The sequence below is a fragment of the Oncorhynchus gorbuscha genome, linkage group LG19 (assembly GCF_021184085.1).
Source record: "Oncorhynchus gorbuscha isolate QuinsamMale2020 ecotype Even-year linkage group LG19, OgorEven_v1.0, whole genome shotgun sequence".
Lineage (NCBI taxonomy): Eukaryota > Metazoa > Chordata > Actinopteri > Salmoniformes > Salmonidae > Oncorhynchus > Oncorhynchus gorbuscha.
In genome coordinates this window covers 16400107-16688464 of record NC_060191.1, presented here as the reverse complement: position 1 = coordinate 16688464, position 288358 = coordinate 16400107, and the positions used below count along the sequence as shown (strand labels likewise).

Below are 288358 nucleotides of genomic sequence, written 5' to 3'. Positions count from 1 at the left end.
GTTGCATGGAATGTGGGCAATAATAGTGTTTAACATGATTTTTGAATGCCTACCTCATCTCTGTACTTCACACATACAATTATATGTAAGGTCAAACAGTGAATTTCAAACACAGATTCAAATACAAAGAAGAGCACATATTGGTAGATGGGTAAAATATGGCAGACATTGAATATGCCTTTGAGAAGTTATTAATTACACTTTGGATGGTGTATCAATATACCCAGTCACTACAAAAGATACAGGTGTCCTTCCTAACTCAGTTGCCGGAGGGGAAGGAAACCGCTCAGGGATTTCACCATGAGGCCAATGGTGAAAACAGTTACCGAGTTTAATGGCTATGATCAGAGAAAACTGAGGATGGATCAACAACAGTTTAGTTACTCCAAAATTACATTGAAAATAAGGAAGCTTGTACAGAATAAAAAATATTCCAAACATGCATCCTGTTTGCAATAAGGCAGTAAAGTAAAACTGTAGAAAATGTATATATATATATATATATATATATATATATATATATGCCATTTAGCAGACGCTTTTATCCAAAGCGACTTACAGTCATGTGTGCATACATTCTACGTATGGGTGGTCCCGGGGATCGAACCCACTACCCTGGCGTTACAAGCGCCATGCTCTACCAACTGAGCTACAGAAGTAGCAAAGAAATAAACTTTATGTCCTGAATACAAAGTATTATGTTTGGGGCAAATCCAACACAACATCTCTTCATATTTTCAAGCATGGTGGTGGCTGCATCATGTTATGGGTATGCTTGTCATCGGCAAGAACTGGGGATTTGTTTTGCATAAAAATAAACGGAATGGAGCTAAGTGCAGGCAAACCTCTAGAGGAAAACCTGGTTCAGTCTCTTTTTCATCAGACACTGGGAGATAAAAAAATCTTTCAGCATGACAATAACCCAAAACACAAGGCCATATCTACACTAAGGTTGCTTAACAAGACAGTTAATGTTCCTGAGTGGCCGAGTTACAGTTTTGACTACAAATCTACTTTGAGGCTTTAAAAGTGTTCTTACACTGTGATTTTGAACATTCAAAGCAACTGGGAAACGTCCACGGCAGGCATTGTTGTAGCATTTAGCTTGCTCTATACCTTCTGAGTGATAGGATTCACGAGCACCACCACCAATCAGCCTACACTACTGCACACACCCATTGTTGCTATGACAACTATCATTGCCATGTCATCAAATCAAATAACTGCTGTCTGGACACACACAAATCAGATTTGGTCACTTGTAACTTGCTGTTTGGAAAGTCAGTAATCCAAAACGGATTTGAAAAACAAAACTGATTTGAGCATTAAAGCCTGCATTGTGAACAAGGCTTTAGAAACGTAACCAGAAAGACTCACAGCTGTAATCACTGCCAAAGGTACTTTTACAAAGTATTGACTCAGTGGTGTGGATATTTATGTAAATGAGATATTTCTGTATTTAATTTACAATACAATTTGCAATAAAACATGTTTTCACTTTGTCATTATGGGGTATTGTGTGTAGACGGGTAAAAAATATATATTTTGATTGGTCGGACCAGCGTTGAACAGACCTCAGCGCGGGAGCTTCTTGTTTTAGTTTCTGTCTGTAGGCAGGGATCAACAAAATGGAGTCGTGGTCAGCTTTTTGTTAACCACCTGAAGGACTAAATGTAACCTTGTGTAATACCCTAGATGTAGTCGCACTGCTAAAAAAAAAATGTCATAAGAAACTAGCTCTCTGGTATACAGAAAGTACCCGAGCCCTGATGGAAGCTACCAGAAAATTGGAAAGGAAATGGCGCTACACCAAACTGGAAGTCTTTCGACTGGCTTGGAAAGACAGTACCGTGCAGTATTGAAGAGCCCTCACTGCTGCTCGATAATCCTATTTTTCCAACTTCATTGAGGAGAATAAGAACAATCCAAAATGTTGATACTGTCACAAAGCTAACTAAAAAGCAGCATTCCCCAAGGAAGGATGGCTTTCACTTCCGCAGTGATAAAATCATGAACTTCTTTGACGAAAAGATCATGATCATTAGAAAGCAAATTACGGACTCCTCTTTAAAGTTCAGTTGTCCTGAGTCTGCACAACACTGCCAGGACCTAGGTTTAAGGGAGACACTCGGGTTGTTTAATACTATATCTCTTGACACGATGAAAATAGTCTTGGCCTCTAAACATTCAAGCTGCATACTGGACCCTATTCCAAATAAACTACTGAAAGAGCTGCTTCCTGTGCTTGGCCTTCCTATGTTGAACTTAATAAATGGCTCCCTATCCATCGGATGTGTATAAAACTCACTAAAAGTGGCAGTAATAAAGCCTCTCTTGAAAAAGCAAAACCTTGACCAAGAAAATAAAAAAAAATATCGGCCTATATCGATTCTCCCATTCCTCTCAAGAAAATTGAAAAAGCTGTTGCGCAGCAACTCACTGCCTTCCCGAAGACAAACAATGTATACGAAGCAGTTCAGCCTGGTTTTAGACACCATAGTACTGACTGCACTCGTGAAGGTGGTAAATGACCTTTTAATGGCATCAAACCAAGGCTCTGCATCTGTCCTCGTGCTCCTAGACCTTAGTGCTGCTTTTGATACCATCGATCACCACAATGTTCTGGAAACCCAAATTGGTCTACATGGACAAGTTCTGGCTTGGTTTAGATCTTATCTGTGGGAAATATATCAGTTTGTCTCTGTGGATGGTTTGTCTTCTGACAAATCAACTGTAAATTTCGGTGTTCCTCAGGGTTCCGTTTTAGGACCACTATTGTTTTCATTATATATTTTACCTCTTGGTGATGTCATTCGGAAACATAATGATAACATTCACTGCTATACGGACAATACACAGCTGTACATTTCGATGAAACATGGTGAAGCCCCAAAATTGCCCTCCCTGGAAGCCTGTTTTTCAGACATAAGGAAGTGGATGGCGGCAAATGTTTTACTTTAAACCTCGGACAAAACAGAGATGCTAGTTCCCAAGAAACAAAAATATGTTTTGTTGGATCTGACAATTAATCTTGATGGTTGTACAGTCATCTCAAATAAAACTGGGAAGGACCTCGGCGTTACCCTGGAACCCTGATCTCTCTTTTGACGAACATATCAACAATATTTCAGTTCCAGCTACCCGAAAAAAGCACTAAATAAATTCAGTTAGTGCTAAACACGGCTGCTAGAATCTTGACTAGAACCCCGAAATTTGATCATATTCCTCAAGTGCGAGCCTCTCTACACTGAATTTCTAAGCAAACAGCTGGAGGCAGGGCTTTCTTCTATAGAGCTCCATTTTTATGGAATGGTCTGCCTATTCATCTGAGAGACGCAGACTGTCTCGACCTTTAAGTCTTTATTGAAAACTCATTTTTTCAGTAGGTCCTATGATTGAGTGTAAGCTGACTCAGGGGTGTGAAGGTGAACGGAAAGGCACTGGAGCGACGAATCGCCCTTGCCTGGCCGCTTCCCCTCTTTCCACTGGGATTCTCTGCCTCTAACCCTATTACAGGGGCTGAGTCACTGGCTTACTGGTGCTCTTCCATGACGTTCCTAGGAGGGGTACGTCGCTTGAGTGTGTTGAGTCACTGACGTGAGCTTCCTGTCCGGGTTAGTGCCCTCCTCTGGTTCGTGCCGTGGGGGAGATCTTTGTGGGCTATACTTGGCCTTGTCTCAGGGTAGTAGGTTGATGGTTGAAGATATCCCTCTAGTGGTGTGGGGGCTGTGCTTTGGCAAAAGTGGGTGGGGTTATATCCTACCTGTTTGGCCCTGTCTGGGGGTATCATCGGACGGGACCACAGTGTCTCCCGACCCCTCCTGTCTCAGCCTCCAGTATTTATGCTGCAATAGTTTGTATCAAGGGGCTAGGGTAAGTCTGTTATATCTGGAGTATTTCTCCTGTCTCAACCGGTGTCCTGTGTATGCCCCCTCTAATTCTCTCTCTTTTCCTCATTCTTTCTCTCTTTCTTCTCTCGGAGGACCTGAGCCACAGGACCATGCCTCAGGACTACCTAGCCTGATGACTCCTTGCTGTCCCCAGTCCACCTGGTTATGCTGCTGCTCCAGTTTCAACTGTTCTGCCTGGGGCTATGGAACCCTGACCTGTTCACTGGACCTGCTGTTTTGGACCATCTCTCTACCGTACCTCTGGTCTCCAACTCTGAATGATCGGCTATGAAAAGCCAACAGACATTTACTCCTGAGGTGCTGACCTGTTGCACCCTCTCTAACCACTGTGATTATTATTATCTGACCCTGCAGGTCATCTATGAAGGTTTGAACATATTGTACATGTTCTGTTATAATCTCCACCCAGCATAGCCAGAAGAGGACTGTTCCCCCCTCAGAGCCTGGTTCCTCTCTAGGTTTCTTCTTAAGTTTCTGGACTTTCTAGGGAGATTTTCCTAGCCACCGTGCCTCCTACATCTGCATTGTTTGCTGTTTGGGGTTTTAGGTTGGGTTTCTGTACAGCACTTTGTGATATCGGCTTACTTAAAAAGGGCTTTATAAATACATTTGATTGACTGATCTACAAATCAACTTGCATCACGAATAAATACTTATTATTTGTAGATCAGTCAGTCACAATTTACCCACAATGGATCACGGATTTTATGCTCTCAAACACAAACAATGTTACAGTCATGGAACATTTGTGCCAACATGGAGGACAGTGTGTGGAACACATATATTGAAATTAAAGCATAAAATAATGTATTCACTAATAGCATCACTCAACAAAGCTCATATTGATAATTTAATTAGACCATTCTATTCACAGGTGATACACAGCTTTTAACATTGATTGGGGCATTGATTATATGATGCTGCTCTCCATTCTCTTTCACTGAGTGTCACTTAGGGACACATCTCCTTAGCAAGAGCTCTTTCTGCCCTTGCTTTCTGCTATAGAGCCCACTCTCTCTTTCTCCCTCTCTGTTTGCTCTCTTCAGCATACAGAACTCTCAGGGGCCATCTCCATGGTAACATGGAAAGCCCCACGCATCGGCAAGGCAACCAAAGATAAAACAACAAAGACATTTTCCACCAATCAGCTTGTTTTAAAGTGGGTTGATTAGTGTGTGTGTGTGTGTGGGGGGGGGGGGGTTGTTGTTCAGAGTTGTTTGAGACCAGATTGGTTTTGGTGAGCCGTCCTTGACATCCTGGCTCTCCTCTTTCCAGTCCAGTTGAGCCTGGTTCAGTTCTAAACTTCTGCTGTTTGGCCTAGTTCACTTCGCCATTTCCTCAGCAATGGCCTTCCCCATCTTATCCTTCACATACGCCACTTTCTGCCAATCAGACTTGAGCTCCAGCCACTCATAGTATGGCACCTTGGGAGGGACAGAAAGTACAGATTCAGGCATTTGTCTATCAATAATGCTCTTTACCTTGCAATACTATAGCTGACATACACCCAGTAGAGTTTTTATGCAAATCAGGTTTGGAGACAATCTAGGTGGTTCTCTCATTTGGGTAAAAGTCAATCCTTCATCTTCTCTCCTCCATGACCCAGAAACTGATAAGTTGTCAAGATGTGTGTCAATTCATTAGTAAGAAGAGTGTCCTCCCCTCAATTGCCACCTTTCATTGAGGATACACATGAGTATCCTTTTTAAATCTGCCACACACCCTTTGAAATCAGCTTTTGTTGTGTCAGTGGAAAAAACATGCACGTTTAAAAACGATATGCTACTTATTTTATTTATAAAAAGTCAGAACTACCTAATTTGTTTTGATCACTTCTTTAGACATTTATCTTGCAGACTCTCCCAGATTAACTGACCTTTTTCAAAAGAAGGTGAAAGAGGACAGAGGAGAGAGGACACAGGAGGTGGACAAATCTAATTGATAAAATGCCTATGTCTGGAAGTCTGCCACAGGTAAGTTCAGTGGCCTAGTTTACCCAGCACCACTGCAGACCTGAGAGCTCTCAGGCTAACACAATTGGCCTAGATGAGACAGAGCGGTCAGATTGGCTAACGCGATTGTCCTAAATGAGAGTGTGTGCTGGGATTGGCTAAGGAGCTTGGCCTAGATGAGACAGAGCTGCTGCTGCTATTCTCCTGGCTCCTGACTGACTATCAAGCCTTTTTATAACTGGCATCCTTCAGGGAGACAGACCAGCCTGGCCCTGCATGATGCAGCATTATATGAGCATTAGATTGTTTTTTATAGCATTAGCTAACCAACTATAGCATCATACGGTACACCGCTAGCCAGCATTAGCCACTAGGGTTGTCACAATACCAATATCACTATACTAAGTATTGTGACAAGGAAACTAAAAAGTCAGTTAATTTATTAAGGAAAACTGTCCAAAAGTTGGAAACAAACATGATGTTGTCACCTAGAGTCCAATTATTGAATTTTCCAAACTATATAACAATATTTAATATGAGTATACAAAACATGAAGAACACCTGCTCTTGCCATGACAGACTGACCAGATGAAAGCTGTGATCCCTTATTGATGTCATCTTTTAAATCCACTTCAGTGTAGATGAAGGTGAGGAGACCGGTTAAAAAAGGATTTTAAGCCTTGAGGCATGGATTGTGTACAGTGCATTCGGAAAGTATTCAGACCCCTTGACTTTTTCCACATTTTGTCATGTTACATGTGCCTTATTCTAAAATGTATTAAATAATTTTATTCGTCACCAATCTATACACAATCATGACAAAGGGAAAACAGGTTTAGACATTATTTCAAATGTATTACAAATTTAAAAAACAAAGATGAACTAGTAACCGAAAGGTTGCAAGATCGAATCCCTGAGCTGACAAGGTAAAAATCTGTCGTTCTGCCCCTGAACAAGGCAGTTAAACCCACTGTTCCTAGGCGGTCATTGAAAACAGAACTTGTTCTTAACTGACTTGCCTAGTTAAATAAAGGTAAAATAAAATAAAATGTAAAAAATTCAGACCCCTTGCTATGAGACTCGAAATTGAGCTCAGGTGCATCCTTGAGATGTTTCTACAACTTGATTGGAGGCCACCTGTGGTAAATTCAATTGATTGGACATGATTTGGAAAGCCACACCTGTCTATATAAGGTCCCACAGTTGACAGTGCCTGTCAGAGCAAAAACCAAGCCATGAGGTCGAAGGAATTCAAATCCAATTTTATTTGTCACATGCACTGAATACAACAGGTGTAGACCTTACAGTGAAATGCATACTTTCAAGCCCTTAACCAACAATTCAGTTAAGTACAAAAATACAAACAACAGAAAAAGTAAGAGATAAGAATAACAAATAATTAAAGAGCAGCAGTAAATAGCAATAGAGGCTATATACAGGGGGTACTGGTACAGAGTCAATGTGCAGGGGCACGTGTCGAGGTAATTGAGGTAATATGTACATGTGAGTTATTAAAGTGACTATGCATAGATACCAGAGTAGCAGCAGCATAGAAGGGGGAAGGGGGCAATGCAAACAGTCTGGGTAGCCATTTGATTCTTATGGCTCGGGGGTAGAAGCCTAGGGCGGTATACGTATTTTACTATATACTGGTATTGATGAACGGGCCGGTTTGGGTTTTTGGTTTACCTTCTATAACGGTATTTTAATGTTTGGTTTGTTAAAATGTGATACGTCGTGAGTAACGTCCATTTGTATAGGTTACCCCGCTACTTGAGTCATCCCTCTCCGCTCTCTTTCCATGCTGCTTCCCACAAAGACCTGGTCCCACCCCGTCACTCTAGGAGCGCATTTGTTGTTGCTTGACCACGAGACACTTTCGTTCAGACTGCATGGTCAATGCAGCACATGGAACAATGTTGATGACCGTGATGTTGTTTCCACTTTGATCTTAATATAAATCCACAAGCATTCTATAATTACAATATGTGTGTTCCTTACATCTGCAAACAGCTAGTTTGTGTTTTCTTAGCAACTTATGCTAAATCGTGTTAGCTAACTAGCTACTTAAAGTAATGAGTCGGGCAAACGTATCTAGCTAATACAGCCCGATACCAGTGCTGGTGGAGGCCTAAATCAACATGTTGTTTCTTCAAAAGTACCTTCTATATCAAAGAGGAATAGGTGAAGCATGAATATGTTGGCTACATTAATAAAGATTTAATGTAGCCAAAGATTACAGGGTCACCTAGGAAACTATGAACATCACTTTGGTTCCTACCCAGTCACAACTAGCTAATGGCATTTTTACTCGTTGTCATGTCAAACAACACTGTAATCAAAGTGCCAACTATTATTTATATTCTAACTATAGAATTAGAATAAAAATATTTCCATGATTCCAAAAGTTCACCCAAGTGTTTTGATCTAAATTACAATTGCAACATTTGGTTAAAAATAACGGCCAGTTTTTTTGCCCATATCGTGGCAGTTTGGAAATTATCTCAAATGAGTGCAGGAAATGCAGAAACTGATGGAAACGCAGGAAATTATATTAGGTTGAAGTTGAATTGAACAGTATAAAACTGAATGGAGAAAGACCCATTGAAATAAATTGAAGTATAAACCCTGCGAGAAAAGTCCTCTCACTGTCAACTGCGTTTATGTTCAGCAAACTTAACATGTGTAAATATTTCTATGAACATAACAAGATTCAACAACTGAGACAATACTGACCCTCCAATCCAACAGGTCCCAGACGTTCTCAATGGGTTTGAGATCCGGGCTCTTCGCTGGCCATGGCAGAACACTAACATTCCTGTCTTGCAGGAAATCACACACAGAACAAGCAGTATGGCTGGTGGCATTGTCATGCTGGAGGGTCATGTCAGGATGAGCTTGCAGGAAGGGTACCACATGAGGGAGGAGAATGTCTTCCCTGATGGAAGGATTGCGCGTTCCTGGTGTAACTCGGTCAGTTGTTGTTGCCATCCTGTACCTGTCCCGCAGGTGTGATGTTCGGATGTACTGATGCTGTGCAGGTGTTGTTACACATGGTCTGCCACTGCGAGGATGATCAGCTGTCTGTCCGGTCTCGCTGTAGCTCTGTCATAGGCGTCTCGCAGTACGGACATTGAAATTGTGTGCCCTGGCCACATCTGCAGTTCTCATGCCTCCTTGCAGTATGCCTAAGGCACGTTCAGGCAGATGAGCAGGGACCCTGGGCATCTTTCTGTTGGTGTTTTTCAGAGTCAGTAGAAAGGCCTCTTTAGTGTCCTAAGTTTTCATAACTGTCACCTTAATTGCCTACCGTCTGTAAGAAGTTAGTGTCTTAATTAAGGTCCGTTCCACAGGTGCATTTTCATTAATTGTTTGTGGTTCATTGAACAAGCATAAGAAACTGTTTAAACCCTTTACAATGAAGATCTGTGAAGTTATTTGAAAGACAGGGTCCCGAAAAAGGGACGTTTATATGTTGCTACCCTAGGGTTACGCACTACTCATAAGGCAAATGTAGAATTTATATTAATCAAAAACATAAAATAGCATCAAACATTTGAAAAATACCATGATTTGATATTTTGTGCATATTGCCTAGCTCTTTTAAATTGATTTATTTCACCTTTATTTAACCAGGTAGGCCAGAATAAGTTCATATTTACAACTGCGACCTGGCCAAGACAAAGTAAAGCAGTGCGACAAAAACAACACAGAGTTACACATGGGATAAACAAACGTAGTCAATAACACAATATAAAATGTACTTGGACCTAGACTTGGCACTCCAGTACCGCTTGCAGTGCGGAAGCAGAGAGAACAGTCTACGACTCGGGTGACTGGAGTCTGACAATGTTTAGGGCCTTCCTCTGACACCGCCTGGTATAGAGGTCTTGGATGGCAGAAAGATTGGACCCGCTGATGTACTGGGCCGTACGCACTACCCTCTGTAGTGCCTTGCGGTTGGAGGCCGAGCAGTTGCCATACCATACTCTCGATGGTGCAGCTGTAAAACTTTTTCAGGATCTGAGGACCCATGCCAAATATTTTCAGTCTCCTGAGGGGGAATATATTTTGCCCTCTTCACGACTGTCTTGGTGTGCTTGGACCATATTAGTTTGTTGGTGATGTGACCATATTAGTTTGTTGGTGATGTGGACACCAAGGAACTTGGAAACTCTCAACCTGCTCCACTGCAGCACCATCGATGAGAATGGGGACGTGCTCGGTCCTCCTTTTCCTGTAGTCCACAATCATCTCCTTTGTCTTGACACGTTAAGGGAGAGGTTGTTGTCCTTGCACCACACGGTCAGGTCTCCGACCTCGTCCGTATAGGCCGTCTCATCGTTGTCGGTGATCAGGCCTACTGTTGTGTGATCAGCAAACTTAATGATGGTGTTGGAGTCGTGCCTAGCCGTGCAGTCATGAGTGAACAGGGAGTACAGAAGGGGACTGAGCACTCACCCCTGAGGGGCCCCTGTGTTGAGGATGAGCTTGGCAGATGTGTTGTTACCTACCCTTACCACCTGGGGGCGGCCCGTCAGGAAGTCCAGGATCCAGTTGCAGAGGGAGGTGTTTAGTCCCAGAGTCCTTAACTTAGTGTTGAGCTTTGAGGGCACTACGGTGTTGAACGCTGAGCTGTAGCATTCTCACATAGGTGTTCCTTTTGTCCAGGTGTGAGAGGGCAGTGTGGAGTGCAATAGAGATTGCATCATCTGTGGATCTGTTGGTGCGGTATACAAATTGGAGTGGATCTAGAGTTTCTCGGATAATGGTGTTGTGAGCCATGACCAGCTTTTCAAAGCACTTCATGGCTACAGACGTGAGTGCTACGGGTCATTTAGGCAGGTTACCTTCGTGTTCTTCGGCACAGGGACTATAGTGGTCATGTTGGTATTACAGACTGACAGGGAGAGGTTGAAAATGTTAGTAAAGACACTTGCCAGTTGGTCAGCTCATGCTCGGAGTACACGTTCTGGTAATCCGTCTGGTCCAGCGGACTTGTGAATGTTTTTTTTTTCTCTCCCCAATTTCGTGGTATCCAATTGTTGTAGTAGCTACTATCTTGTCTCATCGCTACAACTCCCGTACAGGCTCGGGAGAGACGAAGGTTGAAAGTCATGCGTCCCCCGATACACAACCCAACCAGCCGTACTGCTTCTTAACACCCCGGGTTGGATGCGCGCTAAGCCAGCCGCACCAATGCGTCAGAGGGTACACCGTGCACCTGGCAACCTTGGTTAGCGCGCACTGTGCCCGGCCCGCCACAGGAGTCGCTGGTGCGCGATGAGACAAGGACATCCCTACCGACCAAGCCCTCCCTAACCCGGATGATGCTAGGCCAATTGTGCGTCGCCCCACGGACCTCCCGGTCGCGGCCGGTTACGACAGAGCCTGGGCGCGAACCCAGGGACTCTGATGGCACAGCTGGCGCTGCAGTACAGCGCCCTTAACCACTGCGCCACCTGGGAGGCCGGCCTTGTGAATGTTGACATTCTCCTGCAGAGAATGTGATCACACAGTCATCCGGAACAGCTGATGCTCTCATGCATGTTTCAGTGTTATTTGCCTCGAAGCAAGCATAGAAGTTATTTAACTCGTCTGGAAGGCTCGTGTCACTGGGCAGCTCTTGGCTGTGCTTCCCTTCGTAATCTGTAATAGTTTGCAAGTCCTGCCACATCCGACGGGCGTCGGAGCCGGTGTAGTACGATTCAATCTTAGTCCTGTATTGATGCTTTGCCTGTTTGATGGTTTGTCAGAGGGCATAGCGGAATTCATTATAAGCTTCCTGCTACTTGAAAGGGGCAGCTCCACCCTTTAGCTCAGTGTGAATGGTACTTGTAATCCATGACTTCAGGTTGGGGTATGTACGTACAGTCACTGTGGTGATGACGTCCTCGATGCACTTATTGATAAAGCCAGTGACTGATGCGATGTACTCCTCTGTGCCATCGAAAGAATCCCGGAACATATTCCAGTCGTATTCCAACATATTCCTGTAGTATAGCATCGGCTTCATCTGACCACTTTTCTTTATTCTTTTAATAGACAGAGTCACTGGTGCTTCCTGCTTTAATTTTTGTTTGTAAGCAGGAATCAGGAGGATAGAGTTATGGTCAGTTTTGCCAAATGGAGGTCGAGGGAGGGCTTTGTACACGTCTCTGTGTGTGAAGTAAAGGTGGTCTACAATTTTTTTCCTCTTGTTGCACATTTAACATGCTGATAGAAATTAGTCTTATCCGTAGAGCTCCGAGACAGGATTGTGTTGAGGCACAGATCTGGGGAAGGGTACCAAAAAAACATTTGTAGCATTGAAGGTTCCCAAGTACACAGTGGCTTCCATCATTATTGAATGGAAGAGGTTTGTAACCACCAAGACTCTTCCTAAAGCTGGCCACCCGACCAAACTGAGCAATTGGGGGAGAAGGGCCTTGTTCAGGCAGGTGACCGAGAACCAGATGGTTACTCTGACAGAGCTCCAGAGTTCCTCTGTGGAGATGGGAGAACCTTCCAGAAGGACAACCATCTCTGCAGCACTCCACCAATCAGGCCTTTATGGTAGAGTGGCCAGATGGAAGCCTGTAAAAATCTCTGTAAAAATGGACATGACAGCACGCTTGGAGTTTGCCAAAAGGCACCTAACGGACGATCAGACCATGAGAAACATGATTCTCTGGTCTGATGAAACCAAGATGGAACTCAATGGCCTGAATTCCAAGTGTCACGTCTGGAGGAAACCTAGCACCATCCCTACGGTGAAGCATGGTGGTGGCAGCATCATGCTGTGGGGGTGTTTTTCAGTGGCAGGGACTGGGAGACTAGTCAGGATCCCAGGAAAGTTTAACACAAAGTACAGAGAGAGAGATCCATGATAAAAACCTGCTCCAGAACACTCAGGACCTCAGACTGGGAAGAAAGTTAATCTTCCAACCGGACAATGACCCTAAGTACACAGCCAAGACAAAGCAGGAGTGGTTTTGGGACAAGTCTCTGAATGTCCTTATGTGGCCCAGCCATAGCCTGGACTTGAACCCGATCTAACATCTCTGGAGACACCTGAAAATAGCTGTGCAGCGACGTTACCCCATCCAACCTGACAGAGCTTGAGAGAATCTGAAGAGAAGAATCGGAGAAACTCCCCAAATACACATGTGCCAAACTTGTAGCGTCACACCCAAAACTCGAGGCTCTAATCGCTACCAAAGGTACTTCAACAAAGTATAGAGTACAGGGTCTGAATACTGATGTAAATGTGATATTTCAGTATATTTTTTATAAATTAGCAACAATTTCTAAAAATCTGTTTTTGCTTTGATATTATGGGGTATTGTGTGTAGATTGATGAGGTAAAAACATTTTAATCCATTTTAGAATAAGGCTGTAACATCACAAAATGTGGAAAATGTCCAGGGGTATGAATACTTTCAGAATGCCCTGTACGTGTGCCATTTAAAGGGTAAATGAGCAAGAGAAAACATTTCAGTGCCTTTGAATGGGGTATGGTAGTAGGTGCCAGTTGCACCGGTTTCTGTGTCAAGAACTGCAACGCTGCTGGATTTCACACACAACAGTTTCCCATGTGTATGGTCCCCACCCAAAGGACATCCAGCCAACTTGACAACTGTGGGAAGCATTGGAGTCAACCTTGGCCAGCATCCCTGTGGAACACTTTTGACACCTTGTCGAGTCCATGCCCTGACGAATTGAGGCTGTTCTGAGGGCAAAAGGGGAGGGTGCAACTCAATAAGAAGGTGTCCTTAATGTTTTGTATACTCAGCTTATACAGCAGTTTTTAAAAAGGACAATAGAGTATAGTTGGCTTTGTGTTTTCTTTTTGCCATGGAAAAGAGATTTGTGTTATACTGACAACCCTATTAGCCACACAAAGAGCGTGTCGTTCTCATAGTCTGTTAATCAAAGAAGGATAAAGAACCATTTTACTTTGTCAGGGTGATGAGTTAATTTGCTGAAGTGGAAACACTGAGACGAGCATATCTCACACAGCCCATTCCCTATGTAACAACTCTGAGGCACATGCTAAGGGGATGTGCTATGAATCACACCTAGACATCTACAGTGGATGGAAGTCAATTCCCTTTTAACTTCAGAAGACTGCTGTACTGTGCGTGTGTTACTTTGAGGCAATGAGCTTCATGCAGTGTAATGCAGTAATGCTGTGTCCATCCCAGTCTACCTGATCTCCCCCAGGAAAGAGGCTTGTTCTGGTGATTACACCCAAGAGTGTCTGGCCTGGGCTGGAAAGTATGCTGTGGTTAGGGTTTGTGTGTATGCGATAGACAGTTATTGTTATAATGACTGCCAGAAAGTCTCTTTCAGTCTACCTGCATCACTCCCTCTCTCCTCATCATCATCCCTCCATACCTCTACAAGGATAAAGCCAGCCAGTTTGAGATGCCGTCTCATCATGGTGAATCGTCCCAGCAGATCTTTACTCCTGGAGCCATAGTTAGGAAACTCCCAGGTCAAGAACGCTAACCTGCAAAGAGGAGGACTGTCAGAACACATGCACACACACACACACACACACACACACACACACACACACACACACACACACACACACACACACACACACACACACACACACACACCCTTCTTCCCTCACCTGCATGCACCCTCAGGTAGGGGATTGGTTCCGCCTCCTCCAGGCAGGTGAGGGGCTATCAGGGTCACCAGGTCCATTGGCTTATTTTCACTGTCCACCACCAGCTCTCCATCTGATAGAACACAACAAGTAAGTCACCTGTTGTTCCAGCCTTACAGTGTGTGTGTGTGCGCGTGTATTCACCTATGGTCCAGCCGTATATAGTGTTGACCCCGGTACGTAGGGCCTCTGCTTTCCCCCCCACCAGATTATCCAGGGCCCCCTTCAGCCCAGTCTGTAGAGGGGAGAGGGGGGAGTCCTGACCCAGGGTGGAGGGAATCAACATGGCCTCTGTAGGCAGGGTGAAGGACAGAGACTCTGGGTGTTCTAACTGGAGGGTAGCAATGATGTGGAGGAGCTTCAGGCGATAGTTCTCCACTCGAGACAGACTGCCTTCTGTGAAACAACAATATAGCAACGCAACATCAAATCAGCAGAATCACCCAAGTCTGTACAGCTGAGAATGCACAGGGCTATGAGCACAGACCACATGAACATCAGTGGATCAGTCCTCTGCTGCCATCTCCTGGGGTGGACCAGTACTCGAGTGTGTGTTTACCTGAGAGTTTGGCAACATGTGTGTGTTGGTTGAGGGATGTGATGTGCTGGGGCTTGGCCTGCTGTAACACACACAGAGACCACACCACGTCTATCTGCAGGAACACCTCCACGTTAGGGAGAACACCCTCCAGGGCAGAGTGGACCTACATACACACAGGAGGAGACAGTTGACAAACACGGACTACATTTACATTACATTTTACATTTAAATCGTTTAGCAGACGCTCTTATCCAGAGCGACTTACAAATTGGTGCATTCACCTTATGACATCCAGTAGAACAGTCACTTTACAATAGTGCATCTAAATCTTAAAGGGGGGTGAGAAGGATTACTTATCCTATCCTAGGTATTCCTTAAAGAGGTGGGGTTTCAGGTGTCTCCGGAAGGTGGTGATTGACTCCGCTGTCCTGGCGTCGTGAGGGAGTTTGTTCCACCATTGGGGGCCAGAGCAGCGAACAGTTTTGACTGGGCTGAGCGGGAACTGTACTTCCTCAGTGGTAGGGAGGCGAGCAGGCCAGAGGTGGATGAACGCAGTGCCCTTGTTTGGGTGTAGGGCCTGATCAGAGCCTGGAGGTACTGAGGTGCCGTTCCCCTCACAGCTCCGTAGGCAAGCACCATGGTCTTGTAGCGGATGCGAGCTTCAACTGGAAGCCAGTGGAGAGAGCGGAGGAGCGGGGTGACGTGAGAGAACTTGGGAAGGTTGAACACCAGACGGGCTGCGGCGTTCTGGATGAGTTGTAGGGGTTTAATGGCACAGGCAGGGAGCCCAGCCAACAGCGAGTTGCAGTAATCCAGACGGGAGATGACAAGTGCCTGGATTAGGACCTGCGCCGCTTCCTGTGTGAGGCAGGGTCGTACTCTGCGGATGTTGTAGAGCATGAACCTACAGGAACGGGCCACCGCCTTGATGTTAGTTGAGAACGACAGGGTGTTGTCCAGGATCACGCCAAGGTTCTTAGAGCTCTGGGAGGAGGACACAATGGAGTTGTCAACCGTGATGGCGAGATCATGGAACGGGCAGTCCTTCCCGGGAGGAAGAGCAGCTCAGTCTTGCCGAAGTTCAGCTTGAGGTGGTGATCCGTCATCCACACTGATATGTCTGCCAGACATGCAGAGATGCGATTCGCCACCTGGTCATCAGAAGGGGGAAAGGAGAAGATTAATTGTGTGTCGTCTGCATAGCAATGATAGGAGAGACCATGTGAGGTTATGACAGAGCCAAGTGACTTGGTGTATAGCGAGAATAGGAGAGGGCCTAGAACAGAGCCCTGGGGGACACCAGTGGTGAGAGCGCGTGGTGAGGAGACAGATTCTCGCCACGCCACCTGGTAGGAGCGACCTGTCAGGTAGGACGCAATCCAAGCGTGGGCCGCGCCGGAGATGCCCAACTCGGAGAGGGTGGAGAGGAGGATCTGATGGTTCACAGTATCGAAGGCAGCCGATAGGTCTAGAAGGATGAGAGCAGAGGAGAGAGAGTTAGCTTTAGCGGTGCGGAGCGCCTCCGTGATACAGAGAAGAGCAGTCTCAGTTGAATGACTAGTCTTGAAACCTGACTGATTTGGATCAAGAAGGTCATTCTGAGAGAGATAGCGGGAGAGCTGACCAAGGACGGCACGTTCAAGAGTTTTGGAGAGAAAAGAAAGAAGGGATACTGGTCTGTAGTTGTTAACATCGGAGGGATCGAGTGTAGGTTTTTTCAGAAGGGGTGCAACTCTCGCTCTCTTGAAGACGGAAGGGACGTAGCCAGCGGTCAGGGATAAGTTGATGAGCGAGGTGAGGTAAGGGAGAAGGTCTCCGGAAATGGTCTGGAGAAGAGAGGAGGGGATAGGGTCGAGCGGGCAGGTTGTTGGGCGGCCGGCCGTCACAAGACGCGAGATTTCATCTGGAGAGAGGGGAGAAAGAGTACATCCTGGGAAGGTACTCTAGCCAAATGCCTCTTCCCCTCATCAACCAAAGTTGATAGAACTGTCATGTGCAGCACTGACATGACTCTACATGACTGAGAACCCAGTCAGTTCTACACAATATTTATCCTTGAGTATCCAGGCTGCATCACATCCGGCCGTGATTGGGAGTCCCATAGGGCGGCAGACAATTGGCCCAGCGCCGTCCGGGTCTGGCCAGGGTTGGCAGTCCTTAAATAAGAATTTGTTCTTAACTGACTTACCTGACTAGTTAAATAAAGGTTAAATCAAATTTAAATAAATAAACAGCATAAGTTAAATAAAGAAACAAATTGATACTCTCATTGTTTACCTTCTTGTAGAACTCCTCCCCCTTGCTGGGCTGGAAGTTGAGCCTGGCCAGTGACATGAGCAGGTTACAAAGCTGCAGTGTGCTGTACTTCTGACTGTTCACGCTGTAGTGCTGAATAGTTTTTTTTAAATCAAACAAAGGAAGAAAATAAGAGGATGAGTTAGAGCAATATTTGTTACTCAAGAGGGCTAGGGGATGATCCAACCAGTTTAAGATGTGTTTAGAAGTGTCTGAGTGTGTGCAGACCTCAGCGAATGCCTCAAACAATGGGAGATGGAGCCACTTGAGGAAGGCAAGTGATTTGGCGCAGCGAGTAACATCGGCAGAACTAATCTCTGGCATTCTGGGTAACAACTCAGCTGCCAATCGCTGGAAGACCTGGGAATGGTGGAAATTCAACTTCCCTGAAAGAAAGAAAAACAGAGAGAGAGAGCGAGAGAGAATTTAAAGCCCCCATGCAGTCTTTGTAATTTTATTTTGAAATCATCACTGTATGTCTAATAAATCAGTGTTCAATTACAGAAAATATTTTTTATAATTTATTTCCCTGAACCTCCTTTGGCCCCTGAAATGATGTCTGATTGTGTGGGCATTTAAGATATTTACATACACAGCCCTGATTGGCTGATAGGATGGTCTAGAGTCCACCACTTACCCAGATGAACAGTCATTGATTGGTCTATTATATTAAGATCATGATGTGGGCCAAATGTTCCATCCCACCTGAACAGGCAGAAATTCCAGGGGCCTCATTCATCAACTGTGCAAACATGTTTTACTCAATTCTGGCGTACTTGGATATTCTAGGATTTTAGTGCACCTCAAATGATTGGTATTTATCAAACCGTGACAGGCAAGCAACATACACACGTTTTCATTCATACACACACACACACACACACACACACACACACACACACACACACACACACACACACACACACACACACACACACACACACACACACACACACACACACACACACACACACACACACACACACACACACACACACACACACACACACACACAATCATTGAACACTTATATAATGGTTCCGGAGGGGATGGCTGCCATTTTACGGGCTCTTAACCAACTGTGCTATTTTGTTCGTTTTATTGCATTGTTAGTAACTTATTTTTTACATAAGCAAAGAGTTGCTGCTACCGTCTCTTGACCAAAAAGAGCTTCTGGACATCAGAACAGCGATTACTCTCCTCAAACTGGACAATGATTTTTCCTTTAATGAGTCCGACAGCTTCCGAGACCAGGCCCAAATCCCCATAATTCGGGTGAAGACGGAAATACAGGGGGCGAAGGTCGAGGTGCCTTGTGAGGATTCGTAGGTGAGTTAGTAAATCGCCACTATCATTGGTTCTATTGGCCAACGTGCAATCACTGGAAAACAAACTGGATGATCTACGGTCGAGACTATCCTACTAATGGGACATTATATATTTTTAAATATCTTATGTTTCACCGAGTCATGGCTGAACAACAACAACACGGATAATATCGAGCTGGCTAGTTTTTCCGTGCATCGTCAGGACACAGCAGCTACGTCTGGTAAGATGAGGGGCAGGTATGTGACTATTTGTCAATAACAGCTAGTGTGCAATGTCTAATATTAAAGATGTCTCAAGGTATTGCTTGCCTGAGGTAGAGTACCTCATAATAGGCTGTAGACCACACTATCTATATTATTCGTAGCTGTCTATTTACCGCCACAAACCGATGCTGGCACTATGATCGCACTCAACAAGATTTATAAGGCTAGATGACTCGGATGCTACGCTACAGTACTATTTTGCTAGCACAGACTGGAATATGTTCCATGATTTATCCAATAGCATTGAGGAGTATACCACCTCAGTCACCGGCTTCCTCAATAAGTGCATTGAAGACATCCTCCCCACAGTGACGTACATTTATTTATTTAACTAGGCAAGTCAGTTAAGAACAAATTCTTATTTACAATGACGGCCAAACCCGGACGACGCTGTGCCAATTGTGGCCACCCTATGGGAATGCCAATCACGGCCGGTTGTGATACCCTGGTTCGAATCAGTGTCTGTAGTGACGCCTCAAGCACTGAGATGCAGTGCCTTAGACTGCTGTGCCACGAGGGAGCCCAATAAGAAGCCATGGATTACAGGTAACATCCACACTGTGCTCAAGGCTAGAGATCCCGCTTTCAAGGAGCGGGACACCAGATGCTTATAAGAAATCCCGCTATGCCCCTGCAACTCTCCCCTCTTCCCAGATAAAATGAGATTTTCCCCCCAAATTCTGATTTATATTTTCCCAGATTATATTCTGTGTTAAATTTTTCATTCTTAAAAAAACAATTGTTCATAGAGAACCAATGAAATTGGTAGTCCATGTCAATGCTTAAATCACATCAGAAGAAATTTGCGGTGCAGCAAGTGAAAGTTGCATGTACTCTCAGAATTGTTTGCCGAGCTACTCATGTGTGAACCACTAGAAGTTGTGTGCACGCATGGTTTGAAATATGCGTGGAGATGCACACACTTTCCCATCAAGCTCAAAATGCATAAATACCGACCTTTATGGGGAAACTGGTGCACACAAGGTTTAGAGTCCTTTTTTTGAGCACGCACCTTAATAATTGAGGGCACAGGCATTTTTTTCAAACAGCTCTTACACAAAAAGGGCATATCGTCATTTTCACAATTACAGTGTGCTATTTCGACCTCAGTGTGAAAATATCATATTAACTGCACTGCCCCTATAAATCTGTTGGAATAAAGAAAAATTCACGGCTGAAATATCAGTTGACCGCAGGTAGTTTGTTTTTAGGTATATTGTTAACAAAGATGGAGAATAACAATGGTACCAGCATTCAACCCTGTGGCACATCCTTTTACATCTCCAGTTTATGTGTGTGTGTGTGTGTGTGTGTGTGTGTGTGTGTGTGTGTGTGTGTGTGTGTGTGTGTGTGTGTGTGTGTGTGTGTGTGTGTGTGTGTGTGTGTGTGTGTGTGTGTGTGTGTGTGTGTGTGTGTGTGTGTGTGTGTGTGTGTATATATATATATATATTACTGCTGAGCAATTAACAGACATTTCGGTTATTGTTCGGTTTTTAAACAACTTATTGACCTACAGTGATTAAATTATTTGAATTCCATTTTGTTCAGTTTTTTTCTTTGAGCTCAATGTGCACATTTTCTCTAGAGAAAAAAACCCCAGTATGCCCGATTTACTTTGAAGAACTAAACATTATTGATTTTGCCAGACAGCATAGGGAGCACCTATATGGAGATGAAATGAAATAATAAACTCTAAATAAAACAAATTTAACATACACAACAACTGAAATATTTTAGTCAAGTGTGTCTATGTACCATATGCGTAGGCGAGGTCCAACAGTAGCGGTGTGGTAAGGTCTGTTGAGGGTTTCTGTAGGAGGTAGTAGGACAGAGCTCTGAGCAGAGGCACTGACCGGCGTCCCTGAGACGCCAGAGACACAGACACCCTGCGGATATCCTCCGCCCCAAACCCTTCAGCTAGCTCTAACGCCTGGGGTGGGAACAGAGAGAGCGGGGAGACAGAGAAAAGAAAAGGAAAATCAAATCAAAAGAAAAGGAGTGTTGGGTTGAGATAGATTTGTTGATGGTGGCAAGTACAGTTCCACTCCGCTATATATGTACAGTTGAAGTCGGAAGTTTACATACACTTAGGTTGGAGTCATTAAAACTTGTTTTTCAACCAATCCACACATTTCTCGTTAACAAACTATAGTTTTGGCGAAGTCGGTTAGGACACAAGTAGGCCTTAAAATACATCAACAGGTGCACCTCCAATTGACTCAAATGATGTCAATTAGCCTATCAGAAGCTTCTAAAGCCATGACATAATTTTCTGGAATTTTCCAAGAGGTTTAAAGGCACTGTCAACTTAGTGTATGTAAACTTCTGATACAGTGAATTATAAGTGAAATAATCTGTCTGTAAACAATTGTTGGAAAAATTGCTTATGTCATGCACAACCTAGATGTCCTAACCGACTTGCCAAAACTACAGGTTGTTAACAAGAAATTGGAGTGGTTGAAAAACGAGTTTTAATGACTCCAACCTAAGTGTATGTAAACTTCCGACTTCAACTGTATGTATGTATGTATGTATGTATGTATGTATGTATGTATGTATGTATGTATGTATGTATGTATGTATGTATGTATGTATGTATGTATGTATGTATGTATGTATGTATGTATGTATGTATGTATGTATGTATGTATGTATGTATGTATGTATGTATGTATGTATGTATGTATGTATGTATGTATGTATGTATGTATGCATGTACACACACACCATAATGACAAAGCGAAAACCGATATAGGCATTTTGCAAATGTATCAAAAATTTAAAAAACAGATTCCTTATGTAAATAAGTATTCAGACCCTTTGCTAAGACTCGAGAATGAGCTCAGGTGCATTATTGAGATGTTTCTACAACTTGATTCGAGTCCACCTGTGGTAAATTCAATTGATTGGATATGATTTGGAAAGGCACACACCTATCTATATAAGGTCCCTGTTAAGGGAATTTTTATCAATAATGACTAATTATGTATACATTCCAATCAGGACTGACTAATCAGAATACTATTATGTTACTGTATATGTACTAATCAGAATGCTATTATGTTACTGTATATGTATGAACTTTCTTTTTAATCCTAGTACTGAATATAATGTGTGTAAATATAATCAAGAATTAGAACAATGACTGTCTGTTCCTTGGTAGAAATGAATTAACTATATCGCCAGACTGGGTAGAATGCTTATCTACACTGGCTGACCTTGGCTCTAGGAGAGGTGGGAAGGCTTGAGAACTATAGAGCCTTTCTACAGGTGTCAAGAAGAGACGGAACATTTAGAAAACTCTGACGTCATTTTCAGTTTATAACCTGTGGTAAAATGTGTAAGGGGCAGTACTCTCGTGAATAAAAGCTGCTGTTTGACTTTAAGACTGGGCTCTGTCCATTTTTATAAAATAATGGTCATACAAATCCTTATGAATTGACAGAGTGTTTAATTTTAAGTGGGTATTAAAACAGAGGAATTTAATTCCTGCAACAGTCCCACAGTTGACAGTGTACATAAGAGCAAAAAACAAGCCATGAGGTCTAAGGAATTGTCCATAGAGCTCAGAGACAGGATTGTGTCGAGGCACAGATCTGGAGAAGGGTACCAAAAAAATGTCTGCAGCATTGAAGGTCTCCAAGAACACAGTGGCCTCTATCATTCTTAAATGGAAGAAGTTTGGAACCACCAAAACTCTTCCTAGAGATGGCTGCCCGGCCAAACTGAGCAATCGAGGGAATGAGGGCTTTGATCAGGGAGGTGACCAAGAACCCAATGGTCACTCTGACAGAGCCCCAGAGGTCCTCTGTGGAGATGGGAGAACCTTCCAGAAGGACAACCATCTTGTGCTGCACTCCACCAATCAGACCTTTATGGTAGACAGAAACCACTCCTCAGTAGAAGGCACATGACAGCCCACTTAGAGTTGCCAAAAGGCACCTAAAGACTCTCAGACCATGAGAAAAAATATTTTCTGGTCTCATGAAACTCTTTCATCTGAATGGCAAGCATCCCGTCTGGTGAAGCATGGTTGTGGCAGCATCACAATGTGGTGATGTTTTTCTGCACCAGGGATAAGCAGACTAGTCAGGATCTAGGTAAAGGTGAACAGAGCAAAGTACAGAGAGATCCTTAATCAAAACCTGCTCCTGAGCGCTCAGGACCTCAGACTGGGGAAGAGGTTCACATTCCAACAGGACAACGACCATAAGCACACAGCCAAGACAACGCAGGAGTGGCTTCGGGATAATTCTCTGAATGTCCTTGAGTGGCCCAGCCAGAAACCGGACATGAACCCAATTGAACATCTCTGGAGACCTGAAAATAGCTGTGTAGCAATGCTCCCCATCCAACCTGACAGAGCTTGACAGAATCTGCAGAGAAGAATTGGAGAAACTCCCCAAATACACGTGCCAAGCTTGTAGCGTCATACCCAAGAAGAATCGAGGCTGTAATCGCTGCCAAAGGTGCTTCAACAAAGTACTAAGTGTCTGAATACCAATGTAAATGTGATATTAAGGGCTTGTAAGTAAGCATTTCACGGTAAGGTCTACCTATACATGTTGTATTCGGCACATATGACAAATAACATTTTATTTGATATTTCAGTTTATTTTTTATAAATTATCAAAAATGTCTAAATCTGTTTTTGCTTTGTTATTGTGTGTAGATTGATGAGGGGGAAAAACAATGTAATACATTTTAGAATAAAGCAGTAAAGTAACAAAATGTGGAAAAAGGGGTCTGAATACTTTGTTCAATTTTATTGTTATATTACATCATGTTTTTTTACATCATGTTTTTTATGTTTTTTAGGGCTCGGGAAATAAGAGCATCATGTCTGCTAAATTAACAAGCAAGCCTATGCCATTGCACAGCCATATGTTTCTACAAGCAAGCCTATGCCATTGCACAGCCATATGTTTCTACAAGCAAGCCTATGCCATTGCACAGCCATATGTTTCTACAAGCAAGCCTATGCCATTGCACAGCCATATGTTTCTACAAGCAAGCCTATGCCATTGCACAGCCATATGTTTCTACAAGCAAGCATCACTGCTGAGGCTACTGCCTTTTTGAAGATCATGTTCCACGATATAATATTACCAGTTGATATTAAGGTTTCATTAAATTAATCCTAAATGGCACTTGCTTTTTTATTGACTGAATACTGTGTATATGGGGCAATTTAGCAATTAGGATTTGTTATCTGTAATGGTTATGATACATTTGGTGTTGTCGGGCACTATAGGCATAGGCCTATAGATAAATGCGCACATTTGTTTCCAGTGCGGTTCTTGTGTTCTAAAGATATATATTTTTAAATTCCTTTGAGTACCCAGAAAATAAATATAGGGTATTTGAACAGTCAAAAAATGGCAAATGCCCATCCCTAATCATTGCGTGCAAGGAATATGGTGACAAATAGTTTATTAAACTAGTCAAGTTTAGTACTAAGTCAATTTGTCCAAACACTTATGACTTTTTAAATTAAGAGGGACTAGATACATAAAGTGCTTCATTTCTAAACAGTAAAATAGATATGCATGAAAACACCGTCGCCTAATCTGAAACATTCTGTCTCAAATCTAAAATGCTGGAGTATAGCAACAATTTATATGTAATTTTTTTCACTGTCCAAATACATTTTTGATAACTTTGTGTGTGTAGTGTGGGGGTAGTAGTATAGGTGTTTGTTACCTTATCCTCCAGTCTGTCCATCAGTGCAGGACTGAGGTGTCCAGCCCTAGCCATCAGGGTACTGACTGTTCTGGCGTCAGCGATCTCAGTCCAGCGGAGCTCCAGCTGTTTTAGCGCTGCACTCACCAGCGACAACTCCATCTGACCCTTCCGCCCTGCTCCCCAGTCTGCCAGGAAAGCCAGCTGTTTGTAAGAGAGTCTGCGTACACGCCACAGCACCTCTGTCTGGATGGAGCGTTGTACTGCAGCTGTAGGAGGAACACCCAGAGCAGAGAGGGAGCGCAGCAGAGAGACCAGCGTACCATTCCACACCGACGCTACCTGGGGGAAGAGATACACGCACACACAGTCAATTTACACACACTCAAAGGAGCACCGAAAGGTTTCGTGAATATTTTGAGCTGCCTTCTGCCCTAACTGTAACCTGCCCCATGTCTCTTCTTTCATCACTCCTTACCCATCTTCATCCCCTCTCAACCCTCCACTTATCTACCCTCACCTTTCCTCATCCTACCTATCCCTTGACCCTTATTACAACACCATCTCCTACCTGTGCAGTAACCGTGTCCAGTATGTCTAGCAGTCTAGGATCATTCAGCAGCTCAAATTGGTCCATTTTAGCCCCACCTTTCTCTCTCCCAGCCAATCTGACAAGCTGAACCAGAGCCTTAGCTGCCTGATTGGCCTTTCCTCCTTGTGCCACCCATGCCTGCAGGACATCCTGTGGAGATTGGGCCCTCTCTAAGAGCTCATCCAGCTGGGTGCGTTTGGGCTCGATGGGATACTCCTCTTTGACCAAACTCCTGCCCTCACATAGCCCCCTTAACACAGGCTGCCGCCAGGCCTGGGCCCACAGCGGCTCTGCTGGCCCAGCTGCAGGGGTTGGCAGGAGGCCAGCGACGGCTGAGGCCTGGGGGGGCCTGGGGAGGAGACGGGCACATCGGCCCAGCAGACGGCTGGTCATGGAGAAACAGAGAGCAGCACAAGGCCTGAGAGAAGCGAGACACGTATTCACAACACAGCAGCCAGAGTCACCATGCTAACACCTGAGAGCGAGCAATAGAGAGAAAAAGAGAGTTAATTCAAGAGAGTGAATATCACTCAGTGGTTCTCATTATTTCTTTTGGTTCCTGAACCTACGATCACATGTTGCTATGCCCAACTAACCCCTTAATGTGCAACTTTATGATAAGGACTATTTTCTTATTCTCCGTAGTCTGTCGGTCATGGACTGCTGTCAACAAGCTTACCCTAGCTATCTTGAGATGCTTTAGCAATTAGTAACAATAACGTGGGGATTGTGTTGTGTAACATAACATTGTGTCAACAATAGTGTAGCCTGTACTACTACAAACCAAATATTTGCAGGAAATCAATGAATAGACATGGTTGTGGCAAGTAGTCATAGTGGACTGAGCTGAATTAACATCACTAGCAACATTTCAGTCTCAAAAGCTGAGCAGCCATCAAGCGTATTCTGACCTTGCCGACTAGGGTTTCTGCCGTTCTAGCTATTACAATTATGAAACTCAGACTGGCAACATTCTCTGCATTCACAACTACAACTGTGACAGGTCTTAGGTAGACATATAAATACATGTAGTTACCATTTATATATTTAAAGGACTGTTCTTACCTTGATAAATAAGATAGAAAGCTAGTGGTAGAAGACGAAAGCGACATTCACATGGAGCTGTCAGCAATAGTCGCAAGAAAATGACCTCAAAGCTACCAGTGTCACATGACTGTCGGACGAAGCTGCGATTGGTCCACTTGTTTCAAGGCACTTTAGATCGTCTTTTTTTATTGCAGAACCTGGTCTTGATGTTTTTGCGCGGAACCCATAGAATTAGATACACACAGTGGTGTAAAGTTATTCTGCCCTTGAATTGCGTTCCCATGCAAAACTATACAGATAGTTAACAACTAAGTCTTCAATAAAACTCCCAAGGCGTAACTTTTCTTGAATTAATATATTGAAAACGTTTATGTTGTGAAACTGCAAAATACAGAAAAGAATATACTTTAGTATTCAATTCACAGTTGCATAAATACAAAGCACATGCCAAAGTACCATGCATCTGGCATGATGCCAAACCATATAGCTAATTGTTACTCATGGTAATTGTCTAACTCCTTTAATTACTCTAATAATGTGCAACCACCTCTGTACAATAACAAAGCATATTACACTAGAAACAATAATAAAACTACAGTATTGTATGTTTTACAATTCGTTTACATGACGCACGAGCAAAGTAATACAGCTGACGTCATACATGAAAGGAAAGGCCATTTGTGTGAGTAAATGCAACCAACTAACATTGATAAGTAAGCAATTATATCAATAACAAGATTATCATCACTAGCAATATGCTTGAATCTAACTTACAAACAAACATTTTCCGAGGCTGAAGCGTGACAAGAAATAACTGCACTGGAAGACCTGCACCGTAGCGTTGATTCTAGCTGCTTCTCTGCGTGCAGAACGACTACTCTACTTCCTGTTTCCGTACAGTCTTTCTAAGTACCAGAAAGTTCCACTAGGGAGCAATAAACATCATGGAACACAATGAAAATCCATCTTAACCACTGTAATACAATCATCTGTTACCTTCTAACAGGACGCCAGCACAAGAGTACTTAAGTATTGTAGCGACCCGCACAGACAGCTGTGTGTTATGTGTTAGGCTAGGAGGTGGTTGTGTTGTACTGACCAGTACATGGTGTTCGCGGGGTCCAACCTGTCAATCAACCTGCTATCTGCCAATCACGGGAATGCCTGGAATGTTCTGATGCCGGGCATCCTGGTGGTTGGTGGAGTGGCGTGGAGGGGGGTTGGGCAGGGGGGTGGAGCATTGGAAGTTAAGACCAGGTTCAGCTTTTGTTCTCTCTCTCTTACGTCTGGGCTTCACAAGAGAAGGTCACGATTGGCTTGTGTCATCTATTTGGCGTGTGCTACGGCCCAAACAGTAGCCTGTGTAAAGTTGGTGTAATAAACCGTCAATTCGTAAACTCAAGCCTCTGTCTGGACAATTGTTCCTTTATGATCTAGTCGGGTCATTACATTGGTGTCAGAAGTAAAAACGTTGATACAAGTTAGCCAGCTAGCTAGCTGACTTATGTGGCTAGCTACCGTAGGTGAGAACGGAGATGGAAAATGCTTCGAGGGAATCCGAAAGTGAAGGTGGAGGTAGGGGACGATTATGGCCAAGGAACTGCATGTGAATGGACGTCGGGGGCTCTGTCTGAGGAGATCGCCAGGGCGTCAGAGCGCAGAGGCCGCTTGAGGCAGGACGTTAGAGCGATGGCGGCTGAAGCGGGCATGAGTGCTTCGTCGAATGTATTTCGCGCGGATTCTGGTGGGCGGACCGAAGTGGTGACGTCGACGCGGCGTGATGAGGAATCTGGGGCTCAGGATGTAAACAAACATGGCGGCGCCCAGTTCCCGGCTGCGTCCGTATCTGTTAAGACCCCCGAAGTATTCCGGTAAGGCGGATTGGGAAGCTTTTCATGCTCAGTTTGAACTGTTAGCTCATTTTAGGGGGTGGTCGGATGAAGAAAGGGCACTGCAGTTGGCTTTATGCCTCACGGATGAAGCTCTGGCCTGTTTGATATTGATTAGCCCCGAGGACAGGCATGATTATGGGGCTTTAGTGGGAGCACTGAGGAGGCGCTATGGACAGTGTGTACAGCCCGGGCTACTGCGCTCCGAACTGAGTAATAGACGCAGGCAGCCTGGAGAGCCTCTACGGGTGCTAGCTAATGACATTGAGAGCCTCTCTCGGCGGGCATATGCTCACATGCCCCCCCTCCGTGCAGAGCGAGCTAGCACGGGACCAGTTCATACAGGCGCTCTCTCCTACGGAGCTGCGCATACAGACCCAGCTGGCTCATCCTGAGTCATTGCAGACAGCCTTGGAGATGGCTTTGGAGAGGGAGCTGGTGTGGGCTGGGGCTTCAGCTGGGGCTTTGGTGGGGGTGCAGGGAGACACACCCTCTGTGCGAGCTGGGGGGCAGAGCAGCCCGGAGCCGGAAAAGCCTGCTTGGGTGGCCGAAATGACAAAACTCATTCGTGCTGTGTCGCTACAGGCGGAACGAAACACACGCCCTGGTCACCGGGTCTGCTGGGGTTGTGGCCAGCCAGGCCATCTGCGCCGAGTTTGCCCCATGTCCCCCAAAGCTCAGGGAAACGGCTCGGGGTCCGCATAGACCGGGTAGTGCGGACCCCTAGCTTTCTATCCCAACCACCATCATCTTCTGGAGGAGCCCACCGGCACAGACGGGAAGCAAGGCTCCACTTCCCCCAGAAGCAGACGAGGGCAAGCGGATGGAGCCTGTTGTTGTGGTGGGCCGGACCTGTGTTGGGGACTTTTGTCATGTCCCTGTCACTGTGGAGGGGTGCCCTGCTCCGCCCTGGTGGACACTGGTTCCACAGTAACCCTGGTGAGGCCAGATATTGTGCCAGGTTGGACTCAGTGTGAGCCTACAACTGTGCAGCTCCGCACAGTCACAGGTGAGCTGGCACCCATGAAAGGGAAGGGAATAATGACTCTGACAGTAGGGGGCAGGACTGTGCGTCATCCTGTGTGGGTGGCGGCTGTGCAGGACCCTTGTATCCTGGGGTTGGACTTTCTTAGGAGCACAGGCTGCCAGTTAGACCTAAATAGGGGCACACTGAGCTTCCAGGGAGGGACGGAAGTCACCATGGCCCCCCTAATGTCACATTCACTCAACCCAACAAACCCTTTACTCCAACAGTTAAAGCAGCAGAGACTCATGGCTGCGCCCCCTCCCCACAGCTGTGTGTGACTTTTCCCCAGTCCCCCTGTCACCTACAGTGGTGTGTTACATTCCCCAGCTACCTCCATGACACAGCCCTCTGTGAGCCGGGTCGCATCCCCCAGCCCAGCTACCCCAGATGGGAGAGGAGAGGACACTGTCTGCAGTGAGGGAGATATGGGGGAGGAACTGTGTTGGTCTTGACCCTGAGCAGCAGGAACGGTTGTGGCAGTTGCTGTTTGAATTCAGAGACAGCTTTGCGTTGAGTGAGGAAGAGGTGGGTCAGACTCATCTGGTGCAGCATGAGATCGACACAGGTGATGCTCGACCCATCAAGATGCGTCCCCGCCGTATCCCGCTGGCACGCCAGGAGGCGGCAGACAAGGCTGTGTTGGAGATGCAGCGGGCAGACTTCATTGAGCCCTCAGACAGCCCCTGGGCGGCGCCAGTCGTCATGGTTCCGAAGAAGGGGGGCAAGCTGAGGTTCTGTGCGGACTACAGGCGGCTGAATGAGGTAACCAGGAAGGACTCATACCCCATACCATGTATCGATGAGTCGCTGGACCTGGTTAGGGGGTCCTCCTGGTTCTCCTCACTAGACCTCCGCAGTGGCTACTGGCAGGTGCCCCTCTCCCCAGAGGCCAGAGCCAAAACTGCGTTCTCCACTAACAGAGGACACTGGCAGTTCAAGGTCCTGTGCTTTGGCCTGTGCAACGCTCCAGCTACTTTTGAGCGTTTGATGGACAGGGTGCTGGATGGCATCCCCGACAGCAGTGTCTGGTATACCTCGATGACATCCTGGCCCATGGCAGCTCCTTCCAGTCAGCCCTGGGGGCGCTACGGCGTGTGCTGGAGAGGGTGGCTGCCGCAGGTCTGAAGCTCCACCCCGAGAAGTGCCACTTCATGAGGAGAGAGGTGTCCTTCTTGGGCCACCGAGTGGGGAAGGAGGGGATCAGCACCATGGAGGACAAGGTAGGGGCTGTCAGAGACTGGCCCACCCCCACCGACCAGCGTCAGCTGAAGAGCTTCCTGGGCCTGGCCTCGTACTACAGGAGGTTTGTACGGGGCTTCTCAAGCGTTGCTGCTCCACTGAACCGCCTGCTGCCGAAGGACAAGGCTTTCACTTGGACAGTGGAGTGTGAGGAGGCGTTCAACACCCTCAAACGTGCACTGATCGAGGCCCCGTGCTCGCCCCCTGACCTCACCTTGCCCTTTATCCTGGACACAGACGCGAGCAATGTGGGCATGGGTGGGGTGCTGGCCCAGGTGGGGCCAGAGGGGGAGAGAGTGGTGGCGTACTTCAGCAAAACATTTGACAAACATGAGCGCCGCTACTGTGTCACCCGGCGGGAGCTCTTGGCTGTTGTGGCTTCCGTCAAACACTTCAAGTACTACCTGGGTGGTCTGCCCTTTACTGTAAGGACTGACCACTCTGCTCTCCAGTGGCTCATGTCTTTCAGAGAGCCAGAGGGGCAGGTGGCACGCTGGTTGGAGGAGCTTCAGCCGTATGACTTCACGGTGGTGCACAGGGCAGGGGCACGCCACTCCAACGCCGACGCCATGTCCCGTCGGCCCTGTACTGCAGACGGCTGCCGCCACTGTGAACGGAGAGAGGGACGGGAGAGAGAGCTGCGGGCAGAGGAGGGTGTCTGTGCCACAGTGTGTCGGGCGAGCGGGCCTGTCTGCTGTGAGCTGCAGACTGTCGACGTGGCTGAATGGCGGCAGCAGCAGGGACGGGACACAGACCTACAGCCAGTGCTACAGTGGGTAGAGGCGCAGGTGAGGCCACCATGGGAAGAGGTGACAGCGCTCTCACTCGCGACCAAAGGGTTGTGGTCGAAGTTTGAGAGACTGCGGCTGGCTGATGGCGTGCTACAGCGGGCATGGAAGGAGTCAGCTACGGGAGAGGAGAGGTGGCAGGTGGTGGTCCCAAAAGCATTGCGGGAGGCTGTGCTCCAGAGTACTCATGGGGGGTGGGGACTGGACACTTTGGGGTCACAAAAACACTGCGCCGTCTCCGTCAGGGCTTCTACTGGGGGCAGCACAAGAGGGATGTGGAGGACTTTTGTCGCCGCTGTGACAACTGCACAGCGAGAAAGGGCCCCCAGGCCGCTCTCATGCTCAGCTACAACAGTTCCCAGTGGGGGCTCCCATGGAGAGGGTGGGAGTGGATGTAGTTGGGCCGTTCCCCACCACAGACAGTGGAAACCGCTGGGTGCTCACGGCCATGGACTATTTCACAAAATGGCCCGAGGCCTATGCTCTGCCTGACCAGGAGGCAGAGACCATCGTCGACGCCCTGACAGCGGGGATGTTCAGCAGGTTTGGAGCTGCAGAGTCCATCCACAGCGACCAAGGCAGAAACTTTGAGTCCCGTGTGTTCGCCACCATGTGTGAGAGGCTGGGTATGCACAAGACCCGCACTACTCCTCTCCATCCTCAAAGTGATGGCCTTGTGGAGCGCTTCAACAAAACGCTTGGACAGCAGCTGGCCATCGTCTCTTCCAAACACCAGCGTGACTGGGACAAGCACCTGCCTATGGTCCTCATGGCATGCCGCTCCGCTGTCCAAGACTCCACTTCCTGCACGCCTGCCCTCCTCATGCTGGGGAGAGAGATCCGCACCCCTGCGGAGATGGCGTTTGGTCGGCCCCTGGATAGCCCTCATGTTACTCCGGGCCGGAGTATGCCCGGAGACTCCAGGACCGCCTGGAGACAGCCCACACCTTCGCCAGAGAGCAGCTGGTGAATGCAGGTGTGAGGCAGAAAAGGAACTATGACGTGCACACCCGGGGAAGGCACTTTGTGGCTGGGGAGCTGGTCTGGGTCTACAGCCCCCTAAGGAAAAAAGGCAGATGCCCCAAGTTGGACAGTCACTGGGTGGGACCCTGCAGTGTCCTGGAGAGGGTAGGGGAGGTTGTGTACCGGGTGCAGCTTCCTCCCAGGGGGAGAAAGGTGGCACTGCACCGGGACAGGTTAGCCCCATACAGAGGGGCCTCTTCTCCTCAAACCCCAGGAACCCCCACAATTCCCCTCTCTGGCAATGACATTCTCCAGGCACCCACCCTCAGGTGCCGCAGACAAGGCTCCAGACAGCCCACTCCCCCTGTCTCCCCCTGTGTCACCGCGTGGTTCCCCAGAGCCACGGACTGTATTACCCGTTCCGCTTCCTTGTCACCCATACCCCTGCCTTCATCCCCTGGGTCCCAGAGGGGCACTCTGCGACCATCACGACCACGCAGGCAAAGGAGACCTCCGGGTCGCTTCAGAGACTTTGTTTGTTCCCTCGGGGACGAGGGACTTTGTGGTGGGGGGGCTGTGTAGCGACCCGCACAGACAGCTGTGTGTTATGTGTTAGGCTAGGAGGTGGTTGTGTTGTACTGACCAGTACACGGTGTTCGCGGGGTCCAACCTGTCAATCAACCTGCTATCTGCCAATCACGGGAATGCCTGGAATGTTCTGATGCCGGGCATCCTGGTGGTTGGTGGAGTGGCGTGGAGGGGGGTTGGGCAGGGGGGTGGAGCATTGGAAGTTAAGACCAGGTTCAGCTTTTGTTCTCTCTCTCTTACGTCTGGGCTTCACAAGAGAAGGTCACGATTGGCTTGTGTCATCTATTTGGCGTGTGCTACGGCCCAAACAGTAGCCTGTGTAAAGTTGGTGTAATAAACCGTCAATTCGTAAACTCAAGCCTCTGTCTGGACAATTGTTCCTTTATGATCTAGTCGGGTCATTACAGTATATTTAAAATATACTATTAAGTATATTTAAAACCAAATACTTTTTTACTTTTACTCTAGTACTATTTTACTGGGTGAGATTCACTTTTACTTGAGTCATTTTCTATTGAGGTATCTTTACTTGCACTGAAGTATGACAATATGGTATTTTTTCCACCACTGAATACACAGTTAACAGCCCATTAAGAAGTGTTCAATTGCTAAGTCTCTCAATTGAAATTTAGTAAATGTTTTGAAACACATTTCATAGTCTCAAAACTGTAAAACGTCTCATTGTTTTCCATCAAATTGCAAAACCTCTAAAAATAAATGTTATACTTTCATGCGAGATTTCCTATAAGCCACATTTACAAACGTAAAAGCTGTTGATGAGTCAGAAAAGTCAAACAATTACTATGTTAAAACACCCCTTTGGGAAGATTTATATATATATGTTTACATTTGACATTTTAGTAATTTAGCAATGCTCTCCTCCAGAGCGACTTACAGTAGTGAGTGCATACATTTCCATACTTTTTCGTACTTTTTTTGCACTTTTTCGTAGATTGTTTCCGCCAATCATCCGTCCCATGACATCCCATGATAATAAAAGCAAGAAACAAACACCAGACAGTACCAGTCAAAAGTTTGGACACACCTACCCATTCAAAGGTTTTTCTTTATTTTTACTATTTTCTACATTGTAGATATCAAAGCTATGAAATAACACACATGGAATCATGCCGTAACCAAAAAAAGTGTTAATGAGGAAGTCACCTGGAATGCATTTCAATTGTCATGTGTGCCTGGCATAAAACTTCTTAGGGCTGCAATCCCGTTAACGGGATCAATATGACAACAGCCAGTGAAAGTGCAGGGTGCCAAATTCAAAACAACAGAAATCTCAAAATTAAAATTCCTCAAACATACATGTATCTTATACCATTTTAAAGGTAATCTTGTTGTTAATCCCACCTCAGTGTCCGATTTCAAATAGGCTTTACAGCGAAAGCACCACAAACGATTATGATTATACAATTGTTAGATATGGAAATATAGATATATCTCTCCTTAATGCAACCGCTGTGCCAGATTTTTAAAAACTTTACAGAAAAAGCAAACCATGCAATAATCTGAGACCGGCTCTCAAGAATGAAAAAATCAATTATCTGCCATGTTGGAGTCAACAGAAATCAGAAATAACATTATAAATATTCCCTTACCTTTGACGATCTTCATCAGAATGCACTCCCAGGAATCGCAGTTCCACAATAAATGCTTGATTTGTTCGATAATGTTCATTATTTATGTCCAAGTAGCTACTTTTGTTAGGGCGTTTAGTACACAAATCCAAACGCTCGTGCAGGTCCAGCTGAACGTCTGACGAAAACTTCAAAAAGTTATATTACAGGTCTTAGAAACATTTCAAACCAAGTATAGAATCAATCTTTAGGATGTTGTTATCATAAATATTCAATAACGTTCCAACCGGAGAATTCCATTGTCTGTAGAAAAGCCATGGAACGCAGGTCGCTAATCATGTGAAATGCGCATGACCAGGACCTGGCTCTCTGCCAGACCACTGACTCAAAGAGCTCTCATCCTACTCCACATCACAGAAGCCACATTCAAGTTTCTAAAGATGGTTGACATCTAGTGGAAGCCTTAGGAAGTGAAACATAACCAATATCCCACAGTGTATTCAATAGGGGCTGGGTTGAAAATCGACCAACCTCAGATTTCCCACTTCCTGTTTGGATTTCTTCTCAGGTTTTTGCCTGCCATATGAGTTCTGTTATACTCACAGACATAATTCAAACAGTTGTAGAAACTTCAGAGTGATTTCTATCCAATACTAATAATAATATGCATATATTATATGCATATACCCCAAGCATACTTCCAAAGTTGTGGCAAAATGGCTTAAGGACAACAAAGTGGACATCACAAAGCCCTGACCTCAATCCCATAGAAAAGTTGTGGGCATAATTTAAAAAGCGTGCGAGCAAGGAGGCCTACATACCTGACTCAGTTACACCAGCTCTGTCAGGAGGAATGGGCCAAAATGCACCCAACTTATTGTTTGAAGCTTGTGGAAGGCTACCCGAAACATTTGACCCAAGTTAAACAATTTAAAGCAATGCTTCCAAATACTACTTGAGTGTATGTAAACTTCTGACCCACTAGGGATGTGATGAAAGAAATAAAAGTTGAAAGAAATAATTCTCGCTACTATTATTCTGACATTTCTCATTCATAAATTAAAGTGATGGTTGTGAAATACTGAGTTTAAATGTATAGTATTTGGCTAAGTTGTATGTAAACTTCAGACTTCAACTGTGTATATATAGGACAAAACACACATCACGACAAGAGAGACAACGCAACACTACATAAAGAGAGACCTAAGACAACAGCATAACATGGTAGCAACACAACATGACAACAATATGGTAGCAACACAACATGGCAGCAGCACAACATGGTAGCAAACATTATTGAGCACAGACAACAGCACAAAGGGCAAGAAGGTAGAGACAACAATACATCACGCAAAGCAGCCACAACTGTCAGTAAGAGTCTCCATGTTTGAGTCTTTGAATGAAGAGATGTAGATAAAACTGCCCAGTTTGAGTGTTTGTTGTAGCTCGTTCCAGTCACTATCTGCAGCGAATAGAAAAGACGAATGGCCCAGGAATGTGTGTGCTTTGGGGACCTTTGACAGAATGTGACTGGCAGAACATGTGTTGTATGTGGAGGATGAGGGCTGCAATAAATATCGCAGATAGGGGGGAGTGAGGCCTAAGAGTTTTATAAGTAAGCATCAACAAGTGTGTCTTGCGACGGGTGTACAGATATGACCAGTTTACAGAGGATTATAGAGTGCAGTGATGTGTCCTATAAGGACATTGGTGGCAAATCTGATGGCCGAATGGTAAAGGACATCTAGACGCTGAGAGAAGGACAGTGTACCGTCTAGCCATACTCTGAAGTACTTGTATGAGGTGACTACCTCAAGCTCTTAACCCTCAGTTAGTAATCACACTTGTGGGGAGAGGGGCATTCTTCTTACCAAACCATATGATGTTTGTTTTGGAGGTGTTCAGAACAAGGTTACGGGCAGAGAAAGCTTGTTGGACACTAAGAAAGCTTTGTTGTAGAGCGTTTAACACAAATCTGGGGATTGGCCAGCTGAGTGTAAGACTGTATCATCTGCATACAAAGGGGTGAGAGAGCTTCCTACTGCCTGAACTATTGTTGTTGATGTAAATTGAGAAGAGCGTGGAGATTAGGATCGAGCCTTGTGGTACTCCCTTGGTGACAGGCAGTGGCTGAGACAGCACATGTTCTGACTTCATACACTGCGCTCTTTGAGAGAGGTAGTTAGCAAACCAGGCCAAAGACCCCTCAGAGACACCAATGCTCCTTAGCCGGCCCACAAGAATGGAATGGTCTACCGTATCAAATGCTTTGACCAAGTCAATAAAAATAGCAGCACAACATTGCTTAGAATCAAGGGCAATGGTGACATCATTGAAGACCTTTAAGGTTGCAGTGACACATCCATAACCTGAGCGGAAACCAGATTGCATACTGGAGAGAATACTATAGACATCAAGAAAGCCAGTCTGTTGATTATTGACAAGTTTTTCCAACACTTTTGATAAACAGGGCAAAATAGAAATAAGCATTTAACAGTTAGGATCAGCTTGATCTCCCCCTTTAAATAAAGGACTAACCGTGGCTGCCTTCCAAGCAATGGGAACCTCCCCAGTGAGGAGAGACGGGTTAAAAAGTTCAGAGATAGGCTTGGCGATGATAGGGACAGTGTGGGAGAATTTATATAGGGTCTGAGCACAGGCCACAGGAAGGGGTGGGGTGTAAATTATCTTTAGGTCAAAGGAAAGGTCTTGACATCATATAATCTGGCCAAAAGCAGATGTGGGGGTTATTGAGCTGAACAAGCAGGGCGCACGGATTGGAATGTAACGTAATTTACATGTGGGATGGGCTTATATGTAATATGTGAATAAATACTGGAGCCAGGGCTCTGGAAAAGGTGTGAGTCCCGTGAGTCCTGCGGGGCTCTCCGGCTTGTTATACTCTTGTATTAAAAGTCTATCATTGAATTCAAAGTTCTTGGCCGTGTCATGTTTGAATCGATTGGCCACTACAACAGCAACCTTAAAGAAGAATGAGTCTTAACTATCTGACCCAGATGGTTCAACCATGATCTTGCAGAGTTACTCCTTCTCAAAAAACATGTTGAAAAATGTGAGAGCTCACATGCAGCTGTGTCTCTCTCTCTCTCTCTCCCTCTCTTTTTAAGTGCGTAGCGCATAAAAATATCTGTCCTCGGTTGCAACCCTCACTACCGAGTTCCAAACTGCCTCTGGAAGCAAATCAACACAATAACTGTTCGTCGTGTGGTTCATGAAATGGGTTTCCATGGCCGAGCAGCCGCATACAAGCCTAACATCACCATGGGCAATGCCAAATGTCTGCTGGAGATACGAAAAAATGGCGCTGGAGAAGGCTGACGTTTTACATGTCCCAAACCGATTGTGTTTTTTTGTTTGTTTATTTGCGTTGTTTGTAACTTATTTTTTTACTTATTTTGTACATAATGTTGTCACTATCGTGTCTTATGACCGACAATAACTTCTGGACCAGAGATTACTCACCACAGACTTTTATTCCATAACGAGTCTGACGAGCCCGACGCGAATGATATATTGCTTTCTCGGGGACAGGCCTGAGGAAGCCAGGACAACAACCTTTCCTTCAATTTGATCAAAACAAAGGAGATGAATGTGAACTCCAGGAAAAAGAGGACCAAGCACGCCCCCATTCTCATCTACGGAGCTGCAGTGGAGCAGGTTGAGAGCTTCAAGTTCCTTGGTGTCCACATCACCAACAAACTAACATGGTTCAAGCACACCAAAAAAGGTTGTGAAGATAGCACGACCAAACCTATTCCCCCTCAGGAGACTGAAAAGATTTAGCATGGGTCCTCAGATCCTCAAAAAGGTTCTACAGCTGCACCATCGAGAGCATCCTGATTGGTTGCATGACAGAGGGTAGTGCGAACAGCCCGGTACATCACTAGGGCCAAGCTTCCTGCAATCCAGGACCTCTATACCAGGCGGTGTCAGAGGAAGGCCCTAAAAATGGTCAAAGACTCCAGCCACCCTAGTCATAGACTTTTCTCTCTGCTACCGCAAGGCAAACGGTACTGGACCGCCAAGTCTAGGTCCAAGAGGCTTCTAAACAGCTTATGGCAAGGACTAAACCTGTTGTATTTGGCATATGTGACTAATAAAATGTGATTTGATTTGTAGAGCTTTCCGCCATTGGACTCTGGAGCAGTGGAAATGCTTTCTCTGGAATGATGAACCACACTTCACCATCTGGCAGTGACCAATGACATTCTAGACGATTCTGTTCCAACTTTGTGGCAACAGTTTGTGGTAGGCCCTTTCCTGTTTCAGCATGACATTGCCCTCATGCACAAAGTGATCCATACAGAAATGGTTTGTTGGGGTCGGTGTGGAAGAACTTGACTGGCCTGCACAGAGCCCTGACCTCAACCCCATTAAACACCTTTGGGATGAATTGGAACTCCGACTGAGGGCCCAATCGCCCAACATCAGTGCAGCAATGTTCCAACATCTAGTGGAAAGCCTTTGCAGAAGAGTGGAGGCTGTTATAGCAGCAAACAGAGACCAACTCCATATTAATGCCCATAATTTTGTAATGAGATGTTCCACGAGTTGGTGTCCACACACTTTTGGTAATGTAGTGTATATACGCAGGCCAAGATAGGGTTTAGAACGGAATAAACAACTGTAGATAAATGTGCCCAGTTTGTTGCTTTCTCTGATATTAAACATTAGCTGATCACGCCTTTTTCAGATTGACAAAGTCAACACATTCTACAATATTTTCCATCTATGTTGAAAATTGGTTCACATGATGACATCAATATTTTAGGTATGATCCTTCAACGTTGACGTTTTGCACGTTGACTCTGGAAATTGCAGATAGAATTTTCTATGGCGCACTGATATTAGAAACATGCCTCTAGAACACCTACTCAAAACCTGGGGTAACAACTGCCACATTTTATTTTGTGTGTAGGCCTAGGGTGTACATGGATATTTGCATAATGTATGGATACAGAGCAGGCTCTATTTCTTTCAACCATCTCCAGGTGTATGTAGACAATTTGCGGTGATGGGGTGCCTCGAGTTGAACTATTCTGATGGTAGTGCATTTGGGATATTGTAATCTATCGAGAAATACGAGTTAGCAGCTACCAGAATCACACATTGAAAGTTTTATGGTTGCTTGCGAAGGGTAAGCTTGAGTTGCTCTGGTTTTATAAAAGGCCTAATGTTATAGCTACTGCTGTTGATAAAAGTCAAAGTTAACTACGTTATGGCCATGCATTCCCATCAGACAGCCGAAGTATCTACTTTAGAGATATCGATATTCATCGTCGACATCTCTAACGCGCAGATACTGGGGCACCTTCAGACTAGCTATACACGTTCCGCTACACTTCGGTGTGAGTAGTTAACTATGACTTGTTGCTTACCACATGTAATTACCACCATTTTATTCAGTGCTGCTGTAATTTAAAGTGCAACCTATTTATATAAAAACTGTTTCACTCTCTTCCATTTTGGAGTCTGTCAGTTTGTCTACTTTGAACTTTGTCTTCTAAAATATAGATTCGTCTGGGAAAACATGATTGTTGTAATTGACCATGTTTTGTCATATATCCAAAATTGTAGAAATGTGTTGTCAAACGTGTGAAATTAATAAAAATGTCCGTCTGTTGACAACAGACTTGCCTTTCTGGCTAGGTGGTTCATAGGCTCGGTGGAACAACGTTTATCAGTCCTCTGCGCACCCCCAAGTCTTATTTGCTGTGGATGGAGCAACATCTGGCGGACAACATGAGTACTGCACAAGCGGACGTGAAAGAAGACTGTTAAAAAAATCAAAGATGGCGACTTGAGTGTAGCACAAATGTCTTTAGTTCATAACCCTCTTGTTGGTAAGAGTTTCTGCTGTTTACATATGTGAAAGAGTTCAAGACACACACACTAAGCCTGACCTGTCATAGCTCTATGTAAAAGCTGCTTCTGGATAAAGATTTAAGATAAGGGGGTTATAAATGCTTGGTTTTTGTCTAACGACACCACTCACAGGCCCAGCACGGCCCGCTTACTCTACATAACCCCCAGCCTGCTCTCCGGCTCGGTAAAAGGCAACTGTTAGAATCTTTTAGATAGTACCTGCAAAAGTGCTGTGTGTATAGCAGTGGTTGACTTGTGTTTTAAGTAATTGTGAGTATCAGGGTGGTTCCAGAGATTAACTGTCAATGAGACTGCTAGTCTGATCCTATAGGTATGGTCTGTAAAAATGGACTATTTGTGCTTGGAATGATAGAGAAGATTAGGATGACATGCATAACCCCGAAGCGTTTCCAACTTTCTCCCACAAGGGGGGAGATTTTTTTTTTTTCATACCTACAACATTGTTTTCTGCATGCAGTGTGTGGTGGAGAAAGCAGGCACTCCTGTGGATGTTTGGTACCCTCTAGTGGTCATGTTGGGTAAGTGCAACAGGACAGCTGAACTAAACCCAGACCAATTTAGACAGTAAATCACTGATACCCAGACCAAACAACACCATATAATTGCAAGCAGGCCATGAGTTAATCCATTTGTGACTCCCATCGGCTCTAACGGGTACCAGATTGAGTCCCCGATACACTCCTCTCCTTGGGTGGAGATAAAATGCAAGGGCATTCTCCAGGCAATTCGATAGATATTTCCCCAGTCATGCCACTGGGCATAGTGGGTTCCCTGGCTGCTCAAACATGAATCCTCTCTTGGACTCACTGCCCCTCTCCCTTGGGTCCAGATGATTCTTTGTGGCCTCGTTATATGTGAGAGTGGTTATATGTGAGAGTGGTGTATCTGAGAGAATGCGTTGTTATAATATTGTTTTCCAGTAGCCTAATTACGAGTGCAACTTAGAAATAACACAAACAGGCTATGAACAACATACCTTAGACTGTTCTCGTCTGTTTTTTACGAGTAATGAGTTGGGCTTTAGTTGTCTGTTCCCCTCTTTTCCTATTCGACCAATATGTAACTGGAGGTCAAACCACACTTTCTGGACCAGCACTGGGATTCAGAGCTTGGAAGTTTTGGAGCTGGGCCATGTCCTTATCAGTGATGGGAGGGTGGCTGTTTGATATATTTTCCGTGCCTTAGCTGTTTGATGTTGGCCATAAATGCATGAATCGTGGTGGTAAATTTAGTGTCCTTCATAAGGCACCAGCTGTGACCGATGGGTGGGTCATTTAGAAACTGGCAGTGCCAGATAGCTACTTATACTGTACTGCTTCTCGTTTCCTAAATTTCCATAAAACTGTCAGAGAAACTAATTAAACTTCCTTAGTGACAGTTTAAGTCAACATATTTCTTCTCTGTTAGCCAGCCCTCGAAGCAACGCACAGCCCAGTTTGTATTCTTAACTGTTTTTATTCGTTGCGGCTTTTCTCAATGCAGTATCCCCCAAATCTGCGTGCCTGGGTATTATTGCTATCTGTTTTCCCCAATTATCCAAAGTCCTGCCGCCAGAAGATCAAAATAAATGTTCCACTCATCCCATTTTAGTTTTCGCAACAAAGTATTGATTTAGCCAGCCGACTGAAAAATATTTTGTATGTTGCTACGCTATGATAACCAGCTCAATTTGCTGTCTGTCTCGTTCAGACACATTCGCTTTATATGGGACGGTGGAGACGGTGAGAACTTATTCTTAACTAGCCTACCTGGTTAAATAAATAAAAAGATCAATTCAATATTGGAAAGGTCGGAGAGACAGACCGGTTTATACAAATCTCTGCTGTTGAGAACTAAATGCTAGTCTAAAAGAAATGGGAGATAATGTCTAGATGCTTTTTGTAGTGGAGATTAAGTTTATACATTGACACCCCCCCATCTCAATTTACCTATAACCTGCCCCCACCCAATGGACATTTATCATGTTACAGTTGTAAATATGTAATTATTAATTATGTTGCTATTGTTTCATTCACTTCCCTTTGACTTGCACTGTAAGAACTATTCACTGTACCCTGCATTTATATCTGCAACCCTGCTCATGTGACTAAACTCTCTGTGGCTCTGCTAGTACTCGCCACTAGAGTGCAGCAACAGACGATAATATGCAGTGATCATCTGTAGGCGGAGATGCTCTGTCAATGGCAATGCATTTTAGGGTCTGTTGCTGCTCTCTAGTGGCAAGTCGTAGCAGTGCCACAGATGAGGTGAGTGCATTTTATTGCACAGGTCCAATTGGCATGTAAGAATGTGTATTATGTTTCTCTGGTCTAAATCCCATGTAGATCATGATGTAATGGAAAGACTGAAAACCAGCAGACACTCAAGCCTGGAGTAGTTGACTTTGCTTCATATGCAAACAGCCTGTTTAGCTGGTTGGGCCAGACTGCACTAACAGCTGAGTGTGGTAGAGTGAGTGGCTTGAGGTGTGGCCTTCTGTCTGTAAATTGGCAAGATCTGTTGTGATATGTAAATTACCTGTTGTCTCAAGGTGTGAGTAGGTAAGGCTCCATAGCTCAGTGGTTAGAGCACTGGTCTTGTAAACCAGGGGTCGTGAGTTCAATTCTCGCTGGGGCCTTGACTAAAAGGTCAAATGTTTTAATCCAGGTCAGTACAATCCCGATTTGTGTTAAATTCTGCTCATGTATACATACCTTGTGAAGAATTATGTTGTTGTAGTAGTTTGTCTCATGGCAACAGAACAGCCAGCACAGAAATTACATTTCTATCAGATTAACATGTTACCATTTAACATTATTGATGCAAGCTCTCACAAACACCCAGAAGAACATTTTGACTTATTGTTACATTTTTTTGTAGCGAGTTAATGGGTTTTATGGCTTCAGTCATGGCTCAATGGTTAGTGCACTGGTCTTGTAAACCAGGGGTTGTGAGTTCAGATCATGCTGGTGGGGCCTTCCATGAAGGGTCATATGTTTTGGCCTGTCTGACGTGTGCTCTGGCAGCACTACATTGCCTAACATGCAGCCTTGTCTACACATTGCATTGGAGCAAAACAATGTGCGTATTAACCATAAATAACATACAACTGTTAATTTGCTTCTCAATGATCATTCAACGCCGCAAGATTTGATGGACAGACAGCACATCATTGAAATTTGCCAGAGTAGCCTACTGTTCCACCTGTGGGCAGATGACAAACATATATTTTATTAATATCTTCAATGCCTGGATTGTACTATACTGTACTTTACGGTACTCTACTTGACTACTGTACTGAACTGTACTTTGCTGTACTCGAATGCTCTCTGCTGTGCTGTACTCTACTCTACTGAGCTCTACTGTGGAATTGCCCAGATGCTGAATTGTCTTTACTATTTCAAAGACCTTTTCAGCTTCCCTGAAACAAGGGCTATTTTTCAATTGTCTTTCCTTGGTTCCTCACGTCCTCTCTCTTTGCCTCCTCGACATGCATTGGAGAAGGAGATTAGACAAAGGAACCTCTGATCTTCTGTACATTTTGAGGAGGCAAAGAGAGAGGATCTGAGGAATCAGGACAATTGAGAAAGAGCCTTGGGATTACTAGGTCACCCAGGGACATCTATAAAGACAGAACTACTCTGGGCTTGGTGCTTTTTGTCTTCTCAGAGAGACAAAAGCAGAAAGCTGTTTTTACTGTAAAGGCATAGAGAGAAGTCAGGTGAAACCTCAGGCTAGAAATGTGTTGTCCAGTCTGGCTGGTTTAACAGTTTTTCAACGCACGGCATATTTACTTACTGTATCGCCTGCCTGCTGCCTTCGAAGGGACTATTTACTTACTGTATCGCCTGCCTGCTGCCTTCGAAGGGACTATTTACTTACTATACCGCCTGCCTGCTGCCTTCGAAGGGAATATTTACTTACTATACCGCCTGCCTGCTGCCTTCGAAGGGAATATTTACTTACTGTATCGCCTGCCTGCTGCCTTCGAAGGGAATATTTACTTACTATACCGCCTGCCTGCTGCCTTCGAAGGGACTATTTACTTACTGTACCGCCTGCCTGCTGCCTTCGAAGGGACTATTTACTTACTGTATCGCCTGCCTGCTGCCTTCGAAGGGACTATTTACTTACTGTATCGCCTGCCTGCTGCCTTCGAAGGGACTATTTACTTACTGTACCGCCTGCCTGCTGCCTTCGAAGGGACTATTTACTTACTATACCGCCTGCCTGCTGCCTTCGAAGGGAATATTTACTTACTATACCGCCTGCCTGCTGCCTTCGAAGGGAATATTTACTTACTGTATCGCCTGCCTGCTGCCTTCGAAGGGACTATTTACTTACTGTATCGCCTGCCTGCTGCCTTCGAAGGGACTATTTACTTACTGTATCGCCTGCCTGCTGCCTTCGAAGGGACTATTTACTTACTGTACCGCTCTGGCAGCACTACATTGCCTAACATGCAGCCTTGTCTACACATTGCATTGGAGCAAAACAATGTGCATATTAACCATAAATAACATACAACTGTTAATTTGCTTCTCAATGATCATTCAACGCCGCAAGATTTGATGGACAGACAGCACATCATTGAAATTTGCCAGAGTAGCCTACTGTTCCACCTGTGGGCAGATGACAAACATATATTTTATTAATATCTTCAATGCCTGGATTGGGAGCCGGGGTGGGGCGTGTGTGGAGCTTTATCCCCAGGGGGAAGGGCCTCGCTTGAGAGACCAATGCAATCAATGTTGACATATGAGATGAATGTGTGAAATCTGTGGATGTCGTTGTATTTGATCATGTCACCACTACAGATTTGTTTTGTTTCTGCATTTGATTTCCATTGATCTTTTTCTGGCAGAGATCAATGTATATGGCAGTAGGAAAGCAGTCCCACTTGAGCATTTGTTTCACTCCCCTTGTCAGTACGTCCAACCGACCTCACAACCGCAGACCACGTGTAACCACGCCAGCCCAGGACCTCCACATCCGGCATCTTCACCTGTGGGATCGTCTGAGACCAGCCACCCAGACAGCTGATGAAAATGTGGGTTTGCAGAACCAAATTATTTCTACACAAACTGTCAGAAACAGTCTTAGGGAAGCTCATCTGCATGCTCATCATCCTCACCAGGGTCTTAACCTGACTGCAGTTTGGTGGCGTAACGGACTTCAGTGGGCAAATGCTCACCTTTGATGGCCACTGGCACGCTGGTATCTGTGACCAACAGATACATATCTTTATTCCCAGTCATGTGAAATCCATAGATTAGGTCCAAATTAATTTATTTCAATTGATTTCCTTATATGAACTGTAAAACTCATTTTTTAAATTGTTACATGTTGCATTTTATATTTTTTTAGTGTGTGTGTCAGTATAAACGCAGCCACTCTGTTTTATTTAGAGATTGAGCATGATTAATGCAAATGTAATGTCCCCTAACCCCCTGTCAGTAGGGTGCAAACTGTGATTAATGAAATGCCAAAGGAAATATGAAGCTGTGAGGAGAGCAGAGCAATGCAGTATGTTGAAATGTTTTCTTATATAAACATTCTCTATGCAATTTGTGATATGTGTAGATAGCTTGTCCTGAAAAACAAAGTAGTTTGCACATGAGTGAATTGTAACTAGTAGTCTATGCAAGATAAACATAATACTAGAGAAAGTTATACATTTTCCATACTTTGATCGCCATAAAATATACAATCAAATCGTTGTGCAAATTCCTGAACCTCGCATTATGTGGAATTATATATATATATTAAACATTGTATACCCTCTTGCATTGTAATTATGGTCACATCAAGGAGTGTGGAGAAAGCGCCGATAACATCTCGCGAGTTTTGGATATGGGATTTGACTTTGCAGTGGGTGGAGACAGGATAGCAAGTAGTATCGAAATCGCCTTTTTGACAGCTAACATAAAAAAATACTGTTTAATTTAAACTTGATGAATGAATGCGTTGATATTTCGTACTGTTGCACCTACATCGAGGCGTATCGTTAAGGAGGTTCATTCTATCACGTCAATCCTCTGGAACGTTTCTGCGGAGACTATGCTCTGGAGCTCGTAATGCTGCCTTAGCTGAAACGTTTCAGCTACAGTGAAGAAAATACCTTTTCAGTTTAATCGAAACTCCCCGGTAAGAATAATAAAAAATGTTTATTATCAGTGCATGTCATGGTTTCAATGTGATGTTTGAAAACTTAGTTTCAAGACAAAGTTTCGAATTCAAAAGCACTGCGGTCATTGGCAAATTGTCTTGCCGCTACTGTATCAATGTATTCTGCTCATGGCATGACACATGATTTTAACGCAAGAATGTAACGTTAGCGGTTTGCTTGGACAAATTAGGCTATGGCTTCAAATATGAACAGGACCTGTTTCTAAGCAGCCTATGGAGTCTTCATGAATATCAGTCAAGTTTAGTCCTACAAAGGCTATACGTGTTTAATCATAACTATGGTAATCTGAACCCCGACATTGTTATCAATCGCGATTCTTCATTAACACAGTTTTGTCTAGGCCTTAACAAGACTGAAGTAAACACGTTTGTCCTGTCATGAGGGTTCTGTGTGTTCAACTCAATTCTGGATGACATAAAAGGGTAACTGCTAACAGAGTTTGGTCAGGTAGTATTTTCTGGTCTGGGATTGATTCATCCGGGAATAGATTTGGCTACACCAGGGTAATCACAAACCCAAGTAATTAATCCCTTACATTTTCAAGAATTTCCTAAATCGCATACAGACATCCATGTTGACTGAGGATGACGTTTATGAAAATCCCACCAACTAAAGTTGAAAACCAACATTCTTGAGGTTTTCATATTTCGTTTTTGAATCGACCTTTTTTTAATACATTTTTTACAAGATTTTATTGGATGTCTTATAAACAATACAGAACATACAAACGACTACATCCTACAAACATCACCCCTGTCCAGACCTACTTCGATCCCGTGTTTGATTACACATTAAGTTAATAGTTTCACAAATAGGCCTAGCCAACACTATGAATGATTCATTTTTTAAAGTAGGCTATCATGACTTCTGCAATATGGACCTATCTCACCTGTTGCTCTTGGTCTCAGGTGAGTGGGTGCTGCTATAGCCTACATATCATGAAAACAGCCAACCTATACTAAATATGAATGCCTAATTTTCATTGCCTGGGTACTTCTGTTAGGAAGGTAATCTATAGTGAATGGGAGCTCAGCTGGCAGCCTGTAGTTGAGGTAGATGAAGTGGAAGTCTGGGGGAGTTGATGAGAGAAGTGTGTATCTGAATATTAGGAATGTAGCCTAATTCGTTTGTGTATTATTGACAATACACAGTTTCTGCTTTTTAGGATATCTGTGTAATGCACACTTCCTTTTAGGCCTATATATGAGATACCTCTTCTATTTTTCTATGTCATAGTATTGCGTTTCATTTTCTGGCCTTTTAGGAGTCTGTCATGTGGCTGAATTATAATGTGCTATGCTGCAATGTTTCCAGAGGATGTTCTGTCCTCGCGTCTGTCTGACATTTCTCCTGAACCTGCAGAATGGATGCATCGGCCAGCATTTCTCATGGGCCCCCCTGGGACAACAATGACTGGAAACAAACCAAGTACTGTCAACTTTAAGGAAAATAATCTAGGCTATTAAGGGGTTTATAAGTGATTTTCTTTTAGAATTCAAGGGGTGCATTTTAAATGATCGGAAACCTTACAGGCTACGGTGGCTTTAACTGCATCTGGGTTTTTGTGACAGTGGCAGGCTGACAGTGTGTCCCCAGCAGAGCGAAAGAGAGGGAGAGTATGGTACAGCTGCTAATGTTGTGCGTTGGTCTGTAGCTCTAGCTAACATGAGCGCTAGGAGGCTTGATCCAACCTGACATGCCACAATTGGGCCAGGAATAAAAATGACAAAAGGGCCTGGAGGACACAGGCAATAAACTAGCTGAGAAGAGCGGTCTATTAAGTGGTTCTTTGTGAGAACGGAGAGGTGAGCAAGTTGTCCTTCAAAAGGATGAGGATGCAGAGCAGGGAGGGAATCTCCAAGGTGATCCTGAAGGGACAAGCCAGCGACAGGCAGTGGGTAGAAATGCCAGAGTAAGATACTAACAGCGCTGTTTACCTATCGTGGAGCGGGAGCCTTATTAAAATGCATTAGAATCTCCAGGCTGCTGCTTCTCCCATCCCCATCATCAGGGTGCTTATCATCTCCAAGGCAAACGGCAATACAAAACACTAGGGAGCTGTGCAAGGCCTGTCAGCCAAGTCCTGATAGAGAGACCTGGCACGCTCAGCCTCAGCTCAGTCGCTACTGCTGTGATGTCATCAGAGAGAGGCTTAATAACATTCTCCTTGGTTACTGCTGCTACTGCTAACCCTTTTGTAACCAAACCCATATAGGAGCAGTTTGGAAACACTACTGTCTCCTGCTCCCATCACTACAAATGTCAGCGGTTTGATCATGTATAGATAAGAGATTAGTGACTATGGAAATGACCATACATCTAAAAGAACCCATGTGAAGTTCAAAGGAGTATGGCAAATCTTTTTTTATTAATTAAGGGATATATACTTTATTTTATTTTTTTAACAATTTTCCATCTTAAAATGTAGGAGTAATCAAAGACGGAAAAGGGGTATTTTTTTGGAAAACCTCTACCAGAAATAGTCTAAAGGTATGAGATATATATAACACTCATATTGAAGGAAACACCCCATGCCAACAAATATCAACACTTTTTAAATTTAGTTTTGGATACATTTTTCTGCCTTTAAGTTTCAGAAAAATTGCCTTGTGCCTTGAAATTCTGTTATCAAATACCCACATCTTTAAGATATTTTCTCTCCCTCATTAGGAGGGGAGGAAGTTCACAAGTAACAAATAAAGGTAGATCTATTAAGTAGTCAGTGTTTTTTTTACTGATATCAATTTGGTTGATTAATTATTGTGATAAATGCAATATAAAAAAAATCGCTAATGGAATTTCTGCAGTTGAATTGGCTACAACAAAGTAAAGAATACTGAACTATACTCTAGTGGGCACACTAGAGTTAGGTACACTATAGTACTGTACTTTACGGTACTCTACTTGACTACTGTACTGAACTGTACTTTGCTGTACTCGAATGCTCTCTGCTGTGCTGTACTCTACTCTACTGAGCTCTACTGTGGAATTGCCCAGATGCTGAATTGTCTTTACTATTTCAAAGACCTTTTCAGCTTCCCTGAAACAAGGGCTATTTTTCAATTGTCTTTCCTTGATTCCTCACGTCCTCTCTCTTTGCCTCCTCGACATGCATTGGAGAAGAAGATTAGACAAAGGAACCTCTGATCTTCTGTACATTTTGAGGAGGCAAAGAGAGAGGATCTGAGGAATCAGGACAATTGAGAAAGAGCCTTGGGATTACTAGGTCACCCAGGGACATCTATAAAGACAGAACTACTCTGGGCTTGGTGCTTTTTGTCTTCTCAGAGAGACAAAAGCAGAAAGCTGTTTTTACTGTAAAGGCATAGAGAGAAGTCAGGTGAAACCTCAGGCTAGAAATGTGTTGTCCAGTCTGGCTGGTTTAACAGTTTTTCAACGCACGGCATATTTACTTACTATACCGCCTGCCTGCTGCCTTCAAAGGGACTATTTACTTACTGTATCGCCTGCCTGCTGCCTTCGAAGGGACTATTTACTTACTGTACCGCCTGCCTGCTGCCTTCGAAGGGACTATTTACTTACTGTACCGCCTGCCTGCTGCCTTCGAAGGGACTATTTACTTTTCTTCATGCTTGTTTCATTATTTATAAGCAGCATTCAGTATAACAAAGATTTTGGGACGATTAGGGGAAAGCGGATGTGGGCGAGGTGGTTGACTGAGAAGCGTGGTGGGTGGGTGGGTGGGAGCTCTAGGGAGACTGAATACTGATGGAAGTGGAGCTGGAGCGGTAACATTAAGCCAGACAGAAATATAATTTAAATGTGAAGCATTCCCAGTTGTAGCCCGGGTTCATGCATGCATATGATTATGATGGGAACTATGCTGACCTTTCTCCAACTGGATAATTTTGCTCTTAATGTAACATTTACTTCCTCACACAGAAAATGTCAAGCAAAAAGCGCTCTGTTTACTCTTCATTCATAGTGTGTTATTCCCCGCAGCAACAGAAGTTAAGCTATGTAAGGACATCCGTTTTCAAACAAGCCAGGCTGTCAATGTCTATTTTAGGCCTAATAATTAGTTCAGTAGACGTGTAGTTCTATAGTTTACATATTTTTTTAAATTACATGATTTAGTCCAGGGGTTTTCAAACTTTTCTTGCCCAGAGACCCCCAGCCAGGCAAACCAGGGACCTTCATCATATGTTAGCAGAAAAAGATAAAATCACATCTTATCAGGTGAATGACAATGGCAAGTAGAAGTAATCAACATTTTAAAGTGAAGAGATTTTTGTAGACAGTTATTGTTTTGACATCCCCAAAGTTCATTGGGAGAGGAAATGTAAACTAACAGTCTATTGGCGGCATAGAGATTTTTGCTGTTATAAAACATTTTCTGCAATTCTACACATTTTTCAATTGAGCTGAGACAATTTTGCAGTTTTAAAGCAAATTTCCTGCATGTCTATACATTTTGCAATGGCTAATGCTGTGTTCCTCTGCAAAAAATCAATGAGCATGTGCCCAGAATGCCCAGTTTCTCTTCTCCTTGACTGTATAGCTTTTTTTTGTTAGTTCTCAAAGATGGTATTATAAAAAATAAAGTGTGTGTGTGTGTGTGTGTGTGTGTGTGTGTGTGTGTGTGTGTGTGTGTGTGTGTGTGTGTGTGTGTGTGTGTGTGTGTGTGTGTGTATATATACATACACACACACACTTTATTTTTTACAATACATACACATACTTTATTTTTATATACACATGCACACATTTGAAGTCGGAAGTTTACATACACTTAGGTTGGAGTCATTAAAACTCGTTTTTCAATCACGCCACAAATTTCTTGTTATCAAACTATAGTTTTGGCAGGTTGGTCAGAAATGTACATACACTTAAGTTGACTGTGCCGTTAAACAGCTTGAAAAATTCCAGAAAATTATGTCATGGCTTTTGATAGGCTAATTGACATAATTTGAGTCAATTGGAGGTGTACCTGTGGATGTATTTCAAGGCCTTACCTTCAAACTCAGTGCCTCTTTGCTTGACATCATGGGAAAATCAAAAGAAGTCAGCCAAGACCTCAGCATTCTTTTTGTAGACCTCCACAAGTCTGTTTCATCCTTGGGAGCAATTTCCAAACGCCTGAAGGTACCACATTTATCTGTACAAACAATAATACACAAGTATAAACACCATGGGACCACACAGCTGTCATACTGCTCAGGAAGGAGACGCGTTCTGTCTCCTAGAGATGAGCGTACTTTGGTATACGGAAAGTGCAAATCCATCCCAGAACAACAGCAAAGGCCCTTGTGAAGATGCTGGAGGAAACAGGCTCCAGCAGGCTTCATCAGCGTTATCACCGACCACGACTGCATTTTGAAAACCTATATACTGTTGAAGTCGGAAGTTTACATTGAATTTGGTCTGGATTTTGGGACTGTGAAAAGACCCCTGGTGGCATGTCTGGTGGGATAAGTGTGTGTCATTTGGGGATTTTAAACTAAATGTTTCTTATAAAAATAAGTGATGCAGTCAATCTCTCTTTGCCAAGAGAGACTGGCATGCATCATATTTATATAAGCCCTGAACAGTTATTCTAACATCTTCAAAGTGCGCAACAGAATTAGGTAAGAAGAACTGCACATTGCTGCTTCCTCGACTTGCATGTTCTGTTAATATGAATTACCATAATCTAAATGTGATCTGTCATTCTCAGCATTATGGGTGGACGCCCTGATTTTAAATGCATCCGGTCAAAATGTCAGGTGCCATATTCTCCTAACGGAAACCCTGCCATGGTGGTATTCTGTTGCAGCTAGTGATATTAATAAAATACTTTTTCACATAAAATCACCCAAACCCACCTCCCAATAACAAAACATATTGTGCTGACCCCTGATTTAGTCAGATTAGCGATATTAGATATTCAGTGAGGGGGAAAAGTATTTGATCCCCTGCTGACTTTGTACATTTGCCCACTGACAAAGAAACTATCAGTCTATAATTGTAATGGTAGGTTTATTTGAACAGTGAAAGACAGAATAACAACAAAAAATCCAGAAAAACTCATGTCAAAAATGTTATACATTTATTTGCATTTTAATGAGGGAAATAAGTATTTGGCACCCTCTCAATCAGAAAGATTTCTGGCTCCCAGGTGTCTTTTATACAGGTAACGAGCTGAGATTAGGAACACACTCTTAAAGGGAGTGCTCCTAATCTAAGTTTGTTACCTGTATAAAAGAAACCTGTCCACAGAAGCAATCGATCAATCACAGATTCCAAACTCTCCACCATGGCCAAGACCAAAGAGCTCTCCAAGGATGTCAGGGACAAGACCTACACAAGGCTGGAATGGGCTACAAGACCATCGCCAAGCAGCTTGGTGAGAAGGTGACAACAGTTGGTGTGATTATTCGCAAATGGAAGAAACACAAAAGAACTGTCAATCTCCCTCGGCCTGGGGCTCCATGCAAGATCTCACCTGCGTGGAGTTGCAATGATCATGAGAACGGTGAGGAATCAGCCCAGAACTACACGGGAGGATCTTGTCAATGATCAAGGCAGCTGGGACCATAGTCACCAAGAAAACAATTGGTAACACACTACGCCGTGAAGGACTGAAATCCTGCAGTGCCCGCGAGGTCCCCCTGCTCAAGAAAGCACATATACATGCCCATCTGAAGTTTGCCAATGAACATCTGAATGATTCAGAATACAACTGGGTGAAAGTGTTGTGGTCTGATGAGGCCAAAATGGAGCTCTTTGGCATCAACTCAACTCTCTGTGTTTGGAAGAGGAGGAATGCTGCCTATGACCCCAAGAACACCATCCCCATCGTCAAACATGGAGGTGGAAACATTATGCTTTGGGGTTGTTTTTCTGCTAAGGGGACAAGACAACTTCACCGCATCAAAGGGACGATGGACGGGCCATGTACCGTCAAATCTTGGGTGAGAACCTCCTTCCCTCAGCCAGGGCATTGAAAATGGGTCGTGGATGGGTATTCCAGCATGACAATGACCCAAAACACACGGCAAAGGCAACAAAGGAGTGGCTCAAGAAGAAGCACATTAAGGTCCTGGAGTGGCCTAACCAGTCTCCAGACCTTAATCCCATAGAAAATCTGTGGAGGGAGCTGAAGGTTCGAGTTGCCAAACGTCAGCCTCGAAACCTTAATGACTTGGAGAAGATCTGCAAAGAGGAGTGGGACAAAATCCATCCTGAGATGTGTGCAAACCTGGTGGCCAACTACAAGAAATGTCTGACCTCTGATTGCCAACAAGGGTTTTGCCACCAAGTACTAAGTCATGTTTTGCAGAGGGGTCAAATACTTATTTCCCTCATTAAAATACAAATCAAAAAAATTTGACGTGTTTTTCTGGATTTTGTTGTTGTTATTCTGTCTCTTTTGTCAGTGGGCAAACGTACAAAATCAGCAGGGGGTCATACTTTTTTCCCTCACTGTAGCCTACTTTGTCTGTTTCACAAAAAACACTACATAGAAAATGTATTTCGCCACATATGATGGACTTCAAGGCCGTCTCTTAGTAGTGTGTGTACCGCAATATTATCTGGAGCACCAAAATGTAGGCTAATTGAAGTCATTGTGCCTGAATAGTTATGACAGTGAACGGTTGTGCAACAAATCTTATCTAGAATATGTTTCTAGTTCTGTGTTCCTAGTAACAGGATGGCTAAGCATTTTTTTAAACTTGTCCTGTCATTTCTGCGTGCTGGTTATGGTGCCAGAGTCTTTTTTTAGAATGTCCAGATTTATTGTCAAACTGTGCGAGACTTTCCATTACGCTATGTAATCATTAATAATCCACTTCTTAAATTGAGTGTTCTGTTTTTCCTGAATGCTAGCATGTCCCAATACATCCTACCATCCTTTTCTATACATCTGTATAATTCAGAATTGGAATAAAATATTACACAACAGGATATTTAATATGGAAAGCATCATGGTGTGCCTCTTTAGGGAGACCACTGGGGAGTGGAGCGGTAGAGATTGGATCCACATTTTCACTCACAAAAACTTTTGATCTCCAGCTGAAACCTCAGTGGGTCAGTGCAGTGTTAGCTGAAGATGATGCCATGGAATTGCCTGCTAATTTATCACAGAGGCAGGCTGACGTTTGGAAAAACCTTCCGTACTTGGCACAGTGGAATTGCAGTGGGCCCTGCACGCATCCCTGTGGGCCGCCTGTGTGCATTGAGGAGGATTAACGCTCACCACTGGCACCATTGCCCTTGTCCTCATGGATTGGAGAGCAATGCTGCTTTAGGTCTTCATGCTGTGACATTTAAGCAGCAGAAAAATGCATTGAGCACTATTAGCCCATTTCTCGTCCTTCGTGAATGTAAAATAGTGGTATGAATGTAAAATGAAGTGGTATTGTCTGAATATCATACCAACTTAAATGCATGTAGGAATTGGTTAAATGGGTACCGGTAGGCTAAAAGGGAAAGCCGAGGGGTTTGTGCTATCTGCCTATGCAGGTACATTTGAAATCTTAGAAGTAATTTCTGGACCTAAATCAAACTTCAGAGGAACCCTGTAGGTAATTTATTTTTCAAATTGCACCCTATTCCCTTTGTAGTGCACTACTTCTGATCAGGTCACATCAAAAGTAGTGCACTGTAAAGGGGAAATGGTGCCATTTGGGACAGCCATGTACTCCTGATGACATCCAGGTCATGAAGTCTATAGGCCCAGCTGTCAAGGTCACGAGCAGTGTCTAATTATGGGCTTTAGCCCCCTGTCAGTACAATATGGGTCAGTGGGCAGAGGTGAGTTAACCAAACCTGTCTCCTCTGCCAGTGCCCTTGGCAAATGGCAATCCAAGTCAAATATTTGGGGGAGAGGAGAAAAAAGGAGGCCCCAAAACTGAGTGACACCCATTGTTCTTTATCTTCAAATGTAGTGCAGTTCACATATGAGTATTCTGAATACCAATACATCTGCATTGCTATCATATTGTATCTATAGATGGGAGCCCTTATCTCCATCTATAGATACAATAAGACTTTTCCCACCTGAATTAGTATCATGCTCTTTTGCTTAACTAAATCTCAAATCATAATGAAGAAAAGTTTAAAAGCTTTTGGGTAACTGATCTTTTTCCTATAACTTAGCTACAACTGCAGGGTATTACCACACATACTGAGCCTACTACTACCACTGACATATTGTAGCCTAGGTATTTGGATGTCAAAATAGCCTGAAGACTTTTTTAGCCTGCCTCTATTGCAGCATATGAGAGCAGATATGGAAAGAGAATGAGAGCAGCAAGAGAGAGAGTGCAGGGAGGGAGAGATGGAGCCATCATGTCTTTGTTCAGTCTGGCTTCTTCCTCCAGGGCCCTTGGGTTGGCTGGCTGCTAGAGGAGAGAGAGTCCGGGGCTTTAGGAGAGTGTAAGGCTGGCTGTGTCCAATGGGCCCTGGTCAAAAGTATTGCACTAAATATGAAATAGGGTGCCATTTGGGACTGAGACCGAGTCAGGCCAGAGATACTGGAGTTCTTTATGAGCTCCGTCTGGAGAGACAGGAAGACCGTGGGGGGATGGCTGCTCTCTGGGGATACTAGTGGCAAAGGAGGATTCTCCAGGAGTTTTTAGGATAGAGTGATTTTACAGAGGAACATTTTAAGAAATCAGAGGTGCATGTGCGTCTGTCCAAATGTGTGTTAGAAGTGGCAATGCCTGTTCATTATGTTTCCATGATATCTGCTCTATGAATCTTGTGCTCCATATCTGCTGCTCAAAGCATTAGAGACATTGAGGTAGAGTTAAACTGGAATTATTTTACTCAACATGAGATTGAAGGATAGATGGGCTTGGCTGCAAAATAGACTTGGGTGGTATCCAGATTGTCCTACCTTCAAACCGATCTTGTGCCATCCTGGGATATTCAGTAATACCGGCGCTGCACACTAGGGGCACTATTTTCAAACCCCACTGAGCTTCTGTAATACCAAGGTTAGCAATGCTAACAAGTACATGGAAAATACCATAGTGATTGCTAGTTAAATGAAAACGAGTGCATGCAAACATTTTTACAGTCTCTAAACTGTTTGCAGGACAGATATCACAGCTCATAAAGTAACAAAATAAATCTGCTCACAGTTTGCTGCACACACAACTAATATTAGACAGCAAGGTAGGCCTAAAAACCATATCTAGATTGTTTTCAAGTTTATGGGTGATTTATCTTGATTTCTGAAACTTTTTCTCTGAATAAGCTTTGTTGCACAATTAATACACTGGATTTCAAATAGGAATAATCTAATGAATTCAGGGATTATAAATATACACCTTTGACCCACTAATGATTTAATTATTTTATCAAAATAGTTTAACCTGCTTTTTTTTGCAATAATCACTGATCTGGCTTTCAAAGCTTAATATGAAAATCCATTTTTTGTTAACCAGAATCATGTTTTATACTCATTGCACATTTATAAAACATAGACTAGATGGCTAGCACTTAAGTCTGTGTCTAAAATGCTGCTAGCGGTACGTGGTACTCCAGCGCCAGACAAACTGAGCATTCATTAATTTCCCACAATCATGTTCATTGATACTTCCATTTTCGTAGATAACTAGGTACTAAATCAGCAAACCAAATTCACATCTTCAGAGCATTTAGCTCTGTAAAACGCAGCATCACATGATGCAAAATTCATCATACGGGCCAGATTTCTGTATTTTGAAAGTTACATCTTGAAAACTTGGGACTATGTCAACAATGGACTAATGAAACAAATACCAAAATATAGTTTTTGGGTGGGGTTTTCCTTCAATAGTTCTAAGATATTTAGCTGGCAAACATTTAGTTGTGAATTCCATACTTTAACTAGATCACCTGGCGCATGCTGCACAACAATGTGACTCACAAAGCTCCGATGTCTTTCTTGTTGTTGTGTGCGTGTAAACAAACGTGACTGGGGACTACCGGTAGGCCTACACTTCATAATGAAAAATAATCTGACAGGTGAAATGAAGAACGTGATCTGCTTTATTTCCTAACCTACTGCACAAGTTGACTGCAGGTATTTACTTAAAAAAGATTTGGTATTGAAAAACCATCTCGTGGCTATTACCAAATACTCTGGAATACGGCATATACAGTATACCTACCAAGCCTACTGCAGACCGTCTGGCTCCAGGGAGAGGAAGGCAGTGTATTTAGTGTCTACAGCCCAAAGTTGAAGGTTAGGGAGATAGTCCGTAGATTCTGATTAATATTATATATGCCAATGACTACGCTAACTCTCTCGAGTCTTCTTTTTGAGCATTGCTAAATTATCATGGTGATATAAAGTATATAAATTGTTTAAGTCTCAATGTTATTTACTCAACTTTTTTATACTGGAATAATTATATTTTAATCTCAGCCGCTATTATGGAAAGTGATATTTATAGTATTCCAGGCAGAGGCTAGCCTATTGAAACATTTGTTCTTGTAGCAGTCAACCTTTAGATGACTACTTTCCCACATAGTCTGGAAGCAGCTGCTTGGGATCTGAATTAGTGGCGGCATCCCAAATGGCACTGTATTCCCAAGATAGGGCTGCAGTAAAAAGTAGTGCACTATGGGTCCTGGAGTGATCAAAAGCAGTGCACTATATAGGGAATAGCATTTGGGACGCAGATAGCCTGTCTCACCACATGACTCACTTGTTCTCTCTATGCAGGTTAGTGTAGTTTTAAGAGGAACTTTTCTTTTCCCCTTTCTCACAATGTCATTCATCAAGACATAACCAGGAGGGGAATGTGATTTGAGGTTCTAGGAATGCCTGTGCTTATCCACCAAGGTAAACAAAGGACACGTCCCAACTGGCACCCTTTTCCCTAGCCTATACAGTGCACTACTTTTGATCAGAGCCATATGGGTCCTGGCCAAAAGTAGTGCATTTAAAAGGAATACTTTGAGATTTTGGCAATGAGTCCCTTTATCTACTTCCTCAGAGGCCGCCGACCTTGTGGATACCATTTGTATGTTTCTGCGTCCAGTATGAAGGAAGTTAGAGGTATTGCGAGCCAATGTTAACTAGCATTGTTAGCTATTTCCTATTACTTGTAGTTAGCAATTGAGCTAAAGCTAGTGAGAAACTACCTTCCAACTGCATGCAGAGACATGAAAATAGTATCCACGAGTTCATTTGACTCTAGGGAAGTAGATAAAGGGCTTCATTGCCAAAATCCCAGAGTATCCCTTTATTTGGGACGCAGACAAAGACTTCTCCAAGGGAAGGGACTTTGATCCCTAAAATTGTTCTACCGGTATGTAGACCTTCATCATGCACTGAAAATAATAGGCTTACATTTTGATATTATTTCTATGATTACTAAGTCTGAAATATAGTATGTTCAGTTGGAAACATGATATCAGTAATATGCAAAAAAATATTTCTCTCCCCCCACCCCCTCTCTCACTCTCTCCCTCTCCAGGTGTATCGGCACCTGGCTAGCGGGAGGCGGAGCATGCATGTGAGATCAGAGATCAGATTGGACGTGGAGCTGTGATGCGTGCGGCGAGCTGCAGGATGAACGTGGCGGCCATTCTGAATGGCCTGCTGGTGTCGGTGGTGGCAGCACTGCTCTGGAAGTACGTGAGGCTAAGTGAGCATGCTGCAGTACTGGAGGAGGAGCTGCAGCTGACCCGCCAGTCCCAGGAGCTGTCCCAGGCCCGGATAGACTACCACGCCGCTCTGCTCGCCCTCCAGGAGCATGGCACCCGTATGGTCTGCACCGGAAAGATGCACACTGATCGCATCTGCCGCTTTGACTACCTGTGCTACTGCACCGAGGCTGAAGAGTTTGTCTTCTTCCACAGCAACTCCTCCTTCATGTTGCCCAACCTGGGGCCCCGGCGCTTCCAGCCGGCCCTGCTGGACCTGTCCTCTGTGGAGGATCACAACACCCAGTACTTCAACTTCCTGGAGCTGCCCGCAGCTGCCCTCAAGTTCATGCCCAAGCCTGTATTCGTCCCTGACGTCACCCTCATCCTTAACCGGTTCAATCCGGATAACCTGATGCACGTGTTCCACGATGACCTGCTGCCCATCTTCTACACCATGCGGCAGTACTCGGACCTGGACGATGAGGCCCGCCTGGTCTTCATGGAGGGCTGGGGTGAGGGCGCACACTTTGACCTCTACCGCCTGCTGAGCAGCAAGCAGCCACTTCTCAAAGAGCAGCTGAGGAACTTTGGCAAACTTATGTGTTTTACTAAGTCCTACGTGGGCTTGTCCAAGATGACCACATGGTACCAGTATGGCTTTGTCCAGCCACAGGGCCCCAAAGCCAACATCCTGGTCTCTGGGAACGAGATCCGGCAGTTTGCCTCATCGCTGATGGAGAAGCTCAATATCACCACGAGAGGAGGAGAGGAGAGTGCAGCGGAGGAAAAGGATGAGTACTTCGTAGTGTTCAGTCGCTCCATCAACAGACTCATCCTGAATGAAGCGGAGCTGATCCTGGCGTTAGTGCAGGAGTTCCAGATGAGAGCGGTGACTGTGTCTCTGGAGGAGCAGAACTTCCCCGGAATCGTCAAGGTCATCAGCGGGGCCTCCATATTGGTCAGCATGCACGGGGCCCAGCTGGTCTCCTCTCTCTTCCTCCCCCGTGGGGCCGTCGTTGTGGAGCTCTTCCCCTATGCGGTCAACCCAGAGCAGTACACCCCTTACAAAACCCTGGCCTCTCTACCAGGCATGGACCTGCAGTATGTGGCCTGGAGGAACATGGTGGAGGAGAACTCTGTGGCCTACCCAGAGAGGCCCTGGGAGCAGGGAGGTATAGCCCACCTGGATAAGGAAGAGCAGGATCACATCCTGACCAGTAAGGAAGTACCCAGACATCTGTGCTGCCGCAACCCTGAGTGGCTCTATCGTATTTACCAGGACACGATAGTGGACATCCCTTCTTTACTAGAGGCTCTCAGAGCGATCGTGAAAACCAAGCCCAACCTGAAGAAGGCCAAACCTGCCAGCACGGTCTACCCGGGTCGGGTCAGAGAGCCCCAGTGCCAGACATCGGTTCAGGCCACCAACGAGGCCAAGCTGACTGTGTCCTGGCAAATCCCCTGGAACCTGAAGTACCTGAAGGTCAGGGAAGTGAAGTACGAAGTGTGGATCCAGGAGCAAGGAGAGAACACGTACATGCCTTATATTCTCCCCCACCAGAACTATACCTTCTCTGAAAACATCAAACCCTTTACGACGTACCTGGTGTGGGTGCGCTGCATCTTTAACAAAAACCTCCTGGGGCCTTTTGCCGATGTACTCATGTGCAGGACATAATTTGTGTTGATCTATACAGTTACAAGTTTGTGACTGCTTGTTCCGGATGATCAGATATTGGGGTTGTGGATTACTGAAGGTGATACTAGATAAGTTCAGCCAGTAGTTTTGAAAGTAGCGCTCACGAGCCAAAATGGGTCCCAGAAAATTGTGCACAATTGTATACGATGTCATTCATTTTGTATGATATGTTACGTCCTGCACAATAAATGTATATTTACATGTACATTTAAGTCATTTAGCAGACGCTCTTATCCAGAGCGACTATTTCCTACAATTCGTATGATATGTTACGAATTTGTAAGTGCTTAAGATCCCGTTCAATCTCATTAATATGAAAATCTGTGATTGAGGATAGTCTCCGATTTCAGGATAGTTGATGTGATGTGATCTGTATCTAGGATGAGAGACAACCATGTCCTCACACAGAGAGTGAAATGCAATGGAAGTTCAATGGCATTTAGCATGGGATGCAGGAACACGAGTCACGATTTAAGGATGCATCGTCTGTACCAATAGCAGTAAGTACTATACAACGTATCTTTTTGAGATATAGGAATTTCTTTAATATACTTATTTATGAGAAAACATATTTTTTATTAGTCTTAAAACACTGAACCTATCTATATCTGTACTTATTTGAGTATGTAATGTAGGTTTTCAGCAAAGCTCAGATTTGATTGGTTTGTGATTTGTTATCTGAGAAATCACAACTTTGTGGCTTAGCCTACCCTCCTGCACAAAGTAGTAGCTTTGTCATGTTGCCTTTCTAATTGTCAATTTACATAATTGTTTGCAGAATGTTGCCAAAACCTTAAAGGGATACTGTAAGATTCTGGCAATTTTCTACTTACCCAGAGTCCGATGAACTCGTGGGCACCCTATTTATGCCTCTGCGTGCAGTATGAAGGAAGACTACTTCTAACTAGCATTAGCACAATGACTGGAAATCTATGGGTATCTGCTAGCTAGGTATCTGCTTCAGGCCTGGACAATTCCAGTCCTCGGGGGGCCTAATCGGTGTGACACCCCCCCAGCAAACACACCTGATTTTAAACTAATTCAATTTTTAACTGAAGTTCATGATTAGTTGATTATTGGAGTCAGGTGTGTTAGCTGGGGCAAAAGTGTAACACCAATCAGGATCCAGAGGACTGGACTTGCCCAGGCCTGCTAGCTGCAAATACCCATACACTTCCAGTCATTACACTAAATCCAGTTAGCAATTATGCTAGCACTAGTTAGCAACTTCCTTCAAACCGCAATCAGAAACATATAAGAAGCGTGTCCATTTGTTCATTTGACCCTGGGGAAGTAGATAAAGATCCTCGTTGCCAAAATCCTAAAGTATCCCTTTAAGAGAAACCAAAATGAACTTGAAAATGTGGTTACAAGTATACAGTACCATTAAGTATGTGTTATTAGTTGTAATTGAATTATCTTGTGCTTCATTGAGGCTTTAATATTTGCCAGTTACCTTTTTGAACTATTGTGACACATGGATAATAAATTCTTCCCCTTCTAGATTATTTGAGATATTAATTCAAGGCAGATAAAACTTTCAAAGAGTGTGTCCAGGAAAATGTTTGCAGTTTTGTAAATATGCAGACTAAAACATGCATTATTCCTTCAAATAGTAGCAGTCTTTTACGAACATTGTTCCTCTAAATGAAAATAAAGAGAATATATTATGTATTTATGTGAAAGGTTCTGATGCTATGCGGTGCAGTTGCTAGATATGCGAGGGTTAGTTCTATTTCTTTCAGAAAAACTGGAGCTTCTTTAATCAGTTTCTTTGTCATTGTGTGTCAAAAGATAAATACAAAAAGGTTCATGCCACTTCAGTGTGCCCATTACAGCAATTCTGAGTTCAATTGTCCTATTATTTTTTTATTCAGTCTACACAGTTGCAGAAAATGATCAGAATTCCTTACTTACTATTAATCTGTACCATTTCTGATTGTGATCATAGAACATTTGTGCAGGTTATATGCATGCATAAACTTGTGAAATAATTAGCCTGTGATGCTTTGGTAATGACTACTATGCCCTGAATCAAACTGGAGTAATAACCCATTCTATGGCTCATCAATGCTGCTAACCATGTGTGATTCAGTGTCTTTATCCCAAATGGCACCCTCTTCCCTTTAATAGTGTACTACTTTTGACCAAGAACTATAAAGGTCACCAGAGCCTAAAAGTAGTGCTCTATATGGAATAGGGTGCCATTTTGGGACTCAGCCCAAGTCTATATGATGGTGTGCAATGCTGCCTGTTATATTTCATTGCCTTGTGGTGTACAAAACTAAAGTAATGGCTAGCTTCCTAGTATGTGCCAAGCCCTCAGAGTACATAAGTGCTGATGTAAGATCAGCTGCAGCCCTCGTGTCCTGCTAAGCGTATATATATTGCCTTCAGAACATATTAACACCCTTTGACTTTTTCAACATTTTGCTGTTACAAAGTGGGATTAAAATGGTTGGAAAAAAACGTACAATTAAATCCATCTACAAATAATCTAATGTCAAAGTGGAAGAAAAATGACACTAATACAGTATATCTTTATAAGTATTCAACCCACTTAGTCAATACATGTTTCTCTGGGCAAGTCTCTAACAGCTTTTCACACCTGAATTGTGCAACATTTGCCCCTTATTCTTTTCACAATACTTCAAGTTCTGTCATTGTTTATTGATCATTGCTAGACAACTGTATTTGGGTCTTGCCATAGATTTTCAAGCAGATTTAAGTCAAAACTGTAACTCAGCCACTCAGGAACCTTCAGTGTCTTCTTGGTAAACAATCAGTGTAGTTTTGACCTTGTGTTTTAGGTTATTGTCCTTCTGAACTGTAAATTAATCTCCCAGTATCTAGTGGAAAGCAGACTGAACCAGGTTTTACTCTAGGATTTTGACTGTGCTTAGCTCCATTTCATTTCTATTTTAACCTGAAAAATTCCCCAGTCTTTAGCGATTACAAGCGTGCCCATAACATTATGCAGCCATTTCTATGCTTGAAAAGAATGGAGAGTGGTACTCAGTAATGTGTTGTATTGGGTTTGCCCCAAATATAACACTTTGTATTTAGGACAAAAAGTGATTGCTTTGCCACATTTTTTTCAGTATTACTTTACTGCCTTGTTGCAAACAGTGCATGTTTTGGAATATTTGAATTATGTACAGGCTTCCTTAGTTTCACCCTGTCAATTAGGTTAATATTGTGGAGTAACTACAAAGTTATTGATCCATCCTCAGTTTTCACCTTTCACAGCTGCTCAAAGGGATATTCAATGTCTGTTTATTTTAAATATTTAAAAAAATACTTATTTAGGATTGCCATAACAAAGGGGTTGAATAGTTATTGACTCAAGACATTTGAGCTTTTCATTTTTAATTATACTGAACAAAAATATAAACGCAACAATGAACAATTTTACTGACTTACAGTTATGAGGAAATGAGTCCATTTTTAAATTCATTAGGCCCTAATCTGTGGATTTCACATGACTGGGCAGGGGCACAGGGCCTGGGAGAGCATAGACCCACCCACTTGGGAGCCAGGCCCACCCACTGGGTTTAATCAGCTTCTTGATATGCTACACCTGTCAGGTGGATGGATTGTCTTGGAAAAGGAGAGATAATCCCTTACAGGGATTTAAATACATTTCTGCTCAAAATTGGAAAGAAACAAGCTTTTTGTGCATATGGAACAGTTCTGGGATCTTTTATTTCAGCTCTTGAAACATGGGACCAACACCTTACATGTTGCTTTTATATTTTTGTTCAGTATAATTTAGAATTTTTGGGGAAATCATCATTCCACTTTGACATTATGGTGTATTGTGTGTAGGCCAGTGAAAATTCAGGCTGTAACACAACAAAATGTGGAAAAAGGTCAAGGGGTGTGAATACTTTCTGAAGGCACTGTATTGTGATCTAAAAGGTTAAACTGTCCTAAATCAGCACTCCTACTCTGAGCGCTTGACATGCGGCCCCAGATCACTCTGTGCCACGGTTGAGTTTTCAGCAGAGGGCACAGGTTTGAAACGGTTTTTGAGGCAGCTGAGAGTGGTGACAGGAATCTGTGAATCAATAGCATTGGATTGGGTTTCTCTCTTCCCCTAAAACAGCACTAGTGACACACAGATCGCCAGTGCCAATTCATAGACTTTGCAATGTGTTGCATTGTTGATTATTGGTATAATAATTTAATGGACATTAATGGTGTCATAATAATCAAGGGATTTAAATGCAGTGCTGACTTGCTAGTATGTGAATATCCTACCCATTTGTGCTGTACCCATTGAGGTATCCTACTGATGAACTAAATTCCACATTAACTGGAATTTGTCCCTTTTTGACTGAGATGTTTCGGTTTGAAAGTCCAACTTGAACTGTTTGAAAAAAAGATGTTCTCAAATGCAGTTCTGTCAGTGTTTGTATTCAAGAGATTATTTTGAACTGTTGTTGTTCAATGTGAAGTTGTATTTTGTGTGTTTCTTTTGCTTGTTAAGTTGTGTATACCACCTCCAGTAAAAAAAATATATATATATTTGCTAAGACTGAAGTGTGCCAGAAACTAGTGTACATGTATTATGTTTATTATAATGATAAAAAAGTAAGTATTGAGTAACTGAGTTATTGAATAAAGCAACATAATTTTATACACAGTACCAGTCAAAAGTTTGGAGACACCTAATCATTCCAGGGTTTTATTTTTTTACTATTTTTTACGACAATGTAGAATAATAGTGAAGACATCAAAACTAGGAAATAACACATATGGAATCATGCAGTAACCAAAAAAACATCAATATATGTTTTATATTTGAGACTCTTCAAAGCAGCCACATTTTGCATTGATGACAGCTTTCAACACTCTTGGCATTCTCTCAACCAGCTTCATTAGGTAGTCACCTGGAATGCATTTCAATTAACAGGTGTGACTTTGTTTAATTTGTGGAATTTCTTTCCTTATTGCATTTGATCCAATCAGTTGTGTTGTGACAAGGTCGGCGTGGTATACAGAACATAGCCCTATTTGGTAAAAGACCAAGTCCATATTATGGGAAGAACCGCTCGAAAAAGCAAAGAGAAATGACAGTCCATTACTTTAAGACATGAAGGTCAGTCAATCCAGAAAACGTCAAGAACTTTGAAAGTTTCTCAAAGTGCAGTCGCAAAAACCATCAAGGGCAAAGATGAAACTGGCTCTCATGAGAACTGCCACAGGAAAGGAAGGCCCAGAGTTACCTCTGCTGCAGAAGATAAGTTCATTAGAGTTACCAGCCTCAGAAATTGCAGCCCAAATAAATGGTTCACAAGAGTTCAAGTAACAGACACATCTCATATCAACTTTTTGGAGGAAACAGGCCTTCATAGTCGATTTGCTGCAAAGAAACCACTACTAAAGGACAACAAGAAGAAGAAAAGACTTGTTTGGGCCAAGAAACATGAGCAATGGACATATCAAGTCAAATCAAACTTTATTTGGCACATGTGCCGAATACAAGTGAAGACTTTACCGTGAAATGCTTACTTTACAAGCCCTTAACCTATTGTGCAGTTCAAGAAGAAGAAGATATTTACCAAGCAGGCTAAAATAAAAAGTAATAATAAAAGTAACACAATAAGAATGACAACAAGGCTATATACAGGGGTACCTGTCACCGTGCAGGGGTACAGGCTAATTGAGGTAATCTGTACATGTAGGTGAGGGTGAAGTGACTATGCATATGTAACAAACAGCGAGTAGCAGCAGTGTACAAGGGGGGGTCAATGTAAATTGTCCGGTGGTGATTTTTATTAATTGTTCAGCAGTCTAATGGCTTAGGGGTTGAAGCTGTTGAGGAGCCTTTTGGCTCTAGACTTGAAGCTCTGGTACCGCTTGCCGTTCGGTAGCAGAGAAAAGTCTATAACTTGGGTGACTGGAGTCTCTGACAAATTTATGGCCTTTCCTCTGACATCGCCTATTATATACAGTTGAAGTCGGAAGTTTACATACACTTAGGTTGGAGTCATTAAAACTTGTTTTTCAAACACTCCACAAATTTCTTGTCAACAAACTATAGTTTTGGCAAGTCGGTTAGGACGTCTACTTTGTGCATGACACAAGTCATTTTTCAAAAAATTGCTTACAGATAATTGCTTACAGATTATTTCACTTATAATTCACTGTATCACAATTCCAGTGGGTCAGAAGTTTACATACACTGCGTTGACTGTGCCTTTCAGCAGCTTGGAAAATTCCAGAAAAGGATGTCATGGCTTTAGAAGCTTCTGATAGGCTAACTGACATCATTTAAGTCAACTGGAGGTGTACCTGTGGAAATATTTCAAGGCCTACCTTCAAACTCGATGCCACTTTGCTTGACATCATGGGGAAATCAAAAGAATTCAGCCAATACCTCAGAAAAAAATGGTAGACCTCCACAAGACTGGCTCATCCTTGGGAGCAAATTCCAAACGCCTGAAGGTACCACATTTATCTGTACAAACAATAGTACACAAGTATAAACACCATGGGACCACGGAGCCGTCATACCGCTCAGGAAGGAAACGCGTTCTGTCTCCTAGAGATTAATGTACTTTGGTGCGAAACGCGCAAATCAATCCCAGAACAACAGGAAAGGACCTTGTGAAGATCCTGGAGGAAACAGGTTCAAAGTATCAATATTCACAGTAAAACGAGTCCTATATCGACATAACCTGAAAGGCCGCTCAGCAAGGAAGCAGCTACTGCTCCAAAAACTGCCATAAAAAAAGCCAGACTACGGATTGCAAATGCACACGGGGACAAAGATCATACTTTTTGGAGAAATGTCCTCTGGTCTGATGAAACAAAAACAGAACTGTTTGGCCATAATGACCATCGTTATGTTTGGAGGAGAAGGGTGAGGCTTGCAAGCTGAAGAACACCATACCAACCATGTAGCACAGGGGTGGCAGCATCATGTTGTGAGGGTGCTTTGCTGCAGGAGGAACTGGTGCACCTCTTAAATTAATGGCATCATGGCGCAGGAAAATTATGTGGATATATCGAAGCAACATCTCAAGACATCAGTCAGGAAGTTAAAGATTTGTCGCAAATGGGTTTCCAAAAGGACAATGACCCAAAGCATACTTCCAAAGCTGTGACAAAATGGCTTAAGGACAACAAAGTCAAGGTATTGGAGTGGCCATCACAAAGCCCTGACCTCAATCCTATAGAACATTTGTTGGCAGAACTGAAAAAGTCCATGCGAGCAAGGAGGCCTACAAATCTGACTCAGTTACACCAGCTCTGTCAGGAGGAACGGGCCAAAATTCACCCACGTTATTGTGGGAAGCTTGCGGAAGGCTCCCCGAAACGTTTGACCCAAGTTAAACAATTCAAAGGCAATGCTACCAAATACTAATTGAGTGTATGTAAACTTCTGACCCACTGTTAATGTGATGAAAGAAATAACAGCTGAAATAAATCACTCTCTACTCTTATTCTGACATTTCACATTCATAAAATAAAGTGGTGATCCTATCTGACCTAAGACATGGCATTTTTACTAGGATTAAACATCAGGAATTGTGAAAAACTGAATTTAAACGTATAAGCCTAAGGTTTATGTAAACTTTCAACTTCAACTGTAGGTCCTGGATGGCAGGAAGCTTGACCCCATTGATGTACTGGGCTGTTCACACTACCCTCTGTAGCATCTTGTGGTCAGATGTTAAGCAGTTGCCATACCAGGCAGTGATGCAACCGGTCAGGATGCTCTCAATGGTGCAGCTGTATAACCTTTTGAGCATCTGGGGGCCCATGCCAAATCTTTTCAGTCTTCTGAGGGGGAAAAAGATTTTTGTGCCCTATGTTTGGACTATGATAGTTCATTGATGATGTCGACCCGCTCCACTACAGCCCCGTCGATGATAATGGGGGCCTGTTCGGCCCACCTTTTCCCGTAGTCCACAATTAGGTACTTTGTCTTGCTCACATTGAGGGAGAGGTTGTTGTCCTGGCACCACACTGCCACTTCTCTGACCCTATAGGCTGTCTCATTATTGTCGCTGATCAGGCCTACCACTGTTATATTGTCAACAAACTTAATGATGGTGTTGGAGTCATGTTTGGCCACGCAGTTGAGGGTGAACAGGGAATACAGGAGGGGACTAGGTACACACCCATGATGGGCCCCAGTGTTAAGGATCAACATGGCAAACGTGTTGTTGCCTACTCTTACCACCTGGGGACTGCCCACCAGGATGTCCAGGATCCAGTTACAGACGGAGGTGTTTAGTCCCAGAGTCCTTAGTTTAGTGATGAGCTTTGTGGGCACTATGGTGTTGAACGATGAGCTATAGTTGATAAACAGCATTCCCGCATAGGTGTTCCTTTTGTCCAGTTGAGAAAGGGCAATGTGGAGTGCAATTGAGATTGGATCATCTGTGGATCTGTTGGGGCAGTATTTGAATTGGATTGGGTCTAGGTTGTCCGGGAGGATACTGTTGATGTGAGCCATGACCAGCCTTTCAAAGCACTTCATGGCTACCGACATGAGTGCCACGGGGCAGTAATCCTTTAGGCAGGTTACCTTCGCTTCCTTGAGTACAGGGACTATGGTGGTCTGCTTGAAATGTGGGTATTACCGACTCGGTTTAGGGAGAGGTTGAAAATGTCAGACTTAACATACTTGACAGTTGGTCTGCGCATGCTTTGAGTACATGTCCTGGTAATCCATCTGGCCATGCGGCTTTGTGAATTTTGACCTTTTTAAAGGTTTTGTTCACATCGGCTACTGAGAACGTTATCACACAGTCATCCAGAACAGCTGGTTCTCTCGTGCATGCTTCAGTGTTGCTTGCCATGAAACGAGCATAAAAGGCATTTAGCTCACCTGGTAGGCTCGCGTCACTGAGCAGCTCGTGTCTGGGTTTCCCTTTCTAGTCTGTAATAGTTTTCAAGCCCTGCCACATCTGACAAGAATCAGAGCCAGTGTAGTAGGATTCAATCTTAATCCTGTATTGACGCTTTGCTTGTTTGATGGTTTGTCTGAGGGCATAGCTGGATTTCTTATGTGTCGGCATTAGTCTCCCGCTCCTTGAAAGCGGTAGCTCTAGCCTTTAGCTCGATGTGGATGTACATACTGTCACTGTGGGGACGACATCATCGATGCACTTATTGATGAAGCTGAGGTGGTGTATTCCTCAATGCCATTGGATGAATCCCGGAACATGTTCCAGTCTGTGCTAGCAAAACAGTCCTGTAGTGTTGCATTCACGTCATCTGACCACTTCCGTATTGAGCGAGTCACTAGTGCTTCCTGCTTTAGTTTTGCTTGTAAGCAGGAATCAGGAGGATAGAATTGTGATCAGATTTGCCAAATGGGGAGTGGGGGAGAGCTTTGTATGCATCTCTGTGTGTGGAGTAAATGTGGTCTAGGATTTTTTCCCCCCTGGTTACACATATGTGAGGTAGAAGTCCGTCACTGGCCACGGGCAGCATTTGGAACTTTAACGCACGCACATATTCATCACTCCTCCCTGCTCCGTTATAAGATAAGTTAACAATGTGGGTCGACACACAAATTAACTTCTGTCTTAGTACATACATTTCACACTTGTCAGTGTTCATATTTAATATAAGCAATATTTATTATACTTGTATATGTTGTGGATGAGCGCATTGTTTGTTCTGTTCCTCTCTATCTCTGTAGCTTCCGGGTATGCTGGATAAGGACCCGAGCTAAGGGAATTGGGCTGACTTTGTAGTGCCTGTCCCGAATGGTTCATTCATGTAAATGGGCATATTGAAAGACACTGTCAGTAGTGATGTATTGTTGTAAATGTTATTTTGGGATATTGTTTCATAAAAAACGTGTTGCAATGTATATCCTTTAATATGTTTAGTTAATGGAAAATGTAGGTTTGACTAGGTAATCGCTTAATTAATTAGTGTTAATTGTTCTGAGGGGAGGGGCTAGCCCTACAAAAGGAGCCTCTCTTTCAGTTCATGGAGAGGCATTTTGGATTGAGCTGTGGATGGGGTAGCATTGTTTTTAGCTGGCCCATAAGGTATATGTTTGATGGCAGTACTGTTGTTTTTGTTCCGGAATCACTTTGTAAATAAACACCCTGAAGCACAGAAGAACTTTTGTGGCTCCGCCATCTTTTTATTTTGATAGAGGTTAGGTTTTCCAGTATACCCTTCTGGCCTACTCTACGTGACATATGGTGGCAGTGGTGGGATGGCGCACCGCAAATCAGTGAATACCAACAAGGGAGGTAAAGGAAAGCGTACAGGATTGCGTTCTCAGCAGCAGCACCAACTGTCAGAAAAGGGACCTGAAGTTGAACCAGGGTGGAATACCAAGGAAACGTCTGGTGAAGAAGAGGTCAAGTATGAGAAACTAGGAGCCCGACCAGGGGGCCAAACACAACCAGAACCGTTTGAGCTACTGGTTGAACCAGCAGATACAGCCATAAAAGACTAGCTGACTGAAGGAACAGTTGGGGGACCAGAACCACACCCAACAGTGGTAGCCCTTTTCCAGCAACTGTTCACCTGCCTTGAGAGGAGGGACGAAGACCTCAAGCAGGAATTACGGGGTCTACGCCAATCTATCCTCACAGCTCCTCACCAAATGGAACTCGTCAGTGAGAGCCCAAGATTGGGTCTGCCAACACCAGGACGACAAAGGCTCAACGCAGCAGGGACTTCAACTCCACAGCAGGATCCCCAAGCCGTAATGAGGCCAGCCCCAGCACCAGGAGACCAGTCCAGCAGTGTTAACGTCCATCTTCCAGCATTCCTGAGGAAGGAGCCAAAGATGCCCTCATGCCAGCAGGGGGAGGACATTGAAAACTACCTGCTGAGGTTTGAGCGCATGGTCAAGATTTGACAGTGGCTGAAGGTAGAGTGGGCCTGCAGGCTTGTCCCATTGCTCACGAGCAAGGCCTTAGAGGCTTACACAGTAATGGATGAGGGGCTGTCCAACGTCTACAAGGGCTTGAAGGAAGCACTGCTGGTGAAGTTCGACATCTCCCCAGAGACCTACCGTCAACACTTCAGAGCTGCATCGACGCAGACAGAGACATACCACCGCCTTAAGGGTCTCTACCGATGATGGGATCGACCGGAGAAGACACAGTACGAAATCGGTGAGGTTATCATCCTCGAGCAACTTCTACAAGTTCTACCACACGGCATTCAAATCTTCAATGTGTCCGCTACGTAAATTCAAGCTCTCAGGTTACTGTTATGTACCCAGAGAGGGAGATGGTGTTCAGAATAGACAGACTCGGGAAGGGTCGGGCTTGGTACCTGTAAAAGTGAATGGTAAAAGTCTTACTGCAATGATTGACACCGGCAGTTCCCTGTCGTTGATCAGAAAAGGTAATGTACCTGTTAATGATATTGATTACGGTCACCAGACACTGATCCAATGTGTTCATGGTGACCAGTCACAGCAGCCCACTGCTGAGCTCACAGTTGAGATTTAGGGTTGGAAATACCTCCTCAAAGTTGGGGTAATGGAGAAGTGACCTTTTGAGATGATTTTCTTTTTTGGGGGGGGGGGGTGCCTGTATTCTCTGATCTGTTGGGAAGTGTGGGGGGTCAGCTATATGAGCAGTCTGTTTGCTGGTCTGATGTTCAGTTGTCACTCGTGCCCAGGCCAAAGCTGGTTTACAACCTCTGCCTGACTTGTGTGATAGTCTGTGCGAGGCGGAAACCAAAGGGCCCAGAAGGTCACGCCGCCAGCGGCGTCTTGAGAAGTATGTAGGAACCCCTGTACCTGTTGCTGATGTGTCTGGGTTAGAGGTGCAATGGAATGTTCCGCTAAATTTTGCTACACTGCAGAAGTCTGACGCAACCTTGCAATGTTTGTTTGACAAGGCCTTAGCCGGGGACAGTCAATCTTCATGTGGGGGGATTTACACAGTAGACAACCACATACTCTACCTTGGGTCAGAGGCAGATAGCAAGAAGTTGGTGGTGCCATCTACCTGTAGACCACTTGTTCTCAACCTTGCACATACAGTTCCATGGGCAGGTCATCTAGGGCAACATAAGACCTATCTTAGGCTAGGCTACCATTTCATTTGGCCTTCCATGTATACTGATTTACAAACCTACTGCAAATCATGCCCCACGTGCCAGAAAACCAGTGCTGTCTGTAGGTCTGACCGGGCTCCTCTATGTTCACTGCCAGTTATCTCTACCCCATTCAAGAGAATTGCAATGAACATTGTTGGACCCTTGGAGAAGAGTAGCGCAGCTTACAAGTATATATTGGTGATCTGTGACTATGCCACCTGGTTCCCAGAAGCCTTCCCACTCCGTTCCATAACCACTCCAAAAATAATCGGTGCTCTTGTTTAGCTCTTCTCTCGTGTATGAATCCCAGATGAAATCCTGATGGACTAAGGGACAAACTTCACCTCGTGACTGATGGTTCAACTCCACCAACAGCTGGGCATTAAAGGCTTGAGAACCACTCCCTACCATCCCCAAACGGATGGGCTCGTAGAGAGATTCAATCAAATGCTCAAGAACATGCTGAGGAAGTTTGTGGCTGACACTGGTAAAGACTGTAATAAGTGGTTACCCTTTCTGCTTTTTGCTTACAGGGAGGTGTCTCAGGCATCGACAGGTTTCTCGCCATTCAAATTCCTCTATGGATGGCCAGTGCAGGGACCACTGGACCTGCTGAAGAAGTGCTGGGAAGGTTCACCAATAGCTACATCAGGACAGGGGATTGTCCAGTACGTCCTCCAGATGGAGACAGGCTGGAGCGGTACCGAGAGGAAGCTTGGGCAAACCTTCAGCAAGCCCAGAAGAAAAGGTATTCCAGCACACTCGCCACAGAGTTTGTGCCAGGACAGAAAGTCCTGCTCCTCCTTTCCTTGTCTACCAGCAAGCTCCTTGCGCAATTGCAAGGACCGTACCTAATCGGGAGGAAGATGGGACCGGTGACCTACGAGGTGCTGCACCCGGACAAGGGTAAGAAGAAGCAAACCTATCACGTGAACCTCCTCAAGGCCTGGGAGGAGAAACAGAAAATTACTTTCTCCAAGCGAAAGTAACTTCTGGTAGAAGAAGAGGATGAGTCAGGTGGGGTCACAAAGGCATGGAAAGGACGAGCAGAGGTCATACTGGCTCACCTAGAAGAAAACAAGATGAGCTGAAGCAGCTGTTTGGCAAGTATATGTCCCTCGTCAGTCAGAGACCAGGAAGAACCAAAGTCCTAGAACACGTCATTCGTTTGAAGTTTGGCCAGAACCCTATCTGCCAGCATCCTTACCATGTGCCTGAGAGGATCGTGGGAGCCCTCAAGGAAGAGGTCCACACCATGATAGAAATGGATGTTGTCGAGCCATCTTCAAGTGAATGGAGCAGCCCTATTGTCATTGTCTCAAAGAAGGATGGGTCTTTGTGCGTCTGCATGGACTTCCGTAAGGTAAATGCCATCTCCCAGTTTGATGCCTATCCCATGCCCCGCATTGATGACTTACTGGATAGAATAGGTAGAGGTCATTACATCAACACATTGGATCTCTACAAAGGGTACTGGCAGGTGCCCCTGGATGAACAATCCAAGGCCTACACTGCATGCTGGATGCCAATGGGCCTGTTCCAGTTCAAGGTCATGCCGTTTGACCTTTATGGGGCCCCTGTGACTTTCCAGAGGCTGATGGACAAGGTCCTCCAGGACTGTGATGATTACTGTGCTGCTTACTTGGGCGACGTGTTGATCTACAGCCACTCCTGGGAGGAGCACACGCAGCATCTTAGCAGAGTCCTATGGAAGATCCATGATGCAGGCCTCACGCTTAACCTCCTGAAGTGTGAGTGGGTGAAACAGGAGACAAAGTACCTGGGTTACCAGCTGGGTAAGGGTGAAGTTCGGCCTCAGGTGGACAAAGTGGAGTCCATCAGGAACAGCCCTCAACCCATAACCAAGACACAGGTGAAGTCCTTCCTAGGTCTGGCAGGGTGGTACTGGAGATTCATTCCGCAGTTTTCGACCATCGCTGTCCCTCTGACCAACCTCACTTCAATGGTGGCCAGCAACCCTGTAAAGTGGACCGAGGAGTGTGAGGAAGCCTTCAGAAAACTGAAAAAACGACTGTGCTCATTCCCTGTTCTCCAGACCCCTAATTTTCAGAAGAGATTTCTCGTGCAGGTGGACGCTTCAGCTGTGGGAATTGGCGCTGTACTGGCCCAAGGAGAGCCAGGAGAAGAGCTTCCCGTGCTGTACCTGAGTTGGAAGCTGTTGCCCAGGGAAACCAGGTATTCTACAATCGAGAAGGAGTGCCTGGCTATAAAGTGGGCCCTAGATAGCCTCCGTTACTACCTTCTTGGGAGGGAATTTGACCTGCACACAGACCACAGAGCACTGACCTGGATCCAGACCATGAAGGACTGCAATTCTCGTGTGACCAGGTGGTATCTGGAGCTCCAGCCCTTCAGGTTCTGTGTCAGTCACAAAGCACGAAAAGAGAAAATCACGGCGGACTACTTATCAAGGCTCCCGAACCTGGTCGCTTCAGGAGAGGAGGAAGGTAATGTGACTTAGAAGTCCGTCACTGGCCGCGGGCAGCATTTGGTACTTTAACACACGCACACATTCATCATTCCTCCCTGCTCCGTTATAAGAGAAGTTAACAATGTGGGTCGACACACAAATTAACTTCTGTCTTAGTACATACATTTCACACTTGTCAGTGTTCATATTTAATATAAGCAATATTTATTATACTTATATATTTTGTGGATGAGCGCATTGTTTGTTCTGTTCCTCTCTATCTCTGTAGCTTCCGGGTATGCTGGATAAGGACCCGAGCTAAGGGAATTGGGCTGACTTTGTAGTGCCTGTCCCGAGTGGTTCATTAATGTAAATGGGCATATTGAAAGACACTGTCAGTAGTGATGTATTGTTGTTAATGTTATATTGGGATATTGTTTCATAAAAACGTGTTACAATTTATATCATTTAGAATGTTTAGTTAATGGAAAATGTAGGTTTGACTAGGTAATCGCTTAATTAATTAGTGTTAAAATCTGAAATATATTTAGATTTGTTTAACACTTTTTTGGTTACTACACGATTCCATGTGTTATTTCATAGTTTAGATGTCTTCAGTATTATTCTACAGTGTAGAAAACAGTCAAAGAAAAACCCATGAATGAGTAGGTGTGTCCAAACTTTTGACTGGTAATGTATATTGCCCTTTTTCATAGCTCTGACAAACATCTCATGAGAATAAGCATTCTAAGAAATGACATTCATATTACACATGTCATCAATATCATGTTTGAATGAGAAGGAAATTGCACAGACGAAAAAGAAGAGCAACCTAGAACTTCTATAACTGATACTCCGAGACAAGAGTCAAACTTTTTAGGTTCTAAATAAGGGTATTACCTTGGTTAATTTTTGGGGAATTCTAAAGATAGTTTAGGCCATACATACAGGTTATTTAATTACACGTCCTCCAGAACAAACTGTACTGCATCAATGTAATTATAACAAACATCTGAGACGCAAAGTGAATGCATGCACTCTTGGTCTCATCATACGTTGTCCTATAAAAAGTAGACTACCTGCATTTCCCTTGAAGACAAGTCGCCTCCCGGCATCCCTAATTCTCTTCCCTCCCATCCCTCCCTCTTGTCCACTGGGCTTTTTTCTGCCAGCTTAGCTTGGGAGATGAGATGCGCTCTGACAAGCCCAGATGGGCAGCTCCGGCATACGGATGTAAGTGACAGTCCCTGCCCCCAGAGTGGAGAAGTGTCAGGGGGAGCCGGGTGGCAGAGCACAGCAGAGTGAGTGTGCGTCCCAAATGACACCCCTTTCTATTTAAAGTTAATTACTTTTGACTATAGGGCTCTGCTCAATAGTAGTGCACTATGTAGTGTGCCATTTGGGAGTGAATGGCTGTAATGGAGGAAGAATGAGAATAACTCTCACAGTGGCTCTGAAGAAGCAGAACAGAAGGAGCCAGGGGCTGAGACTTAAGTGGACCCCGTCCTCCAATCCATTCTTTAACCTTCGGTCTCTGGCTCCAGAGCTTTTTCTCCTTACTTAGTGTAAAGGCAAGCTGGAGGGACATAACATCTAGTGTGACAATATGATTTGTGGGAAGATGCTCATCATGAAAAGCTTAGGACTCTTCCCTTCTACTCCCTCTCCATGATGCGAAGCAGCAAGCGTGCCTGATGTGATGGTAGCCGCAGTGGTGATGAACATTCTGGAAAGCCATTTATCCATGCAGACTTGGTGTCAGTCAAAATATAAGGGCATCAGCCGAATTGTCTCTAATCAACTGGTCAAAAAGGACTAGCCTGGGTGTAGAAATGTATTATTTTTGTATTTGCTCAAGGTCCCACCAGTGAGCCTCATACAAGCCAAGCCACTCAACGTGCAAAATATGTTCTTCAGGGAAGTCAGAAGTTGGCAGGTAGCAGCTACTGAATTGCTCGTGTAGGCCTGTGTGTCCAACTGCAGAGGGAGTGGATGAGTCTTTCTTATTAGTATTCAGAGTGTGTTGCGTCTTAAATCAGTGGCTCTTTTTGCTCCAAAAGAGAGCAGTGACTCACCAGTAGTTTTTTTAAATATTTGCAGAAATGCCCCAACGCTGAAACAAGGGGAGAAGGTTAATCTGCCGGCTTTTGAAGTCAGGGTTATGTCTCATTGACTATACACGAGGGGAAAGCTACTCAAGGCTGCTTTGAACTCAAAATAATGCAGCTTTTCCATCTCTCTGTGTTTCATCTTTGAACCTCTTAGTAAAGGGTTAAGGTGACTTTGGGGATTTAGCACCCAACATAATTTAGTGCTGTAGTATACAATATGTTTCCTCTGTGATATCACAATATCCTCATAGTAAACTCAATGTTATTTTGACAACATATGCTGCTAACAAAACACACCTGAGAAGTTTCAAAAACACGCACGCTGACATGTTCATTAGCAGAACACCTGAGACCAGCCTGGAGAAGGTGCTGTAAATTATGCTATGGCAATGCACCTTTCATCGTTACAGCAACATACCTGAGAGAGGAGCCATAAAAATTCTCTCATTATTATCACAGACAGCCTCCTACTTGAGAGAGCCTTGGGTACATTTCCTCACAAACTATTCATATCCCTTGACATATTCCACATTTAGTTGTGTTACAGCCTGAATTAAAAATGGATGAATTTTTTTTTCTCACCCATATACATAAACACAATGCTCCATAATGACAAAGTTTTTGAAAATGTACTGGAAATTAAATACAGAAATATGTTAGAATCACCGTTGTCAGTGATTACAGCTGTGAGTCTTTCTGGGTAAGTCTCTAAGATCTTTGCACACCTTTATTGTACAATAGTTGCACATTATTATTAAACAATTATTCAAGCTCTGTCAAGTTGGTTATTGATCATTGCTAGACAGCCATTTTCAAGTCTTTCCATAGATTTCAAAACGATTTAAGTCAAAACTGTAACTAGGCCACTCAGGAACATTCATTGTTGTCTTGGTTAGCAACTATGTTATTGTCCTGTTAAAAGGTGAGTTTGTCTCCCAGTGTCTGGTGGAAAGCAGACTGAATCAGGTTTTCCTGTAGGATTTTGCCTGTGCTTAGCTCTATTCTATACATTTCTATCCTAAAAATACTTCCTAGTCCTTGCCAATGACAAGCATACCCGTAACATGATGCAGCCACCACCATGCATGAAAATATGAAAAGAGGTAGAGATTTGTTGTGTTGGATTTGCCCCAAACATAACGCTTTGTATTCAGGACATTGTATTGTATTCAGTTTATTTATTTGCCACAAACAGGATGCATGTTTTGAAATATTTTTTTATTCTCTACATGCTTCCTTCTTTTCATTCTGTCATTTAGGATAGTATTGTGGAGTATCTACAATTTTGTTGATCTATCCTCAGTTCTCTCTTATAACAGCCATTAAACTGTAACTGTTTTAAAGTTACCATTGGTCTCATGGTGAAAACCCTGAGCGGTTTCCTTCCTCTCCGGCAACTGAGTTAGGAAGGACGCATGTCTCTTTGTAGCGACTGGGTGTATTGATACACCATCCAAAGTGTAATTAATAACTTCACCATGCTCAAAGGGATATTCAGTGTCAGCTTCTTTTCTTTTACCAATAGGTGCCCTTCTTTGTGAATCATTGGAAAACCTCCCTGTTTTTTGTGGTTGAATCTGTTTGAAATTCAGTGTTCGACTGTTTGACCTTACAGATAATTGTATGTGTGGGGTAAAGAGATGAGGTAGTCATTCAAAAATCATGTTAAACACTATTATTGCTCACAGACTGAGTCCATGCAACTTATTATGTGACTTGTTAAGCACATTTCTATTCCTGAATTTATTTAGGCTTGTCTTAATGAAAGGGGTTGAATACTTACTGACACAAGACAATTCAGCTTTTCATTTTTTATGAATTTGCAAACATTTCTTAAAACATTATTCCACAATTAAATACATTTAAAAATTCAGTCTATAATAAAACAAAATGTGGAGAAAGTCTAGGGATGTGAACTTTCTGAAGGCACTGTATCTGGAATAATAGAAAGGGTATTGGGTTTTTCCTTTCCCTTTTCTCACTTTTCTTCACTTTCGTTTGCTTTCCCATTCCCTTCCTTCTTCCTTTCCCACTGTTCCAGCGTGACCTTTTCCTCTGTTTCAGCATTACCTTTCCCTCTGTTCCAGGATGACCTTTTCCTCTGTTCCAGCATGACCTTTTCCTCTGTTCCAGCATGACCTTTTCCTCTGTTCCAGCATGACCTTTCCCTCTGTTCCAGCATGACCTTTTCCTCTGTTCCAGCATGACCTTTTCCTCTGTTCCAGCATGACCTTTTCCTCTGTTCCAGCATGACCTTTCCCTCTGTTCCAGCATGACCTTTCCCTCTGTTCCAGCATGACCCTTTCCTCTGTTCCAGCATGACCCTTTCCTCTGTTCCAGCATGACCTTTTCCTCTGTTCCAGCATGACCTTTTCCTCTGTTCCAGCATGACCTTTCCCTCTGTTCCAGCATGACATTTTCCTCTGTTCCAGCATGACCTTTTCCTCTGTTCCAGCATGACCTTTTCCTCTGTTCCAGCATGACCTTTCCCTCTGTTCCAGCATGACCTTTCCCTCTGTTCCAGCATGACCTTTTCCTCTGTTCCAGCATGACCTTTTCCTCTGTTCCAGCATGACCTTTTCCTCTGTTCCAGCATGACCTTTTCCTCTGTTCCAGCATGACCTTTCCTCTGTTCCAGCATGACCTTTCCCTCTGTTCCAGCATGACCTTTTCCTCTGTTCCAGCATGACCTTTTCCTCATCCCTCCATCCTTACCTCCAAGCCGAGGGAACAAGCCCAAAGACATCATCATCAATAAGACGTGGTGGTGTACCATTACTAAATCCCCCCAATGCCAAGAGAGCGTGGAGTCCATTAAAACTTATATTTAAGTGAGGGACAAATCAAAATCCTTTGGGGAAAAAAAGACAGAAAATAGTATTCCACAAACAGGTAGAACATCACAAATGGATTCCAAAGGGCAAAGAGTGATGAGTTTGCAAGTGTTACAAAAATGGGTTTAAAATTTTAATTGTTGGTCACGCTTTACGTTGAATTGTTGGTATTACTGTTACTACTGTGTTATTTGTGTGTAATTATTTATATAAATACAGTGAAACAAGTATTATATTATATTTACCCATTGTTACACTGTATTCATACAAGGATGGTGTTAAGGCTTGGATTAGGCTTAACACTTAAGGGTTGTGGTTTGGGTTGTAGTTGAGGCTAGTGTTTGGGTTAGGGTTGTGGTTGAGACTAGGGTTAGTGTTGAACTGGGATGTGGACATCAAGCTAGGGTTAAGGTTAGGGTTAGGATTGAGTATCGGTTTAGTGTTGAACTGGGATGTGGACATGAAGCTAGGGTTTGAGTTGAGGATAGTTTTAGGGTTGAATTGGTATATGGACATGAAGCTAGGATTAGGGTTATGGTGAGGATAGATTCAGGGTTGAACTGGGATGTGGACATGAAGCTAGGGTTAGGGTTGAGTATCAGTTTAGGGTTGAACTGGGATGTGGACATGAAGCTAGGGTTAGGGTTGTGGTTGAGGCTGGGGTTGAACCAGGATGTGGACATGAAGCCTCAACCCTAACACTATGCACAGCTGTAACACCAACCCTATCCCTAACCCTAGTTTAGCAATACATATCATGACCTAGGCCTAGATTAAATCCGTAGTGCGAAAGATCTGAGTTAAAGCATGACTGACATTTAAAGGCAACATTCCAGTGTTAACGGAGACTGCATCCACGGTAAAAGCTGTATATGTCAGCTCAGTCGGAAATCATCTTAAAATGGCAACCACTTAAACATCTAGCATCTAGCCCCTAGCATTATGAGTGTTTGTTGCACGGTGCACCATAATGAGTCATATTACACTGAGCTCAGCTGACATAGTCCCAACACTCTTGGGTGCAGTCGGTGCAATTTAGTAACAGGAAACTAGCTCTGCCAGTGCACTGGTTAATATCATCCAAACACTTCCAAATTGGCAAATTTACCGGAACAGTTCATACTTTCCAGAGGGGAGAGGGAATGAGCAGAATGAGAGTGTACTGTAGGTTGTGAAAATAACATTCTGTTCTCTAGTGTGCATGTCCTGTTGAATATCCTCTTTTTCCAGTTTCATTGGTCCATCAACTATTCATTTCAACCCCTTTCACCATTCCATGATATATTCCATGATTGATCATTGAGGTTTAAAAGCTGCATGTCTTTACACATATTTTGCTTTCAGCCCTTTCCATGTAGCCTATTTGGAATTGCCTCACATGGTGATTTCAGGTGAAATGGAAGTCTGCTTTTACTTGACAAAGTACCAGACTGGTGTTTGGTGTGAGGTTACATTAGTTAAGATCCTCAGTTTTGCACTGCAACTTTGTAGCTTTGCTAAGTGCTGGTTTGCCTGGAGGAATTTCTCTTGATGGGCCTACCAGTCAGCAGACGCAAGAGAACGAAGCCTTAGCTCTCTGAGAGATGTATAATTACCTCAAAGCTCTCTCACTCTCGCTCTCTCGCTCTTTCTCTCTTTTTCTCTCTCTCTCTCTTTCTGTGTAATCATAATCTCTGTGTTTATAACAGTTGCTCCCCTAGTTATGATTATTTGAAAGTTTGCCATAAAAATAATGACAAGCTCAGTAAACACATTGGAGACTCTGTTGTGAGGACTAAGTTTGAAACCACAGTGCATTCCATTTGATTGGAGGCTGTGCCTTTATTTATGTTATGTCTGGTGGTGTGGTTTTTCTCCCCTACAAGACTAAATGTTAGTTTTGGTAAATAGATCCACTAAAATGCAACTTTTGTGGAAAGGCATATACAGTACATACCCATTGGCAAACAGATCATTGAAAAATAAGACAAAATTAAGGAGATTGAAAATAATAAAAGAGGACAATAAATCATGTTTGCCAGTTGCAGATCAGAGATGAGAAGTGGAGTTCATTGCTTTTTCAAAGCCATTAAAATGTTGCCTTTATCTGAGGCCAAATTACAAAGTGGCCCAATGGCAGAGGATGAGTCAGATTGAAGAGGGAGGGAGAAGTGGCTCGGGGCCATGTCTATCTGCACTGACTAACTTGAACATTTACATGAAAATTAACTGGTAAGCGACAAGTCCTCCAAGCATCAACACTGAGTTAGCCTGCTGAGCTGAAGCCTAGGCATTAGCTCACAGGAGCTAATGCGAGTCCTCAAATCTCAGGCAAGGTTAGTCATCAGGCAACCAAGGTCCTGGACCACTTCTTACACAAGCACCCTGCTAGGGTTTATTTGTGGTACGTTAACATCTGTCAAGAACATTTTCAAAATCTGAAGATGGCAGCAAATGTGTAAATGTCTTTTATTCATGTCTGGGTAACAGTAATAAGAGCATGCAGGGAATGGACTACCAATTAAGGGAAGATTTCAGGGGGAACTCATAGATTATCAAATGAGCTGAGCCTAAAGATTTGCACGTTTGGAATAATCAGGATTTATAGTAGAAGCACTGACAAATACCCTTTCTGTACATTTACATCAAACTGACGAGAAATCTCTTATCGTGATTAATTGAAAAAGTGCACAACTTTATTTAACTACAAAAGACGTATAGAATTTAGAGACCTAACGGTTATCATTCAGATTCAGGCGTTTCTTCTCGTGTTGGAACGATATGGAATCAACGTGAATGTAACGTCAGGGAGCAAACTCAATCACTATTCCTCAATATCTGGGATCCGTTTGAATCTTTTCACATGGATTGGGAGTACCACTGTCTGAAGCTTTTAGCAGTTTTTTGAGAAAGAGACTTCTTAAATCTGTAGATATTATGAAGTAACTTCATGCACTAAAAATGAATTTTTTAAAAGTTGTCATAAATGTTTTACCAATGATCAGGTTATCTCTTGTAAAAAGACCACAACTGTGAACTGACTGACTGCTAAGCCATTGGACTGTAGATGGATACTACAGTACCATCCATGGGACGGTCCCGAATGGCACAAGCAAGGCACTAAATCCTAATTGCTCCAGGGGCACTGTACAATGGTGACCCTGGCCATGACCCCAATCCTTGCGGTGTCTCAGGGGGAGTTGGGATATGCAAGAAACATATTTCCATTACATACCTCCAACTGGACACAGACGTAAATCCAATGTCTATTCCATTTTGATTCAACATTGATTCAACCAGTGTGTGCCCAGTGGGTTGTGTGTAGCAGGACACATATAAGCACCCTCAAAAATATTGTTATTAGTATTATCATTGTAAATAATGCCCTTGTTTTGACCAGGGCCCTGGTCAAATGTAGTGCATTATATAGGAAACACTTTAGTTACCCATTCCATTCCATCTCACAGAGAGATAAAACAGTCTTTCTTTATTTTTATCAGATTTTTCTACAGCTGAGTTGGTTCAGTGGTTGGGTGCTCTTTTAAATAGTTTTCTATTTTTAATAGAATGGGTAGCATGGATAAAACGCAGTAATAGCCTATAAAGTGAGAGAATTTAGATTGAACACATTGAACACAATCAAAGAATGCAACAGCATTTCCCTTTTTTTAATGTTTACTCAGCCTCTTTATGCCTTACAAAATAGTTTTCTGTCTCATTGTGAGATTCTTTTCTGAAACAATCTGTATTCTGTCCCCAATTCATACGCATTGGCTATGTAACGATTACTATTCACCCTGCAGTAACAAAGAAATGGACTAGCAATTCACTACTGCTCCACACACAGATGGTCAGTTTGTCATGATGAATAACATTGTAGCTGGGAGGAGATTTTCTCCACGTGTAATGTTGAGTTTTCATAGCATGCTAGCCCTAACCTGTCTCCTGTTACTTCAATTATGCATGGAGAGTGCTGTGCTGTGCTGTGCTGTGCTGTGCTGTGCTGTGCTGTGCTGTGCTGTGCTGTGCTCCTCCCTTAAGAATGTGTATGCGTGTTTGTCTGACATAGCAGGGTTGACAAGACACCAGACCAGAGGATCTCTTACTCACAACACATCCACCATGATGATGACTCACCTAGCTATGCATTATAATAATATGACTAAGTCCGCATCCTTAATGGCACTCTATTTCCTATGTAGGGCCTATAGGAAATAGGGTGCCATTTAGGACACAGCCCTGTTTAACATGTGTACTGCAAATTCTCAGGGTTAAGGTGCCAACCATTATCTGATCATAGGGAGATGCTGTATGAAAGATCTAATAATTTTTCTTCTTCTTTTCTTTCCTGCCCTACCATCCCTGCCATCCCTACCATCCCTACCATCCCTACCATCCCTGCCATCCCTACCATCCATACCATCCCTGCCATCCCTACCATCCCTACCATCCATACCATCCCTACCATCCCTACCATCCCTGCCATCCCTGCCATCCCTACCATCCATACCATCCCTGCCATCCCTACCATCCCTACCATCCCTGCCATCCCTACCATCCCTGCCATCCCTGCCATCCCTACCATCCCTACCATCCCTACCATCCCTGCCATCCCTACCATCCCTACCATCCCTACCATCCCTACCATCTCTACCATCCATACCATCCCTGCCATCCCTACCATCTCTACCATCCCTACCATCCCTACCATCTCTACCATCCCTACCATCCCTACCATCCCTACCATCCCTACCATCCCTACCATCCCTGCCATCCCTACCATCCCTGCCATCCCTACCATCCCTGCCATCCCTACCATCCCTGCCATCCCTACCATCCCTACCATCCCTGCCATCCCTACCATCCATACCATCCCTGCCATCCCTACCATCTCTACCATCCCTACCATCCCTACCATCCCTGCCATCCCTGCCATCCCTACCATCTCTACCATCCCTACCATCCCTGCCATCCCTGCCATCCCTACCATCCCTACCATCCCTACCATCCCTACCATCCCTAGCATCCGTACCTTCCCTAGCATCCCTACCATCCATACCATCCATAACCTGATTGGAGTAAAATAACGGACAACCATACTTCTACTGTTACTTACAGTTAAATAATTATACATACAGTATATTCCTAATTTCCTCTTTCTTCAAGTGCTCCTCTTTCTTTCACCCACAGCGACCAATCACTGAAATCTAACAGTACAGCTCCCACGATCATCTTATTATCAATTTCTTTCAACCAATCATCAGTCATTTGTGTCAGTGTAGTAGATGTCGAATGCCCTTCTCTATAAGCATGCTGAAAGTATGTTGTTAATTTGTTTACAGAGAAATAGCATTGTATATGGTCAAACACAATCTTTACCAACAGTTTGCTAAGAGCTGGCAGCAAGCTTATAGGCCTGCTGTTAGAACCAATAAAGGCCGCTTTACCAAGCTTGGGTAGCGGAATTACTTTGGCTTCCCTCCAGGCCTGAGGACAAAGAATTTCCTCTAGGCTCAGATTAAAAATATGACAGATAGGAGTGGCTATAGAGTCAGCTATCATCATCAGTAGCTTTTCATCTAAGTTGTCAATGCCAGGAGGTTTGTCATTTAATGATAACAATAATTTTTCACTTCCACTAACTTTACAAAATTCAAACTTGCAATGCTTTTTTATCATTATTTGTTTTTTTTATGCATGAATACGATGGCTCACTGTTCATTGTTGGCATTTCCTGCCTAAGTTTGCCCACTTTGCCAATGAAATAATCATTCAAATAAATGGCAACATCAGATGTTTTTGGGTTTGATAATCCATCTGATTTGATGAAAGATGGAGTTGAATTTGTCTTTCTGCCCATTATTTAATCTAAAATACTCAAGTTTTTTCCCATCATTATTCATTTAGTCACATCTCAATTTGCAGTAAGTCAGCCAGTCAGATGTGCAGCCAGACATATTAGCCACTCCTTCTGCCCCATCTCATTCAATCATACAGTTGTTCAATTCCTCATCAATCCATGGAGCCTTAACAGTTCAGTCAGTTTCTTAACAGATGCATGTTTATCAATAATTGGAAGGAGCAATTTCATAAATTCATCAAGTCTGGATGCTCCTCATTAATCACATCAGACCAACAAATATTTTTAACATCATCCACATAAGAGTCACAGCAAAATCTTTTGATTGATCTCTTATACACTATTTTAGGCCCAGCTGTTGGATTGTTGGCTTTCCTGAATATAGCTACTATACTGTGATCACTGCATCCAATGGGTACGGATACAGCTTTAGAACAAAGTTCTACAGTATTAGTAAAAATGTGATCGATACATGTGGATGATCTTGTTCCTGTAGTGTTTGTAAACACCCTGGTAGGTTGATTAATAACCTGAACCAGATTACAGGCACTGGTTACAGTGAGAAATTTATCTTGAGTGGACAGCTTGATGAAAACCAGTCAATATTCAGTTCCCCAAGAAAGTAGACCTCTCTGTTTACATCACATACACTATCAAGCATTTCACACATATTATTTAGATACTGACTGCTAGCACTTGGTGGCCTATAGCAACACCCCAAAAGAAAAGGCTTTAGATGTGCCAAGTGAACCTGCAACCACAACACTTCAATGACAAGAGAAAAAATATACATTCAGCAGCAATTGGTGTGTGTGTGCTGCAGGGTTGAAGCTATGAACCCATAGGCTTGGCTCTCTCATCCCTTCCAGGTTTCTGGTAGGGACAGTGGACATTGAGCCTGTCATAACAGATCTAAGCAATGTCTCCACGCCCTCTGGCAGCTTTCATGGCTGGGATCAGTTCTTTCCTCTTCTGGCGCACAGCTTCAGGACAGTCCTCGTTGAGGAAGATATACTGTAAGTTCCTCTCAAGTTCTTGGCTCTTTACAGAACAGCTACCTCGTCCTTGAACCTCAGAAACTTGACCACTATTGGCCTGGGCCTATCACCTGGGCCGGTGGGGGGATTCCAGTCCTGTGGACATGCACCACCTCAATCTTCCTGTGGTCCATCTTCAATTTCTCAGAGATCATTTCCCTCACTTTGTCCTTAGACTCCGTCCAGGTCTCGTGGAGATTCTGCAATTCCGTCCACAACCATGTTATTCCACCTTGATTGTCCATCGAGATAGTCTGATTTATCTGTCATCGTTATCATGGATTCACACACAGAACTGATGTCCTGTCTCAATGATTTACAGATTGATTGAATGATTGTCATCGTGTCATCTTGCTGTTCTCCTATTTCAACTCATCAAGCTGACCCATGCTGGAGATGAAACATGGGCTGTGTCCCAAATGGCACCTTATTCCCTATATAGTGTATTCATTTGCTGGTCAAAAGTAGTGCATTATAAAGGAAATAGGGGGCCATTTGGGACACACAGGGATAAGAAGAACGGTACACTCCGTCCATACGTCAATTACAGTAAATTGCATTCACTCAGTAGTACAGAAGGAACCATCTTGTTCTGTAAATGCAGAACATTTTCATTATTCATAGAACATTGATAACTTGATCACTTGTCAATCACTGTTGGGTTCAGTAACTAAATGTGTTATTGTTGTGTGGCGTAAATATAATTTTTCATTCATAACAGTCAACAATATGAAAATATGAAAACATTTAAATCATACCATTTGTGCTTGACCCAAAGGAGAACGACTGCCCCCTCTCATTGAAGCCACGGAAGTTCAAGGAAGAAAACAGGATCCCCCATTATAGTGAATGGAAAAATGTCGATCTTCATGGTCAATCTTCGTGTAAATAAAAATCTAAGACAATTATGGTACTAATAATTTCTTCTCTTACACCATATGTACAGTATGTCCTTCAACCGATTATTTTAAAATCACACACATAAGAAGTTATAAGGACAATTTAGTAGCTAATGTCAGCCTGCAGTATCCCGGTCATCCTTCAACTTAAATTATTCAATGAGAGAGGCAGCACTAAACTTGTCTGCAATGTCCCTTCTTGGAGTAGCTCCTACTGTGCATGTTATGTCTACATGAATCTCCAACTTAACTGACTTCATTTGGCTTCAATTCGCTGTTGAGTCTTCATAAAGGAATGAATGGCGTCACATGATCGATGGCTTGGTCCACTATATACAGTCATTGGCTTGACCCTTTCATACCATAACTCCAAGGAAATGTTTTATTGCGAAGAGATTTATCAACATATTCATACTTGCAGACACCAGTGAATTCCTACCCAAAGAAACTCATTTTTTTCTTCTTGAAGTCATATACAGTAAAGTGAACAAAGGATCAATTGTCAAGGAGCCCATATCTTTTTTTTTTGTGACCAACTTTTTATTTAGTGTGGTAATTTTTATTTTTCAAAAGAGGGATACAGGTACAAAAGCAAAATAAATGCATACAAAGATAACCCCGTCCCATTCCCACCTCAGTCCCCGTCAGATATGTGAGTGAAGCGGAGTTGGAGCGGAGCGCACCCAATTTGACTGGAGCGTGGAGTGAGATTCCCAAAGGCTGAAGCTTTGGCCTTCTCACTCGCTCCAATTTTGCTCCAGTAGCGTTCCAGTAGTGGTCACTTCTGGAGCTGAGGGCATACCCGGCCCAGCATGCATTTGTAGTCTACTTGTGTGCTGCTATAGCCCCTTGCTTTAGACACTGTCATAGAGTTCACTAAATATTTTCATAAAGAAACTAATAAAACACACAGGTGCTAAATCAAGGTGACTTACAAAGATGAGGACCAAGAGCAAGAGAGGTGGTGCGATGATTTAGTGTCCACAACCAAAGAATCATTGTGGAATCTCAATCCCACTCCACACTGCCATTTCCCACCTGGACAAAAGGAACACCTATGTAAGAATTCTGTTCATTGACTACAGCTCACCATTCAACACCATAGTGCCCACAAAGCTCATCACTAACCTAAGGACCCTGGGACTAAACACCTCCCTCTGCAACTGGATCCTGGACTTCCTGATGGGCCGACCCGAGGTTATAAAGGTAGGCAATAACACATCTGCCACGCTGATCCTCAATACGGGGGCCCCTCAGGGGTGCAGCTTAGTCCACTCCTACGTGGGCAAGCACCAGTCCAACACCATAATTTAGCTGTCTGACAATACAATACTGTCTAGCCCTGACCTTATAGATCATTTTTATGTCTCTATTTTGGTTTGGTCAGGGCGTGAGTTGGGGTGGGCATTCTATGTTTTGTATTTCTATGATTTTGTATTTCTATGTTTTGGCTGGGTATGGTTCTCAGTCAGGGACAGCTGTCTATCGTTGTCTCTGATTGGGAACCATACTTAGGTACCCTTTGTTCCACCTGTGTTTGTGGGAAGTTAAATTTGTTTGATGGCACATAGTCTTAAGCTTCACGGTTTGTTTGGTATTGTTTATTGTTTTGTCGGCGTCATTTCTTAAAGTAAAATGTACGCTCACCACGCTGCACCTTGGTCCTCATCAACAGTCATGACATGTATCCCCACAAGGAAGCAACCCCAGTCTGTAGGTCACTTCAATATATTGTCCATTGTTCATTAATTGGCGTGGAGTCAACATTGTCTAAATGTCCTGGAACATAGGAAATAAGTCCAATGTTCAGCAATAATAATAATAATAATTGTGTTCCTTTAACCCAATTGAGTGGGTTTCCTCATCATTGTCTTAGGAGCACAATCTTATGAAAGGTTTGGTATTTTCTTATCGACCAGAAGCCTCGATCCAGTTCAGAAGCTATTTTAAGATTGCAGCCAAACGCTTATCTCATATAACAGACAATAAATAGATCTTTCAATCTGCTATTTTTTATTTGAAAATACAAAACTCACCTCATGAACAGTCAGGGAAGAAGAGGGTGCAATTTCAATAACATAATTTGCTTGGCTTGAGGGATGTTGGCAAGATGTATGGATACAACATGGATGGGAACCACAACCAGCATGGAACAGGCATACTGTATCTGCGGCCCAAAGAGCACCCTCTTCCCTATATAGTGCATTACCTTTGACCAGGGCTCTTAGGGTGTTTATAGACAATGAAGGGCTATAGTGATAAGTAGTGCACTATATAGGGAATAGGGTGCCAATTAAGACACACCCTGTGTCTTTAGGCTGGCTGGGACCTTGAGGAGGCTTCCATGTCTGTCACAGGCACCCCCTGCCTGGATGAAATTAATGTGCTGCTGGGTGCCTTCTGGGCCATTGGATTCACAAATCCCTGTTTAGTCTCAGTCTCTTGTCGTGGATGTGCTGCAGCAGTATCCTCCCTCTTTGCTCAACAGTGTGGATGAGAGGTTTCAGGCCACGTGCCCCCCCTCGGCTCTCCCAGAATTGTTTGTCCATATACAGGGAGCTCAGGAGCATGCTCTCCAAGCAGCCAGACTGGAGAACTGATACAGCTCTCTCTGGAAACCTGCCAGGAAAATACAGTAAGACTGTCAAATCCAGACAAATACCAGACAGAGGATATCAAACCCAATTGCCTGAGCATAATGTGATGGTGTGGGCTATTTTAGTTTAATCTACCAACAGTTATACTTCATCTCTGAAGTATTCAGAAAGAAATAACAACACTGCATAGCTAGAGTTGTGAAGATCCGCCCACTTGCTTCACTGGATTTATAAAACACACATTAAGGCTGTGTGATGTGGGGTTGATGTAGGGTTCAACTGAGCTTCTGTACACTAAGGTGCTTCCTAAATGGCACCCAATTCCCTATATAGTGCACTACCTTTGGCCAGTAGTTCTGGCAGACTCAGCCTATTTCCATGATTCTGTCTAGCCTTGACTAGAGACTGGATAATAGATGTTTGTACTCACTCATCGATGCCCTCTACTAAGCGGAAGTTGAGGTTGTCATGGGGATGATTTGGCCTGCCTGCATTGTCTATAAACACCAGTCTGGTAGGCTCTACCCTCCTCACCTGTAGAAAAAAAACATAGACAGACACAGTATAGTTTAGCATAAAGTATCATCAACACTAACTGTATCTCTTTGATAGATATTAATATAGTAATTATGAGATGAGAGGAAGGCTCGGGAGACTAACTTTAAACTGGATATTACTCTTTTACACCTCTCACTATATATCAAACTATAAATCAAAGTTTATTGTTCACATACAGTGTTATAGTGTAATGGCGGGTGCAGTGAAATGCTTGTGTTATTAGCTCCGAACAATGTACTAAAAATGTCAAAGTACACAAAACATCTTCAAAAACGAAGAAATAAGAAATCCTAATTGTCAGGACAGATCCAGTTAACAACCCAAATAACACTGTGTGAGTAATTCAAATGCAATCTACTATATTACAGTGAGCCAGGTCAAGAATCCAGTATATAGATACCAAGTCAACTCTTACTCCTTTCTACAACAGTCAAAATAATAATGTGTAATGTGCTTAATAGAATCCTATTTGTCGTTTCAAATAGTTCAGCAGGTTCAGTGGAAAGAGGGAGTCATTTTTCCACAAAGCAGTTCTTGTAAAAGAATAGTGATCATCTTTATCCAACATTGGAATTCTCTTTGTTAAGAAGAAAAGGTCTGGATAGAAATAATAATATTAGTATATGTAGAGGTCTGTTTACATTGTCCTATTAGATTATTTAGACAAGCCTCCTCCTAAACCTCCTGCAGGCTATTGTCTTACATTATGTCCAAGTAAGTAAGTAAGCCTTGTCTGGGCCAGAATGGCCCATACATTATGTCCATGTGATGTTTCTTGGGTGTGATATGACAGTTACCAGGATGTGCACCAGCACTAGATCCTTTGAGTTCCTGCACTTGGTATGTAGCAGGTTCTCCACACATGGTTCTGCTGGGTCAGGCTGGAAACCGCAGCAGTACCGGTCCAGACGATCATTCACCTGGGGGGGGGGGGGGTGGAAGAACATGGATTAGTTGGGATTGACCATCAACAATGTCCTTTCCATAGAATTACATACAGAACTGTGTAGCAGAGGTTCCCAATTGTGTTAGTTTTTACAATTCCTGATTGTATACCTATCTAAAACAACACATAGATCTGTGATTCTTTAGGCTAGAAACAAGCGGTAAAACACCCAAGGAAGACACGACTCGGATGCACATGGGATTATATTTGATTGGTCTCTATGACATTCAGAAGCTGAGCTACGACCTTCCAAAGTCGAGGAGTGAAAGAAATTGGACTATGCGTCATTTCAGCCTTTGCTTGGGGAGTAATCTTATACAATGTGACTCTGTGGCTATCAATTGATCTATTCACTTTGTATAAAATAGAATATGAATAATTTAATTGAGTGGTCATATAAATGATCATAATAAAACATGTTTGATAACGGCCTAGACTATTTTCTTTATCCATTATTATGATTATTATCATTTAAAAAATGTAGAATTGGGCCTCCCGGGTGGCGCAGTGGTTAAGGGCGCTGTACTGCAGTGCCAGCTGTGCCACCAGAGACTCTGGGTTTGCGCCCAGGCTCTGTCGTAACCGGCCGCGACCGGGAGGTCCGTGGGGCAGCGCACAATTGGCCTAGCATCGTCCGGGTTAGGGAGGGGTTGGCCGGTAGGGATATCCTTGTCTCATCGCGCACCAGCGACTCCTGTGGCGGGCCGGGCGCACGCTAACCAAGGTTGCCAGGTGCACTGTGTTTCCTCTGACACATTGGTGCGGCTGGCTTCCGGGTTGGATGCGCGCTGTGTTAAGAAGCAGTGCCGCTTGGTTAGGTTGTGTATCGGAGGACGCATGACTTTCAATTTTTGTCTCTCCCGAGCCCGTACTTAGCTTCAGAACAACACTGTTTTCCGAGGTCCCACAAATGAAACAAATTCAAGCTGGTGGTGTATTTAATATATGCTATCTCAATAAACAGTCATAAAAAAAGTGGTGGGTGCATGACATGTTTTACATGTGAAAAAGGGGCCCTGGTGAAAAAAGGTTGGGAACTCCTGATTTCTAGGATCTCTTCAGTCCTTTCTTTATGAAGAACTTCAGACTCCAGAACAGCTTTCCAAGAGGAAAATCAAGGGTGACTACAAGAAACAAGTAGAAAATGTATTTACTTTCTAAAATCATCAACCATAGCAAATAACTCTTACCGCTTCTTCGCTATGCGGTCATTGATCATTTTGTTGACAGAAATCCAAACGCAAAGTGTTGATAGAGTTAGTGACAGTTACAGCTTTAGCCTTTGGCATGAGAGCGAGAGGGAGAGGGAGGTGAGAGGAGGAGTGGAATGGTGAGAGGAGGAGTGGGGCATGGTGAGAGGAGGTGAGAGGAGGGATGATGAGGAGGTAGTTACTTGTGTGAGACAGACCCCTGCGGGAACTTTTGACTTTGAGGTCAGAGGTCACCAGAGTTGATTACAGTAAGAGGTGGATCGGTCATTGTAGGTCAATCACCTGCAGTGAGGGCAAACCAGAGCAAGCTAGCGAAAGCAGTAAGACTGCTTCTTTTGCCACCTCATTTATTGCATTAAGCCCAATTCTATGAACAAGAGTGCTATAGAAAAGCCAAACTTTTAAGTGTACTTTAAATTCATATCTATTGTAACTTCAGACTGACTTCTCTCACTTCACCAACTTCAATAATCACTGTTTAAAGAAGGAAGCTTGACTTTTTTCAAAGTTAACACCCATCATATTATATTTGTTCATGCATGTATGCATTCACTGCAGTTGATTTGTTTTTGCATTTTCACACAAAAAATCCCTAATTATAATGATGCAACATCAACACCTGTGGGGTCATTCTCTTCCCCATTACACCGCCGAACAAACCAACTATCAGGGGAGGAAGGGAGCAATGTCGTCATTGTTGTTAAACTGAGAAGTGAAGGCATTTGCCACACTCCTCTGAGAGTTACCAAGGTGAGATATGCCCCCAGGGCTGTCTGGGCCTCTCTGTGGTAAAACTCACACCACACCATTTCGCTTCACTTCTTTCGCGCCTTCAGGAGTTCTCACATCCCTACTACATTTCACCCTGACACTAGAATACACTCATTCGCGTAGAGACAGAGTACAAGAGTCTCCTGGATATGGCTCCAGTGTTGACATACAGTATTACACCATCACCAAGTCTCTGGGAAACAGGACATGCCATTAAGGTCTATATCACACACAATAACATCACAAGCCTACTCACAACTAATTCATAGCGATACATCAGTAGCCTTCTTAGCCTACAATGGCAATTCAAAGCATCCAAGGCAATGACCAACAACGAGGACACTTGGCGCAAGGTCCTCTGTCTCCTCTGTTTTTCCCAGGCAAAGTGTGTGTGTGACTGTGTGTCCTTCACACTGTTCCCCTTGCTAATTGGTGTTAGGTTCCACATCAGAGCCATTAGATGTGTTAAATGAGCAGGTAGGAACAAGTGTTACAGGGTCCCAGTCAGCAATTCCACTGAATCAATGCAATCAATATAGTTGGCCATGTTACAGGTATTGACTTCTGCAATGAGACTACTCATATATTATTCATGCAGTGGCTAATCGCATCCCAACTGGCACCCTATTCCCTATATAGTGCACTACTTTTGATCAGAGCCAGTCAAATCTGGTGCACTATATAGGAATAGCGTTCCATTTTGTATTCAGCCACTATTATCTCCCCCCACAGTTCAGTTACCCATTCCATTCCATCTCACAGAGAGATAAGACAGTCTTTCTTTCTTTTTATCAGATTTTTCTACAGCTGAGTTGGTTCAGTGGTTGGGTGCTCTATTAAATAGTTTTCTATTTTTAATAGAATGGGTAGCATGGATAAAACACAGTAATAGCCTCCAAAGTGAGAGGATTTAGATTGAACACAATCAAAGAATGCAATTTGTGACTAATCTCTTTTCGAGGCATTTAATTTGTTTTATGTTTACTCAGCCTCTTTATACCTTAGAAAAATTGTTTCCGTCTCATTGTGAGACATTATTTTCTGAAACAATATGTATTCTGCCCGCAATCTGTATTGGCTATGTAACGATGACTGTTCACCCTGCAGTAACAAAGGAATGGATGGAATTTTTCTAAATGTTTTGTTTAAAATGTAAATGTTTTCTTTACTATGTGATGTCCTTCATCCCCATATTTTTTTGTTTATTTCTTCTGGGTTTTTTTTTCTAAATAAAGAAATGGACTTCCTTTTGGCTATAGAGACAGACAGCGAGAGGAGCAGCTGCTATCACTTTCCTCTCAGTCCTTCCTAATGTGGACTTAGGCATCCATGATTGCCGAGCATCACCATGGCAACCCTGACTTTGACTTCACACTGCCAGCGGCCAGTCATCGGGTCTTTAGAGGCCTGATGAAGACCGAGTACATTGTACTCTCTCTATACTATACGTACTAACTCTCTCTTACATGCAACACACATCATTGGGCAGTTGGCTTCATTGCCACCTCTCATTCCCTAATGGCAGCTTAGATATTCCTCATGCAGAATTACTCAGCTTTACACACACACACACACACACACACACACACACACACACACACACACACACACACACACACACACACACACACACACACACACACACACACACACACACACACACACACACACACACACACACAATGATCCAACATCTGGCTCTTACAAGGACCATCAGCCATCATTTCTTACACAATAAAGATCTCCAACTTCATTATAAATCACTGGCAGATCATAAACGAGTTTGAAGCTAAATTAGAGACAAACATTGTGTTGATTTTTTTATTGAACTGCGTTGATACATTCATCTACTGTAGTAGGGAGAATGATAATGTTCATTCAACTAGTGGGAGAATTATATATATTTTTTATTTTGATTTATTTCACCTTTATTTAATTAACCAGGTAGGCCAGTTGAGAACAAGTTCTCATTTACAACTGCGACCTGGCCAAGATAAAGCAAAGCATTGCGATAAAAACAACAACACAGAGTTACACATGGGATAAACATTCGTACAGTCAATAACACAATAAAAATCTGTATACAGAGTGTGCAAATAAAGTAAGGAGGTAAGGCAATAAATAAGCCATAGTGGCAAAGTAATTACAATTTAGCAATTAACACTGGAGTGACAGATGTGCAGATGAGGATGTGCAAGTATAAATACAGGTGTGCAAAAGAGCAGAAAAAACAAAAACAAATATGGGGATGAGGTAGGTAGTTGGTTGGATTGGCTATTTACAGATGGGCTGTGTACAGCTGCAGCGATCGGTAAGCTGCACTGACAGCCGATGCTTGAAGTAATGACTTATTATGTTGTATGTCTAGTAAGCTGATGGGATGCACTCACAACAATACCCTTCTACCTGTGATCCATGAAAAAAACATAATTATCTGATAATCAATTACATTTATCGCCCCAGACAGAGAGATCTCCACACTCTTTTCATTGGCCGGTATCTTTTAATCAAAGGCAGTTTAGTGAGTAGAGTTCTTCGGATGATAAGACCTTGGCAATACAATCCAGTGCTCAAATAGGCTCATTATCAAGGACTGCCAGCCTACTATTAGACAAGGTCGGTGGATTTCATCCAGTGAGAATGTTCTTTAATATAAATGCAAAACAAGAGCTGAATCCCAAATGGCACCCTATTTCCTTTGTAGTGCACCACTTTTAACCAGGGCCCACAGGGCTCTGGTCAAAAGTAGTGCACTATATAGGGAATATGGTGCCATTGGGGAAACAACCAAGGACCATTGGCTGCCATGAGTTTTCCCAGTCTGCCTGAACTCATTAGTCCTTATCAACTGGACCCTCCATAGGGACGTTAAGTGAATCACTAGCTAACTGTCAGTTTATACAGCGTACTGGAATAACAACTTTACAGAACTTACATCTCTCAAGGTGAGGTGAGATTTCAATCAGAACTCTAGTCTATGAATTATTTCCATAGGTTGTCTTCACATGGTGTGATTGAAAGGATATAGAAGTTTGGATGTGTACATTTGAGTGGCACATCAGGATAAAACTGAGTTAAGGTTATGGCTAAGGTTATGGTTAAGGTTATGGTTAAGGTTATGGTTAAGGTTAGGGATACGGTTAGGAATTAAGATCAGGTTAGAATGCCTGGCATTAGGAGCCATATAAAACCTAACAGTCACATATGAAATCTAACAGTCTGTAACGGCATTCCTCCTCCTCTTCTGAGGAGTAGTGAGAAGGATCGGAGGACCAATGCGCGGTGGTGGTAAGTGTCCAAAACGTTTATTTTAAGACATAAACTGAACACTATGTAATACAAAACAATAAATGTGAACATGAACGAAAACCGAAATAGTACCGTGTGGCAACAAACACTCACACGGTAACAAACACCCACAACTCAAAAGTGAAACCCAGGCTACTAAGTATGATTGTCAATCAGAGACAACTAACGACACCTGCCTCTGATTGAGAAACATACTAGGCTGAACTCAAAACCCCAACATAGAAAAACACACATAGACTTCCCACCCCAACACACGCCCTGATCATACGAAATAAAGACAAAACAAAGGAAATAAAGGTCAGAACGTGACACAGTCACATATAAAATCTAACAGTCACATCCACTACCTATCAGTTTTTCTGACCTCTGAACTCTAGCCAATGTATCTCTTAAACGTTCAAATCAATTCTGTCAATAAGTTAAATAAAAGGCTTTAACAAGTGTAATTGGAGGATACAGTGTTATTAGTTGTTCTATACCTGTAGGAGGAAGTCAAAGAGTGCCAGGTGCCCCCACTCCGCATGGTGAACCCCCACACAGGGGGTCTCGTTGAGGGCCACGCCGCTGCCACTTCCACACCTGGCCCTCAGCAGGCTCTGGTACTGGAGCCAGGTGAGAGGGAACGAGTTCTGGTCATTGTCATCATCAGCCAGGTGCTGGATGCCTGGGTCCCACCACACCGCGGGTCTGGCTGCCCCCCTGGTGTATTTGTAAGGCAGGATGTCACTGTGGAAGTCCCTGAGCACTGTGGGCAGACTCCTGTTCAAGCCCAGAACACGGTCTAAATGGAAAGCGAAGACTTCGAACCAGTCGTCTGGACGTTTGATTAGGGCACACAGACCCTGTTGGCAGTGCCCACTGTGGTCAGCCAATGGAGCCCCAAGAGAAGGGGGATGATGAGGGGCACCCAGCCCTACATGGAGGACCTGTCCATGGGCTGGGAGCCTAGCCTTACTGACAACCTCACTGCCCGAGAGGAACTCCATCTTGTGAATGTCGTCCTTGCTGAGCCATGGCACAGAGTCTGGGTCCCCAGTCCTTATTCTCCGTGTGTCAGTGTCTGGGAACTCCCTCTCTCCAGCTGACATCTTACACCAGTGGGCCTCCCCCTCACTCCCTTTCTCTGGCTCTGCTGCTGTTCCCGCTGTGGGCCGGGTCTTTTTACGTGCAGACGAAGGCTGTCTGTCACGTTTCCTGAGTTCTCTGGGGACCTTTTTCACAGCCTGCTGCTTGGTTAGGTTCTCCCTCCCTGCTTTCCCTGCCTGCCCTGCCTGCCTGGTTTGCCCCTGATCCTGCCTCTGTTCATCTGGAGTACATTTGTGCTCAGAGTCAGACAGGCCGAGTAGTAGAAGGGCGGCAGTAGAAGGGCGGCTCTGGCTGTGCGCTACAGTCTGGGTCACGGCTGGGTGGAGGTTCCCTTGTCTGGGAAGAGGTGGTGGCTGGGTGGAGAGCTCTGAACCACTGCAGTTGGTTAGATGGCTTCCATCATGCCTTATTAGCACAGCATTGACTGTCAATGGCGGGGTATAATGTTGTTTGTCTCTACTAGAACTTGGCGGCATCTCTTTCTTCTCTTTCCTTTTGGAGGCGATGCCCTTAGTTTTACGATTCTTCTTGTAGTTGCTGTGAGTTCTCTCACCTGTCATGCTAGCTGCTCTCCTATCCAGTTTGGGCTGGGCAATGACCAGGTGATGCTTTGAGGACTCTTTGACTTTGTCACTCTGCTTCCAACCTCCACTGTGACCTTTGAGGGGTAGAGGAAGATGGTGTTGGTGGTGAGGAGCCAATGAGGCCCTTTCCCTGGGTCTTGCCCTCATTCTATACCCTTTGGCTCCAGCAGAGCTCAGGCCTCGTGAGGGCAGCCTGCGTGTCTCAGAGGGGGGGAAGGGGAGGATGTTGATCACCACCACAGACAGGGTAAAGAGGAGGAGGAAGGCCCACACTGCCCACCTCTTGCAGCAGATCTTGAACCACACTCTTAAGGCCTGCATGCATGGGAAACAGAAAACAAAGAGAATGTTAGGTCTGTAGTTGGGAGCAAACGACCAAAAAGCCATGATTATAATGGAGCAGAGCCATAAATCAAAGATCATATATTTACTCTCCAAACTGTACGGTCGCTGGTCGGCCACTTGAACTGAACAGCTCAGATTCCAGTGTGTGTTTACAGAAGAGGAAACTTGAGTCTCCCAGAGGTTGACAAATGCAAATATCGGTACACAGACTGAAGGACAAGGGCAAACCAAAAACATAGAGATGAAGCAACCTGTGCTTAAAAATAAAATGATTTGGTAAGTTATGCTGTTGAAAACACTAAGGAGAGCGAGAGAGAGAGCGCAAGAGAGAGAGAGAGAGAGAGAGAGAGAGAGAGAGAGAGAGAGAGAGAGAGAGAGAGAGAGAGTTGATCCACATGTATCCCGTCTGCAATGCATACAAGTGTAAATAAAGCCTTTTTCAGCCACAGCTGGGCTTTCCTCAGCTTATATTGTAGGAGAGTTGCAGTTACTGAGTTGAGACAAATACTATGGCAAACACGTAAATATTGCAGCATTCCCTTTTGCACGGTAGTTCATCCAGAATGTGCTGATAGACACTGCATGCCAAATTGTATATAGTGCACTCCTTTTGACCGTGGCCCATAGGGAATAGGGTGCCATTTGGGACACAACCAGATTGTGAATGTCTTACTTCTACTGCAGCCTCTGTGATGATGAATTACTTTTCTGTGGCATAGGCCTAAATACAAACCGGTCCCATTCCATAAAGTCTCCATCGCATATAGAGTATGTATGCCATAGAGATGAATCCATTCAGATGGATCTCTATGGAATATGCTCTCAATGTTATTCAAACCTATGGTAAATCCAGAGGCAGTTATTTATCTGAATCACATATCAATGAAAGGATTAGGCTATTGTATAGAGCTATAGAGGCTATGGGATAGAGCTATAGAGGCTATGGTATAGAGCTATAGAGGCTATGGTATAGAGCTATAGAGGCTATGGTATAGAGCTATAGAGGCTATGGTATAGAGCTATAGAGGCTATGGTATAGAGCTATAGAGGCTATGGTATAGAGCTATAGAGGCTGTGGTATAGAGCTATAGAGGCTGTGGTATAGAGCTATAGAGGCTGTGGTATAGAGCTATAGAGGCTATGGTATAGAGCTGTAGAGGCTATGGTATAGAGCTGTAGAGGCTATGGTACAGAGCGATAGAGGCTATGGTATATAGCTGTAGAGGCTATGGTACAGAGCGATAGAGGCTATGGTATAGAGCGATAGAGGCTATGGTATAGAGCTGTAGAGGCTATGGTATATAGCTGTAGAGGCTATGGTAATGAGCGATAGAGGCTATGGTATAGCGATAGAGGCTATGGTATATAGCTGTAGAGGCTATGGTATAGAGTGATAGAGGCTATGGTATAGAGCGATAGAGGCTATGGTATAGAGCTGTAGAGGCTATGGTATATAGCTGTAGAGGCTATGGTAATGAGCGATAGAGGCTATGGTATAGCGATAGAGGCTATGGTATAGCTATAGAGGCTATGAGCCATGACTCCATGGAACTCTCTCCCACCTCAGTTAACCCAAGCAATAAAATCAGAAAAAAAAATTAAAAACACCACCTCACTGCACAACGTGGACTCTGAAGACACACACTAACACATGCTATACACACGCACCCACACATTATTCTTAGTAATGTAATATAGTATTGTAAAATGGTAATACAATAATATAAATTTGTATGATGTCATGTTTAATTTCTGTTTGGGCCTCAGGAAGATCCCTATTAGAAACAGCTAATGGGGATCCTAATAAAATACTAAAGACTAAATATTATGGTTCCATTCGATCTTCACATACATACAGTATTATTATGAATATAACTTAGCTTCTTCCATCTTTTTGTTTCTAATCTTTTCTATTTTGTCTGTGATACAGTTACATGAATATTTAGTAACAGTGACTAGTGAGAAACTGCCATCAAGGATCAGCTTTACTGGCCCACAATGCAACTCTACTAATTACATAACCAATAGTAGGTGAAAGCAGTCATCTCTCAGAAAGACAACCTACATTAGCTGTCCCTCTGCCTGCCTCTGTCCTGTCCTCGCTCCTCTCCTTCTCTCTGAGGGAATTCAACCTAAGGAATGTTTCAAACCCGTGAGATCTTTTCCCAGTCGGTGGCTGACGACAGTTTTACAGCTTTCCCAGAACCCACCTGTGAATGGATTTCATTATGCTCTTCTAAAAGAATGTCATGCCAGTAGTTCTGACTGAGTCAGGGTCCTGATGGGCTTTTAGATGTCCGTGGAGATCCCTGTCTGAATAAGATTGACTACTTACCCAGCTGACTTACCCAGCTAACCCCCAGGCATATGAATAGTAGATCTGAGATAGTTGGATGGGTAGAATATAGTATACCACCAGAATATGGTGGTAGCTCCATCTTGCCCTCTGATAGGCCAGGTGAAATTCCCGCCATATTGCTTGCACCTATCCAATCCTCTCATATCTACAGAAGTACCCATAGGGTGTATATCTAGGGATTAATTTGCATAAGATATGTCCTGCACCTATACCGTAATGTACATTGTAATAAGCTCCTGATCAGCAGAGATATTCTTTGGCGGTGGGTGGATGAAGTTTCACCATGCCACGGTCCAACACCCTCTCTCCAGTAACGCACTGCACCAGCCTCCAGTAACGCACTGCACCAGCCTCCAATAACGCACTGCACCAGCCTCCAGTAACGCACTGCACCAGCCTCCAGTAACACACTGCACCAGCCTCCAGTAATGTACTGCACCAGCCTCCAGTAACGCACTGCACCAGCCTCCAGTAACATACTGCACCAGCCTCCAGTAACGTACTGCACCAGCCTCCAGTAACGCACTGCACCAGCCTCCAGTAACGCACTGCACCAGCCTCCAGTAACGCACTGCACCCGCCTCCAGTAACGCACTGCACCAGCCTCCAGTAACGTACTGCACCAGCCTCCAGTAACGCACTGCGCCAGCCTCCAGTAACGCACTGCACCAGCCTCCAGTAACGCACTGCACCAGCCTCCAGTAACGCACTGCACCAGCCTCCAGTAACGCACTGCACCAGCCTCCAGTAACGCACTGCACCAGCCTCCAGTAACGCACTGCACCAGCCTCCAGTAACGTACTGCACCAGCCTCCAGTAACGTACTGCACCAACCTCCAGTAACGTACTGCACCAACCTCCAGTAACGTACTGTACCAGCCTCCAGTAACGTACTGCACCAACCTCCAGTAACGTACTGCGCCAGCCTCCAGTAACGTACTGCGCCAGCCTCCAGTAACGTACTGCGCCAGCCTCCAGCAACGTACTGCACCAGCCTCCAGCAACGTACTGCACCAGCTTCCAGTAACGTACTGCACCAACCTCCAGTAACGTACTGCACCAGCCTCCAGTAACGCACTGCACCAGCCTCCAGTAACGCACTGCACCAGCCTCCAGTAACACACTGCACCAGCCTCCAGTAACGTACTGCACCAGCCTCCAGTAACGCACTGCACCAGCCTCCAGTAAGGCACTGCACCAGCCTCCAGTAACGTACTGAACCAACCTCCAGTAACGTACTGCACCAGCCTCCAGTAACGTACTGCACCAGCCTCCAGTAACGTACTGCACCAACCTCCAGTAACGTACTGCACCAGCCTCCAGTAACGTACTGCACCAGCCTCCAGTAACGCACTGCACCAGCCTCCAGTAACGCACTGCACCAGCCTCCACCTGGCAAAGCCAGAAGACTCACTCACACTCACTGATGGAACCTGTTCTCCAAAAACACATTAATCACATTTCAAAGTTCTGGAATTGTGTGGAAGTGACACAGATGCACCCTGTCTTGACCCTTTCCAAATCCAGTGACTCAGTTTGTTTTCCCAGTGGTTTGGCCAACCAGCTCTAATTAGTGGTCAGGCATGTAGCACCTTTTATGTCTGTGTGTCTGTGTGACCGTGTGACTGTGTCAACATGGAGACATTGTGTTGTTTCTTAGTGGCTTTAGCACTTCTCTATAGCAGACATGCACAGCAAGGGGGTTTGATACACAGCTCAACACCAAACCACAGCACAACAAAACAACAAGACAAATGCCTTGGTGTCATATTTGCTAGGAGTTTTAATCATCACACAAACAAAATAGCACGAAATTGACACAAAGTCATTGTTGTATTGCATGGCTGCTGTTGAACAGTTTTCAGCTCACATGCTATACGATCTGATACATGTCTACCCAACACATCTTAGCACCTACAGTTGAAGTGGGAAGTTTACATACACTTAGGTTGGAGTCATTAAAACTTGTTTTTCAACCACTCCACAAATTTCTTATATAGTTTTGGCAAGTCGGTTAGGACATCCACTTTGTGCATGACACAAGCAAATTTTTCCAACGATTGTTTACAGACAGATTATTTCACTTATAATCTCAAATGATTGCCTCGCCTGGTTCACCAACTACTTCTCTGATAGAGTTCAGTGTGTCAAATCGGAGGGTCTGCTGTCTGAACCTCTGGCAGTCTCTATGGGGGTGCCACAGGGTTCAATTCTTGGACCGACTCTCTACTCTGTATACATCAATGAGGTCGCTCTTGCTGCTGGTGAGTCCCTGATCCACCTCTACGCAGACGACACCATTCTGTATACTTCCGGCCCTTCTTTGGACACTGTGTTAACAACCCTCCAGGCAAGCTTAATGCCATACAACTCTCCTTCCGTGGCCTCCAATTGCTCTTAAATACAAGTAAAACTAAATCCATGCTCTTCAACCGATCGCTACCTGCACCTACCCGCCTGTCCAACATCACTACTCTGGACGGCTCTGACTTAGAATACGTGGACAACTACAAATACTTAGGTGTCTGGTTAGACTGTAAACTCTCCTTCCAGACCCATATCAAACATCTCCAATCCAAAGTTAAATCTAGAATTGGCTTCCTATTTCGCAACAAAGCATCCTTCACTCATGCTGCCAAACATACCCTTGTAAAACTGACCATCCTACCAATCCTCGACTTTGGCGATGTCATTTACAAAATAGCCTCCAATACCCTACTCAACAAATTGGATGCAGTCTATCACAGTGCAATCCGTTTTGTCACCAAAGCCCCATATACTACCCACCATTGCGACCTGTACGCTCTCGTTGGCTGGCCCTCGCTTCATACTCGTCGCCAAACCCACTGGCTCCATGTCATCTACAAGACCCTGCTAGGTAAAGTCCCCCTTATCTCAGCTCGCTGGTCACCATAGCATCTCCCACCTGTAGCACACGCTCCAGCAGGTATATCTCTCTGGTCACCCCCAAAACCAATTCTTTCTTTGGCCGCCTCTCCTTCCAGTTCTCTGCTGCCAGTGACTGGAACGAACTGCAAAAATCTCTGAAACTGGAAACACTTATCTCCCTCACTAGCTTTAAGCACCAACTGTCAGAGCATCTTACAGATTACTGCACCTGTACATAGCCCACCTATAATTTAGCCCAAACAACTACCTCTTTCCCAACTGTATTTAATTAATTTATTTATTTTGCTCCTTTGCACCCCATTATTTTTATGTCTACTTTGCACATTCTTCCATTGCAAAACTACCATTCCAGTGTTTTACTTTCTATATTGTATTTACTCTGCCACCATGGCCTTTTTTGCCTTTACCTCCCTTCTCACCTCATTTGCTCACATTGTATATAGACTTGTTTATACTGTATTATTGACTGTATGTTTGTTTTACTCCATGTGTAACTCTGTGTCGTTGTATCTGTCGAACTGCTTTGCTTTATCTTGGCCAGGTCACAATTGTAAATGAGAACTTGTTCTCAACTTGCCTACCTGGTTAAATAAAGGTGAAATAAAAAAAATAAAAAAATTCACTGTATCACAATTCCAGTGGGTCAGAAGTTTAATACATTAAGATGACTGTGCCTTTAAACAGCTTGGAAAATTCCAGAAAATGATGTCAATGCTTTAGAAGCTTCTGAAGCTGCTAATTGACCTAATTTGAGTCATTTGGAGGTGTACCTGTGGATGTATTTCAAGGCATACCTTCAAACTCAGTGCCTCTTTGCTTGACATCATTAGAAGCTTCTGAAGCTGCTAATTGACCTAATTTGAGTCATTTGGAGGTGTACCTGTGGATGTATTTCAAGGCATACCTTCAAACTCAGTGCCTCTTTGCTTGACATCATGGGAAAATCAGCCAAGATCTCAGAAAAAAAATTGTAGATCTCCACAAGTTTGGTTCATCCTTGGGAGCAATTTCCAAAAGCATGAAGGTACCACGTTCACCTGTACAAACAATAGTACGCAAGTATAAACACCATGGGACCACGCAGCCACCATACTGCTCAGGAAGGAGACGCTTTCTGTCTCCTAGAGGTGAATGTACTTTGGTGCGAAAGGTGCAAATAAATCCCAGAACAACAGCAAAGGACCTTGTGAAGATGCTGGAGGAAACAGCTACAAAAGTATCTATATTCACAGTAAAATGGGTCCTATATCGACATAACCTGAAAGGCCGCTCAGCAAGGAAGAAGCCAGTGCTCCAAAACCTCCATAAAAAAGCCAGACTACGGTTTGCAACTGCACATGGGGACAAAGATCGTACTTTTTGGAGAAATGTCCTCTGGTCTGATGAAACAAAAATTGAACTGTTTGGCCATAATGACCATCATTATGTTTGGAGGTAAAAGGGGGAGGCTTGCAAGCCGAATAACATCCCAACCGTGTGAAGTATGGGGGTGGCAGCATCATGTTGTGGTGGTGCTTTGCTACAGGAGGGACTGGAACACTTCACAAAATAGATGGCATCATGAGGGAGGGAAATTATGTGGATGTATTGAAGCAACATCTCAAGACATCAGTCAGGAAGTTAAAGCTTGGTCGCAAATGGGTCTTCCAAATGGACAATGATCCCAAGCATACTTCCAAAGTTGTGGCAAAATGGCTTAAGGACAACAAAGTCAAGGTATTGGAGTGGCCATTTCAAAGCCCTGACCTCAATCCTATAGAAAATGTGTGGGCAGAACTGAAAAAGTCCATGCGAGCAAGGAGGCCTACAAACCTAACTCGGTTACACCAGCTCTGTCAGGAAGAATGGGTCAAAATTCACCCAACTTATTGTGGGAAGCTTGTGGAAGGCTACCCATAACGTTTGACCCAAGTTAAACAATTTAAAGGCAATGCTACCAAATACTAATTGAGTGTATGTAAGCCTCTGACCCACTGGTAATGTGACGAAATAAATAAAAGCTGAAATAAATCACTCTCTACTATTATTCTGATATTTCACATTCTTAAAATAAAGTGGTGATCCTAACTGACCTAAGACAGGGAATCTTTACTCAGATGAAATGTCAGGAATTGTGAAGAACTGAGTTTAAATGTATTTGGCTAAGGTGTATGTAAACTTCTGACTTCAACTCTATCTAACACTTTAGAACACTAGAAGAATACAGCTTCACTTTATTGAATGGAATCATCCTCGTCAATTACCTTTCTTGCTGTGATCTTTACCAATTGTTGTTCAGCATTTGTCTGTGTTCCACTTCAGTCTAATTCCAGCTATGACAACCGCAAGGCTGGAATTCTATTAGGCTGTAGCCTCCCACTCGTTTCAGCAGGCCAGGTGTCTGATGCCTTTACCTTCTGGTCCATTCTTTTTACATCTCTTCTCCTTTAGTAGACGGAACGCTCGAGGACAGGTTTGCAGGAATGCTGAGACGTGCAACAAATGCTTTACAGGATTCTAAGAAGATTAGGAGAAAATCAGTCTCATTATTTTCTATGTTTAGCGGAGAGGGAGAGGAGGAGAAAGAGGAGAGGAAGGTGGAAGTAGGCAGGGGAGAGAGAGAAAAAGGGAGAGAGAGAAAGGGTGAGGGTGAATACTGTAGACGAATAGCATTAATATTACACAGAGAATAGCATCCGAAAAGAGCTCCCAAAGTAGTCTTGTTCAGTGGGAGGAGAACAGACTGGCTTGGTGGTCAGGCTTTAGGGACTGTCACAGTCATATTCTGGAAAAGCACTGGGTTGCAGCTCTATTAGTATAACCACGTACACTAGATGTGGAGGAGGCTCTCTCTCTCCTGCTCATATGTTGTAGTTAATCACCCGTTGAGAATGAAACTCCTGCATGGCAGGACAAAGGAGTACATTCTCTCGCCATTCTACCATGGCAAAACTGATACACTGTGACTACACACAGAATATTATTCCGTTAATGGGCCTCGTCTACTTGGTAATGGGCATGTATGAATTGTATGTGTGAAATTGTGTGAAAACATATCTATTCGCTTAAGTGCACGTGTGTCTATCTGTGTGTATGGTGTGACAACCCTCCCACTCTGTCTGCCGTATTCTTTCTCTTTGCTCTCGTTTTCCTTATTAGGATGCTGGTGGGTGGAGCCGGGAGGGTCGTCAGCGACATGGGACACACCTGGGCCCTGGTGTGTCCCGGGATAAATACACCTCTTCCCCATGGTGTAGACTCTCTCCATGCAGACACCTTTACAGATTTTATTGTGGTTATCTTTGTGGCCTTTTGTTTGTTTGCTTTGGCACCTTTAAACACCCTGCATTATCACATTTATGCAAGCAAGCAAACACTCACTTACACTACTGATTACACACACCATTATTAATCATATTTAGTTTACTTTATTTAATAAATATATTTTGTTATTCCTTGTCTCCACGTTGTTTCCCTTTTGTTACGAACTTCGAGCCGGTTCGTGACAATGGGCACAGGAGGTTTAGGGGGTATATTCTAACATGAAATGAATTGCTTCCATGTTCATGTCGGTTATTATTGTGTGCATTAAATAGATGTTCTAGTCAAAGATAGGGAATAATTACTGTCTCACATGACCATTCAGTCCCAGCGCTGAGGCAACTTTGAAAGAGAAAAATAAGCGAGAACCTCCCTTTCAATAAACCACATACAACAAAAAGGCTAACAAAGAACGCAATAAATCCACTGACTGCTTTGTAAATCCATACAGAACATCACAACAACAAAAATTATGCTGTAGTGTTGACTGATGAGGGAGAACAAAGTCCATCATCTGACAGTAATATGACATGATGGCATAGAAAAGGCTGCATGAGATCTCTCCACTGATGTCAGACAGGGGAAGACCTTAATTGAATCAGTCACCACATCTCTGCTGCCTGAGAGATCACACCGACCGGAAGTGTTATGGCGCAAAACATTATCTCAAGATGGCTATACTGAAAGGAAAGGAATAAACTGTGTGGTTGGTTGAACACAGTTTCATGAGGGAGATTGGGAGAAAGAGGATGTGGTGCAGTAATGCACATGACGCCCCAGGCTGGATTATAGTCTTACTGGCAACACACACACACACACACACACACACACATACGTACACACACACATACGTACACACACACACACACACACACACACACACACACACACACACACACACACACACACACACACACACACACACACACACACACACACACACACACACACACACACACACACACACACACACACACACACACACACACACACACACACACACACACACACACTTACATGCACGCACACTCAAACACTCTCTCTCGCTCTCTCTAGATTTATAGCAATGCTGTGTTCCAAGTGACCTTGACAATACCCGATGATGCATATTTCACTGCAACGACCCCATCCCATGGGGAAAGAAACCAGCTCGTCCCCTGACGGAAACTGCTGCTCATCATTCACCTCTCCAGTCAGCATCAACAATATCCTCCTTTCCACTGGTCTCTTACTATACCACAGAGAGCCATTGTCATAATGGGCTAGTCATAGGTCTATATTCTGCTTTATACCCCGGGACCTGGGAGAAAGAGTGGTGAGATAGGGGCCCAAACAGAACAACAGTGCTTTTATTGTCCTCTTTAACCGAGCCTCTCTCTGAGTGACAGCCAGGCTGATACAGGTGTCCTTCTCCGCTGCACACAGAGAGACCTTCAGTGTAATGACTTGATGATGTTAATCTACAAAGGGAAGTCTGCAGGTGTGTGAGAGAAAGAGAGGACAGATAGAGAGAAAGAGTAAGAGAGTGACAGAGAGATGGAGAGATAGAGAGGGGAAGAGGAGAAGAGGGGCAACCGTCTGCTGCTTAGCCTGTCCTGTACACGCGTGTTTGTGTGTGTATGTGCCTGTGTGTATACGTGTGTGTGTCTGTGAGTATACGTGTGTGTGCCTGTGTGTATACGTGTCTGTGTGCCTGTGTGTACACGTGTCTGTGTGCCTGTGTGTATACGTGTATGTGTCTGTGTGTATACGAGTGTGTATACGTGTATGTGTCTGTGTGTATACCTGTGTGTATACGTGTATGTGTCTGTGTGTATACGTGTGTGTATACGTGTATGTGTCTGTGTGTATACCTGTGTGTATACGTGTATGTGTCTGTGTGTATACGTGTGTGTATACGTGTATGTGTCTGTGTGTATACGTGTGTGTATACGTGTATGTGTCTGTGTGTATACCTGTGTGTATATGTGTATGTGCCTGTGTGTATACGTGTATGTGTGTATATGAGTGTGTATACGTGTATGTGTCTGTGTGTATACCTGTGTGTATACGTTTATGTGTCTGTGTGTATACCTGTGTGTATACGTGTATGTGTCTGTGTGTATACGTGTGTGTATACGTGTATGTGTCTGTGTGTATACGTGTGTGTATATACCTGTGTGTATACGTGTATGTGTCTGTGTGTATACGTGTGTGTATACGTGTATGTGTCTGTGTGTATACCTGTGTGTATACGTGTATGTGTCTGTGTGTATACGTGTGTGTATACGTGTATGTGTCTGTGTGTATACGTGTGTGTATACGTGTATGTGTCTGTGTGTATACCTGTGTGTATACGTGTATACGTGTGTGTATACGTGTATGTGTCTGTGTGTATACCTGTGTGTATATGTGTATGTGTCTGTGTGTATACGTGTGTGTATACGTGTATGTGTCTGTGTGTATACCTGTGTGTATATGTGTATGTGTCTGTGTGTATACGTGTATGTGTCTGTGTGTATACCTGTGTGTATACGTGTATGTGTCTGTGTCTGTGTGTATACGTGTGTGTTTACGTGTATGTGTCTGTGTGTATACCTGTGTATACGTGTATGTGTCTGTGTGTATACCTGTGTATACGTGTATGTGTCTGTGTGTATACGTGTACGTGTCTGTGTGTATACGTGTGTGTATACGTGTATGTGTCTGTGTGTATACCTGTGTGTATACATGTATGTGTCTGTGTGTATACCTGTGTGTATACGTGTGTGTTTACGTGTATGTGTCTGTGTGTATACGTGTATGTATCTGTGTGTATACGTGTGTGTATACGTGTGTATACGTGTATGTATCTGTGTGTATACGTGTGTGTATATGTGTGTATCTGTGTGTATACGTGTATGTGTCTGTGTGTATACCTGTGTGTATACGTGTATGTGTCTGTGTGTATACGTGTGTGTTTACATGTATGTGCCTGTGTGTATACGTGTGTGTATACGTGTGCATGATCAGCAACGTCTCTTTGTTATGGCAGAGATGTCAGTACACAGTATTGGAGTGTGACAACAGCCGAGACCACTACACATATTCCACACACACACACACACACACACACACACACACACACACACACACACACACACACACACACACACACACACACACACACACACACACACACACACACACACACACACACACACACACACACACACACACACACACACACACACACACACGGTGAGGTCATCAGTCAGTTACTTGTCAAGATATACCCAAAGAACAATGGCAATTTGAACAGGACACTAGTGTGCATTTATTTGTACTAAATGTCAAATATTTCAGTTATTCAAATGATGTATGAGAGCAGCAGGTCCTAGTGTGATTTTGAATTACAAATTGATATCACCCACATGCAGTATAAACTGCTTAAGGTCAATTGACTGTCCTGTGGCAGTGTGGCTTGCTGCTGATAACATTGTATTCTATGCATGTAAATGAATGCCGGCCAACTGACTTCCCATGGGGCACACTGTTGATGCATTTAGCCGGCTGAATACATTTACTATTTACTACACACTCACACACACACAGAGACGTTAAGCAGTAGCCTTAATAGTAGTCAGTGAGGCGCTGCTCTCTGCAGTGCCCTTTATAGGCCCCGTGCCAGACCCTGCCTGCACAGTGATAAATAATGTCACACACACAGTGGTGTAAAGTACTTAAGTAAAAATACTTTAAAATACTACTTAAGTAGTTTTTTTGGATATCTGTACATTACTTTAGTATTCATATTTTTATGACTACTTTTACTTCACTACATTCCTTAAGAAAATATTGTACTTTTTAATCCATACATTTTCCTTCACACCCAAAAGTACTCGTTACATTTTGAATGCTTAGCAGGACAGGAAAATAGTACCATTCACACACTTATTACCTGAACATCCCTGGTCATCCCTACTGCCTCTGATCTGGCAGACTCACTAAACACACATGCTTCGTTTGTAAATGATGTCTGAATGTTGAAATGATTTGTTTCGTTTGTTACTTTTTCCACCACTGCACACACACACACACACACACACACACACACACACACACACACACACACACACACACACACACACACACACACACACACACACACACACACACACACACACACACACACACACACACACACACACACACACACACACACACACCGACTTGAGAGCATGTTTGCCTTTTCAACTGTTTAAAGTTGAAATCATAATCTAAACATTTCACCAAAAAGCCTGATAGACTAAATCATTGAAATGAATTGTCATGCTTCCACCAGTCATGTATGTTAGTTAATTAAGGAATGATGGGATATACTGTGTGTTCTCAACTTCAGGCCTTAGTCACAGCTATGAAAAACATGAGCAAGAATGTTCTAACCATATGGCTGCAGTGTGTGGGCACATTTAAGAAGGTCTGCTTTTAATCTGACATGCCATGGCAAGAGAGGAACCTCAGAAGAAGGATGACATTTTTGGTGCAAAATTGGCCCAAAATAAGCAACATTACATTCTTTCTTTATCGTAACACAAAAACAAGACAAATGATTGATTTACCAACAAAATCACCACGATTTGGTGATAGAAACCTCCTGCCAGACCTCTCCTCCCCTCCCATCCTCTCCCCTCCTGCAAATGTATTTTCTATGAGGATTACTGAGATTATAAACCACCTACAACACATCAGAGTTTTTCCTGCTCCCCAGTTGGACCTATTTTTTAGGGTATTTAAACAACAACTTTTTCATCATACACACTCTGGACACCTCGGTACCACACAGTCCTGCAGCCACATCCCCGGTCTAATCTTACCATCAACCTTTTACCAGGAGCCATCTTTCCCCTAATGCTCTCTGGGACTGGAAGATGTAAAGTGGCTCCAAACCCATCAGGCCTCATAAAACAGGAGCTTGTAGCCAGATCTCAGAGCTGTTATGACATGTTCCTTCCCAGAGAAAAGGTCAGCTCACTAGGCAGAATTCCTGCACAGTGCACACTGAAACCTATGAAAGTGTATACTGTATAGGTTTCACTGACCGCACACACACACACACATACACTAAAACCTAGACGGAAAGTGTGTGAGTTATAAAAGTTCAGACGTCAGCGTTTGGATGGTAATTTTTGCCTAAATCACGGAGTCCTACTAGAACATATAAAGAGATCCACAGGTACTGTAAAACCTGTTTAGGACTAATATGAAACTGTATTTGACTCCTGTCTTTTAATTACAATTCAATAATTTTAAGTACTTAATGTTATCTTTAGTTTATAGCATAAGGGCAACTTAATGTTAAGTGTTTTCTAAATTGAGAGGCGGTTGTTTTGTCCCCCTGAACTGCAGTGGTGTGGAGTCCTGTCCTCCTAACAGATTTACTTGGAAGCCAATATTACATGGGTCATTCATAATGCATTGAGGCAACAAGCATTCCATCCTGTCTGAGACAGGAACCATGGTCTTATGTAGACTGCTCTGCTCAGAGACCCGATACTGCCTGGAATATGGTATTTGACAGCGGTTGGCCCTCCCTTTAAGCGCACAAAGTTATGGCACTGCTTTCACTTTCAAAGCAAACCCAGGAACTGGCATCCCAGCTGAGAATACAACCATGGATGGACGGCACTCACAGTGCATTGTGTCTAACCAATATCCTGTGGGGCTGGAGTTTTTTTGGGAGGGTTGAATGACTTGAGGCAGACTTGAGGTTGAGGGTGTAGTCAGTGCATGCTTGTGTTTGAAGAGAAAATATGCCCCTCTCTACCTCACTTGAGCTTTGAGTTTATGTCTGAGCACAGAAACATTGCATGCAGAAGGAGCTGATCACTATTCCAATACAGTCTAAGGTGCCAAACACTTTTTTTTACCAGGGGTAGTAGTGCTCCTCAAAATGTAAAAATAGTTGTAAAATTCATGACACAATACTCCTTAAGCTTCATTTAAGGTCCAATAGATGAGAAGTTGGAGTTATTATTGGATTCCATGGAGCTGTTCAAACCAGGGTCTCCTGTCTACATGTATGGAATCATTTAAGAAACTGTGAGACTGCAGGGGCTGGCTGGTGGAACTGGGAGACTTGATCCCTGATCACCTAGTTGAAAGGGTGTTTTGACTAAAACCTTTTAAAACTTTCTGTAAGAGGCTTTACTATCAACTTTAATATTTGTAAGGCATGAACATATAACTTTCTATCAGATTAATATAATAAATTATCATTCTTAATATGCAAGATAATCGGAATATAAACCTTTATTACTTCTAGTCTCTTCACTCATTCTACTGATACTCTTACCATAAGTAATGACAATTCACAAGTTTCTCTGATCAGGAGTCAGTGCACAACAGACAGAATGGGTTATGGAAGTCAGCTCTTGGTGCTGATGTGTCAAAATATGACCGATAACAAATGCTCTAAGCTGACCACTTTCTTGCTTCTTTTCCTTCAGGCTAAATAGGATTACAATTCCGTATCACATGGAATAAAGGCACACATTATTTTGGCGATATAGTGTAGTCTACAGATAAAATTGGTTTAGCTTTTTTAGCCAAACGGTTTGATAGTTGTCTATTCTGCAGCTTTATCAGGAACAGAATCAACAAAAGTGCAGCAAGACTCTGCAAATGCAACACTTTCACGTGGATGCACAGACTAAAACAAAGTTTGAAATTGTGCTATCGGGCAGCAAAAATAGAATGATGATTTATAGGAAACATGAACCACACTTACCATCGTTTTCCCCACTCGGGTGCATTCCACAAGAAAAGTTTACAGCGTTTATTATAGTGCAAACACGTCCGGTGACGCCATGTAGATATGGTTAAACAAACCTCTTTGAAGACTAGACAGCATTGGTCTCTGAAGATGCAGCATGCGTAAAGTCTCCGGTTTCTCCACAGTGCTTTTTCAATAGACTATCACTTGATCATTTGAATTGAGCTATGTTTAATCTCCTTCTATAGGCTACATTGCAGTTGTCATTATTGTAGGGTACTTTGGCATTAATAATGGTAACAATAAATCTCGCAAATTACAATACTTAAGTAGGCTACGGTACGTTTCAGTGGCTTCAAACTTTCGTGGTAGCCTACTTCTCCAGAAGAAATCCCAACCCACAGTTTTGCTTTAGTGGAGCATAGGCATATATCACAAGCAGCTTTCACTACCGAGGGACCCGTGCGTTTCGGAGAAGGTTATTTCACTGTAAAAGTCCTCTTTCTGGGACTGGATGGGAATTTAGTAGACTCCAGGAATGCGCTGTAATTTGAGAGCAGGCGTCCTGCCCGCGCAGCGCTTGCGTGGTCTAGCTGTCCATATATTGGAGACAGGCGCCTTGAAATTACAGATCACGTTTTTAAATTAGTCATGAAGCCTAATTTGAATAACAGACAATAAATATCCTTGGTGGATGAGAGCAATAAATGATAAGAACCAGACCCATAAAAATGAATTAATGTGGCTTTTTATCCACTTTGAAATGTGCTTGAATTGTAAAGTATTAGGCTCACTATCCATTCCTTGGCAAATGAGTCACAGGGGACAGATCTAACAGAGACCCCGTACCATTTAGGTCTATGACTTTAACTAATAACACATAGCCTATTTTTTGTAATAAATATTAGGCCTAGTCTTGGACTAAAAACATGCTCAACCTAATCTCCATTGAAAGTGCTTTTTAGTCTAGCACTAGGCTTTATCTGTGTCTGGGAAACTGGCCCATAGGGTTCTATCCTCTTCAGAGATGAAGAAAAAACGGTTTGATTTCTTTGAAGATGAGGTGCTTTTCAACCATGAAACGGATTGAAAGACAATGGACAAAGGATGTCAATTCTTGGCTCACTAGGTAAATCTTTATGGTCAAGGACTGCCCCCTTCTGGTACTGTAGCTGTTGACCTAGGGCACATTGAATTGCAGTCAAAAACGGATTAAAAAGGAAAATGCATCCCAAATCTCCGCCCTTCTGAAGGGGAAAGTACAAGTGCACACAAGTGTGGTGAATCAGAACACATACATAAAGTCTACAGGGGGAAGTAGGCTAGGTAAAATAAAAAAAAGAGGAAGGAAACAGATATAACTAGCTGGAGTCTAGAGATGATAACTTCATGGGTAATGTTCAGTTTATTGTTAATATGGAACATTCAACCAACAAAAAATGACCGCATGACAAGGATTTGCTGATATAGTACATCAGACGAGAAACATGCAAGATCTCAGAGGTAGATAACCGACAATGCCATGCCATCCAGCAAAATATGTAATAAAGAGATTTTAGTAATTTCAGGTGTTTACCATGCTACCTTCAACCTTAATTCAACCTCCTGATCTCCAGTACTGTATAGCCGATGACTTAGTGCAAACGGCGATCATTTTTGCTCAGCAGTTCATTATGCAAATAATAGTTCTCTTTTATCATACTTTAAAGACCAATTGAGCGTTTGAAGTCACTGAATCTCTTAGAATTGTCTCATTCATCTGTTTGGGATGAGCCTAAAGCACCGAACAAGATCTTATAATGCATTACTGACCCTCAAGTGTATCTTCTCACTGAAAACACTCAAACACATGGAATGGAGATCCTTTTAACAGCTTAAGATACATTATTATGTTTTGTATAATTTCAGCCAGTAGTTTTGAAAGTACCCCAAAATACCCTGAAAAAGTTGCACAATTGTGTACAATTGTATCCATTTTGTATGATATGATACCTCTTGCAAAATTATTTTTTAAATTACCCTGCAATGCATATGATATGTTACAAATTTCAATTTGTACAATATGTTATGCTTTTGTAAGTGCTTAAAGGCGCAGTGCAGTCAAAACGTGATTTCCCCCTTTTTTAAAATTATATTTCTACACTGTTTAGGTGGGAGGGTTTTTTGGCCCACAGTATGACATCACAATCTGATTATTTTGACCAATGACCAGTCAACTTTTATTTGCATATGTTTCATCCTACTTTGAAGGGGTAAGCGGGGTAGGCTCTAGTCTAGAGTCTAGACGATCCTATCTGCCAATCAGGGATGTGTATGTAAATATATTTACATTTGTATCAACACACCCACACGTTCAGACCGAGCATTTCAATGGCAAAAGGAGGCTCAGGAAAATAAATAATAGCAAATATATTTGGAGTTATTTTCATGAAATAAACACACAGTGATTTATTAGACATATAGTGTTGATTTAAAAAATAAAATGAATAAGACTGCATGTGGGCTTAAAGATCCTGTTAAATCTCTTTAACTGATGATGATAATATCTGGTGATAATACCTTCCTCCTATCCATGTTCTATTGTTGCCTGCTGTAACTGTGTCTGGATGGGACCAGAAGCACTTTCCTCCATCAGGTGTAACTATGGATGAAAAACTGCTGTAACTTTCCCAAAATTCTAAGGTTTTCTAGAAATCCCAGTTGGAGGATTCCCAGATTTCCTGCTCATTCCCTCCTGATTCCAGGAATCTTCCAACCCGGATTTCTGGAAAGAACACATTTTGGGAAAGTTACTGTAATTTTGCAACCTTGGGTGTAACTGTAATTTGAACACTCTGCCCTCTAGTGGGGGTCAGTAGCAGGCATGCACAGCCTTGATGATCAGAAACATGACACTGGCGATGGTGAGGGCGGTGAAGAGGAAGAGGAGGCCACTGAACACAGAGTTGGCCATGGGCAGACGCACCAGCTTGGCCTCAGCAGGGATCATGTTAGATGTATGTAGCATGTAGCCCAGACTCCAGCCTATACTTGTGTTATGTACCTGGAGGGGACAGAGAGACAGCATGAGGAGAGACAGACAGACACTCACTTAAAACAGACTATTGACCACAAGCCCCTATACCTGCGAATAGGGGTTCCCAGACTTTTTCACTTGGGTCATTTTACCCGGCGCCCCCAGCCGACCCCTAGGGGGCACACCACACAGTAGAGTATTGACAAGACAGTTTGAAGACAGACAGACTCACTTAAAACAGACATGTGTTTCCCAAACTAGGGGTCTCCTGATTTGAAAATGGGGTCGCGAGTGAAACTAAACCGGGGTCGCTTGATTTATTGTGTCAGTAACTTCTGGTAGCCACTAGATGTGGTTGTAATAAACAACAGGGGTTTCTGTTTTCTGCCTACACATGTGGCTCTATCTTTTGAACTGTTTAAGCTGTTTTAACTTGTTAACTGTTTTAACAAAATACTATGACCCCATCACTGAAAGATGAGACTCTCAGGAACATGTATGTGTCTGTTTCCCTCCACAATGTCCACAAGCCTCATTAGAACAGAGTGGACAAGACTAAATCATAGTGGGGGGGGGGGGAAAGAACATCAATTATGTGTTATTTTCTACACCGAAGATCATACAATATTATTGCCTGATGATCTTCTGAACCTCCCAATACCTTTCTGATGCAATTCAGCCACTTCAAACTATACTTTCTTCAGATTGAAGTTCTGTCAGACTGATTTGTAATAAAATTAGGTCATAGCACCTATTTAAAAAGTTAATGTTGGCCGTTGACTACATCACTTTTTTTGCATGTTGGGACGGCGAACATTTTATTGATATCAAAAAGGGATTACAGACCAAAAATGTTTGAGGCCCCCTGCCTTACACCATAGCCCCTACACCAGGGGTGATCAAACTTTTGCGCTTGGTGGGCCAAAATATAATCTGAGTGATGGGCCACAGGCTGAACAAATAGACATGATCTATTTAGAGGTAAACAATAGCTTTTTAGGGTATTTAAACAACAACTTTTCAGTAAGCAATCATAAAATCACACTTCAAGCATTAATCAAATTGTAGCAATATATTTGACACCTATCAACACATTCTTATTACCAGTATTAAAGATGAATGAAAAAAATGTAACCGTTGTGGCACAGAAACGGTCTATATATTCATAAGGCTCATAACTTGAAAATAGGAAGGTGTAACAATTTGCATTTTCAGCAGGAAGTAACAGAAATGCATCAGAAAGGGTTTGGAACCTTCAGGAAGACATCAGGCAGAAGCGCCATTTTGGGGGCCCTAATCGACATTTGGTTGGGAGGCCCACCCACCCACCTTGTGGGCAAAACATTTTAGTGCCACCCCTCTTGGTAGTTTTCTTTTCAGTGTTAAAGTAAATTCTCTGCAATTCTACACATTTGCCATAGGTGTAGAGAAAATGTGGCAGTTTTAAAACAATTTTCATGCAATTCTATTCATGTTTCCATAGGAAGTTGAGAAAATGTTGCAGTTTCAAAGGAGAATATCCTGCCGTTCTACACATTTTGCCATGACTTATGCCATGTTCATATGTTTTCTGAGTGACTAACAAAATCCATGGGGGCCCCCTAGAGGTCAGGGCACAGGAACATGCCCTGTGTGCCTGGTTGTTCATTTGGTGATGATTACAAGTAGAACTGTAGACTGCTAATGCACTACCAAATTTCGAAATTGCACCTTGTGTATTCTACTTTTCTAACTCTGACTAAGCTTTAAAATTATTCTGGCGGGCCAAACCAAACGTTGGCCCACGGGCCCCAGTTTAGTCTGCCCTGCCCTACACCCTAATCCTAATCTGCCCTGCCCTACACCCTAATCTTGGTTAACCCAAAACTAAATTCTTTGGTGAGTTTCTCGATTAAGTTCTGGGTCCCATATGAAGAGATGATAAAACAAGAACCGGAAACGGAACAAGGAATTTCTGGGTGCCCCATGTTTTTTCGTTAGAAATCCAATAATACAACCTTAAAATTGGGACTTTTTGATTTTCACATAAACAAATAACCTTCAATTCTTGAAATGTTCAGCTCTCTTATAAAAATGAAGAGAAGCAATAAACACATTTATTCAATAAAATTGTAGTTTTCAAATTATCTTTCATAAAAATGTTTGTATATTGTCCAATATAAAAAATGTATGTACTCTTAATTTTAAAAACGTTTTAAATTTGGTAATCCGACCTTTGAATACCACTGTCTCCTACACCCTAGGGGACAGACAAGACAGGGGAAGGGGGATACCTAGTCAGTTATCCAACTGAATGTATTCAACTGAAATGTGTCTTCCGCATTTAACCCAACCCCTCTGAATCAGAGAGGTGCAGGGGCCTGCCTTAATCGGCATTCGCGTCTTCGGCGCCCGGGGAACAGTGGGTTAACTGCCTTGCTCAGGGGCAGAACGACAGATTTTTACCTTGTCAGCTTTGGGATTCAATCCAGCAACTTTCCGGTTACTGGCCCAATGCTCTATCCACTAGGCTATCTGACATCCTCATAAATTAACCCCAGATGGTTCAGCACAACTGATCTGTTCTCCTTATTTATCTACAGATCCCAAAGGTCATGGAATGCATTGCCTCGGTTTATGTAGTTGAGGAAGCTTAAACCTATCTTTGCAAAATCTCAAATGATTCACTGCCACACATATAAACCCCTATCTCCATCACCCCATCACCCCACCCCAGCCTAAAATGTATTGGACAAACAGACTTAAAAATAGATTATTGCTCAATTCCAAATGGTCACATAGCCCTTACATCTTAGGCACCACATTAGATCTGATAGGATTGGATTGATACAGTGTAAAAATTAGGTCAATATCTTCATATTACCTTCTGATTGGCTAGGTGGAAATATCTCCCTACTACTTCCACCTATCCAATCCTCTCTGATCTACATGAGTGGCAGGAGAGTAGGGACTAGTGGTCGATTTGGAGTTCAGAAATCCTGACCCTTTTCCCAATTCTGGCATCCTCTATCATATTTTTTTGCTACAAGCTCTCACAGTCTCACATCAGAATTAGACGTTCATCCATGTTTCTCAAACGTCAAATTTCGAAGTTATAGATGCTTATGCCCATCCGCCATCCAGTCAACAACGCCCTAGCAAAACCTAAACCTAATTGAAGATAACAGCGCTCACTGTTGCCCCTACTGGCCGGTTTCCACATCATCTCCCAACATCATCAGACATGGATGGACTTGGAATACTGAGTTGTATCAAGGGTGACCTGCCTTCTTTTTTAACATCAATAGTCTATTGGAAAAGGCTGAAAGACAACAATGAATAATGAACATTACAAGTTAGAAGAGTAATTGCCGTTTATAAATAATTGAGGCAAACTATGCACCCCAGGGGGAAAATGACTCTAAAATCTGTCTTTTCTTCCACTGAAGAAATCATGCCTTTCAACCCCCTCTGATGATGGGACAAAGGGCATCAATTTCTCCTGACACCCAAAACACAAAGGACAGAGAGACAGTAGCTCGCTTGTTTGTAAGAATGAAAAACAGAGAATCGTCATCTTGGGGGACAAATCCCCCATTTTTCATCATGTCAAACAAGCTACTGTAACCAGTCTGTGTTGTGCTTTGATTTTGAAAGAAAAACTTAATGTTACACTTCATTGAGTCTAACAGGCAAAGACTTCAGCTGGAAGTTCCAGTCTGGACTTCCATCACAAGTTCCATTTCCTGGGGGCATAGGAAACGATTCTAGCCGCATCCTTGTCAAGATCTTGACCTCTGTTAATGAAAGTATACCCACCATTATATTGGTTTCTCTTTTTGCAGTACAGTATATGACCATAGAAACGTTTCATTTGGAAGCATGTGTTTGGATCCTCCAAGGTACCTGGCTGTATTCTGCCACACTTACCTGTTTTTGGAAGTCAATGTGTTTCCAAGTGTCTTTATTGAACTTGTAGCCATTTACAAGTAATGTCTGGATGTAATGTGCTGAATAGCAGTAGGACTTTCTGTATTTTTCATCTATCCAGCCCTTTTTTAGCGTGAGCTAAAAAAAGAAGGGGAAAAAACAACATTCCATTTGTCTATCCATTACAGTTTCCATGTGTTGAGGCAATTTTCTAATAATTTCTTCTGATACATTTCTAATAGTACAATAACCATCTAATAATTGCAATAACCTTGATAATTGTTGGACAGCACCCGTCTTACAAAATATGTCTCTGTTGTCTGTATGAAGTTCCATGTAAAACAGCACCCAGGAAAGGTCCTCATAAATTAACCTCAGATGATACAGTACAGTGGAATGCATGGCCACTCTTTCTCAGGTGGAGTAAGCTTACCCCACATCATATTTGACTTCTATGCTTACCCCTGTTTTAGCTAATGTCAAGCTCTTCCCTTTCTCTGTCACAGCTATAAATGTGAAAATTGCTGCACAGATGTAGGATCTTAATATGATCACTCTTTTCTTGCTGAGAAACTTGTAGTGTAATCTAGTTTTGAAATTTCAGACTTGATTTGCCCTAACGAAAAAAGTATAATCCCCTACAAAAAATACCATTAATTATAATCCACATAATAATTCACATTTCCTGTTGCTGCAGGATTTTTTTCCTGCTGTAGTACACTGGCTCAAATTAAGATCCTACGTCAGTAGCTGCCAGTGTAAAAGGACTCCCAGGGGTCCAGTCCATGGAGCAGAATGACCTCTACCACCACCAACAACAAAAACCTCAACAACTACAACAACAACATGGACTCACGGTGGGCCAGTCCCAGGAGCAGAATTCCCAGGTAGAGGAGTTCCACTGGTCCAGTTGTGAAATGCCTTTCAGCCCAACAGCCTGAGCAGTGTAGAAGAACCCAGCATAGGCCTGAGGGATGGAACACACGTTAGGAGCTCAGACAGACACAATATTTTATGGATAACTGCAAAATATGCCCTATATATACAGTATGTCTGTCTGTCTGTGTGCGTTTGCGCGTGTACCAGAAAGTCCCCGGGTCCCACGGATGGTTGGTATACTCTGTCAAAGGAACAGTTCTTCGTGCAGGTCAGGTCAAATATGGATTTCACCACATCCCTACAGGCTCCGTTGTCTGATGACCCCTTCAGGGTGATCATCTGCTTGGGGTCATAGTCGGCAGGCGTTTTTATGCACTCAGTCCCAAAGATGGACTCAGCCGACACAGTCATGTTGTAACCAAGATTGAAGCAGGGGTTGGTCACATGTGTAGTGTTCTCAGAGTTCTGATCGGTGAGACAAAGAGAGCACAGTAAAAGTATTTACAGTATGTCACTTGAACATTTATGAAGAAGGAATCCAAAGGATCAATAGCTGAGCTTGAACCTCTTGTCTACTGTAGTAATTACAGCGTTACTAGGCTACACAGGTATAAGAACTGCTATAAGTAAAGTGGGACCACTATTTACATTGTTGTCTCCTCAAAATGGCTGTCTTCAGTTGTGCATGCATTATCTACCATCCTAGCAAAATAGACACTTTTCGACCAAGCTTGCAAAGAAAACCATATAGAAATGGACAGATCAATACGGTTAATACCATAATGCACTTTGCCTCATCTCCGAGAGACAGTAAAGTGTCAAGGTAATGAGGTGTCCTCAGATTTCATAGGGTGTGGTAATAAGATATTAATGGGTGTTGTGGACTTAGCCAGAGGGATTGCATTAATTACACAAAAAACAACACTTAGCTAAGTATAAAAGCAGCAGCATCATCATCATGTTGACAATGCTGCCAGGAATGAATGCGAGGGATGACATCCTAACAGATTCTGGGTTCAAGTAGTATTTATTTTCTTTCAACTACTTTACCGCTGCAATAGTCCCAGTCCAAAGAAAACAAATACTATTTGAAGTCAACCCAAATTCCCTTTACACAGTACCTTCACTAAAGCAGCAAGGACTCTCTTCTCTGCCTCGTTCTTCCCATAACACAAGAAGCTGTGAGTGTAGATGTTGTATTCGTAGCCATAGAGGGAGACCCGCATGATGTCTGTTCCCTGGGCGTTGGGATCTGGGAGGGTGAACGCTATCTGGGTGGACGCCCCTCCTAGATCCATGGAGCCCACCATCTTCCCTCCTGCAGGCCGCACCCACATGTTCCATATGTTTCTCTACAAACCAGAGGATAGATTGATGTTTTCAAATCAATTAGGATCTTTATGAAACACAGTGATAAGAACTGTACTCTTCATTCATTCATTCATTCATTCAGATAAAAACCCTACACTGCTAGAATAAATATTGAAGGGTTCAATGGCTCGCTTCATGCATGGCCCTCGAAAAGGTTCAATATAGAGCCGCAAAACAGTCTTATTTTAAGCATTGTAGAAGCTAAGAAACTTGTCTGTCGGCCCTGCATTGAAGACCAAAGTTGGTCAAAATCTTTTTGGATCAATAAAAAAATATACCAGTTCCATTTAAGGACAAAAAACTGACAGCTGCACCATACAGGTTGCAAAGTAGATGGGAAGAGATGTTTGATGTGCTGATTCCATAGCACATGGTTTATTAACTGGTATACAAAACAATGCCGGATTCAAAACTTTGAGTTTTTCCATTTAAATGATTATACAAAATCCTTGCAACCAATTTAATGGGTTGGGGATACAACCATCCCAGTTCTGCAGATTTTGCTGCAAGGAGACAGATTCATTAGGTCACTTGTTTTGGAACTGCACATATAGCTTGTTTTTGGTCGCAGGTTCAGGAATGTCTGAAAAATCACCACATTTACCTAAAGCTAACTCTGCTAAAAGCACTGCTGGGTGACATGGAAAGCCCTGGTCATTCGATCAATAATATAATATAACTATTTTTTTAAAATCATCTTTAATTTACAATCTATAGAAACTGAGAATAGTAAGGTTCAGAACATTTGTGAAGCATCACAGCGCAGTTAAAGAAAAAATTGCAAATAGAAATCAAAACTGGATGTTTTTCAGAAATAAATGAGGGGTTGAGGGTAGTTGAAGGGTAAAAAAAAATGTATCAAATAAAAGGTAACTGATGTAAACTGTACCGTGTCCATAAAATGTATATGGTATGTATAAGCTGGAAGTAGGAGCCTAAGTATTGTTGTCCATGGGTTAACTCGAATTAGGGGAGGGGTGGTAGGGTTATGGTCAAATAATAAAGAAGGAAAATATATTTTAAAAATATGAAAAAATATGTGGGGGATTGGAAATAATTGTCTGCATCATTTCCAATCCCCCCATATATATATATATATATAATTTTTTTAAATATATATATTTTCCTTCAAAACCATCTGTCACGCCTTGGTCATTGTATTTTGTGTTTTTGTTATATGTTTGGGTAGGCCAGAGTGTGACATGGGTTTATATGTTGTGTTTCGTATTGGGGTTTGTATTATTTGGGATTGCGGCTGATTAGGGGTGTGGTATAGGTTTGGCTGCCTGAGGCGATTCTCAATTAGAGTCAGGTGCTTATCGTTGTCTCCGATTGGGAACCGTATTTAGGCAGCCTCAGTTTCGCTTTGTATTTCGTGGGTGTTTGTTCCTGTCTATGTGTTGTAGTCACCAGATAGGTTGTAATAGGTTTTCACGTTCCATTTGTGGTTTTGTATTTAGTATTCAGTTATTTCATGTACCGCGATTCAGTTCATTAAAGTCATGAGTAACCTACACGCTGCATTTCGGTCCGACTCTCTTCTTTCAACAGACGAACGCCGTTACACCATCCAGTTTTGATTTCCACTTTCCATATAATTATTACACTGACATAAACCACAATTTGTCTGCAATATTTAAGCTGATTTACCCCCTACATTTATACAGTATATACTGTATAAACATTGATTTTGTGTTCAAATTTCCCTTTCTTTTTTCCTTAAAAAAAAAAAATCCACATTAGCTGTTGCTGAAGCAGCAGTTACTCTTCCTGGGATCCACACAAAACATAAAACAAGACATAATACAGAACATCAATAAACAAGAACAGCTCAAGGACAGAACGACACACATTTTAAATGAGAACAATAGAACCAAAAATAGTTCCTACATACACTTACACACATTACTGACAGTTGCCCACACATCAGTACATATACATACAGTGGGGCAAAAAAGTATTTAGTCAGCCACCAATTGTGCAAGTTCTCCCACTTAAAAATATGAGAGGCCTGTAATTTTCATCATAGGTACACTTCAACTATGACAGACAAAATGAGAAAAAAAATCCAGAAAATCACATTGTAGGATTTTTAATGAATTTATTTGCAAATTATGGTGGAAGATAAGTATTTGGTCACCTACAAACAAGCAAGATTTCTGGCTCTCACAGACCTGTAACTTCTTCTTTAAGAGGCTCCTCTGTCCTCCACTCATTACCTGTATTAATGGCACCTGTTTGAACTTGTTATCAGTATAAAAGACACCTGTCCACAACCACAAACAGTCACACTCCAAACTCCACTATGGCCAAGACCAAAGAGCTGTCAAAGGACATCATAAACAAAATTGTAGACCTGCACCAGGCTGGGGAGACTGAATCTGCAATAGGTAAGCAGCTTGGTTTGAAGAAATCAACTGTGGGAGCAATTATTAGGAAATGGAAGACATACAAGACCACTGATAATCTCCCTCGATCTGGGGCTCCACGCAACATCTCACCCTGTGGGGTCAAATTGATCACAAGAACGGTGAGCAAAAATCCCAGAACCACACGTGGGGACCTAGTGAATGACCTGCAGAGAGCTGGTACCAAAGTAACAAAGCCTACCATCAGTAACACACTACGCCAGACGTGTCCCCCTGCTTAAGCCAATACATGTCCAGGCCCATCTGAAGTTTGCTAGAGAGCATTTGGATGATCCAGAAGAAGATTGGGAAAATGTCATATGGTCAGATGAAACCAAAATAGAACTTTTTGGTAAAAACTCAACTCGTTGTGTTTGGAGGACAAAGAATGCTGAGTTGCATCCAAAGAACACCATACCTACTGTGAAGCATGGGGGTGGAAACACCATGCTTTGGGGCTGTTTTTCTGCAAAGGGAACAGGACGACTGATCCGTGTAAAGGAAAGAATGAATGGGGCAATGTATCGTGAGATTTTAAGTGAAAACCTCCTTCCATCAGCAAGGACATTGAAGATGAAACGTGGCTGGGTCTTTCAACAAGACAATGATCCCAAACACATCGCCCTGGCAACGAAGGAGTGACTTCGTAAGAAGCATTTAAAGGTCCTGGAGTGGCTTAGCCAGTCTCCAGATCTCAACCCCATAGAAAATCTTTGGAGGGAGTTGAAAGTCCGTGTTGCCCAGCAACAGCCCCAAAACATCACTGCTCTAGAGGAGATCTGCATGGAGGAATGAGACAAAATACCAGCAACAGTGTGTGAAAACCTTGTGAAGACTTACAGAAAACGTTCGACCTCTGTCATTGCCAACAAAGGGTATATAACAAAGTATTGAGATAAACTTTTGTTATTGACCAAATACTTATTTTCCACCATAATTTGCAAATAAATTCATTAAAAATCCTACAATGTGATTTTCTGGAGAAAAAAAATATAATTTTGTCTGTCACAGTTGAAGTGTACCTATGATGAAAATTACAGGCCTCTCATCTTTTTAAGAGGGAGAACTTGCACAATTGATGGCTGACTAAATACTTTTTTGCCCCACTGCATGCCTACGAGATATTTAGGTAATTCTAAAATTATTGTAAAGGTTTTGAAGTTCATGTAAAATTGTAATGTACCTCCAGGAAGTTTCCCATCAGATAGTTGACGGTGATCCAGCCGTACAGCCCCTCCTCGTCCCCTGACATGATGGAGGCGTTTTGGAAGTTAAACGGCAGAGATTGGAGGTAGTTCTGCAGGTTCTTTAAGATCTCATTGGATTTAGTTTCATTCTGTGAACTTGTAATCAAGAGAGAGATACATTTTGAGGTTGTATATTATCTCCAGTAGAGAATGTAGAGGTCAATAATATGCCTACTGTAGGTTGATTAAATATGGTGTAAAACCTATTAGTATTCTGTGTGTGGGATCAGTATGTGTGTGCATGTGTGCGCATGCACACGTCTACTTCTGTATCTACCATGGATCCATTCCCAGAAGTGCAACAACAGAGATAGGTCAGCCAGATAGACTGTAAAGGACTCCATACCTAGAAGATTGGTGAGGTCAGCCAGATAGACTGTAAAGGACTCCATACCTAGAAGATTGGTGAGGTACGCTCACACTGGAGGAAGACAAACCCACAACTCACTGTAGCAGTCTCATCCCAGCAGTTGCCCCAAGGTAGAGGATGGTTGAATTGTGTTGGTCTGCGGGGATGATTTTTGTGATGTTGTTCATACATTCTCTGATCGACACCCAGGACTGTTGGTCCTGTGCATTGTCAACTAACATATCCGAGATACCAGGGCCTAGGGAATCAAATCAGACTGAGCTCAGAGTCATACAATACTTGTTCTCAAAGTCACAAGCAATTGATGCACTAGATAGCTAGCAAGTCTGCATCACTATACAACACTGGATTAAATGTTTTAAACCAGGTGTTTTAAACCAGGTGCTTAAGGGGCAACTCCACCACTTTTCAACCTCATTTTCACTATCTCCAGCACAAGACCAGTTTCAACATTTGTGAAAGCAGTACATGTTTTGTAGAAAAAAATATAAAGTTAAAAAGTTCTACCTGATGACATCATCAAAAGTAAAGTGCATTTCACATGCAAGTCCTTTTCCAAAATGTAATGTATTATGACACCTTCATAAAAAGGATGAGTACAAGGGCATCCCGAGTGGCGCAGCAGTCTATGGCTCTGCATCACAGTGCCAGAGGTGTCACTACAGACCTGGGTTTGATCCCAGTCTGTGTCACAACTGGCCGTGATCGGGAGTCCCATAAGGTGGAGCACAATTGGCCCAGCGTCGTCCAGGTTAGGGGAGAGTTTGGCTGGGGGGGTTTTAGTTGTCTCATCACGCTCTGGCAGGCCAGGCAGGCTGACCCTGGTCTTTAGTTGTACAGAGTTTCCTGCAGCTGGCTTCCGAGTTAAGCGGGCAGGTGTTAAGAAGCACGGTTTGGCGGGTCATGTTTCAGAGGATGCATGACTCAACCTTTGCCTCCTGATCCCATTGGGGAGTAGCAGCGATAAGACAAGATCGAAATTGGTGAGAAAAAGGGGGTAAAATACAAGAAATATGAGGACAAGATTGTGACCTGTGTGAGAATGTGTCAGGTTCATCACATTACGATGCAGACTCACCAGTGACACTGCATCTCAATATGAACATACAGACTCAGTTTTTAAATGTCAATTATTATACAGCATTCTTGCTGCATAATGTTAGACAGTATACAGTATATGAGGCATACAACCATCTCAGCTCTGCAGATTTCACTGCGAAGAGACATAATGATTCGATAATTTATTCTGGTTTTGCCCCCATGTAGCTTGTTGGGGTCACGGGTTCAGGAGAGGCTGAAAAAGAACAACATTCATCTAAAATGAACCCTACAAATTGTACCATTAGACGATTTGGAAAGCAAAAGTCAATATATCAGCAATATAATAATACTCTCAGCAAATATATTCATCTTTAACTTACAATTTGTGGATACTATGTGATTGGAAAGGTTCAGAATTGATGTAAGACATCACAGGACAGTTGAAAAATATATGTCACATTGAAATCAAGAGAGGGTGGTGTATGGAGATAGGTGGGATGGGCTGAAAGTAGCTGAGGGGTGGGATTAAAAGCTGATGCTCTAGAATAGTTAGGACCGAAAACACTATCATGTTCACCGGATATGTCTCAGTACTATGTATCCACATTTAATGTGTTTATCCCAAACATATATTTCTGTTTTTGTAATACTGTGCATATATGTAAAATGTCTATTTCACAAAATAGCTGTGAAAATAAAACATTTCTTTAGTTCTCTGAAGAGGGTTGGGCCAATAAAATAAAAATGTTAAAAACATGCAGACTCACCAGCGACCATGCATCTGAGTGTCTGGCTCACCACTCCAGTGTTATTTTGCTTCTCGGCTGGCCATTGATACAGATACATAGTAGAGCGGGAGGAGCCTGAGTCGATTACTATGCCATACTGCATATAGAGGAGAGCAGGGAAATCACACTACATATCCAAGATGCTAGTTCATATACAGATGTTTTATCTTCATTTGATCACTTTGTTGTTGCAGATGAGCCTTGCTATCAATTCACTGAAAACCCGCAGTTCTCTTTCTCTCTCGCTCGCTCAAGCGCTAAAGAACCAGACAGAATAAATGTGCCTACTGCTGCAACATTCAAATGTACAAAAATGTATCTGAAATGCAGCCATACACAACCTTTGTTTTATATAGCTCAATAACACAAGATAGATATTGATCTCTACTACAATATACAAGTGTATCCGAAATGCAACCATAGGCTACACCTAAATGATCGCCTACTCTCGCCTATCAAAACTCATTTCCCTTTAGAAATGATCAGATTTTCTTTCTTTGAATGATCAAATCCTCCTGCTGCAGGATTACTTCACTCATACAACGAAACAGGTCAAAGTCAATTGATAAAAAATACTCTATATTGCTGTCCAACAGTAAGAGGATTCTATTAGATGATGAAATGATGCAGTGGCACGCACATAATCGTTGTATAATGAAAGGCAATAATGTATGTTATGGTAAACAACCACTATCCCCTAAAGTACAGTCCATCAAATACCTCATCGTTATCACACAATTATTGCACTCCGTTCCTGATTGACGAGAAGCACAATGATTGCACTCCGTTCCTGATTGACGAGAAGCACAATGATTGCACTCCGTTCCTGATTGACGAGAAGCACAATGATTGCACTTCGTTCCTGATTGACGAGAAGCACAATGATTGCACTTCGTTCCTGATTGACTAGAAGCACAATGATTGCACTCCGTTCCTGATTGACTAGAAGCACAATGATTGCACTCCGTTCCTGATTGACTAGAAGCACAATGATTGCACTCCGTTCCTGATTGACTAGAAGCACAATGATTGCACTTCGTTCCTGATTGACGAGAAGCACAATTATTGCACTCCATTCCTGATTGACTAGAAGCACAATGATTGCACTCCGTTCCTGATTGACTAGAAGCACAATGATTGCACTCCGTTCCTGATTGACTAGAAGCACAATGATTGCACTCCGTTCCTGATTGACTAGAAGCACAATGATTGCACTCCGCTCCTGATTGACTAGAAGCACAATGATTGCACTCCGTTCCTGATTGACTAGAAGCACAATGATTGCACTCCGTTCCTGATTGACTAGAAGCACAATGATTGCACTCCATTATGGTGTGATTATTACTTCCATAAAGCTGAGAACAGGGACAGAACGTAAATACATGAAAAATGCAGCTACTCTGTAAACACAGGAAACACTCACTCAGGCATGAAGGCAAATCCATAGAAATGAAAATGACTGATTGTGTGTATTTTGTGTGTGTATGTACTGACATGTACTGATCGATGCAAACACATGCCCACACTACATGTTATTGTTTTTAAATGTATGTAAATTGTAAATGTTATGTGTCAGGCCCCAGTAAGACTAACTGTTGCCATTGGTGTTGGCTAATGGGGATCCTAATAAAAAATTTAAAAGGGCAGCAATAATACACATTCCAGACCCAGACATGGATTCAAACAGGCCAAGTATTTGCTATCTTTGAGTGTTTGGTTGAGCCTGTCCTGGAGTGGTAGATGGGCAGGTTTTGCACTTTTGTGGATTACTTCCATTAGTACCATTCCATTGCGTCAAGCGAGATTAAATAAAGCACAGCTAAAAAATTTGGAAAGAAAACAAATACTATTTGAACCAACCTCAGAGTCTCAGTTCCTGCAGAGTTGAAGTTAGTTTTCCCTTCTCTTATATAGACCTGGTGTGCTGACTAAAGGTGATTGATTCATTTCACAGAGTTATGAAACGTTAGTCATCTTTTGATTAATAGGAAATCATGTATTAACCCTGTTACCCAAAGCTGTATCAAGTCAACTAGTCAAGTGTCCCTTCGTCCTTCCTTTCGAGTGTGTCCCACTCGCAGCAAATGTTTCCCCAACATGGACCTGCCATGAATACAAACCACCCTGGTCTTTATAATGCCATCTATGCTAACTGCCCCCATTCACTGTAGTTTGGCCTGACTCCTAAACAGGCTGTAGAGACCCAGGCTGATCTGTCACCTTCTGCTTGTGATGATTGTCTTGATGTCTGGGTAAATACGAGGTAATTCATTTACATTTTTAGTCATTTAGCAAATGCTTTACACTGTCAATACAGCTATTTGAGAAGAGAAGGATCAGGAATGTGGTTGTTGTTTTTACCTTCAGACGTGACTCAAAGACACGCTTATGACCCTGGATCAGGGACATAGTAATGATGACAGCCAGACTAGCCAGGAGAAAGAAGAAAGCTAGATATGTCCAGAACTTGCCTGCCATTTCCTGTAGGGCAGAGGACAGCATGTTTTAGCCATTGACATTTGACATGTATCATGTTGTCCAGGCCTTACACAGACTGAACAAACCCCAATGCAATAAGCAGGGCTGCTGAACCCTGTTCCTGGAGCGCTATACCATCCTGTAGGTTTCAGAACCAACCCTGTAATCTAGCACACCTGATTCTAATCATAAGCTGGTTGATAAGCTAAATAAACTGTCTGTTTTTTGTTTTGTTTTGTTTTTTTGAGAACGTTATGATACAGTAATTACATGCTTGCAACTGCTGATAAATACAGCAATTATATCACCAGTATCTCTTTCTTCTGTGTGTCAGTGTCATCACCTATTGTTTTTGTCCCAAATGGCACCCTATTCCCTACATAGTACACTACTTTTGACAAGAGCCCTTTAGGCACTGATCAAAATGTGTGCACTATACAGGGAGTAGGATGCCATTTGGGACATGGGCACTGTGTCATCAGCTACAGGACAGTCAGTGGTCTAGTTTAGCCATAAAGTGACTGTTTCTGTTTATCTCTCTGAGCAAGCACACTGGTCACAGTTGTCATTTGTGAGATGACAGACTCTGTGGGAGCTATTTCCAGAGCTGAAGCCTTTCACAGACTCAGAGGTAATCCAATGTTTTTCACACCTTGTAAGGGATGTTTTCTAATGTTAAATTAACAACAAGGCTGTTGTTCTTTCTTACAAGGATACTGTAGGCCCCTCAAACTCAACTCTGGATCTCGAAACCAGTTCCACTGTATTTTGTCATTGTTCCCTTCTGATTTATACCAGGTGCTTGCAATTAATGATCAGGTAGAACAGAACACCAGCAGGCTCCGGAACTCGTAGTGTAAGAGTTGAGTATCCCTGCTGTAGACCTTTTCTAATTGCATAGCGATCTGATATGTAATGTAGTGCAGTGGTAATGTTGTCCCTCCCAAAACACTCAACTCTAAGTTTTTGCCTGCTGAAAGACATGACGTTTCATATAAGGTTACAGTCCTAACCTCTGACCTTTTAATTCAGACCATCTTGGTAACCACTGGTGTAACTGCATCCTTATGTCAAGGATGACTACAAAGTAGCCAACAACAAATATATTATTTTACTTCCACAAATACCATATGGAGTATACACAAAATCGAGGTCACAAAGCATTAGGCCTACCTGCTTTGAAGGAGCTTACATAACCACTGATTTGAATGAATTAAGATACAGAACATGTTGTTGTTTCATTCACTTCATCTTCATACATGGAAAAAATACAAACCACAGAGTATTAACTGTCCTGCACATTCTTACATGGAGAAATGTGTATACTGAAGCAGAATGCATATCGAATTCAGCAGGTTAACTAACTAATAATCTTTCATTGGGAACAGTGAGAATGCATTATACTGCTGCTTTCTATGTATCATGTTGCCTTTAGTGTCTGAGGGTGAGATGTTGACCTCCCCCAACCTATTGGCACTATGCCCCAAGCACCTTACTACTCTCCGTCTCTACTGAGCAGTCTCCACCCCAAGGCAAGGCACAATACCAGCAATGTTTTTATTCACATGACTTGCTACGGTTAAAGAGTTCCATGAGAACATGCACACCAAGACAGTGTTTCTTGCTGTGGTGCTTGGAATAAGACATAACCTGTCCTTCTGCACCTCTTTACCTCGTTAAACATGCATGTTCACTTTGTTAACTCTTAAAGTTCAACATTTGCTTAATTAACACAGTATGGTTTGAAGGTGTATTCCTTCAAAGGACAATACAAAATTGGAATAAAGCGTATTGTTATTATTAATTAATCGTTATTACATTACCTTCATGAATTACTCAAATGACCTACAATACACAAAAAAAACGGATAGGAAAAATGATAGGCTTAAATATGAAAGGTCAGAATGAGTAGTCTCACACAGTATCTTACCCTGCAGATAACAATACATCCCCCTGGTCTTTTTCTGAATGAATGACTAGATCTGTTAGCTTACCTCAGAGTGAGTGTTGACCTTCCTTCGTCAGTTGGAAGCAGCAGAGCATAAGTAAGTGTTCTGAAGAATACAGCTCCTCATTCCTCATTGATCAGCCTAACAGGCCAGGAGACTTGTACTCCAAGAAGGAGGGGCCTCAAGCACAGGCCAGCAACACCCAACAGAGGCCCTTCCCCATCTGAGAAGACAAATATCAAGAAAGCGGTGGATGTTTGTTTAATTTATATTACGAGAAATAGACAATAGAGATAATCTATCACACAACAGCCTTTATTTAACTAGGTAAGTCACTGAGAACACATTCTCTCTTGCAATAACGACCAGAGTTAAATATTTACAGTAGATCACTCTCATACACTGACTGCAATTGGGTGTTTGGCAAGTGTTTCATTTATTGATTGTTTAAACACAAGGCAGAGTTCTACAGAAACCCAGTGACGAAAACAATGTCTGGAACATTAGTTAGAATTTGACCCAATATCGGGTGCACTGTAGCAAGTTTAGTTTCACCCTCCGACACAGGTGAGGTAAGTGAATCAACCCAACCTATTTGACATACAGTATAGTATACTCTTAGAATTCGTGGTGACTCGAGGAACCCTGGAGATCTTCAAGGAACCCCTGGAGTTCCTCAAGGAACCATTGCTAGTCAATTGTTCATATTTGCACCTTTGGTTAGTTGAGGGTTTCCTGCACTGGAGGCGTGGCTTATTAGGGGTGTGGCTTACAGATATTTTTGTTGGCCACCCGTTAAGAGTAGATTACATTCCTGTTCATCTGTTCATTTATTCTGTTATATTGTTATTATATGTTAAGGTTGAACACTGACAGGTTTGAAGCTTCATTGAGGCCTGCAGAGGTGTACGAGTTCCTCAAGAGTTTATGCAAATTCAAAGTTGGAATGGTTACCATTCTATGACTATATATAATCAGCAACCTTAAAATATTAATATTATATTGGAAGAATATGCATAATTATTCAAGGTATATATACATTTGCAGTGTAACAACTTAATATGACATTTACTCAAACGGGTAGCCAAAAATAACAATCTGAAAGCCATGCCTCCAATAATCCATGCCTCCAATAATCCATGCCTCCAATAATCCATGCCTCCAATAATCCATGCCTCCAATAAGCTATGCCTCCAATAAGCCATGCCTCCAATAAGCCATGCCTCCAATAAGCAATGCCTCCAATAAGCCATGCCTCCAATAAGCAATGCCTCCAATAAGCCATGCCTCCAATAATCCATGCCTCCAATAATCCATGCCTCCAATAATCCATGCCTCCAATAAGCCATGCCTCCAATAAACCATGCCTCCAATAAGCCATGCCTCCAATAAGCCATGCCTCCAATAAGCCATGCCTCCAATAAGCCATGCCTCCAATAATCCATGCCTCCAATAATCCATGCCTCCAATAAGACATGCCTCCAATAATCCATGCCTCCAATAATCCATGCCTCCAATAATCCATGCCTCCAATAATCCATGCCTCCAATAATCCATGCCTCCAATAATCCATGCCTCCAATAAGCCATGCCTCCAATAATCCATGCCTCCAATAATCCATGCCTCCAATAAGCCATGCCTCCAATAAGCCATGCCTCCAATAATCCATGCCTCCAATAATCCATGCCTCCAATAATCCATGCCTCCAATAATCCATGCCTCCAATAATCCATGCCTCCAATAATCCATGCCTCCAATAATCCATGCCTCCAATAAGCCATGCCTCCAATAAGCCATGCCTCCAATAATCCATGCCTCCAATAATCCATGCCTCCAATCTTCTGATAGAAGCCACCTCTACAATATATGATTGAAAAGGTTCAAAATTGAACCTCTCCCATCACCAAAATATTGTGGTTTGTACCTTTACACAGAGGTTTCTTGAAGACCCTTCTCAGATTGGTTCCTCATGGAACCTTTTTGACCTGGAAAGGTTCCACTGGTGTGGCAAAGCAAACAGATATGCCACTGTGTATGAGCTGCTAGCTAGTTGACTTTACTGTGTAGCTAAGTGAATTAAATATCATCAGCTAGCTAACTTGAAGTTCTTAGAATTGTAAGGTAAAATCACAAGATCCAAATGCATGTAGATACCATGGAAGAGGGTGAAAGGACTGCAGCTCCAGCTGTCAGAAAAAGGAGAGAGTTGGCTACTGGATACGGCAGGTCATTTTCTGGGAGGACACTGTGAAAAGATTCTCCAGCTCCAGTCCTTAGTAAGGGAAACTTTTAGGACAGAGACATAATAGCAATATAATATATAGTGCCCGTCTAATTTTTGCACAATGAAGTCTGTTTCTTTGTGATGTTTTCTGTCCTCAGATGCGGAGAGCTATGAAAGCCTGTCTTCAGATGAGGTCCTAATGAATGTCCCAAGAGACTAAGGCTATACCCTTGTATATATGTATACCTACACTCTTAGAGAAAAGGGTTCCTAAAGGGTTCTTCGGCTGTCCCCATAGTAGAACCCTTTTTGGTTCCAGGTGGAACCCTCTGTGGAAATGGTTCTGGAACCAAAAAGGGTTCTTCAAAGGGTTCTCCTATGGGGACAGCGGAAGAACCCTTTTAGGTTCTAGGTAGCAACTTTTATTCTAAGAGTGTATGTTACCAAAAGCTGTATACAGTTAAAAGTGACACACAATGTATAACCCTATTACAACTGGAGCAGGCCAACACTACTCCAGGATGTCTGCTGGGTGTGCAGGCTTTTGTTCCAGCCCAGCACTAAAACACATGATTCAACTTATGGAACCTAATGGGTTGATAATCAAGTGTTCTATAGCTGAGCTGGAATAGAAGTCTGCTCACCCAGTAGATCAGGGATCAGTGGAGCAAGGTTGGCCAACGCTGGTATATACTTTTGTTTATTCACCTGAAATGTTGGTATAGCCTCCCGCTAACACACCGCATAAAACAAAATATCTGCTTAATGTGGACCGTGAAAAACAGACTCGGGTGTGTTTCAGGGTTGGATCAAAAGCCTGCACACCCAGTAGCGCTCCTGAAGGAGTGTTGACCACGTGTTTTATACAGTAGCCTAACTAACAGTGCAGTTATATTACTTTGTGATGGGGTGTGCCTTGCTCAAGGGCACAATGGCAGGATATGATACATGAATTCAGAGAGCGGCCTCACATTGTTAAAGGGAAACGTAATAATTGTTCAACTTCATATTCATCATATCCACCACCACTAGAACATCAACATGTCAAAATGGTGCATTTCTATGTTTTGTAGTTAAATGATAAAGGAAGATGTCTTTCCAATAACATCATCGGTGTGTATTGTGTGAGTTGGACCAATTGTGAGTAGGCATTGCCTACTAATTGGTTGATGATGTCATTGCACGCAAGCACACACACGAACAGTTGAACATGCACCATAACAGGGTATTTTGAAGCACTCTGTGGAAAACCGAGAAGCTTTACTGCGTTATGATGTGGGGCTTATCTTCTGGGAAATGCACAGACCACATGACAGGGAGGCTGCATATGCTGCTGTAGTCTGCTGTCCAGATCCAGATCAATGGACAAATAAACCTCAAACAGCACTCAGAAGGGCAGGCTTCCTTTGATAGCCTACAGTAACAGTATGCAGTGTCGAAAGTACCACACAAAGACAGCTAACTAGACTACTGCTGCCTGCATTGAAATCCACTAGACTCGTGTGTGGTCCAAGGCTGAATACAATACAAAGCAACGGCCGATGATCAAACTGAATTTGATTTATGATTCATCACGCAGAGAGATTTACTGGGGTATTTTTAGCTGCTGGGAGTGTGATCTGACACCCGTTTGTCTGAGGAAAGCGGAAAGGCAGCCCCTTACAATTAGATTTAGGAGGAAGATGCAGGAAAGCTAGCAATACTCCACTATCTCCTATACTGACTGAAGCTCTCTGTCTTCATAGCTCTGCACACAAACAATAGCTCCTGCGAACATCAGTATTTTAGATTGTGAACTTTAATTCAGTTAGCAACGCAAATTGATGGTGTGTGTGTGTGTGTGTGTGTGTGTGTGTGTGTGTGTGTGTGTGTGTGTGTGTGTGTGTGTGTGTGTGTGTGTGTGTGTGTGTGTGTGTGTGTGTGTGTGTGTGTGTGTGTGTGTGTGTGTGTGTGTGTGTGTGTGTGTGTGTGTGTGTGTGTGTGTGTGTGTGTGTGTGTGCTCATCTTACACTGTGACAGTAAAGACATTTTTTGCAGTTGTTTTATCATAGTTATTCAAAATGTTTAACCCAAACTTAAGTGTTGTCTTACAATTTTAATACAAGCTCTACCTATGGAAATGCCTGCAGTAAGCAATGCATGCAATGCAAGCATAAAAACGTTGCACACTGAAATGCAACGTATATTGCAACAACATCTATTGAGAACATCTGTGATTGACTTTTTGGAACATAACTGTTTTGATCGCATTGCAACTCTAAAATGTTCCATGCATTGTTTTCATAACAGGGCTTTCCATCAACCTTTTTATTCAAATTCTTCCATTTCAGTTCATCAGCATCAACCTCGCTACATGAACAACTGCATTACGACATCTGAATAGACACAAAAATTCATAACATTGAACCCAATGAGAGGTGCCAGGGTAGCCTAGGGGTTAGAGCGTTGGACTAGTAACCGGAAGGTTGCAAGTTCAAACCCCCGAGCTGACAAGGTACAAATCTGTCGTTCTGCCCCTGAACAGGCAGTTAGCCCACTGTTCCTAGAGTGTCATTGAAAATAAGAATTTGTTCTTAACTGACTTGCCTAGTTAAATAAAGGTTAAATGATCTCAGTGCTTTAAACTCCCCACTCGGAGATGAGACTAGCGTGAATAGTATGTGGTCTTGCTTGTGGCCTGATCAGAAAGCTCTTGGATCCTCGGTTGGGTGACTGTCAGGAGCCTCAAAAGAAAATGACGTCCAAGTGCAACAGAGGGACAAGATAATCAAAGAGGATCATTTGAGAAGAGACAGATCATACAGTATTTGTCTCTCCTAATACAAAGACAGTCTTATTAGAGGAGCTTTGGATAGCCAGCAGTTCAATGTATCACAAGAAAAGGGAACTGTATATTCCATGAAGTACCAAACTACTCAGAAATGTGGAATTACTCAGAAAATAGTTTGTTTAGAGTAGGCCCACATTCCATCCATGATATCCTCCAGACATGGGTTCAAATAATATTTGAAAGATTTCACATGCTTTGATAGTTTGGTTGAGGCTACCTGGAGTGCCAAATAGGAGATGTTTGCGAATTCAGAACTATTCCATTGATTTTAATGATTCCATTATGCCAGGCAAGATCAGTCGAACACAGTTTAAGTATTTTAAAGGTTTCAAGTACTATTTGAACCTAGGTCTGATATCCACTAGACATCTACCCCCATTTGAACAGTTTTCTCCTGTTAAATACAATCAGTCATCTGAAAATATGCTGCTTGTGCATGTGTAGATGATGCATTTGAAAACCTGAGGTGAAGCCTGTTTGATGCTAACAGATTTAATATTTCAGTACATGTTATGATAATTATTTATACAAGTTCATTATTCTTGTTATAACAGCATCATAATGCATTACATCTTTCAGCCTTACTTCTAATATATTAATGAAGCAGCTTCTCCTTAAAGGATGTTACATAGTGCAATAGGTAATAGGCTTTGTATGTAAAGTTGTGAAATACTAACCTTCAGTAGCATTAAATGACTCGGGCACTTTGTGCTAATCTCATTTCAATGTAGTACTACTCCAATCAAAGCACAGTTCAACACAAGCATTACACGCAAGCTCTGAAACAGGATACGCTAGGTATCCGATATAGCTATGAATGTAAATTAGATTAGCTTCTTATGACTTGCAGTGATTTCCCAGTCGGGTCTATGACAAGTGTCGAAACACATTATCTATCTAGTCTTCTCCCAATTAACAATGTCTAATAGGGAAATGGCCACGATGGATTACAGGGACAATTGGGATTGGGAATAGTTTTTAATACAACTTGTCATGTTTTGTCATTGGTTATCATGTCTTGTCTCTGTGCTTCCCTTCTATTCGTTTCCCTCTGCTGGTCTTATTAGGTTCTTTCCCTCTTTCTATCCCTCTCTCCCCCTCGCTCTCTCCCTCTCTCGCTCTCTCGCTCTCTCTCTCTATCGTTCCGTTCCTGCTCCCAGCTGTTCCTCATTCTCCTAACTACCTCATTTACTCTTTTCACACCTGTCCCCTATTTTGCCCTCTGATTAGAGTCCCTATTTCTCCCTTTGTTTTCCGCTTCTGTCCTTGTCGGATCCTTGTATGATGTTCGCTGTTCTGTGTCCTTGTTCCGCCCTGTCGTGTTTTACCTTCTTCAGATGCTGCGTGTGAGCAGGTGTCATTGTCAGCTACGGCCGATGCCTTCCCTAAGCAACCTGCAGTCTGTGGTCGCGTCTCCAGTCATTCCTCTCTACTGACGAGTGGATTTCAGTTTTCCTGTGTTTGCTTTCACCTAGCTAATTTCCAGGATTATCGCTTTTGTCTAATACTGGAATAAAGACTCTGTTTTCGTTAAGTCGCTTTTGGGTCCTCATTCACCTGCATAACAGAAGGATCCGACCAAGAATGGACCCAGCGACTACGGATTCTCGCAACACTGCCGTCGAGATCCAGGGAGCAATGCTCGGCAGACACGAGCAGGAATTGTCTGCTGCTCGTCATGCCGTTGAGACCCTGGCCGCTCAGGTTTCCGACCTCTCAGGACAGTTTCAGAGTCTTCGTCTCGTGCCACCAGCTACTTCCTGGTCTTCAGAGTCTCCGGAACCTAGGGTTAATAACCCACCATGTTACTCTGGGCAGCCCACTGAGTGCCGCTCCTTTCTCACCCAGTGTGATATTGTGTTCTCTCTCCAACCCAACACATACTCAAGAGAGAGAGCTCGGATTGCTTACGTCATTTCACTCCTTACTGGTCGGGCTCGGGAGTGGGGCACAGCTATCTGGGAGGCAAGAGCTGAGTGTTCTAACAATTATCTGAACTTTAAAGAGGAGCTGATACGGGTTTTTGATCGTTCAGTTTTTGGTAAGGAGGCTTCTAGGGCCCTGGCTTCTCTATGTCAAGGTGATCAATCCATAACGGATTACTCTATAGAGTTTCGCACTCTTGCTGCCTCCAGTGACTGGAACGAGCCGGTGTTGCTCGCTCGTTTTCTGGAGGGACTCCACGCTGAGGTTAAAGATGAGATTCTCTCCCGGGAGGTTCCTTCCAGCGTGGACTCTTTGATTGCACTCGCCATCCGCATAGAACGACGGGTAGATCTTCGTCACCGAGCTCGTGGAAGAGAGCTCGCGTTAACGGTGTTCCCCCTCTCCGCATCTCAACCATCTCCTCCCTCCGGCTCAGAGACTAAGCCCATGCAGCTGGGAGGTATTCGCATCTCGACTAAGGAGAGGGAACGGAGGATCACCAACCGCCTTTGCCTCTATTGCGGTTCTACTGGACATTTTGTCATTTCATGTCCAGTAAAAGCCAGAGCTCATCAGTAAGCGGAGGGCTACTGGTGAGCGCTACTACTCAGGTCTCTCCATCAAGATCCTGTACTACCTTGTCGGTCCATCTACGCTGGACCGGTTCGGCTGCTTCCTGCAGTGCCTTGATAGACTCTGGGGCTGAGGGTTGTTTTATGGACGAAGCATGGGCTCGGAAACATGACATTCCTCTCAGGCAGTTAGGGAAGCCCACGCCCATGTTCGCCTTAGGTGGTAGTCTTCTCCCCAGTATCAGATGTGAGACACTACCTTTAACCCTCACTGTATCTGGTAACCACAGTGAGACCATTTCCTTTTTGATTTTTCGTTCACCTTTTACACCTGTTGTTTTGGGTCATCCCTGGCTAGTATGTCATAATCCTTCTATTAATTGGTCTAGTAATTCTATCCTATCCTGGAACGTTTCTTGTCATGTGAAGTGTTTAATGTCTGCTATCCCTCCTGTTTCTTCTGTCCCCTCTTCTCAGGAGGAACCTGGTGATTTGACAGGAGTGCCGGAGGAATATCATGATCTGCGCACGGTCTTCAGTTGGTCCAGAGCCAACTCCCTTCCTCCTCACCGGTCGTATGATTGTTGTATTGATCTCCTTCCGGGGACCACTCCCCCTCGGGGTAGACTATACTCTCTGTCGGCTCCCGAACGTAAGGCTCTCGAGGATTATTTGTCTGTTTCTCTCGACGCCGGTACCGTGGTGCCTTCTTCCTCTCCCGCCGGAGCGGGTTTTTTTTTTGTTAAGAAGAAGGACGGTACTCTGCGCCCCTGCGTGGATTATCGAGGGCTGAATGACATAACGGTTAAGAATCGTTATCCGCTTCCCCTTATGTCGTCAGCCTTCGAAATTCTGCAGGGAGCCAGGTTCTTTATTAAGTTGGACCTTCGTAACGCTTACCATCTCGTGCGCATCAGAGAGGGGGACGAGTGGAAAACGGCGTTTAACACTCCGTTAGGGCATTTTGAATACCGGGTTCTGCCGTTCGGTCTCGCTAATGCTCCAGCTGTCTTTCAGGCATTAGTTAATGATGTACTGAGAGACATGCTGAACATCTTTGTTTTCGTCTACCTTGACGATATCCTGATTTTTTCACCGTCACTCGAGATTCATGTTCAGCACGTTCGACGTGTACTCCAGCGCCTTTTAGAGAATTGTCTCTACGTGAAGGCTGAGAAGTGCGCCTTTCATGTCTCCTCTGTCACATTTCTCGGTTCTGTTATTTCCACTGAAGGCATTCAGATGGATCCCGCTAAGGTCCAGGCTGTCAGTGATTGGCCCGTTCCAAAGTCACGTGTCGAGTTGCAGCGCTTTCTAGGTTTCGCTAATTTCTATCGGCGTTTCATTCGTAATTTTGGTCAAGTTGCTGCCCCTCTCACAGCTCTTACTTCTGTCAAGACGTGCTTTAAGTGGTCCGGTTCCGCCCAGGGAGCTTTTGATCTCCTCAAGAAGCGTTTTACATCCGCTCCTATCCTTGTTACTCCTGACGTCACTAAACAATTCATTGTCGAGGTTGACGCTTCAGAGGTGGGCATGGGAGCCATTCTATCCCAGCGCTTCCATTCTGACGATAAGGTCCATCCTTGCGCTTATTTTTCTCATCGCCTGTCGCCATCGGAACGCAACTATGATGTGGGTAACCGCGAACTGCTCGCCATCCGCTTAGCCCTAGGCGAATGGCGACAGTGGTTGGAGGGGGCGACCGTTCCTTTTGTCGTTTGGACTGACCATAAGAACCTTGAGTACATCCGTTCTGCCAAACGACTTAATGCACGTCAAGCTCGTTGGGCGTTGTTTTTCGCTCGTTTCGAGTTCGTGATTTCTTATCGCCCGGGTAATAAGAACACCAAGCCTGATGCCTTATCCCGTCTCTTTAGTTCTTCTGTGGCTTCTACCGACCCCGAGGGGATTCTCCCTGAAGGGCGTGTTGTCGGGTTGACTGTCTGGGGAATTGAGAGACAGGTAAAGCAAGCACTCACTCACACTGCGTCACCGCGCGCTTGTCCTAGTAACCTTCTTTTCATTCCTGTCTCTACTCGTCTGGCTGTTCTTCAGTGGGCTCACTCGGCCAAGTTAGCTGGCCACCCCGGCGTTCGGGGCACGCTTGCTTCTATTCGCCAGCGGTTTTGGTGGCCTACTCAGGAGCGTGACACGCGCCGTTTCGTGGCTGCTTGTTCGGACTGCGCGCAGACTAAGTCAGGTAACTCTCCTCCTGCCGGTCGTCTCAGACCGCTTCCCATTCCTTCTCGACCATGGTCTCACATCGCCTTAGACTTTATTACCGGTCTGCCTTCGTCTGCGGGGAAGACTGTGATTCTTACGGTTGTCGATAGGTTCTCTAAGGCGGCACATTTCATTCCCCTCGCTAAGCTTCCTTCCGCTAAGGAGACGGCACAAATCATCATTGAGAATGTGTTCAGAATTCATGGCCTCCCGTTAGACGCCGTTTCAGACAGAGGTCCGCAATTCACGTCACAGTTTTGGAGGGAGTTCTGTCGTTTGATTGGTGCTTCCGTCAGTCTCTCTTCTGGTTTTCATCCCCAGTCTAACGGTCAAGCAGAAAGGGCCAATCAGACGATTGGTCGCATATTACGCAGCCTTTCTTTTAGAAACCCTGCGTCTTGGGCAGAACAGCTCCCCTGGGCAGAATACGCTCACAACTCGCTTCCTTCGTCTGCTACCGGGCTATCTCCGTTTCAGAGTAGTCTTGGGTACCAGCCTCCTCTGTTCTCGTCCCAGCTCGCCGAGTCCAGCGTTCCCTCCGCTCAGGCTTTTGTCCAACGTTGTGAGCGCACCTGGAGGAGGGTCAGGTCTGCACTTTGCCGTTACAGGGCGCAGACTGTGAGAGCCGCCAATAAACGTAGGATTAAGAGTCCTAGGTATTGTCGCGGTCAGAGAGTGTGGCTTTCCACTCGTAACCTTCCCCTTACGACAGCGTCTCGCAAGTTGACTCCGCGGTTCATTGGTCCGTTCCGTGTCTCTCAGGTCGTCAATCCTGTCGCTGTGCGACTGCTTCTTCCGCGACATCTTCGTCGCGTCCACCCTGTCTTCAATGTCTCCTGTGTCATGCCTTTTCTTCGCGCCCCCGTTCGTCTTCCCCCCCCCCGTCCTTGTCGAGGGCGCACCTATTTACAAGGTACGGAAGATCATGGACATGCGTTCTCGGGGACGTGGTCACCAGTACTTAGTGGATTGGGAGGGTTACGGTCCTGAGGAGAGGAGTTGGGTTCCATCTCGGGATGTGCTGGACCGTTCGTTGATTGATGATTTCCTCCGTTGCCGCCAGGGTTCCTCCTCGAGTGCGCCAGGAGGCGCTCGGTGAGTGGGGGGGTACTGTCATGTTTTGTCATTGGTTATCATGTCTTGTCTCTGTGCTTCCCTTCTATTCGTTTCCCTCTGCTGGTCTTATTAGGTTCTTTCCCTCTTTCTATCCCTCTCTCCCCCTCCCTCTCTCCCTCTCTCGCTCTCTCGTTCCGTTCCTGCTCCCAGCTGTTCCTCATTCTCCTAACTACCTCATCTACTCTTTTCACACTTGTCCCCTATTTTGCCCTCTGATTAGAGTTCCTATTTCTCCCTTTGTTTTCCGCTTCTGTCCTTGTCGGATCCTTGTATGATGTTCACTGTTCTGTGTCCTTGTTCCGCCCTGTCGTGTTTTACCTTCTTCAGATGCTGCGTGTGAGCAGGTGTCATTGTCAGCTACGGCCGATGCCTTCCCGAAGCGACCTGTAGTCTGTGGTCGCGTCTCCAGTCATTCCTCTCTACTGACGAGTGGATTTCAGTTTTCCTGTGTTTGCTTTCACCTAGATAATTTCCAGGATTATCGCTTTTGTCTAATACTGGAATAAAGACTCTGTTTTCGTTAAGTCGCTTTTGGGTCCTCATTCACCTGCATAACACAACTTTGTGGTTGCTGGAAGGCTATGGGTGTCACGCTGATATAAAGGATTTTGGAGACAGGCGCAGGAATACACAATAGGGGTTTTTAATACACCCAAAACAAACAGGTGTACAAAAAAACTGGGCTGTACCCAAACAAAAGATCTTGGGTAAACCTTGTTGACCGACACGGGGCGATACCCGTACTACACAATATTTAAAGCACGCAGCATAACAGCTGCAGCAACGCATAGGGAACAGAGGGCACATAAACTCAGCAAAAAAAAGAAACGTCACTTTTTCATGACCCTGTCTTTCAAAGATAATTTGTAAAAATCCAAATAACTTCACAGATCTTCATTGTAAAGGGTTTAAACACTGTTTCTGTTGGAGGAAATTAAAGTTGAAATGATTAATTATGTATACATTTCTAATTAGAACCATTTATTCTAATACTATGGGCTCTTGGTTAAGCTGTTACTGAAAATGTAAGGAAAACAAATTAATTGTCTGTACCTTGCGGGAAGTTTAAGGGAGAGGGATGATGTATATTTTCTGACAGATAAGAATGGTCCTTGATGTACCATTTGTGGAGGAGAAGATATCTTTTAGACAGATTGGAATGTCTGGTTTATGAGGGGAGTAGAAGAAATCTCCGGACCTGAAAACACTGGGCTATTGTGGGAATCGGAGAGAGTGTGGGAAACTGATGATGTTTCATTTTCAGTTTATAACCTTTGGAAATATGTGTATGTGATTAGTACTCTATGGAATTAAACGCTGTTACCTTGGCTTTTAAGACTGGTCTCAATCTACTTCATGCATAATTAATGAACTTACAAATCATTAATGAATTAGAAATTAGTGTGAATTTGGTTTTGGCTATAAAACATACAGGAATTTAGAAATTCCACTAATAGTTTCCCATGCTTATTCAATGAACTATAAACTATTAAATGAACATGTACCTGTGGAACGGTTGTTAAGACATTAACAGCTTACAGACGGTAGGCAATTAAGGTCACAGTTATGAAAACTTAGGACACTAAAGAGGCCTTTCTACTGACTCTGAAAAACACCAAAAGAAAGATGCCCAGGGTCCCTGCTCATCTGACTGAACATGCCTTAGGCATGCTGCAAGGAGGCACGAGGACTGCAGGGCAATATGTCTGTACTGTGAGACGCCTAAGACAGCGCTACAGGGAGCGCTACAGGGAGACAGGACGGACAGCTTATGGCGCAGGAATACACAATAGGGTTTTTTAATACACCCAAAACAAACACGTATACAAAAATACTGGGCTGTACCCAAACAAAAGAGTGTGGGTAAACCTTGACTGACACAGAATGATACCCGTAATACACAATATATATATATAGGGTACAGCATTACAGCTGCACTAACGCATAGGTATTCACACCACCAACGGACATGGGAACAATAACCAGAGGGACAGAGGGAACAGAGAGCACATATATAACATACTAGTCAGGGGAAATGGGAACCAGGTGTGTGTAATCAGACTAGAAAGCCGGTGACATAGTCCTCCGGAACTGGTGAACAGAATGAGCATCAGTATGGGGGGATCCGTGACAATGAGCAACTTACATCTGCATCAATCACTTGCAGTTTTAACTTCCTGCACACACACATGGGCTTTCTGTTTCACTAAGGGAGGAGGTCATAGACCTGGCAGTGTGGTGCCAGGACAACAAACTCTCTCAACGCCATTAAGACCAAGGAGCTGATCATGGACTACAGGAAAGAGCATCCTGGTTGTATCACTGTCTGGTATGGCAACTGCACAGCCCTTGACCGAAAGGCCCTACAGAGGGTGGTGCAGATGGCCCACGCATCAGTGGGGACGAGCTCCCAGCATTCCAGGACATACAGTACATGCCAGGCGGTGTCTGAGACAGGCCCGACCGAGACATGGACTGTTCTCCATGCTCCCGTCCGGCAGGCGGTAATGGTGGATCAAGGCTCAGACCAACAGGCTCCTAAACAGCTTCTATCCCCAGACCACAAGACTGTTAAAATGACTAACAATTACTGCTCTCCCTCAGACTGTCCACACTGACTCTATGCCCATCCACAGGTCTCTACCCACTCAAACACACACCTTCACTGTCACTACTAATCACACGCACTCACATACACACATATACCCTCACACATAACTGACGGCACACACTTACACCCCCTTACACCTACGCTGTTGCTAATATGATTATTGAGTCAATTTATTACCAGCATTACACTGCCATTCTTTGACTATTGATTACCATTCAAATGTATATATTTATCCTGCTATACAAGTCAGTATTACTCCTGTTTACATGTACAGTACCTTCGGTGTCACGACTTCCGCCGAGGTCCGTCCCTCTCCTTGTTCGGGTGGCGTTCGGCACCCGATCTCACCAGCTATAAACAGACACCTTTACATTCAGAAAGTATTCAGACCACTTGACTTTTTCCACATTTTGTTAGGTTACAGCCTTATTCCAAAATAGCTTAAATATTTTTTTCTCCTCAATCTACACACAATACCCCATAATGACAAAGCAAAAACAGGTTTAGACATTTTTGCAAATTTATTCAAAAATAAAAAAACTTAAATATCACATTTACATAAGTATTCAGACCCTTTACTCAGTACTTTGTTGATGCACCTTTGGCAGCGTTTACAGCATCGAGTCTTCTTGAGTATGATGCTACAAGCTTGGCACACCTGTATTTGAGGAGTTTCTCCCATTCTTCTCTGCAGATCCTATCAAGCTCTGTCAGGTTGGATGAGGAGCGTTGCTGCATAGCTACTTTCAGGTCTCTCCAGAGATGTTAGATCAGGTTCAAATCCGGGATCTGGCTGGGTCACTCAAGGACTTGTCCCGTAGCAACTCCTGCGTTGTCTTGGTTTGTGCTTAGGGACGTTGTCCTGTTGGAAGGTGAACTTTCGCCCCCAGTCTGAGTTTCTGAGCACTCTGGAACTGTTTTTTATCAAGGATCTTTCTGAACTTCGCTTCGTTCATATTTGCCTTGATTCTGACTAGTCTCCCAGTCACTGCTGCTGAAAAACATCTTCACAGCATGATGCTGCCACCACCATTCTTCACCATAGGTATGGTGCCAGGTTATCTCCAGAAGTGATGCTTGGCATTCAGGCCAAAGAGTTCAATCTTGGTTTCATCAGACCAGAGAATCTTGTTTCTCATGGTCTGAGAGTCCTTTAGGTGCCTTTTGGCAAACTCCTGAGAAGTGGCTTCCATCTGGCCAATCTTCCATAAAGGTCTGATTGGTGTCGTGCTGCAGAGATGGTTGTCCTTCTGGAAGGTTCTCCCATCTCCACAGTGGAACTCTGGAGCTCTGTCAGAGTGACCATAGGGTTCTTGGTCACCTCCCTGACCAAGGTCCTTCTCCCCCGATTGCTCAGTTTGGTCGGGCAGCCAGCTCTAGGAAGAGTCTTGGTGGTTCCAAACGTCTTCCATTTAAGAATGATGGAGGCCACTGTGTTCTTGGGGACATTCAGTGATGCATAAATGTTTTGGTACCCTTCCCCATATCTCTGCCTCGACACAATCTTATCTCAGAGCTCTACGGACAATTTCTTCGACCTCATGGCTTGGTTTTTGCTCTGATATGAAGTGTCAACTGTGTGACCTTATATACACAGGTGTGTGCCTTTCCAAGTCATGTCCAATCAATTAAATTGACCACAGGTGGACTCCAATCAAGTTGTAAAAACATCTCAAGGATGATCGATGGAAACAACTGAGCTCAATTTCGAGGGTCTGTAAAATTATGTAAATAAGGTATTTCTGTTTTTAATATTTGCAACATTTCCAAAAACCTGTTTTCGCTTTGACATTATGGGTTATTGTGTGTAGATTGCCGTGGAAAATTGTTAATTTAATCAATTTTAGAATAAGGCTGTAACTTAACAAAATGTGGAAAAAGTCAAGGGGTCTGAACACTCTCCGAAGGCACTGTATATGTTATAATTAGTATACTACTGTCACGTTCTGACCTTAGTTCCTTTGTTTTGTCTTTATTTTAGTATGGTCAGGGTGTGAGTTGAGATGGGCAGTCTATGTTCGTTTTTCTATGATTTGGGATTTCTGTGTATGTCCTGGTATGGTTCTCAATCAGCGGCAGCTGTCTATCGTTGTCCCTGATTGAGAACCATACTTAGGTAGCCTGTTTTCACCCTTTAGTTGTAGGTGATTGTTTTCTGTTGTGTGTCTGCACCAGCCAGAACTGTTTTCGGTCGTTAGTTTTTATTTCCGTGTTCATTTAATAAATATGGACACATACCACGCTACACCTTGGTCCTCCTCTTCTTCCACCACCAATGGCCGTTACAACTACCATAAGTATTGGCGTGTTCTCGCACGCATCTGCATATTTCCGTTAGGGATTGCCTCCTCTGTGAAGTGTGCAATAACTCAATTCAACCTTTGCATTCCTTCTAAACAACTTAGTCCACTCTGTTAACACATTCTAGTTTTGGGAACAGAAAACCGTATTGAGATCAAATGATTAATGGATGAGAAAATGTGCATTGTCGCCCAAAATCCATCTCGTTCCATTATCTCCCACTGCTGACCAGTGTGCTTCCTCTCACATGTATACATCCAGTGAAATATCCATCTCATTTTTCCATTTGTGGTTTTACTGCTCCAACCCTCACTGGACTGTGACAATGCTTCCATCTAGTGGTTTGCAAGGGCGTCACAAACTCCTAAAGACAATGTATTTGAAATGGTATGATCTGATAGCGCTGATTGAGTTAAATAGTACCAATGTGAAAGTATGACATACTCAAACACACATTGCAAACACATTTATTTTTTGGTGTAAAGAGGAGCGTACAATGATGCCACAAGGCAGACAAGCAGCAGGAAGCCACTCAATGCCTATAAGAATACATCTACACTTCAAAAAACATAGGATTGCACTACCAGCTTATTGCCAGGTAAAAGCTGATCAAGCGTACAATGCAATTTCCCCCTAGTGTTGACTGAAGCGGTCAGCCCAGTGCTGGTTATATCAAGTAAAGACACAAAAGAGACAAATAGAGACCACTACACATATTCTACACACACCCCTCCATTCCTCATTCAAAAGGCACACTTGACTTGTGAATCAAAGCAGTGAGAGATATTTTCTCTTAAGAAGACTTCATTTATTTTGAGTGACTCTGACATGCTGGGATTCACAGCTTAAAGGTCTAATCCAATTCAACTGGTTTGTTTATCCAACAGAACCATATGATGTGCATACAGTAAAGCACACATTTGAAACTCATTCATATTAGCTTAAGGAGAGACCCTCTCAAGTAAATTCCTCCTTGGCTCACTGCTACTGCAATAAGTGAAGCTATGTACATATTGTTTTTGTGACTCTTCAAATCAACTGAGACATTAAATGTTGTCTGAATATTTTATTCATGCACTTCAGGTGCATGAATGTGTTTTAACTGATGTTCCCATAAGAGCTCTTATTTGTCTCATGGGTTATTATGATGTTCAAGACAAAGCTGGTTATGAACCAGGGTTGGGGCCAATTCCTTTTTAATTTAGTCGATTATGGAATTACATTTTTTTTCTCAATGCTTCTCTAGGAGAACATTTTGGAATTGGAATTGTAGTTTATTTTCAGAACTGACTGAATTTAAAATGGGAATGGCCCCAACTCTGGCATACGATACCTGTGTCTCTGGCATACGATACCTGTGTCTCTCTTTGGCATAAGCGCAACATGCTGTTCATTTTTGTCTTCATTAAAACAGTGAACAGCTCAAACCTTGGAAGGCAATACGTCAGACAAACAGCAAGACTAAAAGGTTAGTCTTTTTTATCTCTTCTTACTGTATAATGGTGCCAAAACATACAATGTTTTCTGACTCTTAAATCTTGTTTTAGGGACCTAGACTACACCAATGTTTTAATCAATATGTCCCTAAGGGGATAAATAATGTTGTACTGAATTGAATACCTGTACTAATCACTCCACTAGAGCAGGTAAACACAGCTGAGTGATCAGAGCCTGGATAACTCTCAGACAGGATAAAGCCCCACTCATACTAAGTACTTGCCTGTATTTTTAGCATGCTGACCCTTCTCTAAAGTGATTTGGATGAACAGTTGGTTGAGAGGGGACAGGGCAGGGTGGGTGAGGTTGGAGAAGCCAGGCGGGGCATACACAGAGCCCTGGGGGGGCCGGCTCTAGCCTGGCCTCTCTCGTAGCACACTGATGTAGAGTCAGAGCAGAACTCTGGGGCTCCACAGCAGAACTCAGTCATTTTACATAGAACACGTGCTTGTGTATTGTCAGTAAACCCTACAGTTACTTATCAGGCAAAACCTTAACATCTGGATATGATTTGCTTCACCCAAAAAGCCCCTTTAATTTAGTCACGCTCACCCACACAAATTAATTAATTCACATACAACCACATAAAACACACATGGGATCAGACAGCAGAGAGAAAGGGCTGCAATTTGCTGATGATGTAAACACAGTGAGATCACAGGAGGTTGGTGCCACCTCAATTGGGGAGGATGGGCTCGTGGTAATGACTGGTATCGGAGTCAGTGGAATGGTATCAAATACGTCAAACGCATGGTTTGGTGCCATTCCAGTCCCTCCATTTCAGACATTATTATGAGCCGTCCTCCCCCCAGGAGCCTCCACTGAGTGAGATCCATGCCTGTAGCATCTCAGAGTAGGCATCAAACCGTGCTGAACTAGGATCAGTTTAGCCTTTTACTTCATAAGGAATAAGATAACATGGAAACATGGAAACTCCTACTCTGAGACGCTTTTTGAATACCGGCCAGGGTTAGGACCCTTATTCATCAAGCATCTCAGAGTAGGAGTGCTGATCTAAGATCAGTTTAGCCTTTTAGATTATAATGAATGGACAGGGGGGACCTGATCCTAGACATGCACTCTAACTCTGAAATACTGCTTGATACATACAGCTCCTGGACCAACCCAGCCTGTCTAGTCCATGTGGATGGTCAGTGGGACAGCTCCTGCATGACCTCTTCGGCCAGCTGTGTGATGAGTTGCCAGGCCTCGCGGATGTGACGTGACTCGGTGTTGCGGGCGCAGAGGGCGAAGCGCAGCACAAACTGACCAGACAGCAGGCACGGCACCAGGTGGATCTTCCTGCCCTTGTTGATCCTCTTCAGCAAGGTCTCATTCACCTCGTTGGAACCCTTTCAGGAGGAAAGGTTAGATGGGGTGCTATTTGGGATACAATCTATTACCTATATAGTGCACCTTATTCCCTATATGGCCATAGGGCCATGGTCAAAAGAAGGTAATAGTGTGCCATTTGGGATGTTACAATAGTCTAATACGTTTAAAAAATTACAAAAATGGATGCCGGCAGGCAATGTGAACAATGCATAAGAAGCATAGGTTCCAAAATGTAAACTAAAACTACACTGCTCCAAAAAATAAAGTGAACACTTAAACAACACAATGTAACTCCAAGTCAATCACACTTCTGTGAAATCAAACTGTCCACTTAGGAAGCAATACTGATTGACAATAAATTTCACATGCTGTTGTGCAAATGGAATAGACAACAGGTGGAAATTGTAGGCAATTAGCAAGACACCCCCAATAAAGGAGTGGTTCTGCAGGTGGGGACCACAGACCACTTCTCAGTTCCTATGCTTCCTGGCTGATGTTTTGGTCACTTTTGAATACTGGCAGTGCTTTCACTCTAGTGGTATCATGAGACGGAGTCTACAACCCACACAAGTGGCTCATGTAGTGCAGCTCTTCCAGGATGACACATCAATGCGAGCTGTGGCAAGAAGGTTTACTGTGTCTGTCAGCGTAGTGTCCAGAGCATGGAGGCGCTACCAGGAGACAGGCCAGTACATCAGGAGATGTGAAGGAGGCCAATAAGCCAGCAGCAGGACCGCTACCTCCGCCTTTGTGCAAGGAGGAGCAGGAGGAGCACTGCCAGAGCCCTGCAAAATGACCTCCAGCAGGCCACAAATGTGCATGTGTCTGCTCAAACGGTTAGAAACAGACTCCATGAGGGTGGTATGAGGGCCCGACGTCCACAGGTGGGGGTTGTGCTTACAGCCCAACACCGTGCAGGACGTTTTTCATTTGCCAGAGAACACCAAGATTGGCAAATTCGCCACTGGCGCCCTGTGCTCTTCACAGATTAAAGCAGGTTCACACTGACACATGTGACAGACGTGACAGTCTGGAGACGCCGTGGAGAACGTTCTGCTGCCTGCAACATCCTCCACCATGACCGGTTTGGTGGTGGGTCAGTCATGGTATGGGGTGACATTTCCATGTGCTCGCCAGAGGTAGCCTGACTGCCATTAGGTACCGAGATGAGATCCTCAGACCACTTGTGAGACCATATGGTGGTGTGGTTGGCCCTGGGTTCCTCCTAATGCAAGAAAATGCTAGACCTCATGTGGCTGGAGTGTGTCAACAGTTCCTGCAAGAGGAAGGCATTGATGCTATGGACTGGCCCGCCCGTTCCCCAGACCTGAATCCAATTGAGCACATCTGGGACATCATGTCTTGCTCCATCCACCAATGGATGAACCACAGACTGTCCAGGAGTTGGCGGATGCTCATCAGGAGCATGCCAAGGCGTTGTAGGGAGGTCATACAAGCACGTGGAGGCCACACACACTACTGAGCCTCATTTTGACTTGTTTTAAGGACATTACATCAAAGTTGGATCAGCCTGTAGTGTAGTTTTCCACTTTAATTTTGAGTGACTCCAAATCCAGACCTCCATGGGTTGATACATTTGATTTCCATTGATAATTTGTGTGATTTTGTTGTCAGCACATTCAACTATGTAAAGAAAAAAAGTACTTAATAAGAATATTTCATTCATTCAGATCTAGGATGTTTTATTTTAGTGTTCCCTTTATTTTTTTGAGCAGTGTATATACCATAGACCTAACAAGAAATAGTTTTAGTCTACTCCAGTCCAAAGATAGTTTACGTCTGTTCAATGATCATGTGCTGAACTAACATTCACAGTTGGTTGAATTGTCTTACCTTTAGTCTAAAGCAGACCAGCCCTAACACAACGTCTGCGCTGATCTCAAAGCGCTGGTCAGCGCGAACCAGGCTCTCAAACTCTTTGGCCAACTCCACATGCTATGAAGGCAGAGAGACAGTTATTCATTCATACTCAGACAGCCAGTGGTTGGAAAAAGTACCCAATTGTTATATTTGAGTAAAAGTAAATATACCTTAATAGAAAATTAAGTCACCCAGTAAAATCCTACTTGAGTAAAAGTTTAAAAGTATTTGGTTTTAAATATACTTACGTATCAAAGGTAAATTAAGTATTAAAAGTATAAATCATTTCAAATTCCTTTAAGCAAACTAGGCGGCACGATTTTCTTGTTTTTATTTTTTTTTAACGGAGAGCCAGGGGCACACTCCAACACTCAGACATAATTTACAAACAAAGCATTTGTGTTTAGTGACTCAGCCAGATCAGATGCAGTAGGTATGACCAGGGATTTCCTCTTGAAGTGTATGAATTAGACCATTTTCCTGTCCTGCTAAAAGCATTCAAAATGTAGTACTTTTGGGTTTCAAGTAAAATTTATGGAGTAAAAAGTAAGAATGTTTTTTAAGAATGTAGTAGAGTTAAAGTTGTCAAAAATATAAATAGTAAAGTAGAGTACAGGTACCCCCAAAAACTACTTAAGTAGTACTTTAAAGCATTTTTGCTTAAGTACCTTACACTACTACAGACAGCAGTCTGAGGTGCTACAGATGGAAATGGGTTAAGGTGAACTTCTTGATATGGACACTAGGTGACACCCTGGTAACAAAATTGTAATTCATATTTTTTGTTGTAATATACATTTTTTTCAGCAATAGTAGCTACATTGTCTTTAATGTTCATTCACCCTTGAGAAGGGCTCCATTCTCAACCAAAGGGTTAATGTGATGACAACTGTTTGATGAGTGAAAATACTAGATAAACATTAAAGCACATGGCCCTAACCATACAACTTCCTGAATCTAACAGAAAATGCATTGTTGTTTAGTATGCCCATGGAACCAAGTATATCTCAGTATGGAAATTAATGCACAAGCTCTTTGACAATGAATCTAGTCATAAAACAGTCAGTATTAGCCCAAAGGCTGGCAGATGGCAATATTGAGTCATTTCAGCTTACTGTCCAAAGAGGATCTACAGTATTCAGCCGGCTATACATTTGTATCCACAGTGGACCAGTTCGTACATAAAACATTCTCCATGTGGGCTACAAAGGCATCGATTTCCTCCTTAACTTGATTTAGTGGTGACAAAATGGTGGCTAATGCTACTTCCTGACATTGCGTACAGCGTTCAGACCAATGGTAAACAGTCTGCTGCAACCTGATTGGCTGAACGCGATACGCAACATCCGGGAATTGCAATTAGCCACTCTAGCATTCTGGTGGATAATGGGGTTTCATAAAGTAAGTATGCATATTTTCCCAGTTTATGCACAAACCAGTCCACGGGGGATACAAATGTACAGTTGCATAGATTCCCTTTGGACGATAAAATGAAACAATTCAATATCGCCATCTGCCGGCCTTTGGGCTAGGTCAGTCTATGTTTGAACAAAGAAGTCCGGAAATCGGAAGAAAATAACCATGAAATAGTCAAACTGTCCAACCTTCCTTGGAGGGAAACCTCAAAGCTAATGTCCTATTCCTATTCCAGCTCATCCTGTTCAAAATCTTATTCACCACAGGATCAAACGTGTAATCCATTCACTAATCATCAAAGTACCCTGTGAGTGGCATTAAATGCTTCATGAGAATTGAAACGTGTATCATTGCATGTAATCACAATTACACAGTAGTACATCATGATGTACAGTATTTGTAACCAAAGGCTGAGTGAGAACAGCCAGGACAGGACCATTAGTAATAACTCCAATGCCAAATCAGTCATTAATGAGGCCAAAACTCTGGTCCTAACTGATTATTAGCTGAGCACTCCACTTCCTCATTCCCAGCCAGTAGGTCTAATGAGGTTTAATGGTCCATGTGTGTCCACAATAATAATTCACTTAGTGTTCGTATGTCTATTGAGAAACTGTATGCTGCTGTACCAAGATGATAGGAAAAAGACTCATTTCTGTCATCTGACCTATAGTAGGCAATGGTCAGCTTGTTGAATAGCACTGTTTTGTAAAAAGACAACTGTAACCGACATATAATTGATTACAAACATGTCAAATCAAACTTTATTTGCCACATGCGCTGAATACAACAAATATAGACTTTACCGTGAAATTCTTACTTAGAAGCCCTTAATCAACAGTGCAGTTCAAGAATAAAAAATATATTTACCAAGCAGGATAAAATGAAAAGTAACACTCCTCAACAAGTCTATATAGAGGGGGCACAAATACCGACGAGTCAGTGTGCAGGGGTACAGGCTAGTTGAGGTAATCTGTACATGTAGGTGGGGGCGAAGTGACTATGCTTAGGTAACAAACAACGAGTAGCAGCAGTATACAAGAGGGGGGGGTCAACGTAAATTGTCCGGTGGCGATTTTTATGAATTGTTCAGCAGTCTAATGGCTTAGGGGTAGAAGCTGTTGAGGAGCCTGGTCCTAGACTTGGTGCTCCGGTACCGCTTGAGTCTGACCATTTTCTGGGCCTTCCTCTGACACCGCCTATTATATAGGTCCTGGATGGCAGGAAGCTTGACCCCAGCGATGTACTGGGCCATTCGTACTACTACTACTACCCTCTGTAGTGGCTTACGGTCAGATGCCGAGCAGTCTCCGCTTTACTGGAGTTTTTCAATCTAATAAAGACAGTAGATGAATGCAGTATGGCTGAAGGCCTTGTGTTGCTGTTGCTTAATTTACTGATAGAGCTAGACAGACAGACCAGGCTGATTTGATTGACAGACCGATACAGAGGAAGGGAACCTGAGCTGTTTCTGTGCTTTGCTGTTACCTTACGGATGTAGTCCTGAAGGCCTTTGAGCCCATACATTCGGAACACAAACCACATCTTGAGAGAGCGGAACCTTCGGCCCAGTGGAATCTGCCAGTGCTGTGAGGTAGTGGGAGGTAGAGGGGGAGAGAGGGTTAGGTAGGGGGAGGTAGAGGGTGCGGTAGGGTGAGGTAGAGGGGGAGATAGGATGAGGCAGAGAGGGATAAGTGGGTTAGGGTTAGTGGAGCAAACAGAGTGAACTCTGATATGACATCCAGTGCCACTTACACATAGACAGACTATAATGATAATAGATAACCATTCAGCTTACCCTGTAATCTGTGATCAGTCCTGTGAATAAACAGATGAGTAATTATACTACTAGCAATTCACAGCCAACATTTGAATTATTAACATATTATTGAATGTTGTTACCATCGCTGACCTTTATTCTCTCTCTCCCTAGATAATAAACCAATCTCGCCTCTCTCTCCACATACAGTAGAAAAGCCCTGTTGCAGTGGTAATAACCTGTAATTTCATTGAGCTGGAACTGGGGAAGCAGTGGCCTTACTGTGAGCAGCCTTCTCTGTGAGGAGAGGTTGGCCAGTCTTTTGTCTTTCTGTCAGTCCAATTAAGGAGGAGGAGGCTTCAGTGTTTGTTGAACTGCGTCCCAAATGGCATCCTATTCCCTACATAGTGCACTTTGTACAGTCCTTTGGTGCCCTGGACAAAGTAGTGCACAATCTAAGGAATAGGGTTCCAATTGGGAGAATACATCTGCATCTAAGATGGGTGACACTGTCACTGGCTAACACTGGCAGGCAGCGATGCAACAAGACCATTAGTGGACTATTACAGTGCAATTTTTTTGTGGGGAGGACGTGTGGGACATCGGTAATTGAATTGTTTTAGAGTGACATATTGCGTGTTATTAGGTCAGCGTTTGGACGCCTTATAGTATTTACTCTCTAAGACAAGTACTCAAACATATGGTACAACTACAGTACATGAACACACACCACACACTTCCTAGCCATATAAAACATGGGGCTGTGGTGGTGAGTATTAGTTTATCCACCTTGGGTTTATTAGCAAGCCTAAAGCCAGCAGGATTGTGAGGTGAGTAAGCCGACAGACCCTCAGATCCATGATGCGATGTACTGGGCTCTCACACTAACACCATTCACATCCCATTACATTACAGGGACTACAGGCATCATCTGCACTTGATCAAATTAAAACACCATACTGTAAATAGCTGATGAGACTATTGCTAGATTTACCACATTTAAACCTAATAGATTGGAAATAACACACAAAAGTAATGTCAATACAGTCTATTGTCAGTGTAAAAATATCTACCTGACTCTTGATGATCATGTTTCAAGTATAGAGGATCCATCTTGAAGGCCCCAATGAGATCAGATCTTTTCTTCACCCTATGGACAGACACTGAAACACTTAAACACTCTTACCCTATGAGAGCTCCCACAGAAAACATAAGGGTGGGCTAAAGGGCAAGGCTTTTTAAGAAAGAAAACGGCTCCCCCACATACAGGTGTTCAGTGCTACATTAAGTCTTACAAAAGACACACGGTATTGAAGTAAATTATAATGTCTATTTTGTTGAAGTATATTCTCTTTTTGTTAACTTCTATTGAACAATAAAGTTGTATTGTAAAGTGACAATGATCTAAGGGGACACCCTACAGGGGATGACACAGCAGCATAAATTATGTTTTTGTAAACAATGACTTGGCACAACTTGTGCTCTAGATTTTGTCTCTGAAAATGAGTTGAAAGAATTCTGTTTTCACAATCAGTTGAGCATGAAACAAGAACGTAAGATCATAAGTGAGACCAGGGTCTGTCAGTTACAGATTCAGCTGACGTATTGTTACAAACTGTTATAAACCAATAATACCATTCATAAACTGAGATGCTACAAGTAATTTTAACTGTATTACAGTTAGTAAAATACACTATAGCGTCATAAAAAAGCACAGCTATTTCTGAGCAGACTACATAAGTCTCTCCTTACATAAGTAAATTTCTTTGTTAACTGACTTTGTCATGGCAACTCACCAGGGATGGAAGAGGGCATGGAGCGTTCTATCAACAACAAATGTTGGGGTTGTGGGGTGATGAGAGAGGGCAGATGGGATGCCTATTCCCACCCACTCTGTTTAAAGAATGCTTTAGGTGTCTAGATAGTGCTTCTGGAGGTGACTTTGTTATGTCGGCCCATTGTAGAGAAGTGTAGACAATAGCCACATTAAGCAACAGTGTAACTAAGGATGGGGAGAATAGTACAGCCTTAGATTTTAGGTTATAGACACATATTTAAAAAATATATATATTTAACCAGGCAAGTCAGTTAAGAACAAATTCTTATTTTCAATGACGGCCTAGGAACAGTGGGTTAACTGCCTGTTCAGGGGCAGAACGACAGATTTGTACCTTGTCAGCTCGGGGGTTTGAACTTGCAACCTTCCGGTTACTAGTCCAACGCTCTAACCACTGGGCTACACTATTATACAGTTGCACAGTGTCGTGCTGAGCTCAGAAGGTAGTTCTCCGCTCCCCTCTCCCCATAGAACAGAAAAGAAACTAAGGGGTCATACAAAAGCAAAGTGAAAAATATATATTATAGAAATAAAGATTTTATTTGTATGATTGTTGTATGATTTTATTTAAATGACCAGCAGGGAATCTTACAGACTGTCCCCCTGGTCAGATAAAACAACCTGTTCAATAATAAAACGATGTTTCTACAAAGGCTGACTGTCAATCACTTGATAACTTACCACATTGTAGAGCAGTCAAAGTTGACCAACAGCCATTTGTGTGCATTGAAATTGAAAGAGTCTGCAAACTGAAAGAGATAAGAGTCAGCCAATCAAATCAGCTGATTTTGACGTAAGTGTACAGGTCACCGTCTTAATACACAAGCCATTTTTTCCCATTTAAATTGTAGGAAAACCATGGTCTTAGAATATATTTGATTTGTCAAAGCCCCTTTCTGCCATCACTAGGTTTGCACTGACTGCAGCTGGCCTATCACCATATCCTTCCCACCTGCTTTCACAGACGCAACAAAAGCAGGCAGCAATAAGAGACCATATTAATCAGAGGGGCTCGTGCCCAGTTGTTACCATGCTGACAGATGCATGAGCCTGCCTATCACTCATATCCTAGCAACCAGCCTCAGCTGCAGAGGGAGCCGTGTCTGCCCCCCTGTCATTCAGGTGTGTGTGTCTGTGTGCGCGCGCGTGTTCCCGCCCTCCTCTACTCCATCCCTGTCTCCCACCCCCCAACATTGTTTGAACTTGTGTCGCTAAGAAACAGTGATATTTCTTTGATGAGGAGAGCAGCAGGGTTTTATCTAAAGGTCTGATGATGCCTGAGGAAATGACTTTAGCCTTATCTGTGCTCTCAGTGTGTCACTCCACTCGGCTCTGTTCGGTTGAAGACGCATGCTATCCAAAAGGCCAACGGATGCTGTTCTAATTTCCAACGGATTATTGGGTATATTACTTATTCTAGCACGCTTCCCTCTTGACAGTTAATTTAAGTTATTATCAAACACAAATTATAATGGGTGTAAAATACAAGTATGTTCACTGGCAATTTAACTGGAAGTGTGTGGTTTCTAACCTCAATGCCATTCAACAGGGGTCTGAATTCAGGACAGATAAAGGAACTCCCAGCATATGCAGCATCAATGTGCATCCAGATTTTCTCTGCATTACCTGAGACAAAAATAAAAAATGTGTAAAACCAGTAGTACAGAAACATACAGAGCTGGTCCTGAGACATGGCTGTACAGTAGATTCCTATGTCTTTATCAGTCTACAACCACATGTCGGTGCTAATAGACAGCCTTTAGGAGTGTGTTAATGCTTTGAGAATCATACTTACATATGGGCCCAAGTTCAGTAATGTGATCAAATGCACACGAGGGAGTGGACCCAAGAGTAGCACAGAACTAAATGAAAGGACAAAAATCAACGATTTCTGTCAAAACACAGTACTTCACATGATATTCATAAGAATGTGTTTGTGGACTGTATTGGACTATTGGTTATTTCTGTTTGACTATTGTCTTGGACAACATGTGGCATATTATTTATAATAAGGGGAAAATGAATGTGTCTATTCTAAGTGCCAATCTGCCGCCTCAATGCTTGTACATGTAAATGGACGTGTGTTCTGACTTCCAAAGAAGGGGATGAGTGCGTTCTGTTCTGACGTAGAAGGGGATGAGTGCGTTCTGTTCTGACGTAAAAGGGGATGAGTGCGTTCTGTTCTGACGTAAAAGGGGATGAGTGCGTTCTGTTCTGACGTAAAAGGGGATGAGTGCGTTCTGTTCTGACGTAAAAGGGGATGAGTGCGTTCTGTTCTGACGTAAAAGGGGATGAGTGCGTTCTGTTCTTACGTAGAAGGGGATGAGTCCTGCAGCCTTGTCTTCCTGTATCATTCTCCGGAGGGTCTCTCCCTGGACAGCATACTTGACTGACTGCTCCGTCGGAATCTTCTTCATCCTCACTCCGGCAATCATACCTGCTCGTTCCACCGAGCAATGAGCCTGTTCAAAGAGAATAGAGTAGAGTTAACACAAGTGACTTCAAGATAGCCAACTGTCACAACCCAAACAGAGCAGATGATAAACATGTAGGTCACTTCAAGTTGGTGACCAACGTCCAACCAAAGAGAGTAGAGCTCCCAAGATAGCCAAAGAAAGACAGTGACTTAAAAGACAGCCAACATTGTCTCGGCCACCAGACTTAAGCCAGATGATGCTAATAGGTTATTTTAAACCAGTCTATCTCGGCATATAGTACTGTACATTCACCCAAAGATGAAATAATGTTTGTAGTCCGTCCATCAAGTAAGACGTTAAAGGACCAGTTGTACTTTGTGTAACGTCACTCCTGGAGAAAAGGGCTGTTATCCTCTTCCCCATAAAGGCCACTGTTGTCCTCGGGGCAAAGCCATAACCTAATCCCATGCTGCTCAGGTCAACAGAGCAGAGCTAGCATGACTGTGCTGCATGACAAACTGTTAAGGGATTTTAATGAAAAAATGACCAAATTATGTATACATTTAAATCAGAACTATAACTAAACAGAATACTACTATGTTACTGTATGGATGTTTGAATCTTATTATAATCATTAATACTGAATGTAATGTGCGTAGTTTTCGTCAAGAATTAGTACAAGGACTTTCTGTTCCTTGTTAGAAATGAGTGGAGCTATCGTCAGAGGTATATAAACCAATGTACATTGTTTTATGACCAGAGCTATCGAAAATAAACACTACTGATTAATTATGAGACTGGTCTCTGTCCATTTTATGCAAATAAGTATCTTACAAATTCTTAGAAACGGACAGAATGTTTTAATTGAACATATAGGAAATTAATTCCTCCAACACAAACAGACCCATATCACGAGAAAGTTACCAAGAAAAACTTACAAAATGACTAATTCAAGGCAAAAAGGAGTTGGAGCACGCAAGATTGATTTATTTTAGCTCACTTTAATCCGTTGTAGAGGATGCAAACAGGTGACTGTCGTTTCAACGTCAAGCTGAAGTCTTCCTCAGAGTGACCTAACCATTGCACTTACCTCCTATTTATAGCCTAGTGGCCCATTGAAACACAAGTGCTAGAGGCATTACTACAGATCCGGGTTCATTCCCGGGCTGTGCCTTCAACCAGCCGTGGCCGGTAGTCCCATAGGACGGCACACAATTGGCCCAGCATAGTCTGGGTTAGCGGAGGTTTTGGCTGGTGGGGATTTAATTGGTTCATCGCATTCTAGTGACTCCTTGTGGTGGGCCGGTTTCCTGCGGGCTGACCCCGGTAGCCAGCTGAACGGTGTGACACTTAGCATTCAGGCCAAAGCGTTCTTTACTTCTGTCAAAAATTAACTAATTACATTTGCAAACATTTCTAAAAACCTGTTTTTGCTTTGTCATTATGGGGTGTAGATGTTTAGATTTATGAGGGAAAACATTTATTTAATCAATTTTAGAGTAAGGCTGTAACTTAACAAAATGTGGAAAAAGTGAAGGGGTCTGAATACTTTCCGAATGCACTGTATGTTATATTAAACAATAGAAAGAGGAACTAATACCCAAAACTATAAAGAGAAGAAAAAAAACATTTGTTTATTATATATACTTAATTATTTTTTAAATGATTCCCTCTATCTATTGGTAAATAAGTCCAAAAAAATCTAAATCAAGTGTAGCGAAATGCTTCTGCTTCTAGTTCCGACAATGCAGTGATAACCAACGAGTAATCTAACCTAACAATTACAAAACTACTGCCTTATACACACAAGTGTAAAGGGATAAAGAATATGTACACAAAGATATGAATGGCATAGGCAAGATGCAGTAGATGGTATCGAGTACAGTATATACTGTACTGCAAAACGCACCTGCATTACGGCGGGACTAAAAGTGCTTAAAGTGGGTTAAAGTGCTCTATAGTGCTCATCTGGTTTTGTGACCTGACCTGTTCAGGGTAGGAGTAGGATTAATAAGAGCAAGAGTAGAAACCTGACCTGGTCGGAGGAGTAGGCCACCAGTTTGGAGGTAATGCCAGTCTCTGGACGTTGTGGGTCCCTGGCCAGGATCATTCTGACCGCCCTGCAGCGGGCAGCTAGGAGAGCCACAAGAGTTGCCTCACTGGCCGTACCCTATAGAAAGACAGACGAATGTAAGTGGGGTGAGTTTCGATGATTTCAGTCAAACCAGTAGGCCTTGCAACATGTACATCCTCTATGGTCTTAGGCAGGTCCCACGTCCTATAAAAAACAGACTTCACATGTCAAATTTGCTCCACATAAACCTGATGGTTTTCAAATAGCTCTTGTTCTTTGCGGAGGCTAGTCATATGCACATTCACTTAACTTCTAAAAAAATAAGAGAAAAGTAACAAATAATTAAAGAGCAGCAGTAAAATAACAACAAAAATAACAAATAACAAATAACAATTGAGGCAATATGTACATGTAAGTAGAGTTATTAAAGTGACTATGCATAGATGATAAAGAGTACTGCAAATAGTCTGGGTAGCCATTTGATTAGATGTTCAGGAGTCTTATGGCTTGGGGGTAGAAGCTGTTTAGAAGTATTTTGGACCTCGACTTGGCGCACTGGTACCACTTGCCGTGCGGTAGCAGAGAGAAAATTCTATGACTAGGGTGGCTGAAGTTTTGGACAATTTTTAACCCCAAAACCTGCTATATAGGTCCTGGATGGCAGGAAACTTGGCCCTGGTGATGTACTGGGCCGTACGCAATACCCTCTATAGAGCCTTGCGGTCAGAGGCCGACCAGTTGCCATACCAGGCAGTGATGCAACCCGTCAGGATGCTCTCGATGGTGCAGCTGTAAAACCTTTTGAGGATCTGAGGACCCATGCCAAAGAGGGAGGTGGCCTCCATCATTCAAGAATGGAGGCTGTGTTCTTGCGGACCTTCAATGCTGCAGATATTTCTGTACCCTTCCCCAGATCTGTGCCTCGACACTATCCTGTCTCGGAGCTCTACAGACAATTCTTTCGACCTCATGGCTTGGATATGCACTGTCAACAGTTTTGTTTCTTCTTCCTTCTAAAACTTGTTTTCACTTTGTCATGATAGGGTATTGTGTGTAGATTGATGAGAAACCTATTCAATTTAATGCATTTTAGAATAAGGCTATAATGTAATAAAATGTGGAAAAAGTGAAGGGGTCTGAATACATTTCGAATGCACTGCACTTTAATTACCTCGTACCCCTGCACATCCACTAGGTACTGGTAGTCCTTGTATAAAGACAAGTCATCATATTCATTATGTATCTATTATTACATGGTTAACCTTTCTATTATTTCTCTATGTTCTTTCTCCCTGCTTTGTTGGGAAGGGCCCGTAAGTAAGCATTTCAGTAGTCCACACCTGTTGTTTAGGATGCATGTGATTTGATTTTTCAGTATAATAATTTCACTCACAATCATCAATGCAAATCTCACTCATTAGCTTCTGTTTAATAAAACTGCTCCTAAATGCATCTCATACTCTTTCAAATGCTCATCTGAACATGATGCATTAGGTGAGATGGCAATTTGTCACAGCTCTCATAAGGCTAGCAACAAGTGAGAGGAGGCCTACTTTTTGCCATAATGAAGCGCACTTAAAACCCCAGCCACAAACAAAACACCCCTAGGATGAGCGATGATCCTCGATGGATTCAATTATCTGTCAGCCTTCTCTCTCATGCCTAAGCCACCTCTCCTATCTCATCCCTGGCTGACAGTCACCTCAGCTGCACTGCTGTATCCACAACAATAAACTTTACCACACGAAATAAGTACCCACAACCACAAAACACACACACGCCCATCTTTGACTGACATATTAAAAGGCAATTCACTGCTGTTTATCTGGTGTTGTGAGGCAAACAATAACCAAAATATATATGACAGACAAATTGCTGGCAGCGACAGAATCGTGAGCAGTCAATTGCTTTTCCTATTTTTCTAACATCTACATTGTTTTAGAAGGCAAAGTGGCAGGGGCTGTAAATCCGGTTTTGACCCTACTGTGAATACCATGTGTTCTGTACAAATATTAGATTTATATTGTTCTTGGATATCCTTACTTGAAATACGACTACGACAAATATCCGACTACATTTTTCATTTAAATTAATTAATTGAATTGTAAATGTATTTGAAAGTATGTTGTGGCAATGTAGCAATACAACTGTGGAAATAAAAGCAATGCATCGTCTTACCCCAAAGAAATGGTGGGTAGTTTTACCTGGATGACACCTCCTCCTTGTCCGTGTGTCCCGGCGATGAAGTCTTCTGGCAGCTTGAGCATCTTCCCCAGCCAGTCCATCATGACTGTCTCCAGCTCTGTACACGCCGGGCTGGCAGCCTACAGTAACGTGGGGTTAGAGACAGGGTCAACACACAGCTCTATACACACCGGGCTGGCAGCCTACAGTAACGTGGGGTTAGAGACAGGGTCAACACACAGCTCTATACACACCGGGCTGGCAGCCTACAGTAACGTGGGCTTAGAGACAGGGTCAACACACAGCTCTGTACACACCGGGCTGGCAGCCTACAGTAACGTGGGGTTAGAGACAGGGTCAACACACAGCTCTGTACACGCCGGGCTGGCAGCCTACAGTAAAGTAACGTGGGCTTAGAGACAGGGTCAACACACAGCTCTGTACACACCGGGCTGGCAGCCTACAGTAACGTGGGGTTAGAGACAGGGTCAACACACAGCTCTGTACACGCCGGGCTGGCAGGTTACCACACGATTTGGACAAGGACCGATATTAGCATTTTTCACATCAATGAATTGAATTTGTGCCACAAATGCTAAAACGTTAATATTTGGTAACAGTGCTATGGAATCTTAACCAAAACATGGATTGCTGTCATACCTTGTCCATAAACTGCTTACAGGGTAAGGAAGCCAACATGTAATTTTGTAATGTGGGTGAACTATTCCTTTGTCTTAAAATGTTGATACTGTTCAAATCACATTCAAAAGAAAGAGAGAGGATGACAGAAACAGATGACAAGGTCATACATACCCAGGAGAATCCGATGCAACCAATAGCTCCAGACAGCATGTCTGCCAGCATGGCCGGGAAGGAGTTCGCCGTGGGGAAGTAGGCATAGAAGTACGGGCTGTGCCAGTGGGTCACCTAAACACAGAGGAAGAGTCGTGTCAGGTAGCCTGGAGGTTAGTCTGGTTAGAATCCTAGGTGTAACCTGACAGAGTAAATCTGAGGTTTGCTAGTCTCAAAATCCTGCTAAATACCATGCCTTGCCATGGTGCCACTGAGCCCTTGATCAAGGCACTTAACCCCTAAAGTGCTCTAGCCCTTGAGCATGGCAGTTAAACTGTTCCAGGCTGAATTCCTGTCTTGTGCGTGTTTGGGGCACCAAGCTAGAGGCTGCCAGTGTCCTTGCCTGTCTCCCTTACATGCTTTCCCATGGTGAGTCATTCATTAGACTAACCGGGCTTATTCCACACTGTTAAAAGCATAGGGGGTAAAGAAAGAAAAAAATGTTTTAGAGGGTCAGATTGATAATGGAAAAACAGCTTTCATGTTACAGCTAAGGAAAGGGTTTGGGTTGGGAGTAGATAGATTAAAACTGTTTTGTTTCTCTGGTGGTGAAATTATTGATGTCTTTGAACTTTGCCATGTGAAAGGCCACAGAATGCAGGGAATTCTACAACCATTTGCAAAAACAACTACATGGTTGATACGTGTCATATACAGACATTTACATTTACATTTAAGTCATTTAGCAAACGCTCTTATCCAGAGCGACTTACAAATACAGTTAATGTGAGCTTTCGTGAACTGATTTCTCAGTACAACGGAACACTGTCTCGTTAACAAAACGTTCAACACTGAAACTCCTTACTGTACATCTTCTGAATGGTCACTAAACAGTCAGACCAGAAGTTGATACAGATATTGTGATAATGCCTCCCCCACAACTTAGCAGTTATTGACTGTGTACATTGACTTGTGTATGTTCTCATGATCTCATGTTCAATGCAGCCGGAAGCCACTGGGTAAACAGCCCATTGGTATCATCAATGCTTTCATATTTAATGCTTAACTTTTCACTGATGAAATCTGGGAGAAAGCGGATCTCCAATAACAGAGTACCTGACCTATAGCAAGTTATGAATACCTTATTAATGCCACCTTCAAGTAAAGTTGTACCATCATGTTACAGCTGTAATCAGCCTTCAATCAATAGTCACCTCATCTATAATAATAGAATCATCTTGGCCGCCTACCCCAGGCATGATGACCCTCTCAATGTCTTTGACCACGTCCTCATAGGTGTCAGGCTCCTCAGGGGCCTCCTCAGGGATGAGGGACCGCAGGTACCCAGGTTCCACGTCGGGGTACACCGTCCTCTGCTCTATGTTCTCCAGGTAATCTGCTATCAGGTCTACCATCTCCTTCCCTCTCCTCCGGAACTCTGTAGCGTCCATTGTACAACTGGAACAGACAAATATCCCACTTCATCGTCCCAACCTTCACTAACAGTCCTACAAACGTAATACTGATTGCACGCACACACACGATTTAGCAAGCCACATTATGACAACGACACCTTGCTTCCAGACAAACTAAACACCTTCTTCGCCCTGCTTTGAGGAAATCAACACTGAGGTGCCGACATGGGCACCTGCTACTCACGAGGACTTTGTGCTCCCGATCTCCGTGGCTTACGTGAGTACACAGAACCCAAACCAGCAATCGTGCTTAGCTTGTTGTTAATCCACCTGGCGTGTCAGATTTCAATAAAGCTTTTCGGCGAAAGCATACCCAGCATTTATGTAAGGACATCTCTCGCAGTAGGCAAAATATTACAAACAGCTAGCAGCCAAGTAGATTGGTCACGAAAGTCAGAAAAGCAATAAATTAAATCACCAACCTTTGATGATCTTCGGATGTTTGCACTCACGAGACTCCCAGTTACACAATACATGTTCCTTTTGTTCCATAAAGATTATTTTTATATCCAAAATACCTCCATTTGGTTGGCGCGTTATGTTCAGAAATCCACAGGCTCGAGCGGTCATGACATCACAGACGAAAATTCCAAATAGTATCCGTAATGTTCGTAGAAACATTACTAATGTTTTTTATAATCAATCCTCAGGTTGATTTTACAATATATAATTGATAATATATCAACTGAGAATGTAGCTTATTCTATAGGAGAGAGAGAGAAAATGGCTGTGACAAGCTGTTGCGCATACAAAACGCTGCTGGCACCCAGCCATACGATGTGTGATTTTTCAAAATAAAAGCCTGCAACTACATCTAAAGACTGTTCACACCATGGGGAAGCCATAGGAAAGGGAATCCGGTTGATGTCCCTTTAAATGGAGAAAAGGCAGGCTATGGAACATGGAGCTTTCAAAATAGAGGCCACTTCCTGGTTGGATTTTCCTCAGGTTTTCACCTGCAATATCAGTTCTGGTATACTCAGACAATATTTTGACATCCCCATACTGTTTATATTTATTTACTTTTCTGCTTTTTTGCACACCAATATCTCTACCTGTACATGACCATCTGATCATGTATCACTCCAGTGTTAATCTGCAAAATTGTAATTATTCGCCTACCTCCTCATGCCTTTTGCACACAATGTATATAGACTTTTTTTCTACTGTGTTATTGACTTGTTAATTGTTTACTCCATGTGTAACTCTGTTGTCTGTTCACACTGCTATGCTTTATCTTGGCCAGGTCGCAGTTGCAAATGAGAACTTGTTCTCAACTAGCCTACCTGGTTAAATAAAGGTGAAATAAATAAATAAATAAAAAATGTCAAATATAACTCAGTTCTATTTCTGACGCAGGTCGTGCTGCAAGTCCTGCCTCTTCCATCTCATCATTGGTTTATAGAAGCAGGTATCCACGTGCCATCTCCTCATTGGTTATACCCACGTGGGTGTTTGAAAGACGAACTTTGTTGCCGGTTGTCGTGGTAATACAATGAATGTTTAGATGCGATCACCATATAAATTCAAAGATGATAAACCCTGGAAGGAAGAGCGATGACTAGAAACGATTCGGTTGGCCGTTTTATGTGTGGATTAGTTGTCCGGAGGAGAGGTCCTTGTGCATTTCAGGTAAAATAACAACTCAATGTTTCTATCCCAGGACAAATTAGCTAGCAACAGCAAGCTAGCTAAATAGGACAAATTAACGTTAGCTAGCAAGTGCAAGCTAACTAGCTAAATTGGCAAATGTTTAATGCTTTTTGACCTGTCCCCAAATGAATGTAATTGGTTCAGAGTTTGTTTTGATATTTTAACCTGCTTGTCGTGATCGCGTTTGGTGTAGGGGGACAACATAAATGTATGCACGATGGCGCACCCGCATTCGGTTATGGTTCCGTAGAGTCCTTGGCACGTGCAAGAAGTGTGGGTGCAATAATTGAATGTTAGATTTCTAAATTGATTTTACAACGAGAGCGGTGTATAGACATGTAAGTGTTAACCCTCGCAAGGCTGCCGGCTCAGATGGCATCCCAAGCCATGTCCTCAGAGTATGTGCAGACCAGCTGGCTAGAGTGTTACGGATATATTCAATCTCTAACTATCCCAGTCTGTTGTCCCCACTTGCTTCAATATGTCCACCATTGTCCCTGTACCTAAGAAAGCAAAGGTAACTGAACTAAATGACTATTGCCCTGTAGCACTCACTTCTGTAATCATTAAAGTGCTTTGGACGGCTAGTTAAGGACCATATCACCTGCATCTTACCTGACAACTTAAAACCAATTTGCATACCTCCAACAGATCCACAGCTGACGCCATTGCCCTATCCCACCTGGACAAGAGGACTACCTATGTACGAATGCTGTTCATTGACTACAGCTCAGCCTTCAACACAGTAATGCCCTCCCAAGGTCATCAATAAGCTCAGGGCCCTGGGTCTGAACCCCGCCCTGTAGAAATTGAAGCAAATTGTATTTGATTCATTCTTGTTACATATATTTTAGGACAGTCAATAAAGTGAAAAGGTGTTCTTATTATATAATGAAACTGATTTGTGAAATCATTCAAACTTCAAAGAGAAGTTCATTTATGTAATGCTGCATGTTAGTGTTTTTTAGGTCAGTGTATTATGAGTGACAATGTAGGCTTTGAGTGAGAATTGCCAGTTATGGTTGAACAAGTTTATTTTGGAACATTAAGTATTTGTGTTTTGAGTGAGTTTAACTGTTAGGCCAAGATGCATGTTGGTAATGCAGACTGAAGAGTTTTGAAAAAAAAAAAATCGGTTTGAGGTCAGGACCCTGACTGGGCCACTTCAGAAGGCATATTTTCTTCTGTTGAAGTCATTCTGTTGATTTACTTCTGTGCTTTGGGTCATCCTGTTGGATCACCCAACTTCTGTTGAGCTTCAGTTGACGGAGAGACAGCCTAACATTTTCCTGCAAAATGTCTTGATAAACTTGGGAATTCATTTTTCCGTTGATAGCAAGCTGTCCAGGCACTGAGGCAGCAAAGCAGCCCCAAACAATGATGCTCCCTCCACCATACTTTACAGTTGGGATGAGGTTTTGATGTTGGTGTGCTGTACCTTTTTACCTCAAGTGTTGTGTGTTCCTTTAAAACAACTCAACTTCAGTTTAATCTGTCCACAGAATATTTTGCCAGAAGTGCTGTGGAACATACAGGTGCTCTTTTGCAAACTTCAAACATGCAGCAATGTTTTTTTTTATAGCTGTGGCTTCTTCTGTGGTGTCCTCCCATGAACACCATTCTTTAGTGTTTTACGTATCGTAGACTCGTCAGAGATATTAGTATGTCCCAGAGATTTCTGTACGTCTTTAGCTGATACTCTAGGATTCTTCTTAACCTCATTGAGCATTCTGCACTGTTCTCTCGTAGTCCTCTTTGCAGGACGACCACTCCTAGGGAGAGTAGCAACAGTGCTGTACCTTCTCCATTTACAGGCAATTTGTCTTACCGTGGACTGATGAACATCAAGGCTTTGAGATACTTTTGTAACCCTTTCCAGCTTTATGCAAGTCAACAATTCTTAATCTTAGGTATTCTGAGATCTTTTTTGTTCACATCAGGCAATGCTTCTTGTGAATAGCAAACTCTAATTTTGTAAAAAAAATATAGGGCAGAGCAGCTCTAACCAATATCCAATCTCGTTTCATTGATTAGACTCCAGGTTAGCTGACTCCTGACTCCAATTAGCATTTGGAAAGTCATTAGCCTAGGGGTTCACATACTTTTCCAACCTACACAGTGAATGTTTAAATGATCTATTCAATATAGACAAAAACACAATTTGTTATTAGTTTAAGCAGACTGTCTATGGTTGTGACTTAGATGATCACATTTTAAAACTAATTTGTGCAGAAGTCCAGGTATCCCAAAGGGTTCATACTTTTTCCCTTGCCACTCTATCTGCTGCACTAAATGTTTTATACACTACCGTTCAAAAGGTTGGAAGTCACAATGTCCTTGTTTTTGAAAGAAAAGCACATTTTTGTCCATTTAAAATAACATCAAATTGATCAGAAATACAGTCTAGACATTGTTAATGTTGTAAATGACTATTGTAGCTAGAAACAGCAGATTTTTAATGGAATTTCAAAGGCTCATTATCAGCTACCGTCACTCTTGTGTTTCAATGGCACGGCGTGTTAGGGAATCCAAGTTTATCATTTTAAAAGGCTAATTGATCATTAGAAAACCTTTTTGCAATTATGGTAGCACAGCTGAAAACTGTTCTGATTACTGATTAAAGAAGCAATACAACTGGCCTTCTTTAAACTAGTTGAGTATCTGGAGCATCAGCCTTTGTGGGTTCGATTACAGGTTCAAAATGGACAGAAAAAAAATTAACTCATCAGTATTCTTGTTCTGAGAAATGAAGGCTATTCAATGCGAGAAATTGCCAAGAAACTGAAAATCTCATACAAGGATTACTACTCCCTTCACAGAACAGCGCAAACTGGCTCGAACCAGAATAGAAAGAGTGGGAGGCCCCGGTGCACAACTGAGCAAGAGGACAAGTACATTAGTGTGTCTAGTTTGAGAAACAGACTCCTCACGAGTCCTCAACTGGCAGCTTCATTAAATAGTACCCGCAAAACACCAGTCTTAACGTCAACAGTGAAGAGGCGACTCCGGGATGTTGGCCTCCTATGCAGAGTTTCAAATAAAAAGCCATCTCAGATTGGCCAATAAAAATAAAATATTAATGGACAAAAGAACTCTGATCATAATTACTAATCATAGATCAGCACTCCTACTCTGAGAAATTTGCTACAGCCCCTGGTGTGCATGTATTCTGAAGCCCGGTGGAGACCTGCAGTCCTGATAAACCCAAAGAATAATAGAGAGGTGGTTGGCGGTGGGTGTACTCACGTTGTCGAGCACAGCCGTGGTCGGGTCCTCCTCTCTTTCAGTCTTCACACACCGCAGCAGTGAGTGGTGTACATCAGGAGTGGCGAGCACGGCTCTTTTATCTGCCCAGTGGCCCCCACAGCCAGCCAATGGGAGTGTGGCTCCGGGCCAAGGCAGTGTGCACAGGCAGGAAGGGCTGATTTTACAAGGAGTTAATGAGATCCAAATCACTTTCCACACAGCCTGATTGACACAGAGGCTTAGCACACAGCTACCTGTTGAACGGCACTATTATAACTACTATTGTTAACCTATATTACTGTTAGTATTACCACTTACCAGTAAAGCCTGATAATCTTGGGTTTTGGCAAGCAGCTAACTGACAAACATAATTTCAACCAATGCGGTATAACTTTATTACAGACCTATAAACTACTAATTTTACATTTACAAACTACTTATAAACCTTTAACTAATTTTAGGTATACATTTTTGGTTGATATTTGATTGAGGTTGGTTTGTTGATTTAACTCTAACTCAAATGTGAGAACTATGTTGATATTTACGCCTCCAAGGATAATATTTGAGACTCAACCCATTGTTAACAAGCTAAAAATAGTTCCAAAATACATATGGTTATGCATCCTCTAGTGTCTGGATGTATCAATGCTTAAATACACAGATGCCAATCTGATGAACGATCTTATGCAAGATAAAATGATACATCTCAACTCTCATCTGCATAACCAGGATGTTGTTTTATCTACATCCTCTTATGGGGCCTGGATGATTGCTCTATTCTTATGCTGCATTCATAACCAAGTGGCAAGGTGGTAATTACCATTTGTGAAGTTGTACATATGAGTTAGATGCATTAAACCTCCTTGAACTGCATCGACCGTAGACAAAAATACAGATAGTGCTCGCAAACAAATTATAGTGTTCACCAACCATATTAATAGATTTATTTTTATAAATAATATTTTGTTTAATTTTACTTCCAAAAATTATGTTATAGAGGTAATTTCCTTAGTGGGTTACGTCAGAGTTCAACATGGGAGAAGTCGGCGCTCAGGGATAATAGAACAGTTTCCTAGTAATTACCAGTTGGAGGGACGGTCAAGTGGATTTTTCTTTACAGTTCTATGCTTGTATTTACGACTTTACAACATGCTATTAACGCAGCATTAGGTCTGTATCGAGCAAACTGTCCAAGTTTTGTGCCAACATCCGTGATGCTTTTGAATGAATCTTGATTGTTGGGACGTGAACAATCCTTAAAAATGTGAAATGTGTTAGTTCATGACGTTTGTCCCTTAAAGGGGCAATCCATTTTTGGACTTATAAATGAATGATATGTAGTTTCCAACTGAGTCTTGAAGAATATAGCTTATAAATGCCTCATAAGCTTAGTTCAACTGCCGTACCCCATCAGAACCCAAAATATAAGCTTGATTTACTCTAATGTTTGTGAACAAAGAAAATGTAAACAAACTACCTGGCTTCAAAACATGATTGAAACTATCATTTTGATATCATGGATGTTCAGTCCTTGCATCCATATCTGTCTATGAATTTGAGAGTGGTTACTCCAGCCCAATCCCACAGCGTTTTACCAAAACATAATGCGGGGAATGTGCTTTGCTATTGTGTCAACGGATGATTTCCCATTTAAGTAGAGTATTTGATTCGGTATTTGTAGTGGTTGTCTGCCATCTAGTGGGAAAACAGGGTGACGTATAACCCAATGTACAGTTGAACATTTCAAGCAGACATTTATGATAGTTAGATGAAAATATATACCTAAACTCATGGTAAGTTGCAGTGGAAATGTAATGCCATCTATAATAATTAGCATTTGCAATAGTATTCAAAAGAAACAGAATGACTTGCAAATAGAATACAGTGATTTAAATGCATTTGGAATTACCTGGATTAGGACTCAAGGTAATTGAATAATGAGGAAAAATGTAAAACTTCTCTGCCAAGACAATACCATAACTGCTTAAATGAATAACAATGTATTAATGTTTTATTCTAATTACAATAAACAGAACATAACAGTCCCTTATTTGTACAAAAATACCTGAAAAGGTTACAATTAAGAGATATAAGCCATTCAGTTATTTACAGATTGAAGCAAAGCACAGTATGAATACAGGATCTTTCTCTTAAAAAGAGATACAGGTTCTTGTTTTGTTGCATTCCCTGAAATACATAATGGTGTATATTTATATAGATCTATATATATTTGCTTTACTCCTTTGTACAGTCACTGTATCTTGCATTGTGACAATATATGCAAAGCACAAGAGTCATTATCGATCACTGGAAAAGGTTCCCATGAACGGTCCAAAGTCAGCTCTGGTTTAGTGCAGAGAAAAAGGTCATCGAGGCACCTGCTGCATTTTAGGCTTCTTGAGACAAACAGACTTACACAAGAGAGAAGAGGACACCTGTGCTGTACTACTGTTTGGGAGAAACTACTGGTATTCTGAAAGAACATCATAAAGGCCAAACTACTTACTAAAGAAAAAATGATTTGGTGAAATACTATTAACCCCAAGTTGATCAACAGAACTACACAACATCGCACATACAAAATCTCACTGGTCTGACGATATGACCAGTTTTCAACAGGCTCCATGTCAACCCTGAGCAACCCAGTTACATTCATTTCTCTGAAATATAAAAAAGTACATTTACTTAATTCACTTTCATCAGTTCACTACTTTGCAGGTGATTCAATGTCACTAGTAACATTCTAGTTCATAGCAAGACACTATGTGAGAGAACTCGCTTCTGTATACAAAAAACACATCTGTATCTAACAGGCCTAAACAGTTAGTGTTGAGAGTCAGTGATGTCTGAGTAGCTTAGGATGACTTGCAGGAACTATGAAAAGATGTACACTGTATGCCCAAGCCAACTCCAGTTCCATACCAGCAACATTCCAATATTACAGACATTTGTGAAGAGGTTTTTACATGACAAACATTTAAGAAATAAGAAATAAACTCTATATGCACATTAAACCAAATGATAAAAATAAATCAAGTTTCTTCATTTCATAAGTAGTTAAGAGTAAGCCAATGCGGTAATAATAGTGATCTGTAACCTAAATACAGTGTTGCATCTACATGGTTTCATATGCTAATATGGTACACTGATTCAATACACAACTTTTACATGAGTTGCATATTACATTGTACAGCTAAGATTACCACCGGAGGAGGCAATTCTAACTGATTTCTACTGAAATCATTATGACCAATGGGAAGATATATTGTCCGACGTTTTGACCGAATTTAGCAAAGAAGTAAGCAGCTATGGCACCTAACCTGCTCATTGTATAGTCATAATGATTCCACACCCAGAGCCATACATTAACATATATTATATATTCATGGCTCTGGTCACACCCAATAAACAGTGAAGTGTAGCTCTGAAGTTACTCTCAAAATTCCATGGAAAAAGGTACTGCAATGGGCATCTAGTGGTGCCATCACATCCAAGCCTTTCTCATTGGATAATACACACTATGCTGTGGAAATGACTTGGCTATTTAATGTACTGTAGACCAATTGTTTTTTTGCAATTGTGGCTCAAGTATTGTAAAGGTATAGCTTCACTTCTAACACAAGAAACAAAGTTCTGATTAACGCAAAGTTTAAAGAGTGAAAGTTCTGTAAAATGGAAGAAAACTAACTGTAATTAAATGGGACAGAGCAACTGAACTGACAGCGAAAAAAACAGTGTGTATTTGAAAATCAACTCATGAATTAAATGTCTAGATATGAAATTAATTTGATTGACATTATCAGTGAAAGTCACACTTAAGAAGATGTCAAATGTTTAAACATGTAAAAAAATAAATAAAAAATACATGTAATCTTCTTCAACCTGTGTGTTTCAAATATCCATGTGAAAAGATTTCCTAAATGTAGAAGAATGTGTGAGAGAGGCATTAAACTGAATTTCGATGTGAAACGCACTGTGACTGAAATATGAGTGACTTTTATCCCCCACACTTGTTCTACTGACACCAATTTGGAATGAAAACCATGACATTAGGGAACACCACTTGAATGTTACTTCATAGTAAGTGTTGGTGATAAAATAGTTTGAGTGTTCAAACTTAAAAAAGCAAGAAATGAATTATAGGCTTTGTAATAGATGCTATGTAATAATTATGGGTTCAATCATTCCATGGTAATGATAAAACAGTAATGAACAGCACTGAGAAAAGAGCTACATTTCAAGTAATCACTCACATCCAGGTAAATAAATACATTTGCAAAACAATACTTGAAATGATTGAGTCATTGCATCTTGTTTTTTGAAATGTCATTGTGCAGAACTTGTAGATAGTGTGGCTAATATTCGGTATCTGAATCTATCCAGCTTAAGACACTATAAATAAAATAAAAAGATGGCTCTTTCTTAATGTTGCGTTACAGGTAAAAACATCTTTACAAATCTGTGTGTTCACTGCAACCTTGGACGAGGCTGGACAGTAAAAACCCTTCCACTTCAGGGTATCATCCATTACTAGGGCTTCACAGTGTCTGTTCTAAAAACAATCATTCAATCACATCATGGAAAAGAAAAGCAACAAGTCTAAAATGAATGGACTTGGAGTGAATCCCAAATGGCACTCTATTCCCGATATAGTGCACTACTTTTGACCAAAGGCTTACGGGCCATAGTCAAAAGTAAGGGTAATGCACTATGTAGGGAATACGGTGCCATTTGCGATGCACCCTTGGATTAAGAAGATGGGTCCTCCTAGCAGATGAGTCGATTGATTCCAGTTGCATTCTACAGACAGACCGACCTTGGACTGTACACGTCTACTCTGAGCTTGTCAGATCCCTCTAGTGGATCACAAGAGGTTGGTGTAGTGGTTATATTTCCCTGTGTTCTGACGGAGGGAATGCAAACAGGTAGGTTTAAAAGAAAACTGTGGCACCCTCCCGCCCCAGTGGCCTGTTAGATTTTACTCATATAATCATAACCATGTCTTCAGAGTGCTTACAACATGGAATTAGTCCACAAGATGGCCATATGCTTTATTATTGTGTTGACACCAAGAGAGACCCAAGAGCTGAGCTGTTATGTTGCTTGTTATCACCTGAAGAGCAGCATGGTAGCCTAGTGTCATTCTGAATACGTACTGTAGCCAACAATAGAAGTGTTGGTTATAGCACACGGTATAGGACTAGGCTAGCAACGTGGACCACAACAGCTATCTATTACATGGACTTAAATGAGTGGATGAGACAGGGAGTGAATGAATACCTGTAGTAGTTTATATTTTGGGGGGAAGTTCATGTGGAACACCGGATGGTGGAGCTGATGATGGATTGATTTAACACTGAACTGGATGTAGTGATTTAGTTGTTGTGTGACTGTTAGAAATCTATACGCTCCAGACTACTGATAAGAAACTAAAACGGACTAAGAACACATTTGATGCAGTACTAAAATGTCATGAATACAAACGCCTGTGAGGTCACCAAAGAAAGAAATAAATGAAGAAAAGTCCTATGAGAGTGGAATGAATGGATCCTGTGTAGTCCTTGAGTATCCTTCAGCTCCATCCTAAATTACCAGGTCCAGCCTTTCCTTTCCTACAGCTTGAAAGAGACAGCTGGCCTCGTGATCTGTCTTGTGATGTTCTTTTTCCGAATATCAGATTGTCCATCCATCCCTCCAACACAGGAGGGATTTGCCATTGTTGGTAACGAGAAGAATGAGACGGTAGAGGAATTCTTCTTCAGTCAGTGTGGAAAGGCCTGTTCCCAGTTTCACAAGCGCCAAACTAGAAAACAATCAGCTTTTCAGAAAAAGGTTGTAGTATAGATGATTTGTAACAAAAAAAATACTTTCATTCTGTAAAAAAGTGGCCCAGACTAAACAAAGTCCTGATGATTGTACAAGGAAAATAAAAACTACTTTGATCTCATAAACTGTCACTAAACAGTGTCAGTGGATCAGAGCTTATTGGTGACTATGAATACAAACTTGAAAATGTTTTTCTTTTTTATAAGAGTTAATAGCAACGTGGTGCAGCTTTTTGCTTTTTTATCTCCTTCCGAAACACAGAGGTCACTGAAGTCCACTGGCGTCCGTCCTAACCCCCCAACCACTCCGTCCCGTTCCATCCGCAGTCTCTGGCAGCTCATGACACATCAAGAACAACATGAGTTCATCACTTTAGCTTCTCCTAAAGAAAAAGTCTTGAGTTTGTTTGTAGGCAGAGTCCGGTCAAGTCATAGGTCAGGGGTCATAAGGCTACGAGGGTGCAGGGGTGCTTGAGTTTACAAGGCAGGACTCCTCTGTTGAGCTGGTAGAACTCCACCAGCTGGATCAGGTCGGTGAATTTGGTGGACCCGTCGTCAAGGCTGAAGAAGATCTGGCCGTCCTCTTCACACTGCAGGACGGACCATAGAGACAACAGTCAGGTGAGAACAACAGGAAGTAATGAACAACAAAAGTGACTTTACTCTATAAAATTGTTGACTGTTTTACTTGGTTTTCTAGTGTGCCTGTAGTCATAAGAGAGATAGGGAGGTCAAGGAGAGAAAAGCCCAGAGGCAAGATAAAGCTCACTTACCGGTAAGATCTGGAAATGCTTGATTTTCTGGTGATGGCACAGTGTGAGGACAAAGGCCTTTGGGTTGCTTTGACTGTCCCTCAAGAGAAACAACCTGAGCAGAAAAGGGGGAAAATCAGTCTTTGGTGAAAACCTCAATGTCGGTCAAATTTACAAATTGAAATCCAACATACATTGTTGGCATGTGGGCTGGGCATTCTGAAGATGCAACACTTTAATAATCAAATAAATCCCAGTTAAATAACGGGTTGGCTGTGTGGTTGCAGAGACTGAGGAGCCTTACCCGTCCACTTGGCCTTGTTGGTTGATCATCCGATGGGACTCTTCTCGCGTTATCCGCCCATGGAACCACAGCTGTGTTCTGTGAATAACTGGACGTGGAAGAGGAAAGGAGAGCTTTAGGACAGGAACAAGGCTTTTATCTACACAGAATGTAGCCAACTCAAATAACAGAGGGATTGTGAGAATTTATGTTGTTGAATTACCTGAGTTTAATAAACAGGGATGTAGTGGACTGGGACTACCTAGAATGTTCATCCGTTGACTTCTCTTCTGAGATACAGAACAAACAAACATGGATTAGTTTGTTAATAAAAGGCTCTTACTCCATTGGTACAGCTGCATGACGGATAGCATGATGGCTTTGTGACAAGCATGACTCAAGGAAAAGTTGTTGCACTCTTGCTCAGATTATTTCTAAATCACCAACAGCAGTACGTTTTCCTTCTGACCATAAGGTCATATTGTAATATCTTAATAACGTTGTAGTCGCATTGTGGACAGGTTGTAATAACATTGCTGTAACGTAGCTACGTTGTAGTAAGGTTGCATTATTGTTGTAGAACCATTGGAATAGTAACATTGTAGAAAGAGACTCACCCTCCAGGCATAACCCTCCTCCATGGCAGCGCTCTGGGCCTCCAAGGGATTGTCGATCACCCTGCCTATCCTTCCTGAGAAATCCATGGCAACCAGAGAATTCTCAGACACACTCCGCTAGAGGGAGACAAACAGTGCCAATGTCAATACACTTCCAATGTAGAAAATGCCCTGTTTCAGTACTAGGGCTCTTCCTCAATTGTCTGTCATTGAAGTCCTCCTCTCTCCTCACTTCCTTCTCAAAATTCATTGAACAGATAACCTAGCGGTTAAGAGTGTTGGGCCAGTAACCGAAAGGTCGCTGGTTCGAATCACCGAATAGAGGACACAAAGAGTCAAGGAAAGACAATCGAGAAAGAGTCTGGATGTTAACAACAGTTTGGCTGGCACCTGTAAGGAGCTAAAAGGAGAGGCTTACCACTGGTGTTGAAAAGTGTGACAGAGTTTTTCTCTGCTGAGGAATCTTGTAGTTCTGATAGAGGACTATTCCATACTGTGAAGAACAATGAAAGTATCCACAAATTGAAAAGTTAGCTATTGTTTGACTTCACCAAAGAAAAGCAAACCTTCCAAAATATTCATAAAATTCATAAAGATAGATAGTATTCAAATTAGCATGGTATAAGTGACAACAACCCATGTGAAGTGAACTTGCATCTGATACAACCCTCTGGTATAACTGAGGCACTACTTTGCAGTGTATTGAGGACTTGTTGCCATGGAATTGGTACCTTGAAGAGTCTGAAGGCTGTCATCCAGGACGTTCTGCTCTGTTCGTCTTCAGTACACAACATCCTCAACTCTTTCAGCTCAGTCCTCTTGTTTGGCTGTCAATTAACACACAACAACCAATTAGAGAGACCAAACAAACACCTCATCATTAGAAACAACCATTCAGACAGTATGGTTGTACTAAAACACTCCTCCCTCGTACACTGACATATCCCATGAGATGATAGTTGATACTGTTCAGGGTTGGTGAGAAAAAAAACTGTAAACCATTACGTTACAAGCAAAAATGTTGTAATCTGATTACAGATACTTTTGAAAAACTAGATGATTACTTCTAGGATTACTTTGAAATGCAGAAATTCTTTGATACCTTTCTGTTTTTTCAATGACATCTAAATCAGCATTGAAAAAGGCGCACGTTAAAGTTTTTCTACCTGAGCACGTCTGAGACCACTATGATGACACACCAAATGCGTTAGATGGATTGCGGGAAAAGAGCAGGAATGGGCTTTTGTAGGCTACAGTCCAAAGATTATCCAACTTGAATAAATGCTTGGAGGTAAAGACGACAGCAGTGGTGTAGCCTATGGGCAATACGGATATCACATACTATTGATATCTACAGTGGCTTGCGAAAGTATTCACCCCCTGTGACATTTTTCCTATTTCGTTGTCTTACAACCTGGAATTAAAATAGATTTTTGGGGGGTTTATGTCATTTGATTTACACAACATGCCTACCACTTTGAAAATGCAAAATATATTTTATTGTGAAACAAACAAGAATTAAGACCAAAAAAACAGAACTTGAGCATGCACAACTATTCACCCCCCCCAAAGTCAATACTTTGTAGGGCCACCTTTTGCAGCAATTACAGCTGCAAGTCTCTTGGGGTATGTCTCTATAAGCGTTGCACATCTTGCCAGTGGGATTTTTGCCCATTCTTCAAGGCAAAACTGCTCCAGCTCCTTCAAGTTGGATGGGTTCCGCTGGTGTACAGCAATCTTTAAGTCATACCACAAATTCTCAATTGGATTGAGGTCTGGGCTTTGACTAGGCCATTCCAAGACGTTTAAATGTTTCCCCTTAAACCACCTAAGTGTTGCTTTAGCAGTGTTCTTAGGGTCATTGTCCTGCTGGAAGTTATATCTCTGTCCCAGTCTCAAATCTCTGGATGACTGAAGCAGGTTTCCCTCAAGAATCTCCCTGTATTTAGCACCATCCATCATTCCTTCAATTCTGACATACTTCACTGTGGGGATGGAGTTCTCGGGGTGACGAGAAGTGTTGGGTTTGCACCAGACTTAGCGTTTTCCTTGATGGCCAAAAAGCTACATTTTAGTCTCATCTGACCAGAGTACCTTCTTCCATATGTTTGGGGAGTCTCCCACATGCCTTTTGGCGAACACCAAACGTGTTTGTTTATTTTTTTTCTTTAAACAATGGCTTTTTTCTGGCCACTCTTCTGTAAAGCCCAGCTCTGTGGAGTGTATGGCTGAAAGTGATCCTATGGACAGATACTCCAATCTCCACTGTGGAGCTTCGCAGCTCCTTCAGGGTTATCGTTGGTCTCTATTGTTGCCTCTCTGATTAATGCCCTCCTTGCCTGGTCCGTGAGTTTTGGTAGGTGGCCTTCTCTTGGCAGGTTTGTTCTGGTGCCATATTCTTTCCATTTTTTAATAATGTATTTTATGCTGCTCTGTGGGATGTTCAATGTTTCCGATATTTTTTTATAACCCAACCCTGATCTGTACTTCTCCACAACTTTGTCCCTGACCTGTTTGGAGAGCTCCTTGGTCTTCATGGTGTCGCTTGCTTAGTGGTGTTGCAGACTCTGGGGGCCTTTCGGAACAGGTGTATATCGACTCATGTGACACTTAGATTGCACACAGGTGGAATTTATTTAATTTATTATGTGACTTCTAAAGGTAATTGGTTGCACCCGATCTTATTTAGGGGCTTCATATCAAAGGGGGTGAATACATATGTACGCACCACTTATCCGGGTATTTTTTTTAAACAAGTAATTTTTTAAAATTTCACTTCACCAATTTGGACTATTTGTCTATGTTCATTACATGAAATCCAAATAAAAATCTATTTACATTACAGGTTGTAATGCAAAGAAATAGGAAAAACACCAAGGGGGATGAATACTTTTGCAAGGCACTGTACATAGCACATTGATGTGAATCACACTGCTGCTCGAACTTTTAGCTATTTGTTCATTACGGATTGTGGTTGTTGTGGATGTCTGTTCACAAATGTATATGTGTATTTTAACTCAATAATGGTTGAATTGAAGAAGTTTAAGCTGCCTATAAATCACTGTTTTTTCAACCAGTGGACAGTGGGTGAAAAAATGCACTCCCTCAACAGCTGCATAGTGCGTATCCCAGCCTGCGGAATAAAAGTTTGAGTTGCTCCCTTCTAAACTCCTCTGTGGTATTGTGCTCCATACGGTCAAAAATAAGTTTGATTTAAGAAGACCACGAGTGGGGCTTTTATTGCTCAATCTAATCTGTGATGATTCAAAATGTCCATGGGCCTAATGGATACATGATCAAACTCACCCAATTAGATAGACTTAAACAGCTGCATATTATCCAGATACCAAAGTGTCACCAACAAAAATGTAAATATGGCATACATTTTTTACACGCAAATAGCACTTTTTGGGAGCGCTCAAAGCATGCCATTCCATGAGAGCAGCATTTATTTTTCTTACCGATGAGCCCAATCATTTAGAAAGGAACCTTTCCAACCCTTATCACGTTGCAGAATAAAATAGGATTTTGTTTGATTTCAGTTTCATTCTCTATCCATTTATTATATAGCCAGAAAGTGGGTCAACACAACGCACACAATGGCAGCGAGGCCTGCCTCTTGTCAGGCATGTCTCAGCAAGATACAGGATGCATACCAAAAGGCAACCTATTCCCTATATAGTGCACCATTTGGGAAGCAGCCACAGTCTAGACACGACACTGTTCAATAACTGTAATAGGAGACGGCTTGTCCTCCATAGAAGAATAATAGACAACATATGAGCATCTGAATGACTTGCAATGCCTCGAGTGCAGAGGCCTTTCTTTCTCTTGAACATACCTTTATACAGAACTCGTAGTCTGTTGGCGCACTGTGTAGCTTCTTGCCTGTTGTTACTGTGAAGACATTGCTGTCCTCCAGGTCTGCTAGTAACTGTAAATGCCTGGGCTCCTGTGGAGGATAAATCAATAACCGATGTAATTTCATCACAAATAAACTTAAGCCTGGAGGTAGCAGAGAGCAGAGCTCCACTCAAATCAATAGCAGCTTGTGTGTTTGTATGGGACATAGAGAAGGCAGGCCTCTCTGAGCAGCAAGTATGTACACTGATGATTGAGGCAAGCAGCCTCTTAACTAACAACTAAAGTATTAGACTTTGTAGGCTATTTACTAGTGCATTTTAAATGTGGGATATTGGCTTCGGCAATACAAGCCTAATACTAACAGAGTCCATGTACTAAGCCTACCATAGAAGAGAAAAGGCCATGTACTAAGCCTACCATAGAAGAGAAAAGGCCATGTACTAAGCCTACCATAGAAGAGAAAAGGCCATGTACTAAGCCTACCATAGAAGAGAAAAGGCCATGTACTAAACCTACCATAGAAGAGAAAAGGCCATGTACTAAGCCTACCATAGAAGAGAAAAGGCCATGTACTAAGCCTACCATAGAAGAGAAAAGGCCATGTACTAAGCCTACCATAGAAGAGAAAAGGCCATGTACTAAGCCTACCATAGAAGAGAAAAGGCCATGTACTAAGCCTACCATAGAAGAGAAAAGGCCATGTACTAAGCCTACCATAGAAGAGAAAAGGCCATGTACCTTTGACGTTCCTTTTGTAGAAAAGTAAAGTCCTGAGCGTCTAAGGAACACGTACAGCTTCTTCCAGGATTTCCTGCCCATCTCTTTCACGTATAAAAAGCCCTGGATCTCAGGACAACTGCTGGAGTTCAAGAAATTCTGAGAGAAGGAGAGAGAGAAGAAGGCTTTAGCACACAGCTATCATCATCAAATATCATCATTTTCATGGGGCTCGGAGAAATAAACCTCCACCGCCTTCCTTCCTAGCCAGAAAACAAACATTTATATAACGAACAATGTTGGCATTCTTGTGATACCAATTTTTATGGGCCACCTTAAACATGGGAGAGAAATGTTCAGACAGATGTTCTGTCTTGCGTAACAGTATTAACCAAGACACATACACACTGTAGAGACAGACAATTCAACAAGGAGTTCTGATTCTGACAGCAAATTGTTCCAAGAACTGAGTAGAGCGATAAGATAAGCACCTACTGGTTTTAACATGCCCTGCAGAATACAGAACTTTCTCTGCCACATTCAGACACTGTCTCCCGACCTGACAAGATACTAATTAAAGCTGCAATATGCCACTTTTCGATGACCAAATTGACATAGAAATGCGAGTTAAGGATCTGACATTCTCATTGAAAGCAAGTCTAAGAAGCGGTAGCGTTTTATGTGTTTTTTGTGTGCCATTTCTATGCTTCCCGTTCTTAAGTTCTGCTTTTCCTTCTTTTACTTCTGGCTTTGTACACCAGCTTCAAATAGCTATAAAATACAATATTTTTGGTTATGGAAAATATATTTCACGGCAGTTTAGACGGAACACTGATTCTCTACACAATGACTGAAAGTAGGCTATTAGAATTTTTGAGCAGCGCACCTTTAAGTGATCCACTGTTTATGATCTGACTTGATTTGATTCCGACTGGATTCCTGGAACCGCCCCCAGCCTGCTCCTTAAAACTGACCATGTCAGGGATGGTATCATTTTAAAAGCTTTCTGCCATAGTGGATGGATTCCAGTCATGGCCCTTTTAATAACGCTTTGTCACACTGCTACATTTGCAGGCTGAACATGTAAACTTCATTCCATTAGAGCCTCAAGTCTTTAAAGGCACCATGCAGCTGCGCTGTGCTGCCTGGTGCAGAATGGGAGGACGCTGGCCTGATGCGCTGTGCTATAACATTCAGTACGTTCCTTTACTCTTCTCTCACAGTTGCTTCCCTTCAGAAGCTGTAATATCTGTCTGTCTGTTTGTCTTTCTGTTAGTCACGCCTGGCCTGCGTGTGCAGAGACACTCGTATGTCAACAGAACATCAAGTGTTACAATCTGTTCTCTGACAAGACATGCACAAGGAGGTGAAAGGTGAGATCAGACATACAGTACACAACAAAGACTGAAGTACGCAGTATGCTGAGGCAGTGGAATCTTTATGGTTCTACGGTACATACCTGTAAAAGTTGAGATGGTGGGATTGCACCATTTGTTTCCTGGCACCATGCAACCATATGCTCGGGAAAGAAATTCTATTGGTAAGTGAGAAAGGGAAGGTTGTGTGTAAAAGGAAAATCAGAAGGATGGAAGTGGAACGACCAAGAGACATTCAATGAATCCCTTTTCCCAAATGAAAATGAAGAAAAACATTAAACAATAACATTTGTGTCATAACTTTTCAATCTAGTTTCAACCTGTTTCTTAAATAAGTACGTTTAGGGACAGTTTCCCAGACCCTGGTTTAGCCTTTCTGAGTCCAGGACAGTTATAGCCACCAGTCTAACAGTGTTATCACAATCTGTTTATTTTTTTGAGTGTGAGTGGGTACATTACTATAAAGTGAGGGAAGGATGATTTTCCTGGGTAATATGCAACATTTAACAAGCACAACCAAACATTCGCCACTCATTTAAGAAATGCATTGCTTGTAAACAAAAAATAACATCCAGGCTGTTTAGCTTGTTATAACTGTTTACACATGTAGAGAATATAAATAGGACAAGGAAAAACTCTGCATGCGAGCTCTGGGATTCTTTGGAAACGAACAAACAAAAAAACAACCTACCAAGGGATTTCTGAAGAATTCATATTTGGCATAGTTCTTCCTGAACAGAAATCTGCCCTCGCTGGTCATGGATGCCTGCACTTGTACCACTAGCTCATGGTCCTCCAAGCACCTCTCTGTCGAGAGAGAGACAAGAGAGAGAGAGAGAGAGAGAGAGAGAGAGAGAGAGAGAGAGAGAGAGAGAGAGAGAGAGAGAGAATGAGCTAGTTACCAAATGGAAGCCTACAATAAGGACACAATATCGCATGTATTTAACAAGAAAAAGTTTGAATTTTAATTTCCTGAACATTGCGTGTATAAGGCAAACGATGAAAGAACAAGCAGTTCAGCCTATGACCCCCCCCCCCCACACACCCCTCCTCACCCATAACCCACTCCCCGCCTACTCTGCCCACCCCTCTCCCTAACCCTCCAACCCACACACACCTTATTTTATCCAAAACTTGCAGACAAATCAGCATGTTCTTACTATATTCCAGGTCAGTTCCATTTCAATTCCAGTCAATTCAGGAAGTACACTGAAATTCCAATTCCAATTATTTTCACTGCTTTTCAAAAATGAACATTTGGAATTGGAATTTGGTTTACTTTCTGAAATGACTGGAATTGACCCCAACCCTGCTATATTCCTCTTCCCCCCATCCTGTCAATGTCTTGAGCATACATGCACTCCCCCCTCTCTCAAACAATTAGTGGGGCTATGCTACTATGCTATACAGGCCCTGCTGTCTGCCTGGACCACTGACCCTGCCTGGCCCCTGCTCTCTCTCAGGAACACATGTTTCACATCCAACTGTGGAAGCAGGATTCCTAAATAGATTTTGGCAGCAGGAAAGGAGACACTGGGGACTGGGGAGGAAGGGCCCAGGCTTTCTTGGACAAGCAGTAAGATTCTCTCACTCATTAAGAGAGAGAGAAAGAGGAAATAGACAATGTGGACGTTTTCAGAAACTATGTGTGTAGTTTCATACTGATGTTGCAACCTGGTTGGATTCCAGTCCACTTATATCCTAAGAAATGGAGAGCCAATCCAGCACCTCCTCTACCTTGCTTTTACTGAGGCTCTTTGGTGAGTCACTTCCTCTCTGACCATGAGTCAGTCAAGCCCCTGACTCACTAGCTTAAAGTCTGTAGAGGTTGTAACCCTTTGTGGGGGAAGCTGAGGGAGGGTCATTGGCCATTATTCTTATCAGCTATTCTATTCACCCGATGACTGACAGTGGCCTTCTCTCGCTCTCTCTCTCTCTCTTTCTTTCTCTAAGGAAACACCCCCACTGATTGTGGGGTTGTCTTTCAACTATCTCCTGACCCATTCTGAAGAGAAGAGATGACTCAGTAATGACAGACGCATTAGCCTTCTTCATACTAGGGAGTCAGGGACCCCGTCTCCATTTTGGATCTGTGTGTCTCCCTGTCTTTCCTAGTTTCCTCCTTAGTGAGGGGATTGGGTGCGAGGTTGGGAAAGCAACATATCTAATTGGCTGGATGTCATTCTTATACAACAAGGCCCATCTGGACAAGCCTGGTCAGATTAAGGAGCAATTAGGAAGAGTGACCTTGCCTTGCCTCTAGTGGACTGGACTCACCATAGAGAGCCTGCCCTAGCTCCATTCAGGCAGCTTCTAAAGGTCAGATCAGCCCTGGTTCCTTTTACAACGAATGGAGGTTGCGTACAAATGGCACCTTATAGTGCAATATAGTGCCTTGTACTTCACTGTAAGAAGAAAGTACCATTTGAGATGCACAAAAGTCTGTAGAATTTTGCCATTGTAGAGGGATGAAGTTATACTTCATGGGGCGGCAGGGTAGCCTAGTGGTTAGAGTGTTGGACTAGTAACCGAAAGGTTGCAAGTTCAAATTCCCGAGCTGACAAATCTGTCGTTCTGCCCCTGAACAGGCAGTTAACCCACTGTTCCTAGGCTGTCATTGAAAATAAGAATTTGTTCTTAATTAACTGACTTGCCTAGTTAAATAAAGGTAAAATAAATAAATAAAATACTGGTTATCCCTACTATACTTAGCACGGTTTTGGCAGCGCTGACACTAAACCAATCAGAACAGATCATGTGATGAAATACATGAAATAAAATGCTAATTGATTACTTAAAAATCATACAATGTGATTTTCTGGATTTTTGTCTTGTTCTCCCCACTGTATAAAACCTAAAAAATTACTGAAAATAATACTGCATATAATTGTTACCCTTTATGTTGTGCGTACATATTGGGTAGCCTACATTTCAGTGTTTAGGCCTAAACGTTCCCAGAAATACAGTACTTTCATTTTACCCATCTGCTATAATGAAGATATAAGCCCAGACACAACTTGTGTTTTATAATTGCTCGTTTCTTAGGGGGTTGAAGTTTGGAGCATTCAGTTTCTCAGAACTCTTAACAAATCACTGCAATGCCGCCACATTAAGCATTCCACGTCTTGACTTACACAACCTAATTTCAATGAATCTAACATTCAGTGAGACGAGCGTTATCCTGTTCAGCTATGGTATAAGCCCAAATTAAAGTTCCCGTACAAATGTTGACTAGCATGGGGGTGACTAGATATACAGTAACTAGAGGCAAGGTGCCTGTATGATCCAGTGATCGCTACTCCTGGTCTAGAATTAGATAATAAAGAACATCTCTTACCATATTATTATCATATTACTACCATATTATTACACGTGACCATATTATGGTACATTCTTATCTCCAACTGTAAGTTATCCGTTCTCAGGTACGGTAACAAACTACGGTTTGGGAGAGTGATGTCAGGAGGGTTCCCGTTGTCTCAGACTGCATCTCAAATGGCACCCTATTCCCTACATAGTGAACTTCCTCTAACAGGGCCCATAGCGCTCTGGTCAAAAGCAGTGCACTATATAAGTTGCCCCATACACCAGACTCTGAAACCACAGGCACAGACAGGCAGCTAACGACTGTTAACCAAAATAATGATATACAAGAGAAAATATAGGCTATAGATATAGGCTATCTATTATTTACGATGACTCTTGGTTTCCATAATGAGACCTCTGTTGACTTTAACATGAGCAGGAGAACATGTTCATTATCCAGTTGGCTTCTCACACAGAGGGGGGAGGGAGCGCTAGGCTATGTCCTGCCAGCCAGCCTGCCCACCAGCCCACCCATCCAGCACATCAGGTTGCCACTTACCTAGTCCGAGGAGAGGGTGATGCTCAACAAGTGCCCAACTGTTGTCGTCCACACAATGGCTTTTGTACACGAGGAGCTGGCAAAGATCTCTTGCAGTCATGTCGGCTGGTATTTCCACTACTTTCCCCATGCCGTCCTCGCTGAAAATTTTTATAATCTAAAAGAGGAATGAAAAGGCCCTTTCATGTTAGAACTATTCCCAGACACAACCTCGTAGGCAGACAGACATAATTCAGAAAGATGAGGCGCATAGTTCAAGCGTAGACAGGCATAGTTTTACATAGAAAGCATAACTCGATAGCTCAACATTTGCAATATAGTACCAAGAGCTAATTTACTTTAATTCATAACCATGCGTGTTTGATGAGCATACGAGACATATACAATCCATTCTCACTGGCAGCGGTTTGTGGGAAAATATAGGTTATAAAAACATAAATGTGACACTCATCAGAATCATACTTCAAGCTTAAATACTAAGGGGACTGTTTTAGTCCTTCAATCCACACCACCTGTTTCCATAGAGATTATCCACTGACAGAATTAGGCACAAAGATAATGCATAGAAAGACACTGTATAGAAATATACTGTATAGAAAGACACGGTATAGAAAGATACTGTATAGAAAGATAATGTATAGAAAAATAGTGTATAGAACGATACAGTATAGAACAAGATACTGTATAGAAAGATACTGAAATATACTATATAGAAAGATACTGTATATAGTGGAATATAGTGCATTAATAGAAAGAATGGATAAAAACCCTGATAAATCCCCGTCTGAGCACAGATCCTATTTCCTCTGGTTCTCCCAAGGAGATTTTAGTAGGAATTTAGCTTTCCCACTTAGGCTACAGTACGCACACTTTGAACATGATGTCTTATAAAAATACATTCGCATTCCCTTCTCCAGCTATAGCCTCAACAAATTCAAAGCCTTACAACAGATCACATCTTCTTTCGACAGGAAAGGAAAAAACAATTTCTCCTTTCAAGGGGGCTTCGATTCAGTCTGAGCCTCTCCAATATTCCCTCCTTGCTCGTCATATCTTTAAAAAAATACAAATTATCTTCAAACTTTATAGAGTATACTTTGACCCTCATCTCAGCTAACCTTTATCAGACTTCAGAGAAAAAGGGAAAAGCGGTTAAATATGTCTCTAAGAGCTTACCTCTACGGCCTGTAATAGGCAGCAGTCCGGAGAGCACGATGGCATTTTTGGAGTGAGCCTGCCTCCGCACAGAACACACACAGATGAACAACCCTCTCCACAACTTGGTCGAAAAAAAGACTGTAGTACAGCACAGTTCCTTACTCTCTGTCAGCGACTGCCTGTTATGGGACCTGTCACATAATCTCCTCTCCTCTGCCTAGTGCAGGACAAAGCAAGCAGATGGCACTATTTCCAGTCCGGCTAGCTGACAACTTCCCTCTGCATCCCTCACAAAGGGTTACAGCCATGGGCTTTTAGGTAGTGAATCAAACCACACTTCCTTAACCAATCATAGGGCTCGCTCAGGCTGATGTAATCATTCCCACACTCACAGACCTCTCTCTCTCTCTCTCTCTCTCTCTCTCTCTCTCTCTCTCTCTCTCTCTCTCTCTCTCTCTCTCTCTCTCTCTCTCTCTCTCTCTCTCTCTCTCTCTCTCTCTCTCTCTCTCTCTCTCTCTCTCTCTCTCTCTCTCTCTCTCTCTCTCTCTCTCTCTCTCTCTCTCTCTCTCTCTCTCTCTCTCTCTCTCTCTCTCTCTCTCTCTCTCTCTCTCTCTCTCTCTCTCTCTCTCTCTCTCTCTCTCTCTCTCTCTCTCTCTCTCTCTCTCTCTCTCTCTCTCTCTCTCTCTCTCTCTCTCTCTCTCTCTCTCTCTCTCTCTCTCTCTCTCTCTCTCTCTCTCTCTCTCTCTCTCTCTCTCTCTCTCTCTCTCTCTCTCTCTCTCTCTCTCTCTCTCTCTCTCTCTCTCTCTCTCTCTCTCTCTCTCTCTCTCTCACATACACAGACGCACAGTCATGCACAGACAGTCAACTTTATCAGCTCTGAATAGCTTTCAGATTCTTTTTGAGTAAAAGTGAAAATGATCATTTAAGAGGTGTGTGGGGCAGAGCGAAAGAAGCCTTCGTTTTAACCTCCCAACATGTTCTGAAGTTTCAAGTGAGGGCTTGTTTCTTTTCTATTTTCTCTCCGTGGTACAGCTTTGAACTTTGCAGTCAGAAATCTCTCTCACGACAGAGCAAGGCTCATTACGGGCTAAATTAAACAAACCTGAGTACTTGAACTTCTTGTTGGCCTCCCCTCGAGTCAAGCTTCATGCCAAAATTCTTTCTCTCAAAAGAACAAAACCCGGAAACTTAGTGTTTTCACTATTCTGTTCACCCACCAACCCCCTTTTGTTTTGTTTTACTTCAGATACTTAATACCCCACTGACTGGACTGACAAAGGCTCTGCCCCACCCTGTCTGGGGTAGACATTTAGCCAATGTCCTTTCAACATCCTCACATCTCATTGGGTCAATATCTATATACAAACACTATGCTGAAGGAGGATAATGGGAGGTCTTAAATAACAGTTCCCTTCCTTCCAGTGTAGGAAGCAGGAAGCAGCCATAGTGGCCAGGGAGGATGATTTAGGGTTTCACTACTATTGCCATGTTCAAAACAACTGGGAACTCGAAACTGGAAAATCTCTGACCTCCGACTTCAGTGCATTCAAGACAACTGGGAATTCCAAGTTGGGAACTCAGGCCTCTTCCTAGAGCTCCGACTTGCCGACCTGAAGATCACTGACGTTACGATTCAACCTCAATTTTCTTTCAGGGTTTCCAGTTGTCTTGAAAGCATCATAAAGCCTTAAAGAGAGTTGGGCTATGGCAGGGGAGGGGAGAACTAGAGAAAGAGTCCCATGGCAATAAAGCCCCTTAAATTGAAATTGAATCGAGAGGGTGAGAAAGAAGAAAGAGACGGACAAGTAGAGAGGGGAAAAGATGGGGTAATATGAGAGATCGATGGAGGAAAAGAAAGAGACAGATAAGTAGAGGAAGAGATAGTGAAAGAGCGAGGGAGAGAAATAGTGAAGGAGAAAGAGAGCAGATACACAGAGACAGACAATAGTGAGAGAGGTGGGAGAGAGAACAAGAAAGAGAGAAGGAGAGAGAAAAGAAGAGACAAAAGAATGTTATGTGATAGTAGTAAGTAGTAGTAGGGCTATGTGTAGTGCACATGCCACTATACTAGGCTTCCAGTAGTCCCTGCAGCCACACCCCTCTCCTCATTGACTTATCACTACCTCACTACTGGCCTGCCTGGTGAATCAGTGGGGAAAACCCCATGTCACATACCTACCATGCTGTACCACAACAGGACACACTACCACTGCCAGCAGCTAACACTCCTTATGTGGAATGAGGTAGCACAACCAGCCCTACACCACTACGCCTATTACATCACTGTTACATCGTATTATTATCCTAGAATACATACTGTACTGGATATTATGAGGAGAGGAGTCACGTGCTTTGACATGTGTGCAGAGGAGTCAACAAGTACACACTTCAGGGGGTAGAGAATTGGAACACATGGTCCTAACTTAACCGAACAAGAGCAGGAACATAACCTCTCAACCTCTAAGTGAAAAATGTTGCAATCCAACATTGCATCCCAATGTGATGAAAGGAACAGAAAGACATTCAAGTGAGTGATGAGGACTGAGGAGGCACGGCACACTTCCTTGACCTACTCCACTTCTTTTTTCTAAAAGAGAAAAGATTTCCTTGTGTGTGAGGTGATAAAGAGAGAGGGGGGAAGAAAGAGTGAGAGGGATGGAGGGAGGGGAGAAAGAGAGGGAGGAAGGGGAAGAGAGGGGAGGGAGAAAGAGAGATGCAGAGAAGGAAAGAGAAAGACAGGGAGAGAGAGAAAGAGGGAGGGGGAGGGAGAGAGAGCGAGCTGGGTTGTCTTCCGGTTCTTTCTGAACACTATTCTCATTCAGTGGTGGGCCTCCAGGATGACTCAGGACTTGTGATGTAATTACCCAGGGACAAGCTGCTGAGAGCCCCAAGCTACACACACACACACACACACACACACACACACACACACACACACACACACACACACACACACACACACACACACACACACACACACACACACACACACACACACACACACACACACACACACACACACACACACACACACACACACACACACACACACACAGAGGCAATGTCTCTCTTCAGCCACTCTCATTCTCTCATAAACACACACACACATGCAATGTCACGCTTCAGCCACTCTCACACACACATTAGTGCATTAAAAGCACAACATTTACATCAGGGATTGTGTTAAAAACTCTAGATTACCGGTCAATACTGGTTACTAGCCTCTTAGGGTCGGTATAATATGGACTGCAGTATAAATCTATAAGGTTGTGGTGACATCAGGTCCTCTCTACTTATATCCCACACCGGAAAGGAATGGTGAAGTAATATAGAGGGGCACCACTGAATAGGTTTTACCATGCTAAGTACTGTAAATGGTGCCAATTGGGACTCATGCAATTGGGGTCTTCAGTAGGCAGGCTACCGTGGGGTAGTAGTGGTCATTCCATATAATTAGAATACGTAGAACATAGTGCACCTTTGAGTTTACCAGTGAAATTGCCAAAGTTAGAGGATCCAATACAATTCTGTTCATTCTATTTCTATGAGTAATTCTTCTGATGGAAACATCTGACATGATCTCTTTGAGAGGCATTTTATATTTAATATTTAATATAGCCTACTGTACCAGGCGATATAACAACATTTTATTGGCTATGACATAAGAGGCAAAGAATAAGTGGTGGAACCAATTGAATAGAGCTGTGACCATACCAGTATCTCAATATTTCCATGGCAAAAATGAAAACACGAACCAGACCAAACTATTTGGATCTATAAAATCCTGCTGTATGTAATACATTGTGTGCTATAGCTTTGTTTCCAACATTAGGGTTGCTTTTCTAAGGAAGTTTGTATTTTGTTTCCTTGCCACGACACTGACGAGTATCGTGATACTGGTATCTTCCCGGACTTACAATTGAATACCTTAAATCTTATACATAAGAAAAAGTTCAATTAAATCTCTAAGGAGGCGATTCTAAATCTAGTGCTTCTCTGTAGACTCCATTATCTCCCTAAATGATTAAAAACCAAAACCAAAGAAGTGGCTCGACTCTCTGATCCCCCAAAAGAACAGCCATTGATTAAACCGTGTTGGCTAGCGGTCGACTGAGCGGTGGTCTCGCCCCCTCTCTGCAACCCACCAACAAACCAGTCCCGTTTACAAGTACCTCTTTAATGAAGCCAAATGTACTGTGTGGTCTCTGAACTGCAGTGGCCATTGACATCCACTAATGAGAATGTGAGACAAAACCTTGTGGAATAAAGACAATAGACTTTCAGAGGAGCTTGCCATGTCCTGAGATGCACTCGCTGCCTGCAGTCTGCTCGCCCAGGGGGAAGTGCTGGGCTGAGTCGGCCTGTAAAGGGAAGGCTACGTAAATACTGCTGGCTCATGAGGTGGACATGAACCAATCCTTGTTGTCAAATTAGGATTTATCCAGGCTCACTATAGAAGAAAAATGACCAGAACTTTGCCCAAAGACTAAAATCAGTCATGTACAAGTCATGTACAATGCACTCTCCATCCCACGCAGTTAGTGAGCTAGGTACAGAACAATAAAACGACATAATATATAATACGGATGATTTGGAAGGTTTTGAAGTACTATCCTTGTCTCAGGATGGTAAGTTGGTGGTGGGTGACGGCTGTGCTTTGGCAAAGTGGGTGGGGTTATATCCTTCCTGTTTGGCCCTGTCCGGGGGTATCATCGGATGGTGCCACAGTGTCTCCTGACCCCTCCTGTCTCAGCCTCCAGTATTTATGCTGCAGTAGTTTATGTGTCGGGGGGCTAGGGTCAGTTTGTTAAATCTGGAGTACTTCTCCTGTCTTATCCGGTGTCCTGTGTGAATTTAAGTATGCTCTCTCTAATTCTCTCTCTTTCTTTCTCTCTCTCTCTCTGAGGACCATGCCTCAGGACTACCTGGCATGATGACTCCTTGCTGTCCCCAGTCCACCTGGCCGTGCTGCTGCTCCAGTTTCAACTGTTCTGCCTGCGGCTATGGAATCGTGACCTGTTCACTGGACGTGCTACCTGTCCCAGACCTGCTGTTTTCAAATCTCTAGAGACAACAGGAGTGGTAGAGATACTTTTAATGATTGGCTATGAAAAGCAAACTGACATTTACTCCTGAGGTGATGACTTGCTGTACCCTCGACAACTACTGCGATTACTATTATTTGACCATGCTGGTCATTTATGAACATTTGAACATCTTGGCCATGTTCTGTCCACCCCTCATAGCCAGGGCAGCAGGGTAGCCTAGTGGTTAGAGTGTTGGACTAGTGACCGGAAGGTTGCAAGTTCAAACCCCCGAGCTGACATGGTACAAATCTGTCGTTCTGCAGGCAGTTAACCCACTGTTCCTAGGCCGTCACTGAAAATAAGAATTTGTTCTTAACTGACTTGCCTAGTTAAATAAAGGTAAAATAAAATTGCCTGGTTTTGGCCTTTCTAGGGAGTTTTTCCTTCCTTTTTCTTCACCTGCATTGCTTGCTGTTTGGGGTTTTAGGCTGGGTTTCTGTACAGCACTTTGAGATATCAGCTGATGTACAAAGGGCTATATAAATACATTTGATTTGATTTGATCATGCACGTTCAGCAGATGCTGGGGCCAGTTAAAACAGTACTTTTATACTTTCAGAAGTGGAGAGATGTGGATGAACTAATGCCATACTGTGGTTAACATCTAGGCCACAGTGACTACTCATCCCCATCGAACTCCCACATGCAAACCACCCAGCTCAACCATATCCCATTGATATAACAAAAGTTAGCCATGGGAGTACAGAGTACAGCACAGGGCAGCCCAGTCAAAGACAGTCAGTCTATTGGCTCAAAGGGCATGATGAAAAAACGACTCTCTTTGGAAAACAAAGTTTAGGTTATAATAAGTTATAATATATGACTAACCGTATACATTTCATTTTTTTCTGGTGGATCCAGATATCAGCATATGTTCCAAAAATGCAGAACAATTTGACTCATTAACTAAAACTCAACAAGCTACCATTATGGAACCCACCCTCAAAACCAAACAATCCCTCAGTTCCTTAGCCACCAGAACAAACTACAAGCAAAAAGACCCACGGTTGGTGTCTATATATAGATCAAATAGAGGCTGATCCATCAGCTCTGTGCATTCCTCTGGGAAGAATCCCCCCTGAGCAGAGCCTGGAGCTCCCATACCTCCTCCCTGCCACACACATCCCATCGGCCCCTGCCTCCAACCCCAACAATTCCCTTTGAATGGCCGAGATCTTTCCCTGCGGCTCCCTACTGAGATCAATCCAGAGAGGAGCCAAATATTTCTCCAATAGGAGCAGACTGGTTAATTGCACAACAGGGGCCTGGGTAGCACCCTTTCAGGCCACCGCACCGCAGATCATTGTCCCCTTACGGGACTCAGGGACTGCCAATGGGCACTCACAAAAGGATGACATCATTCAATTTTGACTACACAATAAAACCAGCCGCCCGCAAGCTGCACTCACTGTACTTCTACTTGCTCTGTTCACCCAAGCTGTAAGGCCAGGCAAAGGCCAGCTAGCCGCTGGTGATGGCACACACACACACACACACACACACACACACACACACACACACACACACACACACACACACACACACACACACACACACACACACACACACACACACACACACACACACACACACACACACACACACACACACACACACACACACACACACACACACACACACACACACACACGGAACCAGCTCACTCAGACTCAATAATGCTCTGCTCTGGTATAGGCCTACTACAATACAAGATGTCAGCAGCATAATCAGTTTATTAAATTAAAGGTGAGTGCTGAGAAACGGTGAGAGAGATTTGATTTCAGAGATTTAACATCGCTGTACATTATGTTCCAGTATAATTAGGTGTTTCTGGAAAGAACGCGAGATCAGGCGCCATTCCAATGGCGCTGCTCTGCTCTCTACTATGGACGTACAGTCATTACTGCTATTTGAATTAAGCCAGTTGTCTTTCTGCATTTCCTCCAATGGTTGCCTTTTCAAAATTGAACAAGTTAGAGATGAATTGAATGTATATGCTGAGAGTGTGTTTACAGAAAGCACTTTCCTTGTGTCTCCATCTCTCACTCTCTCCCCCTTTCTTTCCCCCTCTCTTTTCCCTCCTCTCTCTCTGTGAACACAAGTTCCACTTGAGAGAAATCTGAGCTGTCCTACTTTCCTGTATGAGAGAGAGTTGAGGGAGAGGCAGAGAGAGATAGAGTTGAGAGAGAGGGAGGAAGAGAAACAGCAGGGCAGAGAGAAAAGCAGAAAGTTGAGAGTGAGAGTTGAGAGTGAGAGAAGCTGTCCTCTTCTCAGTTTAGAGAGCAAGAGAGTTGTGATGGAGAGAGGCCTGCTCTGCCCTGCAGTGGAGGATTCCATGCAGTCTCCATGACCTACATGAGTCCAGCTGAAGCTTTGCGGGCCCGCTGAGACACTCTACTCGGGCCAGATGAACTAACAGCTTGCAGCAACACATTCCACCCTGTCAAGCCTCCATCCTGGACACAGAGCAGGGCAGTTCACATTCCCTCCAGTAAAGTCATGCAATGATGAATCAACTGCTCTTTCTCACACGTTCAATATAGGCTAAACACACACTATATATAGATGGCTATTGTATCATTTTCTCAGACTAAAACTGTGGCATATGCAGATAGTAAACAGTCGCAGCAGTATATGTGAATCAAAACATTTAGTGCAGAAAGGGTCAATGTAGATAGTTAAATTGTTAACCAAATGATACCCGGACTAACTATTTAGCAGTCTTATGGCTTGGGGTGGCTGGAGTCTGATAATATTTAGGGCCTTCCTCTGATACTGCATGGTATAGAGGTCCTGGATGGCAGGGAGCTCGGCACCAGTGATGTACTGGGCAGTATGCACTACCCTCTGTAGCGCCTTCCGGTCGGATGCCAAGCAGTTGCCATACCAAGCAGTGATGCAGCCAGTCAAGATGCTCTCAATGGTGCAGTTGCAGAACTTTTTGAGGATCTGAGAGCCCATGCCAAATCTTTTCAGCCTCCTGAGGGGAAGAGGCGTTGTCGTGCCCTCTTCACAACTGTGTTGGTGTGTTTGGATCATGATAGATCCTTAGTGATGTGGACACAGAGGAACTTGAAGCTCTCGACCCGCTCTACTACAGCGGGGGCGAACGGGGGGCGTGCTCGGCTCTCCACGGTCAGCTCCTTTGTCTTCCTGATGTTGAGGGAGAGGTTGTTGCATTCCTATAGGCTGTCTCATCATTGTCGGTGATCAAGCCTACCACCGTTGTGTCGGCATACTTAGTGATAATGTTGCAATTCATGCGTGGACACACAATCATAGGTGAACAGGGAGTCCAGGAGGGGACTAAGCACACACCCCTGAAGGGCCACGTGTTGAGGGTTAGTGTGGCGGATGTGTTGTCTCCCCTCACCCCCTCGGGCGACCCGCCAGGAAGTCTAGGATCCTGTTGCAGAGGGAGGTGTTCAGTCCCAGGGTCCTTAGCTTAGTGATGAGAGAAAAAAATTGACCCACGGTTGAATCTAGTTGATGATCCCTGTGCTATAGTAATGAACAGGCCTGTACTAAGTGAGCGAATGGTTATGGCTTGTTAAGCTAACATGACACGGCTAACCAGGGTATAGCAGTCTCAAAATAAGAGACATAAAACACAAAGGAACATGAAGGTGTCGACCTATAACCTTCCATTCTTATTTACGTAATAAAGAAAAGAACAGCACAAATCAACCAAGGCATTTAGCAGCATGAAGAAAATCCACTTTTATGTCAACTTCCCTCATAGAAGTTGAGTTAGCGCTTGCCTATGAGTGACCCAACATCGCCTGTACATACATGTTGACCATTTGACCTCATCAGCACATAGAAAATAGGTTTATTACTTAGTTTTACCTGTGACCTGACAGGCTCAGTGTACAGAGTGAGGGACCTTAATGTCCTTCTCCCAATGTGGGACCACAGCCAGAGAGTTTGTCCAGGTAAGCTTACATCATAGCAGTTGGCATAGCCTATACTAGCATGGTCTAGCATAGCCTAGCCCCTCAAATTCATATCTGGACTTTAAAGCATATCATTATTCCCCCCTAATCTGGAACTGATTTAAACCTGGGACACCATGTTGGTGCAATTAATTATCAGGTACATAGAACAGAAAACCAGCAGTAGTCTAGCTTGACAACTCACACTAAATTATTCCGCTGCTCTGTCGTTTGCTACATACTTTAGTCTGAGACTGTCATCATTTAAATAGTTTGTGGTGACGAGGAGTGTTACAAAAAAACAATGTCATCATTGATTAGATCATCTCTAACCAATCAGAGTATCAAAGCCAATTACAAATTTACAAACAGTGTTCTGGCTCAGGCCCAACCGATCGGTTTCTGGACCAATCAGAGACGAACAGGGAGGGACTCATTGCGGAAAATAAATTAACATCCATAGGCGTGGCATAGCGTTTGGCTGAAGCAGTAGTCCGGACCTCGGGTAAGATTTAAATACCCTTTGCCTAGCCTAATATAGTGTAGCACAGCGTCTCTCAGTTCCCCAGAACGTAACACACAAAGCAGGACAAGCCAGGGCTGTTGATTAAACAGTCACAGATATTTGTCACTGAGTGACTGCTGCACTGGCCAAGTAATCCAAGCAGCAGGTCGAGGCTTGTCTTGCTGGGTAAGTGGAGGGTTAAATATGGCCTGACACATGAGATGTTCCAGAATAAACCACAAGCTCCCTGGCACGCCACCAACAAGCATTTGTTAACAACACAGTTGCAATTTGTATCTCAAGAGTGCTGCCAGTCAGCGTGCAACACATAGATACACACAGATACGCTGGCTTTGCGGACACACACGTACACACACACACGTATGCAGGCACCAATTTAAGACCTGCAAGTGAACAGCATGCTTACTTCACCCACGCAATGTCATTAGATACTCAGCTACAGTACAGCAGCCTCTCCTCTCCAGTACCTCTGCCTGCAACGTGCCTCAATTAATTAAATTGAACCCAAACAATTCTCTTTAGGAGGTTGAGAAAGATCGAGTCAGAGCCGAGCCAGCTGAAAGTCCTACAAGCAGTTGCAGGAAGAATGTTCTCTACCAGCAGCAGCACAGAAAGCCTAGTACTGACTGGTCCCTTGTAATCCTTCCATGTTCCGTTTGGGAACATTCTTTGGGAAGGAGAAACAATAAGCATGCATTGCTTCAATACACGGGGCTCTGAACAATTATGGGCCGTGATTACATGATACTTTGCCTAAGTTCTAAATGGGACTATTCCCTACATAGTGCACAACTTTTCTTTCTATGGGCCCTGATCAAAAGTAGTGCACTTTTTAGGAAATAGGGTGCCATTTGGCCTGTCCACTAAGTCAGCCCGCTGTGGGATCTGGGATGTGCTGCTTCACTCTTGGTGTGGTTTAAGAGCCTGTTAAAACAGACTCCCTCTAGTCTAGAAGCAAGGCAGCACATTTCTGGCACTGGTCACTTTGATCTCCAACTCAGCGCTGCAGAACACATTAACCTGAAATTGTGTTCCAACGCAATTAACCTAAACACTCAGACGAGCCAACATCAGCAAAATACCAACATTTTATTTACAGTGGAAAAAGGTGAACTCTGACCCAAACTCGGGCATTCCTGAATCCCCAGCAGCCAAGTATGATGCTCAGCTGATGCTCAGGTGATAGAATGCTGCACATCCCTACTAACATGTAGTGAGTTTACTGTGACATTGATGAGTGGCCTCATATGCTCTGCCATGGAATTTACAACATTTACAATTATGCACATTATATTAATTATATGTTCTAATTAGCCAATTATTACATTCCATACACAGCAATTACTGTTCATGTGAATCCAAGCAATGTGGATGACATCAAGTGGAGACTCCTTTCGCAATGTCAAGTTCACCCACTATGCCACCAATATCAAGTTCTCCCACTATGCCACCAATGTCAAGTTCTCCCACTATGCCACCAATGTCAAGTTCTCCCACTATGCCACCAATGTCTAGTTCACCCTCTATGCCACCAATGTCTAGTTCACCCTCTATGCCACCAATGTCTAGTTCTCCCACTATGCCACCAATGTCAAGTTCACCCTCTATGCCACCAATGTCAAGTTCTCCCACTATGCCACCAATGTCTAGTTCACCCTCTATGCCACCAATGTCTAGTTCACCCTCTATGCCACCAATGTCTAGTTCACCCTCTATGCCACCAATGTCAAGTTCACCCTCTATGCCACCAATGTCAAGTTCTCCCACTATGCCACCAATGTCTAGTTCACCCTCTATGCCACCAATGTCAAGTTCTCCCACTATGCCACCAATGTCTAGTTCACCCTCTATGCCACCAATGTCTAGTTCACCCTCTATGCCACCAATGTCTAGTTCACCCTCTATGCCACCAATGTCTAGTTCACCCTCTATGCCACCAATGTCAAGTTCTCCCACTATGCCACCAATTGTAACGATATTCGTCTGTTGTTTGTAGAGAGGCAGACCGAAATGCAGCGTGTAGGTTACTCATGACTTTTAATGAAGCTAATGCAGTACATGAAATAACTGAAAATATGAAAACAACAAACAAGTGAAACAAAATACAGCCTATCTGGTGACTAACACTAAGACAGGTACAATCACCCACGAAATACAACGCGCACACAGGCTACCTAAATACGGTTCCCAATCCGAGACAACTAGAATCAGCTGACTCCAATTAGGAATCGCCTCAGGCAGCCAAGCCTAACTAGACACACCCCTACTAATACACACTCCTAATTAATACAAACCCCAATACGAAATACAACATATAAACCCCTGTCACACCCTGGCCTACCCAAACATATAACAAAAACACAAGATACAATGACCAAGGCGTGACACCAATGTCAAGTTCACCCTCTATGCCACCAATGTCTAGTTCACCCTCTATGCCACCAATGTCAAGTTCACCCTCTATGCCACCAATGTCAAGTTCACCCTCTATGCCACCAATGTCAAGTTCACCCTCTATGCCACCAATGTCAAGTTCACCCTCTATGCCACCAATGTCAAGTTCACCCACTATGCCACCAATGTCAAGTTCACCCACTATGCCACCAATGTCAAGTTCACCCTCTATGCCACCAATGTCAAGTTCACCCTCTATGCCACCAATGTCAAGTTCACCCTCTATGCCATGTTCACCCCATGCCACCAATGTCAAGTTCACCCTCTATGCCACCAATGTCAAGTTCACCCACTATGCCACCAATGTCAAGTTCACCCACTATGCCACCAATGTCTAGTTCACCCACTATGCCACCAATGTCTAGTTCACCCTCTATGCCACCAATGTCTAGTTCACCCTCTATGCCACCAATGTCAAGTTCACCCTCTATGCCACCAATGTCAAGTTCACCCTCTATGCCACCAATGTCAAGTTCACCCTCTATGCCACCAATGTCAAGTTCACCCTCTATGCCACCAATGTCAAGTTCTCCCTCTATGCCACCAATGTCAAGTTCACCCTCTATGCCACCAATGTCTAGTTCACCCTCTATGCCACCAATGTCTAGTTCACCCTCTATGCCACCAATGTCTAGTTCACCCTCTATGCCACCAATGTCTAGTTCACCCTCTATGCCACCAATGTCAAGTTCTCCCAGTATGTCACCAATGTCTAGTTCACCCTCTATGCCACCAATGTCTAGTTCACCCTCTATGCCACCAATGTCTAGTTCACCCACAATGCCACCAATGTCTAGTTCACCCTCTATGCCACCAATGTCAAGTTCACCCTCTATGCCACCAATGTCAAGTTCACCCTCTATTCCACCAATGTCTAGTTCACCCTCTATGCCACCAATGTCTAGTTCACCCACAATGCCACCAATGTCTAGTTCACCCTCTATGCCACCAATGTCAAGTTCACCCTCTATGCCACCAATGTCAAGTTCACCCTCTATTCCACCAATGTCTAGTTCACCCTCTATGCCACCAATGTCAAGTTCTCCCAGTATGTCACCAATGTCTAGTTCACCCTCTATGCCACCAATGTCTAGCTCACCCTCTATGCCACCAATGTCAAGTTCTCCCAGTATGTCACCAATGTCTAGTTCACCCTCTATGCCACCAATGTCTAGTTCACCCACAATGCCACCAATGTCAAGTTCTCCCAGTATGTCACCAATGTCACTCACTAACTGACTGAGAGGCTGCTTTTCCAAGCCTCTTACCTCACCATGTGTAAATATGCATCGCTACAGTAAGGAGCTCAGAGGCTATTAACCATATTGCTCGTCTCTCTCTCCACACACTCCTACTCCTCTTTTCCTTTCAGCGTGCGTGCCAGCTGCTGAGTTCACAGAAACATTTCAAAGGATAAAGCGTTGCACACAAGGGAAGAGGCGGAGGGAGGGGATGGAGGCGGGTGGGGAACCTGTGTCACCGGTGTGTCAACATAACAACAGTCTAATAGAAACAGAAAGGAGGCTAAGCTAAGGAGGACTAGGCACCAGGCATGACAGTGCAGTTTATTAACCCAGTAATAGGGCTGCAGCAGTTGCGTCACATGCGGTGTCGCTGGCATGCTTAGACTTGTCCCTGATGGTGTGTGGTATGGGCTAGAACCCAGAGTCTGACTGCATGGTGATGGATGCTCTTGGACTCTGTGCTGTGAGAGCCAGTTATGTGTTTCGCATCCATCCTGCTGCCTCTTAGGACTGATGACTTACTACAGAGCAGACATGACAGACAGAGACGGACAGACAGACAGGACTGGGACGGAGGGCGCTCAAGGTACAGACAGTACATTCAGATCTGAAGCTTCTGTCCAACCAATGCCAACCCATGGACAACTCACATCAGATCAGCATACGTCCACTAATTACAGAGATCATTGTGTCCAGATCAGTTGAAGACACAACACTAGGGACAGGGTGTCCAGGTCAGTCAGGCGGGCAGCATCAGGATCAGTTAGTATAGTGACTACTGGTTGGTCAAGACCCTCCATCTTCAGCCCAGTTAACAGATCATGAAAGACCCTACGCCACCAGGGTTGTCAAAACCAGCCAGTGAACATCCGTCCGTCCAGAACGAAACAAGTCAGTTATTTGTTAACACTACCATTTAAGAGCACAGCTTGGGTGAGACACATAGAGAGTGAGAGAGAGAGCTAGGTCATTGACTGATACTTTGGGGGGAGGCAAATGAAAATCTTATAGGCATCGTGTAACAGACTGCGCAGTGATCCCTGACAGGCCAGCCGGCAGCGCAGCGTTCACAATGCCTCCGATGCGCGGGGGCTGGGGAAGAGGAATGAGAGCCTGTCAGAAAGCGCCCAGAGGTTGGAAAATTCTGTAAACAGCTAAACTTCTCACCGGCCCTACTCCGCCAGCCAGCCAGGCCTCCAGGGTCGGCATGCAGGCAGGCAGAAAGATGGACGTACAGACCGAGCCGATTCTAGAGGGCAGACACTGCATGCTGGGAGAGAAAAGCAGAGCCAGCTGTGGAGCAGGGCTCATCTCTATGACCCTCAGCCTCACACACACACACACACACACACACACACACACACACACACACACACACACACACACACACACACACACACACACACACACACACACACACACACACACACACACACACACACACACACACACACACACACACACACACACACACACTATGCAAAGGTTTTTAGGCAACATGCCTTTATCTCAGTATAGTGGGCCAATCACAAGCCGGAAAAACATGCTTTAGAACTGCTTTACAAACACTGCATGTTCTAGCCAAAGGTACATAGAACCAAATAAATATATGCTTATTTTCCATCTCCACGTCCCTGCATCTACAGACTACAGCTCATGCTGCCAGTTCTTACAGACCAGGCCTGGGTTCAAATAGTATGTGTCTTCTGTCAAATACTTTAATTGAGCCTGTCTGAAGTGCCAGATTGGCGGGGCTTGCATTTTCCACGGGTTCCATTGAACCAGGCAAGCTCTATCAAGCAGCTGAAAGTATTTGAAAAGAAAATGAATACACTCTGAACCCAGGGTCTGCTAATACAGGCTCTGATCCCCAGAGCCATAAAAGTCAAGGCAGGATTAGCCAGGGACATATTTATTCGAAATATACATCCCTTTTACAGTAAAGCAAAGAGTTCACCGCATCCTTCCCATTTCTTTCAACTGGGGGGGGGTTGGCAATGGCATGGTCCCCAACCGAACATTTAAACGCCGTCCTCTTGGCCGCAGAAACAAAATGTTGCAGTTTTAAAGCTAGTTTCCTGCAATTCTACACATTTTGCCATGGCTTATGTCATGTTCTTATGTTATCTGAGTGACTCAAACATTATTAAAAAATCTATGGGGACCCATGCCATGACATTTTTTTAATTTTAGATTCTCCCTGTCTAGTTTTTATTTTGGTGATTGTAGTTCTCAAAGATGATCTCATTACCTTTTCTACATACTTTATATCTATATCTGTTTTAGTCGTTTAAGTTTACACTGAAAACTTTTTAACATCCTGAAAATGTGTTTTTAATAAAACTAAAAAACATGTCAAATACCTGTCACGCCCTGGCCATAGAGAGGATTTTATTCTCTATTTTGGTTAGACCAGGGTGTGACGAGGGTGGGCATTCTATGTTCATTTTCTATGTTTTGTATTTCTTTGTTGTTTGGCCGGGTGTGGTTCTCAATCAGAGTCTATCGTTGTCTCTGATTGAGAACCATACTTAGGTAGCTTTTTCCCACTGGGTTTTTGTGGGTAGTTGTTTTCTGTATTTGTCTCTGCACCAGACAGAACTGTTTCGGTTATTCCCTTTGTTATTTTTGTATTTAGTGTTCAGTGTCAATAAAATAACATGAACACATTGCGCTTTGGTCCTCACCTTCTTCCACCAACAGCCGTTACAGTACCATTCAGAAGTTTGGACACAACTACTCATTCAAGGGTTTTTCTTTTACTATTTTCTATATTGTAGAATAATAGTGAAGACATCAAAACTATGGAATAATGTAGTAACAAAAAAACATGTTAAACAAATCAAAATATACTTTCTTGGCATTCTGGCATCCAGCTTCAGGAAGAATGCTTTTCCAATCATTTTTTAAAACTAGGCAAGTCAGTTAAGAACAAATTCTTATTTTCAATGACAGCCTAGGAACACTGCCTGTTCAGGGGCAGAATAACAGATTTGTACCTTGTCAGCTCGGGGATTTGAACTTGCAACCTTTTGGTTACTAGTCCAACACTCTAACCACTAGGCTACCCTGCCGCCCCAATAGTCTTGAAGAAGTTCCTACATATGCTGAGCACTTGTTGGTTGCTTTTCCTTCACTCTGTGGTCAAACTTATCCCAAACCATTTCAATTGGGTTGAGGTCGGGTGATTGTGGAGGCCAGGTCATCTAATGCAGCACTCCACCTTCATTCTTGGTCAAATAACCCTTACACCAGATGGGATGGCGTATCGCTGCAGAATGCTGTGGTAGCCATACTGGTTAAGTGTGCCTTGAATTCTAAATAAATCACAGTCACCAGCAAACTCAACTGATTAAATGCAGTAAGAAGGAAATAAATCCCACAAGTTAACTTTTAACAAGGCACACCTGTTAATTTAAATGCATTCCAGGTGACTACCTCATGAAGCTGGTTGAGAGAATGCCAAGAGTGTGCAAAGGTGAAATTCAGGCAAAGGGTGGCTACTTTGAAGAATCTAAATATATTTTGATTGACTAAACACGTTTTTGGTTACGACATGGTTCCATGTGTTATTTCATAGTTTTGATGTCTTCACTATTATTCTACAATGCAGAAAATAGTACAAATAAAGAAAATTAATGAGTAGGTATGTCCAAACTTTTGACTGGTACTGTATTTTGGAGTGGCGGCAACAATTCAGCAGAGGCAACCCGCCACTGCTAAATGGATATAAGGGAAACACTGATTCTGATGAGAGATAATGACCGTGGGAGAAATAAACCAAACTGCTGTGATACTGTAGGATGTACGACACCATACTTTAGTGGCCATTTTCAAGAACAATCTTCATGGTTAGCTAAGCTATCATAGTAAGGAGTGAAGAGAAGGGTCTCTGACTTACGTATGTGCCTGAGGGCTGACACGGAGGTAAGGACCCAGGGCTGAGGACAGGAGAGCCGGAGAGCTCGGGAAAGGGGTTGGGGATGGCTGGCAGAGAGGACGTCCGGAGCTGCTGCTCCTCTTCCTGCAGTCTCCTGAGAATCACAACATTCAGGGAGGACATTAACAAAGTGGGGGACAGACACACACAGACAGACTGAAAAAGCTGTTATGAAGTAGATGAATGCAGATCATGAGAACACGAGGACAGTCTCCCCTAATATAAACCCAATGCTTTGTGGCTGAGTATGAATAATGAATAATCCACGGTTTCACAGTGAGTGAGACTGCTGTCGAGCCGGGGCCTCATGCCCATTACTCTCTGATCACTGCACTGTGAGCTGATTCTTTCTGCCACACCACAGGAAGACTGCCAGCGTTTGAGGAGCTACTAATTACATGCAATATTCATCAAACCATTATTTCATGCAGTTTCTAGAGGAAAGTGCCCATTTCATGACCTGCTGCAAGAGCAACAGCCTGTTCCTTCACTGTCTGCCTGTAAATAAGAAACCGACTAGGGCTGTGCCCCCAATGGCATCCTATTATTCCAATTATAGTGCATTGCTTTTGACCTGGTCATAAGTAGTACACCATGTAGGGAATATGATGCCATTTGGGATGCAACCCCTGACTGTCAATCAGAAAGAGACTAGAGGTTGGCTTGGCTTTATCAGATGACTAGCATCTGAAGTGAACTACAGCAGCCAGGCAGATAGCAGCCATCATTAGCATCTCTCTACACTTTCTCCAAACCCAGGCGGGGAGGGGAGTTCAAAAGGAGAAGTGTTTGATGCAGTTCCATGTGAGGCAGGAGCAGGGTGCTATTCGGAGGTCAGGACTGAATAATAAACTGAACCGTATCATTTCAATCTGACAGAATGCACCAACGATACATCTCATTACCAGCCAGTGCCAAACTTTCTCTAGGGATCCAAAATAATGGATGCTATAACTCTGACAGACCATTTTAGATTTCATTAAGACCAGAGGTGAATAAAAGTTCCTCTCAGCTTATGGGAGCAGTTGACACCCGGTTTCTAGAATTAAAGAGAATTTTAACTTGGTCTCCCCCTCTGCTAAACTATGTTAGGACAAGGGGAAAGTGATGGAGAGAATGGGTCACACAGAGATTGCAGATAGGCAAAACTATGAACTATAATACGCACATATACCTGTCCTCACAGAGCATACTGAGAACTTGTTTAGATGTACATTGTTTAGATGGACCATGAGAACATGGTCCCTTGTTTAGATGTACATTGTTTAGATGGACCATGATAACATGGTCCCTTGTTTAGATGTACATTGTTTAGATGGACCATGATAACATGGTCCCTTGTTTCTGTACAGCACTTTGTGACATCAGCTGATGTAAGAAGGGCTTTATAAATACATTTGATTGATTGATAGAGGACTTTTATCTATCAGGTGTGGGTGTGTTGTGTGTGGGTGCTCACCAACAGCATGCCAGACACACAACTGTGTCCAGTAAGTGCTGTGTGTGTGTGTGTGTGTGTGTGTGTGTGTGTGTGTGTGTGTGTGTGTGTGTGTGTGTGTGTGTGTGTGTGTGTGTGTGTGTGTGTGTGTGTGTGTGTGTGTGTGTGTGTGTGTGTGTGTGTGTGTGTGTGTGTGTGTGTGTGTGTGTGTGTGTTCGTGCCATCACAGTAGACATACCTGACGGCGAGGATGTGCATGGGCTGGGAGCGTCGGAGTCTCTGTTTGGGGGAGGTGGGGCTGTGCTGCAGCTCGCTGGCGGAGGTGTGGGTGTGGGGGGGCATGGGGGCACTGCGGTGGTGGTTGCGGTGCACATGCACCTGGCCGTTGTGCTGCAGGAGGGGAACCGACTCAGACTGCACGCTGCTGCATGTGGAGTACAGGCTCTCGAACGAGGAGTTCATGTCATTCACCAGCGCCTCCAGGTCCACATCATCTTCTGTAGGGGGAGGAGGGAGAGACAGGAGAGAGAGAGAGTCTGTGTGTGTGTGATATTCAGAGACAGACACAAAGTGCGTGCGTGTATGTATGTGTGTGTGTGTGTGTTATATCATATGCACATCCCAAAAATCTCTACGGCACCAGGTTGACCTCTACTGTTCACGTGCTTTATTCCTGCATGTAGGTTACATGTGTAAGAATCTACTTCTTTCAATACTTCATGCACACCTGTCATCACCAACCTGTTTTGCAGTGTAGCTGCACACACACAAAAACCCTAACATGACATAGCTTAATCATCATTACCAACCTGTCAGGCAGTGAAGCTAATTCACCTGTTGAAACACTCCCTACGTTAACTACATGTTCATGTTATCAAGGCTCTCTGTATCTCTGGGGAAGACTAGAGAACAAGCCGAGACCTGTAATCTCAATAGTCCCATCCTTCAGCATAATCACTACTGGCCTCAGGGGAAGAGATCAACCCAGGCCATTGGTTAAGAGGCACAGAGGTCACTCCCAGTGAGTCAATGGTGGATGGAAGTTTTGACAGTTCAGAGTTATGTCCCAAATGGCACCCTATTCCCTATATAGTTCACAAGGTAAGGAATAGGGTGCCATTTGGGATGTTAGATTCATTACTGTGGGGGAGTGTCTGCAGGGCATGTCATCTCCTAATAATCATTATCTCTGAGACAACGAACAGCCAGTAATAGAAAACTACTGATATTTTCTCAAGTTTCCCCTTTTATTCACCATTGCTATACTGCAGTTACTTATTTCACCACTAGATGCTGCTCAAACTCTACCGTGCAATTCAGGGCTTTGGACGTCCACTGTGGCAATTAGAATGTTCTGCACTGTATGCTATTGTTACCTGGCTGGGCCGAGGTAAGTAGAAAGACCAACGCAATTCTTCATTCATTTATTCTATGTTGTGGTTTTAATCAATCACTTTGAATGGTGAAATCCATAGCATGTGCAATAGGGCACACCACCTTTTCTAAATGTTGCATCATGGCATCGATTTACATACTATGGATTTGCAAGCCTAAATAGTATTAAAATACATTAATACTCTGAACCCTTTTCGACCCAAATCTTATAATTCCTTCATAACGAACCATAGCCTAACTATAGCCTAATATTCAAACAAATAATGAGCCATTGAGAACAGTCAGTATCTCCCCACAACCTATGCTGACCCAGTGATGCAGTTGCTAACCCCCCCCCCTCCCTCCACTGCAGCTGACAGACAGGCAGACTATCCTATGCCTTTTGAGGAACCTTTCCTGAAAAGGTGTCCCCTAACCAGCTGTATCACAGGTGCCTAATCTGTCAGTATTAACAGTCAGTGAGGTAAGCCCCTTCTCTAAAAGATCCCGGAGAGTTAAAGACACAAGTAGGCTACATAAGTGTACTGTATGGGCCAAAATAGCTTTGTGTTAGGTGAATAGTATTCATGTGTTTTGTAACAAGAGAACATTTAGTTACTTATACCTAAGTAGTCAGGCAGGTTGTCTACATGCGTTACATGTGGGGGTGAAACTCTAGAACGAAGATCCAATCCGATCAAGATATTTGGGGCCGTGTTGTTGGATAATAGCCAAACTAGATTGTCAACAATAAGCTTATGGCCCAATTTATTAGCTAGAACTGTGACAGGTAAAAACTCATATGCACACACACCCAACAGGGTCAGGATTATTTGTCTGACACTGTGTTTAGAGAATAGAAAAATTGCACTAGTGGAGCTTGGCAGAAGTTTCAGGGACATAAACATCTTTATTTATGTCCATCAAACAAGCAACAGTCACAGCAGGCCTAGCCCTACAATATTACTGCCATAAATTAGACACTCTTAAAATACCATGAGAGCAGACAGCAGCGCTCATCAATTACCTTTGGCTCTGGAGCACAAGGACAACAAGGAAAGGCCAGACAGAGACAGGATGGGACAACAGGCAAAGCCAAGAATGGACTGGGGATGAAGCACATGGACAAGGCTAGCAGAGCCAGGGATTGAAGGTTAAGATGGGATGGAAAGCGACAGGATGAGGATGAAGCATATGGACAACAAAGCGACCTTTCAGAGACTTTGGGGCGTTGAAAAGACTGTATAAGTCCCATGTAATATTATTATTAACAAGACAAGCACAGCCAGTGACAGGATGGTTATGAAGCATGAGGAACAGGATGCTCGAGTTCAGGAACAGCAGATGCTAGAGGGGCACAAGGCTAATAGAAGTATGTCTGGAATAGAGCCAAGGTCAGGCGTAGAAGGTCTGGTCCGTCAGAAGGTAGATGCAGGGTCAGGGGAGCACATGAAGGTTTAGACACTTAAGCAATAAGGCACGAGGGGGTGTGGTATATAGCCAATATGCCATGCCTAAGGGATGTTCTTAGCACGACAAGTGCCTGGATACAGCCCTTAGCCGTGGTATATTGGCTATATACCACAAAACCGAGGTGCCTTATTGCTATTATAAACTGGTTACCAACGTAATTAGTAGTACAAATAAATTAGTAGTAAAAATAAATGTTTTGTCATTCCTGTGGTATACGGTCTGATATACCACGGCTGTCAGTCAATCAGTATTCAGGGCTCGAACCACCCAGCTTATAATATCTAATAATAACTTCCATTAATGTCTGTTATAGGGCACCTGCTCATGTTTTCTCAAATGATGCATCTTTTTTACATTTCAAGTAGTTCCTGAATTAGGCTAGAGAGACTGGACTGTCTAAATGATGTTGTGACCACAATTACATCTGGCCTTGCAGTGAGATCTACCAGGAAAAGGAATTCTAGGAAAATGAATTTTACAACTCCCTCCAGTGCCAGTGGCTAACACTAACCTGACATAAAATTGTCTCGCTAGTCTAGAGATCCGTCTCATGCAGAGGCAAGGAGAAAGAGAGAGAGAGGGCGCTGTTCAATAACCTTAAATGGCTGTCACGCAATCAGAACGCTGGATACCTTATTAAGAGCAGTTGTCTTACACTCTGATTAAATCAATCAGCAGAATTGACATTTTGGACTGAGAACATCTCGTTCAGGTTTCAGGCTTGTTTTGATATGACTCAATAATACATTACAATATAATAGCCTCTTAGAAACAAATATATCAACTATTAAAACCATGACTTAAAAATAACACATATTGGTATAAGATGGAGGGAATGTTGGAACGTAACTAACGGAATTACAGTTAACAAAAATGTATGCTTAATCCAGTATAAACTAAAGTATATAATGTATTATACAAGAGACAAAATTCCCAAATTCTACACCACAATGGCAGAGTCACAGAGTCATGTCTTAAGTATAAAACTAATAATGACTCAGTAATCCATGCCTTCTGGGAATGTTATAAAAAAGTTATGGGTGGAGTTAGAAAGTTGTCTGTCAGAAGTATTACAAAATAAAAGTACTTTTAATCCGTCTGGCTGCATATTTAAAGACATGGAATATGAGGGTGCAGCGGGATACCCAATGGGTTGGACGATACTTTCATCGTCAATCATCTTGAAAAAATGTACACTTAAAACTGGAAATCAACCAATCCTCAATTGTTAACAGAATGGAAAGGTCAAATGCTTTATTGTCTAAATGTTGAAAGTGTGTGGGCGACAGAAAGAAACAAAATGGTGCAGTCTGAGGCCATGTGGCAGAGAGTGATGTGGGCTCTGGAGATGGGGGTGTGAGCAGGTGGGTCGGTGAAGGATGATGTTTGTGTGTGTTTGAATGCTGTCGTTTGCATGTGTATGTTTTGTATTGTCAAAAAAAAAAGTTGAATTGTACAAAAAACAATAATTATTTGTATAAAATAATATAATAGCCTACATACTATCCTGGGATCAAATGGTATTTGTTTTCTGTCAAAAACTTTAGTTGCCCTTGACTGAGGCTGCCCAGCACAAGGTTGCCTAGAACCAATGCAATTTTCCCAAAAGTGCAAACCGTGCCCTTTCAAACGCTCAAAGTAGTTGAAAGAAAACAAATACTAATTGAACCCATGTCATACTCCTACTACAACTAAAAATATGCTCAGTCAGTCTAGAACAGCGTCAATCAAACTGTAACTCTGACAGCCCCTCACTGTCTCTCAGTGAGACAACAGCACGTCACAGATAGATCCCTATTCATGTTATTGTCTGTCTTATTCAGGACCTGTCCTGTTTGTCTGTCCTGTTTGTATTCCCTATATAGAACACTACTTTTGACCAGAGGCCATAGGGCTCTGGTCAAAAGTAGAGCACGACATAGGAAATAGGGTGCATTACCTAGGCAATAGGGTGCCAGTTGGGACACACTTTGTCAGTACTGTAGGGGCCAAACCGGGGCTGGCTGGTGGCGGGGCGTAGCGGTTAGCATAAAGCCCTCCATCACGACGGAATGGTTTCCCCTGCTCTCTCTCACCATTCCAGCTTGTCTGCTTCAACAGCCAAAGCTTCCCTTTTCACTGTCTATTATTAATTTGTAAAAGGGAAAAGGCTGGCAAGCCCTGGTGATGACTCCATAAAAGCTGTTTGGGATGTTTCCGATGCTTAGCAGACCATTATATGGACCAAATTCCTTATGGCTTTTCTTTACAACCACCCAGGAATGTATGTATTCATTATCTGAATTAATTATGAGTGGCGTCTTCTTGACCAAATTTCCCCCCTGCCCTTTCCCAATGTACTGCTGCTACACACACACCTACTAAACTAAAGGGAAATAATATGTGTGATAGTTTAGTTGCTCTTATCAGGAGTTCGGGATAACAAATCAAAAAGTACTTTTGATAAAAGTGATGTGTTGACAATGTAGCCCAGTCCCTCTAACCAGCCACCGTCAATTAGCATTCAAATGTGTAGAAAACAGAGGGGAGCTGGCATGGCTGGAAGTCGGGAAATGGCACAGCGTCCTTGGGATGTGACGAGGAGACCGGACGATAGGAAGACAACAGAGGGAAAAATGGCCCACGTGAAAGGAATCAGTGGACCCATTCTTTCACGGTTCACACAGATACAGTCTTAACTGTACAGGGTGGTTCTACAGTGACTAGGACAATACTGGGACAATACGGAGTGCCAGTACACACCCACTGAGGACAGTGGCCCAATCAGAATTGTACAAAAAACAATAATGGTCACAATACAAAAAACAATAATGGTCACTCTGACAAAGCCCAATCAGAATGAGCAAAAGAGCCTGTTCTTGGGGAACACTTAATCAGTTTAAATCAGCGTATTTAATTTACATCAGCTACCATAATCTCAAAAGAACCACCCTCCTCATCATGTCTTTCATCTGAGGAATGCGTGATTGGATATTGCCTGTTCCAGATTTCATCAAAACCTGAGTGCCAGCCAGGGTTACAAGCCAGGGCCTATGACTCTCAACAAAGCATCATTCGTTTCAACCTTTATTTAACGAGGCAAGTCAGTTAAGAACAAATTCTTATTTACAATGACGGCCTATCGGGTTAACTGTCTTGTTCAGAGGAAGAATGACAGATTTGAACCTTGTCAGCTCAGGGATTCAATCCAGCAACCTTACCAGTTATTGGCCCAAAGCTCTAACCACTATGCTACCTGCCTCCCTAAAGAAATATCTTTTGGAACAGGACTTTGATACTTGAAATACAAGTGAACTTCTCAACTAGAAAGTGTATTATTGGAGCGCATTGGAACCATTGATAGGGTTTATTACCTAGCAACTGTGCCTGCCTGGGTTTGGGGCTGGGGCAGATACACCCACACTTCCATCAGTCCTGTTAGCCCCAAATGGCACCCTATGTCCCGGCCCATAGGGCTCTGGTAAAAAGTAGTACACTATATAGGGAAGAGGGTGCCGTTTGGAGTACAGCCCTATGCTTCAGCCGTAGGTTATATTACTGTTGACCAGTGAACTACCAGAATGTTAGTATCTTTCAAGGATTTTATGTACTCAGTCACAAGACATCTAGTGGCTGTGCACTTCAGATTATCACAGGTCTCTAATTATCTCAGATGTCTAATTATCTTTTTACATGACATTTTTTTAGTCATTTAGCAGACACTTTAATCCAGAGCAATTTACAGTAGTGAGTGCTTACATTTTCATACTGGTCCCCTGTGGGAATTCAACCCACAACCCTGTCATTGCAAGTGCCATGCTCTGCCAAGTGAGGCACAAAGGACACTGGCCTTACCACATATACAATTGATCATATAATCAAATAAGATGACCTTTAAAAATGAAGAAACTGTAAAACATTATCCTAAATTTAAACCATCAACTTATTAAACACCAATGGTATTCACTATGAGGTTTTCAGCATGAAATATCCTGGCATACACCTTACACTGTATGTAGCCTGGAAATAAGGGCTCAGCCATTTTGTTGCTGTTGTCTTTCAACTTCTGGCGCATTGACAATGCTGTTAAATATAAATTCTACTGAACAGAAATATAAACGCAACATGCAACAATTCAAAGATTTTACTGAGTTACTAATCATATTAGGAAATCAGTCAATTGAAATAAATTCATTAGGCCCTAATCTATGGATTTCACATTAATGGGAATACAGATATGCATCTTTTGGTATTTCTGTGCATTCAGAATGCCTTTGATAAAATGCAATTGTGTTCATTCTCCGTAGCTTATGTCTGCCCACACCATAACCCCACCGCACCGCAACCATAGGGCACTCTGTTCACAACGTTGACATCAGAAAACCGCTCGCCCTTACGACGCCATACACATGGTCTGCGGTTATGAGGCCAGTTGGACATACTTCCAAATTCTATAAAATGACGGAGGCAGCTTATGGTGGAGAAATTATTAACATGAAATTCTACAGCTCTGGTGGACATTCCTGCAGTCAGCATGCCAATTGCAAGTTCCCTCAAGACTTCAGACATCTGTGGCATTAAGTTGTGTGACAAAACTGCACATTTTAGTGTGGCTTTTTGTTGTCCCCAGCACAAGGTACACCAGTTTAACAATCATGCTGTTTAATCAGTTTCTTGTTATGCCACACCTGTCCGGTGGATTGATTGGCTTGGCAGAGGAGAAATCCTCATTAACAGGGATATGCATTTGAGAGAAAAAAGATTTTGTGCAAATGTTTCTGAGTGATCATATGTTAAAACTATTAAATAACAGACACATAATTTGAAAGATATTAAGTAGTATAAACTAGGGAATTGCCAGGGAATTGCCAGGGACCTCACAATATGATATGATCACAATACTTAAGTGCTGATTCTATATGTATTGTGATTCGATATGGCAAATGTATTGCGATTTGATGTTCCAAACATACAGTGCATTCTGAATTTATTCAGAACCCTTCCCTTTTTCCACATTTTGTTACATTACAGCCTTACTCTAAAATTGATTGAATAAAAATAAATCCTCATCAATCTACACACAATACCCCATAATGACAAAGCAAAAACATTATTTTTTTAAACAACATTTTTGCAAATTAATTAAAAAAATTTAAAAACAGAAATACCTTGTTTACATGAGTATTCAGACCCTTTGCTATGAGACTCAAAATTGAGCTTAGGTGCATCCTGTTTCCATTGATCATCCTTAATATGTTTCTACAACTTGATTGGAGTCCACCTGAGGTAAATTAAATTGAATGTACATTATTTGGAAAGGCCCACACCTGTTTATATAACGTCCCACAGTTGACAGTGCATGTCAAAGGAAAAATCAAGCCATGAGGTCGAAGGAATTGTCCGTAGAGCTCTGAGACAGGATTGTGTCGAAGCACAGGGAAGGGTACCAAAAAATGTATGCAGCATTGAAAGTCCCCAAGAACACGGTGGCCTCCATCATTCTGAAAGGGAAGAAGTTTGGAACCACCAAGACTCTTCCTAGCGCTGGCCGCCTGGCCAAACTGAGCAATCAGGGGAGAAGGGCCTAGGTCAGGGATGTGACCAAGAACCCAATGGTCACTCTGACAGAGCTCCAAAGTTCCTATGTGGAGATGGAAGAACCTTTCAGAAGGACAACCATCTCTGCAGCACTCCAACAATCAGGCCTTTATGGTAGAGTGACCTGACGGAAGACAGTCCTCAGTAAAAGGCACATGACCGCCTGTTTGGAGTTTGCCAAAAGGCACCTAAAGGACTCTCAGAACACGAGAAGCAAGATTAAACTCTTTGGCCTGAAAGATGAACGGTGCAGAGAAGTACAGAGAAATCCTTAATGAAAGCCTGCTCCAGAGTGCTCAGGACCTCAGACTAGAGCGAAGGTTCACCTTCCAACAGGACAACGGCCCTAAGCACACAGCCAAGACAACGTAGAAGTGGCGTCGGGACAAATCTCTGAATGTCCTTGAGTAGCCCAGCCAGAGCCCAGACTTGAACCCAATCAAACATCTCTGGAGAAACCTGAAAATAGCTGTGCAGTGACGCTCCCCATCCAACCTGCCATCAGTCTTGTTCGTCCCAAATGGCACACTATGGTCCATAGGGCTCTGGTCAAAAATAGTACACTATATAGGAAAGAGGGTGCCATTTTGAGTACAGCCCTATGCTTCAGCCTAGGTTTGCAAAAGGAGAGTATATTACTGGAAACTTTCTAAGTTTACCAGTAAACTACCAGAATGTTGGCATCTTTCAAGGATTTTATGTAAACTATCACAAGACATCTAGTGGCCATTTTTGGGTACTTCAGATTATCACAGGTGTCTAATTATTTCTGGCCCTTTTAACATTATTCACTAAGTTGATGTTGTTAAGGCCTCATCTATTCCCTTAATAGTGCACTACTTTTGACCAGAGCCTTATGAGCCCTATAGTGCATTACATAGGGAATAGGGTGCCATTTGGGACGTAACCCCAGCCTCCTGCACTCCACCATGACTTATCTCCATTTGCAATAGCTGAAGGCTGCATCGCGACTCTCCACACTTCTCCCAAAGTGTGAACTTGCACAATCCCCGTCAAGGATTTTAAAGCATTGCATTGGTGTAAAGATTGGCTGGAGAGGGAGTGCCCACCATTGTTCAATCCATGACAGGGAGTGGGGAGTGAGCAAGTGGGTGGAGAATGAGGATAAGATCCTGCTGCTCACAAACAGCCTAGCCAGGGTAGCAGCAACAGTAGCTATGTCCCAAATGGCACCCTATCCTTATAGTGCACTACTTTAGACCAAGGGCCACAGGTCACTTTATCCCCTAAATGGTGCACTACTTTTGAACAGAGCAGTGCCCATAAGGCTCCGGTCAAAAGTAGTGCACTAAATGGGAAATAGGGTGTCATTTGGGATGTAGGCAGCAGTGTTTATTTGATATCTCCTGCTAATCTCTCTCCCACCTGCCCAGCCCCACTCATGGGAATGTATGGGAGAGAGAGGAGGAACCAATCATTTTGAAGGGGAGCGTCCCATGAGGTTTCTTTAAGAATGGAGCCCAAACACATTATTCACTGCATACATACCACAGTTCTGTATGATAAAGATCTCATATTAACCCTTCAGTGACCAGACCGCACCTGGCCTTCAGTGTAGCCTATGTATGAACAAAGGAAATAGTAAGTCAAATAGTTAAAGCAACAACACTGAACTAAAGGCAGACTGCAAAGGCTGTGAAAGGCTGCAAAGGCAACAAATACTAGACTACTACTGGACTGGTAAATAGGACACAAGAAATAATGGCAAAACTACCACACCAGAGACTTAAAACCTGTAGTTCCATTAACAGCACAACACCATGATACACCCCCACACCCCCACACACACAGTGCCAGCACAAAACCCAAATAATCTTTCACCTCATTTCGGCCTTGTACTAATTCTCGCTACAAAAGTACTTAATTATCTGCGAAAGGATTTAGCCATGTCAACAAAACTGCACCTTGACATCAAGACATTTCTTAACACAACAATGTTATAACATCTCATAAGAACATGTCATGACATACCCGGGTCAATTTGTACAGTACATTAGTGTGTGTTGACTAATTATATCTGTCCTTTGACCTATAACAAACTGCTTCAATCCTTCTCATTCCTGAAATATCTCATTATTCAGGGTGCCGTTCCAACAAAAGACTTGTTCTTTCTGCCTAAAAGCACCAATGAGGTTTATGACAAACACACAAAGTAGGTCTTAGCCCTCAGCTCTATTAAAATCCTATAAGCACAAGTGTGGGTTTTGTGGAAAAAGAGATCGGAATTTCACAGAGGATTATAGCACTACAACAATGTCAAGGCACCAGAAATATGTTCCAGAAATATGTATGAGCTTTGATGTCATAAACATTGTGCTATGGATTTAGGGATGAGCATGAGTAATAGAGTACTCAAATACTGGAACTGATGTCAAAACTTGATCTCTAAACAGAGGCAAAAAAAATAGTCTAATACTGTGTGGCAACAAAGCGTTAGGCACGTCTCTGCCTCGCCAGGACCCGCAGAAGGCGAGTGGGAAAGCTGCCGTCAATATTACTCGCCAATGTGCAATCAATGGACAATAAATTAGACGAGGTACGATCACGAATATCCTACCAACAGGACATCAAAAACTGTAATATCCTATGTTTCATGGAATCGTGGCTGAATGACTACATGGATATTCAGCTAGCGGGATACACGCTGCGCCGGCAGGATAGAACAGCACACTCTGGAAAGACGAGGGGGGGGGGTCTGTGCATATTTGTAAACAACAGCTGGTGCACGAAATCTAAGGAAGTCTCTAGATTTTGCTCGCCTGAAGTAGAGTATATTGTGATAAATTGCAGGCCACACTACTTGCCTAGAGTTAGTTCTCAGCTATACTTTTCGTGGCTGTTTATTTACCACCACAAAGAGATGCTGGCACTAAGACAGCACTCAGTCAGCTGTATAAGGAAATAAGCAAACCACTCACCCAGAGGCGGCGCTCCAAGTGGCCTGAGAGTTTAATGCAGGGAAACTTAAATCAGTTCTACCAAATCTCTATCAACATGTTAAATATGCAACCAGAGGGAAAAATTCTAGATCATCTGTACTCCACACACAGAGACGCGTACAAAGTTCTCCCTCGCCCTCCATCTGGTAAATGTGACCACAACTCTACCCTCCTGATTCCTGCTTACAAGCAAATATTAAAGCAGGAAGCACCAGTGGCTCGGTCTATAGAAACATGGTCAGAGGAAGCAGATGCTAAACTACAGGACTGTTTTGCCATCACAAACTGGAACATGTTCCGGGATTCTTCCGATGATATTGAGGAATCAACCAAATCAGTCACTGGCTCTATCAATAAGTGCATCGAGGACGTCGTCCCCACAGTGACAGTACATAATACCCCAACCAGAAGCCATGGATTACAGGCAACATTCGCACTGAGCTAAAGGGAAGAGCTGCCGCTTTAAAGGTTCGGGACTCTAACCCGGAAGCTTACAAGAAATCCCGCTATGCCTTGCGACGAACCATCAAACAGGCAAAGCATCAATACAGGGCGAAGACTGAATCATACTACACCGGCTCCGACGCTCGTCGAATGTGGCAGGGCTTGCAAACTATTACAAACTACAAAGGCAAGCACAGCCGTGAGTTGCCCAGAGACACGAGCCTACCATATACATATTTGAGATGAGACTCTTTAAAGTAGCCACCTTTTGCCTTGATGACAGCTTTGCACACTCTTGGCATTCTCTCAACCAGCTTCATGAGGTAGTCACCTGGAATGCATTTCAATTAACAGGTGTGCCTTGTTAAAAGTACATTTGTGGAAATTTTTCCTTCTTAATGCTTTTGAGCCAATCAGTTGTGTTGTGACAAGGTAGGGGTGGTATACAGAAGATTTGGTAAAAGACCAAGTCTTTGGCAAGAACAGCTCAAATAAGCAAAGAGAAAGGGCTGTCCATCATTACTTAAAGACATGAAGGTCAGTCAACACTGAACATTTCAAGAAATTGTAAAGTTTCTTCAAATGCAGTCGCAAAAACCATCAAGCGCTATGATGAAACTGGCTCTCATAAGGACCCTCACAGGAAAGGGTGACCCAGAGTTACCTCTGATGCAGAGGATAAGTTCATTAGAGTTACCAGCCTCATAAATTTCAACCCAAATAAATGCTTCAGAGTTCAAGTAACAGAAACATCCCAACATCAACTGTTCAGAGGAGACTGTGTGAATCAGGCCTTCTTGTTCAAATTGCTGCAAAGAAACAACTACTAAAGAATACCAATAACAAGAAGAGACTTGCTTGGACCAAGAAACACGAGCAATGGACATTAGACCGGTGGAAATCTGTCCTTTGGTCTGATGAGTCTAAATGTAAGATAATTTGTTGCAACCGCCGTGTCTTTGTGAGACGCAGGGTAGGTGAACGGATGACCTCTGCATGTGTGGTTTCCACCGTGAAGCTTGGAGGAGGAGGTGTGATGGTGCATTGCTGGTGACACTATCTGTCTGATTTATTTAGAATTCCAGGCACACTTGGCTACCACAGCATTATGCAGCAATATTCCATCCCATCTGGTTTGCGTAAGTGGGACTATCATTTGCTTTCAACTGGACAATGACCCAACAAACCTCCAGGCTGTGTAAGGGCTAATTGACCAAGAAGGAGAGTGATGGAGTGCTGCATCAGATGACCTGGCCTCCACAATCACCCAACCTCAACCCAATTGAGATGGTTCGGGATGAGTTGGACCACAGAGTGAAGGAAAAGCAGCCAACAAGTGCTCAGCATATGTGGGAACTCCTTCAAGACTGTTGGAAAAGCATTCCAGGTGAAGCTGGTTGAGAGAATGCCAAGAGTGTGCAAAAATGTAATCAAGGCAAAAGGTGGCTACTTTGAAGGATCTAAAATATAGTTTGGTTTGTTTAACACTTTTTTGGTTACCACATTATTCCATATGTGTTATTTCATAGTCTTCAATATTATTCTACAATGTAGAAAATAGTTTTAAATTTTTTACAATTTTACTGGTACTGACTGGTACTGTATATGGGGAAATTTAGCAATTATAATGTTTTATCTGTAATCGTTTTGATAAATTCGGCACTGTATGTTACACATACATTTAAACTCAGTTTTTCACAATTACTGACATTTAATCCTAGTAAGAATTCCCTGTATTAGAAATGCCCTCTGGTCTGATGAAACAAAAATAGAACTGTTTGGCCATAAAGACCATCATTATGTTTGGAGGAAAAAGGGAGGCTTGCAAGCCGAAGAACACCATCCCAACCGTGAAGCACGGGGTTGCAGCATCATGTTGTAGGGGTGCTTTGCTGCAGAAGGGACTGGTACACTTCACAAAATAGATGGCATCATGGGGGGGGGGAATTATGTGGATAGATTGAAGCAACATCTCAAGACATCAGTCAGGAAGTTAAAGCTTGGTCCAAATGGAAAATGACACCAAGCAAGAAGGCCTACAAATCCGACTCAGTTACATCAGCTCTGTCAGGAGGAATGGGCCACAATTCAACAAATCTTTGTCCCTATGTGCAGTTGCAAACCGTAGTCTGTCTTTTTTATGGCGGTTATGGAGCAGTGGCATCTTCCTTGATGAGCGGCCTTTCAGGTTATGTTGATATAGAACTCGTTTTACTGGTGGAAAAAGATACATTTGTAACTGTTTCCTCCAGCATCTTCACAGGGTCCTTTGCTGTTGTTCTGTGATTGATTTTAACCTTTTGCACCAAAGTACGTTCATCTCTAGGAGACAGAACGTGCCTCCTTCCTGAGTGGTATGACGGCTGCGTGAACCCATGGTGTTTATACTTGCATACTATTGTTTGTACAGATGAACGTGGTACCTTCAGGCTCCCAAGGATGAACCAGACTTGTGGAGGTCTACAATAGTTTTTCTCATGTCTTGGCTGATTTCTTTTGATTTTCCCATGATGTCAAGCAAAGAGGCACTGAGTTTGAAGGTAGGCCTTGAAATACATCCACAGGTACACACCTCCAATTGACTCAAATTATGTAAATTAGCCGTTCAGAAGCTTCTAAAGCCAAGACATTTTCTGGAATTTTCCAAACTGTTTAATGTCACAGTCAATTTAGTGTATGTAAACTTCTGACTTACTGGAATTGTGATACAGTGACTTACCGACTTGCCAAACTATAGTTTGTTAACAAGAAATTTGTGGAGTGGTTGAAAAACTAGTTTGTCTTTTATTTGATACTCAAACAATTTTAAAAAACAAATGTAAATGCCCATCCCTATATGGATATTAGACACTGTGTTAACAAAGATTCTATATCAATAATATTGACCAATGTTGAAATGTATAGTTTCAACGGTTTAAACAATGAACAGTTGCCTTTTAAGTATACAATGGTTATCAATGCAATCCCTGATTAATTTATTTATTCCCTCAATCTGATCTTCATATTATGGAGGGAGGGAGGTCTTTGCACATATTAAACATTTTGTGGCAAATATATTTTTTACAAAGCATTCTTTTCTAGCATTCTTTTCTTTTTTACCCAAACTCTCATATTATTATAGATCATTTGTCATTTGAATCACTGTGAAAATTATTATCTGTTTTCCTAGTCATAAATTCCAGTGCAGTACTCTCCCTTGACAGTAAAAAAAATGTCAAATCTAATTTCTGCTCCATTTATTTCCACGACAGCACCAAGCTTTCTCATCCACTACCAGACAGTTCAAAAACCTTCAAGCTTTACATCCCATGCTGGGGCAATATTGTGCGTAAATCTCATGCTCCGATTATCATGGATGAAATTTGTATAGCACAATTAGATTGAAAGCTTAATTATAATGGCACCCCATGTCTTTACAAATCACTCTTTGAACTGCTGAAATGTTTACAGCGGAAGAGCCCCAGAATATACATCCTAATCTGAAATTAATGAGCGACGGAGCCCTCTGCCATAAAACGCGTCAACAGTAACCCCCCACCCATATCAAAGCGTGCGCGCATGCACACACAAACACTGAAAAGACACACACACACACACACACACACACACACACACACACACACACACACACACACACACACACACACACACACACACACACACACACACACACACACACACACACACACACAGTAATACAGAAAATGAGAAGCGCAAATCTCAGATCTGAGAATTAACAATGTGATAAGGATCGTCTGAAGCTGCAATTCCAATACAAATAGGCTGCATTTCAGAACAGAATCTTGTTAGTATTCTCAGAGCAAAAAACGGTGATTATTATTATTAAACAGTTGTCTTTGTTTTCTGAGGTCAATTATGCAGCCTCAAATAAATTACATCCTACTAAATGTACTGACAGACCATCAACACTTTCACCATATAACTAGTCTACATCTGTCAAATAATTTGAGCAGTGACACAATTATCAAATGAATATTTCCATTTTCTAAGTACTGACATTCTAAGAACACCAACCTTGATGGTTTGGAGAGTTCCGATTGGTTGACTTCTGGAAACTCGGCCCAATTAGATCTGCTGGTCTGTGATTGGAGGCTCGGTCCACATTGTCCTGCTGAGAAAAAAGCCAACATAGCAGTCATGCCAAAAGAGTTTATTCACAACTTCAGCATCACATCATAACACTGGGTTTGTCTTTGTCTATCTAGTCTAACACGCAGAGGAACATTCATTTGGTTAAGACCGTATTGTATGCAGTATCAATCTGGTCCATCATGAGGTTTAAAAAAAACACAATCTCATCGCAGTGCGTGTACGCCCAAGTGCGCGTGTATGTGTGTGTACAGGCCTATACTTGGCTCTTCTCCTGCCTTTCTAAACCAGAGCATCCCCTCAGAGCAGCGCAGGGCACTACCATAAAGAGGCAACATACCAAGTTGCCTCTTCTTCCACCAAACCACCCCATGTTTTAGGCTGGATATGAGATTATGGCAAAGAGACTAATGAACTAGAACCAGCTTCTAGATTGAGTAAGAAGACTACATACTAAGCTGTCTTCTCTCTGAATGACCTTCTTGATCCAAATCAGTCAGGTTTCAAGACTAGTCATTCAACTGAGACTGCTCTCCTCTGTATCACGGAGGCGCTCCGCACTGCTAAAGCTAACTCTCTCTCCTCTGCTCTCATCCTCATAGATCTATCGGCTGCCTTCGATACTGTGAACCATCAGATCCTCCTCTCCACCCTCTCCGAGTTGGGCATCTCCGGCGCGGCCCACGCTTGGATTGCGTCCTACCTGACAGGTCGCTCCTACCAGGTGGCGTGGCGAGAATCTGTCTCCTCACCACGCGCTCTCACCACTGGTGTCCCCCAGGGCTCTGTTCTAGGCCCTCTCCTATTCTCGCTATACACCAAGTCACTTGGCTCTGTCATAACCTCACATGGTCTCTCCTATCATTGCTATGCAGACGACACACAATTAATCTTCTCCTTTCCCCCTTCTGATGACCAGGTGGCGAATCGCATCTCTGCATGTCTGGCAGACATATCAGTGTGGATGACGGATCACCACCTCAAGCTGAACCTCGGCAAGACGGAGCTGCTCTTCCTCCCGGGGAAGGACTGCCCGTTCCATGATCTCGCCATCACGGTTGACAACTCCATTGTGTCCTCCTCCCAGAGCGCTAAGAACCTTGGCGTGATCCTGGACAACACCCTGTCGTTCTCAACTAACATCAAGGCGGTGGCCCGTTCCTGTAGGTTCATGCTCTACAACATCCGCAGAGTACGACCCTGCCTCACACAGGAAGCGGCGCAGGTCCTAATCCAGGCACTTGTCATCTCCCGTCTGGATTACTGCAACTCGCTGTTGGCTGGGCTCCCTGCCTGTGCCATTAAACCCCTACAACTCATCCAGAACGCCGCAGCCCGTCTGGTGTTCAACCTTCCCAAGTTCTCTCACGTCACCCCGCTCCTCCGCTCTCTCCACTGGCTTCCAGTTGAAGCTCGCATCCGCTACAAGACCATGGTGCTTGCCTACGGAGCTGTGAGGGGAACGGCACCTCAGTACCTCCAGGCTCTGATCAGGCCCTACACCCAAACAAGGGCACTGCGTTCATCCACCTCTGGCCTGCTCGCCTCCCTACCACTGAGGAAGTACAGTTCCCGCTCAGCCCAGTCAAAACTGTTCGCTGCTCTGGCCCCCAATGGTGGAACAAACTCCCTCACGACGCCAGGACAGCGGAGTCAATCACCACCTTCCGGAGACACCTGAAACCCCACCTCTTTAAGGAATACCTAGGATAGGATAAGTAATCCCTCTCACCCCCCCTTTAAGATTTAGATGCACTATTGTAAAGTGACTGTTCCACTGGATGTCATAAGGTGAATGCACCAATTTGTAAGTCGCTCTGGATAAGAGCGTCTGCTAAATGACTTAAATGTAAATGTAATGTAAAATGCAGTTACTGTTGCAGTAAGCAGTTGTCTTCATTCAAGGGCTTGGAAGCAGTTACTGTTGCAGTAAACTGTTGTCTGCAGTCAAGGCCTAGGAAGCAGTTTTTATTTAACTAGGCAAGACAGTTAAGAACAAATTCTTATTTACAATGACGGCCTACCCCGGCCAAACCCAGACAATGCTGGGCCAATTGTGCACCGCCCTATAGGACTCCCAATCACAGCCTCTAGCACTGAGATGCAGTGCATTAGACCACTGTGCCACTTGGGAGCCTCCCAGTTACTGTGGGAGTAAGCAGTTGTGTTCAGTCGAGGCCTAGGAAGCAGTTACTGTGGCAGTAAGCTGTTGTCTTCAGTCGAGGCCTAGAAAGCAGTTACTGTGGCAGTAAGCTGTTGTCTTCAGTCGAGGCCTAGGAAGCAGTTACTGTGGCAGTAAGCTGTTGTCTTCAGTCGAGGCCTAGAAAGCAGTTACTGTGGCAGTAAGCTGTTGTCTTCAGTCGAGGCCTAGGAAGCAGTTACTGTGGCAGTAAGCTGTTGTCTTCAGTCGAGGCCTAGGAAGCAGTTACTGTGGCAGTAAGCTGTTGTCTTCAGTCGAGGCCTAGGAAGCAGTTACTGTGGCAGTAAGCTGGTGTCTTCAGTCGAGGCCTAGGAAGCAGTTACTGTGGCAGTAAGCTGTTGTCTTCAGTCGAGGCCTAGAAAGCAGTTACTGTTGCAGTAAGCTGGTGTCTTCAGTCGAGGCCTAGGAAGCAGTTACTGTGGCAGTAAGCTGTTGTCTTCAGTCGAGGCCTAGAAAGCAGTTACTGTGGCAGTAAGCTGTTGTCTTCAGTCGAGGCCTAGAAAGCAGTTACTGTGGCAGTAAGCTGTTGTCTTCAGTCGAGGCCTAGAAAGCAGTTACTGTTGCAGTAAGCTGGTGTCTTCAGTCGAGGCCTAGGAAGCAGTTACTGTGGCAGTAAGCTGTTGTCTTCAGTCGAGGCCTAGAAAGCAGTTACTGTGGCAGTAAGCTGTTGTCTTCAGTCGAGGCCTAGAAAGCAGTTACTGTGGCAGTAAGCTGTTGTCTTCAGTCGAGGCCTAGAAAGCAGTTACTGTGGCAGTAAGCTATTGCTAGCTAGTTGGTCCTAGGAGATGAACATTGGGGTTGTTATTTAACCTGAAATGCATATGGTCCTTTTTTTGCTGGATCTTTGTAAAGTTTTGATCAGGAGTCATACAAAATCGTGTGTTTATATTCTCCGATGATTAATCCACAGATAAAAGGGAAGCCTAGTTAGTTTTTAGTTAGTTATCGTTGATTAACTCTCCTCTTTCATCTTTCAAGCATGTATGCTTTGTATGCTTGTGAAAACCAATGAGAAGATTGCCGCGCGTATTTTAGCATTCGGCAACACAGGCACTCGTTGATGTGCATGGATAAAATGAGTGAATAACATGGACACGTTCATTTATATTGTAACACTTGCGCACAAAACTCGTCCGGTCTGCTTTCCCTGTTAGTCCACAGCAGAAGGACTCGTTTTTCGGTCTATAGGATATTAATGCAGGCATTGAATGTGTTCAGTATAACCATAGAATGTGTTCAGTATAACCATAGAATGTGTTCAGTATAACCATAGAATGTGTTCAGTATAACCATAGAATGTGTTCAGTATAACCATAGAATGTGTTCAGTATAACCATAGAATGTGTTCAGTATAACCATAGAATGTGTTCAGTATAACCATAGAATGTGTTCAGTATAACCATAGAATGTGTTCAGTATAACCATAGAATGTGTTCAGTAGAACGGTGTCCAGAGGAGATAGTACAGGTGTGAAAAGCGATCGGCCAGGTGAACCACAGCGTTGACAGCCAATGTTCACAGTTCTCCCCAGTGTTTATGCTAGTTGTTCGGTAGATAGGCTAGTTGTTTTCTTTATAGCAAGGCTAGTTGTTTTCTTTATAGCAAGGCTAGTTGTTTTCTTTATAGCAAGGCTAGTTGTTTTCTTTATAGCAAGGCTAGTTGTTTTCTTTATAGCAAGGCTAGTTGTTTTCTTTATAGCAAGGCTAGTTGTTTTCTTTATTGCTTTGTTCTGCCTCAGATGTAGGCCTAAACAGCGAGTAGCAGAGAACTCACGATTAGAGGGCTTCCCACAGAAACACATGCTCACAGAGAACACTGTGTCTTCTTGGACAAAAACAATTAAAAGAATAATAAATCACTACAAAATAAGTGTGGGAGATCCATAATGCCAGCACTGATTGGAGCACTCACAGCATGCCGTGGGAACAGAATGTACTGTGGTGGACTTCTGTGTTTGGCTTGCTAGGATGCTCTCACACGCACGCACGCACGCACACACACAGACATACACACAGACACACACACAGACACACACACAGACACACATGCAGACACACACACAGACACACACACAGACACACACACTGACACACACACAGACACACACACAGACACACACACAGACACACACACAGACACACACACTGACACACACACACTGACACACACACTGACACACACACTGACACACACACCCACCAAGACCTCTTGATACGGCAGAAAAAGCTGTAGCTGTTATAATGCCTCAGTGAGAGAGGTAATATGATTTATAAAATGGTTTTGTTGTGAAATTGAAGAGGCTCGAACATTCTTTCATAATTTTGAACACCGGTTTTCATGGTTGACCCTTGGTAAGTATGATTCACAACTTCAAGGAGCCCACTTCAATAAATAAACTCTACACAATCTTAGTTAGGCCGCGTAAAAATAACCCTTTCAAACTCAAACCGGTTTTTAATACGATCTAAATCAACTCACTGAGAAAAAGCAGCAGCAGTATAGTGGTGGCCCTCTCCAGTCTCGTCCTCCTGACTCCAAACTAATCCCAGTGCAAAGTGTCTGGACATGGTCGACACCACCAGACTAGACAGGGCTAAAGGTCCAGCTACCAGAGCGTGACTGATCCCACCCACCCAGCCCCGACTGACTCCCACCCCCCAAATGGCTGAAGCCAGTGACATTCTTACTGGGATGGGGCCAACCATGTATGCCAGTCCCAGCGAGCCCAGGGTTCAGCTCCAGTGAGCCCCACCCAAATCTGCACGCTGGTATCATGCTCCGAAAGGTTTTAATAGGACTAGGACAACGTTTTGTTGGCTTCCACAGGATAATTCTTCTCAGCCAAGTCTTCCAGCAGTATTACTACTCTATATTAACATGGAGTTGGAAACGAACACCTGCTCAATTCAGACACTCCGAGAAGAAGCTATTGACCTAACCACTATATGTTGGGTTTATAGCGGTAGATAAAGTACAACTACAACACTTTGTTTTAGTGATGCTATCTCAAAACATGGCCACCTACATTCTACACCATAGAAATAACTCATATTTTTCCATGATCTACTCTGCCACAAACTCAAACGTAGGCTAGGGTTAGTGCGTAGAGAGGGGTCATAGTAAAGTTGGGGTCAGGTTTATAAAAAGGGGCAGATATAAGGCAGATATGGGACCAGGACTACGGTAGGTTCCAAGATAAGGTCAGGGTTAAGGGTTAAGAACAGGGACAGTGGTATGGTTCAGGCTGAGGTTAGGGGTTTGAACAAGGTCAAGACAAGACGAATGTTAGGGTTGCGGTGTTGAAAGGGGAGTGCCTGACACAATAATCATACATGGGTCCTTCATGGGGCTTTGCTAAGAAGAAGCACTATGCTTTCGGTTTAAAAAATAACTCGTGTTGTATACGATAAAAAGGATTGATTTGCTGACAGTCCTCGTCAAGGCTAGTCTGTTAGAATAGAATGTTCTTAAACACCCTGAGAGCAATTTGAGTTCCTTATTAGCCTACATAATTAAGTAAAAAGAGTTCAATTTGGACTTTCCACACTGTGCTGTCTCTTTGAAGACACACAGAGTGAGAGAACGAGAATGAGAGTAGGCGTGGCCTATTATTTGTTTCCACAGTAATGGGTGGATATAGAATAGCCTAACAGCTGTTAAGTACATACAGTAGGCTACTGTACGTCATTCCTGTATTGCCATCGTCCGGCACTATCACACCCAGTACACCCACTACAGTATAAAATAAACACAGCCTCTTTCCACATGCAGGGCTACCTCACTGAACAAGTCGGGGCCTATTCATGTTTAGGCCTAGGTTCTACTCTGGTAGGCGTATTCATAATACTCAACACTGGTTCACTTTCCTCGATAACTGATGTTGTGGTTTTGCATAGTGCATTACTAACAGTCATGAGGCATTTCCTAAATGTTAGCGCTCTAAAAAAGCAGCATAATCCTCACAGTAAGGATCATTTAAATGCTACTTCACATTCCAGAAAAGATCACAATTTCTCCCACCTTGAACTTCCATTGGTCAATCTGTTACGTTCAAAAGTCACATTGTTTAACTCTCCCGAATAAAAACAATAAGTGGTCCAATTGTCATAGAGTTACATTTCATTGCATGCTAACCTAAATACAAGTGCATGGATCTATTGTGGATTAGAGGCTAGGGTGAAATGGCCTACTCTACTGCTAGATGACGTCAAACTCCTAGTCTAGTAGCCTGATTCAGTAGGATACTTAGCCCTGCAACATCATGGTAAAGTCAAATACCAATTTAAATAGCAGATTTTATTGCTGTATGTTTATGTAGATAAGCCTACGGTTTCCTCTGGGGTTTCTCTGGTAGAGAGAGAGAGGCTTTGAAACACTGACCTTCTTTTACAAGTCAGGGCACATTTGTCATGTAACCCACTAGATGCCTAAAATGCATCCTGATTCAACAAACGCAGCTCAACCCAAACCTTTCCTGTTGGTCAGTGTCTCAAAAAATAAAGTAAAAGAACCAGATTTTTTAATCTCCCTATTTACTTCCAAGAAAAACCAGAACAAAAAAGCTTGATTTCCAGGAACAGGAAACCACATGCTTCTGCCAGAAAAATCCCCACTTCATTCACTCTAAAAACACCTATAAAACTCAAGGCGAAAAATGCACTGCTCTGCAAAGACTGATGTGTTTCAGGGAATAAGATCAGTTTTAATGGCTACAGCAGCATGAAGCCAGAGCCTGTGTCCCAAATGGCATGATATTCACTACGTAGTGCACTTATTTTGACCAGAGCCCTATGGGCCCTGGTCAAAAGTAGTGCACTACATGGGGGATAGGATGCCATTCGGGACACAAACAGAGTCAACATAGCTGCCGACCAAATGATACATAAAAGTGTCAAAATTCAAATTAGTTTTTCCCTTTCAAGAAGTTTCCTTTCGTTTGAAAGTTTGTTTCTTAAATCCTTAGTTGTTATCATGAATTCTTTACAGTCATGCTTTCTCATCATATTTTTAATAACACTGTCATGAAGCATTATGGCCATCCTGGGTCAACTGGACTAAGAAAATACATGTTATGACACTGTCACGAAGCATTATGGCCATCCTGGGTCAACTGGACTAAGAAAATACACTTTATGACACTGTCATGAAGCATTATGGCCATCCTGGGTCAACTGGACTAAGAAAATACACTTTATGACACTGTCATGAAGCATTATGGCCATCCTGGGTCAACTGGACTAAGAAAATACATGTAATGACACTGTCAAGAAGCATTATGAACATCATAATAATGCCGTACATGCCCGTATATCAGTCAAAAAGAGGGTGTCTTGTCCTGCTCCTGAAATCTGCTGCTGCATTCATTCCAGTCATCAGCAACACAGCATTGGTGTAGGTGCATGTCTGACATCAATATGTGCACAATAACAATCACTTAATTTTAATTGTCAATTTTAAAAAATAATAATATATATATATAGCATAAACATAATGTTGACATGTAAGTTATGGTGTAATGGAATGTTTTGCCGTGTGTGGTAGGTTTTGACACACTGTATGTAGGTGTCATAACCAGCTAAGAAATAACACAATATATGTCACAACAGGTCTAAATATGTGTCATGACAGTATTATGACCATATTATAACAAGTTATGTCAGCTGTTATGACATGGTTATGACCGTGTCATTACGTGTTATGATGCTGGGTGTCAAGTAAAGTGGTACCCTTTGTAGCAACCAGGAAATGGTGGAGCAATTTCTGCATAGTGCATCTTTAAATGTCACTTATTTTCTTCAGAGTTTAGGCCTGCACGGAATCCTATTTACATTTTACAGTAAGTATAAACTGAAACCGTAAGCCATCTTGACAAATGGAAACTACTTTAGCAAGTAGGCCAACCTCTGTTTCCAAGGAATATGCCTAGTCTATTCAGTACACTAAAACATTAAACTAACCACAATACTATTTAACACAGACTCCTGAGCTCAATACTAAGTCCACAGCTGTGTAGCAGCCATAGTCCGATGGTTCATTATTACATATTTACGAACCTCACTGCATTGGCTGTTTTCGAGTAGTGGACATATGTTACAATAGTCAGAGCGGCTCTGTGGCTTTGAACTCTAACATGATTAATGGTGTGTAGCACCCTCAAAGTGCCTCATGCACAGGAGATGGTCTGAGTTTAGATTCCTGGAAGGCTGGATTAGGCTGTGATGGACCTATGATCTTGTTTCTACTATCATATTAAGCCCCTCAACCTGTAAAAGCATTTCACCTTTTGAGAGACCAGGTTGGACTGTTTACTAGGACAGCGGTTACAGGCGGACAAGAGCAGAGAGATCACCATGGAGAACGTATGACCAACAGACAGACAGTTTCAAAATTGTCGCACTTGACAGAGTTGCAGAGTTGTAAAAACGAGCTAGTGTCTAGCAAGGCAGCCTGGCTACAATAATAGTAAGCTATGGAATGTATCCCCTCATATACAGGATCTTCTCAGGTAACATTATGAACGTTTTTGAGGATGTATTGAAAGTCAAGTGTATTTTGCTTGTGTAGTGATCCTTCTGTAGCTCAGTTGGTAGAGCATGGCGCTTGTAACGCCAGGGTAGTGGGTTCGATTCCCGGGACCACCCATACGTAGAATGTATGCACACATGACTGTAAGTCGCTTTGGATAAAAGCGTCTGCTAAATGGCATATTTTTTTTTTATTTTTAACAGGGTTGGTTATGTTTCCACTTGACACTGCAGAAATATGTATTCAATGTTTATGTATTCCCATTGGTTGGTTGAATTTACATATCGATATGTACTTTACCATTGGTTATGCTTTGAGATAGCGGGAGATCACGAACGTAAATTCTTCCCAGTCTGATATTGACAGGCAATTGGTAGGTCACGTCCTGAAATACTTTATTCTATTTCCATATTTACAATGTGTACGAGTTCATTACGTACATGTCTTGATGTATAAATGTGTACGGTGCCTGTTAGATATTGGGGGCATCCTGGGATGTGCTTTTGTATGTATTTGCTGTAAGCGCGAGTTAGCTAGCATGCTCTAATTGTAACGGTATGTTATTTCCATGCTAACAGACAAATCACAACACTACAAGCATCAACATACAATTGTCCTGTACATCTAATGTGCTTCCTTGTGTCTATTGTCAGGTACTTATATTTATTGTTTTTTTGTTTTGTTATTATGATTTTTTATTGCAAAATACCCCGTCTGATATTGACATGCAAGCGAGGAATCACAAATCTACAGCCATCTAATGTGGTTCCTTGTGTCTATGGTCAGAATAAACACCAATCAACTGGGATCGCTGGCTGGACAGTCCTTCCTTGAAAAAAACTTCCCCGGTGAAAAATGTCTGGCACCGCCAGTGAACCTTCACGCAACTGTCTCACTGGCTTTGTATGTCTGGCACCGCCAGTGAACCTTCACGTAACCGTCTCACTGGCTTTGTATGTCTGGCACCGCCAGTGAACCTTCACGTAACCGTCTCACTGGCTTTGTATGTCTGGCACCGCCAGTGAACCTTCACGTAACTGTCTCACTGGCTTTGTATGTCTGGCACCGCCAGTGAACCTTCACGTAACTGTCTCACTGGCTTTGTATGTCTGGCACCGCCAGTGAACCTTCACGTAACTGTCTCACTGGCTTTGTATGTCTGGCACCGCCAGTGAACCTTCACGTAACTGTCTCACTGTCTTTGTATGTCTGGCACCGCCAGTGAACCTTCACGTAACTGTCTCACTGGCTTTGTATGTCTGGCACCGCCAGTGAACCTTCACGTAACTGTCTCACTGGCTTTGTATGTCTGGGACCGCCAGTGAACCTTCACGTAACTGTCTCACTGGCTTTGTATGTCTGCCACTGGTGGCAAACCCCAGTCACCCCTCTGGGGATCAATAAAGTTAACTCGACAGACACTGTGACCCAAAGACCTATTAGAAGCAAACCAAGAGCGAGAAGGCAATCCATGTGTCCATGAACTGTTAAAGATCATAACCCTACACGGTGGCCTACATCAATTACAGTGGGGTCCCAAATTATTGGCACCCTTGATAAAGATGATCAAATAAAATAATAGAAAATAAATCATTTAAATACTGAGCTACATTGTATGTTCCAAAAAATGGGGACATTTTATTATTTTATACTAATTCAATTGCTCGGAGAAAGAGATTTTGTTGAACAAGTCATCAATTATGGGGGCAACATTTTTGACACCCCTAAAGATTCTTACAAATAAAGTAGTCAAACGTGTTGTGTTTGGTCCCATATTCCTAGCACACAATGACTACGTCACGCTGTGATCTTTGACCTTCTGTAACTTTATCACTCATCATTATTCACAATTCATTCAGGATTATCCGTAATCATGGTAGCATCCACATTAATGTAGAAGTGTTTAGAAACATTTTCTATTCTTATTTGCAATAAAAGTGCCTCCAAAATGAAACAATACATTATTTACCATTCATTTCTATTGGGCACAAAATGATCTGAAACACAACCTAAATAAACTGCAAATGTATCCAACAGCTTTGTAGAGTCACAAGCTTGACGTAGTCATTGCTACTGTATTTAGAATAATCTTTAGGGGTGTCAAAATTATTATTTGTTAACAAAATCTTCTTATTTGAGCAATCGTATTAGTATAAAATAATATAATTTCCCCCTACAATATAGTTTAGTATTTTAATGATTTATTTTTAACAGTCATTTTTGCTCATCTTTATCAAGGGTGTCAATCATTTCAGACCACACTGTATGTACTGCACTATTATATACTGTACCATCTTTGATGACAGAAGTCTATCGATCCATCACTGACTGACCCAACACGGAAACATGATGCGACCCTCCAGATCTACCAAACAAAGAAAAACCAGACTTCTGTTCATTAGGGCACGCAACGTAAAACGCTTGAAAACTTTTTGCCACAGAAAATTAAACGTTTGTGTCCAGACCCTCAATGTTTCTGACCATTTTCTTCTGTTTGGTGACTAATGAACATGACTCAGAATATACAATTCTCCTTCACTGGCATCCCAGACCATAAGCACAAACTCATATCAGGACTACAAACACCTGACCTTTCACACAGTGTTTAATTGAAAGTAGAGCTGGGACGATAAACCGGAAATGATCCATCACTTCTGCTGATATCGTTCATTTACTGTAAGTAGCCTATACTACTATACTACTAAATGTGAAGTTTGAAATTATATACGTTTCCTAATATGGGAGATTTTTAATGGGACAAAATCCATCATACTAGCAGTAGTTTAAAGGATTTAAAAAATGTAGAGTTCTATTTATCGTTATTGCATCAATTCATGCAATTTATTGCGATATGGATTTTGGTCCAGCTCTAATTGAAAGTACAAGAACTGAGACAATTCCATCCATTTAAAATCCAGTTCAATAGTCCAACCTTGGAGTGCTGTGGCAAACCTCCAGTCAGTTCACCCAGCTCTCTCTCGCTCCCTCTCCAACACCGCCTTGGAGCTGAGCCCAGAATCCCATAACATTTACTAGTTATATAACCCCAGGATAAAGAAGCTGTTTCTACCCATTATTTACCAATTAAAAAACTGACAGTGTGAATGAGCCCATCGAGGAAGAGATCAGATGCATAGGATAGCTACTTCTAGGAACTGTTAAGCTAGTTGAGATACTTTGTGTTTAGCTGCATGACTAAACGAGTGCGTCTGATACTAGAAAAGTGGACATAGTCTATTCATATTCTATTCTTTAGCCTTAACCACAATGAAAGCCCAAGGGAGAGGGTGGGTGGTGGATGACAAGCTAAAATCCCCACAGCACAGGCTTCCTAAATAGCCCTTTAGGGCTGGATGGGTTGAAATCTCCTCTACAGGGCGGATGACCAGGCTGATTGATAGTCTATTTCCCACTGGACTGGGGTTGAACTGCTGCACGTGGAAACAGACAATGTAAAAACAAAAAGGTGAAAACAATCCGGTTAATCCATTGATTGAGACCACTGCTGACGGTCTTACGTCGGGTCCAGATTCCCCATGCTGGGCCAGGCACCATGTGAATCACCATCAATGTATTCAGCCCAAAGGAATGTGCGTCCATGCCACTGCCATTCATTGGCTCTTCTGTTTTCATTCATGCTCTGCCACTAAATCTATTGGCCATGACAGGTACATTCACAGCAAGGTTTTTTTGTTACGGCCCAGCTGAGAGAGTGGGGCTCTGGTTTTTACTTCTCTCTCCCGCCTTCCCTCAGCTCTGGCTCTGGGGTGAGGGAGGGCTTATAGCAGGGGAACTGGGAGTGTTCAAACAGTCTTTTCCTAACCACTCCATGTATAGTTTTATATACATGTCCATATGTTAGATGCATATAGAGCGTTTTATTATTCTTATTTTTACGTTTATGACTTGTGTAAATAAGAGTTACAAATCCCAAATGGTGCTGCTTCAGCAAACACTATAATATTACCACAGCTAATAAAGAGCTTATAAAATATGGCAGACCTGGGTTCAAATAGTATTTCAAATCCTTTTAACACTTTAGTTGTGCTTGCTTGAACTTGCCTTGTGAAAAAGTACCAATGGAATACTCACAAAAGTGAAAACCCCGCCCAACTGGCCCTGCAGCCAGGCTCAAGTAAACGCTCAAAGTTACTGAAAGAAAACAAATCATTTTTGAAGCTAGGTCTTATAGATGGTGCGGTTAAACTATGGTCTAAGCCAAAGGTTTTAACAGAAAACATCACAGTAGTAAATGAGAGCAATTGTAACATTCGTAATTGCTATTCCAAATGAATTGATATCTCTGGCACATGAAAACATTTAAAATCTACACATGAACACCCAAGAACGAAGACAAAGAGGTCAATGTACTGAAATACAGATGGTACACAACGTCTAGTGAAAGACATGCATTATTTACCTGATAATTTGGATGGTGTAGAAAATAATCTGGACATCCGGCCACAGCCATGCTATGAAGCTATTTCTCAATCTCTGTTCTTCGGGTTTTCCCATTCACTTTTGATAGATGGTGCAAGAACCTGTAAAAGAAAACAGGAGGGATTAATGAAACTACACATGCAAAAATGTAGCTAAAGCATCCACAGTAAAAAAGTTTTTGATGATCTTTTACAATTATTTGTACTGCATCAAGGATAGCATACACATACGTTTTGGGTTAACATCCTTCTTCAGTGTGTAGCTTCATGACTGACGTTAATTAAACTAAAATGCTTCAGAACAGTGGACACTAATATAGCACAGAGCACATCTTAACCCACATAAACTCAGCAAAAAAAGAAACGTCCTCTCACTGTCGACTGCGTTTATTTTCAGCAAACTTAACATGTGTAAATATTTGTATGAACATAACAAGATTTAACAACTGAGACATAAACTGAACAAGTTCCACAGACATGTGACTAACAGAAATGGAATAATGTGTCCCTGAACAAAGGGGGGGGGGGGGTAAAAATCAGCGACGGTGAGTTTGTGCCCATGGGCGACGTTGTTGCCGGTGATGTCTGGTGAGGACCTGCAAGCCCTCAGTCCAGCCTCTCTCAGCCTATAATGGACAGTCTGAACACTGATGGAGGGATTGTGCGTTCCTGGATGAACTTGGGCAGTAGTTGTTGCCATCCTGTACCTGTCCTGCAGGTGTGATGTTCGGATGTACCAAGCCTGTGCAGGTGTTCTTACATGTGGTCTGCCACTGCGAGGACGATCAGCTGTCCGTCCTGTCTCCCTGTAGTGCTGCCTTAGGCGTCTCACAGTACGGACATTGCAAGTTATTCCCCTGGCCACATCTGCAGTCCTCATGCCTCCTTGCAGCACATGCCTCCTAAGGCATGTTCACGCAGATGAGCAGGGACCCTGGGCACCTGTCTTTTGGTGTTTTTCAGAGTCAGTAGAAAGGCCTCTTTAGTGTCCTAAGTTAATTGCCTATCGTCTGTAAGCTGTTAGTGTCTTAACAACCGTTCCACAGGTGCATGTTCATTATTTGTTTGTGGTTCATTGAACAAGCATGAGAAACAGTGTTTAAACCCTTTTACAATGAAGATCTGTGAAGTTATTTGGATTTTTACGAATTATCTTTTGAAAGACAGGGTCCAGAAAAAGGGACATTTATTTTTTTGCTGAGTGTAGTTCTACAGGTCAGTAAACACTAGCCTAAACAGTGAACAGCTTCTAGCAGCAAACAGCACAGGTCTTAGTTAAAGGCTACGGTATGATTGTTCATAAGTTCTAAGTTGAAACTACTGTGCTCATGTGGTGTGTGGAAATTAAACATACAGTGAACATCCTCACCTAAAAAAAAGCTTTTATGTTGCTTTTCTAATCATTCTCAAGAGGTTTATAGACTACAATTGACCACCTTTATCACTCGGCCTGGTTGGTGGTGTTGATCATTAGAACCCAGATGAAAACAGATACAAAAGGTCAAAGTTGGTGCAGATCAGATTATGAAGTATTTTGTTGCAACCACTGTCTGAGAATCCTGGTCAGTCAGACAAGATCACATTTTAAAACGTATTAGAAACAGAAACAGCATCTGGCACAATGATGCTGTTATTCCAAAGCCCTACAGCCAATACTTTGCTGGTGCTTCCTGTGAGTGTTGACATGTAGCTAAAGCCTCATCCAATCCCTGGGTCAAGACAGGAGAAAGTTCAACAACAAGTTGGACCTTTGGTATATTTGAACATATTAAAGGCAGTATCCTATTAACCTATTGAAAGCCTACATGTACAAATACGAACATTTGTAAATATTTCCCCTGAAATACAGGCCATTTACATGACACAGTCATCTGCAGGCTTAGGCCTAGCACAGTTTCTCACTGAATGGAGCTGAATGCCCTTTAGGAAGCCCCCCCCAACTCAAACCACAATTACCTTACAAAATGGTTTCATACATGTACAGTTAGACCAGAACCATAGATTTTACGAGTTTGGACATATACACTGGGAGGACAAAACTTTAGGAACATCTTCCTAATATTGAGTTGCACCCCCTTTTGCCCTAAGAACAGTCTCAATTCGTCGGGGGGGTATGGACTACAATGAGTTGAAAGCGTTCCACAGGGATGCTGGCCCATGTTGACTCCAATGGTCCCCACAGTTGTGGCAAGTTGGCCGGATGTCCTTTGGGTGGTGGGCCATTCTTGATAAACACAGGAAACTGTTAAGCGTGAAAAACGCAGCAGAATTGCAGTCAAAGGCACTTAAATCTGTTACATGTTAAATGTATGTCTCAATTGAAGCAAGGCTTAAAAATCCTTCTTTAACCTGTCTAACATTTATATTTTCCATTGGGGCTATATATTTGGGTGAGTTTTTTCTCTCTCGCCTAAATAGCCTCGTTTCACTGCCAAAAATAAAATAACAACACAATGCCAAATACAGGTAGCCTAGTCAAATAATTAACATCCAATAACATTAACCGTTACTCTCTTGCAGGAAACCTTCACTCTTGCGCAGACATTTAGAAACATGACAATTTGAACAATAAGCCACAGGAGTTTTTTGGGCGAGAATAAAGACGACTTTCGAGTAGTAAGTGAATAAAAGCAACAGATACCATTAATAAGACGGGCTAGAAGCGTCTTATATGGTGAGTTACTGAATGGCTAGGACAGGCAAGCACCCATACTATTGTGGAGGACTCAACTCTTCCTGCTACCGCGGATATGGCTGGGACAATGCTGGGGGAAAAGGCCAGAAAAACTATACAGACAATGCCTTCATCAAACAACACTGTTTCAAGCATCAGTGACATTTTTAATGTTTTTTTATTTTACCTTTATTTTACTAGGCAAGTCAGTTAAGAACAAATTCTTATTTTCAATGACAGCCAAGGAACATTGGGTTAACTGCCTGTTCAGGGGCAGAACGACAGATTTGTACCTTGTCAGCTTGGGAATTTGAACTTGCAACCTTTTGATTACTAGTCCAAGCTCTAACCACTAGGCTACCCTGCCGCACATGGCAGGAGATGTTTTGAAACAATTACTGCTTCGCACACAAGCCAGTGAATTATATGCGTTACAGCTGGAGTCAACAGACGTCGCTGGCCTGGCACAGTTACTGGTATATGTCCTTTACGTTTATGGGGGGTCAATTAAAGAAGACATCCTCTTCTGCAAACCACTGGAAACCAGGACATGAGAGGATATTTTGTCACATCAAATGGACTTTGCTGGTCAAGATGTGTTGGTATCTGTACTGATGGCACAAAAGCCATGACAGGGCGACATAGTGGAGTGGTAACACGCGTTCAAGCAGTTGCTCCCAACGCCACTTGGGTACACTGCAGCATCCACCGAGAGTCTCTTGCTGCCAAGGGAATGCCTGACAACTTGAAAGAAGATTTGGACACGAGTGAAAATGGTTAACTTTGTTAAAGCAAGGCCCCTGAACTCTTGTGTATTTTCTGCATTATGCATTGATATGGGCAGCAATCATGTAATGTTTTTACAACATACAGAAGTGCGCTGGTTATCAAGGGGCAGGGTATTGACACTTTTTTAAATAGAGAGACGAGCTTAACGTTTTCTTTACTGGCCATCATTTTCCCTTGTCTGACCTCTTGCATGGTGATGAGTTTCTCACACGACTGGCCTATCTGGGTGATGTTTTTTCTCGCCTGAATGATCTGAATCTACGATTACAGGGACTCTCCGCAACTACAGTTGAAGTCGGAAGTTTCCATACACTTAGGTTGGAGTCATTAAAACTCGTTAACAACCACTCCACAAATTTCTTGTTAACAAACTATAGTTTTGGCAAGTCAGTTAGGATATCTACTTTGTGCATGACAAGTAATTTTTCCAACAATTGTTTACAGACAGATTATTTAACTTATAATTACGTATATCACAATTCCAGTGGGTCAGAAGTTTACATAAACTAAGTTGACTGTGCCTTTAAACAGCTTGGAAAATTCCATAAAATGTCTTGGCTTTAGAAGCTATTGATAGGCTAATTTACATCATTTGAATCAATTGGAGGTGTACCTGTGGATGTCTTTCAAGGCCTACCTTCAAACTCAGTGCCTCTTTGCTTGACATCATGGGAAAATCGAAAGAAATCAGCCAAGACCCCAGAAAACAAATTGTAGACCTCCACAAGTCTGGTTCATCCTTGCGAGCAATTTCCAAACGCCTGAAGGTACCACGTTCATCTGTACAAACAATAGTACGCAAGTATAAACACCATGGGACAAAACAGCCATCATATACCGTTCAGGAAGGAGATGCGTTCTGTCTCTTAGAGATTAATGTAATTTGGTGCGAAAAGTGCAAATCGATCCCAGAACAACAGCAAAGGACCTTGTGAATATGCTGGAAGAAACAGGTACAAAAGTATCTATATCCACAGTAAAAATGTGCCCTATATCGAAATAACCTGAAAGGCCGCTCAGCAAGGAAAAAGCCACTGCTCCATAACCGCCATAAAAAATACAGACTACGGTTTGCAACTGCACATGGGGACAAAGATCCTACTTTCTGGAGAAATGTCCTCTGGTCTGATGAAACAAAAATAGAACTGTTTGGCCATAATGACCATCGTCATGTTTGGAGGAAAAAGAGGGAGGCTTGCAAGCCGAAGAAAACCATCCCAACTGTGAAGCACTGGGGTGGCAGCATCATGTTGTGGGGGTGCTTTGCTGCAGGAGGGACTGGTGCACTTCACAAAATAGATGGCATCATGAGGAAAGAAAATTATGTGGATATATTGAAGCAATATCTCAAGACATCAGTCAGGAAGTTAAATCTTGGTTGCAAATAGGTCTCCCAAATGGACAATGACCCCAAGCATTCTTCCAACGTTGTGGCAAAATGGCTTAAGGACAACAAAGTCAAGGTATTGGAGTGGCCATCTCAAAGCCCTAACCTCAATCCTTTAGAAAATTTGTGGGCAAAACTTAAAAACTGTGTGCGAGCAAGGAAGCCTACAAAACTGAGTCAGTTATACCAGCTCTGTCAGGAGGAATGGGCCAAAATTCACCCAACTTATTGTGGGAAGCTTGTGGAAGGCTACCCGAAACGTTTGACCCAAGTTAAACAATTTAAAGGCAATGCTACCAAATACTAATTGAGTGTATGTAAACTTCTGACCCACTGGGAATGTGATGAAAGCTGAAATAAATCATTATCTATACTATTATTCTGACATTTCACATTCTTAAAATAAAGTGGTGATCCTAACTGACCTAAAACAGGGAATTTTTTCAAGGATTAAATACCTGGAATTGTGAAAAACTGAGTTTAAATATATTTGGCTAAGGTGTATGTACTTCCGACTTCAACTGTATATTCAATGTGCGGCAGAAAATTGAGGCTATGATTAAAAAGTTGGAGCTCTTCTCTGTCTGCATTAACAAGGATAACACACAGGTCTTTCCATCACTGTATGATTTTTTGTGTGCAAATGAACTCAAGGTTACAGACAATGTCAAACGTGATATAGTGAAGCACCTGAGTGAGCTGGGTACTTTCCTGAAAAGTACTTTCCCGAAACGGACGACAGAAGCAACTTGATCCGTTATCCCTTTCATGCCCTGCCTCCAGTCCACTTATCGATATCTGAACAAGAGAGCCTTATCAAAATTGCATCAAGCGGTTCTGTGTTATTTAATCAGAAGCCACTGCCAGATTTCTGCAAAGGGCTGCGCTCAGAGTTTCTTCCTTTGGCAAATCGAGCTGTTAAGACACTGATGCCCTTTGCAACCACGTACCTATGTGAGAGTGGATTATCGGCCCTCACAAGCATGAAAACTAAATACAGGCACAGACTGTGTGTGGAAAATGATTTAAGACTGAGACTCTCTCCAATACAACCCAACATTGCAGCGTTATGTGCATCCTTTCAAGCACACCCTTCTGATTAACCTGTGGTGAGTTATTCACATTTTTTATGAATAAATATGGTTTTATATGTAAGATGGCTAAATAAATAGCAAAATTATTGATTATTATTAGTGATGCACAGATTTGAAATTTTTGGTCGACACCGATATCTGATATTTAACATTTTAGCGGACTTCTAAGCATTCTAGTATAGTTAAATAGTTAAGACACACACATGGACGCAGCGGTCTAAGGAACTGCATCTCAGTGCAAGAGGAGTGACTAGAGTCCCTGATTCAAATCCAGGCTGTACCACATCCGGCCGTGATTGGGAGTCCCATAGGACGGCGCACAATTGGCCCAGCGTCGTCAGGATTTGGCCGGGGTAGGCCGTCAATGTAAATAAAAATGTGTTCTTAACTGACTTGTTAAATAAAGGTCACACACACACACAAACAAACAAACACCAAAAAGTAATTTTGTTTGCATTTACGTACAGTGGGGAGAACAAATATTTGATACACTGCCGATTTTGCAGGTTTGCCTACTTACAAGAGGTTTGTCATTTTTATCATAGATACACTTCAACTGTGAGAGACGGAATCTAAAACAGAAATCCAGAAAATCACATTGTATGATTTTTAAGTAATTCATTTGCATTTTATTGCATGACATAAGTATTTGATAGATCAGAAAAGCAGAACTTAATATTTGGAACAGAAACCTTTGTTTGCAATTACAGAGAACATATGTTTCCTGTAGTTCTTGACCAGGTTGGCACACACTGCAGCAGGGATTTTGGCCCACTCCTCCATACAGACCGTCTCCAGATCCTTCAGGTTTCGGGGCTGCCGCTGGGCAATACGGACTTTCAGTTCCCTCCAAAGATTTTCTATTGGGTTCAGGTCTGGAGACTGGCTAGCCCACTCCAGGACCTTGAGATGCTTCTTACGGAGCCACTCCTTAGTTGCCCTGGCTGTGTGTTTCGAGTCGTTGTCATGCTGGAAGACACAGCCACAACCCATCTTCAATGCTCTTACTGAGGGAAGCAGGTTGTTGGCCAAGATCTTGCGATACATGGCCCCATCCATCCTCCCCTCAATGCGGTGCAGTCGTCATGTCCCCTTTGCAGAAAAGCATCCCCAAAGAATGATGTTTCCACCTCCATGCTTCACGGTTGGGATGGTGTTCTTGGGGTTGTACTCATCCTTGTTCTTCCTCCAAACACGGCGAGTGGAGTTTAGACCAAAAAGCTCTATTTTTGTCTCATCAGACCTCATGACCTTCTCCCATTCCTCCTCTAGATCATCCAGATGGTTATTGGCAAACTTCAGATGGGCTGGACATGTGCTGGCTTGAGCAGGGGGACCTTGTGTGCGCTGCTGGATTTTAATCCATGACGGCGTTGTGTGTTACTGATGGTTTTCTTTGAGACTGTGGTCCCAGCTCTCTTCAGGTCATTGACCAGGTCCTGCCGTGTAGTTCTGGGCTGATCCCTCACCTTCCTCATGATCATTGATGCCCCACGAGGTGAGATCTTGCATGGAGCCCCAGACCGAGGGTGATTGACCGTCATCTTGAACTAATTCCATTTTCTAATAATTGCGCCAACAGCTGTTGCCTTCTCACCAAGCTGCTTGCCTATTGTCCTGTAACCCATCCCAGCCTTGTGCAGGTCTACAATTTTATCCATGTCCTTACACAGCTCGCTGGTCTTGGCCATTGTGGAGAGGTTGGAGTCTGTTTGATTGAGTGTGTGGGCAGGTGTATTTTATACAGATAACGAGTTCAAACAGGTGCAGTTAATACAGGTAATGAGTGGAGAACAGGAGGGATTCTTAAAGAAAAACTAACAGGTCTGTGAGAGCTGGAATTCTTACTGGTTGGTAGGTGATCAAATACTATTTATTTTCATGAACTGAAGTTCAATTTCAATAGGTGAACAACAAGTGGAAACCTAGCTAATACAAGGATTCCTTAAATCATTGCTAAGAAGAATGAAAATCATTATTGTATTGGTGCTAGCTAAATACCAAGCCAAAGCTTGCTACCCCAGAAGTTGCCGTCAAACAAATGACGCTTTATTGCCAACGCAGTAATGTAAACACATATTTTTTCTACAGCTTTGACGGTGCTACTGTATCTTTTTCCTACAGCTTTGATAGTGCTACTGTATCTTTTTCCTACAGCTTTGACAGTGCTACTGTATCTTTTTCCTACAGCTTTGACAGTGCTACTGTATCTTTTTTTCTACATCTTTGACAGTGCTACTGTATCTTTTTCCTACAGCTTTGACAGTGCTACTGTATCTTTTTCCTACAGCTTTGACAGTGCTACTGTATCTTTTTCCTACAGCTTTGACAGTGCTACTGTATCTTTTTTTCTACATCTTTGACAGTGCTACTGTATCTTTTTTCTACATCTTTGACAGTGCTACTGTATCTTTTTTCTACAGCTTTGACAGTGCTACTGTATCTTTTTTCTATATCTTTGACAGTGCTACTGTATCTTTTCCTACAGCTTTGACAGTGCTACTGTATCTTTTTTCTACAGCTTTGACAGTGCTACTGTATCTTTTTTCTACATCTTTGACAGTGCTACTGTATCTTTTTCCTACAGCTTTGACAGTGCTACTGTATCTTTTTCCTCTTTTTCTACAGCTTTGACAGTGCTACTGTATCTTTTTTCTACCGCTTTGACAGTGCTACTGTATCTTTTTTTTCTTTGACAGTGCTACTGCTTTGACAGTGCTACTGTATCTTTTTTTCTACAGCTTTGACAGTGCTACTGTATCTTTTCAGTGCTATATCTTTGACAGTGCTACTGTATCTTTTTCCTTTTTCTACAGCTTTGACAGTGCTACTGTATCTTTTTTCTACAGCTTTGACAGTGCTACTGTATCTTTTTCTACAGCTTTGACAGTGCTACTGTATCTTTTTTCTACAGCTTTGACAGTGCTACTGTATCTTTTTTCTACAGCTTTGACAGTGCTACTGTATCTTTTTTCTACAGCTTTGACAGTGCTACTGTATCTTTTTCCTACAGCTTTGACAGTGCTACTGTATCTTTTTCCTACAGCTTTGACAGTGCTACTGTATCTTTTTTCTACAGCTTTGACAGTGCTACTGTATCTTTTTCTACAGCTTTGACAGTGCTACTGTATCTTTTTTCTACAGCTTTGACAGTGCTACTGTATCTTTTTCTACAGCTTTGACAGTGCTACTCTACATCTTTGACATCTGTTTTTCTACAGCTTTGACAGTGCTACTGACATCTTTTTCTACAGCTTTGACAGTGCTACTGTATCTTTTTCTACAGCTTTGACAGTGCTACTGTATCTTTTTTCTACAGCTTTGACAGTGCTACTGTATCTTTTTTCTACAGCTTTGACAGTGCTACTGTATCTTTTTCTACAGCTTTGACAGTGCTACTGTATCTTTTTTCTACAGCTTTGACAGTGCTACTGTATCTTTTTTCTACAGCTTTGACAGTGCTACTGTATCTTTTTCTACAGCTTTGACAGTGCTACTGTATCTTTTTCAACAGCTTTGACAGTGCTACTGCTTTATCTGTATCTTTTTCTACAGCTTTGACAGTGCTACTGTATCTTTTTTCTACAGCTTTGACAGTGCTACTGTATCTTTTTCTACAGCTTTGACAGTGCTACTGTATCTTTTTTCTACAGCTTTGACAGTGCTACTGTATAGTGTGTACCGGTGCTCGACCAGTCGACGAAAGCCAACATCACCCACGACGGAGAACGGTTGATTGTCAAGGGCAATGAATTTGATTATCTTGGCTTTAATGGATCTCGCCTTTGAGTTGTCTCGCTGAAATGTGTTACTCTTTCAAATGACTGCTCGACTTGTTGACACTCAATCCACACAGCAGACATTGTGGGCTAGTTAAGGAATGCTGTGTTGCATGTATAGAGCAACATTTTACGTGGCGTCATTACATCATGTACGTGATATAGGTGTGCGCGTCAGCTTTGACATCGGTATTGCACATCAGCGTTAAACTAGACATCCGATATGTTCACCGATATATCACGCATCCCTAATTATTACTATATTATTATTTGTGCCCTGGTCATAAAAGAGCTCTTTGTCACTTCCCAAGAGCTGGGTTGTGACAAAAACTCACACTCAATCGTATGTTTAATAAATGTATTGTATACTGTTTGTGTGGCAGGCTTACAATGATGGCAAAAAACAACATTTGAGAGTGCGCTGACCCTGGTTCTAGAGGGGGTACGCAGCTGGAGGTTGAATGTTTGAAGGGGTACGGGACTATAAACAGTTTGGGAACCACTTTACTATACTGATTGAAGTGGATTTAACAAGTGACATCAATAAGGGATCATAGTGTTCACCTAGTCAGTCTCTCATGGAAAGGAGCAGCTATTCCTAATGTTTTGTACACTCAATGTAGATGGCTCTGAGTGAGACCCTTTTGATATTTCAGAAATACTTCTATCGGGCTATTAATCGGTGTTTGGAGTTGCAGTAAGCCTAGACTGTCCCATGCCATGTAGTAATGGACTATTTTCAGGAATTAACAGGATTTTCAGGTTGCTTGGTACTGTTACAGTGCTATTTCCCATCCTGATTACATAAGAAAGTAAAAGCTGGCCACAAGTTTCACAGCCAGCAGCAGCACCACTCCTACTCTTTCCTGCTCCACAACAAAATTAGAGGAAGCCCCCTGAAGGATGTCATGGTGGCCATAGATCAGGTGGACCATCGTCAGAGACGAGAGAGAGAGACCTGCTTTTGTTAGTAGGTATCTGCTGTTAATTTATCAGCAGGGGAAATACAGTAGCACAGCATTTTCATTCAGTACCAGTTCTGCCTTCCCCTCTCATCGGATAGAGAACTAGAGCCAGGCAGGCCCAGGCCTTGATGCTGACTGGAACTAACTGAACAGTTTGTGTTCCTTGAAAAAGATGTCTGTTCCACTGGGTCGCAGAGGCCCCTGCCACTAGTTTCAACAGAAAAGTAATGGGCAGATTCCATGAGCTTTTTTCCTCATGCTGCCTCTCTCTGAGATTGACAAACGAACGTAGCAAAATCTTCTCCTCGGGTTCTGACTTGCATAGAAAACCTTAGAGAAACAGGCTTAGTAGGGTGAGGTAGCAGAGATTTCTTGGATATACATCATCGCCATAGTCAAAGCAAACTTCCACTAGGCAAACATTTAAATTAAAATATTGTTGTATCCCAAACAATGATTTAGAGTTTACAACAGTTCCTCCAGGTTCCTCAGAATTAAATAACTGTGTAATTTCAGCATTACAGTCCGCCAAACCTGATAACAAAATATGAATTATCCACAAAATACAAAAAGCTGATTGGACATAAATTACATTAAAAGTTCTGAGCAACTGTCTTAGTTTCCAATTTGTTGAGAAAGCACAGCATGAACAAAGTTTTTAACATGCAAATAATGATCCACTCATGAGTTTATCTACAATAAAGAGCTTGGCACTTGGATCAATAGAACCACTGAAAGGGCTCACTTGTAATTAGTGTGTGGGTGTGTGTCCTCTGTGTGTGTGCTCTGTGTGTACGCACCGCACTTTGAACTGCTATGTGTGTCTCAGTCCCGGTCTGTGTGTGTAGCCCCACGGATTTATAATTCATACTGTACTGTACGACTGATCTTGAGAACAGAAGAAACATTGATCTCTTGCCCTTCGCCTATGACACTTAACAGTAAAGCCCTCATCATAAAGCTGGTCTAAGAGGAGAGGCACACTATGTGTGATAAACAGTATTTGCTGTGAGATATGGCTGGAAGGGCTTACCTCCATTAATAAAATCAGAACATTCTAGTGTGCTCCTATGACAAGTGCCTTGGGGGTTACTTGCCATAATTGGACAAATTGACAAAAAACTTATACCTATGTTTAATCATTCCTTTTCAGAATCAAAGTCATTCTGTGTGTGTGTGTGTGTGTGTGTGTGTGTGTGTGTGTGTGTGTGTGTGTGTGTGTGTGTGTGTGTGTGTGTGTGTGTGTGTGTGTGTGTGTGTGTGTGTGTGTGTGTGTGTGTGTGTGTGTGTGTGTGTGTGTGTGTGTGTGTGTGTGTGTGTGTGTGTGTGTGTGTGTGTGTGATTTCACTCATTCCACTTGAACAGAAAAGTGAAATATGATTAACTGTGACCTTAACGGAGCAATTAGCCCCAAAGCATAGATCAACTAGAAAGGCTGGGGACTTTAGAGCACCGTGTGCCACTGGTACTGTACGCGTCTGTACTAATTAGAGAGATTGTTGCTCAAGCTTGCGTGAACGAAGAATGTAACTTCAAACCGAGCCTTAACAATGGACATCTTCATCACAGCTAGGCTTAATTATTACAGCCGTGTGAGAGCGGAGAGAGAGAGAGCATGCTAACATTTAGCCTTAACTATTAAAGTAAGGGGTTCTCCTTCTCCACTGGGCTCTTATTCAACAAGACACATTTCCTCTGTCTGCTTGTGGGATTTCAAGTCAACATTTCTCCATGCCAGGTGGGAGGGAGGGGTGCAGTCAGAGGTTTGAGGTCTATTCCTCGGGCTATGCTCATGTTTCTCTTGCAGTTAACTTGTTCTGTTGTCTTTGCCTGTCTAGTCACACTGAGCTAGAGAACAACGGTAGGTCTATACTGTACGTGACGGTACAACTATGTTGTGACAATGTCATCTCAACATGCGGTGGAAAAGGGGCACCTATCAACAACATAACTACTCAACTGTACTTGGTCCTTGATGTTATGATGATAGCTGACTACATGCATTTCATTGGGATTCATTCTTCATGTGCTATATTGGAACTAGAGGTCAATCGATTAATCGGAATGGCCGATTAATTAGGGCCGATTTCGTTTTCATAACAATTGGTAATCGTCGTTTTTGGACGCCGATTATGGCCGATTACATTGCACTCCACGAGGAGACTGCGTGGCAGGCTGACTAGTTGCTAGCTAGCATTAAACATATCTTGTAAAAAAACAATCAATCTTAACATAATCACTAGTTAACTACACATAGTTTTGATATTACTAGTTTATCCAGCTTGTCCTGCGTTGCATATAATCGATGTGGTGCCTGTTAATTTATCATCGAATCACAGCCTACTTCGCCAAACGGATGACGCATTCGCGAAAAAAGCACTTTTGTTGCACCAATGCGTACCTAACCATAAACATCCATGCCTTTCTTAAAATCAATACACAACTAAATATTTTTTAACCTGCATATTTAGTTAATATTGCCTGCTAACAGGAATTTCTTTTAACTAGGAAAATTGTGTCACTTCTCTTGCGTTCTGTGCAAGCAGAGTCAGGGTATATGCAGCAGTTTGGGCCGCCTGGCTCATTGCGAACTGTGTGAAGACCATTTCTTCCTAACAAAGACCGTAATTAATTTGGCAGAATTGTACATAATTATGACATAACATTGAAGGTTCTGCAATGTAAAAGCAATATTTACACTTTGGGATGCCACCCGTTAGATAAAATACGATATACGGTTCCGTATTTCACTGAAAGAATAAATGCTTTGTTTTCAAAATGATAGTTTCCAGATTTGACCATATTAATGACCTAAGGCTCATATTTCTGTGTGTTATTATATTATAATTAAGTCTATGATTTGATATTTGATAGAGCAGTCTGACTGAGCGGTGGTAGGCAGCAGCAGGCTCGTAAGCATTCATTCAAAAACCACTTTCCTGCATTTGCCAGCAGCTCTTCGCTGTGCTTCAAGCATTGCGCTGTTCAAGCCTATCAACTCCCGAGATTAGGCTGGCAATACTATAGTGCCTATAAGAACATCCAATAGTCAAAGGTCCTATAATAACTACAACCTAAAACTTCTCACCTGGGAATATTGAAGACTCATGTTAAAAGGAACCACCAGCTTTCATATGTTCTGAGCAAAGAACTTAAACGTTAGCTTTTTTACATGGCACATATTGCACTTTTACTTTCTTCTCCAACACTTTGTTTTTGCATTATTTAAACCAAATTGAACATGTTTCATTATTTATTTTTTATTGATGTATTATATTAAGTACATTCAGTATTGTTGTAATTGTCATTATTACAAAAAATATATATATATAAAATTGGCCGATTTAAATCGGTAATTGGTCGACCTCTAATTGGAACTATGCAGTAGTCCTACTGTGGCAGGCTCTGGGATGGCTTGCTTTGCTTGGTCATTACGGTACAGTAACAAGTTCATGTGTGCTGATTCTTTACGTTCTAGATTTCAACCACACATTGACAGTCATACGGTGTTGGGATGGCTTGCATTGCCTGGTACAATACAGTAAGAACTTCATGTGTGCTTACACCGTGAGGGGAAAGCTTTAATATCCTGCAGTGATTCGCACCAGAACAGAGGCAAAGCCCAGGCTTGGGATCACCATGAGCGCTGGCTATTTAAAGTAAAGCCTAATTGAAACTGAACCAACATTTCCCTGAAGAGAAGAGATCTCCTCTTTTGCATGTCACTGCTGGTTTTAAGGCCCAGGCTGGGACCAGAGATGGGCGTTAAGGAGCCGTCACACTAACTGATTGGTCAGTCAGTGGCTGTGATTCCATGCAGGATGGAATCTCTCTTGGTTAACAAGCGTCTTAATCGAGCACGGATTTACAAACAGTGTCGTCAACATCATTGCTTCCATTAACACGGACTGAATGAAGGAATGGAACACCATATCATTTCATTAAGACCTACACTGGTATCAAATAGCCTATAGGCCTCAAACATCGAGGTAAAAAATAAGTACAAAGGCCTCCATCAACTACAAACACCCTAATTATATGCATAACATAAGGCTAAACTTAACATAGGGTAAACAGAACAGTTTAAAATAGATACTTGAGCAAATTGAATGTAATATATATATATGGTCCTAAACAAGCGCCTAAACTTCATGGAAGTAGAAAACTGCTAACACATTCTCTTGAATAGGCCCACTTTCCATTATATACATTGTGGGTGGGAAACACTCAACTTTTAACCTCATCTTTCTGGGCCAAATAATTGAAGTAAAGCAGAAATCTATAAACTTCTTATAGCTCAGGCTGCCAAATATTTCCTTGTAAATGGAGTTGGTGGGTTGGGTTCTCTGGGACCTGCTTGTGTTCCCTCCTCTCCTCACACTGCCCAACTGCATAGCATTCACAGGGCTATACATTCCCCTCCCTTCCAAATTGGGGCACACTTCAAAATAGTAGGGCTATTTATAGTTCTGGCTATCCAGAATCATAACAGCAACCTGTGCAGCAGAATCGTACACAAGTCAGTCTAGTCATTACTACCCAGTATGTTTACAGCACTATGCATACCGCCTGAGATCTGTGAGGTAGGCCTGTGGACGTTGGAGAAAACTTTGAAATGGGCATTTAGGCCTAGATGTGTAAACTTGAAATAGAAAAAACACAAACACCTCACAGGTGTCTCTTACAGTCTAAGTATTTGGACAAAAATAGTGTGACTATGATCAAACTGAAGATCAATTGAAGTTGAATTGCATTCATGTCTTCTTTTTTTAAAGAAACATTGATATGAAATAACCTAACTCTGTACTTCTGTCTTGAAAAACAGATCAAGCACAACCACTGATAGGGCTTGGTTCTCAAATGCAAAGAATAATGGTGTCCTCAAGGTCCATCAAAGGACAAAGGATTAATACTACTATGCATTGAAAGCCACATGCTGGGTGGTAATCCTCAAGAGTGTGACAATCTTCTAGTGGCATTGTTTCTCCAAAGAAAACAAAAAGCTTCACTGTATGTTGAACAAATAGTAAACTACGTGACCCTGCATTCTGGCCACCTTAAAGCCACAATCTGTATTTCAGCCCATTGATTGAACAGCAGGACATATCTCAGATTGTGCCTTAAAGAGCATAAGTAGGCCAGCTTCCACCTGAGCAGGTGAAACCCGGTCTTGCAGGCTGTTACGTTGCCTGCCTGCATTACTGTCTGCATACCAACCTACTACACTGCCTGCCACACTGCCAGCCTGCTACACTGCCTGCCACACTGCCTACCTGCCACACCGCCTGCCTGCTTGCAGATCATCCCCTCCATACCACACCACATGATCGCTGGATGAAGCTCACTGCAGTCCTCTGGAATGCTGGGAGCAAATTCTTTCCACATAGGCTATTGGATAAAAAAAGAGCAATGCCCTGAATGGTATGCACTGATTTGTAGGCCAAAGAGTGGTGATGAAAGAAGGCCCTCGGGCAGTGTGCGGCCCGGGGCATTGGAATGTGCAGCTCTGGCCTGTTCAGCTGTGGAGCTAAGCTGCTTGGGCTATGAGGGAAACGGGAGCTGGAGCTGGGCTGGAAGAGAGCTGGGGCTGGGGAACTGAGCTGCCTGGGAGGGGAGCTGGGCTGAAGCTACAGGGAATCTGGGGCTTGAGGGGTTGGGCTGGGGATGGGACTAAGCTGGAGATGCTGGATCTGGGGAGGGGAGCTGGGACTGCGGCCGGAGCCCCTCAGGGGTGTGTACTTAGTCCCCTTCCCATACTCCCTGTTCACCCAAGACTGCGTGGCCAAACACGACTCCAACACAATCATTAAGTTTGCTGACGACTCAACAGTGGTCACCTACAACGATGAAACAGCCTATAGGGAGGAGGTCAGAGACCTGGCAGGGTGGTGCCAGGACAACAACCTCTCCCTTAATGTGAGCAAGACAAAGGAGCTGATCGTGGACCACAAGAAAAGGCGGGCCGAACAGGCCCCCACTAACATCAACATGGCTGTAGTGGAGCGGGTCGAGAGTTTCATGTTCGTTCGTGTCTACATCACTAACGAACTATCATGATCCAAACACACCAAGACAGTCATTAAGAGGGCTTGACAACACATTTTCCCCCTCAGGAGACTGAAAAGACTTGGCATGGGTCCCAGATCTTCAAAAAGTTCTACAGCTACACCACCGAGAGCATCCCGACCGGATGCATCCCCGCCTGGTATGGCAACTGCTCGGCATCTCGGCAAGGCACTACAGTGGGTAGTGCGTATAGCCCAATACACCACTGGGGCCAAACTTCCTGTCATCCAGGACCTATATACCAGGCGGTGTCAGAGGAAAACCCCAAAAATTGTCAGAGACTCCAGTCACCCAAGTCATAGACTGCCTTCTCTGCTACCGCACGGCAAGTGGTACCGGAGCACCAAGTCTAAGACCAAAAGGCTCCTTAACCCCCCCCCCATTTGTTTTGTACACTGCTGCCACTCACTGTTATTTATATATGCATAGTCACTTCACCCCTACCTACATGTACACATTACCTCGACTAGCCTGTACCCCTGCACATCGACTCAGTACTGGTACCCCTGTATATAGCCTTGTTATTGTTATTTTATTGTGTTACTTTTTATTTATTTTTACTTTAGTTTATTTGGTAAATATTTTCTTAACTCTTTCTTAAACTGCACTGTTGGTTAAGAACTTGTAAGTAAGCATTTCACGGTAAGGTCTACACATGTTGTATTCAGCGCAAGTGACAAATAACTTTTGATTTTATTTTATTTGAAGGGCAAAGGGAAAAAAGGTTGAGGCATTTTTGCAAATTTATTACAAATAAAAAACAGTTACCTTATTTACATAAGTATTCAGATACTTTACTATGAGACTCGAAATTGAGCTCAGGTGCATCCTGTTTCCCTTGATCATCCTTGAGATGTTTCTACAACTTGGAGTCCACCTGTGGTAGAATCAATTGATTGGACATGGAAAGACACACACCGGTCTATATTAAGTCCCACAGTTAACTGTGCATGTCAGAGCGAAATCCAAGCCATGAGGTCAAAGGAACTGTCCGCAGAGCTCCGAGACAGGATTGTGTCGAGGCACAGAACTGGGGAAGGACACCAAAAAATGTCGGCAGCATTGAAGATCCCCAAGAACACAGTGGCCTCCATCATTTTGGAACCACCAAGCTGGCAGCCCGGCCAAACTAAGCTATTGGAAGAGATGGGCCTTGGTCAGGGAGGTGACCAAGAACCCAATAGTCACTCTGAAAGAGCTCCAGAGTTTCTCTGTGGGGAAGGGAGTAGCTTCCAGATGGTAGACAGTTGACACTCCTCAGTAAAAGGCACATGACAGCCCACTTTGAGTTTTCCAAAAAGCACCTAAATGACTCAGACCATGAGGAACAAGATTCTCTGGTCTGATGAAACCAAGACTGAACTCTTTGGCCTGAATGCCAAGCATCACGTCTGAAAGAAACCTGGCACCATCCCTATGGTGAAGAATGGTTGTGGCAGCATCATGCTGTGGGGATGTTTTTCTGCGGCAGGGACTGGTAGACTAGTCAGGATCGAAGGAAAGACGAATGGAGCAAAGTACAGAGAGATTCTTCATGAAAACCTGCTCCAGAGCGCTCAGGACCACAGACTGGGGCAAAGGTTCACCTTCCAACAGGACAACAACCGCAAGTCTCAATGTCCTTGAGTGGCCCAGCCCGAGCCTAGACTTGAACCCGATCAGACATCCCTGGAGAGACCTGAAAATAGCTGTGCAGCGACACTACCCATCCAACCTGACAGAGCATGAGAGTATCTGCAGAGAAGAATGGGAGAAATTCCCCAAAGGCAGGTGTGCCAAGCTTGTAGCGTCATACCCAAGAAGACCAGAGGCTGTAATCGCTGCCAAAGGTGCTTCAACAAAGTACTGAGTAAAGGGTCTGAATACTTAAATAAAATGTGTTATTTACATTTTTTATTCAAAGTCAAGGGATCTGAATACTGAATTATTTCCAAATGCACTGTAATCCGAATGCACTGCAATAATAATAATAATTTAAACGGTTATGACGTTTATTTTATTTTCGTGAAGGTCTTCGTCCATAATCGTCAGTTACACTATTACATGGCAATTGTGCCAGCCCTATTAAGGGCCACATTATGACCCATCCAAACGCCAACAAGAGCTCACACAGTTTTAAAAAATGTCCCGCCTCCAAGCAGTGACGGTTGCAAGGGCAGCGTGTGAATCTCAACTGAACATACCTCCTCCCTCCCAAGACCCCATTGTTTCATTCTCACACCTAAATGCCATATGTAACATCCAACTGACACTCACATGCACAGACTCAGGGTTGAGGAGACGGCTGCAATGGTAGGAAGCGCCAGACAGCATACAAGATGCTGTTCTTCAGGGTTCCTGGGCATCTGTCTTATCACTAACCTACATCACCATGTCCACATTGATCAGGGCAAATGACAAGAGGTTTAGGCGCAAACAACTGAAGAAGAGATGTAGCCTTGTATTTTCCAGCAGTATTTCAAGCTGTACATGGAACACCATTTAGAAATCTGAAGTCAAGCCAGAACAGAGTAGTCCAATGTCGCTGGAAGGCGCACCGTCATGCAAAATTCATCATTTAAGGAAGATTTTGGTTTGGGACTGCCTGCCTCTCTACAGTAAGGTGACAATGTAGCCTGTTTTTAAGGTAGAAGCACTCAAATGAACTAAGAAAACAGTTTGCAGTTTGCTGAGAGACGTGTCTTGAAGGGATGATAACTACTGGAATGCAAGTATTTTTGCAACATTTCATTTGTTGTGCATGGTAGACTAGATAAGAAAATCCAGCCAGATTCCACAACTTGATAAGATAAGGGTCCTGAGAGGAGTAAATCATCCCTTTAAATCTGTAAAATTGCACAATACACAGTAATCCAATAGCAATTACACAGTAATCCATAGACAATACAAGCAATTGAGCATAGTTGAAGAATGTAGTAATTTGAAGTAATAAGCAAATGAATGCATATGAAAAGACTGAAGAGCATAAATAAGTACCTACTTCTCCAATAAGTTTCTTCTGACTGTCTGTAGTACAGCACAGGTTTTAATTTACTGGACTGAGTTCCAAATGAACACTGCCGTCTCTGTCATGGCTGACTATTTTATCAGTGGATGGTTCAGATTGTTGTCACACCTCAGTAGATGTGCTTGTTTCACATGTTGAATCTTCATTAAATGGCAGCTTCATTATTTCGGGCCAGCAGCGTAAAGAAGGTTATAAGAGAGAGCCTGATGTCATCGTGGAGGGCTTGAACAGCAGAAGTCTGAGAAAGGCTTTGGGAGACATGGACAATCGCTAATTGGATGAGGATTTCATTGGGCCGGCTGGGAGAAATGACCTTATGCAATGTGCATAATGAATGGCTTGGACGGGAGGGAGATGTTATGTTTGTGCACGAGCCTGCTGCCAGGGTGGGCTATGGCTAGGCTATTTTAGTTTTTATTCAACTAAGAACTCAAGCTTTCATCTAAGGGACGTATTATTCAAAAAAGTTTAAATAAGATCAAGAAGTGTAAATAGAATAAATGATTATTTAGGCTCCGGTACAATGGATCAGACTGATCATCTGGACATATGAGAGTTTCTAACTAACATTGAATAGTCTACATTGAGTTATGTAATAAACATGGTATAACAATGGGGAATTTAGGCTTCATGAGGCTAGAAGAGAAAAGGAGGAATAGGCTTCCTGTATCTATGGTCTTAGTCATTTTCAACACAAACCCCCCTAGACAAACTTCATTTGACCAGAAACCCCCTATCCCTATGATAGTAGGGCCTTATAACATCTGGTGTATTCTGTGCCCAATTGCATTTAGTTTTCCCCCCAAATTAAAACTTCTCAGTTTTGTTTTTCCAGGTTTCGGTTTTTCCAACAACAACAAAAAGGTTTTCCCTCTCAAAATCACCACAAAAAAAGGATGTTCTAAGTCCACAACAATGCTAAACCCTTGACACTCATGGGAATTGACCTACATGGATATGGCTAAATTGAAATGTTTGTTCCAGAAGAAATATGAAAAGCATATGCATATCCATGGTAGCAATTGAAAGTGAACAGTTTGCAGCAAACCATTGAGATCATGTATAGCTTGTTACTGTACAGCCACTGCGTTCAAATGTAGGTGTTCATCAGAGCCCAAATCTGACATTTTCAACCTGTATACGGAATGAGTGTAAAGGGCTACATCACATCAGGAGACCACTTTGGAGGTCTGGGAAAAGTCTAAGAAATGTATATTATTGTGTGTAGTTACCCTTTAATTCAAATGCACACCAGACAGAGACCATTGTTTGGTTAGCGGTGTTTCTGTTGCGCTCGTGTGATTTTGATTTTACAAAACAAAGCAGTTTGCAAAAAGAAATGGCAGCTGGATTGATGCAAATAATCATGATATCTTTCTGCCAGGTGGGTGTAGGCTTTGTAGTTAACATTTAACTGATAAGGTTTTTGGGAAAGCCTTTCCATCTACTGACTATCATTAGCATTATTGCTAACAGTTACACAAAGTGTAGACTAGACAAATGGACATATCGCACACACACACAGACAGGGGCATTCCTGTGCCATTCCAGAAAGTTGCAGCAAAGTACAAGTCACTAACCAGGTTTCTATCCAACCTTTTTTATGCAAGTAGAGTACATGTTGGATAAACAGACCTGATGGAAAAAAACACATTTGTTGTTAAACTTTCAAAATGTTGACAAAGCAAAATACACTAGACAATATGGGAACTTTTTGTGTCGGTAAAATGTATTATGCGAGAAATGGTGGTGGAAACGTCTTTATTGCTATAATAACCATCATATCGATGAAAACTTGGAGTCACGTGATGATATAATAATAATAATATATGCCATTTAGCAGACGCTTTTATCCAAAGCGACTTACAGTCATGTGTGCATACATTCTACGTGTTATGTGGTCCTCCCACTATGACTTGGGGAAAGCATGCCGTTTATTAGGCTGATGAGCTTGATGCTTGGTTGCCGTTTTTATTTTTTTATTTGACCTTTATTTAACTAGGCAAGTCAGTTAAGAACAAATTCTTATTTTCAATGACGGCCTAGGAACAGTGGGTTAACTGCCTGTTCAGGCAAATACAAAATGATATTATGCCCTAAATGTCCTTCTAACCTACCTACCCACACTGTATCTGCCAGCTAACAGTTCAATTTGATGGAAGCCCATCTCTGGTGGGAAAATGCACATGTTGTTTTTATTTTAGAATAAAATGCTACGTATGCATTTTGTTCATGTCTTATGATTGACTTGAGCAAATTAATGCATTTTCCAATTGGTTAAATACATTTAGTTGATTTCCTACGAAGTTCAACAAAAAACGTATATTGTTGAATTCCGTTTTAATATCTGGATTCTGTGATTCCATTCGCATTGTCCGCAACCCATGTTTTATAGGGCCCTACATACTGTATGTTATAAATCATTGAAATAGAGTTCTCCAAGTGCTCAAGTCGCTCTGGATAAGAGCGTCTGCTAAATCACTTATAGGTCTGGTGAAATATGTACTGATAATATGAGAAACGATGTACAGATAAATCCAAATGAACCATTAAACTCTGAGAAGAAAATACTAATGATGTCCAGGCACAGCGATAAAATTCAAGAGCACAACATGCCTCTATTGTTCTGAAGTTTCGCCGGGGAAGAATGTCACTCAAAACCCTTTTGTTTTCATGAATACATCTCGCCAAGCCCACTAACCCTGGTTTGTTTTAGATTTTACAGCACAGATTCCAGCTCGTAGAGGCTGAGTGACATTTTCTGGAACATCGCCATCATTCTGCACCACTCTCTCTGTTCTTCCTGCACACAAACAAACTAGCAGGGGTGTTCAGTTACCTGCTTTAGAAAATACAGCATTCCTGCTTCTCAGGTTTCAAACATATTTGGACCAGCTCCAGACATTGAGAAATTGAATCCACCGTGCTGTGGTTGGTTGGTTAGACAATCATTGCATCATTCTGCCTTCTGGGTAATCATGGGTGGATGATGGCAAGTATTTATAGGACCAGTAAGCTAAAATATATTAAGTTGCCCTTCTGTAAATCAATTACAGACTACTTTAGTAAGCAGAATGTAATTACTTAGCTATAACTGAGGTAGCTAGATAAAAAAAATGATTACATTTAAATGAAAGGTAAGTGACACAGACAAACTAAGGCTTCTCTAGCTGCCTGCAAAGCTTTTTCATCTTGTCCTGCTACCAAGTAATCTAATAAAGGCATTACAACTTTTTTCATCTACAAGCCTTGGGGTTCTTCGGAAGTGTTTTATTGCTTTGTACAACCATTGACACCTATCTACACAAGAGAAGCAGGCCTAGCCTATAATGTCCAGTCTTTTTCATGATTCAGCTACCTGTTTCCAAACAGCACCTACCGCCACACCCACAGACCAAAATTCTGTTTGAAATGAGTTACTCTAATTTATTAAGACAGAATACAGGAGGTGTGTCAACATCAAATGTGCTCATAACTGATGAGAGAAATAATTTGGGCAATAATAGGACATAACCTAGTATTTGGTGTCCTTGATTTAGGCCAAAACTCTGACTCTGCATCCCAGACTTCAGGAAAAAGTGCCATGACCAGCCATCAATAAGGGGGTATTGGCACTGAATAGCGAGTGTTATACGACTGGCGCAAGGCCTAATGGAATGCTAGGGCCTGGGTGAGAGAGATCACCACTATGACAGAGAACATAATCATAATATCAAATGTATGTGGAAGTACAATTTATATGTCTGCAAGGCCTCTTCAGATTGAAAGTTTGGACAGCTCTCAAAAAGGGAATTTGTCATTTGAGTGAAGTTGGCCTATCCCTTTCACGTTCCATCCCGATAATAAACTAAACCAACAAGCTAATAGGCCTGCCTACATTCACTGAATGAACGGCTTGTATGATGAATGGAATAGATTGGTAGAACAAATTAAATGCCAATAGGATATGATACAACAAAGCCATTTGTTAGTCAGACTCTTCCAGAGAAGAGACATGAACCGCCATGGCAAGACAGGTTGCATATGTAAAATATGTGAGCTCAGCAGCTCTGAGCTAGCTGTCTGTCTTCGGCCTCCTAAACTCATGCCCCATCATGTCAGTCGCTTACAGAACACAGACTTGAAATAGCTAGATTGTAGCAGAGGGTGTGAATTTAAAACGAGTTGGTAACACTTTATATTAGTAACAATTTCTATTAAGTTGCTGTTATACCAGTGTAGTGATGCTGTAATTACACAAGTAGTAAGAATGTTGTATGAACATGTTACATAGTAGGCCTACATTAGTAATGGCATTTTAAAGGTATAATAAAAATGTAGTTTAGTGGAAGGGGATAGGGATTGTTCCCAAAAACGTACTATGCCATTATGATTAATCGATATATTATTATGGTTCTCACCAACTACAGTTCTTAGTTGAGCTGTACAGTAGTACACTGCTGGGTAATTCTGCTGAATCAGCATTAAGTCAAACAAATATGTTGTTTTGGATTACTAATATGATCACATATCACATCTACAGCATAACATGCGTTTTATTTTATAACATCCCTGCCAAAAATCCATCCCTGATGTCCCATCCAGTTAGATTTGAAATACTTAGCCTCTGAATAAGCCTACTATAAGTATACTGTATAGAAAGGGGCTGTAAAGAAGCCAACCACCATCCAAGGTTCTGTACACGAGTAGCTAGCTGCCTGGAAAAACGCCTTTCACCCCACCCCCAAAGCAAATGAAGCCATGGGATAAGACTAACCGGACCGGTGAAAATGGTAGAACGTATAGGACAGGCAGGGCCTGCGCCTGGTTGGTAGTTGGATAGTAAGCAGCTATGCAATATCTGTAAACAAGCCAGCACAGTATACAGTCAGAAAGCCGAGACGACACACAAAATCTTGTTTATATATTGAGGCCTATCGGAGGGGTATACTACAAAACAGGATCAATGAGCCAGCTAACTTAATTGGCTAAATATTTTTGAAATATATATATATATATTTTTTTTAAAGATACGCTTGAAATGGGCATGGTCTAATTGACTCAGCAACCAAAAACATCTCTTAATGAACCAGAAAATCAAGTTAGTTTCGTTTTAATCAAAGTTAGCTGGATAACTTATTGATACCCCTCTGGATTGGTACTTTTAACTACCCAACTATAGTAGTTTAGTAAGCTTTAGTTGCCCCAATACAGGAGATCATAATTCTTTCAACCTTGTCCCTACACGAACACAGTTTATCTGCCTTCATGCAGTCCCGATAGCACTGGGTAGACATGTGGCTATATTAAGCTCAGGTTATTTAGTAACTGTCACATTTGTGATTAACAATGTTAACCTATGTTTTGGACAACAAATTACATTAATTTGCAAAACAAGTTCTAACAGCTATCCACATCCAAACCCTCCTCACACTTTCGTGAAAGACAGAGCCTCACGCTACTAGCCACGCTGCGCTGTGTTCCAGTCTCACCGACAGCAGTTTACATCCAGAGGCACTAGCCAGCTAGCTACACTAAACTTTGCTTGCTGTGCCCTAGAAAGTCAAGAAAGATGCATACAATTACACCATATATCAAATAACACAAGACTCCCTTGATATTGGAATAATACACTCACCTTATTGACAGGCCTCTGTAGCAAATCAAACAAGAGCAATCAGACAGCCTTGCACTTGGGAGGGGAAGACTGTTGCTAGCGCAACAGCTTTGCTTTTCTTGCTCAAGACGCTCCAGTGGTCAACATTCCCAATGAGGACAAGCAGCTAGCAGTTTATTTCTCAGCTGACTCCTCAACACACACGAAACAACTCCTCCCTCCCCTCTCGGCTGACTCCGCCCACATCGCCTCATGTCTCTGAATTCGAGAGGAAAATTCAGTAGACTCATCAACTGAACAGAGAGAGAGAGAGAGCTTGTCCTGGGGCTCTGTTCACAAACACAAACAAATCATGAGAAAACAAAAATATAATTACTTGACACATTGAATAGAATTAACACATTGGAAAAAATTAACATGCGCCGAATACAACAGGTGTAGACGGTACAGAGAAATGCTTACTTATGAACCAGTAACCAACAGTGCAGTTTTTTTTTAAAGTACAGATTAACAGAGAGTACACAGTGGCAGAATACCTGACCACTGTGACTGACCCAGACGTAAGGAAAGCTTTGACTATGTACAGACTCAGTGAGTTTGTCAATAGCCTTGCTATTGAGAAAGGCCGCCGTAGAGAGGCCTGGCTTTCAAGAGAAGACAGGCTATGTGCACACTGCCCACAAAATGAGGTGGAACTGAGCTGCACTTCCTAACCTCATGACCACATTAGAGACACATATTTCCCTCAGATTACACAGATCCACAAAGAATTTGAAAACAAACCTGATTTTGATAAACTCCCATATCTACTGGGGTAATACCAGTGTGCCATCACAGCAGCAAGATTTGTGACCTGTTGCCACAAGAAAAGGGCAGCCAGTAAAGAACAAACACCAGTGTAAATACAACCTATATTTATGTTTATTTATTTTCTCTTATGTACTTTAACCATTTGCACATCGTTACCACAGTGTATATATATGTAATGTCTTTATTCTTTTGGAACTTCGGTGAGTGTAATGTTTACTGATAATTTGTATTGTTTATTTCACTTTTGTATATTATCTACTTCACTTGCTTTGGCAATGTTAAAGACCATTGAGAGAGAGAGAGAAAGAGAAAGCGAGAGTGAGAGAGAGAGAGCATTTGTATTTTTACTTCACTTTTGTGTATTATCTATTTCACTTACTTTGGCAATATAGACATATGTTTCCCATGTCAATAAAGCCCCTTGAATTGAGAGAGATTTTATTTGAGTTATTAAGATCCCCATTAGCCGATGCCAATGGCGACAGCTAGTCTTACTGGGATACGACACATAACGAAACATACTTTATTGATAAAATACTTTACAATTGACATACATTTCAAAACATTAACATGTAGTGCGTGTGTGTGTGAAGGGGGGAAGGGGAGAGAGACATGCTGAAAAGTCCTGTCTGCAGACATAGCACGCAGCTGCAAAAATAGACACTTCCATACACAGCAAACTTCTCCCAAAATCAGTAGATACAACCCCATGCTCGCTCCCATGTAAATCAGGCCCCGGGATCTCAGGTCTCAGCCTGGAGTAAGCATGTGGGTGCTAAGAAGTGGAGCAGGGACCCTGGAAAGTTGACAGTATTGCTCAGGTTCTATTTCAGTTCCAGCCCTTTGGCCTAACCTTATTTCGGTCCATTGTGTCACTATTTTGTAGCTTTTCAAACTGTAAATCTAAATGATACTTACATAGTGTGTAATGAAGTTCGTCTGCTGTTTGAAGAGAGTCAGACCGAAATGCAGCGTGTAGGTTACTCAAGACTTTTAATGAAGAAAATACGGTACATGAAATAACTGAAAATACAAAAACAACAAACGAGTGAAACTAATTACAGCCTATCTGGTAACAAACACAAAGACAGGTACAATCACCCACGAAATACAACGCGCACTCAGGCTGCCTAAATACGGTTCCCAATCCGAGACAACGAGAATCAGCTGACTCCAATTAGGAATCGCCTCAGGCAGCCAAGCCTAACTAGACACACCCCTAATAATACACACTCCCAATTAATAGACACACCTCTAATATTACACACTCCCAATTAATACAAACCCCAATACGAAATACAACATATAAACCCATGTCACACCCTGGCCTACCCAAACAATTAACAAAACACAAGATACAATGACCAAGGCATGACATAGTGGTCCTGTATGGCTCAGTTGGTAGAGTGTGGCGCTTGCACCACTAGGGTTGTGGGTTTGATTCCCTGGACCACACATATGTAAAAATGTATGCACACATAACTGTAGCCTCTTTGGATAAAAGCATCTGCTAAAAGGCATATATCATTATTACATCAAGCTACTGTAAATCAATGAGTCGGAAGTAAGCATACACCATATAATTACATAAAATCATATGGAACTGTAGGATTTTGGGGTACACTACAAAATGTACAGTTGTTCTTCAATTTCATAATCTCCTATTGGCCCCGTTGCATAAAAGTTTAATCAAGAGTTCAATGCTCTGTAGTTACCTTTCCCTACTCATATGCAGTGTTTTTGTATTTCCTCCTCTAAGCACAATGTGTGGGGGTTACATGCAATAGGCCTACAGGGGTTACATGCAATAGGCCTACAGGGGTTACATGCAATAGGGTTACATGCAATAGGCCTACGGGGGTTACATGCAATAGGCCTACAGGGGTTACATGCAATAGGCCTACAGGGGTTACATGCAATAGGCCTACAGGGGTTACATGCAATAGGCCTACGGGGGTTACATGCAATAGGCCTACAGGGGTTACATGCAATAGGCCTACGGGGGTTACATGCAATAGGCCTACGGGGGTTACATGTTACCGCACTAACCTTTGTGGCGAGTATAATTTCCTTCATATAATTGTGCAAATGTGGCCATTGTCCTCTTAATATGCCACAGTATGTGATTTATCAATCTGATTATTCTAGTAAGACACCTAAAATATGATTTACTGCATGAACTTAAAAAATTGGAAATAATTCAAAGAGTCTGTAGTGCAAAAGGTTGTAAGTCTGGAACTTTCCCCAGTTGAGTCTGCCTAATGACGGGGCGGGGAAGACAAAGGACCCGTCCCGGACCTGCAGTATCTGGGTGAAAAGAACAATAGTGGCGACCCTGCCAAACACCCTACAATATAAAAGGGCATTGTACAGATTCAACATCAAGTCACACTTTGGATCAGATCTCCTCCCTGTAACATTATTCATGCATTAGGCCCATGTGAACATAACCTCTGTCACAGGCTTTCACTTTGGCGAATCTTGGGAGCCGAGGCTGATGTAAACATGGTTGCATTTGCTCTTCCCAAGTTTTTAATTACAAGGATGTTCAGGCATTTCGCTGCAAATTTGATACCTGATGAAAACTGTGTACGTGATAAATAAAATGTGATATTGCAGGAATCTTATTTGCAAAAGTAACACATGGAAATGGTGTTAAAACAAAGTATTGATAGCCATCATCCTTCTCAACCATGAATGCTGTGAGTTAACCACTACCTTCTTCTATGCTGTGTCATGAGCTGCCAGTAAGTCTTGATTTAGAAAGAGATTTGTTTTTCTGCATTAAAGGTTGTGGGGCGGTTGGCTTGGAACCAACCAAGCACTCTGTCTTTCTGCAGTTAGTTTCGTAAGACAGAATGGCCACAAATGAGCAGGAATTCTGACCGACAGAGGGCCTGTGGGTCAGCAGGAATTTACAGACCAACAGTGTGGAGAGGATTACACTCTCTGGCAGCATCCCAAATTACACCCTATTCCCTTTACAGAGCACTACTTTTAACCAGGGCCCATAGGGTAGTAGTTTACTATACAGGGAATAGGGTGCCATTTGGGAAACATACTTTCTCTCTCTGTAGATAGTGAAATCTGGATCGCATGGCAGACAGACACAGAAACCCAATCCCCAGATCACCTACTTTTTGTGGGCCTGCCCGGCCTTTGAGAGATCGATCAGGCAAGGCATAGCAGGGAGCCTGTGAAGCTGAAGCGAGGGGACATTGTGGTCCCATTGTCAATCTCAGTTCTCTCACTAACCCATTCCCCTTGGCCCTAACTGTGTAGATGGAATCAATATAGTGTAATAAACCACCACTACCCTGATTATACCTATCCAGACTGTTCAGATCTGCAAACGTTGAAAGGTTAGGGCCCAGGAGGCCATGTATAGGATTTTTGGGGAAACCTAAACGTAGGGTCAGGGAATACAGTTTAGGTAAAGTTACATGTCAGTTATGTCCACATGATGAGTCATGGTTCATAGTAGCTTGGAATAGTTGGGAGAGCTCTGATGTGGCAATCCTCTCAAAACAACATGTAAGCCTGGTGGCATCATAAGAAAGAGGTCTGTTTGGCTTCCAGATTTCAAAAGGACAACAATAACCACAGCCAACAACCAAATGAGAAACACATCTACTGCATGTTAGATTAGCTGCACCATGACTCAAGAGCTTGCTACACTACCAAACGATCAATACATACAGTTGAAGTCGGAAGTTTACATACACTTAGGTTGGGGACATTAAAACTCATTTCACAACCACTCCACAAATTTCTTGTTAACAAACTATAGTTTTGCAAGTCGGTTAGGGCATCTACTTTGTGCATGACACAAGTCATTTTTCCAACAATTGTTTACAGACAGATTATTTCACTTATAATTCACTGTATCACAATTCCAGTGGGTCAAAAGTTTACATACACTAAGTTGACTGTGCCTTTGAACAGCTTGAAAAATTCCACAAAATGAGGGCATGGCTTTAGAAGCTTCTGATAGGCTCATAGACATCATTTGAGTCAATCGGAGGTGTACCTGTGGATGTATTTCAAGACCTACCTTCAAACTCAGTGCCTATTTGCTTGACATCATGGGAAAATCAAAAGAAATCAGCCAAGACCTCAGAAAAAAAATTGAAGACCACATGTCTGGTTCATCCTTGGGAGCAATTTACAAACGCCTGAAGATACCATGTTCATCTGTACAAACAATAGTACGCGAGTATAAACACCATGGGACCACGCAGCCATCATTCCGCTCAGTAAGGAGACGCATTCTGTCTCTTAGAGATGAACGTACTTTGGTGCAAAAAGTGCAAATGAATCCCAGAACAACAGCAAAGGAACGTGAAGATTCTGGAGGAAACAGGTATAATAAAAGTATCTATATCCACAGTAAAACAAGTCCTATATCGACATAACCTGAAAGGCCACTCAGCAAGGAACAAGCCACTGCTCCAAAACCGCCATTAAAAAGCCAGACTACGGTTTGCAACTGCACATGGGTACTTTTTGGAGAAATGTCCTCTGGTCTGATGAAACAAAAATAGAACTGTTTGGCCATAATGACCATCATTATGTTTGGAGGAAAAAGGAGGAGGCTTGCAAGCCGAAGAACACCATCCCAACCGTGAAGCACAGGGGTGGCAGCATCATGTTGTGGGGGTGCTTTGCTGCAGGAGGGACTGGTGCACTTCAAACTAGATGGCTTCATGAGGATGGAAAATTATCTGGATATATTGAAGCAACATCTCAAGACATCAGACAGGAAGTTAAAGCTTGGTCGCAAATGGGTCTTCCAAATGGACAATGACCCCAAGCATACTTCCAAAGTTGTGGCAAAATGGCTTACGGGCAACAAAGTCAAGGTATTAGAGTGGCCATCACAAAGTCCTGACCTCAATCCTATAGAAAATGTGTGTGTGCGAGCAAGGAGGCCTACAAACCTGACTCAGTTACACCAGCTCTGTCAGGAGGAATGGCCCAAAATTCAACCAACTTATTGTGGGACGCTTGTGGAAGGCTACCTGAAATGTTTGACCCAAGTTGAACAATTTAAAGGCAATTGCTACTAAAAACTCATTGAGTGTGTGTAAACTTCTGACCCACTGGGAATGAGATGAAATAAATAAAAGTGGTGATCCTGTCACGCCTTGGTCATTGTATTTTGTGTTTTTGTTATATGTTTGGGTAGGCCAGGGTGTGACATGGGTTTATATGTTGTTTTCGTATTGGGGTTTGTATTATTTGGGATCGCGGCTAATTAGGGGTGTTGTTAGGCTTGGCTGCCTGAGGCGATTCTCAATCAGAGTCAGGTGCTTATCGTTGTCTCTGATTGGGAACCGTATTTAGGGAGCCATAGTTTCGCTTTGTATTTCGTGGGTGATTGTTCCTGTCTTTGTGTAGTATTCACCAGATAGGCTGTAATTAGTTTCACGTTCCGTTTGTTGTTTTCGTCTTTCAGTTATTTCACGTACCGCGATTCTTTCATTAAAGTCATGAGTAACCAACACGCTGCATTTCGGTCCGACTCTCTTCTTTCAACAGACGAACGCCATTACAGATCCTAAGTGACCTAAGACAGGGAATTTGTACTAGGATTAAATGTCAGGAATTGTGAAGAACTGAGTTTAAATGTATTTGGCTAAGGTGTATGTAAACTTCCGACTTCAACTGTACATATACACACAATGTTCCCCTGCAGAGTTCATTGTTCAGAGTTCAAGCTCATTGTTACATTGTACTTACACTGTATTTAGGATTACGGTGATGGATATGGTTAGGATTAGGGTTGCAAAGGGTCAGAAACTTTCTTGTAAATTTACGGAAATGTTCCATGGGAAGTTAAGCCCTGGAATTTGGAGAATTTTGCTTAAATTAATTTTAAAAAGTTTACTTATATCAGTACTTTTTGGTGGGATACACATAAGACAATTCTAGTTGTTGTGACATATTTTGGTTAAACTATCCCCAGTTCAATGGAATTGCAACCCTCTGCATGCACAGTGCACTCTTCCATCACATGTCCAGCTGATTCTCAAGATCTTGCACACTAATGAGATGCTATTGAGCCCACACTACTACACTGTCTGAGCCAATGACTACATGCTTTCTGGTAAGTTTTGAATGCAATACTGGCTGGGGTAAATATATTTTATATGACATACATATTTTTTGTTAACTAGTAAGTAGTCGCCTACAGCAAAGTGTGTTTAAATCATTTCTAACTTGTTAACAATTTCTGTTAGTTTTTGCTACGATGTGGGTTTTAGCTTGATTGAGCCTGCTATCTGAGGAGTGTTAATTCAACTGTTTTATTTTAAAACATTTATCTTACAAAGCTGTTGTTTAATCTAACTGCTTATCTATTTATCTGTACATGGAATTGTACTTGTATTTTTTAAATAAATTTTTTCTTTACAGGAAAATGCCACGAGCACTATTTGATGTGTGGAGACATTTCACTGCAGCTAATGTAGATGGAAAAGCTGTGTACATTTGCAAATACTGTGCCAAATCATATGTGGAGAATGCAACAAAGATGCAGAATCATCTGGCCAAGTGCATAAAGTTCTCTCAGCACTCACGTCAAGCAACCTCTGAAAAAAGTCCCTCTACTTCTATTCGAGGTGAAAATGATGAATCAGATACCTTATCAATAACAACAGCTCATGGTCCTCCTAGAATCAGATGTTTTTTGACTCAATGGAGGAACGTAGTTAGAGAAATGCTGATGAATGTCTTGCTCAAGCTGTGTATGCAACTGGTTCACCTCTGATGCTCACAGGAAATGTGTATTGGAAGAGATTTCTGAATGTTCTTTGCCCAGCATACACCCCTCCAACCAGACATGCTTTATCTACTCATTTGCTGGTTGCAGAGTTCAAGTGAAGGTCAAGCAAATCATAGAGAAAGCAGACTGTATTGCAATCATCTCTGATGGGTGGTCGAATGTTCATGGGCAATGAATAATTAACTACATCATCTCCATCCCTCAACCAGTATTCTACATGACCACAGACACGGGACAACAGACACACCGGTCTCTACATTGCAGATGAGCTGAAGGCAGTCATTAATGACCTTGGACCACAGAAGGAATTTGCACTGGTGACAGACAATGCTGTGAACATCAAGGCTGCTTGGTCTAAAGTGGAGGAGTCCTACCCTCACATCACACCCACCGGTTGTGCTGCTCATGCATTGAATCTGCTCCTCAAGCACATCATGGCACTGAAAACTATGGATATACTCTACAAAGGTATTTCAAACTTTAGCAGCAATCTACCTCACCAAGCAAAGTGAGAAGAATAAGAGCACCACATTGAAGCTGTCCAATAACACCCGTTGGGGTAGTGTTGTCATCATGTTTGACAGTCTCCTGGAGGGGAAAGAGTCTCTCCAAGCAATGGCTATATCACAGTCTGCCGATATGGACAGCCCCATCAAGAGGATGTTCCTCGATGATGCATTTTGGGAGACAGTGGTAAGCAGCCTGAAACTCCTGAAACCTATATCAGTTGCCATTGCACGGATTGAAGGAGACGATGCCATCTTGTCTGAAGTTCAGACTCTGCTTGCAGATGTAAGAGAAGAAATCCGTACTGCCCTGCCCACTTCACTGTTGCTTCAAGCAGAGGAAACTGCAGTTCTGAAATACATAAAAAGCGCGAAGACTTCTGCCTGAAGCCCAAACACACCGCAGCGTACATGTTGGACCCCAAGTATGCTGGCAAGAGCATCCTGTCTGCTGCAGAGATCAACAAGGTCTATGGTGTCATCACTACCATGTTTGCAACCTTGGCCTGGATGAGAGCAAGGTTCTTGGCAGTCTAGCGAAGTACACTTCCAAGCAAGGCATTTGGGATGGAGATGCAATATGGCAGTCGTGCCAACATATCTCAACAGCCACCTGATGGAAGGGACTCTGTGGATCTGAGGCTCTTTCCCCTGTTGCCTCCATCCTCCTCCAAATCCCACCAACATCAGTCACCTCGGAGAGCAACTGGTCCTTTTTGGGAACACACACACCAAAGCACACAACAGGCTGACCAATACAGGGGTTGAAAAATTGTTGGCCATCCAGGCAAATTTGAGGCTTTTTGAGCCTGACAACGAGCCATCCTCAACATGTTTGGAAAATGACAGTGAAGATGAGGCCTCAGAGTCTGATGTTCAAGAGGTGGACATTGAGGAGGTCCAGGGAGAAGACATGGAAGCCTGAGAGGAAGACAACCAAACCTTTCGTTTCTAGATGAATGTTGTGTCACGCCTTGGTCTTAGTATTTTGTGTTTTTGTTATTTATTTGGCCAGGCCAGGGTGTGACATGGGTTTATTTTGTGGTGTGTTTTTGTATTGGGGTTTAGTAGGTATTTGGATTGTGGTTGAGTAGGGTTTTCGAGCATAGTCTATGGCTGCCTGAGGCGGTTCTCAATCAGTCAGGTGAGTCTCGTTGTCTCTGATCGGGAACCATATTTAGGTAGCCTGGGTTTCACTGTGTGTTTGTGGGTGATTGTTCCTGTGTTTCTGTGTTTGTTGTCACAAGATAGGCTGTATAGATTTTCACGTTCCGTTTGTTGTTTTGTATATTTAGTTATTTCATGTATCGTACATTTTGTTCATTAAAGAACATGAGTAACCACCACGCCGCATTTTGGTCCGACTCTCTTTCAACAGACGAATGCCGTTACATGTTGAAAACGTTTTGGGGAGATGCCATTCAATATTCTCTTTCTTTTGTTGGTCAGTGAATTCATCCCATGTGAAGAGACAACTGATTTAATTCAAGTTTCTTTTGGAAGGATTTAATAATTTGCAATTATGTATACTTATGATAAGGTTTATGTTTGTCTCCATATGATATGATAAATATATAATACTATTAATTTGCATATATTTCCATTAATTCCAATATATTCCCGTTAATTCCCACAGAAAATTTCCACCTCTGTATATTCCCCAAAATGTGCAACCCCAATCCTAGTTTGGATTAGGGTTACTGCAAGTAGTTACACTGTACTTACATTATAGCTACAGTGTAATTTCAAGAGCACCTTCAGACAGTATTCATAATCAATGTACAAAAGAAAAAAAACTGTTGCATGGTTACAAAAATCATTTATTGAAAAAAATGCAGATCAAATCAAATGTGAAATTCTTCCAAAAACACAAAAAAGCAACAGCTTTATAAAACTCAATTTTATTGGATTCATATTATTCTGTTTAATTTCCAATTTTAACAACAGTTTATTCATGTAATAATTGATCCGTAGTTTACAAAATATACAACATTCTAGCCTCAAACTCAACTCAGGACCTCAAAGACAGTTCCTTTGTTTTTTTCCGTTGTTCCTCTCTAATCAGTGACTGATTTAGACCTGGGACACTAGGTGGGTGCAGTTCATTATCAGGTAACACAGAAAACCCGCAGTCTCCAGACCTCGTAGGGTAAGAGTTGAATACCCTTGATCTCGAACATAAGTAAACATCTAAACTGAATTTTAAGGAACTGGACAACCTATGAATCCATCTTTTGACAGACCCGTCTAGAATCCTGTGGTCCCTATTTTCATGCTTTACACTGGGTGGCCCTTTAACTCTATCATAGTCGTTCTGATCAATATTGATAGTACTTCATTTATAAAATATTATAATATTCACTTTAGCTTTCTTTCAACTACAATAGTAATGCCATAAAACATCTAGAGAGACAAGCTCATGTACAGTACTGCACATCAGATCTACTATTGAATATAACAACAGTACATTGGAGCCCCATGCAAACAACATAGAACACTTTGTGATTAAATAAACAAAATCATAGCAAATAGTCAGACTTTTTTTTCCTGAAAATGGAGTAAAAGCCCATACTCTTGTTCGTTACTCATATATATATTGATTAGTAAGCTATTTTTGTCATGTTTGTCATTTATTATCTTGTCTTGTCCCTGTGCTTCCCATGCTATTCGTTTCCCTCTGCTGGTCTTATTTGGTTCTTTCCCTCCTTCTAGCCCTCTCTCTCCCCCTCCCTCTCTCACTCTCTCGCTCTCTCTTCTCTCTATCGTTCCGTTCCTGCTCCCAGCTGTTCCTATTCCCCTAATCATCATTTAGTCTTCCCACACCTGTTCCCGATCCTTTCCCCTGATTAGAGTCCCTATTTATTCCTTTGTGTTCCGTTCCTGTCCCGTCGGTTCCTTGTATTGTATTCACCATGCTGTGATTGCGTTTCGCCCTGTCCTGTCGTGTTTTTGCTATGATTGTGTATCGCCCTGTCCTGTCGTGTTTTTTGCCTTCATCAGATGCTGCGTGTGAGCAGGTGTCTCTGTCGACTACGGCCTGCGCCTACCCGAAGCGACCTGCAGTCTGTGGCCGCTTCTCCAGTTGTTTCCCCTCTACAAGTCTAGAGGATTTCTGTTATTCCGTTTAGGACTTAAATAAACTCTGTTTCTGTTAAGTCGCTTTTGGGTCCTCTTTCACCTGCATGACAGAAGGAACCGACCAAGGAATGGACCCAGCGACTTCAGACGCTCGTTACACTGCCGTCGAGATCCAAGGAGCCATGCTCGGCAGACACGAGCAGGAATTGTCCGCTGCTCGCCATGCCGTGGAGAACCTGGCCGCTCAGGTTTCCGACCTCTCTGGACAGTTCCAGAGTCTACGTCTCGTGCCACCTGTTACTTCCTGGCCTGCCGAGCCTCCAGAACCTAGGGTTAATAACCCACCTTGCTACTCCGGGCAGCCCACTGAGTGCCGCTCCTTTCTCACGCAGTGTGAGATTGTGTTCTCTCTCCAACCCAACACATACTCTAGAGAGAGAGCTCGGGTTGCTTACGTCATTTCACTCCTTACTGGCCGGGCTCGAGAATGGGGCACAGCTATCTGGGAGGCAAGGGCTGATTGCTCTAACAAATTCCAGAACTTTAAAGAGGAGATGATTCGGGTTTTTGACCGTTCAGTTTTTGGTGGGGAAGGGCCCTGGCTTCCTTATGCCAAGGTGAACGGTTGATTATTCCATTGAGTTTCGCACTCTTGCTGCCTCTAGTGAGTGGAACGAGCCGGCGCTGCTCGCTCGTTTTCTGGAGGGACTCCACGCAGTGGTTCATTCTCTCCCGGGAGGTTCCTTCAGATGTGGACTCTTTGATTGCTCTCGCCATCCGCATAGAAACGGGTAGATCTTCGTCACCGGGCTCGTGGAAGAGAGCTCGCATCAACGGTGTTTCCCTGCTCCCGCATCGCAACCATCTCCCTCCTCTGGCTTTGAGACTGAGCCCATGCAGCTGGAGGGATTCGCATCTCGAATAGGAGAGGGAACGGAGGATCACCAACCGCCTGTGCCTCTATTGCGGAGTTGCTGGACATTTTGTTAATTCATGTCCAGTAAGAGGCCAGAGCCCATCAGTAAGCGGAGGGCTACTGGTGAGCGCTACTACTCAGTCCTCTTCATCTAGATCTTGTACTACTATGTCGGTCCATCTACGCTGGACCGGTTCGGGTGCTACATGCAGTGCCTTGATTGACTCTGGGGCTGAGGGTTGTTTCATGGACGAAGCATGGGTTCGGAAACATAACATTCCTTTCAGACCGTTAGACAAGCCTACGCCCATGTTTGCCTTAGATGGTAGTCATCTTCCCAGTATCAAATTTGAGACACTACCTTTAACTCTCACAGTATCTGGTAACCACAGTGAGACTATTTTTTTTTGATTTTCCGTTCACCGTTTACACCTGTTGTTTTGGGTCATCCCTGGCTAGTATGTCATAATCCTTCTATTAATTGGTCTAGTAATTCTATCCTATCCTGGAACGTTTCTTGTCATGTGAAGTGTTTAATGTCTGCCATCCCTCCCGTTTCTTCTCTCCCTACTTCTCAGGAGGAACCTGGCGATTTGACAGGAGTGCCGGAGGAATATCATGATCTGCGCACGGTCTTCAGTCGGTCCCGAGCCAACTCCCTTCCTCCTCACCGGTCGTATGATTGTAGTATTGATCTCCTTCCAGGGACCACGCCTCCTCGAGGTAGACTAAACTCTCTGTCGGCTCCCGAACGTAAGGCTCTCGAGGATTATTTGTCTGTGTCTCTTGACGCGGTACCATAGTGCCTTCTTCTTCTCCGGCCGGGGCGGGGTTCTTTTTGTTAAGAAGAAGGACGGTACTCTGCGCCCCTGCGTGGATTATCGAGGGCTGAATGACATAACGGTTAGAATCGTTATCCGCTTCCCCTTATGTCATCAGCCTTCGAGATTCTGCAGGGAGCCAGGTGCTTTACTAAGTTGGACCTTCGTAACGCTTACCATCTCGTGCGCATCAGAGAGGGGGACGAGTGGAAAACGGCGTTTAACACTCCGTTAGGGCATTTTGAGTACCGGGTTCTGCCGTTCGGTCTCGCCAATGCGCCAGCTGTTTTTCAGGCATTAGTTAATGATGTTCTGAGAGACATGCTGAACATTTTTGTTTTTGTCTATCTTGACGATATCCTGATTTTTTTCTCCGTCACTCGAGATTCATGTTCAGCACGTTCGACGTGTTCTACAGCGCCTTTTAGAGAATTGTCTCTACGTAAAGGCTGAGAAGTGCTCTTTTCATGTCTCCTCCGTTACTTTTCTCGGTTCCGTTATTTCCGCTGAAGGCATTCAGATGGATTCCGCTAAGGTCCAAGCTGTCAGTGATTGGCCCGTTCCAAGGTCACGTGTCGAGTTGCAGCGCTTTTAGGTTTCGCTAATTTCTATCGGCGTTTCATTCGTAATTTCGGTCAAGTTGCTGCCCCTCTCACAGCTCTTACTTCTGTCAAGACGTGTTTTAAGTGGTCGGTTCCGCCCAGGGAGCTTTTGATCTTCTAAAAGAACGTTTTACGTCCGCTCCTATCCTCGTTACTCCTGACGTCACTAGACAATTTATGACCTTCAGAGGTAGGCGTGGGAGCCATTCTATCCCAGCGCTTCCAGTCTGACGATAAGGTTCATCCTTGCGCTTATTTTTCTCATCGCCTGTCGCCATCTGAGCGCAACTATGATGTGGGTAACCGTGAACTGCTCGCCATCCGCTTAGCCCTAGGCGAATGGCGACAGTGGTTGGAGGGGGCGACCGTTCCTTTTGTCGTTTGGACAGACCATAAGAACCTTGAGTACATCCGTTCTGCCAAACGACTTAATGCCCGTCAAGCTCGTTGGGCGTTGTTTTTCGCTCGTTTCGAGTTTGTGATTTCTTACCGTCCGGGTAGCAAGAACACCAAGCCTGATGCCTTATCCCGTCTGTTTAGTTCTTCTGTGGCTTCTACTGATCTCGAGGGGATTCTTCCTTATGGGCGTGTTGTCGGGTTGACAGTCTGGGGAATTGAAAGACAGGTTAAGCAAGCACTCACGCACACTGCGTCGCCGCGCGCTTGTCCTAGTAACCTCCTTTTCGTTCCTGTTTCCACTCGTCTGGCTGTTCTTCAGTGGGCTCACTCTGCCAAGTTAGCTGGTCATCCCGGTGTTCGAGGCACTCTTGCGTCTATTCGCCAGCGCTTTTGGTGGCCGACTCAGGAGCGTGACACGCGCCGTTTCGTGGCTGCGTGTTCAGACTGCGCGCAGAAGAAGTCTGGTAATTTTTTTTTCTGCTTCTGCTCCTGGTCTTGCTGGGTCTCAGTCTGTTCCCTGCCATCGCATCTCTCCTGTTCTTGTCCCTGCCCTTGCTGTGTCTCAGTCTGTCCCTAGTTCTCATTTTTTTTTAGAGTAGTACCCTAGTTTCCCTTTTTATCGTTTTTCGTTACGGTCCTGAGGAGAGGAGTTGGGTTCTTTCTCGGGACGTGCTGGACCGTTTGATCTATGATTTCCTCCGTTGCCGCCAGTGTTCCTCCTCGAGAGCGCCAGGAGGCGCTCGGTGAGTGGGGGTACTGTCATGTTTGTCATTTATTATCTTGTCTTGTCCCTGTGCTTCCCATGCTATTCGTTTCCCTCTGCTGGTCTTATTTGGTTCTTTCCCTCCTTCTAGCCCCTCTCTCCCCCTCCCTCTCTCACTCTCTCGCTCTCTCTTCTCTCTATCGTTCCGTTCCTGCTCCCAGCTGTTCCTATTCCCCTAATCATCATTTAGTCTTCCCACACCTGTTCCCGATCCTTTCCCCTGATTAGAGTCCCTATTTATTCCTTTGTGTTCCGTTCCTGTCCCGTCGGTTCCTTGTATTGTATTCACCATGCTGTGATTGCGTTTCGCCCTGTCCTGTCGTGTTTTTGCTATGATTGTGTATCGCCCTGTCCTGTCGTGTTTTTTGCCTTCATCAGATGCTGCGTGTGAGCAGGTGTCTCTGTCGACTACGGCCTGCGCCTACCCGAAGCGACCTGCAGTCTGTGGCCGCTTCTCCAGTTGTTTCCCCTCTACAAGTCTAGAGGATTTCTGTTATTCCGTTTAGGACTTAAATAAACTCTGTTTCTGTTAAGTCGCTTTTGGGTCCTCTTTCACCTGCATGACAATTTTACTAAGTCATGGTGATATTATTCACCAATAGTTACACAAACAGAAATGCTTCAAAAATGATTTTGTAATATCCTTTCTTGACATGTTAGTAATCTTTTCTCTGAAGATTAAAATAAATATATTAAGAGGCATTATAAATCAAATAATAAAAACCTGTAAAGGTTTAACAACAGCATAGACGAGATCTAAATACCCAGAGCTTTGCAAAATTACCTGGAATGCATTCGAAATGGTACCCTATTCCTTATATAGTGCACTACTTTTGTCCAGGGCCCATAGGGCTTTGGTCAATAGTGTACTATTTAGGATACATACCACCTGGAGAGGAGAGTCCCTTGGAGCCAAATTTTGTCATCCTTGGCCGGTGTTACTCATTGCACTATATCAAGGAGTCTGATCCACTGTATCCTACGACATGGAATATATAATATGTAATAATCAAATATAACACTGACAGTAAGACAGCATGAGGCATCAATTCCATGTGGACAAGTATTAAAAAATAAAATAACAAAAATTATGTCCTAAGATTATTATCATCAGCAAGAGCAGCTAATAAATATTCCAAAGCAACAAAAATTATTGGCACATGCTTTTGTACATTGATTAATCTTTCCAATTATTGCAACTATTAAAGTACAAATAACTGGATACATATACAAGGACAATGATAAATTAAGGTGAAAGATAACATATATTATTTGGCTGCCTATGACGATTCTAATCAGACTGCAAGATGTTCTGGAATCATTCTGGAAGATCCTTTATTGTCCTTGTGAGAGCGATGATGCTGCTTGTATAGTACCAAGTCTACCGTTCACTTGGACTGTTTTTGTGGGGGCATTGACCTGAATAAAATAGATGAAACATGAAAACCAGTGTTATTTTTGTACCAATTAAAAAATGCCTGACATTGAGTTAAAGTTAAGAGTTCAGATCATGCAAGAAGTAGACTATTTTGTGAAGAATGGAAGTGTTTTTATTGTATTTGTCTCATTGGTTAATCTAAAGGAACAATACATTGCTCAAGCTGCACAGCCCCACAGACTGTGGAACTACGTGATGGAATCTTGGTCTCCAGCTAGCACAGAATGTCTCCCAGGAGTTGTTTGTTCCTGTCACAGACATGTTGCAACAAAAGACAAGGTAATACTAGGTGAGGAATGGTGGGTAGTCGCCTGGCTGGTGAGTTCCCATGTGAGTGCATGCACAAAAGGTCATTTATGATCACCTCCATTTGCTCTATCTGAAAACGTGGAATTGACAACCTGTAACTTGATGACTAAACTCTCTCCCAATAACGGTCTCCCTCTTTTGTGTGTTGCTAATGTATTATTAGTGTGGTATCCTGCAGTACAGAAGATACTCGACCTTCTTCAGGCGCTCAGCTGCAGAGCCAGATCGGATGGCCTCCAGCATTGCGTCCCGGGCCAGAGCGGGATTCCCCCCAGCCCCCGGGGGCTGCCCCATCATAGTGGGCTTGGGCTGAGTGGAGGGAGGGGCAGGAGGAGGGAGCATAGAGGGGGGTGGAGGTGGCGGAGGCACAAATGGAGGAGGGGGAGGCATGGCAGGGAAGGAATCACACAGAGCTCTGTTCTCCTCCTCAGTCTTCCTGAACTTGTCAAGCTCCTCTGCAGCCTGGGATATGGTCTGTGGAGCGTAGAGAGGGGAACAATGGCAGTCCAGATACATAGACCCACTTGATGGCTGCTTCCACATGCACACACGCACACACACACACAACTTCCCTCTTATACCTTGTTAACCCCAGTGGTTTACTAGGCAGCGAAACAAAGGTTAAAAGGCATTTCAAACAGCTTTGCTCTAAGTTAAGCTGTCGCTAGCCTGGATCTACTTTAGCTCCTCCAACTGAATTTAACAGGTAGCTAAGGAAAAGAATCAAGAACTCCCATCAAACATTCCATTCTTTTTTTAATCAAACCTAAATTCCACGTTATTGCCCTGAGAACCTGATTTAGTAATGCACATTTCTGAGATTCCTGCTGGTGAGCTGGGCAGGAACATTCTAGAGCTCACCACATCGGGCCTCCCTCACAACTACACATTTCCTCCTCTCATTTCACCATGGTCCTTACATGAAAACAAACCACATCACATTCAAGAGGAACGCAAATAGACTCATATATAATAAACATAGTGCTGCTTGTTCTCCTGAAATGAGCTATTCAGTGACATGCAACAGATCCCCTGTGCTACGTCAAGACATTGCAAAACCAAAGCAAAACGTCTGGCTCTTGGCTATAGCTTACCTTCCTTAGCCCTGCAGAGTTACTTTGGCCTCTAATGGCTGCCAGTAGCGCACATCGCTCATTCTCTTCCTCGACAAAGGACGATTTCTTCAAAGTGCTGCTTGCACTTGAGTCCGATATCTAGTCCGACAGGGAAAATAGAAACCAAATCCCTACATTACACCCATTATAAGTAGCTGTAGACTTCCACTTAAAAAACTAAACAAACAGTGATCTTTGTGAAGTTAGTATGACAGTCTCTCTATCTCACCTTTCTGAGCCTCTCCTTCCCATCCCCACACTGGATGGCCGACATCAGAGTGGTGTGTAGCGACGTGTCCATCTGGACCGACTTCATGATCACAGGCTTGAACTTCTTCACCGGCCCAAACAGACTGACCTGCTGGGGCTCTGGGAGGTCGTTGCTGGCAGCAGCTGCAGCGAATCGCGGTGGTTCAGGCTTCTTTGCCAGGGCTGGATGACCTTTTGGACCTACTGTCTCTGATCTGCTCTGTGCAGGTGGTGGACCCTGCGAGGGCTTGGAGATGGCAGGTACCTGTTTAGTGGCAGATTGTGGTGCTGGTGGTGGAGGTGTAATTGGTGTCTGCTGTCTGGGACTGGGACTGTTGGACCCATGCTGCTTAGTGTTATTGGCCACTGTATCAGAGTCCAGTGACTTGGAGCTCCCTACTCCACCTCGCAGGGTAGAACTGCTCCTATAACCACTCCGGTCCACTTCTTGCATCGACTCACCAGAGACCACCTGTTTCTCTGCTGAGCGGTAGTCAGGGTAACATTTAGCACCGGCGTGATTGGATCCAGACCCAGAGCTGCTCTCCTTCTTCACTGTAGTAGATGTACCAGAGGAACGCTGTGGATTTAGATGAAAGGATCGACCCTCTTTCTGATAGCCGTAACTGCCAGGTGGCTTTCTCACGGGGACAGACAACTCTGCTGTTACTTCTTGGATGTTGTCAGCTTTGGCCATGGTGGGCTTCACAGCGTATTTAGCAATGGCAGAAGCTACATACTGACTGGATGTTCTCCTGGACGGCTTGAGGAAAGAAAGGTTTCTTTTCTGATCTTGGAGAATACCAGTGTTGAATTTCATAGGCTGCTGCTGCTGCACAGGCATCTCTGAAACTGGAACTGGGGCCTTGCCCTCTGCTTCCTGTGAGACGTCCTTTGTTACCTCAACATCTTTGCATGTTTCCTTAGGTGTCATCTTGGCTACAGGTTCAGAGGCCTTAGGTGTTGCCTTGGCTGCAGGTGGGTCAGAGGCTACGACCCGTGGGGTGGTTTTAGGGACCTCAGGCTCTGGGCTTTGGGTCTTTGAGAAAGGGACAGGCCCTCTACTAGTGGGGACCGAAGGTGCAGAAGTATCCTGCTTCTCTGTGGAGCTCCAGAAGGCTTTGGCTTTCCCCAGGAGTGGTGAGACGGTGTCATCTTTATTGATTCCAGACTCAGAGGAACCGCCAAACTTGTTTCGGGCGATGGGCACTTTGACCATGTTACCCTGATCGTCAATTCTAATGGCACCTGCTGTCAGAGTGGCCGTGGCCTCTGCTGGCTTCTGAGGCTGGGTTGCAACTAATGGCTTGGGAGGGACGATAGTGAATGTCTTCATACCGAATCGAGAGACTGGGCTACAGGTGATATTCATTTGTGACTGTGAGGCAGCGTGACCTCTATAGGTAGGAACCTCTTCCTCAGGGGACTTGGAATGGCTCTTCGGGACAGCGAGAGAGCTGTTGACAGGTGAGACTTTCCTCTCAGCTCCCTCAGTGGACTCCCATCTTTGAACTTCTACTTTAGTCTTAGAGACCACTGCTGTATGGTCTTTCCCCGTGGTGCCATTGGCAAGCTTCTTCCCTGGTGATTTGAGGCGCTGCGCGGGCTGTGGTTGAGCAGAGCTGACTTTGCTGGAGCCGTCAGACGTACAGGCGTTGTTGTTTTTGTTCTGTATGCCACCAACACTTGAATGATGATGACTGTGGTTCAGGTCTTTATTGTCTGTTGTTTGAGAGCTACTCATCAGTGTGGCTTGGTAATCCGTCATGCTCTGTGTCTCGTAGTCCTCCAGGACTTCATCTATGGCTGTGACCGGGATCTCCATATCCACCACAGACACGGGGATGTCATTGCTCTCAGTGGACATCACGTAGGGGTGCTCTTGCACTGAAACCGCATCTATGTGACTTATATCTGGTGGACATGGACAAATGAAAATACATGTGTTAGCCGGCCTCCTTACTGACTATACAACAAATATTTATTTTATTTAATTATATATATTATATATTTATATATATTATATTTTATTTAAATATAGATTTTTATTCCTGTGCATCCATTGTGGTTTCCAGGATGTCTCCAGTATGTCATTCATGTGCATTTGATGGAGAATAAAACATGTTTTCTTTGAATTTGTGTTCTACTGAAAGCTCACTTGCTAGATCAGCATCCAGATCAGCCAGAGTCTGGTTGAGCTGAGCGGTGAGCTCTGAGTCCTCGTCATAGATGCCCTTTGTTTCGCCTGCTTTGTCGTTGTGGCTGATATCACTGCTGTGTCTAAAGGGGGGAGGGGGTAATACAAGTTAAGTTTTGAACTGTTCTGCAGGTAGCATAAAAGGAGAACTCAAGTTAACTCAAAAATGTGAAAGTTACATTTAGATGATGGTGGAGTCTGCTGCCCTTGAAATATTTATTCATAGTACTTTTGTTTGAGTTTATATTTCTTTCACACTTAGTTCAAGATGTCCACTGAGCATTCCTCTGTTTTATTCATGTGTTTATTTTCTAAACTAAAAAAGGCATGGGGGTTATATCCCTGCTCTTCTTGGCCAAGCCAAAGAGAACCCTCCTCCTGCATACTAGGTAGAGCCTATTTTCCTGAGAAAAACCCCAGAGCTTTCACTTTAGAGGCCAGCAGATTTAAGTGACGCTGCAGACTTTGGAAGGTAGCCCCTTAGCTTCAACACATGTTGACTGCAGTGACTCAGTCAAGAAGCACTGTTGGCGCAGTAAAACAGGCCTTTAAAAACAAGCCGGTGCAGAAACGTGTGAGACGTGAGATAGCTGACTAAATAGTGAGAGACGCGAGGCAGAACTGAGAACTGGGAGCGAGGAGGGAGTTGGTAAATCATAGGGAGGATCTGACTCGTTGGTTGAGTGGGCCATCTAAGACTAGGTAACCTTCCAATGAGAAAAGCAGCTTTAGCTAGGGTCTGCAACTAGTAGTAGTAAGTGCATACGGGTAGGATAACTAAGAATGAATCATTGAAAAGCAGTGCTAAATGTGCACCCTGAACATTGCCATGATAACTCAGTGAGCAGAGCAGGTGAATGGCAATACAGTTAGAGTACCTGTGTCTGGAGCCCCACGTGGCACAGCCCTCGTCACTATCACTAGAACAGTCCTTGGTGAGGGGATGGATCATGGGGTGAGAGGAGCCAGAAGAGTCCAGGGAGAGGCTCCCGTCAGGGGAGGTAGGGTGAGTGGTGTCGGAGGCCGAGGGGGAGCAGACCAGGCCAGAGTCCTCAGCCATGCCCTCGGAGGCTGCATAGCCCTGATCCTGGAAGCTGCCACTGCTGCCCATAGATAAAGTCTCCTCTTCCTCTGTGTCTGGGGTCTGGGGTCCTGCCACAGAGAGCTGCCGAGAGTGCAGCCAAGCTGGGGTCCGGGTAGAGGGGTGGTAGACATGATAATCATCAACAACCATCAGTATTATTATCAGTATTATCAACTGACAGAAGAAAGCTGTATAATGAATCAAAATAAGCTAATATAGTTCATGTTATCTGTGGTCTATTGAGAAGAACAGTTCACAGCAACAGCATGTGCATGTGCATGTGCATGAGAAAGGAGGGATGCAGTGAAGGGGAAGAGTGAGAGAAATATTATTATACAATGTTAGCTAGACATACATTCGGAGACACACACACACACTTGTGGCTCAATGAAACCTCTACGCTGATGGGCAGGCTTAAACATACCTTATGATCCTGTACTCAGTATTTGCCATGAACGATATTGACATGTTGCATCATATACCGTAGTCCAATGGTCTCCCACTTGGCTTTGGAGCAAAACATTTAGATTGTATAACGTCTCACTTATCATCAAGCCAAAAGCAGGAGCATTAATGTATATTCCATTTCTTAGGTTTACAGTATTATCCAGCCAACATGCAGAGCATATCACTGAGAAGTTGTTAGAGAGATGGTTTAAAGCCCTCTAACCCCTGAGTGACCTTGGCTCCAATATGTGAGTGAGTGAGTGAGTGAGTGAGTGAGTGAGTGAGTGAGTGAGTGAGTGAGTGAGTGAGTGAGTGAGTGAGTGAGTGAGTGAGTGAGTGAGTGAGTGAGTGAGTGAGTGAGAGAGAGAGAGAGAGAAAGAGAGAGAGCTGGGCCTGTCAACTTCAGGCAGAGCTGTAATGGTGAAGAGAGACTGTTCCTGGAGATCCAGTGACTCACACAGTGGCCTTCCCAACCCTTTCCCAGCACTGGCTTAGTCATGCCAGCTGCGACCACAGCCAGCACACACACACTCTCCCTAATCACCAGACACACACTGACTTTACCCAAAACAGCCAAAAACACTCTGGCACACAACCTCAAGCACATGCACAGTATATCCCTATCCAAAACAAAATCTTACACAAACAATGAACTCATGCTTGCTCCCATCACATAAACCCAAACCATGCACAAACCAAGTCAGTAACTCTCTCTCTGTGCCAGTAACAATCTCACCCACATCCAGTCATAGACATCTATCATCTCTCTTCCCACAACATACTGAAACACACTAAGCCACATTACCAGCACACACAGAACAAAATCCCAATCACAAATCATTTCCTCATGGCCTCAATAAACAAGTGGTCTTTAAAGTCTTTAATGTTAAATGAAATGATAAAATATTAATGTTTTCATGCTTGTCCATTTCAAGGAAATCCTTGATGTCAATGATCTGTCATGCTAATTTTGCACTTGTGATGATAAACACGTTTTTAAAGTGCTTTTTTGTACAATATAACAATTAAAAACCCATATGTATGCTGATATTGACAAAGGCAATTAAAGGAGGGCTGAATATCTGGATAGGCCAATACAGAATAGTTATTTATTTCACTCACTCACACATCCAACTTAAAAGCTAAAAACATGTAAACAAGAGTGTTTTCTATATAGCTATCATAACTTCTCACCACTGATATGTTGTCACAGTGAAGCTGCTTCTCACAAACCCACTAATACTAACCAATGTCCCAGGAGTTCATCTCAAAAAAAGGATGAACCCTCCACATAAAAAGTGTAATTGATTTATTGGTCACTCCTTAATGGAGACAACCAATCAGCATGCAGAGAAAAAACAGCCTGGTTTCTAGATACTAACCATTACAAACACTAAGCAATAATATAGAAATCTATAACACCACCATCAAATCATTGATTTGGAGATATCGTATGACTTTCCTTATACCCTCATTTCAAAATGTCTCCATCAATCACTCCACGCTCAATACATGTAAGGCTATCTCATCTGCACTTAAACATCCTACTGAACACACACATTCCTGTCCCCATCAGCCCTCACACATCAATCACCTCTTAGTTCTCTACTGTACCAAACACTGTATAACTAGCTGAAATACAAAACGGCTTATAGTTTATACTGTATATACAGACATTTATAAAAACAAGCCACAAACACAAGGAAAAGGAAGCCCCATTCCACAATAGAGGGATTTGAAAGCGCAGAGATGGGAAAGAAAGTAAGTTCAAGGGGCAGTTCTAAGAACAGAATAAGAAGGATGGAAGGAGCAGCGGTCCAGCAGGAAGAGACGAAGGTGTA

General features: G+C 43.0%; 7 protein-coding genes and 1 non-coding gene across 26 annotated transcripts in view; 2 read left to right on the top strand and 6 right to left on the bottom strand.

Annotated features, from left to right (window-relative positions):
• Positions 1-4748: 4748 nt before the first annotated feature.
• On the bottom strand, positions 4749-26655 carry LOC124006021 (FAST kinase domain-containing protein 4-like). Its single transcript, XM_046315685.1, has 11 exons — positions 26293-26655; positions 25207-25702; positions 24657-24977; positions 20709-20883; positions 17590-17747; positions 17344-17454; positions 15085-15229; positions 14670-14921; positions 14487-14598; positions 14243-14357; positions 4749-5335 (listed from the first exon to the last, which is right to left on the bottom strand). Exons 2-11 carry the CDS (start codon positions 25618-25620, stop codon positions 5234-5236), a joined length of 1905 nt encoding a protein of 634 aa, XP_046171641.1. The 5' UTR covers positions 25621-25702; positions 26293-26655; the 3' UTR covers positions 4749-5233.
• A 16153-nt stretch (positions 26656-42808) lies between these two features.
• On the top strand, positions 42809-42881 carry trnat-ugu. Its single transcript has one exon. It is a non-coding gene; the product is annotated as a tRNA-Thr (tRNA).
• Positions 42882-46085: 3204 nt separating this feature from the next.
• On the top strand, positions 46086-63849 carry LOC124006437 (protein O-linked-mannose beta-1,4-N-acetylglucosaminyltransferase 2). Its single transcript, XM_046316450.1, has 2 exons — positions 46086-46390; positions 58853-63849. Exon 2 carries the CDS (start codon positions 58927-58929, stop codon positions 60700-60702), a length of 1776 nt encoding a protein of 591 aa, XP_046172406.1. The 5' UTR covers positions 46086-46390; positions 58853-58926; the 3' UTR covers positions 60703-63849.
• Positions 63850-89469: 25620 nt separating this feature from the next.
• Positions 89470-115121, bottom strand: LOC124004639 (Golgi-associated kinase 1A-like). Of its 3 annotated transcripts, none has more exons than XM_046313297.1 (5): positions 114647-115121; positions 97794-99299; positions 91875-91997; positions 90950-91053; positions 89470-90541 (listed from the first exon to the last, which is right to left on the bottom strand). In XM_046313297.1, the coding sequence occupies exons 1-5, from the start codon at positions 114647-114649 to the stop codon at positions 90337-90339; spliced, it is 1941 nt and encodes a 646-aa protein (XP_046169253.1). In that variant the 5' UTR covers positions 114650-115121; the 3' UTR covers positions 89470-90336. The 3 variants fall into 3 exon arrangements, with proteins under 3 accessions (XP_046169253.1, XP_046169254.1, XP_046169255.1); XM_046313298.1 differs by having other exon boundaries at positions 114748-115121; XM_046313299.1 differs by lacking the exon at positions 114647-115121 and adding an exon at positions 106842-107330.
• Positions 115122-116027: 906 nt separating this feature from the next.
• LOC124004671 (ectonucleoside triphosphate diphosphohydrolase 3-like) lies at positions 116028-134252 on the bottom strand. Of its 2 annotated transcripts, none has more exons than XM_046313346.1 (10): positions 134133-134252; positions 132022-132141; positions 129640-129757; positions 127910-128069; positions 127398-127557; positions 123557-123787; positions 122640-122900; positions 122413-122523; positions 121557-121694; positions 116028-117674 (listed from the first exon to the last, which is right to left on the bottom strand). In XM_046313346.1, the coding sequence occupies exons 2-10, from the start codon at positions 132136-132138 to the stop codon at positions 117483-117485; spliced, it is 1488 nt and encodes a 495-aa protein (XP_046169302.1). In that variant the 5' UTR covers positions 132139-132141; positions 134133-134252; the 3' UTR covers positions 116028-117482. The 2 variants fall into 2 exon arrangements, with proteins under 2 accessions (XP_046169302.1, XP_046169304.1); XM_046313348.1 differs by lacking the exon at positions 116028-117674 and adding an exon at positions 120980-121423.
• Positions 134253-150341: 16089 nt separating this feature from the next.
• LOC124006522 (aromatic-L-amino-acid decarboxylase-like) lies at positions 150342-173520 on the bottom strand. 3 transcript variants are annotated; one of them, XM_046316586.1, is made up of 14 exons: positions 173457-173520; positions 168333-168540; positions 167104-167217; positions 166311-166430; positions 164068-164202; positions 161928-162077; positions 161411-161477; positions 161147-161241; positions 160297-160364; positions 158852-158928; positions 157818-157837; positions 157508-157606; positions 154577-154678; positions 150342-152739 (listed from the first exon to the last, which is right to left on the bottom strand). In XM_046316586.1, the coding sequence occupies exons 2-14, from the start codon at positions 168531-168533 to the stop codon at positions 152539-152541; spliced, it is 1449 nt and encodes a 482-aa protein (XP_046172542.1). In that variant the 5' UTR covers positions 168534-168540; positions 173457-173520; the 3' UTR covers positions 150342-152538. The 3 variants fall into 3 exon arrangements, with proteins under 3 accessions (XP_046172542.1, XP_046172543.1, XP_046172544.1); XM_046316587.1 differs by lacking the exon at positions 173457-173520 and adding an exon at positions 170853-170895; XM_046316588.1 differs by lacking the exon at positions 173457-173520 and adding an exon at positions 168980-169013.
• Positions 173521-175449: 1929 nt separating this feature from the next.
• On the bottom strand, positions 175450-265143 carry LOC124005254 (growth factor receptor-bound protein 10-like). 7 transcript variants are annotated; one of them, XM_046314343.1, is made up of 17 exons: positions 265018-265143; positions 239621-239741; positions 226401-226497; positions 210776-211034; positions 209061-209193; positions 190756-190912; positions 187582-187697; positions 186974-187048; positions 185536-185673; positions 184775-184885; positions 181665-181760; positions 181352-181426; positions 180934-181050; positions 180540-180606; positions 180338-180425; positions 180055-180148; positions 175450-179871 (listed from the first exon to the last, which is right to left on the bottom strand). In XM_046314343.1, the coding sequence occupies exons 2-17, from the start codon at positions 239669-239671 to the stop codon at positions 179725-179727; spliced, it is 1821 nt and encodes a 606-aa protein (XP_046170299.1). In that variant the 5' UTR covers positions 239672-239741; positions 265018-265143; the 3' UTR covers positions 175450-179724. The 7 variants fall into 7 exon arrangements, with proteins under 7 accessions (XP_046170299.1, XP_046170300.1, XP_046170303.1 ...); XM_046314344.1 differs by having other exon boundaries at positions 226401-226494; XM_046314347.1 differs by lacking the exon at positions 265018-265143 and adding an exon at positions 239293-239352.
• A 15103-nt stretch (positions 265144-280246) lies between these two features.
• The window catches only part of LOC124004991 (protein cordon-bleu-like), a 76266-nt gene continuing 68154 nt past the window's right edge, over positions 280247-288358 (bottom strand). For all 8 annotated transcript variants that reach the window (XM_046313799.1, XM_046313796.1, XM_046313804.1 and 5 more), the window contains 6 exons: positions 285865-286171; positions 284948-285069; positions 282770-284703; positions 282520-282639; positions 281621-281899; positions 280247-281097 (listed from right to left, as the gene is read on the bottom strand). In XM_046313799.1, coding sequence (XP_046169755.1) covers positions 281014-281097; positions 281621-281899; positions 282520-282639; positions 282770-284703; positions 284948-285069; positions 285865-286171 — 2846 coding nt within the window. In that variant the 3' untranslated portion in view covers positions 280247-281013. The remainder of the gene's footprint in view (positions 281098-281620; positions 281900-282519; positions 282640-282769; positions 284704-284947; positions 285070-285864; positions 286172-288358) is intronic.

Coding starts and splice junctions, on each gene's coding strand:
- LOC124006021 (XM_046315685.1), bottom strand. CDS start 25,620: ATGACCAGCCGTCTGCTGGGCCGATGTGCCCGTCTCCTCCCCAGGCCC. Junction 14,599..14,669: donor TATATACGGCTGGACCATAG/GTGAATACACGC, acceptor GTGTTCTATCAG/ATGGAGAGCTGGTGGTGGAC. Junction 5,336..14,242: donor CTGGCTTTATCCTTGTAGAG/GTATGGAGGGAT, acceptor GTCCCTCCCAAG/GTGCCATACTATGAGTGGCT.
- LOC124005254 (XM_046314343.1), bottom strand. CDS start 239,671: ATGGCTGTGGCCGGATGTCCAGATTATTTTCTACACCATCCAAATTAT. Junction 184,886..185,535: donor CTACAAAAGGAACGTCAAAG/GTACATGGCCTT, acceptor TATCCTCCACAG/GAGCCCAGGCATTTACAGTT. Junction 181,761..184,774: donor ACTACGAGTTCTGTATAAAG/GTATGTTCAAGA, acceptor GTTAATTGACAG/CCAAACAAGAGGACTGAGCT.
- LOC124006437 (XM_046316450.1), top strand. CDS start 58,927: ATGCGTGCGGCGAGCTGCAGGATGAACGTGGCGGCCATTCTGAATGGC.
- LOC124004639 (XM_046313297.1), bottom strand. Junction 91,998..97,793: donor TCTTTGACTTCCTCCTACAG/GTATAGAACAAC, acceptor CCCCCCCCCCAG/GTGAATGATCGTCTGGACCG. Junction 91,054..91,874: donor TAGTGCTGGTGCACATCCTG/GTAACTGTCATA, acceptor TTTTTTCTACAG/GTGAGGAGGGTAGAGCCTAC.
- LOC124004671 (XM_046313346.1), bottom strand. CDS start 132,138: ATGGCAGGCAAGTTCTGGACATATCTAGCTTTCTTCTTTCTCCTGGCT. Junction 127,558..127,909: donor GCTGGGATGAGACTGCTACA/GTGAGTTGTGGG, acceptor CTTGATTACAAG/TTCACAGAATGAAACTAAAT. Junction 122,901..123,556: donor TCCTTGCTGCTTTAGTGAAG/GTACTGTGTAAA, acceptor CTCACCGATCAG/AACTCTGAGAACACTACACA.
- LOC124006522 (XM_046316586.1), bottom strand. CDS start 168,533: ATGGACGCTACAGAGTTCCGGAGGAGAGGGAAGGAGATGGTAGACCTG. Junction 167,218..168,332: donor AGAGGGTCATCATGCCTGGG/GTAGGCGGCCAA, acceptor CTCTGTGTTTAG/GTGACCCACTGGCACAGCCC. Junction 164,203..166,310: donor AAGGAGGAGGTGTCATCCAG/GTAAAACTACCC, acceptor GTCTTTCTATAG/GGTACGGCCAGTGAGGCAAC.